The sequence below is a fragment of the Carettochelys insculpta genome, chromosome 3 (genome assembly GCF_033958435.1).
Source record: "Carettochelys insculpta isolate YL-2023 chromosome 3, ASM3395843v1, whole genome shotgun sequence".
NCBI lineage: Eukaryota > Metazoa > Chordata > Testudines > Carettochelyidae > Carettochelys > Carettochelys insculpta.
Window position 1 is genome coordinate 25682177 of NC_134139.1, and position 246678 is coordinate 25928854.

The following is a 246678-nucleotide window of genomic DNA, read 5'->3' on the forward strand; positions in this document are numbered from 1 at the left end:
AAGGAACAGGTGCTCTGGCTTACCCTGGATGTAATGCATGCAGAGAAAAGAGAACAAGCAGCTACTGCTGTTGCATGTCAACTCTAAAATAACACCCACCCAAAAATGCTTTATTTCTCTGACAGATACTGTTTTTACAGATGTTGTTAGATGTTATACCATGCAAACAGTTAAAGTCTCTTTCATTCTCTTTCCATGAGAGTTTTGGTCTAAGTTCTTACCACTGAGTCTGAAAACTGGTGAAGAATACATTACATTCAATCAGAGACATTTGTGGCACCAGGAAATACATAACTGCAAAGGGGGCTCAGCAAACTATTGAATGGTGTAATAAGCAGAGGCAGCACATTATGATATTATGGAGAGGGGCTAAGCATTCAGTCCAATGCTAAAACTAAACTAGTACGGTATTTCAATATTAGGAAATTTCCTTTTATAAAACTTAGCAGAAAAATCCCAGTTACTGAAAACATAGCAATGACATATATACAGTATCATAAAAATCTCTCACCCACTTCTTTTTACCTCATTCTTTTCAATGTTTCCTCTCCCTTCAATTCTTTCTACTTAGCTTATCCCCTTCTAAGTAAACCACAGCTTCCCCCTCACTCCGAAGACAAAAAGAAATCTTGCAACTAACATTTGCCACCATTGCACAGTTCATCAGAATGATACTCCTTCCCCCTCCCTATGTCAGTCTTGTCTTTTTAGACAGTAAGCTGTTTGCCATGAGCAGGGGGGTTGGGGGGGCAAGTGAGAAAATTGCCAGGCTCCTGGGCAAGGTTGGGAAGAGGGGCTTTGCACCCCACAAAAGGCAGAGCCTCAGGAAAAAGAGGTGGAGCAGGTTGCTGGCCTCTCCCTGCTAGACTTCAGCACCACTTGGAGTGCACCCTGTGGGGCTCTGGCAGCAATTTAAAGGGCCTGGGACTCTGACCACCACTAGTGCTGGTGCAGTAGCAGCTGTGGTGAACAGGCACCCCTGGCCCTTTTAAATCACCAGACCCCAGGGTAATATCACCCAGGAGCTACGTCTACACTAGCACACTATGTTGAAGTAGCCTATTTCGAAGTAAGAACATTGAAATAGACTACTTCAACACGTATCGTCTACACGTCCTCCAGGGCTGGTGCCATCGACGTTCAACGTCGAAGTAGCAACGGGGAACGTCGAAAGGAGCCGCCCCAGAAAGAAATATGGAGCATCCACACACACAAGCGCTCCCTGTCGAGATAAGGGGTCAGCAAAGCCCCAAGCCACTCCTTTAAAGGGCTCCTCCCAGATACACTCGGCCTGCACAGCATGAGGTCCGCAGAGCCAACAACTGGTTGCAGACCCTGTGCACGCAGCATGGACCCCCAGCTGCAGCAGCAGCAGCCAGAAGCCCTGGGCTAAGAGCTGCTGCACGCGGTGACCATAGAGCCCCGCAGGGCCTGGACAGAGCATCTCCCAACCCCTCAGCTGATGGCTGCCCTGGAGGACCCCGCTATTTCAATGTAGTGGGACACAGATCGTCTACACACGCACTACTTCAATGTTGAACATCGAAGTAGGGCGCTATTCCCATCTTTGGATAGGAATAGCAATTTCGACGTCTTGCCACCTGACGTCGATTTCAATGTCGAAATAGCCCACGGCACGTGCAGACACAATGCGTCCTATTTCAACGTTGTGCCGGCTACTTCGAAGTAGCTGGCTAGCGTAGACATACCGAGGATGAGACAGGTGATGACTTATTGCTGATCACTGTCATTCAAGGCTTGCACAGCATGTGGTATGATCTGATAATGTATGTGCATTGTCCTAAGTGCAGAAATAGTTGTTTTGTCAGTAACTAGCTGTGCTTATACAAATGTGGGACTTTTCAAATGGCAGTGACTAGGATGCACGAATACTTCTGAATGGCAATTTTTTCAGTGAATTTGCCATCAAAAACGGACAAGGAGAAAAAGTGTGACATTCAGATCCCTAGTTCCTGATTCTGGTCACATAAGACACCCATGTAAATCCAAACTAACTCCTCTCTAGTATATGATAGATCACGTTTAAAATTGGTGAGAGATCAGAATCAGAGAAACAGTGGGTGTTTTCCAGAGCATATCATATGCTGTATTTTAAGATGGAGCTTGATAAATGTGTGAATGGGGTTATAAAGTGGGGTTGCCTACAATAGCACAGGACTGAACTGAGTGACCCAGGAGGTCCCTCCAGTCCTTATGTATTGTACAAAGCAAATCACATCACATTCCTGGAATTTCAGAGTGAAAACATAGTGCACTTGTAACAAGGCTAGCCAAACAGGGGACCAGAGGGGGCAATTGCCCCAGGACACAGTGATTCAAAGACCTGGAGCTACCAGCCAGAGCCCTGGGCCCCTTTGAATTGCTGCCAGAGCACCACTCCACACAGCTCTGAAGTCTGGGGCTGAGATGCGCCGTAGTCTGGCCACACTCAGAGCTGACTGCCCTCAGCCACGCCCCTGCTGCCCAATGCTCCCCCCCTCTGGTGGTGCAGCACGCCCCCCCCCCCACACACACCCCAGAGCCTGTGGTGGCTGAATGCAAACCACAATGTAAAATTATATCACTGGCTCTCCTCCCAGTTACACAGGCACATATCAGAAGCAACTAAACAGAAATTAGTGGAGCCAAACCAATGCTAAAATGGGGGTAGGTCACTTAAAACTAATCTAACATACATCGCTTAGAAGCATGAACTCCGCTCACCTAAGTGACACAAGTTTTACATTGCCCATACCAGCCCTATATCAGCACTGACATCACTTATGATTCCCTCAGAGGTGGAATAATTACATCAGTGGGACAGTGCTTTCCCATCGCCAAAGCACATCTTCGCCAGATGCATGACAGCAGCGTAATTCTCTAGGACAGACTTGCCCCAGGATAAGTGAGAGAAAAATTAGGCCCAATCCTACCCCAAAAGATATTGAGATATCTATTTTAAAAAACCTGACTTTCCATACCCGATTGTAGTGATTCCTTCTGTAAATTGAGAATGGAACATGCAAATGACACGAGGGCCAGATTCAGAGCTGTGGTCCATCCCATCTGTAGTGACAATAAGCAAAGAGAAAGACACTAGATTCCCCTAAGTGGAATTCTTCTGTATCGAAGAATCTTCAGCTGGCAAAGAGCTGAGATAACTGTATTTTAAACCAAGCCTCCCCCCGCCCAGCTATCCCCCACCCCCACAGATTTCATTTTGGAGGGTATGAGTGCTGAGGCAGCTATAAAATACATCAGAAGTGGTACAGACCCAGCTTCAAAAATCAAGGCACTTGACACGAACCGTGCCCTGTCCCATCCCATCCCATTCCCCACCCACCCACCCACACACACAGAGCAGTACTGGGTACTGCTAGGAATCTAGTCTTGAAGTAGCAATGTGTAAAGTCTGATTTGCACATGTAATCATGTGCAAAGTAAATGAACAACAGCGGTCACAATAAATTACCTGTGGACCTAAGCACTATGCAATATTTTGTTTCACTTACATAGTTGCTTTAACATGGCATTCATAATAATTAGGGCTGTGAAAAACGTATAACACTAAATTCCTCACTTCCCTGGTTTGATGAATTGTAACAATCCCTGTTTGACGAAAACAGGCTGCAAAATATTCAGTGGGCCTGGGCCAAATCTGTGCCAATTTAAGACGGTGGGTGGAAATAAACTAATGAGACATAACAATATCCTTTTGGCAATGATTCTACAGGAGACCAGGGGGCCACTCTGCCTCAGTTGGTCACTCTTATTAAAATTTAATCTGTAGGAAAATCAGAATAAATTGACAGTTTCTTTGAAAAGAGGCAGAAATGTATAAACAATGTACCGTTTTCAAAAGGGTGGATGATTTCATAGATTATATTATTGTAATTTAGGATCTCAAAATGAACTCTTTAGTTTCTGATTTTGTATTATAAAGAGTTAGAAGTGTGGACTTTTTATTTAAGTTCCCTAATCAGGGATTCGCAGAATATTGTACCTTCCTGCCCTCTGCCTTCACAGTATTTTGAGAGTCATAGAATTGCTCTGGTGTTGTTAAACAGTGAATCTCTAACTACATCTTTAAGTGTAGTAAAGAAACTTTCATTCAGTATCCCTCTTAGTCGACTGAAGTTAAGGCGTACATAGAAAAAACAAACTAAAGCTTTGACAGATGGTACTCAGCATTTGACGCCTGCTGGGCTCAGCGGGACCTATGGTTTAGAAGGTTAGGACTGTCAAAAAGACTCTGCTTATCAAGCGAATAACAAAGTGTAGACTGACCGTCTGTTTCCTATAGAAAAGTTAGATTTTGCGTGTCATTCTTAGCTATCTTTCAGATGCTTCGAAACTTCTAAGAATGAGGGTTTTCACACCCAGCAGACATATGCTAACCATTTAAGAAACAAGTTGGGAGCAGCCGTCACAGGAACAGAAGGCAATACGGTAGGCCTGACTCTGGGAAGTTTTGCTCTCATGTTAGTGTTGGTGGCAAGATCTGGGGCTGTCAAAAAGGATTCAAATCCAAAAGGGAAGAACTTAATTCTTTGCAAAAAGCGAAATTTAAATCCTTTGTCTACATTAAATGAATGATGGTTTCAATACCTGGGTTTGCGGATTTCTTTGGGAAAATAAGCAGTTACAGGGTATGAAGAAGGTTCACTCAAAGTCACAATTACTATTTTTGTATGCTTTTTAAATTTTTATTAATATTACTTAGCATTTCTCCAAGTCTAAGTACCTCCAGAAGTTTAAATTATCACACTCAATAACATGATGACAAGCAATACTGAGATCAGGAGCAATGCGAATGTTTTACAGCTCATTTCCATGTTTATTGGTAAGTCTGAATCTTTAACTTTGTCTTGCTGGTAAATATAATGTTACTGTACTGATATACTAAGCTGGAGCTGGTCATTGTTTGCACTGTAAATGTACATGGTACTTCATTGCAGAAAAGCAGTTCAGACAGTTTATTAACCTGATACATGGTTTTATGGAACTTCAACTCTTACGGTTAATGATATTATATTGTCTAGTTATGAAAAATTATAATACTATTATATTAGAATCGTTAACACATCTACACTGTTACTCATATTTTCTCTTTTATTTAGAATTGTGAAATATAAAACAAGTAAATGGCATTTTGGTATTTACAGATTATAAGTCATTCAGTATGGATTCATTACTGGGCTTCTCTCAGTGTTATTTAATGAAAGACAACATAATTTATAGAAAATATTTTTAAAAAATTAATCTCAATTTACTATGGTGTATACTAGTTTGATTGTATAATCATGGCTAATATCAATTACTCTACTGCCTGACAATTAGACAGCAGGAGAAACAAAACATGCAGCCAAAAATTCTCTGTCTGGGGAAAACACTTGCCATAGGCATCCTGATGGTTTATTAGGTGCCTGTAATTCAGGAGAATGACGATTACTGCAAATACCAGGATGGTTTTGAACCAAAGTGATATTTCTGATTAATGTAACATATTGTACTTTTGTCATTATATTCTAGTGCTTGATTTTGTTTGTTGTGTTAAATGTAAATTTAAAATATAAAAAGTACAAATTGCTCCCAAAAGAAGAAGTAGTTTCTATTTTTAATTTTAAGGTGAAAACTATGTTTCAAAATTTTGCTGATTTTATTTATAAAGAACAAAAGTTTCAGAATTTGAGATGGTGTTGTTTTCCATTCTAGTCTGCACAATTCCAGCTTGGCTTCTTTCTTCTGTATTGCAAATATCTGCCAAATACATTATTTACAATTGACGGAGGAAAATGTGCCTGTCCACACATTAGGATTTCCTATAGTTTGTTCATGGCTTTGAAGGAAGGAGTCTTTTAGGACAGGGTTGGGGAACATCTGGTGCACAAGCCAGATGTGGTTTGGCAAGGTTAGCCATTGGTGGTACACCAGATGTTTTGTTAACCTGTGTGTCCACAGGCATGGAGCACCACAGCTCCCAGTAGCTGCAGTGACTAATGAGAACTTCAGGAAGTCGGGGTCCAGCCCACACCACTTCCTGCAGCTCCAATTGGCTGGAATTGGAGAACTGTGGCTACTGGGAACTGCAAGCACCCATGTCCGGTCTGGAGGTTCCCTGATCCTGCTTTAGAAACTTACATCTAATGAGTCTGTATATAGGTTTTTTCCCCATGAATGAGAAACGGTTCACAGAGACTGTGTGGCCTGTGCCTGCAGAATCTGTGAGTCTCATCACATTATTCATCAGGTACCCTAAAATTTACACACATCTCAGGAAAAGCCACAATCAGCAGCCGTACAGATGGATTTTTGCTCTGATTGGTTAGCAGATCCTCAATTGGCACAGCTCCCAACAGGAAATTTGTTTTCAGGGGTTTCCCTACAATAGCTGTGCCAAAGCCTCACAGGCTGTGCCAGATTGCTCTGTGCGTCACATGAACTGGGCAAGGGGATGAGAGAAAAAAGAGAAACCAGAGCTACGCAATCAGCACTCTCACCCATCCAAAGCCAGAGCTGCTGTTGGGGAGAATGGGCCAGACAGAATGGAACGTGGGGCCTAATCCTTTCATTTGGCAACAGGCCAGGAATATGAAAGACGTTAGCAGCGTGCAAGATCTTTGAGTGTATGTAAGTGTGTACTTATGAGCAGCACCTCAGCAATCCCTTTAACTTGAACCTGGTAGATAAATATAGGGTTTAGTAATGACTGATTCTCACGTTAACTCGGTCCTAAACTTTCTACTAAGAAGACTGCACATTCATAAGTGACCTAAAGACAACTGATTATCTGTGGCAATTTTGGGATGTGGAATACTATTGAAGTGGCACAAGCAACTAAGACAAGCAAGGACACTTGACACAAATAAATACATTGAACTTATCAGGAAAGAACTTGGACACAATAAGCATTATATCATCACTATTAAAATAAAGGCTAGCGTAATGCTGGCAGACCCCTGTCATCTGCAGATGGGACTCGAACCTGGGACTTCTGGAGTTTAAAGCATGAGCTAAAAGCCAGCTGGCTAGTGCATAAGGCTGGACAGCAGACTCACAATTCTCTCTCTAACTGGTCTCAGTAATAGTAGATGGGACAGCACAACACATCCAAAAAGTCTGTGGAATGCATACTTCCCCTAGCTCAGGAAGTGTGGCCTGAAATTCAGAAACTTCCCAGTTGAAATCCCAAATCAATTCCTACTTGTAATGCCAAAAGACCCCGATCATCTGCAGGTAGAATTGCACCTGTGACCTTTGAAGACTTTCTCATGAGGTAAAAGCAAGCAGATTTATAACACCCTCTGTAACTAAGTATTATGAGTCTCATTGCCACGGAATGGGATGGTGCGTCACACCCAGAATGTGTGTCGATTAAACTAGCAACTAGGGCTGTGATTAGTTTCAATTAAGTCACATAATTAACTCAAATTAATCTCAATTAAAAATTAATCACATTTGAATAATACTGTTAAAACAAAAGAATACCAATTGAAATGTATTAAATATTTTGGACGTTTTTCTACATTTTCAAGTACATTGATTTCTATTACAAAGAATTCAAAGTTTACAGTGCTCACTGCATATTATTTTTATTGCAAGTATTTTTACTCTAAAATGATAAAACAGTATCTTTCAATTTACCTCATCAAGTACCTTAAGGCAATCTCTTTATCATAAACGTTCATGTTCTTTTTACAGAATAGCATTCAAAACCAAAACAATGTAAAACATTAGAGCCTACAAGTCTATTCAGTCTTACACCATATTTAGCCAATCACTAAAGACAAGCAGGTTTATTTACATTTACAGAGATAATGCTGTTGGCTTCTTATTTTCAATGTCACCTGAAAATGAGAACAGGTATTTGTATGACACTTTTATAGCCAGAATTGCAAGATATGTATGTGCCACAAATGCTAAACATTTACATGCCCCTTCATGCTTTTGCTACCTTTCCAGAGGTCATGCTTCCATGCTGATGAGGCTCATTAAAATAGTTATCAATTAAATTTGTGACTAGACTCCTTGAGGGGAGAATTGTATGTCTCCCACTCTATCTTACCAACATTCTACCATATATTTCTTATGCTATCAGTCTCAGATGATGACCCAACATATGTTATGTATGTTAAGAATACTTTCACTGGAGATTTGACAGAACACCCAGAAGATACCAGTGTGAAATTTCTAAAGATAGCTACCACATTTAACCAAAGGTTTAAAAATCTGACGTGTCTTTCAAAATGAAGCATGCTTTCAGATGTCTCGAAAGAGCAACACTGATGTGTAAACTGCAGAAACTGAACCACTTTGTGTTAGCATGAATTCATGCCCTCTGTAATGGTGGTTGAAGCATGAAGGGACACATGACTTCACTATGGCTGGTATATTAATATTTTGTGACACCAGCTACAACAGAGCCACATGAATACCTGCTCTCAATTTTAGTTAGCCCTGTAAACAAGAAGAGGGAGTGTTATCTCCTGCAAATGTAAGCAAACATGTTTGAATGACTGGCTGTACAAAAGGTACTACTGAATGGACTTGTAGGTCTCTAAATGTTTACTCTAATCGTTTTACTTTCAATGCGGTTATTTTTGTGCACAATTCTACACTTGTAAGTTCAATGTTCATGATAAAGAGATTGCACTATAGTACTTGCATTAGGTGAACTGCAAGATATTATTTCTGTTTTTTTACAGAACAAATATTTGTAATAAAAAATAATATAAAGTGAGCACTGTATACATTATGTTCTGTTGTAACTGTAATCAATATTTGAAAATATATAAAACATCCAAAATATTTAAATACATTACATTCTATAATTTTATCCATGTGATTAATCATGTTATTAATTGTAATTAATTGTTTTAATTGTTTGATGGTCATACTAACAACTAAATTATATTTGCTTGGGCAAGTATATGTGAATATCAAGGTCTTTCTGAACATAGCCCACACACACTGAAAAAATCAGTGTTTAAACACATGGTCAAAAAACAGCTGTATGCCTTTGAAAATGCATGGTCTTCAGAGTTGCATTCAATGAAACAATGTATAATTTTCAGAGATGCATGAATGTAGTCCCCATTTTCTTCTGATTATATGGTCCAGCCAACTGTGGCCTTATAGAATCCTTCATTATCACACATTTGCTTTAAAATCTTCGATACTGACCAAAATTCTGCTTTTGTAAACAATAACTACATTTCTAACTTAAATACTTTTAAGGCACATATTACCATGGGATCTCAGCCTCATGCTAGGTATATGGTTTCGTGACACAAAAAGATAGTAGTTAGATTTCTTGCATTTTTCAGAACTATAAGAAGAGGTACCAGATTCAGGACAAGATGTACAATATGTGTTTAGTTTATTCAGCAGAAGACACGTTCTAAATGCTTGTATAAATACTATAAAGCAGACAGAAGAGGGAGCTGTCTTTTCATCCCATTATATTTTGAAATGATCTTACTGCACACATTAAAAGTGTAGCAAAATTCTCCTTCTAGGTCAAATGTAATTTTTATTCTTTTGTATTAGGATGGTTTATCCCTTAAAACTGGTGTTTGTAACATTGAAATACATTTTTATAGCACAGAATACCTGTTGATGAAAGCAACTTATATGCATCTTACACAAACCTTTCTGTGGTGGTATAGCAAACACTGGGGGATTCAGCTTAGCATTAGAAAATTTTGATAGCCCATTACTTATATAAATACAGCAGCATACATATACGTCAAGTTACAACTTATATATGTACACACACACACACACACTTATTTGCAGGGTAATTGTGTTTCATTTTCTTCATCATAGTAAAAGGTTGCTGAAATAGATTTTTATGACTATCTGAAAAAGAGATGAAAATAAACTAGCAGGGCTAGGGCAGATAAATGTATTTTAAGATCAACAAATCAGCTGTAATAATTTAAAACACGGGACAAAAGAAAGTAGCTGTAATTAGAGAAAACTTTCGTTTTAGTAGCTACACCTCTACATTTATCTATTGCTTAGTTGAAATCTTTCCATTAGAATATGATCTTAATTCACATTTTGAAAACAAATCTGACTGCAGACATGATAGCTTCAATATCTGGACAGAATGCTAAAAATCAAACTGTGGGGTACATCTGTCTCCTAAATGATATATAATAAGATTTACTTAATCCAGTTGAAAGAAAAAAGATGTTTTGTCCCTCAATTTGTTGCAACATCTGAAAGTTCATGAGGTTATGACCTCCCTTTAAGAAAGCATCTTCCACCACCTGCAAATACCCTAGGAAAGCAGTTTGAAACAATAAAACACGTGCTAGTTAACCGTTACCAGGGAAACAGTTATGGTTCACCAATAGGAGGTCTATAGCTCCACAGTGGCTTTGTCTAAAGGGGACATGTGCCAGCTGTTACTGAATAATCACTGTTGTAGATCATCATAATAGCTGACAAGCTCGCTCCTCTGTAAATGTATATTTTCCTCAACACAACAACTAAATACAAGTAAAACAACATAAAATTAGCCATTTTAAAATGTAAACTGAAAGATAAGTACTAAACCAATGACCCCACACTAATGTCCTGTTTTTAGAAGCAAACACAGATCTGGCAGTCGTCCACTCCTACTCTATCTCAACTTTTCAGTTCTTTTATCATCAGATGTAAATGTTGTCATGTGGTTACTGTTTGAAATCAGCATACTTTTCCGAAACTATAAAAATTCATACATAATCTCCTCTATGTTGTTATCATAGGCTACTATTTTTCAAACACCCCTGCTGTACAAGTTGAGCCACAATTTCTGCCTCAAAGAACATGCAGTCTCTAAATTCAACAAAACACTAGTGAGGGTCATAAAGCAGACAAGAACTGGAGAGGAAGGAGAGGGGTAACAACAATAAGGATGACTCAATAAGGGCCTGCTCAAATCTGCTTTAAGTGAAAGTCTAAGACTTGAAACATGAGCACAACTTGATGCTTGCTTTTTTCCTCCTCCCTTTCACCACTCCCCTTTACTTCTAGAAGGCTGGGTAGCAGAAATTAATTTTAGGAACCTTGTGATTATGGAACACTGGTGGCTTGGTAAGAATGTTTGGGGGCCAGGTGTAGCAGGGGTAGATGGAAAGGGGAAAGTCAAAAGATGATTTGCAGGTGCTTAACTTAGGTGACAGGGAGAAAGAGGATGTTGCCAACCATAGTGGAGAATAGAATTTTAAAGCCTTTCTGTAGCTGACATGAGGTTCAACTCATCTAATAAAATGTCAAGACAATAAGATTAAGCCACAAAGATCAGAAATGCAGAAGAATATTGGAAATAAACACACACTTTCTTTTTAGATTCAGTATGGAAGTCTGGTCTTTCCTGAAGGAGTTTACCAAGGTACATTTCGTTTTGAGGCAAGAGCACCTACTTCAAGATCCTATTAAAAATCCAGTTTTGAAAACTAGAGAAATTATGAGGTGATCTATTCAAATGGAAGCATTTCTATTTCATCTTCAGCCAGGATATAAGTCATAGACTGGGAAATCTCTGCAGGCAAATGTGATGTACTTATAGCCATCTCACAATTACCTGTAGAGTTTCTGCAATCTGGCATCTTCATACACAGTAACTATAAGCATTCAGTTCTTCATCTCCTGAACCTCCGGTGAGTTGACCTGAACTCTAGCCAAATTATCAATATGGTAGCATACACCTGATTGCAGCAAACTGTTTGATTACAAATTTTATTTTATTAGTCACAGATAGAAAAGTTACGTGGATGTAATCACACAAGATTGAAATGTATTGTTTATAGTCATATACCAATGGACAAAGTTATTTTAAATTATATTTGACCTATGAGAACCTCACTAAAAGGCCATGCCAATTGCTGGGGTGAGTCTGAACAAATCTAAATTACTGTACTATAATTACTTCATGCAGTCCTTGGATGACTTCATCTATTTAAATATAATGATGATTCCAAGAGAGACTGTTTGGATTATGAGTCCTTTAAAATTCATCTATAAGAAAGTGAGGGGGATAGTAATTTGCTCTGAGAAAGAATGTTCTTTCCTAGGGAAGATTAGAAGATGAAATCATTGTTTATGAAAGGAAAAATAATTTTGTTTACTCTAGACCTACATGACTATTTATCGCTGTAGCTCATTTCCTTTGTATGGTAGTCAGTAATTCTTGTATGGTATCAAGTGTTTGTTATTTAAGGAAGACCGAGGGAAGTGAGGACTTTTAAGAAGTGATGAGAATTTCCTGGTGCCTACCTTGCAAAGAGCTTTGAAACTATCTTCAGGAAAGCCTGACATATGCCTCACTGGCATGCAAAGAATCCTGCAGGAGTGGCAGGAAACTATAATTTACAATTCAACTTGCAGGTGAAATTCCTCAGTGGTTATTTTTCGCTTGACTGGAGCTCTGGCAGAAGATGGGGTTCTCAGCTTTCTAACTGCACAGAACCAAACACTCTTCTCCCGCCCTCTGCCCTGCTTCTTCCATCAGGCCCTGCTCCTGCCCTGCCCCTCTCCAGGCCCCACCTCCCCCATTCGCTCCATCCACCCGCCCTCCATTGTTCACTCTCCCACCCTCTCTCATTTTCAATGTTCTGGGGCAGGGGTTGAGGTGTTGGTGTGGGGTCAGGACTCCAGCTATGGGTGCAGGCTCTAGGATGGGGCCCAGGGTGAAGTGTTTGGGATGAAGGAGTGGCCTCAGGGCTAAGACAGGGGAATGGAGAGTATGTGGCGAGGTGAAGACTCAGGCTAGAGGCGGAGCTAGGGAAGAGATGTTTGGGATGCATGAGGGGGCTCAGGGCTGAGAAAGATGCAGGGTGAGGGGTGCGGACTCTGGGAGGGACTTTCGGTTGGGGGAGGGGATTGCAGTGCAGGGTCCTTGAGGTGCTTACCACAGCTCCCAAGAAGTAGCCACGAGGTCTGCGCAGCCAATGTTCCCTCTAAATTTTTCCATCCATGTGCAGAATAAATTTTGTTATATGCACTAAAGTATGTGCAGATGTGAACCACCAGCAGAAACACATGCTGCTGGCTGCAGGCATTGTGGATACTCTGCTGTTCGGCTGGGTGGCATTTGAATCTCTCCTGGGTGACCGTCCAAGCATTATGCTTACGGGGAGTACTGCCTCATAGACACAGGGAAGCTCCATCTATGCCAAGAACCACGACCATGGGAGCTGCTGGAACAGTGCCTGTGGATACAAAGGTGGTGCACAGATGAAACCTCCCTGCACCTAGGAGCTCAAGAGACCTAAGAGCCACTTCGGGGAGTGTGCAGAGTCAAGACAGGTGAGAGAGGCAAGAGACCTCACTCTAGTCCTGGGCCTCCCAGTGTTGCTGACCAGACATTTAAACAGCCCAATCAGCAGTGTGGACAGAAACATATAGGTCCCCTTTCAACCAAGTGTTCCAATGGTGCAGTTTTCAGAGCTGTATTTACAAAAGTGTCTGTAAGGTCAGCTGCACACAGAATTATGACAGCATGTGAAACTGCAGTAAATAAACACCTGAACAAGATATAAAACTCATAAAAACTGACCATAAATCATACTACTTAGAATTCACGGTTAATTTGTTGGGCTGAATGCGAGAAGGGCTAACTAGTCCCAGGCCTCCAGCTCTTAAAAGACTAAACCAGACAGTTACACCAAGCATATGGAACAGGAAAATAGTCATTTTAAGAAATTGTGAAAAGTGGAAAATTAAGGAATTCAAACTAGTATGACCCTCTTTCTCCAAATAATAGTAATATTAATTAATCGTCTTTTTTAACACAGGTCATCCATTGCTAGAGGCACCACTGGTGAGAACAAAATTTTAACGCTATGTTTTTATTGCACTTACAGAGCATTTTAGCAAGTAACACCTGCCAATACAGATAAGTTTCCTTTGAAGCTGTCCAAGCTTCATATATTGATCTAATGGCATCTATTATTTAATGTGTTTTTAAATGTCCATTTTTCTTTTTTCTTTTTAGCACCATGTAGCTTAGGAGTGCCAGGGATTAATACAGATGAAAAAAAATCTCATTGCACGGGTAGCACTAGTTCACCTGTAAAGAGTTTTAGATAAGAGCTAAGTGCTGTCTTTCGAAAGTGTAAGTATTCTACAGGTGTTGCAGAGAGACCAAAATTTATCCTGGGACCACTGGAGAGTATGCACCAGCGTAGTTGCTCCGCCAGCATGCATTCTGCTATGTGGCCAGCCAGCTCTCCCATGAGATTAAGTGTGGCATGAGAGGCTGTGGAAGCAGTTAAAGGGGCCCCAAATTTTAGCTGATTCTGGTCCCACATAGTGTAAGTTGTGGGTGGGGCCATGCAGTGAAGAAAGTTTTCATAAGTCACTTTCACTACAATCACAATACACCAAAAAAAAATAGTACCATAGAATATTAGAACTGGAAGGAACTCAAGTGGTCATCACATCCACTCCCTGCTCTGTCCAGTCCCCTGCCCTCAAATGTCAATCCCATGGATCTTTCAACTAGAAATTCTAAACCCACTTTCATTCACCCTTATACTCCCAGGGTGGGTCTACCCTAGAGACTTGTGTCGACAGAAGGGGTCTTTTGTTGACATGAGTCAGAGAGCATCGGCACACTTAAAGCATTCTGTCGACAGAATGCTTGACAGAACTCTGCATTTTCCTTGACAGTATTATCCCTCAAAAAACTCAGGCATAACAACCTCTGGGCAGAGTACTGTCAACAAAATGCAGTGTAGCCACTTCTGTAGACAGAGATGGGTGCCAGTTGTCTAGCAGCCCTCTTTGCAGAGTTGCCATTCCGCTTCCTGGCACCAGGGGGCAGTGCAGTCTGGCAGGTCTGTCAACAGAGCAGGTTGTGTATAGATGCAATCTGTTGACAGAGGTTCTGTTGAGATTACCCTGTTGACTGTAACTTCTGTCAACATATGCTTCTAGCATGGACATAGCCCCAATGTACGTAAAAAGACCATGCTTGTTCAGACCAAAGGTCCATCCAGCTCATTGTCCTTTCTTCCAACAGAAGCGAATGCCAGGTGCCCCAGAAGGAGTTAACAGATCACCCTCAAGTGTTTCATCTCATAACATCCATTCTCATCTTCTGACAAACAGAAGCTAGGGATACCATTTCTGCCCATCCTGGCTAATAGCAATTAGTGGCTCTATTCTCCATGAACTTGTCTAGGGTTGTGGGAGTTTTTTTCCCCCAATTCGGTCTGAATAACGTTGAATCTGAGGAAGAGCATGTTGCTGAAACATCACGTAGAAGGACTCTAGATTAGAGAGCAGAGAAGATAACCAAGCTTAACTTTAGGAAGGCTTCTAAGCTTTTTATACATGTCCTGCAGCATTCACCACATTTATTTATGGAGAATGTGACTCAACATCCTCCTTGCACCATTCTCTGTCCTCTGCCAGCTAATCCTCTTATTTATAAATGGTCCTTTCCAAGCTTCCTGATTCTCCTTTTGACCCTGTCTTTGTAACAGAAGTCATGTAAACACACACTTGATGGACAAACAGTTTGAATCAAAATAGCAGTGGTAATTAAAAGTTCATGCTCAGAATGTCACCCTCTGTGACCAAAGCCAGATTTGTACACAAGCTAAAGTAAGATACAGTTTAGGGCCTCAGATTATGAGGGGCCTCTAAATATAAAATATTACTAATTTTCAAGTTTTAGTAATGGAGACAGGGAAAACAGACCCTAAAACAGCCATTATCATTCTATGACATGACAAAAGTATACTTAATGGGTACACAATTACTTGTGTTTATAAATTTGTGCAGAAATAACTATATTTTAAACCAAAATATCATTGGGCCAGGTGCACATACACTGTCAAACTGCATCAGTGGCATGTGAGTTCTGATTCAGGTCAAGTACAGACCATCCCAGACCTAAAGTATTTTAAATTTTGTGTCATGTGCAGAACACATACAGTGTGTGTTTTACTGCACTGTCTATTTAATAAATGATAAACTGCAACTGCTCGTGTTGTAGATTAAAATTTTCTATATATGCCACGTAAGAAATCATAAGGTATTCTCATTTTAAAGCTATTTCATGCGCAAATATGCTTATTGCAAGATATGTTTTAGTTATATTATTAGTTTTTAGTTGCATCCTGTATACTGGTACATATGCAAATACAAAACCTTTATTATTTCTATTTTCACTGTCCTTCCTGTTAGAAAAATACATACTTTTGGTAATGTTAAGAGACCTTTTAAACCTCATATAACTTAGGGTGTCAGCATGTCTTACTCTGGCCCTGTCTGTGACTGTTCTTTGAAGGGAACATTGAAGCCATGTTTGAATGATATTACACACACGCGTGCGTGCACGTGCTGGAAGGACACCTACACCATTGATGACAAGGTTTTGATGAAGACAGGCTGAGGGATTCAGGATCTCTGGCTTTAACCCACGTATCACACTGGGAAAATATGTTCATATATTACTAAAGCTACACCTGGAACTCCCAGATATAACCCTGCTACATTAATCACTAGCCTGGGAGATATACTGAGGATTCTCTGTACAAGGCAACAGTGCCAACAGCTGCCACAGGCACTGGGGCAAAGTGAGAGGGGGGACCCAGTGGAAGGGGTGGAGCCAAGAGCAAAAGGGGCAGGACCAAGTGCAGTCAGCCCTCAGTGACACCAGGACTGTGGCACTCTGCCCCCCCCCCACCCCCAGCTCAGCTCCCAGACAGCCAGGTGTAGCTGGTGCAGCACTGCCACAGAGTTTCCAGAGCTTTGGGCCCTTTGAAACACCAGGCCCAGGAGCAACTGCCCCTCTGCCCTCCCCCCATCAGCAGGTCTGGTACAAGATGATGAATTTCTTTGTCCAGAATATGCCACCGAGGCCAGATCTATACAAGAAACTTACACTGGCATAACAACTATTTCACTTGGGGTGTGAAAAATCCATCCCCCCGAGCAATTCTATTGACCCAACTTCCCCAGGTTGACAGTGCTAGAGCAATGGGAGAACTCCACCTGACACATACTGCCTCTCACAGAGGTGGATTAACTACAGCAACAGGAGAAGCTCTGCCATTGGCATAACAGCATCTTCACTGAAGCACAGCCGCACCCTGGCAGTTTTTAAGTGCAGATCTGCCCAACCTCCTGATGAGCTAGAACTGGCCTACCCACCAACTCTGCCTCTCTTCTGTTCCAGTAGCAGAGTGGGTGACTTGATTTCCTGAGCCACTGTCCTCCCAGTGTGCTTCAAGGCTGTACCACACATATTAGTATCCAGAGATAAAAGTCAATCACTCTATTATAGTTACAGCACACAGATGTGTGTGTGACCAAATTTAAGATACAGAAAGCAGTATAACTCTGCCAGAGCATCTAATCTGAGCAGGTGTTCTGCTGTTGCCAGAGAAAGAGTTGAAAAAGGTTACATACAGCATCTGCTGCCTTTTGAGGTCTGCAGCTTCACTGTGCATCTGCTCTGTTCTTGGTTTTCCCCCTTTGTCCAGTGTCACTAAGGCTTAGACCCTGGACATAGTGTTGCAAGAGGGGAGAAGGGGATGATATGCTACTTAAATATCACTTCAATCTGCACCGAGTCTAATTTACAGTGCAGTGCAAATACTGATGAATTTGTTTAACAAATTAAATCCTCCCTTGGGTCTACTGATGTACTGTACTTTTAGAGAGTAAATGAACATGGCCCATGACTCCTCTTTGTACGGTATTTTGCTTCTGTCGATAGTATGCAACAAAAATGGCAGGATGCTGACGAAACATGAAGCAATTCATCTTGCTTTAACATGCTCTTCCACAAGTTCCCGCCACAAGTCAGTCATCACCTCCAGAAAATAGGCTTTTATTTTACTTCTCCTTTCAGATAATTTTACTGCAGATTTTATTCTGATGCCCTTCTCCCTATGCAAAACTTTTTTCTTATGTTCCAAACAAATATCTGATTACCTGTCCACCACATGCCTGTCAGCATGCTAACAGAATTTCCTCATTTTATTTCATAAAATGTGCATAATTTAAATAGCTATCTATACTCTGCAGATTGATTACTAGCTTTATAATGACCGTGAAATACAAGTGCAGAGTGGATTTAGTTCTGTAATCTGTCACACTGCTCTTACGCTGGTATAAATCCACTGACTTCAGCAGGGTGACACAGGTGCAAGGCTAGTATTGTGCAATGGAGAACCAGGCAATGATTTTTAGTTTGCTTAAATAAACCTTTTGCATAGCCAAGAGAATAATAAGTTCCCTTCAATTTATATTTTATTTTATTCCTTATTGCACAAGAGAAACTAAATAAAGTATGAACTGAACCAGAAAAGCCAAGTCTGATTAACAGGTTATATGTGGATCAGTTTGTACCAAATAATCAATTGAGTTTCAGTTCAGCAAAAGGGGCTGCTTGATAACATTTTACTGAGGATGGACAGAGGAACTCTAACTGTTTAATGACTGATCTTCACAGTACCAGGTGTTGTGTCTGGATTGGTGCCATTTTCCTATCTAAGGCATTTAGGGAAAAAACTTAGTTGACATGCTTCCACTCGTAGGCCTAACCTGGATGGCTGTGAATTGGCTTAATCTCAGCTGGCAACTGTGAGCAATTAATACATTCTCTCACAGTGGTATCTGGGATTGTGCTAAACACAGCAATTTCTTTGCTCTAGTGGATCAATGGACCTACTCTGCCATTTAAATTACAGCACAAAGACTTTCTGTTATACTAAAAAAACCCACACGTGTAAAATTAGTGTTTAATCTGGTTGCCTCTTACCTATCATGAAACACTGACTCAGGATTCCAGACTCCCACCAGTGATAATGCACATCATTCTCTGCTTTGTAGTTATAGACTCATGAAAAGGCAAGACAAACTGTCAGTTACCTCTCTTCCCAAAGTACAATCAATTTTCTGTCCCATGAGTAAATGGCAGAGGGTAATAGTGTTAGACTGCTCGAAATGACTGGCCTAACACCAAACTTTATGAAAGAGAGTGCTGCTCTTGGTCCCATGTCACCAGATGATGTAAACCTGCCCAGGTTTGCATCACACTTCATATTCTTGTCATAAGCGACTACAAACTCTCCAGTTTGTGATGGCAGGGGTGGACAAAGGAGGACTGGCCCTTCACCAGTGGTAGTGGCCAGAGCTCCAGGCCCTTTTGAAAGGTTGGTAGCACTACTCCATCACTCCATGTGGCTGGGGTGAGGGGTGCTCAGTGCAGCAGACCCAGCAGGACTAGAGGCAATTTTCTTTGGTCCCATTCCTTCCACTTTTGGCCCTGCCCCTTCCAGGGCCCAGAGCCAAGCCCCTCGCATCCCACTGGTCCTGCTAAGTGACTAGCATGCTATCATAAGCCATCCTCTGCCTTGAATAGTGCAACTGGTAATGTCTCTTAAGCAATTACAACCAGCTTTTGCTATGCAAACTAATTGTTATTCTTGGATCTTAAGTAGTGGAAGACAAATTTTCATGAACTTGGATAAAATGCCAATAATCTCCCATTTCTGGAAACAAGACTAAGTCCTCATTTAAGACACCGCAGGTGATATATTGCATGGACATTAGAAATGTGAGGTCTTGCCACTTACCTTTATACTACATAAGTTAAACATCTCAAACATCAAGTACAGCTCTTCTCTTGCTTTAAAATAACCATGTTGCTGGAGAAGTCATTAGACCAGTTCAAAGCAAAATGACATCCTTGGTCTCAAAACTGGCTCTATTCAATCAAGAAATCAGCAAGGTATGCTACACAGCCAAGCATCTTAGGCAGGATGGCTATCATAGTTCACTAAAAGTGTCTGGATACCAGATAATGAAGGGAGCAGACTATTATACTGCAGTACACCTGCACAAAGACAAATGTTCTCAACTTCTCCCAGCTACCAGCCTCCTCCAGCACTTCTGTGCACATACATTTTTTTAAAAGAGCCGTCAAACCAAAATGCCAATTCCTTGAGCCATTACTAACATTTTGTGATGCACAGCTTGCAGCATTAGACCCCGATCCAAAGCCCACCTAAGTAAATGTAATGACTCCCACTGATATGAATGACTTTTAGATAAGCAGTACACATACAAAACAGATAGGAATATTATAAATACCCAATACATATATGAGTGTCATTTTCCCTATAAACTGTGCACTTGGGTGGCTGCCAAGGAGATATTCAAATGCCACCCAGCTGATTAGCAGAGCACCCACAGCAAGAAGCAGATGTTTCTTCTGGTGGTTCACATCCACACATGACTTTGCGCACATAAAAACATTTATTCTCAATGTGGATGAAAAAATTAGAGGGAATGTTGTATGAGAGCTTCAAGTTCCATTATTCATCTGGGTTTTAAGGATGTGGACTCCATGTACAATAGCAGCAGAGATGCTTTCCACACTTCATTTATGTAGCCAGAAGGGATTTACATTCTGCCAGAACCTAGTCATGTAACATGCACAACAGCAACTGGAAAAGGCACCGTGACAAGGATAAGCAGAGCCTGCTGCATAAAATTGGTGCTAAATGGAGAATAAAGAATAGAAAGCTTTTTATCAGTATAAAATCTAAGAGGAAATCATTTTAAGATGAAAGTACATGGCCTGAAAGTATCTTGGTTCTGCGCTATTTATTCCAATATAAATAATTACTGGAGAAGGATGATAAGAAAAGTGCTTGTGTTGTAATGGAAACTTCAAATATGGTATGTCCCTGGTATGTTTAGGGACTTGAATATATCCCTTACCAATCATCAGTTACACTTGGAAAAAGTTTGGTTTTGCCTGGAGAATGTTGCATAAATCCCCTAATCCATTGTAAACACCTTCCTCCCAGTCCTTGTAGTCACAATAACAAGAGGTACTAAACCATCTTGGGACACGCAAAGGCTTCAAAATATAAAGCAGTCAAGTAGCACTTTAAAGACTAGCAAAATAGTTTATTAGCTGAGCTTTCGTGGGACAGACCCACTTCTGTCTGGGTCTGTCCCACAAAATCTCACCTAATAAACTATTTTGCTAGTCTTTAAAGTGCTACTTGACTGCTTTTTGTTTTGATAGTGTATAGACTAGCATGGCTTCCTCTCTGTTACGCTTCAAAATATGTTAACACCGAGATCTAATGAAATAATTGGTATGTGTCCGAGATAAACTGTAGCAAAGTTTGACAGACAGTGAATACTGGATGTAGCTTAGTATCCTCTACATGGCCAGGACATTGATATCAGCCTTGCAAAAGATGCCATGGGGTTCCTCCTGGCTGCCGTGTGCTCAGAACTTCAGTTTTGTGTCTACAGCTAGGCCTCTTGATGGATATTTCTCTGAAGATATGACATGAAAAGCCTGGGGTCCGAACACTTTCTCCAAGCTTTTGGGATAACAATGACAAATAACACATCTGCTTGGGGAAATCAGGAATGATGCACAAATGATTTGTAGCCCTAGCAGTCTTACATTGCATATGGTTTAACCAACTCTGCTTTGAACACAGGTGTTCACCTTCAGCAATGAATCTGGGAAGACATGAGTTGTAATTAAGAAGGGTAGTGTTAAATCCATTTCAGATCCAGTTCATGGTGAGGAATGTTTGCTACTGTTTGAGCTCTCTGAAGCCTGAGTTGGGTACAGTGGGGTTGGTGGCAGAGGAAGCAGGTGTGCACCAGCCACTAACCAGAACTTGCAGGTGCTCATATGCCCCCAACACAGGCTAGAAGACCCATAAACTGACAGCCCAGCTAAAACCCTTGTGGCCCCTTGCATTTGTGCAGAATAGCTAGGAGAGTCATCTGCCCGGGCAGATCTCCAATGCCAGCTGCAGTGGCAGATCTGCCTCCTTCTTCCAATCTACCTTTCCCTGACCTAGAATGATTGCTGCACCAGGGCTGCTGCAGTGACAACACATTGCTGGCAGGCCCCCTCATGGGGATTGCACAGCCTAGCAAAAAGGGGCTACCAAGAAGAACCAGAGCCCAATGGGTGTATATTACTCTCAAAATGCATTGGCCAACGCAGTCAGAGACCCTTCACTGACACCTTCTGAATAGCAAGCAATACAAACATTAACAATAATGTTGTCTGCTGATCCACACCCCATGTCTTTCCTTGTACCATGCATATTTTCTGTGGGATGGGAATCCCTGAACTACCGGTGCTTGTTGCAAAAATCTGCAGGAGATTACCCCAAAATAATTAATTGGTTTGCAACCTGGGCACAGCATCAGAGATGCTGGCCTAAACAGAGTGTTATCTGTAGTATGACACTTTGGGGGTTATTTCTTTCTAGGCCGGGTCACTCAAAACAGGAGCATCCAGTTCTTCAATTCAACTGCAAAGTGAAGTATTCCTTCACTGCACTCTTTTGATCAGTGACGGATATGGAAGCAGCACTCCGAGGATCTGAACATGTATGTCGCAGTGGCTACTGCAGCCTGCACTTGAAATCATATTATTTATTTTAGCAGTGGTGCTTCATAAGACCAAAAATGTGTGAGAAGCAAAATAGTAACACTTGGTCTACAGTTCCCATTGCCAAGATGTTACATACAAAAAGTCTGTGCATGCTATTGCTAAGGGCTTTCACAAATTGAACACTCATTGAATGTGCAGACATGCCCTGCTGAAACCTACATAATTTCCTGCCTGGCGGTTACAGCATTTTAAAGAAGCAGAACACTTGCCAAGATGCCAACTAACATACATATGTTAAACTATTCTACCCCCGCACCACAGGCTGGAATAAAACTAAAATTTGCAATTAAGACTTGCAGGGAACGCTTATTGGAATAACTACTGGCAATTCTGTAATGATCCATCTATGCTGTCCAAAGAAAAAGAGTCTATTTCCTTAAAATTCAAACGTGCAGTTAGTTCTCCAGGCTCATCAATGTATTGGCTTTAGGGAAAGTGAGTGCTTGAATTTTGAAAGTGAGAAGAAAGTGGTAACTGAGGTCATTATGGTTGAAAAACACCAGGTATAACAAAAGCCATTGCAGCGTTTTTGATGTCGCAGATACTGCATCAGGAACTGATTGGATAATAATCAGCCACCATCAGTTCCTAATGCATTGCCTTCAGCATCTAAACAAGCATCTTTGAATTTCCAACACAGGGGAAAAATAGCTATAATACAATAATTATATATTTTTCCAACTTCTTACCCATCTCACAACCTGACAGCTCTCCCCTAACAATACAGTGTAACCTTCAAAGTGAGTTTCATGTTGTTGTTCAGTGGGAAGCCCATCTGTCGCTGTCTTAGCATGCTATTGTGAACAATGGGACGTTGTTTGGAGGGTGCTCTTTTGTCTGTCATCTTCTTGCCCAAAGGCAGATTCTTAAACAATCAAATCCTTTTCATAAATGATTTGTGAGAACAAAGATCCCTTGGATAGCAAATATGTTATCCACCACTCTGAATGTGAACGGAAACCAGGCTTCCATGAACCTAATTACAATGTAATAGAGTCATGTGATGTTTGAGTCTTTACTATTTTTCAGTCCTGAAGATCAAAACCTGTAAATATTAATTCCTAGTTGTATTCCTATGAATGCACACAAATGTCCAGAGATTAGCCTGGCTGAGAAACCTGGACTGGGACGTGGATAATGAAGTCATGCCAATCCCTCAAATTTCTGGTGTCTGGGGTTTTCACTCACTGCATTGGTAGGTAACAGCCACCATACTAGATGTAGGTTTTGGGTCAGGCCAGTTCCTGGACATACAGGGATAAGGCACAGCCCTCATCTTCAGGAGTTTACAATCTGCCCACAGACAAAATGTGAGAAATCGTGACAACAAAAAGACTAGAGGTAGAGGAACAGTGGGCCCCAGTCATCATGGTAGCTGCCTCCACCAGCTCTGTGTCATCTCCACAGGAGCACCAAGCTCAGGGGACAAGCTGCTGGCAGCGCAGGAAGAAAGCAGAAAGGAGTGTGGCTGGGACGATCCTTCACATGTGTAAAATCTCTGTACTTGTTATTACACCAGCCCCTGGCAGCCTCCAAACAGAGAAGGTACCTCCCTTCTGTTCATGCATCAGGCCCAACGGGTAAATCTGTCCCAGTGACTTTTACAGCAAGAGCAACATGTGACTGCTTTGCTTAGTTCTGTTTTGATTCTGTAATTTTCTTTTCCATTTGAAAATTTTTAGTACTGTTTCTACCTCACTGTATTTTACAGTAAAAATAGGTTAAAATTTTGTTTTCTCCCTCCCCCCACCCCCGTTTCCCCATCTGTGGAAGAAAGGACTCTTCTCCTTTTATGTAATAGTTTAAAAACCTCATGTGAAACTTGAACGGACATTGAACTTAAAAATCACAATTCTGCCTGAGGCCCTAGGTCCTGCAATTGCCTGTGCAAGTTCTCCTCTGCACACACACTCAGCAGAATCACAGCTTAAATTTTTGGTGACAAAGTAATGACAGAAAAAGGTAATTTATTACTGTTTGTGGATGTGCATATGACAATCTTTTGTGTGTAGACAATTTCATGCTTTTTCATGTATATGTAGTTTCCGCCTCTCCAATCTGTCACCCTTGGGACCTGACTGGTGCTGGAGGTGAGAATTTGCCAGGCCATGGGAGGTCAATATTAACAAGGCACGTACTTCTGTATTAAAGATTAGTGAAGCGCCTTTCATCACATGATCCACTTTTTGTAAAAAAAGTGCAGCACTGTTCTGAGGCACTGACTTTCACCTCTTCCTGAACCCTGTGTGAGGAAGATAGGAGGTCAAGACAGACAGGGTTGAGGAGGAGAAGTGACACAGTTACTATGCAGTTATCTAAATTCCACCCTGATTGTAATAATTTTTCTGAAGCCTCCTCCAAGGCTGTTTGGTGTCATTGTAATGTGTCACATAAACCAGCTCCCAGAAGAGTAAGATAACATGGTGCTTGTAAGCCTTACTAGGTTCTGGAGTCCTGCCCATGCTTGCTTCCCTGCCATTGTTGCTACTGGTGAACGGGAACCAGTGGTAGCAAGTGCAGGAAATTTTAGTGCATTGTTGACACCTCCTATAACAAGCAAGAATGGATTCCCCACCAGACATCTCAAGCAGCATATCATTTTCTAAGAGCAAGGCATAGAAGCAAGAATACTTAAAAGCAAACAATAGCAAAATGTACACATATAGGAAAACAGAAATGGGACTAAATGAACAAGAGAGGGAAAATGAGACCCTCAGAGGTGGTAGTGAGTGGGAAAACAGGCCATTCCATCCTAAAGGGGGATGCACCAAGCAAAGCCCTAGTTTATGAACCCAGAGCTGTCCTCTAGAGAATGTCACAAATCTGATTTATTTCTGTCTTTGAGTATCTTAGCTATTTGAAAGTTGTATTAAATCACAGGCAGCCTCCCAACTGACTGCATATCTGAGGATGTTTGCATGGAACATTTATTCCACAAAGGGTATGAAATAAGTTACACCCAAGAAATTTGCTCCTGAAATGCCCATTTCAAACAGTTGGAGATGAGTAACTAGCATGTAGGTCTGTGACCTCCCCCGTTTCAGTTATTCCACCACCCACTTGGGCCATCTCCAAGCCCACAGACAGAGAAGACCCACATCGCTGTCCTAACCCTGTTGGATGATAGTACAGTCCCAGGGGAGCAATGATTTGGTACACACAGAGATTAATGCACTTTTTGATGATTCACAAAACCAGAACTAAAAGCAGAACCAAGCCATCTATTCATTGTGTTTGGAATGAAGCGTCAGTTAGCATTTTTACATATGCCTCTCAAGGCAAAATACTGGCTGAAAGTCTCTTGCTTATCCAATTTTAGCTGTACCCTTTCAAGAGAATCAATTTACATTAAAAGAAATAAACAGAACAATATAATCCCAAACCTAGAACTTTGTCAGATTCCATATCCTGAACCTTCTGTTACATCTACGTATTGTACAGGTGGTGGGGGGGGTGTCTTCTAAACAAGAAAGGTATTTAATGTAATTCATAATTCCTTGTCCCTCTGTCCTATTAAGGATGGATTTTTATACCATTAACTGCAGATCTATTTGCTTTTGTGTATTGTAGTTGAAACTTTAAGAACACTGAGCTTTCAAATTTAATGATCCCCCTAATCATTGCAACCAACAGAGCTGAGAAATGTACAAGATACCTAATAAGCTTGTGAAGTAGGAGTTAACATTAATCAAAAAAGTGAAAGCTTGGGGAAAGTTTTATTCATCCGTTGCTTTGACAAAATTAACTTTACTGTCATGCACATCAAGTCCAATTTTCAACACACAGGAGATCAGCCCTCTCATTCCTTCCAGCAAATTCCATGCAATCTCTAATTGTGAAAGAGAACGAGAGTTGCCAACCAGAAAAGAAGATTCACAACTGCCAACTGACTTTAGTATTAGTTTAATGGGAAAAACATGTGCAGAGTAGCCACCCAGAAGGAGCTTGCCCACAGTATTTCGAGGAGAGAGTTACCTCAGACCAGAGGGCCACCGAAGATGGAACTGGCACACAACTGAACTAATCTAAAGCACACAGAATGAGAGACTATTGACACAAAAAGCTGCTCTAACAAAAAAAAAAAGATATATTACCACATTCTCTGTACCAAGAGAACGAGAAAGAGTAAAGGCCCATGCGTTAGCCAATAGAAGGCAGATCTTTTGCTGGGAAGCATTGCTAGAATTTTTCATATCCCTGATCAATTTCTTTGCCCTTCCCTGCAGTCCTCCAACCGCCCACAGCAACACTACCCTATTGTTTTTAAAAGAACCCAGGGAATGAGAATGAACCTACAGAACCAGCTAGTTAGCAGGCAGTGGCAAAAGCCTTGTCTACACCACAAACTTTGATAGATGCAAATTGTGTCAGCAGAAAGAGCCACCACAGTTAGTAGTATGTCCCTTGTGCTTTTTTTCCCTCCTTGCATCAGTGCTGCATGTCCTCCCCAGCAATGCTTGTATCAAAACTCATTTCTGTACGCCATACACAGGGACCCCAATGGCTCTTTTGGGAAGTTTTGGCAATGCATGGTGTGGCAGAAACAAGTCATGTAGACATGAGTGGGAGCAAGAGGTCAGTTTCAGTTTGCAATTGCCTAGCCCAGTGTTTCCCAGCTAAGGAAAAACAATAACAGAAAATATGGAAATGGCAGGGGTGCTTAATGTCTTCTTTGTTCTATTCTCATCATGAAGGTTCTTGGTGATTGGCACTCCCTAGATTAGATGTCCAATGAAAATGGAGTAGGTTCAGAGAACGAAACAGGAAAAGAGCAAGTTAAAAAATCACTTAAACAAGTTCAATTCACCAGCACCTGATGAAAAGCATCCTGGAATCTCAAGGAGATGACTGAGGCAATAACCATAAGCTATTGTCTTTGAAATGTCCTTGAATATGACTGGATCAGATTCCAGAAAACCAGAAACTGTTACATCTAGATATGTAACTCTACAGGGCAATAAAGAAGAAAACAATGCTACCTTTCTTTGTTGCACCACTCTCTCAAAGTGACAAGTATCAGAGAGGTAGCCATGTTAATCTGTAGCTTCGAGAACAACAACAAGTCTTGTGGTACCTTACAGACTAACAGATATTTTGGAGCATAAGCTTTCATGGGCAAAGACCTGCTTCATCAGATGCATGACTGGGGGGGTGGTTACCGCATCTGATGAAGCTGGTCTTTGCCCGTGAAAGCTTATGCTCCAAAATATCTGTCAGTCTATAAGGTGCCACAGGACTTCTTGTTGTTTCTCTCAAAGTGGAGTCTCAAATAGGTCCTAGCTCACAGCATAACTGAAACCCCAGTCACACGTCCCACTTCCTTGCCCTCTCTCTCCTCTACTGTCTTTGTTCATGCAAGGGGACTATGGGCAGGAGGTCACAGTTGTGACCAAAGGGATCAGTGCCAAACATTGTGGGACAGCTGGTAGGATCAGCATAAGCAATGCAGTGTCTATGCTTGCACACTGAACTCAGTATGTCCACTATGGCTCAATACCAGTTGGGAAGGTACTGTTACTGCATCAATGTAATGGGGCACTTACATCAGTGGGAGACAAACTTAAGTACAAGCAAATACACAACTAGGTCAATACCCACTGGCTTATGTCAGCCTAACTTTGTGACCTAGGGCAGAGTGAAGTTAGAAGCTGAAGGAACGTTTTCTTTGTGCTTCTAAACAAGGGTGACATCAATTCTAACCTCTTTCTTAACCTCTGCTTTTCATCAGATAGACACAATTTTATCCAGTATAGTATGGGTATGTGGTAAACATTTGTATGCGTAACAACAATGTGCACGCACATGTGTTACTGAAACATTATTTAAATACAAAAAAATACACTTCATAGTGCACCATGAAGTTAAATATTTTCGTTCTGAAGCTGGATTTCCTCAAGTAGCTTCTTGTAGCTCCACAGAGTCAGGTGCACGATCAGGGCCATAAGAGGCAAACAGGAAGAGAAAGTAATTGATAGATTATATAGATAGCTACATTAGATAATTAGATAGTTTGGAGTTACTGTTAATTAAATCTGCTTCTAAAAACTAAACTTTTGCATTTCTTACCTTTATTATTCTGCTTGTGCACGATAGACATTGTGCAAGCACAGGATTTTATATTAGATTCCTGGCCTTTTCTTTTTTAATAAAAAGAAAAGAAAAGGAGTGTGAAGAATCTGATTCACAAACTGAACAGAAACCAATGTTAAAGTTGTCTTGACAGCGAATAAACACATACGCTGCCTCCAGGCCTGGAGTTGATATAAGCACTTAAATTAGTTTCAGTTCTTAAGTGGCACTGGTATTTAAAATCTGTTTATGTCTATAAACAGATATGTTGTCAAGCCCTAAAAAAACCACACCCCTTTGAGAAATGTATGCAACATACCATTCTGGAATATTGGCTTGTCAGAGTTACTGCCATATGCAGTCTCCAGTCATCATATGCAATTTTCCAACATTCAAAACTTCACTCAGTTTCAACCAATATTTTCTAACTCGTACAAGAATGGACCCAGATAACTGTTTTGAGGGACAAGGGATAGAGTGTCTATTTTGTCCCCACAGGGAAAATTATTTTTCACACACATGCAGGATTAAATTTCACATTCAATAGATTTTGCTCCAAATTTCCAGAACATTTCACTTGTAAATAGAGACCAAGAGAGGTTCAGAGAGTGGAGTGTTATTTCAGAGGGGCATCTCCGTCACAATACTTTGCTGAGGTACTTCTGAGTCATGCAACTCACACACCACCCTTTCTCGTGGCAACAGTCTGGCCCACTGGCATTACGTGTATAACATTCAGTTCACTGTCTATATAAATAGACCTTTGTTCCCTAAACTGTGAAGCTAGCCTAAGCTGGTAAATGACTACTGACACATGCAGAGCTCCTCAAGCTTTTGCTGATTTCTAAGTAGAAATGAGTCCACAAGCAGGAAAGATTTGTTTATTGAAAGCTTTATTTAAGTGGCCTGTAGCTACATTTATCATTTTTGTTGTCATTCTTCGCCCTCTCCCATTGACCTTCCTCTGTGTAGACAGACACTGAAGTCAACCACCAATAAGTCAGTTTTAGCAATAGACAATTCTAGACATAGCCTCAGAAACAAATGGTGCACTTACAAATAAATGCAGCTAAAATGGGACATAAATTTTCCTCAGGGAGTAGTGGAGGAGGGAGGCAAAAAAGAGAAACTCTCGTTCCCAGCACTTTAAATTATACCTGCATCAGTGGCGCTCCAGAATGGTTTTCTGAACTTCAGAAGACTGATGGCACAATGATTTAGAGACAAACGGACTAGGCAAGACTTTACTGGACACAAAATATGATTGTTATTATTATTATTATTATTAATTCCCTTATTCTTCTCACAGTCATCTCCTCCTTGAGTACCCGTTCCTTTTTCCCCTGTCATTTTCTGTGCTATTTTGGTGGATCTATCATACTTATACAGACTATGTATATTCTCATGCACATGTATACAAAGCTATATTAAAACAATGATAAGGTTACAAAATCAAGCACTCAAAATTCAGGAAATGCCTGGCGTGTGCTTGCTATGCATTTTGGATTAAATATATATATTTATTGTGTTTTGCTTCTCTTCTACGGTGCCATCCTGGGACATGGAAGGAAAAGGCAGGAATAGGATGTCAGGATCAGCCTCTGTTCTCCAACCCCACTGTACCACTTAAACTAGGTTTCTTGTGGCAGAGGGTCAATATATTTTGCCACCCATTGCACAGGATTCTTCAGTGTCCAGTGTAGTGGTGCAATTGTAAGATTTATATTTAAAAAACACCGCAAGTGATATGACTGCTGATATGAGTATTTCCTGAATTTCCTGAAATAAGATCTGTAAGATAATACTGTATATCTAATTTTTACCCACTTCTAAACTTCTAAACATAAACCTTTCCCTCTGAAATCTGGCAGATGGGGTCCCTTGGCAGAGAAGTTTACTGGTGAAATCTGACAAGACTTTTGACATGTGAGTTTGCAGGGGAGGAGAACAGGTTTAAGAACAGAGTTTTTTAGTATTTTTTGGAACATCATCTCTCAAACTTGTTATAGAAACTCTAGTGACAATGCTTAGAACCGTATTTTATTGAAGGATGACTGGGTACTTTTAGAGAGTTATTCACTGTGAATATTCCAATCTCTAAAAACTTCATGAGATCCCTGTGGAGTTCATGAACTTCTTAATTGAACTTGTTGTGTTTATAAACTCTGCAGACCACTATGCTTCCAAACTCGAATACCTAGAGATGCCCCCAAACCACAAAATTTGGATCCAGGGCCCCAGAATTCAAGCTTTAATTCCACCTGCCAGAGGGAGGTAGCAATTAAATTTATCAATACATCCACTTTTGGATTCTGCATCTCAACCCCTGCAAAGCTTCTGCATGTTTGAAATTGGGGCATTGGTTTATGCCCATTGCAGCAATAAACCAAAGCGTTTTAGTTTATGGAGAGTAAAACAGAAGAAGATATACAGTATTTGTAAATGCCATAAACTAAATAGACTGGTGTAAAGACTGCAGATGGTTTGCAGATACAATTAGCCAACTATTTTGGATTAAATAACATAGCAAGTTACTGCTACAAAATATTCAAAATCCACATTTGCTAAAGAGTTGAAAAAGAACATAAAAATGAATCTGTCTTTTCTCTAGTCTGCAAGATTACTATTACAGAGATTACAAGGACTGTAGGTTCAACCTGTCCTATAGAAACTTTATAGGACTAGCCTGTAAATCTTCTGAATTTTCTGCCCACTGGCACGGAGTTCACAAGGTTTGGTCACACAGTCCAGAAACATTCCCTACAGCATTTAAATGCTGTAATTCTCTCACCTGCTACAGATTTCTGATTACAGAGGTAATACCTCTGGTAATGCCCCGAGCAGGGCCCTGTCTGTGCCTGAAAGCCTCAAAAGAACCAGAAGGCAACACCTCTAATGTAAATGATAATACTGAACTAGGCTTTGGTTTCATGACTCGGATTTAGACATTATTCAGGAAAGGAGAGGGAAACAATGGCATTTGTGAGCCACTACATTCAGTGTTCACTGAAATCCCTAGAATCACAAGCCAGCTGACAGATTGGTCACCTGAATCCTTCTGTTCAAAACTCAGAGTTCACAATACCCGCCAGTGGAGAGTTGGACTTCATAATTTCCAGCGTTCCTTCATTTCAGAATTTACTAGGGTTTCCAACTCTGCCAGCAAACGGGTTGAATTTATAATCTTCATTAATGGTTAATTTCACAGTCGATTGAATGCGCAGTAGAAGACCTTTTAGTAATGCACATTATCCCCGAATTTCAGGGCTCACACAGGATAGTATCTTCTCCAATGAACCACTGTGTGCTGAAAACGTGTAACCTTAAGGCTCACACAGATTACAAGCTCTACTGGAAAACCAGAAGCATTTGTAACTCATAAGTCCCATTTATACACTGTGCTATCAGATCTTGCAATTGGCACAAACCACATCTATTTATCTCAAAACAAAGAAGCAGTCAAGTAGCACTTAAAGACTAACAAAATAATTTATTAGGTGAGCTTTCGTGGGACAGACCCACTTCTTCAGACCATAGCCATAGCAGAACAGACTCAATATTTAAGGCATAGAGAACCAATGCTTTGAATGTTTGCTATGCCTTAAATATTGAGTCTGTTCTGGTCTGGCTATGGTCTGAAGAAGTGGGTCTGTCCCACAAAAGCTCACCTAATAAATTATTTTGTTAAAGTGCTACTTGACTGCTTTTTTGTTTTGATAGTATATAGACTAGCACGGCTCCCTCTCTTTTACTATTTATCTCAGTCTTTTATTAGCTTCACAGTTTGAGTTTGGCCTCATGGAACTCACACACATCATTAGTTACACTACTGTAGCTGGGAGAGCTTGTCATTTTTGTGCATCCAATATCTAACTTTATTGGACCTTCAACTCTGTTGCTGGAACACTCACCTCTTATGACTTCCATGAAACCATGAGTGAGGAACAAGGAACTTACAAACTCCACAGGGCAGGAACTTGTAAATTCAGTTAGACAAACACCTAGCATTCATGGAAATTTGCCAAGTCCTTTGAAGAACAAATCATAGTTCATGATATTTGCAGTCTTTAACTGCTGGAACTATGTGAGGTCCATTACGTAGGAACCAGTGATGGGAATTGCACGCAAGTTATATTCTTGACTGGGTGTGTAAAAGAGAATATAAATGTCCCTAAACACCTCAAACTCTGCCATTTCTACCACGTAACAAAGAGCCATGTGCAGCTCAAGAGCCACGGGTTAGCCACCCTGGAGTAGGGAATGGTTTCAGCCTCTGAGATGCTCCCCAAGTTTTGATAAAACATAAATCTAACCTTTAGCTCAAGATCTTATTACCCACAACAGATTGACTTGACCTTTCTCCCTGATTACCTCAATGAGAGACGCAGAAAGAGAAGTTACTTACTTGTGTAGTAATGATGGTTCTTTGAGATGTGTCCCTGTGGGTGCTCCATGGTAGGTGTCAGGCTCGCCCCGGCGCCGCAGATCAGAGATTTCCAAGCTGTATCTTGTCAGATCGCGCATGCGTAGAAGCACACTGGTCCTTCGCACGCTTTTGGTCACATGCATGATCTGGTCCACACCAGTTCCTCAAAATGACTGCCTCGGATGCCTCTGAAAAACAAAGCAGAACTCCGAAGTGGGGAGGTAGGGGTGGGTAGTGGAACACCCACAGGGACACACCTCAAACAGCCATCATTACTACACAAGTGAGTAACTTCTCTTTCTTCTTCGAGTGGTGCCAGCAGTGACCCAAAAACATGGAGGTGGGTATCGGATTATGCGTAGCTTGCCTCAAGAGGACTGCTGTCGGTAGGTGTGCATCCTCCTCCAGTAGCTGATGAATCACGTAGTGCTTGGCAAATGTGTCATAGGACAACCACATTGCTGCTCTGCAAATGTCCTTCACAGAGACTCCTCTGAAGAAGGCTGTCGAGGCCGCCATTGCTCTGGTGGAGTGAGCCTTGGGCAGAGTTGGTAAAGGGAACTTATGTAATGAGTAGCACATCTTTATACAGGATGTGATAATATTTGAAATTCTTTGCAAGGATAGTCCTTCTCCTTCTGATCTGCGTGCAAGTGACACCAGCAGTCTGTCTGTCTTTCAGAAGGGTTTGGTTCTGTCTACATAGAAGGCCAGTGCTCTTCTCACATCAAGTGCATGAAGCTGTACTTCCCTATTCAAGGTATGTGGCTTAGGACAGAAGGATGGTAGAATTATTGGGTCATTGATATGGAACTCTGAGGAGATCTTTGGGAGGAATGCAGGATGTAAACGTAGTATTATCGCACCTTTGGACAAAGTTGTATAGGGCAGGGTCGCCATTACCGCAGCCAGCAATCTTACTCTACGAGCAGATGTGATAGCGAGAAGAAATGTTGTTTTTTAAGGTAAGTAGGTGAAGCGAAATGGTGGCTAGGGGTTCGAAGGGTGGCCTAGACAGCATATCCAGAACCAGATCTAAGCTCCATGAGGGTGATATTGGCTTCCGAGGAGGGCATAAATTCATGAGGCCCTTCAGGAACTGTGCTGTAATGGGATGGGCGAAGACAGTTGACCCTTCTACTGCGTGCCATAAGGCTGATATAGCTGCCAGGTGGACCTTTAGTGATGGTAGGAAGAGTCCCGCTTGTTTTAGATCCAGTAGATAATCCAAAATCGTGGGAACCAGGATCTCCAGGGGACTCAACTGCTTGGATAAGCACCAGGAAGTAAAGTGTTTCCACTTGTACATGTAAGTCTTCCAGGTGGAGGCCCATCAGCTGCATTCTAGGACCTCTTTAACCTTTTCTGAGCATAAAGTCTCCAAGGCGCTGAGCCAAGGATTAGCCATGCTTTGAGGTGTAATGTTCGAGGTTGAGGGTACCACAGGACTCCCCAGTTCTCTGTGAGGAGCTCTGGAACAATCGGGAGGGGGAGTGGTTGGCAGCACGACATATGTTGTAGCAGGGGAAACCAGTGTTGACGGTCCCACACTGGGGCTATAAGTATCAAGCGTGCCCTCTCCATCCTTGCCTTTTCCAGGACCTTGTGGAGTACTGGAGGAGTGAATGCGTAAAGCAAGGGGCCCTTCCATGACAGAAGGAAAGCATCCCCCAAGGAGCCCAGACCAGTGCCTGCTCTGGAACAAAACTGAGGGCATTTCTTGTTGTTGCAGTTCGCAAACAGGTCTATTTGAGGAAATCCCCATGTGTTGAAGATACGGTGAAGCAGATCGGGACAGATCTCCCATTCGTGATCGAGAGCAAAGTGCCTGCTCAGCCCGTTGGCCTTTACATTGCTGATGCCTGGTAAGTATGAGGCTCTCAGGATTATGTCATTTGCAATGCACCAGTTCCACAGGTGGACAGCCTCCGCACACAATGCGCAAGATCTGACCCGGCCCTGTCAATTGATATAACATTGTGCAAAAGTTGTCGGTATTGACCCTGACTGCTCTGTGTTGTAGGTATTGTAAGAAGTGCTTGCATGCATTGAACACTGCCCTTAGTTCCAGCATATTTATGTGCGTTGCCATCGCTCTGTGGGACCATCGCCCTTACACTGATCTGTTTCCCAGGTGTGCTCCCCAGCCTATGTGGGAAGCATCTGTTGTGAGAAAAACTGTGGTTTGCAGTTGGTGAAAGGGGATCCCTGACAGCAGATTCTTGGGGTCTGGCCACCATCTCAGTGACTTTTGCAGCTCTGGTGGGAGTGATACCTTTCTGTGAGTGGCATGTATCGTTGGTACATACAGGGTGGCCAGCCAGTGCTGGAGGCAACAAAAGTGCAGCCTGGCATTCTGCACCATAGATGTGGTGGCAGCCATGTGTCCCAGAAGTTGCAGGCAAGTTAACACTTGTATTGTGGGGCTGCATACCAGCACCTGTATCAGAGACTGGATAGCATGAAAACGTACAGTAGGTAGATACACTCTTGCCGTGATGGAATCGAGGCACGCTCCTACGAACTCTATGTCATGAGTAGGTTCCGTCGTCGATTTTTGGAAGTTGATAATGAGGCCAAGGAGCGGAATGTCTTTGTAGTAATGTCTATCATGCGTAACACATCTACTCGTGAGGTACCTTGTAAGAGACAGTCGTCCGGGTATGGGAAGATGAATACATCTTGATGATGCAGGTAAGCCGACACTACTGAGAGTGTCTTCGTAAAGACTTTGGGGGCTGACGGCAGGCCAAAGGGCAGAAGTTTGTACTGGAAATGTTCTGTGCCCATGGTGAAACAGAGAAAGTGCCTGTGTGGAGGGTGAAAGGTTATGTGGAAGTACGCATCTTATAAGTCGAGGGCTGCGAACCAGTCCCCATCGTCCAGTGCTGTAACTATAGAAGTAATAGTGACCATCTTGAAACGCTGCTTGTGGAGGTAACGATTGAGAGCCCGTAAGTCTCGCATTGGTCTCCAGCCTCCTGTCTTCTTTTCCATGAGGAAGTAACGTGAATAGAAACCTTTCCCCTGGAACCCTTCTGGGACTCTCTCCACCACTCCTATGGAGATGAGGTGATCGACCTCTTGTTTCAACAAGGTTTCATGAGAGGGGTCCCTGAGAAGGGACTGGGTAGGGGGTTTTGTTGGTGGTAGAGCGCAGAACAGGATGGTGTATCCCGCAGCAATAATTTCCAGTACCCATTTGTCCGTGGTGATACTTTCCCGCTTCCGGTAGAATGGTCTGAGGTGGTGGTGAAACAGGGGATGAGGTGACTGTTGGCACTGAGTGATGGGTGTGCTGTCACACTCCTTGACATAGTAGTGAAACTTGCTGCCTGTGGTGCAGGGTTACGGCCTTGCTGGGAACATTGCCTAGATGGTCTTTGATGCTGTTGGCACCCTGTATCATAGCCCCATTGGTATTGTGGGCGCTGAGGTTGGTAGGTATAGCATCACTGGTATGGGGAACACCTCTTCCTCCTGTAAGGAGGAGTGTACATGCCCAGCATTCTTAATATGGTTCTTGAGTTCTTGCTGGAGTGGAGGACCACGTCCATGGTTTCAGTGAACAGTTCTGATCTATCAAAAGGAAGGTCCTCAACTTTTGTTTGTAATTCCTTAGGGATGTCAGATGTCTGCAGCCAGGATACTCATCGCATCACCACTGCAGTGGCCATGGAATGTGCTGCTGTGTCCGTCACGTCCAGAGTGATTTGGATTCCTGTACATGAGGCCGCGTACCCTTCCTGGACTATAGCCTTTAGGATTGGCTTCTTATCATCTGGGAGATAATCCATGAGTGATACGAGTTTTGTATAATTATCAAAACTATGGTTGGAGAGGTGTGCAGCGTAGTTAGCCATACGTAGCAGTAGGGTGGAGGATGAATATACCTTCCGCCCGAATACATCTAGTCTCTATGCATCCTTGTCTGACACCGTAGATTTGTATTGTGGTGCCTTTGACCTCTGCTGAGAGGACTCTACAACAAGGGAATTTGTTTGGGGGTGGTTAAATAAAAACTCCATTCCCTTTGACAGCACAAAATACTTTTTGTCCGCCCTCTTATTGGTTGGTGGAATAGACGCTGGAGTTTGCCAGATGTTTGTAACAGCCTCTGTGATGGCCTCATCCCATGGGATGGCTATCTTTGATGATGTGGGAGGTCTCAGATTTTTGAGGAGTTTGTGCTGCCTCTCTTGTACTTCCGCCACCCGTATATGCTGGGACTGGGCCACCCTTCTGAACAGTTCCTGAAACTGTCTAAAGTCATCCAGAGAGGATATTTCCTGGGACAACTGCCTCATGCACAGAGGATGAAGAGGCATCTGTCTAATATGCCTCTGTCTGTTCCTCAGGCACTTCCTGTGTTTGCTCCCCAAGGCATTCCAAGGGGGTGGAAATCAACAACTGGTTCTGGACCCTCTCTTGGAGAGGAGAGGTGGTGCCTCCTTGGAGGAGGAGATGAAGACTGTCTATATGAGGGGCATGGATGTGGGGATCTATCCCAGGACCTTTAGTAACATTGGTGCCAGTGATAGTCCTTGCGATAGTACGGGTGTATGTAGTGGCAGGGACATGAGCCTGGTGATGAGGATCTGAAATGTGAGTGTTGCCTGTATCTATGATGATGGAAGGAATGAGACTGCATAGATGATATAGACGGGGGTGGGGATGCCCTGTAGGGATATCCTTGTAGCTGATGCAGTTGTCAAATGTCAGGTGAAGGGTGCCCGAATCAGGGAGAAGGGGCCTGCAGAAGTGGAGACAGCAGCCTAAGGAAAGGCGATGGGGGTGTCAAAGGTTGTTCCAGTATGCATGATTCTGGAGGAGAGCTTGGAGACAAAGGAGATGGTATAATGAAGAGGTCTGGGGAGGGGCTTCGGTGCCATGTCTTAGAACATGCTTTTCTCGATTCATAAATTAGGTGGGCTGGTGCTGTTATGGATGGCGCCACACCCGGTGCAGATCGTGTTGGTGCAGGTGTCAGTGTCGCCAGTTCTGCGCTCGGTGCCTGGGCCTCCAGTTCCACACAATCAGGGGTCCTTGGCACTGCAAGTCCCTGTTCCGGAGCCTCTGATTCTGATGCTCTCGGTGCCAGGGTTATTTGTCTTGGTGCCGTAGTCTCCAGCACCTGCTGCTTAGACACCTGTGAGATCTTTGGTGCTGCATCTTTGGAAGTCTGAGACTCGGGCACTATCTTTTGCTCCCTGGGCTTCGCGCCTCCTTTAGACATAGATGTGTCCGGGCACTGTGTCTCACTCATCCTGCTCGTGGATAGTACAGGCAAGGATCGAGTAGGAGATGCTTTCTTTCTCTTATGACCCAAGGAGGTCAAAGAAGTTGTTTTCCGTTTTTGAGGCACTGACGGGCCCTCTGTAGGAGTCAACTTGGTGGTTTCAGGCTGAAGAGACTTATCAAATAAAATCATCTTGAGTCTCATTTCTCTGTCCTTCCTCGCTCTAGCAGTGAGTTTAGAGCAACGAGGATACTTTTGAGGCACATGGGCCTCGCCCAGACAGCGAATGCATTTGCTGTGGCGGTCAGAGGCCAACATATCCTCACAGCGTGACTCGCACTTTCTGAAGCTTGCCAGAGACATCTTTTTTATTCTTTTGGTTTTTTTTTTTCTTTGAATGACTTAACGTAACTTAACCTTAACAAGGGTACTTAACGGGTACTAAGAACAACAAACAGTCTGTAGATAAGCATTAACAACAGGGCCATGCTAAAGATACGAAAGCTCTAGTGGCAGAGCTTTCCTCCCTGCTCTCTTCTTTCTTTTAACTAGAGCTATATACAATGGAGGATTTTAAGGGACAGTTCTTAAAAACTAGCAACCATCAAAAACAAATAAAGGGTTTTATCTTTCTAGATGTTGGAGCCAAAGCAAAGTCTGTCTGCAGCCACTGGAGGTTGAGGGGAACTGGTGTGAACCAGATCATGCACATGACGAAAAGCACGTGAAGGACCACTGCGCTTCTACGCATGTGCGATCCAATGAGATACAGCTTGGAAGTCTCCGATCTGCAGCACCAGGGCAAACCCGACACCACTGTGGAGCACCCACGGGGACCACTTGAAGAAGAACCCACCATTAACAGCAAAAGGGCTGACCCATGGGAGACACTGGAATAAAGGAGATATCCCTCGCAGAAGATATCACAATGCAAAGTGGGAGCATGGGCATTCTCCAAGGAGGAAAGTGTTGGGGCTCACTCTGGACAAAAGGTCCCAGCTGTTTGCTAAAGCAGAAAGATGACCCTGTTCAAGCTCATTCCTTTGTCTGGTGGTCTCTGGAAAAGGCAGCGTGACCCAATATAGGCAAACCACTCCTGGAGTGGTACCTCTCTAGATTTGCTTAGGCTCTTTGAATCCCCCTTAATTATCCAATCCACACAGTTTTTAGCTCCTATCGGAGCTGTGGCAACCTCCCACATGAAAGAACACAATCATCTCTACCCCATTTAATACAAAATGTCCCCCAGGATTTTCCAGGAGATTGCAATATGTCACTGCTATCATCTGAGAGCTGTTGGGTGGCATTTGTGAAATCTAGCAGTCTCATTCCAGTCCTGCATCCACATCACAAAATCACCATTCCCTATTAACCTCGTTAGTCTCAGGAGTAGCCATGGATCACTGAACCAATATAATTGGGTCGGATTGTCCATTCTTGCATTAAAAGCTGTGGGACAGGGATTTGGGGAGGGAAATCTTCATGAAGAGAATTGTGTGAGGAGATCCTTAGGACGCCAGGGGCATGTGGGCAAAGGCCCATGTCTCCACATAGGCCATGTCCTCCAGTGGCCTACTCCTAGCTACCTGGCAGAGCAACTCTACTACAGGCGTGTTTCCCTTAGCCCTGAAAGTCCTTAAGACAGCCTTGAGCTGTATTGCCTTTACTGTCTGGGTATGAATGATTCATGGGCTCGGAGGATAATGTGCATCCCCACTTCTCCTACAATCCATGCATCTGCTCCCCATTTCCTCAGTGTGGAACCAAGATCCCTCTAAAAGTTTTGGGAAGTGGCAAAGGCCACCTGGAATCCTGGATTATTGCTACCTATGTTTGGTGGGTAACAGCGGACTTCTGTGTCTTCTGCAACCACTATGTTTTCCAAGGGAAGAATGAGACAAGTGTAGAATATGAAAGAAAGCACTCAGGAGGAATCACCCAGTAATTGTGCACAAAGGAAAACCTCCTCAGATTAAATAAACTGACTGAAGCGTGCTGACCAGCTTAGCTCACTAGACAGAGGTTTGCCCTTTTTATTTTAATCTTTTGAGGATTCCACATATGCAATAAAGAGTGATCCATCTTGGGTTTGCAATCTCTATTCTCTGTTTTGACCACTAGTTGTTAAAATCAGCGCTAACATTAAAAGACAAAATATCTTGTAAAAATACTTACAAGAAATGGAAAATATTTTTCTCCTCCTCCCTCCACGCACACATGAATGCATGTACACACAGACACAGACACAGACACACACACAGAGAGTCAAAGTGCTTGAATGAGGGATGCTGGGGGTGTTGTCGCATTCCCTGGCTTGAAGTAGTTTCTATAGCCGTGTCTACACGTGCACGCTACTTCGAAGTAGCGGCACTAACTTCGAAATAGCGCCCGTCGCGGCTACACGCGTCGGGCGCTATTTCGAAGTTAACTTCGACGTTAGGCGGCGAGACGTCGAAGTCACTAACCTCATGAGGGGATCGGAATAGCGCCCTACTTCGACGTTCAACGTCGAAGTAGGGCACGTGTAGACGATCCGCGTCCTGCAACGTCGAAATTGCCGGGTCCTCCATGGCGGCCATCAGCTGGGGGGTTGAGAGATGCTCTCTCCAGCCCCTCACCTCACTGGTGGCCGCGTGGAGCGGCCCCTTAAAGGTCTCCTTCCCCTCCCTTCCTCTGCAGGAAGCTGAGGGAACATACAGGCTGCAGCCTGCACACGCGGCCAGCCTGCACCACCCTCAGCCCCCCACACAGCTGCGATGGCTGGCCGGCAGCCCCCCCAGCGCCCCCAGGGGACCCCCCCCAAGGGGAGCCAGGGCAGCCAGGCTGGGAAGCGGCAGCGGGGCCCTTCCTGGACGGAGGCCAAGCTGCGGGACCTGCTGGGGCTCTGGAGCGAGGAGGAGGTGCTCCAGGTAATGGGGAGCAAGAGGCGGAACGCGGATGCGTTCGCTCGGCTGGCCGACGGCCTGGCTGCCCGGGGTCACCCTGCCCGCACTCCTGACCACGTCAGGAGTAAGGTCAAGGAGCTGTGGCAGGGTTACTCCCGGGCCCGGGATGCGGCCAGCCGATCTGGGGCCGCCCCTGTCACTTGCCCCTTTTACAGGGAGCTCAGGGACATCCTGGGCCCCCGGCACACCTCCTCCCCTCCGGCCACCCTTGACACCTCGGCCGACGAGCCCCAGCAGGCCCTGCAGACGGAGTCCGCCCCAGAGGCAATCCCCGCACCCCGGGGGCCCCCCCCGGAGGCCACCCCCGGGACATCGCGGCAGGAGGAGGAGGAGGAGGAGGAGGGGGGCTCCTCCTCTGCAGAATCCAGCCTGCAGATCCTCCTCCTGCCATCCCGGAGCAGCAGCAGGGCCTCCGCTCCCCGGGGATCTCCGGACCATGGGAGCGGACCGACAGGTAGGCCCCCCCCTCTGGTGGACACCCCTGGGCTTCAGGGGCGGGGGTAAGAGATATGTGTCCAGGGCCCCCCACATGCTCACATGGCCATGGCCCCAAGGACACCAGGGCCATGGCCCTCACAGCACTGCATCCATCAGCCCCTGCCCCCCGCCACCCCGCATGACAGTGCCATGCCCCATCCCCGGGCCAGCGGGGAGCGGAACCTCGAGGGGCCCCCGGGAGGAGGGGGTGGGACACCCCACAGCAGCAGCATGTGATGGAGTGGGGGGAGTGCCAAAGGGAGACTCAGGCTACATATGAGCAACAAGAGCTGAATAGCTCCCAGGGGCAAAGGAGGATCCTGGGGCTACAGCTGGCAGGTGACACCTCTGCCCTGAACAAACAGGAGGGAGAAGCCGAGATGGCTTGGACTTGGGGGGCGAGGGTGGGGCCCACAGGTAGAGGCTAGGAGAAGGGAGAGCTGGAAGGCAGCCAGCCTGAGGAGGGGGAAAGCTGCATCCCAGAGGGGCCCCCCTTGGGGTCTTCTCCCCACGATGGTTTGGAAGGACTGTCTCTTCCGACAGCTGGTGCTGTCACTCCTGGGAGAAACTGGGCATCTGTGGCCTAAGAAACCTCTCCTGCTGTCAGACCCTGCGGGGTGAAGTGAGAGTCGCTCCCACCAGGGGACGGGGTGCAGGGCAGGGGGACCCCTGAACCCCATCCATCACAGCAGCATCTCACGGGGACGGGGATGGGGAACCTGTAGCACAGGGCTGGGGGGACAAAGGCCATGGCTCGGGGCCCACACTAACGCCTGTCTCCATTCTTCTTCCCCCCCTCCTCTCCTGTGTCCTGCACCTGCACCATCAGAAGGACCGGAAGAGAGCGCCGGCGAGGCGTCAGTTGTCCCGGAGAGCCCTCCGGGACCATCGCTCCAGGCCAGCCCCTCGGCCGAGGACTGACCGGCCCCACGGCGGGCTAGACGGCGGACCCCGCGCCACCAACCGCCGACGGCGACGGACCCCCAGCTGCTGGCCATCCACCGTCGGCAGCTGGAGGTCGCGGAGCAGCACCTCCAGCTGCAGGAGTGGGCGCTGGCCTGGTGCCAGGAGGCATGGGGGGCCTACATGGAGACATTTAACCGCTTGGTGGACTACCTGACCCCCCATGCCGCGCCGGCCGCCACATCGCCCGCCCTGCCTGCTCCTGCAGCCCCACCACCAGCTGCTCCGCCCGTCGCCGTCCCGTCTGCTGTCGCCCCGCCACCCACTGGCGAGGGCCGGAGCGCCGAGGGACCCCTGGAGCCACCTGACACTCGCCGGCCACCGTACCTTCCGGTCCAGCCCGCTCCCACCCAGCCACGGACCAGGCTGCGACTGCGGCGGGGCTCCCGGCCGCCAATGCCCGGTGCCAGGCTATAGGGGCGAGGGGCCCAGGACGTGGCCCCCCCCCCTTGTATATAGTTGGACCCTGTTCTTTTCGGCCCCCAGTTTGCCCCGTCCCCCCCATGTAAATAGTTCTCCCCTTTATCCTCCTTTGTTTTCTTTTGATTATTGAGGACTGTTGTTTCTTTGTATTGTTTTCTTTTTGTACATATTGCTTTTGTTCAACATGTTTGTACATAGTTTTTGGTTTTTGGTTCAAATATTTATTTACAGTTCCAAAAAAAGGTTCGGAGAGAAAAAAAAAAGTTTAAGTTCAGCCACATGTGCGTGCTGTCATTTGTCCAGGACAAGTGGGAGGGGGGTGCGGTGGGGTGCTCCATGGTGTAGGCGTTGGGGCAGGTGTGTGGTGGAGGAAGGGGCGGGCAGTAGGGGGCCTGGGCAGAGTTCACCCCGCGGCCTGTTCATCAAAGTGGGCCAGCAGGGCCTCCCGGACCCGGGTCCCCTCGGGGTCCACCTGCCGACTGGGGGCAGCAAGTGGCTGGACGTCTGCCCTGCCGGCCTCCGCAGCCCAGCCCTGGAAAAAGGTGTCCCCCTTGCTCTCTACCAAATTGTGCAGGGCGCAGCAGGCACCCACAATCTGGGGGATGTTGTTGGGGCCCGCATCCAGGCGGGTCAGGAGACATCTCCAGCGTCCCTTCAGGCGGCCAAATGAGCGCTCCACCACCTGGCGCGCATGGTTCAGGCGCTGGTTGAAGCGCTCCTGGCTAGCGGAGAGATGGCCCGTGAAGGGGTGCATGAGCCACGGCCGGAGGGGGTACGCCGCATCTGCGATGACGCAGAAGGGCATGGTGGTGTCCCCCAGAGGGATCTCCCGCTGGGGGATGTAGGTCCCCGCCTCCAGCCGGCGGCACAGGCCCAAGTTCCGGAAAACCCGGGCGTTGTGGGTGCTGCCAGGCCAGCCCACATAAATGTCCTGGAAACGTCCCCGGCTGTCCACCAAGGCCTGGAGGATGACAGAATGGTAGCCCTTGCGATTCAGGTATCGTCCTCCACTGTGATGCGGGGCGTGGATGGGGATGTGAGTCCCATCCAGAGCCCTGAAGCAGTTGGGGAAGCCCAGGGTGGCAAAGGCGGTGATGGTGGCATCTGGGTCCCCCAGCCTCACGAGCCTGTGCAGGAGCATGGCGTTGATGGCACGCACAACCTGCAGAGAAAGCACATGGGACAGCACCAATGAGGGGTGAGCAGGGTGTGCGTGGCCCTGCCCTGCCCTGCCCTGCCCTGGCCCCCCTGCCCTGCCCTGCCCTCCCCTGCCCTGGCCCCCCTGCCCTCCCCTGCTCTGGCCTCCCCTGCCCTGCCCTGCCCTCCCCCCGTGGGTTCGCTTACCTCCATGAAGACAGCCCCGACGGTGGCCTTGCCAACACCAAACTGCTGGCCCACGGATCGGTAGCTGTCTGGAGTGGCCAGCTTCCAGACAGCGATGCCGACCCGTTTCTGCACTGTGAGGGCACGCCGCATGGCCGTGTCCTGGTGCCTGAGTGCGGGGGTGAGCCACTGGCACAGCTCCAGAAATGTCTGCCGGCTCATCCTGAAGTTCCTGAGCCAGCGGTCATCGTCCCACTCCCCAAGCACCAGCCGCTCCCACCAGTTGGTGCTGGTGGGGTAGCTCCACAGCCGCCGGCGTGTGAGGCGGGGGGGGGCGGGGTGGTGCAGGGGTAGGGGTTGAGCCCTGCTGCCCTGGGGGCATCTTCTCCTCTGGGGCAAGGAGGTGCTCAGCTGCCTCCCGCATGGCACGGAGCAGGGCAAGCCCTGCTCCTGCCGGGAGGGCTGGGTGGACCTCTGGCTGCTGCTGCTGCTGCTGCTGCTGCTGCTGCTGCTGCTGCTGCTGCTGCTGGGGGTCCATGACTGTGGCGTCCGGGGTCTGTGTGCCTATGGCTTCTCAGACTGCGTGCTGTGCAGGCTGAGTGTGTCTGGGAGGGGCCCTTTAAGGGAGCGGCTAGCTGTTGCCCCGGAAGCGCTAGTCCGCCCAGTGACTCTGTCTGCAGCTGTGCCTGGCATCCCTATTTCGATGTGTGCTACTTGGGCTTCACAAAGCAAGTTTCCTATGATGTTCTATATAGCACAGCTCATTTATAACTCCCCAAATCATTGAGGCTGACCTCTCTTCTTGTTTGTGCCAATATTACACTAGAAATTGACTTCAGTGGTGTCATCGTTGAATTACATGAAGTGAAAGGAAAGTGAGGCCCAGTGTAGGCATTATATTTATGCTGCGCAGCCACTACCCAAAAGACAAAGCCTTCTTTTCTCCTTTTTAGTTGAACCCACCAGTTCTGGGTCATGTCGTTTATGAAGGTTCCACTCTCCATCACCTAGAATATTTTTCAGAGAATCACAAAGATTAGAGATTAAAAGGAACTAATAAATCATCTAAACCAGGAGTGCCCAACTGATGGGCCTATGGGCCATACACAGAACACCAGAGCATTTCATAAGGCCCGTAGGTTGCTTCAACCCAATATGTTATTTCATTAGCATTTCATCACCATATTACTTCATTTTCATTTCGACACTTGTGTAAATAGACACTAGAGTACATAGAAACAACCTACACATGAAATAAGGTAAACTTAAAATATTCATAGAGTTGACCTTAAATCTTATTAAAATATTCAGAATCTGGCTCACAAAAGATTGTGCGTAAGTTTATGTGGCTCTCTTATAATAAGATTCAGAGAGGTAGCCATGTTAGTCTGTATCTCGATAACAAGAAGTCCTGTGCCACTTTATAGACTAACAGGTATTTTAGAGAATAAGCTTTCGTGGGCAAAGACCTGCTTCATTAGATGCCCGTGAAAGCTTATGCTCCAAAATATTTGTTAGTCTATAAGGTGCCACAGGACTTCTTGTTATCTACAAGATTTGGCACCACTGATCTAGACTGTTCCTCTGTCAATAAAGGTTTGTTCTGTACAACACAGCAGAGGCCAAACTAAATAAAACAAATCTGATCATTTCTATAATTTAAGTTTGGAGGTGAAAGCCACATCCAAATTTCAAAGCTGGCCACCTTGTCTAAAATGGACTGAACCAAAAAGCCAGATCCAGTCACACCTTTCTGCGAATTTAAGATCTGGATCCAAAGACTCCAGGTTTGACTTACATTTAGCTAACAGCTCTGTCAGGATGGTGCCTTGGTATCCAGAAAAAAAAGTTATTTTCCTCAATTTTATCACAATTCTTTTTTCATTCTGGAGAGCAACTCATAGAAGATGTTCCTGTTAACCATGCTTTTATTCTAGTGAGAGCATGGCTGTAGAACTCTGTTTATTGTATCATGGGAACTGTGTAATACATCATCATAGAATATTTTGCCTGTGCTCTCTGTTTAATTTTTCCACTTTCGGATTGTCACTCTAACCTCAACTATTATTATGTATGTCATCTGAAAGATACTCTTTGTTTTATTAGCCTGACAGTAAATTTACTACTTTCCAAACAGCATTCTGAGATAAACAGGCAGGCAGGTACGCAGTACCTCCATTTTGCCACCAGGAGGTAGCTGTCACACTTCTATATCTCAAAACAAAAAGCAGTCAAGTAGCACTTTAAAGACTAGCAAAATAGTTTATTAGGTGAGCTTTCGTGGGACAGACCCACTTCTTCAGACCATAGCCAGACCAGAATGGTCTGTTCTGGTCTGGCTATGGTCTGAAGAAGTGGGTCTGTCCCACGAAAGCTCACCTAATAAACTATTTTGCTAGTCTTTAAAGTGCTACTTGACTGCTTTTTGTTTTGATAGTGTATAGACTAGCACGGCTTCCTCTCTGTTACTATCCTATCTCTCAAAGCAGAATGTTTGGTGTAATCCCTAACTAACTGATCAGCAACATACATTTTTAAGGTCAGTATTCTGAAACACCCTTCATTGTTTAACAGCAAACTGCAGTGGCTACCATTAAAAGTCCACAGTTACCATGCCGTGCTCTCTGGAACACTAACAGCCATATATTAAAAATTGGAAGGAAGCTATGGTGTGTTCACATTTTATGGTGATGACCGAACAAGGAGAATCACTATCTTTGAAAGATTCTCTCTAAATCATGTATCTTCCTCTTCTTCCTCATCCTTAAGACACTTCTGCTGTTTGTTAAGGAAGATCTCTGAAATGAACATGACATTTTAGATAACGGCTTTTAAAAATCAGCATAACTTCAAGATGAGCTTACATTTAAAATCACAGTGTTCAACAGAAAGGAACTGTTAGGTTAAAACTTTTGCTGTTTTCTATCAAGTCTCATGCCATTTGAGTATCTCCTTTCTAGCAGTATCAAACTAGGGGTGTAGCTATGCGGGGGCCTGATTGGGCAAAGACTCACCCGCTTACCATTCAGGCCTGCCCAAACCAGGGCCAGAACCGCCCCCATCGAATCGACAGATTGGGACTCCTGACCCAACCTGGGTGTCTGTCAGTCTGACCACATTGCTCTCCTGCTGGCACCACACACAGCTGCTCCAGTTTCCAGACCCAGCTCTAGACCGCATGGAGCAGCTCTGGGGAGGGCTAGTGTTGGGGTTAGAAATGGGGGAAAACAGCACAGCGCCAGCAGGAGAGTGATAGGGCCAGGCTGGCAGATGCCACGGTAGGGTTGGGATGGGGGAGGAGCTCACACCCTGGTAGGGCCTCTTTCTGCCCCATGGCTGAGGCCTGCAGCCTGTGTGCCCCCAGTGCCTGCTGAGCAGTAAGATGGGGGAGGCAGGTCCCCATCCCTAATTCCCCCTCTTGCCAGAGCATCGGATCCTTCCTGCACCCTGTCTCTTTCTGCCCTCTCCTGAGGGCACCAGATCCCTCCTGCCCTCATCCCCTTCCTGCCAACGCTGGATCCCCCAACCCCAGCCCATGCCACCGGATCTCTGCTGCTCTGCCCATCTCCACAGAGCACTGGATTCCTGCTGCACTTCTGATCCTTCCTGCCACCAATTATTCCTGCTTCCTCATTGCCCCACACACACATCCATTCTCTCTGCCTCCCAACATTGCCACGCACCTGAAAGCTGGGGCCCACCACCTTCTCAAGTCCTAGCTATGTCACTGCATCGGACCATGCCCTCAATCAATACATGCATTTAGATCTGCTTGTGCATTTTCTTCTCCCAGTCTCTACCCTGGTGAGCCAACCGATGACTGCTGTCAATCGGCTTGCAAGAACGCTCCTACGTGCTGAGTGCAGTCCCACTGACATCATAGTCAGCTGCATTCTTTATATAAGCATAGGGGTATGACAGGCTCCCCAGAGCTTGAGGGTGTTACAGCAAAGTCAGACTTCCACTGGACTCTGAGCACAGAACTTTGAGAACATAAATCAACCACGCATCCTTCAAGAGAGCCATGTTAAGTAATCCCTGGAGGGGTTCTGTGGTCACTTCAATAGATGGTCTATTTTTAACACTGATCAGATAACTAACATACCTTACCATATTCCGTTATATATTCATCATGCCAGTTCATTTTCAGCACTACTTCCAGATCTGAAGAATCAGGTCTGCCCCAGAAAAGCTCATCATCCAATAAATTATTTTGTTAGCCTTTAAAGTGCTGCATGACTGCTTTTTTGTTTAGTTCATTTGTAGTTCTCTTTAATTGAGACATTCCTCCTAAGTTTGCTTCTTTAGTCCTTGATCTTTTTCCTTAAAGAAAAGCCTTTGTCAGAGAACAGAGAGATCATAGCAGTGACCCAAAGCACACTACCATCACAACAATTAACTCCGTGCTGTGCATGAGGGACAGCTTGGAACTTCCAAGAGCTACTCATTGATGTTATGCCATCAAACTGAAGGGGAGTTTCAGATGATTTCCCTGCCTCCTACAGAGACCCAGTACTTCACCCTGCTCCCTCACAGGGCACCCCTGAGCCACTGGGTTTCTCAGAGAAGAAAGGGAAAAATCTTGCAAGGAGTGACTTGTTAAAATATTCTCAGCACATCACTACTAATAACATTATGCGGCACAAGTCCCTTTATCTGCTAGAACCCCTTAAAAGTCAAACTCTTCATACTGTATCTGAATATCTTCCCATGGAAAAACATGACAAAAGTTTATTTTAAAAGACATCTATCAGCTCACTTTCAGATTAGCCGATGCTGAATTTTCCTCACATTTTGTTGAGTCCTTCCATGGATTCTGTGCAGCATTCCATAGTGTAAGATCTCTTGTATAGCATCTGCATATGCAAAAGCCTGAATGCCTCTTTGTAGAAAATACCAACCTCTAATAGCATCTTTTTCTATTCACAAGAGAATCACTGAGTATTGCAAAACCTGATAATTACTGATTCATGTCAGATTTCAGAAAAACATCATCTTAAGTAATCAGGTCAGGGCACTGCTGCTGACCACAGTGTTGGCAAGAGAAGCAGTTTCTTTCCTCATGTCTTTCATTAATGTTTCATATGTCACAGAATTTAGCTTTTAGTACTTTATTGGTCCAGTCCAATAAAAAATTTGATTGCTTGAAACTTCCAAGTTACCCGTGAGTAAACATCTCTATTTGGCATTAGCTCTGAATTTGAAAACCACATTCAAAGACTCCAGAATTAGAATGATTGAAATTATTCAGGGTATCTAATTGTTCTAGGATGAATGACTTTTGGAAAATTACCATGGGGAAATGTGTAAGATTAACCCTTCAACTGCTCTGTAATACAAGGTGCCCTGTGGCACATATTTACTGGCAATAAATATTTCACTCAGGTTTTTAAGATGTTCATATGGCAAACAAACCTAAGCTTTGGTGAAGAAAATCTGTGTTTGATTTTCATTTCTTTCTAGGACAGTCGGCAGCTCTCCTCTAGTAAAAGGTTATTCCAAATTTTTAACAGGTTTACCCAGTGTTGCTCTGGTCCCTGTGGGGGCTCAGGTCAGGGGGTTGGGAGGTGTGTGTGAGCTCAGGGCAGCTCTGAGGCCAGCCAGGCTGATCCCCATTGTGGCCACAGTGGCAGGGGATGCCCTGTCCAACCCTGGGTGGCAACTGCTCCCTGAGACCACCTGGGGCTGCACTGCCCATCCCCAGGCAGTGGCTGCTCCCTGAGGCCACTGGGGCTGTGCTGCCATGCCTGCGGCTACTCCCCAGGACAGTCCTAGGGCAGGGAGGCAGCACTACCTTGCTTGGATCCCCCCAGTGTCTGGCACTGGGGCTCAGGCTTTGGAGTCTGGATGTGGGCATGAGGGGCCATTTACCCTTGGGCAGTGCCTGACAATATGCAGAATCCCACCCCCAGCCAGTGTCTTACATGTGCGCCTACCCCTCTTCCGTCACTCTACAGTGTAACTGCCCCCCAGTGCTTGCTGCTCCACTGTAGTCGTTCCAGAGCATAACTGTCCCTGCTATCAGACTCCTCTCAGTTTAGTTACAAACAATCTGTGTTCGATTTTCATTTCTTCCTAGGACAGTCAGCAGCACTCCTCTAGTAAAAGGTTATTCCAAAGTTTCTAAAATATACAGTAGATAAATCCAATTTATACTTCTCCATATTCACATGATTTTCCTTGACTGCATTACTTCTTTGCTTAATGACTTATTAAATGTCAATTCAAGAACATTCTCCTAACTTTGAGATAAATGTTGTGGTACCTACTCAACTAGAGTCAGATATTAAGAATCATCCTCTCAAGTTGAAGTTGAAATACTTAATCTATCCCCACATAATTGTTTTTTTTTCAAACAGGGAGATAATAATGGCCTAATCTTAACTTTCTGCAGTATTCTTTACAAATGTGTTTTATGCCACAAATATGGTGTGTTTAATTAAATCCAACTACAGAAATAACTTTTAAGCACCACAGAAGCACCCTGTACTAGAACTAGAGCCATGCAAATAACAGTGTGGGAAAGAGTGTTTTGTTTCTTTTTTATTTGCTGGCTAAGTCAAAAACTCAATAAAAAATTCATATTTGGGTAACCCAAGGCATCATTTTTTGATGAACCAAATAATTTAAAAAAAAAACCCACCTGCTTTGGGTCAAACAAAACTTTGTTTCATTTTCAAAGGGGGGAAGATAACATTTTTTACAAATCAAAAACAGAAATGTTTCATTTCTAAAATATTAAAACAACAGTAGCACTAACATTTACCTAGTTTACCTAGGCCAGCAGAAATAATATGGTCTTGTGTGTAAAATAATTTGATATTTACATATGTAGGTTTTAACACAAATGCTATGGCATTGTGTTTATAACTTCCATCACTGTTAGCGCTAAAGGAATATTTTAAAATTAACCACCCCGTGTCCCAGGTTTCACTCACCACTCATGGCGCCTCCTCTTGGCCATCCTAGGAATTAGCTCTGCCAAGCATTGTGCTCTCCTGTAACTGCAGCCTCCTCTTTGCAACTCAACCTTCCAGCCTGCTCACTGTATGCATCTTCTGGGGGAGGTGTAATATAGTCTTTCCAAGATTCCCAGGCAGTGTGCTGTCCTCAGTGGCTGGTAAGGGAACCTGATTCCAGCCACTACTTCAGATTCCAGTTTAAGATCCCACTGGTCATTAGCAAAGGCCTAAACTGACCTGCTTTCCCCTGAGGCTTCTCCTACCTTCCAGGTTCCCCCCTCTTCCTGGGATTAATCAACCCTCCAGGAAGTGATTGCAGCCTACTTCCCTGCAGCTCTAACCCCCTCCCTGGCTTCTCCCAGGGAGTAACTAAAGACTCCCTCTCTTTAGCCCCTGCATCTGCAAACTTCCTGCCTGGCTGAGCATGCTCTAATTAAACACCTGCTCCCTGTCTCCTTCTCCAGGTGCAGTCTGGGCAGATAACTGACTATATTAACTCTCCCAGGCTTTTTGTGGGGTGGACACCCCCATAGGGTTGCCAGGTGTCCCATTTTTGACCAGAACGCTGTCTGGAAAAGGACTCTGCTGGCTCTGCTGCCAGCCATTAAAAGTCTGGCCCATGGCACAGTGGAGACCCAGAACGATCTGCCTTGGCTCCACATGGCTCTTGAAAGCAGCCAACGTGTTTCCTCCATACGCTGCCCCCACCACAGGTGCCTGCTCTGAGTTCCCACTGGCCAGGAATCATGGTCAAAAAGAGCTGTGGGGGTGGCACCTGCAGAGGTGAGAGCAGCATGTGGAGACTCCCTGGCCATCCATGAGCTTAGAGGTTACAGGGACCTGGTGGCTGCTTCCTGGGAGCTGTGGTATGCACCACCAAGACCCTGTACCCTCAACTTGCTGCTGCACCCCATATCCCTACCTCAGCCCAGAGTCCCCTCTGCATACACTCCTACACCCCAACCCACTGTCCCAGCCTAACATCCCCTACTGCACAAAGGTTCTCTCCCAGAGCCTGGACACTGGACTCCCCCACACTCTTCTGCCCCAGCCAAGTTCCTACCTGCACCGCAAACCCCTCATCCCTCTCTCCACCCCAGAACCTGTCAGCCCAGCCAGAGCCTTCACTTTCCTCCCCTATTGCCTGATCCATCCCACTGAAAGGAGGGTGGGGGAGTGCAAGTAGGGGGCAGAGCCTTGGAGAAGGGGCATGGCAGGGGTGCTGGGATCTGTGCGATTAGAAAATTGGCAACCCTAGCCCCATCATAGGTGCATTTATCTCCCCTCAGCTGTAATCTCAGGGGTACAGATTTATTTATGTTCTTGTTAACAGTCCTTATACCTAAAGGAAAAGAAAATACGATTTGGGACTTCAACAGCCCGAATACAGGATGTGGTTTCACTAAGGTGAATGTAGCTGTGTTTACATACTAACATGTTCAACCACACAGACCACCACTTCTCTCCCCTGGCTGCTGACCCAGGCTCTAACACAGGCATATGAGGTTCAAGAAGTCAAGTCCCTTGGTGCTTACAGGGCAGTGTATTTCCATCTGAGTTGCTCTGAAGAAGAGTGCAATTCCCATCAAGGTTGTCAGCCATTATTCCACGTAGACGGATTGAATAAATCTTTGCTGTCTGGAAAACATTTCCCTTGCAGGAGCAAGCTGGTAGGCACTTGCCAGAAGGCTTCCTTAGAGGGTGAAAAAAAGACTCTTGTACTCAACATCAGCCGTGAGACAGCTTTCACCAGGGGAAAGGACTGTAGCACAACTCTGTTAAAAGGTCCTCCAGGAGATTTATCTGGACACATGAAGAAGAGAAACCCTGTAGAGAAGGGGAAAAGATGAATGGTCAAGAATGGGGCAAAACACATGGAAAAAAGACAGAAAATAATATATAGGCCGTGGACTATAACAACATGGGGAGAGAACCATTGCCAGCAGGAAAGAGAGATAAGAATGCCTACTATAGCAATGTGTCCCTGGCTGGTATTTTGAAATCCACCTAGTAGTCTAATTACAGTACTATTCACTGCAGAAGACACCTTCTGGATTACACTATCCAGAATCCTTAACAGGAAACTGGGCAGGTCTGTGGAAAACAAAGCCTGTGGGATTGTTAGCAGCAACTCTGTGTCTTTCCTTTAAACCAAAGGAAAGGCTACACCCATTGCCTTTGGAAACAAAAACAGGAGTTGCAAAGAGAAAAAAAGAACTGGAAATAGGGAATCAAAAAATAAGAACCAGGCAACTTTTAGGAAACAATTGTATTTATTTATATTCTGAAGTGTTGCTTCATTGTATATAATAATGAGGTCTTATGTTGTGATGCCTCTGTATCCCTACCCTTGCTGAGGAATTGGTTTCTGTTGGACCAGAAAGTAATGTCCATTTAACTCTGGACCAACATTGGGCTGTGAATTTCATATCTCTGTGGATGCTGTAGCCCTTGTACCCTGTGCAAGCAATATGAAAGGTCTGAAACTTCTCTTAACTCTTCTACACCAGAAGTCTTGTGTTACTGTAATAATGGGAGTTATACAGCAGCCCCCTAACTGGCCCTGAAGGGGGAAAGAGACATTTTTACCTTCCATCCACTTGGGCTTTTTATGGGTGGAACTGAATTTCATCCCGTGGGAACACAACTGATGAGCTAAAGAATAAGCTCTAGGACAAGTGAGGACACTGTTGCATTGGGAAGGTGAATAGACAAGCAAGATTTTAAAAATATATATTATAATAATAATAATAATAATAATAATAATAATAAAACAACTTTCCACAGTAGGTTGTGGAAAAACAAGGGACTGAATATTTAAATACCCGTAAAATGTTTCATGAGGACGGATATCCCTAAGAAAAGACAGCCAGGCAGGCAGTGTCCTGTGATGAGATCCTGTAATAATTAAACAGTGTAGCAAGGTAAGACTCCCTCCTAGGCCCCAGTCCCTTGGTCTGTTTGCAGTCAAACAGGTAGCTGCAGGTGTTCTAGCTGCAGTTAGCTCCCCATTGCCTATGTCCTGAGTGGGAAGGAGACTAGGGTAGCAGCCAGGAGAGGAGTCCTACCATGCAATAGGGGAGCTCTCCACTAGCCTCACTGTCTCAGACAACTGCAGGGAGAGCAGCTACTCTCTTCACTGTTGTCAACTCACCACTGCCACCGCCGCCGCCACCACCACCACCACCACTACTACTACTCTTCTTCTTCTTCTCCTCCCCCACAGCAGGTGAGGCCTTTTAAGCAGTCCTGTAGCTGCCTCAAGTGAGCTCTGCTGGCCCTACTTGATTTGTAGCAGCCTCTTCTTGGCTGCTCTCCCAGGTCAGCTGCTAGTCACTGCCCTGAGGCATTCCTCTGTTCATTAGCTAGGTATTGTCTCTCTCCCCGTCTGAGCTAGTCCTCTGGCCTCACCCTGTCACAACAAACAGCTTCTGTAATTTTGACTCACCTCGAGTATGTAGGACCTCAGCTGGTGACTAGTCACACTGATTTCAGTAGAGCTATTTACTGCTCAACACGTGTACGAATAGAAGAAGTTGGTTCTAGATAAAGACCCAAATTTGAACACGAACACAAATGCCCCTAAACAGGAGCTCATCCCTCTTCAGCAATGCCTTATGAGCACATGCTTAACTTTAAGCCTGTTTTAGTTCCATTGACTTCAGCACATGATTAAATGCTTTGTTGAACAGAGAATTAAGCTTAAATGTTTTGATGATCTAGAACCATAAACCTGAGTGTGTTTCAGATGCAAAAGTCCAACCCTCCAGATTTTAATAAATAAATTTGATCTGCCTTTTTGAATGTTAAAAAAAATTGTTTGTATTCTATTAGATTTTAGAGTGCAAAAATTTCAGCCAATTCACACTGTAATCTAATGAGCTGTACCCTTAACTATACATCAGATTACAACTCCTGTGCCTGATGACACTTGTGGTTTTACCAGGAGATAGGACTGGAAGAATAATGCCTATGTTTACTTCATGGCACTTGGCTGTCACCTAAGCTGTACAACTGCAATTTCAGAAACTGGTGGGTTTTTTTTCCCTGCCAGTCACCAGATAAAATGCTGAGACAGAGGAAGGAATGTCCAAATCACACCTCCGTATCTTATGAGATTACTAATTGTTTTAATAATATGAGATGACTCAGTCTCGTGCTAGAAAGCTGCATACATTTTTCTCCTTTATAGTTTTGGTGCTGTCAGTGTATAATGACCCTTGCAAAAGAAGGAACTAAATGAATTGATATGCAGCTGAAGGATTTGAGGCATGGTTTAAAGGTCATGCCTAAAAACACACACACCTGAGCCGCGTCTCCACGTGCTGGCTACTTCAAAGTAGCCGCGCCAACTTCGAAATAGCGTCCGCCATGGCTACACGTGGTGGGCGCTATTTCGAAGTTGACATCGACGTAAGGCGGCGAGACGTCAAAGTCGCTATCTCCATCAGGAGATGGGAATAGCGCCCTACTTCGACGTTGAAAGTCAAAGTAGGGAACGTGTAGCCGTTGCGCGTCCCGCAACATCGAAATATCAGGGTCCACCATGGCAGCCATCAGCTGACGGGTTGAGAGACACTCTCTCCAAGCCCTGGAGCTCGATGGTCGCCGCGTGCAGCGGCCCCTTAAAGGTCCCCGCCCCCTGCCTTCCTGTGCAGGAAGCTGAGAGAGTGTGCAGACGGCAGCCCAGCCAAGCGGCCAGCCTGCACGCCCCTCTGCAGCCACAGAAACCCCCCACCGCTGCAATGGCCGCCCCCCCAACCCCCCAAGCACCCCCAGGGCACCCCCCTCAAGGGGAGCCAGGGCTCCCAGCCCGGCAGCCAGGCTGGGAAGCGGCAGCGGGGCCCCTCATGGACGGAGGCCGAGCTTCAGGACCTGCTGGGGCTCTGGAGTGAGGAGGAGGTGCTCCAGGTAATGGGGAGCAAGAGGAGGAACGCGGATGCGTTCGTTCGGCTGGCCGAGGGCCTGGCCACCTGGGGTCACCCTCCCACGTCAGGAGTAAGGTGAAGGAGCTGCAGCAGGGTTACGCCCGGGCCCGGGATGCAGCCGGCCGATCTGGGGCTGCCCCTGTCACTTGCCCCTTTTACAGGGAGCTCAGGGCCATCCTGGGCCCCCGGAACACCTCCTCCCCTCCGGCCACTCTTGATACCTCGGCTGACGAGCCCCAGCAGGCCCCGGAGGCAGAGTCCGCCCCGGAGGTAAGCCCCGCACCCCAGGGCCCCCCCCAGGAGCCCACCCCTGGGACGCCGGAGGAGGAGGAGGGGGAGTGCTCCTCCAGCGATGGGGGGCTCCGGATCGTGCTGCCATCACGGAGCTCCAGCAGGGCGTCCGCCCACCGGGTGTCCCCCGACCGTGGGAGCGGACCATCAGGTATGTACCCCCCTGCTGCACACCCCCGGGGTTGAGGGGTGGGAGTAACAGACATGACCAGGGCCCTCCACATGCCCAGATGACCATGGCCCCAAGGACAGCAGTGGTATGTCCCTCACAGAAGTGCATCAGCCCCTGCCCCCACAGCACGACAGTGCCATGCCCCATCCCTGGGGATTGGGGTAGCGGAACCTAGGGTCCCCTGGGGGAAGAGGGTGGGACACCCATCAGCAGCAGCAGCATCTCCCGGGGACGGGGATGGGGAACCTGCAGCAGAGGGGTGGCGGGACAAGGGCCACAGCTCCGGGCCCACACTAATGGCTATCTCCACTCTCCTTCCCCCCGTGTTCCACAGCTGCACCATCAGAAGGACCGGAGAGCACCGGTGAGGTGTCAGTGGTCCCAGAGAGCCCACCGGGGCCATCACTCCAGGCCAGCCCCTCGGCGGAGCACCGACCAGCCCCAGGGCGGGGACAATGGCGGAGCCAGCACCACCCACGGACGGCGACGGACCCCCAGCTGCCGGCAATCCTCCGTCGGCAGCTGGAGGTCTCCAAGCAGTGCCTGCAGGTGGAGGAGCGGCACCTCCAACTCCAGTAGCGGGCGCTGGCCTGGCGCCAGGAGGCATGGGGGGCCTTTATGTGCACCTTCGAGCGCATCACGGACTACCTGGCCCCCCATGCCGCGCCAGCTGCTGCTCTGCCCACCCTGCCTGCTCCACCCGCCGCTCCACCTGCTGCTCCACCCGCTGCTCCATCCGCTGCTCCATCCACCGTCACACCGCCATCCACCACCGAGGGCCCTTCCGCCGAGGGGGATCTGGGGCCAGCTGACACCCGCCGGCCTTATCTCCCGGTCCGCCCAGCCCCCAGCCAGCCCCAGCCAGGGCTGAGGCCGAGGCATGGGTTGCGGCCGCCCACCCCCAGCACTGGACATTAGGGGGTGTGGGGCCCAGGACGTGGCTCCCCCCCTCCCCCTTTGTATATATCCCCTTCAGTAATCATCTTCTTTTGTAAATAGTTTGTATTAGACCCCTGTTGTTATGCTGATACCTGCCCCCCCATGTAAATAGTTCTCCCCTTCCTTGTCTTCCCCTTTTTTCTTTCACCTTATCTTATTTATAATACATATATATATATATATATATATATATATAATTTATGTTGCCTGTAAATAGTTAGTTATGATAACAATAATAAGAGTTCAACATATATCTGGTTTGACGAACAAATGTCTGTTTTTATTTACAAGAAAAGTGCGGGGGTGTGCTTTTGGGTGCTCTGTGGTGTGGGCGTAGGGGCAGGGAGTGTTGTGGAGGATGGGGGGGTGCAGTGGGGGGCCTGCCAGCGTTCACCCCATGGCCTCGTTGAACTGGGCTCGCAGGTCCTCCCGGACCTGGGTCCCTTCGGGGTCCACCTGGTGACTGGGGGCAGCAGGTGGCTGCACATCGGCCCTGCCAGCCTCCACAGCCCAGCCCTGAAAGAATGCCTCCCCCTTGCTCTCGACGAGGTTGTGGAGGGTGCTGCATGTGCCCACAATCTGGGGGATGTTGGTGGGGCCTGCATCAAGGCGGGTGAGGAGACACCTCCAGTGCCCTTTGAGGTAGCCAACTGTGCGCTCCACCACCTGGCGTGCGTGGTTCAGGCGCATGTTGAAGCGCTCCTGGCTGGCTGACAGGTGGCCTGTGTAAGGGTGCATGAGCCAGGGCTGGAGGGGGTATGCCACGTCTGCGATGATGCAGAGGGGCATGGTGGTGTCCCCCACAGGGATCTCCCGCTGGGGGATGTAGGTCCCCGCCTCCAGCTGGCGGCACAGGCCCGAATTCCAGAATACATGGGCATCGTGGGTGCTGCCAGGCCAGCCCACATATATGTCCAGGAAGCGGCCCCGGCTGTCCACCAAGGCCTGGAGGACCACTGAGTGGTAGCCCTTCCTGTTTAAGTAGCGTCCTCCACTGTGCTCCGGGGCACAGATGGGGATATGGGTCCCATCCAGAGCCCCGAAGCAACTGGGGAAGCCCAGGGTGGCAAACCCCGCGATGGCGGCATCCGGGTCCCCAAGCTGCATGAGCCTGTGGAGGAGCAGGGTGTTGATGGCGCAGACGACCTACAGGGGAAGCACATGGGAGACCACCAATGAGGGGTGTGCAGGATATGTGTGGCCCTCCCCTGCCAGGGCTCCCCAGGGCTCCCCTCCCCTCCCCTGCCAGGGCTCCCCTCCACCCCCAGGGCTGCCTCCCCCTCCCGTGGGTCCTCTTACCTCCATAAGGACAGCCCCGATGGTGGCCTTGCCGACGCCAAACTGCTGGCCCACGGATCGGTAGCTGTCTGGAGTGGCCAGCTTCCAGACAGCGATGCAGACCCGTTTCTCCACGCTGAGGGCACGCCACATGAAGGTGTCCTGGTGCCTCAGTGCGGGGGTGAGCCACTGGCATAGCTCCAGAAATGTCTGCCAGCTCATGCGAAAGTTCTGGAGCCAGCGGTCGTCGTCCCACTCTCCGAGCACCAGCCACTCCCACAAGTCGGTGCTCGTGGGGTAGCTCCACAGCCGGCAGCGTGTGCGGCAGGGTGGGGGGGCGAGGGGCTGCAGGGTTGGGGGTTGAGTCTTCCTCCCCTGCGGGCAGCTCCTCGTCTGTGAATAAAAGGTGGTGAGCTGCCTCCTGCATAGCATCGAGCAGGGCGAGCACTGCTCCTGCAGGGGCGGCTGGGTGGACCTCTGGCTGCTGCTGCTGCTGCTGCTGCTGCTGGGGGTCCATGACTGCGTCGCCCGAGGTGTGCCTGCCTATGGCGCTGCAGACCACGTGCTGTGCAGGCTGAGTGTGTTTGGGAGGGGCCCTTTAAGGGAGCAGCTAGCTGTTGCCCCGGAAGTGCTAGTCCGCCCTTTGACCCTGTCTGCAGCTGTTCCTGGCACACTTATTTCAATGTGTGCTACTTTGGCGTGTAGACGTTCCCCTGCAGCGCCTACTTCGATGTGGTGCTGCCCAGCTTCGACGTTGAATGTCGACGGCACCAGCCCTGGAGGACGTGTAGACGTTATTCATCAAAATAGCTTATTTCGATGTCGCTACATCGAAATAAGCTATTTCGATGTAGCGTTCACGTTTAGACGTAGCCCTGGAGTGTTTTGTTCTTTTTATAAGAGCTGTTTACATATCTTATTGCTCTTAGAGAAACTTTTTTTCAAAAATCATCATTTTGTCTAGTTCTGTTTCCTAATATTTAGGTGCCACAATCTCAAAATCTCAGATTCACCTGCCCTAGCCTCCATAGTTACTGCATACGCTCAGGAAGCTCTCAAACTTATTTTGTCCATTTTTCACCTAAGAGAGGACTATCTCACTGGCACAAGTTGCAATAATTTCCTTCTTTGCTGGTCATGTCAGTAGAGAGGTCAGGTTGGTCATGGGGATTAAACTATCCTGTCACCTCTAGAATCAGGACACATTAGTGAGGAAGCCTTGTATTTTTAACACCACCACTGTAGCTGGTTAGTGAAAAAGTAGAGAAGTTCTGTCTACAGAGGTGCCTCTAAATTCATTCTTACAAACATACATACTCAAAACCTATTAAGTTCTATTTCCAAAGCTAATGAGGAGAACTCAAGAATAATACTTGCCAAAGTCAAGGCCAGGAATCTTGACGCTTTCCTAAAAATAGTATCTATAAAATATTTTGCTAAATTATAGTATAACTAAACAGTCAGCTATTTACTTAGGGCAAATCCACGAGCACCAGTAATGTCACTGGGCTATCTGTGAAGGAAGCAGAGGTGAGATTCTTCCCCAGTGGCAGCAGAGCTCTGACTCCAGTCTGGAACAGACTCTGGTTTCAGGACTGGAGTAATCTCCAGAGCCTTTGTCCCCTAGTCTTCAATGTGCTCTGGCTGGCGGATCAGTCAGCAGGGCTGGATCTACAGGTGCCCCTTCCTTTCAAAAGGGGCATGTTAATGAGCGGGTTTGAAATATGCTAATGAGGCGCTGCAATGAATATGCAGTGCCTCATTAGCATAATGGCGGCCGCGGGGATTTGAAAGTGTGGCTTTTTGAATCGCGCACCACCCGTGGAGATGGGACCTTCTGAAAGGACACCCCCCCAGTTTTCGAAAGCCCTTCTTCCTTACAATCGGAAAGGGCCTCAATAGTTAGTGCATACACTCAGGAACCTCTCAAAATCATTTCATCCATTTTTCACCTAAGAGAGGACAGGGAGAGTAATGTGATTCTCAGTCTCATGGAAAGAAAAACCAAAGAAAGACAATTTAATGTCAAGCAATCTAGCAATTAACATTAAGGTCCAAGATGATAAGTTCCAAGCTGTGTACTCACACATTCTAGTCACAAGCTCAAATAAAATAATTTAAAGGCTTGCACATTAAATGCTCCACCCGGCCACAAATGTCATAATTTCCTGACAGATCTTCAATAAATGAGTGCTACTATTTGCTGACAAAAAGTTAAGTGAGACTATATATTGGAAGAGAGAGCAAACAATTCTAATCAGTAATTCCTCACTGGTTCTTGGGTTCTCCTTCAGAGGTTGAATTAATAAGGTGAGGCCTGTTCTTTATTACAGATACGGCTTTGAACAATGATTGATTCATGACCCGAGATGGCCACAGCCTCAAATTCTGACGTGTCAGATTACTGCTTCTAGGAACTGAGTACAGTTCACAAATATAAAATGCCATAAAATAAAACGCATCTTGAGTAATGGAGAGTGGATGGCAAAAAGGAATTGTAAAAGTAAATATTCTTTACACAAAAAAGGTTAAAAGGGTTCCTTACAAAATAAAAAGGTACAGACCTGAGTGTGTTTGTAAACTAAATACACTCCTCCTTTTGTACCACAATATGCAATTCTTCAAAATGCCCTTTCTGACTTTCTATTATCTCCTTAAATCTGAAAAAAGAGACATAGCTTTGGAATTAGCACTTCATTGTGGGTTTGAGGAGCCAACTGAATCTTGCTCTGTACAAAAGGGTTTACATTTTCAAGGGCAAGTGACTCTACTTTACATAAATGAATTGTGAGTAGTAACAGAGAGAAAGCTGTGCTAGTCTACGTACTGTGAAAACAAAAAAGCAGTGAAGTAGCACTTTAAAGACTAACAAAATATTTTATTAGGTGAGCTTTCGTGGGACAGATCCACTTCTTCAGATCACAGCCATACCAGAACAGACTCAATATTTAAGGCACAGAGAACCAAAAATAGTAATCAAGGTTGACAAATCAGAAAAACATTATCAAGGTGAGCAAATCAGAGAGAAGAGGGGCGGGGGGAGTCAAGAATTCAATTAAGCCAAGTATGCAAAAGAACCCCTATAATGACCCAGAAAATTCCCATCCTGGTTCAAACCATGTGTCAATGTGTCGAATTTGAATATAAAAGAGAGTTCAGCAGCATCTCTTTCCAGACTGTTGTGAAAATTCCTCTTCAGTAAGATGCGAACTTTTAAGTCATTAATAGAATGCCCGACTCCATTAAAATGCTGGCTGACAGGTTTGTGGATCAGGAGTGTTTTTATGTCTGTTTTGTGCCCAATAACTCTTTGTCTAAGAGAGTTTGAAGTCTGTCCAATATCCAAAGCATCTGGGCATTGTTGGCACGTGATGGCATAATATGATGTTAGTTAAGGAAGGCCTGATCAGTACTACACTCTACCGGAAACCCACTGATCGCTAAACTTACCTATGTGCTTCTAGCTTCCATCCTGCACACATAATTGGATCCATTGTTTATAGTCAAGCCCTTAGGTACAATCGCATTTGCTCTGATCCTACTGACAGAGACAGAAAACTACAAGATCTTTACCAAATATTCATAAACCTGAATTACCCACCAGGAGAAATTAAAAAAACAAATTGACAGGGCCAGACGAATACCCAGAGACCAGCTACTCCAAGATAGGCCCAAAAAAGCCAAGAACAGAACACCACTCGTCATTACCTACAGCCCCCAACTCAAACCACTGCAACACACTATTAAAGACCTACAACCTATCCTTAATCAGGATGCCACACTCCAGAAGGCCCTTGGTGACAGGACCGTTCTCTCCTATAGACAACCTCCCAACCTTATGAGGATTCTCACCCACAACTACAGTCTATACCGCAGGAACACCAGTCCTGGAACTTTTCCTTGCAACAAAGCCCGCTGCCAGGTTTGTCCACATATTTATTCTGGAGATACCATCACTGGACCTAACCAGGTTATTCACAGAATCACGGCCACATTCTCATGTTCCTCAACTAACGTCATATATGCCATCATTTGCCAACAATGCCCAGATGCTTTGAATATTGGACAGACTTCAAACTCTCTTAGACAAAGAGTTAACAGGCACAAAACAGACATAAAAACACTCCTGATCCACAATCTTGTCAGCCAAAATTCTAATGGAGTGGGCCATTCTGTTAATAACTTAAAAGTTTGCATCTGACTGAATAGGAATTTTCACAACAGGCTGGGAAAAGAGGCTGCTGAACTCTCTTTTATATTCAAACGCGACACATTAACATGTGGTTTGAACCGAGATGGGAATATTCTAGGTAATTACAGAAGCTTTTTTGCATACTTGGCTTAATCTAATTCTTGACTCCCCCCCCGCCGGCTTCTGCCCCTCTACTCTCTGATTTGATCACCTTGATATTTTTTTCTGATTTGTCAACTTTGATTACTATTTTTGGTTCTCTGTGCCTTAAATATTGAGTCTGTTCTGGTATGGCTATGGTCTGAAGAAGTGGGTCTGTCCCACGAAAGCTTACCTAATAAATTATTTTGTTAGTCTTTAAAGTGCTACTTGACCGATTTTTTGTTTTGATAGTATATATATAAATTGTGTTCACGTACACCAGACAAACTGTTCTACCACCTTTATGGTGACTTACGGGGAGAAGGCACAACTCCAGCATATAAAACACTCCCTGGCTGGCACAGGAAATGGTGGGCATACCGTTGAAGGAAGAACTAAAATTCATGTTAAGTGGTTCTTGCCCATGCTCCATATGGTTGCCTGAAATCATTGGGATTATCAGATTGCCTCGCAAGCAGCATACAATCCCTAATGTGCTGTTCTGCAGACACAAAAAGGAACGTTTAAATATTTTAATCTCCTGAACTGTATTTAAGATCTGCAGCTGTGGGGCCAAAGAGGCCCACAGTGCAGTGCACACTGAGGCTATTATTGGAAGAACAGAGCTCTGGGTCTTTTGGAGTGACATCAGCAATTTAACTCAACTATGCTAAAATGCTCATGGATGGGGGTTGTTTGTGTTTCTTTGAAGCCACTGGTTTATTTTGGGCCTTTATCTTCTTTGGAGTAGCAATTATTTTTCCAAGTTTTAATAATCTTTAACATGTGCTATTTTCTGGGGTAACCAGATGAGAACCGATTTCTCTGTAGCTTAAGGCTTTCATGATAAGAGCCAGTAAATTGTTTAAGAAAAATATCTATGTTAAACATAATAAACATTTTAATTCAGCTATAAAAATGGGACTGTATATTATACATCAAATATTATTTACTATTAAAATATAGAGTTTGAAATAAAGATATTCCATAGCTTTCCTTTGAGTTAATACTGAGCAAAACATAAAGGAATTTTTTCCTTTTTAGAATTTTATTCTGTCTTGCATAACACACTTCTCCAGTGTCATCTTCATCATCACCATACCATACTTATTAACATCTGGTAAAACTAAGGGGTACTAGAAAACAGAATTTTTAGGTTTCTTACGCTAGCAACATCATCTTATTTTGCAATGTCTGTTCCAACTTCCATTTTGAGTATGAGTGCTATGGTTTCTTCAAGATGAAAAAGAGCATAGTATAGAATATTGCTTATAAATATTATCAAGTAGTGCAATAAATAAAAACAACAGACAAATAAATGTAAAAAGAAAGTTGATTTTAGTGATCCAAGTCTTAAACTGATAAAACGTACCTGATGGCTAATGATAGAATTCCATCGTAAGAAAACAGGCCTAGTATACATAATTGGGAATCTAGGAAAATTAAAGACATTTTTAAAAAATGAAGGAGATTCCAGGCAGTGTATACAAAGAAATTAAGTACAGATTTAACCTCTCTAATCTGGCATCCTTGGGATTCAACTGGTGCTGGACAAGAGAATTTGCCAGACCATGGGAGGTCAATAATGTCTAGCAGCATTACTGTACTAACAGTTCCACTCCTTGCTGGGCTGTTAGAAGACGTTTAGGGGTAAATTATATCTAACTAACAGCACAGAACACTGACAGCCAGGACTGGTAGCTGAAAACAGACTTTATGGGACCACAGGAAACTTGGCCACACCCATGATAAGTGATCATCCAACTAACTGAAATATTACAGATTAAAGATGTTGCTGGATGAGAGAGTTCTGCATTAGAGAAGTTCAACCTGTACTATAAATAAGGCAGCACACCAGAATAGGGTTGATCCTGCTTTCAGTGAAAGCAATGACAGATCTCGTGCAGTCTGTCTAGGCACTTTTATGGCTCCTATCTCATAGTTGGAGACTTTCAAATGAACCAAAGCATCTAAATTCCACTAACTTTGAATGGGACCTGCACTTCTATCTCCCATAGACATTTTGAAAATCCCAGGTATCTGAGCACTCCAAAATATTTATGAATTTATTCTCATCACACCTTTATGAAGCAGGGAGGCATTATTCACCAAATTTTACACATGGGGAGTGCAGGAATATTCCCCCGAGTAGTCCTACCAACATGATAACTATGGTCTCCTATGGGTTAGGAGTGATGCTATAGATTGGAAGGTAAGTCCAAGAGTTTTACCGTTTTGAAGTTCTGAGCATGCAACTGCAACCCATGTTCTCTCTTTCTTCAGAGGATTGGAATCAGCCTCTTGGTATCAGTCAGGACCAATCTACAGTATGGAGACTACAAGCTGTATATGAACAGCCATAGTTTGGAGGGGTGAGGGAGGGAGGAAAGGTGAATATGTCCCAATTCATTTGGTATGCTCCTTACATGCGTTATGACTAATTCCTGCAAGGCTTCCAACATCCTAATGTTTTATGGTTGCACAAATGGACTCCAGCAGAAAAGAAGGCTCATGAAGAGGACAGCTAATTTCTAAGCACTCTCTCTCTCTCCCACCACCCACACACACACACACACAAACCCATACACACGCACTTCTGTTGACTGGAGGTGTTCTTTATGGGGCCCAATCCTACATCCCCACAACATTCAAAACCCCCACAGGAGCACTGGGTGCACAGGGAACATAGAGACCATAGCCCAAGTAACATTCTCCTAGAAGAAGAACAAAAGGCTTGGCTGTGACATCACTTTTGTTTTTAAAAAAGCCCACATTGCTCTACTCTATTATCTGGAGAGCATCACTCGTCATTCAGATGCTAAGTTAGGCAGAGGCAAAGCAATAAAATGGGATGCATCAAATCAAAATTAGTTTGTATCTTTAGAAAACAGGTAGGGCACATCTACATTGCAATTAGAACCCTGCATCTGGCTCCAGCTCCCTGGGCTCAGGCTAAGGGGCTGTTTCATTGCACTGCAGATGTTCACGCTTGAACTGGGACCTAGGCTTTAGGACCCTGCAAGAGAAGGGAAGGTCATAGAGCCTGGGCTCTAGCCCAAGCCCAAACTTCCACCCCATAATTAAACAGCCCCTTAGCCTGAGCCCCATGAAACCAAGTCAGCTGGCATTGGCTAACTGTGGGTTTCTAATTGCAGAGTAAACATATCCTGTGGATAACATCCTGGCCCCACTGAACTCAATGGGAATTTTTCCTTTGTCTGGTTTGCCCAGTTGGAGGGCAAGATTCATGGGGCAAGGACTGTTTCTTACTGAGGGTTTGTGATGAGCCTGATTTTGACTTCCAGTAACCAGTGTAATACAAATGAATAAATCAACACAAGTACAAATATGTCAATGTGAGGCCAAAATAAGAGAGGGGAAATATCCCTATATTACCCTCTATCAATTTCCTGACCTTTACTGCCCTATTTATAATCTTGACATCATTGGTCAGAAATTTTCTACAAAATTCTTTAATCTTCCCATTCTCTGGCTTTCTAATGAAATCAAGAGTGATTTGCCATTACAATTCTTTTTTAAATTATCTGTACAATAAAACAATCAATCTGTAAACTGTACACTGTATGCAATTTACTCGCAATTCCTCTTTTCAAGATAAACGTGTAATCTTCTAACTGAAAAAAGTTCAACATTTGTCATGTTTAATCAGCAATAAAATCAGAAATGTAATTCCTCACAGTATATCCTTTTTCAACATGCTATAAATTACAAGTCAAAATGTGGAATAATTTTAATATTTCCATGTATTACAGCAGACAAGCAGCATGCCATGTTATCAAAATAATTTATGTTCTAAAATTCCTGTGACTCAAACATGAAAATAACACCTCCATTCCAGTGCTCAGTATAGACAGCTCTACTGTTACATGATAGATGACCAGGAAAAAAAATCCTCCTAAATCAGCAGTGAGCAACCTGTGGTCCAAGGAGAAGCAGGCTCCTTAGGTCTATTAGAGACAGACCTGAGCTGCAGAGTCCAGAACTGAGCTTCAGAGTTTGGGGATTTGTTCAGATTCATCTCTGGCTATGTCTTCACTAGAGGGTTTTGTCAACTAAGCCAGCATTTTGTCAACAAAACCCAGAGAGCGTCAAGATGCCCAAGGTGTTCTATCGAAAGTATGTTGACAGAACACAGCACTTTTGTCAACAGTCATATCCCATTCCCCGTGAGGCATAATGCCTTTCTCAACAGAGATCTGTGGACAGAAAGCTGGTCTGGACGTTCTAGGGGGGCTTCTGTCGACAGACAGGCCTTGTAGGACACCTGGTAGCCCTGTCCATTGTGCTTCCAGTTGGCTGTTTTGCCAATAGAGCTACCAGGCAGTCCAGACACTCTCTGTCAACAGAGCTGATCACTTTTGTGAACTGCTTGGCAGTTCAGCTGCCATCTGTCAACAGAAGTTTTGTCAGAGGATATCATGGTAGGAAGCACTATGCTAGTAATGAATGCTGCAGAATATGGCCTACAAGATTCAAGATCATACGGTGGGGAATAAAAGACTATAGTGGCATAAATGGTTTAACCACAGTTTTCACTGACATCTCCAAGCATGTAACCTAACTTTTATTATGGTATTCCACTGGCAATCAACACACTCATTCAGCCCTCTCCAATACTTCGCATTGCCATGGGTCTGGATCCTGCTGTCCTTCAAAGCCCCACGGAAGTGGAAGCTTCCAAACTACAGGAGCCTGTCCTGGACTTATCATCTCTATTTTGAAAATATATTGCTATTAAAAGGGAAAACATTTCTGAGGATAGTGCTATATATTTCAGTGAATACATAGCACTTGCTATAGGCTGGTATAGGGTACATGCTCTCTCAGCATTCCTCAGTCCCACACTACTGCGTTATTGTTGTTCTCTCATTAGGTTTTTCCAGATCAGGGCCTATCTGAGATAGTTGTGTGATACAGATAACATCTTCCCTAAGTGCTATGTGAAGACCAAACTGTTTTCATTTCTTTTTTTACTTAATTTAGGCTTGAATCCAGAATTGCTGAGATGAAAGACTTATGCATTCAGAATTCACTGACTCCTATTTTATTACATATCACACGTGTATATTATATACTATTATTTGGCATTCATAAGATTATTGGGAAGGCTTTTTCTAAGGCAAGAATTAACTGTTTTCTCCTAATATCTGTGCTGCTGGGTACAAGCACTGGCCAGGATATTTCCAAAGTGTTGTGTAGTAATTTAGCCACATGAATCCAATTGGCATTATTAGGTGACATGGTATTATAACCTATACAAAATTCTGAACTTTTGTTTCCAGGAGCTTCATATACATGTTGAGGAAAAGAAACAGCTTTTGTCAAATGATAGCTTGTTAAAATACCAGTGTTGTGAAGCTATGTGCCAAATGCCCTTAAAAACTTATGTAACATACATATCCTCTACCACACTTTGATGCCACTGCTGTACTGTAATTATCAATGAACTATTTGAACTGCACATTCTGAAGTTTTAGAGGAAGCCTCCCTCATCTGTAACCATAGAAACTGTGATGGAGAAAGAAACAAGGCACTATATTTTGCTGTTAAAGCTCCTAACCTCGGTCTTCCTAAAGCAAGCGAGAAGAGATGTAAACTTGGTTCACTAAATGAAAAAGAATTAGTGCAATGTATGGGAGTCAACATAGGGTCAATGCCCCCAAAAAGGTGAGGTGTGTTTCAAAGCAGGGAATTTAGTAGATTAGTTAAAGAGTCATGCTCTTGACCAGTTGCAGATGAATATTTGTTGCCTACCAGGCTATGCAAAGTGATGAAGGTCTCTACAAGCTCACCTGCGAAGATCAGAATGCCAAGGCAGGTCAAATAAATCCCAGCCCTCTTAGCTGAGAGGAAGAAGAGGATTTCAAAATGTGTGGAGTCCTTTCAGAAAGGACCCTTGCGTAGCCACGCCAAGCCACACGCATTCGAAAGCAGTGCTTTCAAAGCACCGTGGCTGGCAGCATGTGAATGCTAATGAGGCGCTGAATATTCAGTTCAGTGCCTCATTAGTATTCTTCGACTTGGCCATTAGCATGGCCATTTCGAAGTTTTGGCCAAGTGTGGCCACAGCCCTACGGATGGAGAATCTACCACCTCTCTGGGCAACACATTCCAGTGCTTCATCTCCTTCCTGGTGAAATAGTTCTCCTAATATACAACTATACCTCTACCTCTTTAGCTTCAGACCATTGCTCCTTGTTCTGCTATCTGACACCACACAGTTTCTCACCATCCCCTGTAGAGCTCCCCTTCAGGAAGTTGAAGGCTGCTATTAAATCACCCCTCAGTCTTCTCTTCTGTAAACTAAACAACCCCAAATCCCTCAGCCTCTCCTCATAGCTCATGTGCTCCAGCCCCTTAATCATTTTTGTTGCCCCCCGCTGAACCTGCTGCAGCACATCCACATCCTTTTTATACTGGGGGCCCAAAACTGGACACAATTTTCTATATGTGGCCTCACCAGTGCCAAATAGAGGGGAACAACCACTTCTCTAGATCTGCAGAAAATGTTCCTCCTAATGCACCCTAATATGCCATTAGCCTTCTTAGCTACAAGGCACACTGTTTATTCATATCCAGTCGTTCATCCACCATAACCCCTAGGTCCCTTTCTGCTGTACTGCTGCTTAGCTAGTTGGTCCCCAGCCTACAACAATGCTTGGGACTCTTCCATCCCAAGTGCAGGACTCGACACTTCTCCTTGTTGAACCATAACAGATTTCTTTTGGCTCAATCCTCCAATTTATCCAGGTCACTCTGGATCCTATCTCTACCCTCCAATATATCTACCTCTCCCCCAGCTGAAGAAGTTGATCTAAAGAAGTGGGTTTGTTCCACGAAAGCTCAACACCCAATAAATTATTTTGTTAGTCTTTAAAGTGCTACTGGATTGCTTTTTTGTTTTAATAGTATATAGACTAGCACGCCTAGCTCTCTGTTGACTTTCCATGGGACTTGTGCTCCTAAGTCCCTGAGGCCTTTCAGAAAATCCTCACTATAATTTTACGGCATTTTACAACTTAGCTCTGTTTTTACCCATTTTATCTAGTAATGTATTACAACATCCACCCCTGCCTTCACTCTGCTGCTCCTACCCCTTATCACTCACCAGTCAGCTTTGTCCTTAAATTCCTCTGTGCTTTTTTCCCATGCTGCCTCTTATGAATGATAACTTCCACAGAAACTTCTCCTTTCTCCAGATTCCCATGTAAAACTCATATCTGCTATGATGCATGTTGCTCATGGCTGGAAAGTGCTAAGCTGTGAGCAACCTTCCTCACTTTCCTTCCCGTTCCAATGCCCTAATGTCTACTGACTTCTCCATTCTCACCCTACCAGCACCCCCAACTAAACATATTAAAAAACCCCAACAAAATGCAGTTGCAAAGCTCTGCCCATTTTTCACCATATACGTTTTCTTGCAACATTATGTCCCCAACCCCTGTGCTCTTCTGTTCTAGATAGATTCCTTATACTAGGTTCATCACCCTATTATCTGAATGTCTTCCAGTTACGCATTAAGCAATGTGACTGCATATCTGTCTCGCGTATGCAGTAGAATGCTTTGTTTAAGAATATACACATGCCTTCCCATGTATTTATGTTACAAAACGGCAAGATCAAAGACAGGCACCTTGCACTTAAAGCAGGGAATGGTGAGGTATGTGATTAACCTCAATTCCCATGGGAATACATTCCAGAATCTTAGACTGGCACCCAAGGAAGCCTCCTTTCCACCATCTCTTTTATCTTTGTGCAGCAAAAGCCCTCACTGCTCTGATTTCTTTGTACAGCACACTTCACAACTGGACTCCAGGCACAATTAGGCCTTTGAGTCTTTATCATACTACAAACATTTACAACTACTACTAATAATAGCCATGCTCTTCTGTCAGGCTCTCAGCTGGAGGGCTGAATTGTTTCTTCACTTTCTTCTTGTTTACTGATTTATGATTGGTTTTTTTACCCAGCTCAACCCTGTTTTTTCGATTCAAAATGGATTGGCTATAAAGAAAACTACTCGAAATTTGTAGAGGGTTAGGCTGCATTAAGTTTTCAAAATGTAACTAATTTATTTTCTTTAAATTTACTATTGATAGTTTCACCCAAATCATTTTCCAAAAAGAATTGCACAATGCCTCATGAAAACAAGGGATGGGCATAGTACTTAATACTTAATCAAGCACATTTGACATTACAAAAAGCTTGTGAGAAAGTTTTTTTAGGAATTTTTTCTGACTTTCTAAAAACTCATCCCTGATCCTGTAAACGTTTAAGCTTGTACTTAATTCTATACATGAGTAGTCCGATGGAACATCTCTGGTGCATAAAGTTAAGCATGTGTATAAGCACTTATCTACAAACAAAAGTTGTACCATTTGAACTACCCAGCATATGTTGTAAGCCTTACAGCCCCTTAGACTTGACAAAATTATACCATGGTAAACATGCTCTAGACTGGTGCACTATTCCTGTATCAGAAGAGCTGTACTCAGGGGGAGGGCTTTGTTAGGAACCTTTATACTAGTTTAACTGTGTCCACACTAGGGACTGTACCAATATAAGTATCGATAAATAAAAATACTAGCCCTGACCAAAATAGTTATACTGGTACAAAACTGAGTTTGTGGGATTGAGGACCTTGTCCCTATTTCAAGCCTATAAAAGTACAGTGTGATTTAAAGCCCCATCCTACCCTCTGAACACCATTGGTAATGTACTCAACAAGTTCAAGGCCCAGTAAGTTCATGCATAGTGCATAATATGCCCTGTCTGCTGTGCTTCCGGGAGCCTGTTTTGTCGAGAGAGCAGCCTGTAGCCCCTGTGAGTTCACTGATGGCCCAGTAATAAGCTCTGTCCCTGGGTATGAGAGTCTGCAAGGTCAGGCCCTAGATTTTCTAGTTACACTTCATGGTTATGTTTACACTAGCAAGTTTTACCAGCAAAAGCCTGGTTTTGTCAACAAAACTCGTGGAGTGGGCACATACAAAATGCTTTTTTGACAATGTCCCAACAAAACACAGCACTTTTGCTGGGAGCATTCTGCTTTAAAGCTTTGAGACATAATGCTGCTGTCAACAGATTCTGTGGACAAAAAAGCTGTTTGGACGCTTTGGGGGGAGCCTTCTCTGGACAGACAGGACATCCACAACAATGGGCAGCCCTGTCTGCTGTGCTTCTGGGTGCCTTTTTTGTTGAGAGAGCAGTTGGGCAGTCCAGCTGTTTTATCAACAAAGCTGAGCACTCTCTCAATGGCTTTTGTGTGTGGCCGCACTCTGTCAACAGAAGTTTTATCGGGTAAACTCTCACGACAGTGACTACTGTTTATAGAGCACTGTAATGTAACTGTAGTCCATGAGTTTGAATGCCCGTCCTAAAGAAACTGTGACTGCCTGGAAGGGTTTATGTTTTCTTATTTCTAAATGTTCCTATTACTTGATTTCATCTGTTCCAACTCCACTGTGCATATATAGAAATGTCCACGGAGACACAGGGCCCTGCTTGTCGCCACCATATGCTATAAGTTTGAACTTGGACATGAAACATGCAGTGTCAGACATATTGAGGGTCTATATGTTCTGTGATAACAAATACCATAGTGAAAGCTGTAAAGCCTCTCATTCTAATCATGTCTTCACTCACAGCTATTCAAAAAAATCTCCTTTCTATGCTTGGCCTTAAACCAATGGTGTATTTGAACAAAACCAGGGGCTGAGGAAAATCTCTTTTTTTTTTGACTTGTTCAAGAAAGCAAATATATTTTTTCCATTAATTTGGACCCCAATTTTGCAGTGGGTCCAGCATGGGTACATTCTGGTGGCTGGGCAGTTCCCTACTGAAGTCAGTTACAAGATCCACCCATGATGAACTCATTGCAGGATCAGATCCAAGCCCACAAACCCTTCCATAGTAGCATCATTGGCCTCAGTGCATCATTAAGGTATTCGCACAGGAAACACAAAAATTGTTATGAACCAACTAATCCAGTACCTTGTCTCTGACAGTGACCAATATTATAGGCTTCAAAGGAGAGTGCAAGCAATTTTAGACAAGATATAATTTAATCTGTTCCCCGCATTATGTCTCCTCCTAATTCTGAATAATTAGACCTTATATTAAACCCTGAATTATAAGGTTTAATACATATTCCAGAATGCATGTTAGCATTCACTATAACAATGCTGCTTGTTACGACTAGCCATATCAATAGCCAATCCAGTGCTAAACCTTGCTATGGTTTTGGCCTCAACAACATTCTGTGGCAATGAGTTCCACAGTTGGATTGTGCAGGCGTGGATGGTGAGGGAGAGGGAGAAGTATCTTTTCTGTGTTCTGAGGCAGAGAGGATGGAAGCTCCTGATCTACGTTGTCTTCTAGACTAGGGGTTCCCAAACTTTTCCCTAGTGCAGACCCCCAATCACTGGCAAACTGTTCATGGTCCCCCACTGAAGCCAATTCTAGCCCATAGGCACATGTCATTAAATGAAAAAGGAAACCACACCACAGAATTTCAGGCAGCAATTAATAATATTATTGGAGCATATTTCATTTAAAATAATAATTGATTGTAGCATTGCAATTTATTTAAAACTTATTTTTTATGATTATTTTAATGTATCTTTTATTTTTTTTTCACAGCTCCCCCTGAAACACACTGGTCTGACGACCCAAGGTTAGGAACCACTGTTTTATGTCATATACTTTCATATACTAGACCAGGGGTCAGCTCCGGAGCCACATGTGGCTCTTTAACTTCTTTGTGGCTACAATTGCAAAGCAAAAAAAAAAAAAAAAAATTAACAACTCATATCTAAATAGAAAATAATGTGTGATCTTGAATCATTGGATAACTCCCCCTAGTGTCCTCCAGAGAAAGAAAAGATTTGGGAGTGGAAGTCAGGAAAACAGTGCTACAGACACACCTAATGCACAAGGAAATAGAACATGTAAAAAGTTTGTGACAGTCCTACGGTAAACATGTATCCTATTAAAAATCATTATGTGCGTGCCGTTCTTAAAATAGGGGACACAAAAAGTATGGTTGGGCATTATTTATTAAGGACCGTCCTATACTCACATGCATTGTGGCTCTTGAATTATTGAATTTTTTATGGAATTGGTAAAAATGGCTCTTCTTGCTATTTTGGTTGCCAACCCCTGTACTAGACTCACGTTGTATACTTTTGTTATGTCCCTTCTGATACACCTAAGGTAAACACCCTGATCTTTTCCACCTTCATGGAAGTTTTCTCAGCCTCTTCGTCATTCTCCTCACCCTCTTCTTCACTCCCTCTAACCCTGCACTTTTTTCTCTCCGCTCGGTAGCCAGCACTGCAGGCAGCGCTCCAGAGGAGCCTGGACCATTCCTTGCTATAGTGGCATCATCATATCGCCCACATTCATCTCCCTCCCGGAACACCCTGTGTCCTTTTGATCACTGCAGCTACCCGCCTGCCTTCCAGCGGCAAATGCTCTGGGGCCCGGGACCGGCCTTTGGGAGCCCCCAACTCCTACCACCCCTTGTACCGGTAGGAGCTTTACTCGCAGTGGCCACGTCCCTGCAGGATCTAGGCTTTCCCCTGGCGGCTGGAAGCGGCCGGAGCTCCGGGGTCACCTTGTGTGGGCTCAGCCGCGCTCCGCGCCCGCAGCCCCAGCCTGGGGCAAGGGGCAGGGGAGGGCAGCGGCTGGGCTGGGCAGCCCTGGCCCGCCGCCCGGCCCGGGGGGTGGCCCCGGCTGTCCCCCGCCCCCGGCAGCGTGCGCCCTAGCCGAAGGGGTTAATCCCGGAGCACGGGGCCGGGAGGGGGCGTTCAATAGCCACCGCCGGAGCGGGCCCGTCTCACTGGATGCCAGGCCGGCGGGGGAGCAGCAGCGCCAGGCAGGGACTCGCTCCGCGGCGCCCGGCTCCGCGCCCAGGTACCGGGAGACGGGGAGCTGGGCCGGCGGGGAGGCGCTGTGCGGGCGAGGTGGCGGGGACGGCCGGGCTCCGGGCGGCGAGGGCTCCCCGGGCGCAGGCAAAGATGGGGGCAGCTTCGCTCTACCTGCAGCTGCCCACCCCCCACCCCGCCCCCGGGGCACGCAGGGGCCGGACCCGCCGGGGGTAGCGCAAACCTCCGCAGAGCCGAGCGCATCGCCACCGCCCACGCGGAGTCCGGAAACCGGCTCGCCAGGGGCTGCGGGGGAGCTGGCCCCGGGCGTCCTGGCACAGCAGCGGCCCCAGCCCTGGATCCGGCAGCCGGAGCCTGCCCGATTTCTGACCCACATCCGCGCACCCAGAGCCGCTGGGGAGCGGCTCCTGCCTGCCCTGATCCTGAGCCCCCCGCAGCAGCACTGCGAAGAGCACTTTTGGGGCCGGAGGTCCAATGCGTCCGGGGGCAAGAGAGAGACGGGGAGGTTCCCGGCCAAAACTCAGCCAGCTTTAGCCAGTGGGCGCATGTTTTGCAGCACTGGTACACTGCCGCCCGCTGGGATCCGGGGGATTGTAGTGGACTAGGAGGAGCTGCACGTGTACTGAATGTAGATGATAAATTGGGGAACAGGCAGACAGAAGTGAACCAGACCCAGCAGGTACATACGCCAAATCAGAGTTGTTGGTAGCTTCCTTGTACTTGGGTGAGTGCAGGTCCCGAGAGTTTGTTTAGCTGGACTAGTGGGAAGGTGGTACAGTTTCTGGGTTTGTGGAAAAGCTGGACAAGACCCAGCAGCATCTACATTTCAAATGGAGTTCTTGTAGAACTGTTGTCTTAGGGTGCATCAGGGTCTGTGTTTTTAACCTGTAGGAGGAACAGCTGAACCTGTTATCCGTTTGGGTGCTGCAGCTGGGGTCATGGGGGCCAAAAATGTTCAGGATGCAGGTACTAGATCTGTCATTTTGCAGTGCTGGTTGTTTCATGGGGTCTGGGATTTTTTGGTGCCAGATTTAGTCTCTGTTGTGACAGTACAGTTTTGGGGGGGGTTGTGAGACTTGGCAGGATCCAGATAAATCCCATTTTTCCTGACTTGGTTCTTTTACTTGCTACATCTCTCTCATACACATCTGGTGGGACATGAAGACATTTGAAAATTACTTTCAAATCAACTGAGAGAATTGCCAGGATCTTGTAAATATGTATGATACCTGGATTATGTTGTTTCAGAGAACGGATGCTTGCGTGTGATGCAGTGTTAGTTGTTACATTATTTTAATGTCTGTTATTTCAATGGAGAAAAGACAAGACAAAGACATTCCTAAACCTCAGCCACTTCCTCATAATATAACAAGGGCTCCATTTTGCCCTCCTTATTCTTCAGTGGAAGTCTTACCTTAGTAAGGAATGTGGGGACTGCCCACATAGCTTTTTAGTCTTAATTTTTTTTAATAGCAATAGTTTCTAAAATTGTTTTGTTTTATTTATTTCAAGATTCATGATGTTGACAGTTATGTTCTTGGCTGCTTTCACTCTTACTACAGTAAATTCTCAGGAAACTGAAGAAACTATAACATACACGGTAAGGTTTAACAGACTTTGAGATAATTATTGCTTAGTGGGAATTCTTTCCTAAATAGCTCTCAACAAACACACCATAGTTCTTTGCCAATACAGAGTGCTCCGTTCAAAGTTCTTTGACTTAGTATTTTAACTGTAGACTAAAGGTGCTGTGAAACCAAGTTTGAGACTTTCAACTTGGTGATACCTTCTGTTTTGAAAGGTATAGTTAAGTACTGAACAAGGTGAATTGAACAAAATTACAAGGGGGGCTTTTTCTTACCTTTCAGAAAGATTTGAACCTTCTGGAAGCATTTTTGTTTTGTTTTACTGATGCACCAAATAAACTGGAAAATCATAAATGTCCAAAGTAAATGTCATCTGTAACCAAAAAGGGCATATCTTAGTGTGATTTGCAATTCCAGGTTCTGTGCAATAAGACCCCCAAGCATCTTCAAAATTACAAACATACTGTATGGGACTTCCTTAAAACAAACTTAGTACATTAATTATAAATATATGAAACCATAGATCTTGTCTATTCGTCACGTTTTGCTCCCTTTCTGCTGGAAGATTTCAAGATGATTTAACAAAATATAAACACTTTGTAATTTTAGTCTTAACATTTAATAAAGTGTGTAAATTATGAAATTTCTATCTGGCATATCATCAGTGTCAGAAATAGGTTTGAATAATTATTTGTGCAGGTATGGCCAGCTGCTAATAAAATATTGGAAATATATTCTACTCAGACCCTAAAATGGATGTGATAAGAATAGAGGGGCAGGGCTGCCTCTTTTATGTAAGATGCAATTTCATTTATGTTTGCTCACTTCCTTTTGTAATGATTATCCCTGGCAGAGTAATGTTTACATTGGGTTAGCTCATGACTTCTTTTTTTCATATTTGACCCTCCATTAAAAACAGAGGACCTGATCCTGAAAGCTTTTCATGTGGGTGGACTGCTGTTCCTGCTCAGAGGCCTTCTGAGATTAGAGGGATTCCATGCAAGCAGAGAAGTTTGTCTTTGTGGAACACATTATAGGATTGTGTGCAAAGGGCCTGAAATCATGCAACTGTTGCTTTGACTACAGTTAGGGGACTGCTCTCATGAGTAAATGCTTCTGAATAAGTCTACAGGGTTATAATTACTTATGTTACAGCCAAAAGCAATGTATATAATGTTTTAACACAGGGCTTTAAAATGAGATTAAGCCTAATGCATAGACTCATTTTCCATTTTCATTGTTTAGCCACTAAAAAAAACTAGCATTCTTCCACTAAGGCTGCCTAGTTTTGTTCAGATCTCTCATAACATTTTCAAAAGTGATGTCAACTGCTACATTCTGTTTTCCAACGTGACATTAGCCTTTAGAAGCCCAAACCTCAAAGAATGTCAATGGACTTTGGCTTTAAATGCCACTTTTGAAAGTGGGATTTCCTGTAGTGCCTTTTGAAAATTGCAGCCTATTGTACTGATATTTTTTACACATGTGCTATATGCATTTGAGGCCAAACCTTGATTCCACCGAAGTCAATGGCAAAACTCCCATTGACTTTGACGGGAGTGGATTTGGCTCATTAGTATTAAATGTGCATTACTTCTGTTGTACATAAGCAGGAATTGGGTGATTCAGTAAATACATTAATTTGCTGTTTTCCTTTGGGCTTGGGTTTTCATAGCTACAATAACTTTTGTGGTGTCAACTCAGCATGTAGTCATTCCTTTAGAGAGCTAGAATTATAACACAATTAGCAATCCTCTTGCCCCCTCCTAACACTAGCAGCTTTTCCCGCCAGCTCACTGCTACATTTGGCAGATCACTGATGTCACCTGTGAATAAACAAAATGTTGTTGTTTTTACTGCTGATTCAATCTCTATTAGTAACAAGTTTCTCAAAACAACTTCAGCATAATACATTGAGCAATATGCAACTCTCTGGGTCAAATTTATCCCTGATGCAGCTTCACTAAAGACAAGGAGATGCAGCAACAATAAATTTGGCTCAATATGACTAGCTGATTTATTGAGTCAACTTCTTTTCTGCAACACTAGGAGAATAATGCATCAACTAGGACAGAAACATGTACTACATCTTAGTTTGTTGATGTTTTACATCTTTATCTTTTTCCACTACTTGTCATTCGAGATGATAATTAAGCCTCTCAAAAATGAGATTTTGTGCTCTAGAAAATGAACACTTTGGGGGTGAGGGAGGGTGAAAATGCCCTTCTAAAAAGTCTGGGACCTTAGCCTTCGAACTCTTTTTCACAGTGGTAGCCCTTACTAATGTGAATAGATACGTGGATGGCAGTCTCATTAGAATCCTGCAGTCTTATTTACATGAGCAGTCCCTATGTTGCAACTTTGACTTTCCTCTCTCTCAATACAGGCTGTTTTTCATATAGCCCAAGCTCCAGGAGTCATATGATTATGTGAGAATCTCAACTTTCTTCCTTAAAAAAAGAAAGTTTGTAGCCCTCCTGATTGCAGAGAAAAGCTGAAGAACGTGAAACTTAATCGTTCAAAATGAAAATGGCAAATAATAAGAGATCACGGTTTCTTTATTGTTTTTAAATCTTGTGATTTAGGAATTTAGAATAGTTATTAGACCAATATTTCAGGAAGGATTATTCATTTGCTGTATAAACTACTGCTTAGTTTTGTTACATAGCAGCACTGCATTGAGATCTACTTCCCTGAGGCTATGGTTAAACTGTAGCCTTCTGTCGACAGGAGTCACTGTTGGGAGAGTTTTCCCAATAAAACTTCTGTTTACAGAGTGCGGCCACAAACAAAAGCCTATTGGGAGAGCGCTCAGCTCTGTTGACAAAGCAGCTGGACTGCCCAGCTGCTCTTTCGACAAAACAGGTACCCAGAAGCACAGCTGACAGGGCTGCCCATTGTTGTGGATGCCCTGTCTATCCAGAGAAGGCCCCCCTAGAGCATCCACACATCTTTTTTGTTGACAGAATCTATCAACTGCAGCGTTATACCTCATGGTTGAAAGGCAGATTGCTGCCAGCAAAAGTGCTGAGCTTTGTCGACAAACTGTCAACAAAACGCATTTTGTGTGTGGACATTCCACCGGTTGTTTTGGCAAAACTCGCTAGTGTAACCGTAACCCCATACTATCGTATATACATAACCAGCCTGCTTATTGTTTGTTCAGAACATAATTTTCTGTACCAGTAACAAAATGCACAAAATATTTAAAAATATTAATTCATCAGTCTTTTTTCTAAATCTCTTTTCTATACAGCAATGTACAGATGGCTATGAATGGGATCCTGTCAGGCAGCGGTGCAAAGGTATAATAAATCTTTATAAGTGAAAGACTTGTTAATGGTATTCTTAGGCCTTTCTCTTGAGTTATCGTCTACATCCCTGTTTTGACGTTTTGGGCAATACAAATGTGCTTGCATGCCTTGTTACATTACTTGTGGTAATGTCTGTTAAGGTCCCAATTTAAAGCATGGTTTATGTTGTTGCTAACCACAGATATTGATGAATGTGAAATTGTCCCAGATGCATGCAAAGGTGGGATGAAATGTGTTAACCACTACGGAGGATACCTTTGTCTACCTAGAACAGCTCAAATTATTGTAAATAATGGGCGTGAAGACACAGCTGCTGAATCTACTGGTGGACGAAACAACGTCATTCGACGGACCCCTGCTGATCCTCATCGACCACCACCAAATCCAACTCACCAAATACAATGTGCAACTGGGTATGAGCAAAGCGAGCAAAATGTGTGCCAAGGTAAGCCAATGATAATCATATGTGCACCTAATGGATGCACCCTAATACAATACACATATATTTCCTTAGGATGTTCTTTAAGATTTGTCATTTATTTAGTTCATTATCACAGCATAAAGTAACAATTTTTGCAACTTCTTGCAGCTTTTCCTGCTGAGCAGAATCAGCCCTTCCATTGGCACATCTTAATGTAACAATTGGATATGCAAATTCAGCCATGTTAAACATTTTGGATTACATTAAATGTGTCTAAGATACATTGCAACGAAGAAAATAGGGAACATTGTACCAGCAAAAGAAAGGGGTATTCTTCCAGGTTCAGAGATTTCCTTAAAATATGTATTATCCTTAATGAAAATCTAACTGTATAAAAGATTAGTTGTATTATGAACTTTGCCTTAGATTCAAACTACAATGTAGAATGTTTTGTATATTTAGATTATATTTGTATATAGTCTTTATCTGAAAGGTTTGGAAGCAAACATCTGAAAAACGTGTGCTCTTCTGATTTTAGAGTAGATCTGCTAATAAGAGACTGGCAGCTTACTTCCAATATGAAAGTTAGTTAAGCTTAGTTAAGCATTCATATGAGTGTACATATACCATGCATAGGACAACAATTGTCAGAATATTAGTAATGTTAATTGTATATATTCAAGAGTCAGACTTGAAATATTATTCTAAACTGTGATGCTTTCTCATTTGTTATTTTCATTTAAATAATTTACTTGAACATTTGTTTCTTTTAGCAAATGTATTGTTATGAAACAAAAGACATTGGGCTAAATTCTGCCATTAGTTCATAAGCAGGGCTATCAAGTAAGTCAATGGAAAACTCATGGAGAAATCAGTGTCCACTGAAACTTGGGTTGTTCATTTTTTTTCTATCCCCTGGCTTCAAAATTAGTATAATCATATAAAATAGTAATAAATTGGCTACAATCAGAGCAAGCTGTGTTACATAGCTCTAGTTCCTTTCTTCTTATTCTGTATTCATTTATACATTACCAACATCATTTACTTACTAGTAAGCAGAAGCGTAGTTATTGTAATTGAAACTGTTTTTAGTTACTACCATAAAACAGAATTTCAACAATGATGTCTTTGAGAATTATGGTACAAGGAAATGAGCATAATGTGACATTTGTTAACATTCATTTTGTAGAATTTTAATATGCTGTTTTGATTTATTTGATTTAATATATACTATAGTGTTCATAAGTAACTATAAAATGTTTTATATTGAAGTGGGTTTCCTGCTACATTCTTTTTAGGTTTACCATTGTTTAAAGTGTTAGAACTGCTTACATTTATGTAGTTTTAATGCCGTACTGTGTTATAAATGTTTTAAATTTTCGCATAAATTTATAATGAAGAATTAATTTTCTAGTGTTCAACAAAACATTTTAATTTTTTATTTTACCATCATTACCATCATTTTTTTGAGAGAAACGGTGCTTGTGGCTAAAATTTTAACTTTGGTCAGTCATTTTGGAGAAGCAGAATGTATGAACTAAGTATGAAATCTTAGCTCCAGTACAGCCAGTGCTAGTTATTATACTGAATGATTCCCAGTTGTAAATTCCATAATGCTCACTAATTTAGATATAAAGGTTGAAAGATATTAGGAGAATTTAAAGTACAAATACAGCTTGGATATCTTCACGCATTTCAATTTTGAAAAGGTCTTTTAAGGTATCATAAATCATGAGTGGCCCCACAAAGGATTAATTTAATTATTGGTAAAAGTTCTTATTATATATGACAACAGCACGAAGTACCCAGGAAATCTAACTTGAATACATTCAGTGCTTGTCCACGTCAGAGCAAAGTGCCCTATAAGGTAGGATATAATGCAAATGCAGTACCTCCAAGAGCACACCAGCAGGGTCTATATGGGACAGTTAGAGCACATCCCCTTAGAGCTTTCTACAAAAAGGACCCTTGTAGAGTGCTTTGCAACACTGCATAGATACATCCATACTCACACTTCATGATGTTTTTTGTTTAATTAATAAAAAATAGTTTGGCTCTTTTTAATTATTTGCAGATGTGTAACATTTTCCTTCCAGTCCAGCAACACTAAATAATATTTTAGAACCAATGCAGAAGTTTGGGGACCTCTGTTTAAAACAATAGTATGCTCTGAGGAGCTGTATTGCTGACATCATGTTGGAGTAAAAAGTCTTCTTTTTTAATACAAATGTCCACTCCCTTTTAAACATTGCATAGCTATGGCATGATAATCCAAACACATTCACTTTGGTCTATAAACTTAAACTAAATGAGCATCTAAACTTTAGTTACACTTGCATTCAAGTATCAGAGGTAGCCGTGTTAGTCTGTAGCTTTGAGAACAACAAGAAGTCTTGTGGCACCTTATAGAGTATCATATACATATAATAGATAGATAGATATATCTGTTAGATATAATATATATCTGTTAGACTATAAGGTGCCACTTGCATTCAAGTTACTTAGGTTTTCAACCAATCTTAGTCAATGGGTGGAGTTTAAAGATATACAATGAGCCCAAAATCTGCTTCTACTGAAATGAACAGCAAAAGATTCATTGACTTCAATGGACACTATATTTTAAGCTCTTCCCATGACAATGCTGTGACTAATCTGATTTACAAAAAAGCACTTTTTCATGCAAAATATTTAAGCAATTTTTGTTGTTTGAAAGAAAAGGCATGAAAATTATTAAGATATTTAAATTTAATTAGTATCTACTGTCCATATATGGTATAGTAAGTACATCTTAAACAGTTTTGCAACATGTAATCTACCATATGTATCCAGAAAACAAATCTCTATTTTAATACATCTATCTCAGACACATAATATATAATTGAAAAATAGCTTTAACATATTCAGTTGTATGATAGGAAACAGTAGTATTTTGTCTTAAGTCATATATTGCAAAGCAAATATCTTTATATAAAAATGCATACAGTTAACTGATTGATTTAAATTCAAAAATGCAGAAAACTCAGAATATAAAAATAATCAGTTAGGTTTAAATATGCCTGTAATTTGTTCCATTTTGTCTGATTCACATAGACAACTTCCACTGACAAATTGAATTCATGTTATTCCTAAACATGGCTCTCCCTGGTGCATTCAGTTCCTGAAATTTCTTATTCAGTCAAATTCTTTATTAAAAATAAGCAAAACGAAAGTACAGGAATTCATAGGAATCCAGTAGGGGGATGAAAAGTAGATTTCTGCTAGCAGCAGATGTCCTAAGAGACTGTGTACCTTCCTTACATGTGCCAGTTGATAATTAGATTTATAGAAAACCTGCTGATAAGGAACTGCACAGACCTGATAGAATACACAAAAGGGTGCAACATTTGTGGCCCACTTGGACACATCCTTCTTCCCTCTTTCCACCAAGAACACCTACATGAAATAGGTGGCCTGAATTTGGGGCCGCAATGTACAACCCATACGTGAACATTAGGATAAATGATCATAAAGTTTATGTTGTCAAGAAAAGTTTGAGTGACTATCTTATAGTCCATCTGAGAGCATCTATTCTTTGTTTTATTTTTGTTATGTTATTCTAGTTGTTATATTATTATATGTTTTCTTTCTCGATTGACCATAAAATCATTGCTTTGGAAAGAAAACAAAAAATATATATTTGACATAATTTGGTAATAAATGTCCACCTGAGAAAATACCTTACATGACTGGGAATCATTTTGTATATTTACATTTTTCATCTAAGTAAAAATATAGCAGGGATTTGCAAATTACAGAGTTATAAAATAGTTAAGTATAACTGTAGCTATTATAAAATATTTTTTATACTCTTTCAGAGTTTCATGTTTTGTTGCCATGTTATTGATCTCAGATGATGCTAAAGGTAACTCTGTTGACTCTGGTGACTCAAGCAGGTCTTTGTCGACGAAAGCTTATGCTCCAAAATATCTGTTAGTCTATAAGGTGCTTCAGGACTTCTGTTGTTAGTTAGTTTGATTGTTGTCATGTATAATGATATGGCAAAATGTGTACGTTTGAAGTGAAAAAGGGTATTAAGATAATACTTATTACAGATTTATTTTGCATAGCGCCAACAAAAGAAAAGATTCTTGAGACATACAAGAGAATTAGGCCTTTCCTGGCATAGTGCATTCCAGGGGGCATATTTTACACATTTTTTAGTATTAACTGTGCACTAGAGCTGTATTTATTGCTGGTTTGAATAAATAACCTTACCATTATGGGAAAATGTTACCATATTGCGCAAAGTACCAGCACTTGGAAATATGGTTTGATAATTCAATTTTGTGGTTGGAAATTTGCTGTTTGTCACTCTCTTCTTTTACATTTATTTTTACTCATTTTTCAAATGTATATAGGGTTTTTGAGAGGGATATCCAGTACTTATTTGTCCAAGTATGACCAGGAGACCATAAACTGCTCTCAATATACACAGAAAATTGTCATTCATAATGGAATTAAATGTAGGGTAAGAGAAGCATGTGCCCCTTAGATGAGAAATGTTAAAACAATTGGTGTGCACTTTGTGGCTTCCCAACGTTATGTGTATTATACCAGGAGGCTCCCTGGACAAGTGCAATTCAAACTGCATAGTCAGACCACCTAAGGCTTTTGCACCACTTAAGAAACACATAACATGGGACTCAAGTGCAGAGAACCTTGTAAGGTGCTTCTTTAGTAAGGAGAATTACATGTCTAGTTCATGATTTGATAATGTATGATTTTAGCATGTCTGACACTATGATTGATGGTGTTATCCAGAGTCTGAATAGATGCTCTTTGCAATATCCAGAAATACATACTGAGCTTATTCAAAGTTTTTTCTGTGGGTGATATCTAGGCCAGGGTTGGAGGAGAATTCCTGTTAAAACTAGTTAACTGGGAATGCACTCAGTTGAGTTTCAACAAATAGTAGCAACTGTGAGGAGTATCTTGAAGTTGTAAACTTGGATGCCCTTGGGAATGTGCACTGTCATCTGTAACCAATGTCTTTGATCTGGATTTTCAAACGTAGTCAACAACTGACCATCCATACAGGTTTGAATGACACCTCCCCAAAAGCAGGAACTGCATTATCTGCTTCTTGTAAACAAATAGTCCCTGTGATAAAATTCATTTTTGAAATTAATTAGCACATTTAGTTTGGCTATAAGCAGTTATAAATCAGATTCACACAAAAAAAGTTCAACAAAATCAATAGAAATACTGCCCCAGAATACCTGGTGTTAATAGAAAAAGCATTTCAGCCCCATTTGCAGGTTCAGTCCAGTAGTTTAAACCAGAAGATTTACAGGAGTCTAACATAAATGGAGGAGGCACCATGCCAAAAATGCAGCAGAATGAACAACTAACATATCACTAACATTAAAAATGCTTCTCAAACTTCATTGCACCACCACCCTCTTTGGACAATAAAATTTACTACATGATCCCAGGAGGGGACAACTGAAGCGTGACCCAACCTGAGTTCCAGTGTCCAGGGCTGAACCCCTTGGGCTTAGGTCCTGGGCCCCAGTGCAACTCCATTAAAATGGAGTTATGACCCACTTAGGCTGCGTCTACACGTGCACGCTACTTCGAAGTAGCGGCAGTAACTTCGAAATAGCGCCCGTCACGTCTACACGTGTTGGGCGCTATTTCGAAGTTGAAATCGACGTTAGGCGGCGAGACGTCGAAGTCGCTAACCCCATGAGGGGATGGGAATAGCACCCTACTTCGACGTTCAACATCGAAGTAGGGACGTGTAGACGATCCGCGTCCCGCAACATCGAAATAGCGGGGTCCTCCATGGCGGCCATCAGCTGGGGGGTTGAGAGATACTCTCTCTCCAGCCCTTGCGGGGCTCTGTGGTCACCGTGGGCAGCAGCCCTTAGCCCAGGGCTTCTGGCTGCTGCTGCTGCAGCTGGGGGTCCGTGCTGCATATACAGGGTCTGCAACTAGTTGTTGGCTCTGTGGATCTTGCACTGTTTAATGAAAGTGTGTCTGGGAGGGGCCCTTTAAGGGAGCGACTTGCTGTTGAGTCCGCCCCGTGACCCTGTCTGCAGCTGTGCCTGGCTCCCTTATTTCGATGTGTGCTACTTTGCCGTGTAGACGTTCCCTCGCTGTGCCTATTTCGATGTTGGGCTGAGCAACGTCGAAGTTGAACATCGACGTTGCCAGCCCTGGAGGACGTGTAGACGTTATTCATCGAAATAGCCTATTTCGATGTCGCAACATCGAAATAAGCTATTTCGAAGTTGGGTGCACGTGTAGACGTAGCCTTAGGGTCCTGACCCATAGTTTAAGAACCGCTGCAGTAGTCATTAGCAAGTCAATCTACTATTGGTCTATTTTCCAACCACAGTAAGCTAACCTCGGAATGGCAAATTTAATAGTTTTTTTTTTCATGATCTTGTAAATGGTTTTAATAGAGGTTTTCAAATAAGCCAATACTTAGTAAAGGAGACATGGAGGGAAAAGAAGACAGAGTGAATAGACACTTAAGTGGTGTTTGCAGCTGAGTTAAGCTAGCTCAAGTGAGCTCACAATGAAAAAAGGCATCTCTTTTCTAGTCTAAACAAATCTATTGGGGCAATTTGTACTCTGGGTTCTAAGAAGAGGCAGTCAGAACATGTTGATAGAAAGTAAATTACAGTTCATATATTAGATTTTTTTCTGCAACTCCTTTAATGGAGTATCTTCCTATGCTTAACTACCTGCAAACAGTGAATGGGATGATAAAGCTAAAGGTGATTGCTTCACACATCTTAACTACCACATTTTTAACAAAATTGATAATCATTTATTTTCACCAAGGCTGCAGCTACAGTAGCAGGTTCTTTTGGAAAATCTGTCCCTTTTCAGAACATGTGGAGCATCTACACGCAAAATGCACTCCTTCAATCTGAAATCGAAAGAACCCGGTTCTTCTTCCAGAAGCTCTCTTCCGCTCCCGGATCAGGAAGAACAGTTTCTTTTGAAAGCTTCTTTCAAAAAACAGCATGCATAGAGGCTCTGTGGGCCCTTTTTTCAAAAGAGCAGTTTTCATGGTGATGGATTTTTCGATCTGTGGTGCATTCTTTCGATCCGCTTTTTTGTGTGTAGACACACTCTTTTGAAAGAAGTTTTTTCAGAAGAGCTCTTCCAGAAGAAGTTATTTTGGAAGATCGCTGTAGCGTAGATGTAGCCCAAGTGTCTTAAAATAAAGCAAACTGTTCTGAGCAACTTTACAAGAGCAACTTCTCTGTGGAGGTATAGGTGAGCCACTTTAAATAACAAATAGGCTTAACTCTCTGCTGTTCTGTCACATTTGGAGCTTGTTAGAATTATAAACCGTGATTTTGCAATTAACCCTTGAGACACGTATATAGTTAAAAGAGGAGGAGATAAGGATGTAGATTATCCACTGCTTCTGAAACAAAAATTCTTGTAGTGTACTTTATTCTCTTCAGTAATTTTCTGGAGTAAAGACTGGAAAGAAAAACAATGTGTCACTGTCCCTTTTTCTCAAGCGGTGCAGAGAATCATACATTGATTCACTTTTCTAAGGCACTAAGGAAACAACATTCCCGCTTTGTCCCCCAAGGTAAATACATCCTTGTGATATGTTTCTTAGGTCCTGATATTGTCCAACTATCACTGGGTTGATGTGTAGACTCACAGGCAGATTTTTTTGCTCCACCTCACACCCTTTGTACCACTCATGCAACATGAGTTGAGATTGGCTGCAAAACCTCTGCTGAGGGTCTCCCTAGTAGTTGTGGGACCAGGTCCTACCCCTCCCTCTCCAGAGTCCCCAGTGCAGAGGGCCTAGTGGGAATGCAAGGAAGAGTGGCCAAAGCATGATGTACTCCAGCAGTCCTCTGCTGGCAGATGATTCCTTAGTGGCCATTGTCCATTGCTAAATGTTAAAATAGCACCCAGGCTTCTCAGATCTATGCCTATGATGTGGGAGCATATCAGGAAGTTATAAGCATCTCCCTGATGACTCTTATCTCTTCTGCAAAGGGAACACACAGCAGTAAATCTGGCCCTCTGTCTTCTTCCATTGCTTTAATAATTCAGCTGTAATTCAGAGTATCCAGAAAAGGAGCTCATAAATTTGGTCTGTGTGCAGAACAGATTTTTTTTTAATGGCAACTCTAACCATCAAATATCAGAAATACTAATGCAGTACATCAGTTGAAGGCTAGCTTAATATAAAACATCTTTGTGGAAAGGTTGCTTCTGTCTTTATTTCAGAATAACCATCCCCCAAATGGCATTTATTTGGAGTTTCACTATTTGCCCATCAAAAGAATATCTTCCTTAATACATAATGATTTATTTAGATTTATAAGGCTCCATGCAATTTTGTTTTAACATATCGCTCATGTCACATATAAAGCCAAAACCAGAAACTTACAAACCAGGGAAACCCCTCCAGCCACCTCTTCCTTGATGGGCCCGATCTCGTTTCTGCCTTACCCGCCCTTGCATGGGAGTTACTGTAGCTCAGTTCAGTAAGAAACAGAGCCAGGATATGCTAAGAGGTGCTCCAGAAAAAGAGATGGTACGCTTGTGCGAGAGTCTCATCTATCGAACAGCTCATCTGAAATACCATGTTCGGCACTGGCCATCCCATATCAAAACAGATACTGCACAAATAGAAGTGGTTCAGAGAAGGGCAACGAGAATGATCAAGAGCCTGGAAAACCTTTCATATGGAGAGAAGTAGAAAAGATTGGAATTGTCTAACTCAGATAGAAGATGAATCACAGGAGACTTGTTAAAAGTACCTAAAAGAATGAATACTCCAAAGAAAGCAAACTGGGGACTTCTGTTCTCCTTGGCTACATCTACACAAGAGGCTTTTCCTGGCAAAACTGGGCTTTTGTTGGGAAAAACTATGGATCATATACATGCAAAATGTGCTTCATCGACAGTTTGTCAACAAAACCCAGTATGTCCACCAGCAGCATTATACCTCTTCCTATTCAAGTATAATGCCTCTCTCAACAGTGATCTATTGACAAAACAGCCATGTAGATGCTCCAGGGCCCCTTTGTCGACAGACAGGGCTTCTTGTTCACCAGGCAGCCCTTTTTGCAGAGCTTTTGGTCAGCTGTTCTGTGATGAGAGGGCCAGGCAGTCCGGCTGCTGCCTATTGACAGAGCAGATTGCCGGTTCCATCTGCTTTTAAGTGTAGACACAATCTGTCGACAGTAGTTTTTCTGGGAAATCTCTTCCAACAATGACTTATGTTACTTCTGCAATATTGTATTTTTCTAAAAAATATGGATCTTGGATTTAGCCAAGTACATGAAAGGTACTACATATTCTGTTAATATTAACAGACAAGGACATGTATATCATTCATTACTCAGTCACACTAGTAGACAAAAGAAACTGCTAAATAGGAAAGGACCATTTGGACCAGAAAGACTATAAGAATGTTATGTCACTATATTTTGTTCCCCTCTCTCCATAGTTTAAATAAATAGGAATTCGGTATCTGAGCACGTTTGAAAAGTTCTTAGGCATCTATGTGTATCTTATTCTACCTAAAAATACCTTTACGAATAGTAACCTGGATTGTGTTCAGTCAGAATTGCAAAATAACCATTTCTCTACTACTCCACCCCTCAATCTTCACCCATATTTAGAAGTGAAATCTAGTGACAACCTAACCCGTTCAGATAAGTCCTTTTCACTACCATTTAACTAGGATTAGAACTAGAAATGACAAACCATTGCAAGGACAGTTCCTCTGGCATCACTACAGGCAGGTAATGGAAGTGTGAATCTCAGAAAGCTTACAAGATACTTGTTTTCTTGATATTTTCACACTAATTTTTGAGACTGAAGATACCTGCATCTCCAGTGCCTGGAACATTGTGTAGACACTTACCCATGTTCAGAATAGGAGTGAAGTCTTAAGGCTGTAATTGCAGGAGGTAGTGACTACACAAGGTGAAAATGAGTGGTGATTCAGGTCCCGGAGGTTCAGATAAGCATCCAAAATAGCCTAACTCCCTAAACTGTTTGTGGTATGCCCCAAAAAAGAGCCTTCTACTTTTTTATTATGCAGTAGGGTCGCAACATTCACAATGGTTTGGTGTTGAGAACCCTCGCGAATGTTTAATTTTTATAAATACCTGCAGAAGCTCAGAAGGGAAATCACTGGGCTCACTGCAGGTCCCCACCCTGGCGTTCCCTGGCTTTCAGAGCTGCTCCCAGCGCCGTCCAGCATCGCTCTCTCCCCGCAGGCACTGGTGGCCAGGAAAGTGGAACTTGGCAGGCTTCTGGGCTCCAGCACCATGGGCGGCTCTGGGCTGCAGCAGAAGGAGGTGGAGCCCAGTGGCAGGAACATGGGGACCTGATAAGTGGCTGGACCATGCCCCCAGCTGGAGCCAGCACCCCGCTGTATACAGGCCAGGCCAGGGGTGGTGACCACCACTGTGGTGTAGAGTGTGTTGGTGCTGCCGGAGCTGCTCCAGCTGCTGGAGTGGGACCTTCGTGCCTGACTTCCAGAGCATGTACTGTTGCCCCGTGCCCCGGCCTCACTTCCACTCTGCCTGCAGCCCTGGGTAGTGTGTGGTCCCCTGCCCAGTGTGTGTGCGCGGGGGGGATCTTCTGCTTCTGCCCCGCTGCCATGTCAGCAACCCCATGTGGATCCCTGCAGTGGTAACCATAGTCAGCAGGCTGGGAGAAGAGCTATATGGAAGCTCACTCTGCCTGCCAAGCCCGGCATGGGAAAGTGAAACTGACTCCCCCAGCTGCTCGCAAATAACTGAGTAATTGTTAAATTCACAAATGTTGTGAGCTTCCTGTACTATTTGTTTAGTTTCTAGCCATGTTACATTTTAGCCTCTTTTTTCACACACATACACACACACACACCACTAAAAATACACCATTTTACATGTGGCCACCTTAAAAATCTCTTAAATATGGTCTTGGGCCTGCAAGACACTGAACATTTTCCAGTCCCACTGAAAATCATGGGGTTGAAGTCATCTGAGACTTCAAGAGCCTTAGCTTTCACTGTTCTGGAGTACGTTTGAAACAGAAACAGAAGTCCATGCAGAAGTTCTTAGGCAGATCACATTCCCATAAAATCGATTAGCTCATCTGTTGCTTCCTCCGATACTTTCTCATGTTCTCATGTGAGTTTCAAAGCAAATGATGTTTATTGTAGATTCTAGATGTTCTGATTAGTTAGTTTCTCTGATAAGATTCAGTCCAGACAGGCTCTATCCATGTAGGGTGTTCAAGAAATAGATGGAACTCAGCCTTACAATTGTTCTTTTGCCTGTGTTTTGCAGCTATTGACTCAACTAACATTTGAGTAATTAAAACAAATCTTTTAGTCAATGTTTTAGCCTTCTTACAGCTAAAGAAATACCTCCTAATCCACTTTCTTTAACTGCCATGAATATCTGATATGACCGGGAATAAGAGTGTAAAGCTCAAATGCTTGTCTCTTTCACAAGCAGAAGTTGGTCTGATAAAAAATATTACCACACCCATCTTGTCTCATTGATAATCTATAGATCAACAAGGTCATCACTCACCTGACTACTTTATTATCCTTATCCAAACTCTTTATGCTCTCTCAGTTTTACAGGCTCAACATCTAGCGACCTGTATTTACTTTGTTTCTTTAGGTAAATTTTTAAAAATCCCATAGAAAAAGTTTTTCATTTCCAAAATCCTGCAGTGTTTGCAATTCAAGTACCGCAGCATTTTGTTAAACAATGGGAATCTGAAAGTGAAGTTGATAATGAATGTGGAACTGAGTAGTTTGTTTTCATTGTCCTTCCAGATAGAGATTTAGCAAGCAAGGAGCATAGTGATGAATATATCTGATTATTCATCAATTAGCAATAATAGAAGAAGAGACATTTTTAGTAAAATTGTCAGGTTTAAAATATGATATTTAACTTGAGTCTTTTTATGCAATGCTGTTTATTTTGTTATTTGTAAATAAAGTGGATAGACTTCTAGCTGTTGTATAGAAGATACTTGTTTGCCTCTTGTTAGTCATTTACAAAGCACTCATCACTACTGTTTAGACACCTCTCTTGCTCTTCATTTCAGTTATATCCCTGTTCTTTTCGGGATGTTACTTGGACATAAGCAAGCTGTCCTCTTAATTCTTCTCTTCTCTTGTCCCTTACTGGAAAAATCCTTTTGACATTTTTTGCTGTTAGGCAGTGAACTCAGCATGGTTAGGCTCTTCAACTGGAGTGCACAGCTCCAGCTAAGTGGACAGGCACTCACCTTGGGTCTAAACCAATCTGGAAAACATCTGAGGAAGATAACACTTTGTCGCAGAAAGGCGAGGGCCTTCCAGACCAAATATCATACCCACACTCAGAAAAAAGTTCAGTGGGGAAAAGGGCATCGCCACTAACTACTTGTTCATGTGGATAAATTATCCCTACCTACCGCTATCCCTGGAATGAGGAATGGGAGAAGTATCCCTTCCCAACAATTAAAAAACTTGCCCCGTAGATCAGACAAGACATGCCATCTGTCTTCTTTGTACAAGGAAGTCTACTAATAATTCTGGGGGTCTCAGGAGGTACCAACAGCAGCAACCCCCTCTAGAACACAGAGAGTTAATTCCTAACTATTCCCTGCCATACTACATATCTAATTTTAGTGTGCTCTCTGGAGCACCTACATTTTCTGTCACAACCACAAATATTTTCAAAAATAACACATTTCTCTAAGTCACTTGTAAACTACTCTTTCTGGGATTTCATTAATGAGTGCAGAGTGGAACAGGCTGTCAGAGAAACTTCCCTTCCCTTCAGAGCCAGCTTGTGGGACTCAATTTCTCACAGAACTACATTTTGGCAAAGTAAGTTCTCTTTCAGTTCTCACTTACCTGAGTCTCCTGGGTTTCAAGATCACTTGAAGACTAGCACAATGATGCATCTATTTTAGTTTATTTCAGTTGGCAGCTAATTTATTTTACCATGCACCCACGTGAACATGATTACAGACTCTTGACTTTTTTTACAGCGTTACTTTGGCTACAACTTCTCTGTGGGTTTCACTTGGCAGAAGTGATATCAAGCAAAAGTCTTTCCCTCAGTCTCTGATGTAAACTAAAGTATACCTCAGAAATAGAAAATACAGCTAATGACGGTAATACCTCTGGGCATACTGCCACTTTCAGGCTACGAGAAATATTCAGTTAGAGATGATTAATAAATATAATTAATGGGATGCCATAGGCACTTTACAAACAGAAGAAGACATGTTCTGAAGGGCAGAACAAGAGAGAATGATACACAAAGAAATGTAAGACGAGAAGGAAGGTGGGAAGTCAGAGGTTAAGGAAACAAATGAGAAAAATGATTTGTCATAATTGGAAATATAATTTTAAAGCACTTTGGACAATTTACCAAGGGTGGACTTAAACTAAATGTTAATGTTAACTAGATTTAGATTTATTGTAATGTCACCTGTGTGTCTCATGACCTGCTGAGCTTACTTCACAAATAATCTGGCAAAACTCAGAATAATACATTCAGGATATTTAAAAGAAACCATTTTATTTTCTTAAGACTCAGTCCAAAAAGTCCGCAGAAGGATTTTCATTGACTTCAACTAAAGTTGGATCAAGCCCAGACTGACCAAGACTCCTGTGCAAAATCTCTCATTTAGTGAATACTTTAGTCTCACTTAATAGAAATTATGATCTGCTTAAATGATATGACAATGATTTACTCAGACGCTTCTTTAGGGTTTTTCCTTACACACACACTTCACATCCATGCAAGCAAAAGTTTATATATATCTTTTATTATATTGGGAGGAATTATACCAAATACATAAAATTTCAAAGCTCTAGCATAAGCTTATCCAGTCTATCCAAGCAGATGGAAGAATTCTTGTGGTGACATAGTTGCATCAATACTAGGGGTTTGGTCATCTTAATTCCGATATTCTAACATGTGAGTTTGTTGTACCCGTGAAAAGCACAGATAAACCGATGAAATACAAGACCTTAGTGGTCAGGCCACAAAACAACACTGACATCCTGCTCTTCAGAAAACCTTACAACCTTTGAGGAGTATCAGGAGAGAGTTGGGTCCACTGTGTGGCCAATGGGAAATCTGCTGGGTCCGATGATAGACACTTGCAGTACAGCTCCATGGCTGTGCCAATCACAAATTCAAGGATCTACACATGCAGAGTTTTAATATAGAGTTACTTTGGCACACTCCGTAAGATGGGCTAGGAAGAAGGTGCTATGTGCTCATGCTTCCCTAGTATTGTGACTTTTCAGCTTACGTTTGAGGGACTTCTTTGCCCCCTCCCATAGTAGAGGACAGTGGAGAGCCCAATAAATAGCGTGTTTGTTTGCAAAATGTTTTAACATACGAAATAAAAAGCTTCTGCAGTTTTATATACTTGTCAATGGGAGCAAAGCTGCAGGAGGTGGATTACATAGACAGAAAGCCCCTTCCATCACTGTGGTCAGCATCTACGCTATGGTGCTAGAATGGCAACCATAGAGTAGACACATCTTAAGCTTAAAAGGTACCCCTCCCTCTTGAAAATCCCACTGCCTCCTAGTTTTCTGGACAGTTATGCTCTTTTGGAAGAAAATCCAAAGGAAAGGGAACATTTAGCCCTTGGGTTATAACTGTACTTGTGTGTGTATTTAAATGGTCTGTAAATACAGGGAAGTAAAACAAGGATCTTATTAAACAAAATCCTTTGAGATTAAAAGCAAGTGTAGAACACAGAAACAGACATAATCGTAAAGAGAGAATTGCAGTTGCTATTGGCCAAGTCAGCGAAAGACTACGTGTCCTGACTTGAAGTCACAGCTTATATGTGCAGCATTACCTCCCTATCTCATCATTGCCATTCAGTAATATTGCATTTTTATGTTGACTAAACTGGAATTTTTACTCGTAGTTGCCCTTTCTGTTTTATTTTATATACTTTTTAAATAAATATCTTAGACACTCTTTATATTAAACTTGGAACAGATTAATAAAAATCCCCGAAAATCAACAGTATCATCAATTGAGAAGGAAAGATCAAAACAAAAAAGCTGTCTAGTAGCACTTTAAAGACTAACAATAATTTATTAGGTGGTGAGCTTTCGTGGGACAGACTCACTTCATCACACCATAGCCATACCAGAACAGACTCAATATTTAAGGAAAGATATTCTAGATCAAATAACTGGGAGTCAGCAAACCATGGGTTTATCCACAGCTCTGCCACAGACTGTAACCATTGGGCATGACAGTTTGCCTCCAGTTTTCACATGTCCACTAAGTTTGCGTGCCTTCATTTGTATTTGCAATTTGTGACACACATAGCCTGAGGTTTACAGGTGCTAAACACCCACAGTTAAGCTGAAACCACTGGGATCTGTTGAGGCTTTGCACCAGGCCAGAATATCAACACATTTGGATTATTTCAGCCCACAGGTTGGGAAGTGAATTTCAAAGCAGAGGGGCCCTTGCAGAGACCATCCTGTCAGCCGTTCCCTTTCACGTATATCAAGGGGGCTCTAGCCTAGTAACTCTGGTAGAGAAGCAGTGTCATAGGTAGGATCGTCCTAGGTCATATAGGACCAAGTCAAAATTTTAAACTCTACCAGAAGCCAACAGACAGCCAGTGAATATCATGGGGTTCTGGTGTCATTTGCTCACAGCACGACATCGAATAAACCTCCTGCAACCAGCATTCTGCATCCAGCATTCTGCAAAGTGGGTATAGGGTGCAGCCCCCTACAGGGCACATTGTAGTAATCTAATATCAAGGTGGCAAAGATCTGGATCCTAGGGACAGCCTGTTCTATATTTGAGAGAAAAGAATGAAAGCTCCAGCCCAGGCAATGACAGAAGAAGAACTGTCATGATCACTACAGCAATATGATCCTCTAAAACCATCAGGGAGTTAAACTAGAGTCCTCACCTGTGAAAAGAGATGGTCAGATATTTAAATTCAAAATATTGTAGACTAAAAATGGCTTTTTCATTCAAACAGAAATTTTGCTGGAAAACTTCAGAGACTTTTTTTCTGGTTTTCAACACAAAAACAAAGTCCCAGATTTCTTCAGTCATTAAACAGTAAAAAAAGTGTGACTAAAATCTAGAAATTTCACTTTCTTGCCACATTTTTTTGGTTTTCAGTCATCAAAAACTTAAAAAAAATCAATTTTTGGATTTTCCACTGGAACAGGGAACATTTCCCAACTGGGTCTAGTTATGAACTTTAGTAACAGATGTCAGGTGAACACTATGCTGAAGGTGTTCCAATTTAATTTCATCCCAGCCTTCCACTTGGGTCTTCCCAACCCCAGCCCACTGTACTCAATTTCATCTTATCTAGCTTGCTCTCATGCATATCCCAGTCTTGCAGAGATACTGGGAGATCCCTCACCTGCACTTTCCAAGCCAGACAAGATGGAAATATAAAGCTGTATGTTGTTAACACTTCAGCTCCTACCCACTCACTAACACTCTTAACACCCATGTATACACAGTATGAGTTTCACTTTTTCACATCTACCTAGAAACCTTTCAGACAAAATGTGAACATCCAAAGCATCACCAGGCCATTATTATTGGTGTGTGTTACATGGAAAGCCAGACTAGACTTTCATAATATTCCCTGCTGGCCTTAAAAAAGGGGTGGGCCAAATCCAGCTCATGAGCCAAATCCAGCCTGTCAGACTGCTAGATATGGCCATCCACCATCCCGCGGCCCACTGAGAGACATGGACAGGCTCCCTTTCTGCTGTGCCCTGCTCAAAGCAAACAGATGTGGGGCCATGTACCACATGCCCCCGTGGAGGGCTTCACATGCTACCCCTGCCCTCAGCACAATCTTGCAACTTCCATTGGCTGGAAACTGGCACGTGGGAGCTGACTGGGCTGAGGCATGCAGCGAACAGAGAGAACATGGCCCCCACAGCCAGATGCTTTGAGAGGCTTGCAGGGGCATGGCAGGCTGGGAACCTTTGTGCTGCCGGCCAGGAGTCACCTATGGTGAGTGCCTCCCCACCAGAGTCTACACCTGGCACCCCACCCTCTTCCTCCTCCCAACCCTTTGCCCCCTCCCCTGCACACCTACCCCAGGTCACAACCAAAACCCACTGCATGCCTGCTCCTGAGCCCATTCCACTCCAGACCCTGCATCCCAATCCACTGCCCCAGGTCACCACGCCCTCCCAGATCCTGCAACCCCTCCCACAAACCTTCCCCAAGTCAGTATCTTCTCCTGTGCCCCCTCCTGGACCCTGCATGCCTTCCTGCACCCCAATTCCCAATGCAGGTCACAACTCCCTCCTTCACCCAAACTCCCTCCCATACTCCACACCCCACCTGAGCTCCATTCCGCTATCTGAGTTTCCTTCTGCACCCAGCCCCCATCCCAGACCCTTCACTTCCTCCATTAATATTGTGGAAGAGTCTAGCTCTAGACCACATACCACATTGCTGGCGTTGTCCCCCTATCAGAAATTATTGCCCATCCCCACCTCAAAATCTAGGAAGTATTTAATAAAGCAAACTTTCTATAAACATTTTATCTATTAGAGACAATAATTCATTAAGGAAATTAATTTGGGGAAGGAAAATACACTCAGATACTCTGGCGTGTGCTTCTCCTCGTTTTAAATGGCTAACATTGGGGACTATGAGATCTTAGTTATAAATCATTTTTTTCTAAACTCCACAGAAATTATATTTAAAAAAAGCTTCAATAAGGAACATTCAAGTTGCAGAATTCACATGTTAAAAAATCAGGTAATGTATATATATGGTTCCTGTGGCAACTTCATATCAGTATAGGAATATACGACATGCCTCTTGTTCTTGTTAAATGATTCCATATAATTGTGTGTGCCTATGGCATGACTGAGACAGCATTGCTATAGGAACTTTATACATTTCCTAACGTATTACTTGAACTCTGCAATCTGAACATTATTGTTTGTCCCCCATCCCCACAAAGCCTGGCTTCTGTATCAAATCTACTGATATTGCAAATCTACTGACATCTCCTTACAAAACTATCATTTCCATAATTTCGTTTTATGTTTTAATATTTTATAACAGGCAGAGAGCAGAAGAATCAGACTGTCTTAATACCCTCTTATCTCTAGATTATATATGGAACAGTGTTTTCCAAATAATCCAATTATAGTCAATATGTTTTGGAAGTATTTCTTACCAAACAGCATACCTCTATGCACAGAAGCACATTAAAGTATCACACAAGCATGTTGACAAAAATTCATGGCTAGCTGAAAGGCATTTTTGAAGCTGGAACAGCATCAGGAATCTGCTTATTTACATAGGGAGTTGTAGAGATTTAGAATGTTGGCACTGCCAACAGATAGGACGATTAGTGCTAATAAAAACAACATCATCTTTTAGATAAGGCTTCTACTTCTGATAGTTGCTATTGAACTCAACTTGAACTTAAAATGTTTCCAAGGAATTATAGGTACAGATTCTAAGAGTTCATTCACCAAAGGGAATTAATTTGGGGGAGGAAAATACACTCAGATACTCTGGTGTGTGTTTCTCATCATTTTAAATGGCTTTTCACATGAGTTATCTTTTTTAAAAAAATTACTCGGTGATTGTACACTGTGGGGATCTTCCTGCCAAATTTTAAACACGTGAGTAACTTTATTCACTTGAGTTGTCCCTATAGCAATGCATACCTGTAACATCTCAATTTAGTAAAAGGAAAGAAATTCACTGGCTATTAAGTTATGTTTTGCCTGAGACATCACTGACAGAAAAATTAGGCCACTGTAATTCAGAGGGGGCTCAGATTTTAGATTATTTTCTCTCAACACATCTACTCCATATTGTGTTAACTAAGTATTATTCATTTATAAGTGCCTTTAATAATCAACACATAAGTAAGAAATTCTGCCAAAAAAAGTACAATTCTTCCCCAGGCAAATCAAATCTCTCATTATGCAGGATGGTGCCCTCCATGTGGCAAATTCATCTTCTCTATCATGTGCTGCATAATGGCAAATGTAGGTTAACCAGGGAGCCTAGTCTCATAGTGGAGATTAGAAATTTGAGGCACCCTGAACTACAGCTCCCATGAGGAATCAAGAGAAGCACATCCGAATCAAAATATTTTCGTTTTCAACCAAATCATTTGAGGGTTCGGGGGTAGGAGAGGGTTGCCAAAAATATGAAATTTTCTATAAGAAAACAGCCCATTTTTCTGACCAGTATGGCTATTGTATGTTCAGCTAATGAGCGTCTGGCCTATAAATTAAAAGCTAATTTGTGAGTTTTAGCTTTACAAAGGGGTCGGTTCTTGCAATCGTTACAAAAAGAGGTGTAAACTAATAAAGCGGTGACTGTGTAGGAACACTGTGAACTGTATTTTTAAAACACTGTTTTTCTCCTTTTGTAATGTTGATTGTGGATCAGAATAAATGGAAGTAAATATAATAAATTAAATATAAAGTAATTAAAGTAAATTAAAGTAAATATAAATTAATTAGATCTAAGAGCTAAGAAAGGAATGACAGACTTTTAGGAGATTTGAATTCTATTTCCAGCTTTTCCATAGATAAACTGAGTGATCTACAGCAAGTCAAATGATCTCTCCGCCACAGTTCCCCATCTGTGAAATGAAGATAATACTCTGTATCTCTCTTGCATATTTATATTGTAATTTCTTCAGAACATATAGTATACACTTCTACAGTAACACAAGTGGGGTCCCAATCTAGACTTGTTCCTCTAGATGCAACTGTAACACAAAGAGTGAATTCACAATAATTGTAAATGCTTGATGTTTCCAGTACATGCAATATTTTCTTAACAGAACTTGGTAATATAATGTCTGTTATTTTCCCTGAGGATAATTTTTATGCACTTTGCAGTACCACTCTTCCACCTGCTATGGGAAAGGTTCCCAAATTCCATCCTTTTCTCTCCCTTCCTACCAGTAGAACCCTTTGATCTAATTCTTTTCTCTTACAGTAACTAAATGAACACTTCTCCTCAGACTCCCTCTTTCCTCATCCTCCTTCAGCTTATCCAAAATAGCCACTCTGGCTAGGTCTACACGAGATGCTTTTCCCAGCACAAGTGGGCTTTTGTCAGGAAAAACGGCAGTGCATCTACACACACAATGTGCTTTTGTCGAGTGTTTGTCGATAAAATCCAGCACATCCTCTGGCAGCATTATACCTCTCTCCGTTCAGTTATAATGCCTCTCTCAACAGTGTTCCGTCAAGAAGACAGCCATGTAGACACTCCAGGGCCCTTGTCTCAACAGACAAGGCTTAAAGTTCACTGGGCAGCCCTGTTTGCAGAGCTTCCAGTCGGCCATTCTGTCAAGAGAGACCAGGGCGGTCTGGTTCCCCTCTGTTGAAAGAGTGGATTGCTCTTTTGATCTGCTTTTATTTGTAGATGCAATCCATCAACAGAAGTTTTGCTGGGAAATCCCTTCCGACATTGACTTCTGTCAACAGAGGCTTCTTGTGTAGACATAGTCCCTGTGTCCAAGTCCTCGTCGTGCTCCTTCTCCATGATATTCAGTGTCCTTGTCCTCATTTTCAGCTATGTACAAATGCAGTCATGCATACATTGATACCTCTCAATCATATTCCACTCCATTAAGTGTTGTTTCTATTTTAAAATTCCTCTGCTCTCCCCACAGCTACTTACTGCCCAATGCTAAATGCATTGCTTTGTCTACTTTAAGTTCTGATTGAAGAAGTATCCCTGTTTAGCCAGGGACCCTAAACATATGTTTAAAGCCGTGCTAGTCTATGTACTATGAAAACAAAAACATCATATATGCCATCATGTGCCAACAATGCCCACATGCTTTGAATATTGGACAGACTTTATACTCTCTTAGACAAAGAATTAATGGGCATAAAACAGACATAAAAACACTCCTGATTAACAAACCTGTCAGCCAGCATTTTAATGGAGTGGGTCACTCTGCTAATGACCTGAAAGTCTGTGTTTTACTGAAAAGGACTTTTCACAGCCGTTTGGAAAGCGAGGCTGCTGAACCCTCTTTTATATTCAAATTTGACACATTAACATGTGGTTTGAACTGGGATGACAATTTTCTAGCTCATTATACTTTGCATTATCTAATTCTTGACTTCCTCCCCCCTACCTCTTTCTGCCCCTCTGCTCTCTGATTTGCTTACCTTGATAATATTTTTTCTGATTTGTCAACCTTGATTACTATTTTTGGTTCTCTGTGCCTTAAATATTGAGTCTGTTCTGGTCTGGCTATGGCCTGAAGAAGTGGGTCTGTCCCACGAAAGCTCACCTAATAAATTAGTCTTTAAAGTGCTACTGGACAGCTTTTTTGTTTTCATATGTTTAACACATTCACCAGCACCCTTCAAGAGCAAAGGTGCTTTCCTGAATGAAAGTATGTGCTTAAGTCCTTTAGACTTAAAGTTTGACTGAGGATGGACTTAAAAACGTGCTTAAATATTTTTCTGAATTAGGGACATAAGGGACAGTATTTAGATTGTGAGATCCTTGGGCAGGGGCTGTATTTTTGTTCTGTGTTTGTATAGTGCAGTGTACAGTGCCCTAACTTTTCCTGTCACACCCCATCTTACCATTAATGGAATCTGTCCCCACTCCCACACCATTGCTACATAGTTGGCTCAGTTAGAGTCGCCAACTTTCTAAATGCAGAAAACAGAACACCCTTGTTCTGCCCCACCCTTTCCCCATGGTCCTGCCTCTGCCCCGCCCACTTTCTGAGGCCCCACACCTTCTCACTCCATCCCTCCTCTTTCCATTGCTCACGCTCTTTCACCTTCAGTCACACTCATTGTCACTGGGCTAGGGCAGCGGCTTGCATTGTGGGAGGAGGCTCTGTGCTAAGGCTTGGGGCTCAGGGTTCTCCCAGATGGGGCAGAGGACTGTGGCATATGCACTCTGGGCTGGGGTTGTAGGACCAGGTGCCATCTCCAGGAGGAAGTCTGGGCACAGGAGGGGATTCCAAGCAGGGGCGGGAGGTTGGGCCTGGGAGGGATTTGAGGTGCTGGCTCCAGGCTGTGCCGACCTTAAGACAGCTGGCATGCCCTGGATCTTAGGAAGAGGTGCAGCTACAGGCTCTGTGCACTGCGCCCACCTGCAAGTGTCACCCCTGAATGTCCCATTGGTCTTGATTCCTGGCCAATGGGAGCTGCAGAGCCAGCCCTCACAGCAGCAGCTATGGGGTGGGGCAGCACGTGGAGCCCTCTGGTCTGCCCCTCTGCTGAGGAGCCAGAGGGACATGCTTGCCACTTCCTGGGAGCCCTGTGGAATTGAGCCCAGAGCCAGGGTGCAGCACCTGAACTTTTAGTGGCACAGTCAGCTGTGTTGACCAGAAGTGCTAGGCTTCCTTTTCAACCAGTGTCTCAGTCCAAAACCAGACACCTGGCAACCTTCAGCTCAGCAGAGGAGCTTTGGGTGGAGGTAGAACTGGTGCAGGGGGTGGAGAGGGAATGAGGCAGAGCAGTGGGCAGGGCAGGATGGGGCTGTAGCTGGGAACAGTGCTGTGGCTGGGGCCTGAGCTGGGCTGGTTATGGAATGGAGGGACAGCTAGGGGCAAAGTTGGGCTGTGTGACAGTCACTCCCTGCCCTGCATGGGAGCTAAGGGGGGGCCTGCTGGGAAACCCTCCACAAATGTTCCTCTGTGTCCTTCTCCCCCTCCACTCCCCAGTTTGAGGACCATTGGTATAGTGCCTAGTCCTGGTCCATGACTTGAGATCCTAGGCACTACGGCACAACAAATACTAATAAAGATGGTAACAGAGAGATAGCCATGCTAGTCTATATACTATCAAAACAAAAAAGCAGTCCAGGAGCACTTTAAAGACTAACAAAATAATTTATTTGGTGATGAGCTTTCGTGGGACAGACCCACTTCTTCAGATCATAGCCATACCAGAACAGACTCAATATTTAAGGCACTGTGCAGAGGGACATGCACAGTGCCTTAAATATTGAATCTGTGCTGGTATGGCTATGATCTGAAGAAGTGGGTCTGTCCCACGAAAACTCATCACCAAATAAATTATTTTGTTAGTCTTTAAAGTGGTACTGGACTGCTCTTTTGTTTTAATAAAGAGGGGTTCTTCTCCAAAACTACAGAGCCTACAGTCAGTCATCTAAAAAGAGTTCTTTAATTTTGAGAAATGCCAAGCACTGGCAGATCTTTTGAAGTCAATATGGAATGAGTGGAAGTCAGTGAGAGCTCATTATCACTGAATAAGATATTTTTAAGCATCTGAGTTTGGAACTGCAGGCCTGAGCACCTGGCAGGAGGAGGGGCCATTTTTCTTTGCTCTTCAGAGCACTGAGCACCCATCTTGTGTTTGACAGAGCAGTACTAGAAAGCACTGCCTGGGAGTAGGGAGAGAGAGGATGGTTTTCCCTGAGCCCCTTATTTAAAAAGGGCCCCAAACCAAATGGCACAGCAGCGCTGCATGCTAGGTTGCAATGCCACTCACTGAAAGTTGGCCCAGCAGACCCTCTGTCATGACAAAACTGGACTGGCACTGCAGTGTGACCTTGTACACCAGATTGCCCTACAGAGAACAGGCTCAGCCCTGCAGGACAGGAGTTGAGCACCACTGTGTGTGAGCAATGAGTGTGGTGTGCACTTGCTCTCCATAATCACTCCACTTCCCGGGCTCCCCTGAATGGTAGTTTTTTGGAAAGTGGGGGTCTCAGTTTCAGATTTTGCCCTTGGTCCCCATAAATCTTTGTGAGGACCTGATAATAATGAAGTTATGGTATAAAAATAATCAGTTACTAGTATCACACAAATATTTGTATTAACACAATGTTAATTCGTCAAATGAGAAACTTTCATTTAAAGTGTAACAATGATTAGAACCCTAGAAATTGTAATGCCTCTCCTGTCAGATTGCCAGTGTTTAATTTATTTACATGAAAACAAAAAAGATGTTTACAAAATTGATAGCCTACAATCACAAGAGCTATCGGGTGCGTCCTTCTAGCTCTGTTCACATTTTTTTACCTATGCAGTTGGGATGCCTTGCGGCTAAGGAAGGCGTCAGGGCCATTTGGTGATACCAGAATAGTAAGCAGAGATTATTTATGTAGTTTCTTCAGCAGCCCAGATGCTGAATTTTATTTAAAAAGCCCTTAAAATAGGCCTCAAGTTCCCCCAATGGTACACAGTTTCACTCTAAAGCAATCCAAGGGTTGTTTCAGACAATTTGGACAGTTGTAGCAAACAGTTCATTTGGGATTTCCTTGTCATCTCCTGCCTAACAGCTGGCTATCCACTGACCTTCTGTAGCTATAAGACAAGTAGATCACTCCTAGGGGGATGCAAGGGAACTAGGAGAGTTGATAACCAGAACCTTGGAACAACAACAAAAACAAACCTGCCTTTCTCCTTGATCTTCTACAGAATGGATTTTTCACCCACTCAAGTCCTTAAGGTGGAAGATTTGTTTAAGGATGTAAATTAGTGAGAAATTGTTTTCTTGTTATGATAATAGTAGGCTAACACTTGTTATTTATTATTATATTATTATTTTATTATTGAAAACTTCAATTTCTATTTTATCAATATTAATTATGATGAACCATTTAGATCTACAAATATTGAAACCAGCCCTTCCTGTGGTATTTTCTAAAATGTTGTTACAGCTACCTTAAGGGACAGATTCCCGTAGCACTAATTGTCTAGTGTTGACAATACAATACACTGAGTACATTTATCCAAATGGCTGAAGGGACATCCATTTATCTGAATGCCTGGTTATCTGAAGTTTCAGAAGTGCTATTCTGAGCTGCAGTTTCACTGATGCGAGCTACTGATGCAGTGGAAATGGAATATGGTCTCAGTAACTACAGCTAACCACTCAGAACCACTACATAAATACAAACCCGTTGATTAGCTCTAACAGGCACTAAGCAGCTAATTGAGAAGTTATTAGTGGACAGTTAACTAACCTAGGTCTGCATGGGAATCACACTGTGGTTTGCATAAGTAGGGATTCTGGATAAAGGGAATTTGGATAACCAGAACTATCCTGCATATTATATTTCCAAAGTATACACCTGGAGAAGATTTATGGCAGTGATCGTTAGAAAGTGCATTTTTTATCTCATTGTTCATAGCAATGGTTCACAACTAGGGGTATGTATACCTGTGGGGTATGCAGAGGTCTTCCGGGGGTATGTGAAGTCACCTAGATATTTGCCTAGTTTTGGAATATGGCTACATAAAAAGCAGTAGCAAAGTCAGTGCAAACTAAAATTTCATACAATGACATGCTTATGCTGCTCTCTATACCATACACTGAAATGTAAGTACAATATTTATGTGCTAATTGATTTGTTTTATAATTATGTTATAAAAATGAGAAAATAGACAATGTTTCCATAATAATGTGTTGTGATGCTTTTGTGTTTTTATGCCTGGTTGTGTAAACAAGTAGTTTCAAAGTGAGGTGAAATTTGGAGTACACAAGACAAAGGAGAGTCCTGAAAAGGATAGGTTGAACCTCTCTCATCCAGTACCCTCGGAACCTGACCTGACTAAGACAATTTGCCAGACCACAGGAGGTCACTATTGTCTAGCAACATTACCAACACTTCCATTGCTTACTGGGCTCTTAGAAGACATTTAAGAGTAATTTACAACTAAATAACAGCACAGAACACTGAGCGGAGACTGGTGGCTGTAACTAAATGCATGGGACCATAGCAAATTTGGCTACACCCATGAGAAGCGGTCATCTGGCTAACTGAACCAGTCCTGGCTCTCAGTGTTCTGTGTTGTTATTTAGCTGTAATTTACCCCTAAATGTCTTCTAAGAGCCCAATGTGCAGTGAAAGTGTGCTAATGGGTTCCATCATCAGGCAAATTCTCTTGTCCAGCACTGGTCATGGCCCCCAAGGTTCCAAACAAGAGAGGTTCAACCTGTACAAGTTTTTCCTTTGTGGGGAGGCTGTGCAGCAGAAACGTAATGAACAGCTCAGCAAAAATTGAATGTGATTCTCCCACATGCTAATAAAAAACACTCAAAGCTTTCACACTTTTACTTCCCAATACTGCAGGTAGTAACAGTAGTACTTTGTCCAGTCAAGTCTAGTAAAAGAAGATGCTTATGAGGTTTCCAAGGAGAGAAATAAACAAAATGGAAAAGAAAGGGGAACTTGGAACATAAAACTATGTCATTAAAAAAATATATAGTCCAGATAATTCTGGAAACTATTAGAGGATATTCATAAGAAATAACCAGTTGGTTTTCTTTCATGCAAGGGTGACAGCTTTACATCAAACACTGGCTAGTTTTTCCATTAACTTAACTAAACAAAACATCATGCTTCAAGGAAGTGGTCATCTTTTTTCATAACTGTGTGATTTTGCTAGAGAATGAGAACTAGAAGCTCAATTTTCAGATGTAAAATTGAGCTTGCATGCTATTACTTTATGTTAAAAAATATTTTGGAACACTGGTGAAAACAACGATAAACTGAATTTATGGAAATGTTTCATATCAGTTTTGAAGATGACATGCCAGATGTAGGGGAAAACTCTTTCACGTGAAATAATGGAATTTTTTCACCCACCCTTGTTGTTTTTGAATATGGTCCAATTGTATTGGTCATCATGGGTGGGTAATCTTTGCTTGTCCTTTTTAGTTCGTGCCTGCCTAAACTGTTAATAATCTCCTATACATAAGGCAGTAACAGCAGGAAATATTCCACAAAATGTAAAAATAAGGTATTACAGTGTAAATCAGTCAGCTTACTATTTTGACAGCTAGTATTAACATACCAGTCAGTGAGGCTTCCTGCAGCTCACTGATATATTGCATTCAACTGTTAGATTATAACATACAAATAAATACATCCCAATTTACAATCCCACCAGAGGTGGGAAAGCCAAAAATACAGTCCTGAAGCAAATGTAGATTAGTTTTACAATGTGGAATGCTTGTCTTGTTGCATAATGAGGAAGATAATAGTTAATTTTACTATTCCTGTATTGGGGGAAATTCTACTCTTCCCTTTGAGAGGCTTTTTCTTTTTTAATGTAACAACCAGGTTCTTATTTTAAGAACAAGACCTTAAATTTTTCCATTATCTTAATGAAAAGATCCTTAAACTGAAAAAACTCATATGAAAGCCTTTTATGGAACAACATTTATGCCCCTCTATTGGATTAATATATTGGTTGCATACATACATATTGTCAACTGCACTTCTTAAATGTTCTATTAGTTCTGCAATCTTTTGCAGGCAGGATTCTTTCTAAGGCTATGTCTAGTTTACAGGGATTTCTCAACAGAAGTTTTTATCAGAAGATATTGTTCGACAAAACTTCTGTCAACCGAGAGCGGCCAAACTGCCCTGCTGCTTTATCAGCAAAAAAACCAACCAGAAGCACAGCAGAGAGGGCTGCCTGGTGTCCCGGAAGCCCTGTAGGTCGACAGAGTCCCTCCCCCTGCCCCCCCATATCCAGACCAGCTTTCTGTTGACAGAGGAATTATTCCTCACGGGGAGTGGGATACAGCTGTCAAGAAAAGTGCTGCATTCTGTCGACTTGAAGGACTGGATGCTCTGCGTGTTTTGCCAACAAAACTCTTTAATGTAGACATAGCCTAAATAGTTAAGAATTTTGATTCACTCTAAAGCATTCACTCACATGATTTATTTTAAGCACTTGCTTAAATACTTTGCAGATTCATAAACTTGTGTTGCTACAGATCTGCTGAAGTGTAAAACACCATGCTAAAAACTACAATGCTATTACATAGAAGTAAAAACTAACCTAATATGGTATTACTAACATGGACAGCTGTTTACAATTCACAAGACAGTTATAGCTCATCCCCGTTATATTCTGAAGAGCTACTGTAAGTCACACATCTATCTGTGGTTAACTGTCCCATGTAGTGGTACCTAGACCACTTCACAGAGGAAAATAAGTGTCCTCTGCAGCATAAGCTGTGAGCCAGCTAGCCTTCAGCTCAAGTTGTAGAGAGCCCTGCACTAAGGTCCCAGGTTTGAACCTATCTGTGGGCACTTATGCTACCATGGGACTAAGCTATAACATATTGGTGTTACAGTATCATTCCAGCCTTATTGTATTTCCAAGGATTTAGCACAATCTGTGATTCAGCAAATTCACATTTTAAGAATATGATTAAATCACAGTTTGGTCTGGTCTGCACTACAAGACCAAGTTAAACTGCTTTTGACTCTACTTTGTTATAGCTGGGATCCACAATAAGTTAGCTGGTAGTGTATCGATCCTGGGATTAAACATCGTATTCTGTCAGTACTTGGGAGTAACTGGTGTTTTGAAATGTGCTATTTAACACTTTAGCTAACACCTATTTTCCCGGTGTAGACATGTGAAGGGTTATGTAGATCCCAGGTCTGATTAATTCCAGGATTTGTCTCAACTACCATTTATAGGTGTGTTATTACAAGATGTTTAGCTAACAAGTTCTAACTATTATAAGTGTCATGCAGACAGCCCTAAGTTCCTAGAACTGCAGCATAGGGAACAGCTTTGAATTAAACATGATCGGTTTTGCATTTATGAAAAGTACTATTGGAGAGGTTAGACCATATTAACTAAAACCTACTGAACAACACAACTTTAAATCCTATTTGAGACAAATGGCCAGGCAAGTACAAAGAAGAAAAGAAATATTGTTTCAAAGTTACATTTTTAAAAGATGGTAGGCATGTTACAAAATATAACTGCAATGGAGTTGTAGGGCCAATACGTGCACAGAGGCGGCAGTTCAGGAAAGAGTTCCTATTTAGGGCATCCTGAACTCCTGTGCATAGATTTAAATACCTGCTTTAGTATTTTCCCTAACTGGGGCCTAGGGGAAGAGTGAAGCATGTAGCACGTGTTTGGGTTGCCAGGTATCTGGTTTTCATCTGGAAACCACTGGTGTAGTGGCAGTCGGGGGCTCTCTTTGGCTGGGAACCATGGCAAGTGGGAGCTACAGGGGAACAATACCTGCAGACAGGACAGCATTCTGAGCTGCCTGGCCGCACATCCACATAGGAGGCAGAGAAGGGACATGCTGCTGCTTCAGGTTAGTCTCCTATACTCCTGACTCCCCTGCAACCCAATCCCCTGTCCCATTCCTGATCCCACTCCCGCCCTCTAAATTCCTCTGCCCCAGTCCAGAGCAACACTCCTGCACCCAAGCCCCTCATCCCCAGCCCTGCTCCAGAGCCCACATCTCCAGTTGAAACCCTGACTCCTCCACTTGCCCCAACTCTTTGCCCCAGCCCTGATCCCACTCCTACCTGCTGAACCTCTTGGCTCCAGCTGGGAGTATTGCACTGTACCCCAAATCTCTCATCCCCAGCCCCACCCCAGAGTCCTGTTCTCTCTTCACCCCAGTCTGGAGCCCCTCCCACACTCTGAACTCCTTGCTCTGGCCTCATCCCAGAACCCACCCCCCTAGCCAGAGCCCTCACCTTCTCTCGCACCCCGAACCATTGAGACAGCTCTGTGAAAATAAGCATGTGAATCAGGGTTAGGGAGAGAAAATGACAGTAGGAGGGGAGATGGAGTGAGCAGGAGGGGGCCCCAGAAAAGGGGCATGCCAGAGGAAGGATGGGCAAGGGTGTTCAGCTTTGTGTGAGTAGAAAGTTGGCATTGTTCAGTTCTATAGGGCTTGTTTTGGTTTTGTGCCAGGTCATATAAACATAACATCAGACTCAAAAGGACTTCAGCTCATCTACTCTTCTAGTGAAGAAAGATGGTACCACCGATGTAGGCAAGGGGAACAGAAAGGAAGTCACACATTGGCTGACAGCTTCATTTCCTGCTTTCCTTTCATCTGCCTACCGCTCCCAAACAAAAACAAAAAACAAAAAACAAAAAACATGTGGTGGATGTTTCAGCTATGGCTCACTCCTTTCATTAGTTAATCTGTGTGATAAATCAATTCAACTTGGACATACCAAAGACAATACATAATTGTGACAAAGCACTCAACACCAGCCTTAACTATTACAGCTCACTCCTTTGTTCAACAAATGTACACTTTTACTATACCTTCCTCTTCACAAATTCATTGCAGTGGGTAGTCTTCTGTATGATATGTTCACTTTATTGGAGACTCTATATAAGAATCTTAGCTGGTGGTTATGGTTCACCTCTCCTGCACTTGTCATCCTGAAAGTGTTCCTTTCACTCTGCTCCGAAAGCCTGTAGCACAGAGCAAAATTTACAACGGCCTTCCTCAGCTGTGCCCACAATATTTGAGAGTTTATGTATTTATGCATGCAAAACATTGCATCTCTGCATGAAACACCAGTGAAAACCTGTGTTTCCATTTCCCCACAATTACTGGAGGTGTTTGCACAAATACAGATTTTAGCTAACACAAATCCAGGTGTCTTGCTCATGCAAACAGATGTTTGTGCAAGCTGTCTGCTCCCAAATATCTGAAAACTACAGTTGCTAGGACTGTCAATTTGACAAACACATAACATAAAAGACAAAAAAAGCAAGAGAGTTTGTTAGCTTATGCTGAATGCACAAATGCAGCACTAAAACATAAATAGGCTCCATCATTCCAGAACTGATAAGCAAATAAACCAATTAACCCTTTGAGTACCTATTTATCTGATGTTATGTAACATTTTTGCCACTGGTGCTTATCCTAGAGAATTCAGCCTCCTGACACCAATGGGTTAAAAGTTGTCTGGGCACCAAGCCCAGATAAATAACATCCCAAATGTCGAAGGAAGTAGCAAGGGAAATAGAAAAGCTTTTGACAAAATTTTTGATAGCTTGCTAAGGCTGGGGAGGGAACCAGAGAGTTTGGAAGGTTACTAATGTTGTTCTTGTGTGTAAGAAGGGATCAAGGGAGGATCCAGGCAGCTACATAGCAGTGAGCTCAGCTTCAGTAGTAAGAACAATCTGAGCTATCTACGGGATAGCAAACTTAATTTGGTAAAATACAATGAGTATAAATTAATGGTGAGATTATACCTATTTTATTTCCTTACGTTCTTTAAATATTCTTCCATATAATGGTAGGCAATGCAAATAGAATTTATCAGTATTTCAGAGTGACACTATAGAAAAGGTTTTCTTCCAAACCAGTAAACACTCAGGCTATGTCCACACTGTAGGCTTCTGTTGGGAGACCACATTGGAGGCATTCTGCTGACATCCCTATATTCTTTGTTTCACGAGGAAGTAGGGATGTGTCAGCATAGGGGGGTTTCCCTGGCCTTTGGCCCCATGTGGATGGGCCAAATGTCGGGAAAGCCTCTCCTGATGAACTGTCAGCAAGAGCTACACAAATTGCAGTGTTCAATATGCGTATCTTTTGCTGACAGTTCTCAGCAATCTAGACATAGCCTCAGAAAGGCCACAAGGGACCACTGTGATCAGCTAGTCTGACCTTCTGCACAATGCAGGCCATGGACCTTCCCAGAATTCATTCCCATTTGAACAAGAGCATTCACTTTTGAAAAATACCCTATATGATTTTAAAAAATACCAGGGATGGAGCATCTACCCAAATCTTTGGTAAGTTCCACCATATTTTGAATCTGAATTTGTGTAGCATCAATATCCAGTAACTGGATATTATTGTACCAGTTTCCTCCATTGAAGAGTCCTTTATGATCAAATTTTGAGTTCCTAAATAGGTCCTTTACAATGTGCTCAAGTCACCCCTAAACCATCTTTGTTAAACAGAATCAGTTGTGCTCCTGAAGTCTATCACCATAAGTAGGCTTGGCAGGATTCACTTCTACAAATTGGAAAATGGCATTAAATGTCAATTTCACCACTCACATACAAACCAACAAAATTGGTAATTGAAATGTAGGCAAAGTGAGAAAAATGCAGAATTTGATTTATGGGCATTTATTTTGTACAGCGGTGCTAGAAGTAGGAGTGGCGGGGGAGGAGGGTGCTGCAGCACTCCCTGGCTTGAAGTGGTTTCCATTATATACAGGGTTTTCAGTTCAGTTCAACAGCTCTCGGCACCCCCATTATGAAAACTGCTCCAGAGTCCCTGATTTTGTATATTTTTACATCTGATATTGATTCTCCCTCCTCCCAAATTTTCATTTGTGCAAAATTATGTCAACAAAAATTTTAAAAAAACTGCCTAAAAACAAACATTGATATTATCCACCAAATTGGGTTTTTTTGGGTTTTTTGTTGTTTTTTTCTTTTTATCTAATTCTGCCAAGCCCAACTGTAAGGCTCATTTTCCAATGCTGTAATTCTCTGGGCCTGTCTCAGAATCCTCTCCAGTTTCATCCTTCTTGAATACTGGACACTAGAACTGGATACAGCATTTCACCAGCAGTCATCATAATTTCAAATACAGAGGTGATATACCCTCCCAACTCCTACTCAGTGTTCCGCTGTTCATGCATCCAAGGATAAAATTAGTCCTTTCGGTCATACCACCACATTGAGAGCTGACATTCAGCTGATTACCCATTATGACTCCTTTTCACAGTTACTGCTTCCAAGGACAGTCATCCGTCATCCTCCCTCCCCGTCTCCCTCCCTCCCGCCAACCCCGGCATAAGTAAGGCCTACATTCTATGTTCCTAGATGTAGAATTTAACATGTGGCCATACTGAAATGCATATTGTTTGTCTATGCTCAGCTACCAAGAGATCCATATTGCTCTGACACAGGAACATGTCCCTTTCATTATTCATCACCACTACCCATCTGTGTCATCTGCAAACTTTATTATTAATAGACTGTCCTAAATGTAGCACGTATTTGATCATAGATATTATTCTCCAACTGTGGCCACAATTCATGGTACCAGTTAAAAGAAAAAAAATGCTTTGATTGGTTAGATAAGGGTGCAGAGTAGCTAGTAATTCAACTAATTTTTCACAGAAGTGTTAAGTACGGAAATACTATGTGCAGTTCTGATTTCAAGTTATATGAAGAAAACTCCAGAGATTAAAATGATGCATACATGAACAAGCAGCATGAGTCAGGGGCTTGGGAGGAGTGAGTCACAGCATGAAAAGAATACAGCCAGGCTTGTAATTAGGAAAGAGGGAGACTAAGAGAGGATCTTGTGCATTATAGATAAGAGATTTACAGGATATATATAGTAGGGATTTTTGAAAAACTAACTATCCCTAGAACAAGGAGCCACAGATTAGATTTAAGGGAAACTATTGCTAAGATTATATCCAAAAACAGATCAGGCAAAACTTTGGTATACAACTAGCAGATGAAATATGGAGCAGGCTGCCAAAGTCAGCAATGGAAGGACATAATTGTGTAAATCACTTCAAGAGAGAGCGTGGGTACATTTTTGGAAAGTGAGCAAATCAGTGGGCATAACTATTAGCGAAGCTTGTGGAATTAAAGCTATGAAATGCAAGTTGATTTATATTTTGCAAGAATGCAAGGGGCAAACTGTGCTGCCCTGAATGGTTTTCATATTCTTTTTGCAGCACACTGCACATTTCAAATAGTAGCAAAGGAAATCAGTGAGCACATTCTAAATCCATAGATCTTTATGTATCTCAAAGCCTGCTTCCATAGATTTTAAGTCTCTTGGCAATTACTGCAAACAGCAGGAAATATTTATATTATTGGAGTGATTGGGATCTAGTGGCAATATTAGAGTGCAGATGTGGCCTTTCATAAACACTTCTGAAAGAGATGTTGAAATGCATCTTTACTCATAGCCCATTACTCTAACTTACAGGTTGAAACTGTCATCTGGTACGCTCTCGTTCGGCAACATCCATCATCCAGCAGGACCATGGATGTTGCTGGAGAAGATGAAATCTGGACCATAGAGTTCCAGCTGTGTGGAGCTGGAGAGGAGCCCTGCTGTTGGCAGGAAGCCATGCTGGCAACCCACTCTGAGAAGCCCCAGGGGAGCCTGACTGGGGTTGGGGTACAACATTGTGGGGAGTCCATCCCCCATCAGAAGCCCTGCCAGGAGCCTCGTGGCAGAGAGCCAGGCTATGGCAGGAGCACCGCCAGCAGCCCTGCAGCTGCAGGGACGCCAGCCAGGATTGGGGAGCCCTGCAGCCCAATGGCAGGGAGCCAACTGGGGCATGGAGCACCACCAGCAGCCCCAAATCCATGGGGAACGCTGCTAGCATGGGGGAGCCCAGCAGCTCCATAGGGGAGCACTGCAGAAGTGCCCCCCCCCAGGCAGCCTGAGGGCAGGGAGCCTGTAATGGCCAGGTGAGGAGCCAGGTCAGCATGCTGGTGGTCCCCTTGCAGGGAAGCCAGGAGGCCTGACCTCCCCTCATCCAGCAAATATATTTCTTTGGGACCACTCAGGTCCTGAGGTTGCCAGACAAAGGAGGTACAACCTGTAGTTAAGTTCAATTACTTTTTCCCCCATCATCACTTTGATATATTACATCTAATTAAGGCATTTATATACTATTAAGCTTATGTAGCTTCTCCAGTCTGTCTACATTCTGTTGAATAGAGAAAACGATGCCACCTGAACCCCCTCTAGGAATGGTGATGATTGACTGTGTGTAGCTTAGTGTTAAAATTGTATGTCATTCAAATGTGCAAATAAAGAAAGTGGCTTAACTCAAAATGAATTCTAGAATAAATAAATGCATGTTTATTGCTGGAGAAGATAGAGCTGTTCAAAACAAATTGTGTAGGGTTAGTGTGCGTGTTGTGGGGTGGGGGAACTGGGTTTAAAACATGGTAAAAAGTGTAGGTCCAGAATGTTGAACTATGACAGGATAAAAGGCTACTGGCTCTATTGGGGATAGACTAGATAGCTTGATTAATCACCACGGGGAATTAGTGTGTCTCCTTGGAATACATCCTTGGATAGGAGGGAAAACTATATGAGAAGTCTCCATTACAAAAAATAAATCAGATTTAAATAAGGTGTATATTAGACATTGTCATGCACTCTCATAATGGCTGACATTAACCACTGTGCTTTCACTAATAGTTCCTAGAGGTTTATGTCTGAGGCCTGGAGACAGGGTAATCTTGGTGGAGGGTCTCTTACTATGGAGCTTACTTCCTCTGGCAATCTGTCAGCATTTATTACCCTTCAGAGAATGATGCAGAGCTCAGCTATTCAGCCAAGCCTCTGCTGGATACATTTTGGCTATGAAATCGTCTTGTATGTTCTCACTTTTCTGCTGTCATTTCTGGTGAGTGAGTGGCTAGTTGCCACAAAGTTAGAATCACTGCCCAAACTTCACTTTGTTGTTGTGAGTGATTTGCAATGATGAGGCTGTGATAGGCTCAGTACGTTATAAAATAATAAATACAATATGTACGCGGCATGCTTCCACTATCAAACATGATGCAAGACATTTAACAATTTGGGGCAGACATGCAGCTGTTGATTTATGCACACCATCATCAGCTAGAATCAGAGGTGAGATTAGAGAACACACAGGAATAAAGAAAGTATACTGGCAAAGTACAAGACAACATTAATTGTGGGTTACTGATCTAATCTGAAGTGGCTCTGTGTGTGTGCGCATGCACGCATGGGTGTGTTTGTGCATCACAAATGGAAAGGGAATATAAATATAGTCACCAGATGCTAAGAAAGTGGTAGTGGTCAGGGCACCAGAACACAGTGGACAAAGGAACCACAGCCCTCCCAGTTTTTTAAGAGAGAGGGCCTGGTCCATCTACTTTTTGCCATGGGCCCAGCCCCCTGTTTCTCTTCCCCACAAAGCCTTGTGCCCAACCATGCCAAAAGCTGGAACTTAGTCTAGGTAAAAGCGGTTCTGCATCCAGGAGCCCAGGCAGCTGTGAGAAGCCATGGATCATCCTCCTCCCTGGGTGATAGAGGGGCAAAAGCTGCATCCAGCCCATTTCCCCACCTCACAGACTCCCCACCCAGAGCAGGTGGAAGGTTTGCAGCTCCCCACAGCTACTCAGGCAGCTCTTACCGTGGCCCTTCAAGCCTTGAGGCCTTGTTCCACCCATGACCAGAAGCTGAAGCCAGGTCTGGGTACCAGCGCAGGCAACTGTGGGAAGCCATGGACCTTCCACCCGCCTGAGCATGGGGTGCAGGGGGTGGGGACATGAGCCAAGGGCTTCTCTTGGGACTTTCTTGGACCCGCACCTACTTATCCCTGACTTGGTTCCAGGGGACTTCTGTAGGGCAGGGTGAAATGGCAGGGCCATGGAGGGGGCGTGGTCTTGTGGACTCCCCATTTCCAGGAGGACTCTGTCATTCCCAATGGAGATTGATTTATACATTTCCCAGGAGAAACACTCAAGGAAGCAAACATTAATATGATGATGACACTGAGTTCTGAAAAAAGAAGATGCAGAGGAAATAGATGCCCAAAAACAACTCCATAAAAGTACATTTTTCCTATTGTAAACAACTCCATAAAAGTACATTTCTCCTATTCTAAATCCTAATATTCCTATTCCTAGTTTCTCATCATGACAGTATCCAAATGCCTTCCCATAGCACGCTAAATAATGTGACTAACCTCCATTGTGGGTTTGTTTCTCACTGCCTTCGCAGGGAGAGAAGTGTGTCCAGTGGGGTGTTTTGATTTTGATTTTGAAAATACAATTTATTTATACACACACACGTGTACTCACATCACTATATGCTTGTTCGAGAAGGAAAGGTCAAAGAAACACACCTTGTACTCAAAACAGAAGAGCTGTGATGATCTTTAGGTCCTTTGGGAGTTCATTCCACAGGCCTCGGCCATCCCACGAGAAAAGCCTGACTTATACAAACCGCATTCCCTCAGGATTTGGCTGTACTGGTTTTTTTTTTGTTTGTTTGTTTGTTTGTTTTTTGGTTTTTTGTTTTTCCCCTGGAAAAACCCCTTTTTTCTGAAAAAAAAAAATGAAATAAAATTTTCACACAGCCAAGCAAGGTAAGTTTAGATAAGATGGCTTTTCCCTCAAAATAATTACTCAAGCTCTGTGAATGACTCCACACCCCCAGCCCTCCCCACACACACACACACACACTTCAAGGTCGAAAATGACTGTGTGTGAACCAAGCACAGGTATTGTTAACTTTATTGGCCTCCAGGGAGGCTTCCATTATGCCCAGGTAGGTAGTCACTCTAGTCAGCATTGTGAGCTCTCCTGCCTTATCCCAGGTGACCCAAAGATGCCCTACCCCCATACTCCCTCCATGCAAGCCTCAGGAATTTTAAAAGGCTGTCCCCCAGGTAGTCAGCCCTGTGAGCTCTGCTGCCTTTTTAACCCAAGTGAGCAGAAACCACTTTGTGCTCCCTGCAAGTCCTGTGAATTTCCAAAGCCATTTCCTTCCCCCTCCTCTACCCCGTGGCACCCTTGCACTACATCTGCTGGATTTCTCTACCCTCATGGCTGCTGCAAATTAGTCTTCCAAGGTTGGCTATTGCTCCAAAACGGCTCCTGCCTGGAGCCATGCTGAGCTGGTTAAGTAGAGCATGAGCAGTAAGTTTTTTCACAGGTGCATGGGAAATAGAGGATTTGATTTCACATTCCCTGCGAGAAAAGGGTTATAACAGAGATACAGACCAGTGTAGGGCTAAAATAAAGGAGCTTCACCAGTCATACCACAGAGCTTGGGATGCAAACAAGAACTCTGGGGCTGCTCCCCATACATGCCAGTATTATGAGCAGCTGCATGCAATAATGGGGGTGCAGCCCATGGCAGAACCAAAGAGTCCTGAAACGAGCATTAATGACAAACCCAAATCTGTTAGGCCAGGTCTACACTAGGTCTGTTTGTCTGGAGCTTTGCTTGCTCAGGAGCAACAACACTGCTAGCCATGTAATCATAATCACAGGTTAAATGTGCCTTATTCCAGGAATATTATCAAAGAGGTGAAAGTTTGTAAGTGGTTTAAACAGCTTTCCTCCATTTTTTGGCAAAGACTAGAATGCTTAAGGTGACCATATCTCCCTGTCTCAAATACGGGACAGGAAGACATGGAGGAGGAGGGCAGCTCCACCAAGCCCCAAGGAGCCAGGAAGGAAGCAGCAGCCACCGGCCCTCCCCCAGAGCTCCAGTGAAGTGGCAGGGACGAAGCAGCTGCTCATGCTCCCTGGCTTCCATGAGGCTCAGGGAAGTGACTCCAGCAGAAAAGGTCAGCAGGGGAGGGCCCAAATACGGGACAATTCATCCTTTTTAAAAATAAGTCGGGACGCCTTTTTTGGCATCCCAAATATGGGACTGTCCCACCTACTACGGGACAGATGGTCACTTTAAGCATGCTGACTTTAAAACTGATAACAAGCAGAAATGAAAAAGATAGTGCAAGAGTTAGGCCTTTATTTCAGCTGTCAAATTGAGAGGAAATATATGGTAAATATTTGGACATTTGCAAAAAGGGCAAACACTGAGAATTAATTCAAACTGTTGATAGTTTATTTTGTATTGAATCTTGTGGTCAAAATTATTTTCATTCGGTATGTGAAAGAATCCATCACTTTTTCCATAGCACCACCCAGAATCTGCCACTGGTGATGTTCTAAGATCCCCAGAGCCTATACAAACACAGAGTTCAGCTGGGATTTGTAAACTAGAGATCATGAGTTTTAAGGAATTTGTTTTTTTAGCCTCCAGTTTGTGTAGAATGCCAACATTACAAAGTCCTTTCACTAGACTGTGTCAAGTTACAATAAGAGATTCTAACAAACAAGTTAGATGATCAAATGATAAAGCAAATTCTAATTTAGTTTTATGCAATCTTGGTCACACGCAACTTAATTATAGTCAAGTGCATCTAGATGGTATGAAGAAAACAATGAAGAATGTCAGAAAAACACAATAGTTTGTATACTTTAGTATTCTATGTTCAGTCTGAGTTAGAAACTTCATTGAACACTGAATCATATACACAATTTATATACACAAAAAACTGCATTAAAATAACATTACTATGATGGTAAAGTTAAGCCAGAATTTAGTTACCTGGGCAACCTTCATTTAGTCATCTTGTGTGTGAGAGAGTAGTAGTATTCTTGCTTTATAGATTGGGAATTGAGGCACACAAAATAAGGTCAAAATCATCCACTAACTCTGGGTGCTCAACTTAAAATACCTACTACCTGATTTTTTCAGAGTACTTAACATTATATACAGTATTTATATGTTCAAATCACAGCTGTATTGGCTTCATTTGTAGCTATAAGTGCTGTGCTCAGAACTTTTGCAAATCAGACCACAGGGTCTCAATTTAGACAGTCCAAAAATGAGAAAGACAATTAGTGGCCAGTTGTGAAAAGTTTCATTTAAGTGATTTGAGTATGATCATGTAAATTCTTTCTGGTAGAAGCAGGGGTTCATGTCTGTGGGGCAACATTCAGCTGCTTTTAGTATAAAACACTTATTCTTTCTCTGATCCCCTGCCATATGACTTATTTGACTTAAATCCTTGTACTCTGGGTGGTGCCTGGGTCATCTACAAGTCTCCTCCACTTATTTACACACTGCCATATACACTACACATTTTCCACCCGTTTCTCTTGATCTACACACCTCCCAGCTATGGCCCCACAAAGTCATGGACCTCCTCCTAGAACTAGCCAAGAAAGTCATCCATCACTTAAAGAGAAGGAAGCTGGGAAGAGGGCACTCAGCAACTGCAGGGCATTTTTCTGTCTCTTGTTTGCTCACATCTCAGGCAGAGTTAGTCTAGGCTGCATCCACTGACTCCCTGGATGCCTTTGAAAAGCAGTGAGCGCTGTCCAGGGTTCCCCACTCAGGGTCCTCCTCAGGATCCCTCATTTTTGACCTAGTAACAGAGAGTAAGCCGTGCTAGTCTATACACTATCAAAACAAAAAGCAGTCAAGTAGCACTTTAAAGACTAGCAAAATAGTTTATTAGATGAGCTTTTGTGGGACAGAGTGGGTCCGTCCCACGAAAGCTCACCTAATAAACTATTTTGCTAGTCTTTAAAGTGCTACTTGACTGCTTTTCATTTTTGACCTGTTTGTTGTCTCAAGAATTCAATTGTAAGCCTGGACTTTGTGCTCCCTCCTCCTTATCTGAAAGGTGAGCCTCCCCCACATTCAAGCCTTAAAGGGAACTAAAGAAATTAAAAATAACCTAATAAAATCTTCTGATGGAAAAAAACACAATAGTTTGATTTGCACAGCATAACACAGCTAGTCTGTTTCTCACTTCTCAAAAATTTTCAGGAAGAAGGGGCTTCCAGAAGGAGCGCTTCCTTCTGAAAGACCCCATGGGGGCCACACTTCTACATGTCGTTTTGGAGTCCGGAAGAGCGTCTTCTGGACTCCAAATCACATGACCTTATGCTAATGAGGCACTAGAAATTTACATATGTGCCTCATTAGCATATTTCAGGCCATTTATTAGTGTGCCATTTTCAGAGAAAGTGGCATGTGTAGGAACAGCTCTATTTTGTAACCCTGGGACATTATATTCAGAGTTACAACAAATATAAATAAAGCGAAAAACAAAGTTAAAATTTGAACGCTTCAGACCACACACAACACAGTAAGAAAAAACTAAGAAATCCCAAAAGGTTAGGTTTAGTTCACCTCACTCTCAGTAAGTCTCTTTGCTCATCAAATCTGCACAATTTGCTGAGTCCAAAACCTCTTCCCGCCACTTGATTTTAGAAGCCCTCAGCTGGAATCCATGCAGCCTCTTCCTTTGCTGCGGATCACTGCTGGACAGCCAGCTCACTGATTAACCAGTCACTCAGTTAAGTCACAAGTAAACAGATTTAAAGAAAACTCTGTTACAAGAAAATACAAAAACTGAGACTAACAAAATATAAATAACACTTTTCCCATTACTGTGATCCTCGATTTAATGGACCCCAATTTAACAGGTATTGGAAATAACATAAACCTCCCCCCACTCCCAACAATAAATAAATAAATGCCAGTGATTCACCAGAGCCACCAGGGCTGGAGGAGCCACCACTGCTGCTGGGGCCGTCAGGGCCACTGCAGCAGCTGGGGCCTCCGGGGCTGAAGGAGCTGCAGGGGATGCCGTGGCTGGAGCCACCACATGCTCCCCCCACCAGGGTGGGGAGCATACATGAGTGCCACCTGCCTGTGTGTACATGCCACACCCCAGTGAGAGGAGTGCATGGTGGCTCCTCTGGCCCCCACTGGCTCCTCCAGCCCCAGCAGCCCCAGCCAGTGCAGTGGCCTCAGAAGCTCTTCTGGCCCCAGCAGCCCCAGCCAGTGGGGTGGCCCCAGAGGCACCTCTGGTCCCGGTGGCCCCAGCCAGTGCAGTGGCCCTGGAAGCCCCTAGTGGCTCTTCCAGCTCCAACAGCTCTGATGAGTCACTGGCATTTATTTGTGTGTGTGGTGGGGGAGGGGTGCTGTGGCAAATACTGTACTGTACAGTAAGCCATTTGGATTTCATACCCTTTCAGCATTAATGGACACCCCTTTCCCCCACCAGTCCATTAAATTGAGGGTTTACTGTACTAGATTTAAAGAGAAGTTGATGTATCGCACTAGTTGAGAAAATTAACTGGAATCTTGTGGCTAAAATCAAAACACACAATTAAAGCAGAAGTTATTTTTCCCTCCCCGTTTCCCCTTCTTGCAATTAACATTCTCACATTCCCACTTAGAGGGTTAACAACATCCCTACAAAGTGCTGCAGAGTGAGGGACACAACCTGCTTTCTGCTCCTGAGTTCAGCTTCTCCCAGCTCACACAGAGCATACAGCCTTAGAACAGCAGCTGCCCTCACTGCCTGCCCTTGTGGAGTTTGATCCTAGCAGCAGAGACAGAACCTACTGAAGAAGACCCCAAACTACTACACCTAATTCTGCAACCTTCTGGGTGCAAGTGGTAAATCTGCACATTGCTTCTTGACATATCAGAGGTTAAAGAGAATAATTCCCACTCCCCCTTCTTCTTGTAATGACCTTTTCTGTACTTGAAAGCTGTTAACATGTCCCCTCTCGGTCTTCTCTTCTCCAGACCAAACATACCCATTTTTTTTTCAAAGCTACCTTTATATGTTATGTTTTCTTTAATTCCTTTTGTTGCTTTTTACTGGACTTTCTCCAGCTCATCCATATTTTTCCTGAAATGTCCAGACAAGGGCAGAACTGGACCCAGTACTCCCATTAAAGCTGAATCAGTGTGGAGTAGAATGGAAGAATTACTTCTCATGTCTTGTTTTCTACACTCCTGTTAATACATCCCCAAATGATATTATGATGTTTGTTTTTCTTTTCCAGAACTGTTACACTGGTGACTCATATTTACCTTGTGATCAACTATGATCCCCAAACCCCTTCCTGCAGTACTCCTTTTCACACACAGTCATTTCCCATTTTGCACATGTCCCATTTTCCTTCCTGAACGTGGCAGTTTGCATTTGATCTTGTGGAATTTCATCCTGTGTAGTACAGGCCATTTCTCCATTTTGTCAAGATCACATTGAATTTTAATCCTATCCTTCAAAGCAGTTGCAACACCTCCCAGCTTGGTATCATCCACAGACTTTATAAGTGTATTGTCTATGACATGATCTAAATGACTGATAAATATATGATCACATAACTAAGGACTATCATAGTGCATTTGCACAACGGGGTAGATTCAGCTATACAGACAATATTAATTTCAGCATTTCCTAATCTGAGTGCTTTAACTTTACACATTTAATAATGTTCTTTTAATGTTCTTTTTTGTGTGACTACTTTCCTAATTTTTTGTAAAGAACAAACCAAAATTTTATCATGTGACCTCACAGTGATAGCCACATGGTTCATCAGCAAGATTAGAATCCTGAGATGTGCAGCACAGATCTCTGCCTCTTCACCTAAAAAGTAACAGATAGTAGTAGCTTATTTAAATCTGTACTTGGACCAGCCATACAGAAGGCTGAGACGTTTTGCCAATGGATTTGTGACAAGAGGCACTTACCTCTTGAGTGCCTTCTTACAGTTGGGTGCAAACCTGAATCTTCTCCCTCGCTCTCTGCTCCTGTCACCCACAGCCTGTTGGCTGTTGAACCTTGTCTGGCAGGTCTTCAGTGGCCCAACCCTCTCGCCAGTTCACACATTGTCAACAAGTAACAAAAGTTCAACAGGGCCTATGGCTGTGCTCCTGGTGGTATCTGTGGTCTCTGTCCCTGGCTGGGTAAGGAGCCGTGCCCTCTTTCTCCCCAGAGACTCTTCACCTTTAGAGTCCTGTGATGTCCCCAGCTCTCCAGCTGGCTCACTCCATCAATTCAGTTCCCTACCCATGGTTACAAAAGTCAACAAATGATTAGCCCTCTGCAAGGTCTTCAGACCCTCTTGAGCCCTTCAAATGCCAGCCCTGCACTTGGACTTCTAAATTAAACTTGTCCCCTTTTCAGAACAAAAAAGGGTCACCAGAATTTTTTAATATGCACAAAACAACATATTTTTCACTAGTCTTATTCTTGAAAACAGTTGAAGCATTGTGGCCTAAAGTTTCCAAATATTCAAACTATGAAGGATACAAAATTTAAGACAATTTAAGCCCAAATAATTAACATTTGGCAAAGCTGTAAGCAACTGAAAACAAGTCTTACAGCGGGGAGTGTCTGGCAACATTAAAAATAAGTGGTGCTACCAGTCCCATCTCTAATAAATTCCCATGGACACAAACTTACTATTGGAAATATTTTACAATATAATCTGTCAGATTTAAGAACACTTAAAAACCTTTGTTTTAGTTACCAGACCTTGCTGCATGTTCTGTAAAGAATAAACCCTCGTGCAAAAAAAAAACAACTGTTGAATGGATTTGAGGCTTGCTGTTTTCATTTAAAGCATGGTCTGGAGCTGGGTAAAAAAATTTAAACTTGAAGCAATGTTTCTGACTAACGTTGTGTTTTCTCTTTTATGAAGATATCGATGAATGTGCAACAGGAACCCATAACTGCAGAGCAGATCAAGTATGTGTCAATTTAAGAGGGTCTTTCAGCTGCCAGTGTCCCTCAGGTTACCAGAAACGAGGGGAACAGTGTGTTGGTAAGTTCTGAGCTAGCATAGACGATGCCATTGGCTGTCAAGGCTCATTTGCAAACATTATGTGGAATTATAAAGTAATGCATACAATTTAGTAAAATGATGAATGAAAAGTGAATAATCTCTAATAAATGGAGCTGTATTTTAATGTTTTAAGCATATTCCCACGTTCTCCAATATGCTCCCTGTTCACCACATGTGGCAAACACATGGTGAATGGAGCTGCAGATTGTGGCAAACGTGGGACGCCTCTCTGGCTGCTCCATGCATGTGCCCCACCACATGGCAGCAGGAGTGGAGGCGCTCCTCCAAACCCAGCCCAGCTCCAGCCCTGGGGCAGCTCTAGTGAGTAGCCTGGAGGCAGGGAGGACAGTGCCTGGTGGGGGTGCCTGTGATGGGGGGTGGCGCCTGGTGGTGGGCAGTGCTGGGCGGGAAGGCTGTCGCAATCCATAACATTTGTTTTGGACATCACTGGCATATTCAATACTTTGAACTGAATGTATCTGTAGCTGTATTTATCACTTGTGTTGGAGTAGTTCCCAATGGCCTGTGACACAATTCAGAACCAAATGCAACACTGAGTAAGATCAACAGGAGGCTTTCCATTGACTTTAATAAGAGCTGGATCCAGCATTAGAGGCTGAGACACTGTTCAGAAACATAACATGACCTAGTCCCTTCCCAGAAGAGTTTACACTCATAGTGGAAGTTTTAGATCTAGGTGTCTGGTCTGAGTGACATATCAGCCACTGTTCTGGATCCTGAGAACCAAGAGCAGAGGCTGTAAACTCTGAAGTACTAGCATAATAGTAAGCCCCAATTCATGAAGGACTATGACTTAAAGCAATGGAAATTTTGCCTTCCAAGCAGCCACAAGATTAGGTCATACACTTGTCACATGAGAGAAAACTGGTGTAAAATAGCAGAATAAAAGGCACATCATTAGCTGATGTTTGTAAACACTGGATAAGACACAGCATGGCTGGAAGTCACCACAGGCCCTTGGACAAGGTGTGAGAGGGGTCGGCTCCATGCCCTGGAAGGGGCAGGGCCTATGGCAGTAAGCCTTTAACACTGCTCAGACCGCGACACTGGGCTCCGCCACTCAGAACCACACGAAGCAGCAGAGCAGTGCTGCCACGGCATTTCAAAGGGGCCCAGAGCTCTGGCTGTCACCTGCCAATGTAGCAGCAGCGGTGGCTGGAGCTCCAAGCCTCTTTGAAATCCTGGGCCCCTGTGCAACTCCCTCCATTGTTGGGCTGTATCAGACAAGAGGGAAAGGCCTTTTTATGTTCTCAATATAGAGACAAAGCCAAAACTGATGGTATTGTCACAAATTGCAAGATCCCTCATATGTGAATAGAAGTCACACTTTGATGAGAGAGGCAGTCTTCCAAAGAGCAGGTTGGGAGGGAAGAAAGAGCAGTATCAGCAGCCATTTAAGTGGATTGCTACATTTCTTTATTTGGTAAGGAGGACATACGTCTTCTCTTTAGGGGCCTGATACAAAGCCCATGGAAGTCAATTCTCATGGACTTTGGAGCAGACCAACAGACTTCTGTTTATAGCGCTCCTTACAATAGTTGCCAGTTTTCTGTGTGGGACTAGGATGGATATTTTGGTATATAGGTAGAAGAATGATTTTGACAAGTTGTTGATTGTTATGAAAATAGTTATGTTTTTATTAGCTGGTAAGAGCAGGGGAAGCATATGCCCATTGCACAGGAACTCTTTCATTTCAACAGAATTAGGATACAGTTTGTACCTAAAGGTCTACTGTAACACTGAAAGAAAAGAACCACCATGATAAATCACTAAGACTGTGTTTATACTGCAGAGCTATGTTGGGATATCACGGTATCCTGAAGTAGCTACTCTGCATCTATGAAACTTGCCCAGTATTTCAAAACGCCTCAAAATAGTGCAGTATTTAGAAATTTGGCATTGTGTAAACAGTGCCAAAAGCCAAAATAGCCTATTTCAAAGTCAACTCAAAATAAGACACATAATTTGCATAGCAGAAATTGTGTATGTTATTTGAGTTAAGGGTGCAGTGTAAATGTAGCCTAAAAGTCAAAATTGTGTGGGTATATTTTAATTTACATATATGTATGATCTCTAGAAAGGAGAGTTTCCTTTTCTTACATCCTCCCATGTGACTTTCGTCAGAATATAAAGAGCACAAACACAATGCTTCAGTACAGTCAGCAATTCATAAAACCACTCCTTTGGAACTTTATAATAAGTAAGCCAAAAAAATTCATTTGGGGCAAAACCTTGATAAAGACTCTGATCCAGGGAGGAAATGTTCCTTTAAAGTTTGAACAGAATTGCTCCAGATTTTTTTCTAGCATGAAGTAAAATTGAAAAAAAAATTGACCCTTTGCTAAGTTTTCCCATAATCTTTCATAAAATTATGCAAATGGTATAGTTTAGTCATTCACATGAAACTACCACTGATTTAGGGCCTGAGCTTGCAAATATGTAAGCACAGGAATAACTTTAAGCACAAGCATAGGTCTGTGGAACTCGAGGTTCAATGTCTCTGTGACACTAACTATTGTTAAGATTGCCAAACACTATCCAATCTAAGCCTGGCTCCCCATCATTCATAACTGCCCAAAATTCTCAGGTTTTGGACATGAAAGTACAGGTTGTACCTCCCTGGTCCAACACGTCGGGACCTAAGTGGTCCCAAACTAGGGAATATGCCAGACCAGGGGAAGTCAGGCCTCCAGGCTCACCTAGGGGAGACTCCTGCTGGCTGCCAACAGCTCCATGTCACTTGTCTGCCTGTGGAGGTCCATGCCCCAGTCTGGCTCCCCACAGCATGGAGTTGATGTTGGGGATCCCCAGCGAGGCTCCCCAGTGCTGCGGGGTGACTGCCACAGATCCCTTCCCAGCCAGGCTCCCCTCAAGAGTTCCCTGCCACCATAGTGCTGGTAGGGCTCCCAGCAGCAGGGATGTCAGTAGGGCTCCCTGCCACCAATGGGAGCAAGTGCGGCTCTGGGCAGCTGAGGCTCCCTGGTCCAGCAACATCAATGGTCGTGCGGGATCACAGATGTTACCAGATGAGAGAGTTTCAACCTGTACCAAATTTTTGAAAAATGGGGTTAAGTAATTTTTGAATATGAACGTTAAAAAATTAACAATTTCCCTATTTTAAAAAAAATCTTTAAAAAACTATATACAGCAGGGTAGGAAACTCTAAATTTGGCATGAAAACAAGAACTGCCTTTCATTGTGGCTACGTCTACATTGGGGCAAAACTTTGAAATGGCCATGCTAATGGCCAGATCAGAGAATACTAATGAGGCACTGAAATGAATATTCAGCACCTCATTAGCATGCCACCAGCCGCAACACTTCGAAAGTGCTGCGTTTCGCTCGCACGTGCTTGTCTACACGGGGGTCCTTTTCGAAAGGATCCTGCAAACTTTGAAATCCCCTTATTCCTATCAGCTGTTTGCGAGGTCCTTTTGAAAAGGACCCCCCGTGTAGACGAGCCTCACATGAGCGAAACACGGCACTTTTGAAGTGCCACGGCTGGCAGCATGCTAATGAGGTGCCAAATATTCACTTCAGTGCCTCATTAGTATTCTCCAATTTGGCCATTAGCATGGCCATTTTGAAGTTTTGCCCCAGTGTAGACATGGCCTGTGTTCCAGTGAAAACTGAGATTTATTTGATTGAGTGCTAAGCCTTTTAGAGATCATGTTCTGTACATGCACCCACTTCACAGGGATTTCTTTGGCTAAGCTTCCAAGGTCACATGTAAGGAAGATTCTCCCATGCATGGATGGGTAAATTAGCTGTATGGTAAACACTGTTCTACAGATGTAGGTGGGCTGGGGAACAGGCCTACAGTGCCTGTGGTTTGACCCATGCATAGCTTCAAGTGTGCTAAGAGGTTAAGGTAGGACTGTTGAACAATGTTTGCAGATGGAATATCTGCTCCGCTGCTCCTTAGGAATGCTGAAAGTGGAAAAGGCAGGACGCTCTACCCCAGAATTATGTCCAGTCTGCAGGGAACATTAATAATGCCTGAGCTAGCACTGGCTCCTGTCATACAATCTTACTCCTTCTCTGGAGTCAGAAAATGTAGCCAGGTGCTGACAGCCAGTGGCTAAAGGAAACTGCTGTGCTGTATTGCCTAGGAAGAGACAGTAGGGAGTGAAGGGAGTCCTCTGAGTAGCAGGCCAAGTCCTGTGGAGGGATGGAGCACACTTTCTTCTGAAATCCCAGCTCTGCACTTCCTTTCCAGCCTGATCCCTCTCACTTTACATCCCGGTTGCTCCCATAGACTCAGGACAAATAGAGGGTTTGGAGTCTGAATTGCTAGTGGACTTATAGAGGTTTAGCATTAAAGTGTTACTAGGTGTACTGCTGTACAAGAGCCATAATTACTTTCCTGGTCAAGAAATGTTCAGGAAACATATTCTAAGTTACAAAACCAGAATGAGGCACGTGGTAGGAAAAAAATAACAACTTCAGATCAGTACTACAGTATGGGTATGATTTAAACACCAAATAAAGGATAGTGTTTATATGTGCTGAGCAAATGCACTCATTGTGAAACAGATTTTAACAATATTTAAGACATAAAGACAAGAGAAAAGCCACACTACTGCTACCACTGAAGTCAAGAGAGGAACTTTAATGGGAGGAGAATCTTGCTGCAAATTAGCTTCTCTCTCTCTTCATTGAATCAGATCCACTTACTCTGTTTGTTTGGGCACCCAGTGACAACAGTGAAATTCTGTTATGACATTTAAGCTAACATTTATTACTGTTTTTTTTTCTTGTTGTGGTAACAGATATAGATGAATGCAACCTCCCTCCATACTGCCACCATAGATGTGTGAACACTCCAGGTTCCTATTACTGCCAATGCAACTCTGGGTTCCAGTTAGCAGCCAACAATCACACTTGTGTAGGTAAGCGCTTTTCTGTATACCCAGATGAACCAGCCCCATGGTGACAGATGACAGCTATGGTCACATTGGTAGCTCTCCTCATCACAAGTCACCAGACAGAATATTTTGACATTTGTCATGCCTTCCTAGTCTTACAGACTCTTGGAACTGGTCAAAGGAACAATCTGGAGAAACACTGAAGCATTGGACTCAAAAATGGAGACATGGTTCGAAAAAGGATTATTTTTGTGGACGATGAGTTTGACAATTTGGTCACGTGGAGTCAGGACTCACTGGCAAATCTTAAGAATGATTCTTCTCTCAGTTACACTGGTTTTCTGTTAATGCTCCATTGGCTTTAATGGAATTACTTCTGCTCTACAGCAGTATAATTTAGATCAGAATCAGGCCCTAAAACTGGAAATTAGTGGAAGGAATATCATGTACTTACAAGTCAGGTTAATTCACTTGCAGCATGTGATAAGTACACTGATGAAAGAAAACATGTCCTGGCATTTCAAGTGGGAATCCTTGGGAATCGTATTAAATATTAAAATGAGTAGTTTGGAGCATGCTGAGGACTAGTCCCATTGTAAATAAATTGCTAAAGGATGCCTCGTAACTGAGCCATAAGACCATTAATGAGTGTGATGTGGTTACAGGATTTTTATTGGAAGACTTAGATATAAGAAGAAGGAGAAAGGAGGGCATTGGGTTGCAAGCAGGTTTGCCTAATGAGGTAGAAGATATAATCAACATGACTTTTTCTTTCAGTAACTTCTTGGTAGATGGATGTTATTTCAAAAGTGAAGCAGATAAGAAAGATGATTTTCCAGAAGCCAAGAATAGATTTATTTCCATTCATGGCAAAAACTATTGTCATTTCCCTGAAGTTACATGCAGTTCATAACAGAATTTATGAAGATGGAAACTGGTATTACTATTTCATCCACGGCTATTGTGTGTCTTCAAATTAAGGAGTAGAGGCGGGGATCAGCAAATCTGTTTTTGCTGAATATGACTAACCTAAATTGTTGTATGACCCATCCTCTTCTGGGGGCTGCAGTCCTGGCCCCACTGAAATTAATGAAGTTTTTCCCATGGACGCTGAGTGGAGCCAAGATTTTAGCCAGGGTATGGCAGATCTGGGAATTAAATGGGCCATTGAAATGTACGGATGCTGTGACTGGCAGGGAAGAAGTTCACCAATCACTGGGCCCCTGCATGGCAGAAGTCTTCCTTCTCCGGTTTCATAACTGCCACCACCATTCCACAGCACTGCCATGTGACATGCTATATACAAACAGAGGCCTTGGCCATGGTATTGAAATGCCACAGAAGATAAGTTACTGCTAATTCTACAATGCTTTAGTTGTAACTGCAGATGGTCTTGAGGTGGTGTACATCATAGGGAGTTGCTGTTCCCCCGAATGCTTCCTATCCCCTTGCTCCCCTCTACCACTGCTGAGTCAAACAGGTCTGCAACAGGGGAAGGGCAGAGGTGGGGTGGCTGTGAAAACGAAACCACCCTCAACACACTTTCCCATCCCCAGATCCCTTTACAGGTACTGACCCAGTCAATTTCCCACAAAGATGTGACAAGAGAGAGGAGCCTACAGCTTACAATGAATCTTTCTTCAGATATTTGCATTACTGTAGCATCAAGAAGTGTGAAAGGTCCTCTACACACATCCTTCTCCTGACTATTACCAACACAAAAGTACAACCTGTTTCTCTGCAGAGGAAAATTTACAAATGGCTGATTGCCACATAATACAGCAAAAATTGCAAACTATTGTTTGCTGTGGGTATATCTGTTAGCCCTTATACCTAGAACTCCTATTGTACCACTGAAATCCACAGTGGATACATTTGTGTAACAACTTTTGCATCACTTGAGAGTAGCTGAACTCTATACAGGCATACAAAAAAATGTATTGCCTAGTGTTTCTAGTATCATTGTTTTCACAAATGTCACTGCACTTTTATCAAAAAGAGTTTAACAGTAAAAAAGAATTCATAATCTTCCCTCCCCATCCCAATCTTAAACATATATGAGCTAAATGCTTTACTCCCTGATTGAATTTTTTGTTAATGGTTGATATCTGTAGACATTATGATCATAAAGGAGTGAATTTTGTCATTTGTATTAGTGTATTTGCAGCTGAGTATTTGTGGCATTTTATATCCATTTTAAAAATGCATAACATAAAAAAATTAAAAAGTTCAATAATGGTTGCAGCTGACAAAACATATCAAGATGTGAATGAAAAGTATTTTCTCTTGTGTTCCTATTCTGTGTACACTAAATCTACATACAAATTGTTCCTATTCTGTGTACGCTAAAAATCTACGTACAAGTTGATACATATAACTAGTCAACAGTATATAGAAAATAAATATTAAAAACAGGGGTGGAGGATGCCAGTTCTTGTATACAACTTTTCACTGAAAATTCCTCCTTTTTCAGACTACAGTATCCACCCACATGTTCTTCAGAAGGGCATCTCATGGAAAGAATCTAGCATCAAAAAAGTTCTCTCCCCCAATATAGTTTATGCTTTAGAACTTTGCAAAACTCTCTGCTGATCTCAATGGCTCATGTTATAATTGTAATGGAATTTAAAATAAACAATTTTAAGAGTAATAAATAGCTCAGATAAATCTTGACTACTGCATGCTGAGAGGTCTTATCAGTATGAGTTCCTTATATCAATTATTTATAGCCTTGACATTTCATACCTGAAAAAAAGATGCTGGAATGTGGAGTTTAATGGCTGCACTAAACATTTTTGGGAGAGTTCATTACACATTAGAATAACTCTCATTCCTGAAAAAAAAAATTCCAGTTTTTCTACAAGGAAAGGAAAGCACAAATATGACACTTTTCCAGCAACTCCATAATTTTTATTGATATATTCTTCTGAGCTTTTGCAAAGTGATGGACCCAAAGTAAGGACTAATCTACTTGTTCAGCTTAATTATAAGATACAAAGAATGAGATGTGCATGAACGTATGTAACCTTTCCTTTCAGACATAAACGAATGTGATGCCAACAATCCATGTGCACAACAGTGCTACAATATACTTGGTTCTTTTATCTGTCAGTGTAATCCAGGATTTGAGTTAAGCAGTGACAGAATCAACTGTGAAGGTAAACTAAACTTTGTATGTAATGTTGTACTAGAAAGATATTCATACATGATAACTGCCATTTTACTGATTCTGCATTTTTTCAGAGAAGGCATTCGGTGAATTAAGGGGGATGGGTGGTTCAAGTCAGACTGAGGGTGGGTACAATTTGCAGCCATAAAATTAGAAATCATATTTTTGTGTAATCACCCCCAGGCAGACTCAAACCTGGGACCTCTAGTGCTTAGTGCATAAACATCTACAGCTGGCACTAAAAGCCAGCTGGCTCTCAGCTAAAGATGCAAAGGAGAATAATTCTTTTTCCCTGTAAGTGATCTGCGTACCTCTACATAGGACAACAAACCACATCTGGTAGGTGTGTGGGTTACTTTTGCACCGTGCCAGAATGAGTTGCAGGCACAAGAGTGAGTAGATACTCCTGTATTCAGGTCGATTGAGATGCTGCTACTCAGACGGGAACCCACAGTTCAGTTGCAAGTGCAAAATTCCATGTTTCAGGCAACAAATTGGGTTGGGCAGGGGTGCACACTCCTGAAACTAACTTGAATGTCGTTTGATCTAATACAGATGCTCATGACAAAAAAGAACTGAAGGCAAACCTAAACAAGGATAACTCTGGGTGATGTAAAATGGTTTTAAAAATCTTCCTATGAAGTTGATTACAAAGAAACAACAGTTGTGCCTTTGAGTTGGTTGTATACAAGTGGCTGTATAAAAAAGCATACAATCGCCTAATAATTATACAATCAGCACTTACTTTTCTCTGTCAAAGCCCCACTCTTGACCTCTAAGCAACTTTGGAGACATGGTGATTTCACATTTAAGATTCCATCTCCTCACTACCACCTTTCGATCCAGAAAGGCCTTCTCTATTTAGCACTGCTTTGCCACATGGGCACAGTGCCATTTCAAATACTCCCTCAATCTAGTCTTACTTTCACTGAAGGCAGTTGAATTTTTATCATTTGTTTCACAGAAAACAGGACCAAACCTTAAGCATGATGTCTCCAAAGAGCTCCGAACTGAAGAGTAAGGGATTGAGCTCTGGACTTCAGTATGATAGGACACATTACCCTAAAATCAAGCTACCAATTCTGTTGACTCATTTTTTTCCAGAAATATAGCATAAGTTGTTAAAAAAAATTAAATTCCATCCTTATTTGCTTTTGCTGACAGCAATCAATTAGGCAAAATTACAAAAGCAAAAAGAGAATGGCATGCATCCAGTGCTGTCTGAAGGGAGAAAATGGCCCTTATCCCCTTCCCAAGGGCAGCTCACATTGATTACAGCGGAAGTCCAAGTTACATACATATGTGAGACCAAAACATTTTTCCTGGCCTAAATAAACAAAGCCAATGCTTTGATCAAGGGAAAAAATCACAGTTTGTGACCCTAGAAAAATGTAGAACTCTAAAATTATTTTCCGAAACCTGTTCTGAATGCTTTGTGATGTAATCTGTTTCCTAGAGACTATTTCTTAAATAACTGGCTTGTAGAGATAATTAAGTATAATTTTCACCAAAAGAATTAGCTTCTTTTGATGACAACTTGAAGTTACTTAATCACAGCATTCATTTCAGATTTTGGAGAACTTCCTTCTTTCAGATTGCATATATTTTCCTTCTGTTAAACCTAACACACAATAATTGTAAATTAACTTATTAATACTTCCTAAAATGAGACAGGTTTTGAAGATAATAAATTCAAGCTATTTTGCTGCTCTCTAGATATCGATGAATGCAGAGCTTCAAGTTACATGTGCCAGTATCAGTGTGTCAATGAACCTGGAAAATTCTCGTGCATCTGTCCTGAGGGATACCAGGTAGTAGGAGCTAGAACATGTCAGGGTAAGTGTATTTATCTCAACATTTAAACTACTGCTATATTAACATTAGACTATGAATGCATATTGTATGTGTATGTGTGTGTGTATCTTTTGTAACAGGACTATCCATATACTAGAATAAGAGAAGGTATATTGTTTGTCAATTGCCACATAGCTTGCATTAGTTGTATTTTTTAAAAAAATCCTAACATTTCTCTTGGGATTTTTATGACTTTAGAATACAATTTTTAAACATTGGTGTTTAAAGTTAGATTCCCTACAGCCATAGTTAGGCACCCAAAGAGACAAAATGAGAGTAAATACCTCTGAATATTAGGGCAGTTGTTCAGGTATCTAAATGTGGATTTAGATCAGGTGTTCCATATTCCAGACTCCTAAGTCTCATCACACCAGAAGTGAAAGATGACTGTTTTCTCCAATAACAGAAAGATGTGTGAGGAAAAACAAATGTAATGTATCAGCATTCAAATCAGTTTTCTTTTTCTTCCACTACTACAGTCCTGGTGGGGCTTGTGTCAAATACAAGAAGTGATCTCTCTCACCAGGGAAAGTTTGTGAAATCAAACTATATGATATAATTACAAGAGGTGCACTTTATATAAGCCAGAACACTGCTGAAGTCTTGATCTTCAGAATTTAATAATTTTGCATATTATTCTCAATAAACAGCAAGGAACTAGTACAAATGGGTTCTCTGTCACTATTCTGAACCTCAGCAGTAACTTCATTCCTGAAATCATAACTGAGCTTCCATTCTAAATCTAAGAAAATCTTATTTTGCAAACTACCTTCTACCAGAAATTTCTCATACAAGTTCTCATCTTAGAATAGGTTAGTTTTGTTTGTTTGTTTTTAATTAGAGTTTACTTTGAGGACATATCTTGGAGATTTTGTTTTAGTTTGGGAAGAGAGTTTTTTGGCTTTTTTTTTTCTTTTAGAAACTTATTTACTTCAAGAGATTTGGTCTAGAAATTTCAAACTTTTTTCATTCATTTTTCTAAAAGCTAATGAGCCCTTTTGAGTATTTTGAGGACAGCTTGGTGATTCATTTTAAAGGCTTATTTGTTCGTAATATTTGGTGATTTGAAAACTTTGATTTCTTGTGGCAAAGATTGTAAACTCAGCCCTTTAGACTTGTTTAATCTCTTGTTTGCCATTTTCAAGTGCCCTGAACATCAGTATTGACCACATGTGCAGAAAGTGCATTAGTTGATATTTCCCTAACATCCCAACCCTTCCCATAATCCAGCTTTCCCCTTTCCTGTACTTTTTCTGCTCCAGACATTCTGAGCTCCACCCACAGTTCATGCTCATAACTAGCCATCAGGAGGGTCAAAGAGTGGTGGAATTTTCACTCCCTTTCCCCCGCCCCTTGCTCTCTGATATAGCAGCTCCTCTAGCACCATTAGAAGTTTCTCCTGCACTTTTCTGCATTCTGGTGCAATAGCACAGCAGGATCTGCTCCTTGCTGTCTGGGAGAGGACTTTCACTTTCTGCAAAAGGAGCAAGTATAAAAGGCAGGGATTAGGGTTAGCGCTTCACACATAACATCTAGTTCCATCAGAGAGACAGAATCTCTTATTATCTCTGATGATTTAGAGTCTTGTGGCATAATTACTTCCCTCCCAGTCATGCAAGACAAAGATGATTTGATGTTTGCAGCTTATTTTAATGTACAGATGTAGGTAAGGGTACACAGGGGCATAAAGGCTGGGAGAGTGGAAAAGGAAGTCATAGCAAACTGGCAGGACCACAAGAAACAGATGGGTAGGGGCAGGTGCCTGGAAATTCAATAAAGTAGTGAGGTTCATTGAGCCACTTGTGGCCCTCAGTGGGTACAAGGAATGTCCCAATTCACTGTCTGCGAATAACCCTGTCAGTGCTAGACCATAGACAATTCCACTTCCCCAGGATCAATCTACCACGTCTTTCTGCCACACACACTCAATCTGCACAGTTCTAGTGCTCTAGGCTGTGGGTACCCTGGGTCAGATTTGCACCTGTCTTTAAATGCTTTCTATAAAACTGAAGTATACTTTCAGGCAAAAACTTTGAGAGTTGAAGATTACCAATATATCCGTTAAATAAAGCCCTATCAGTAAGCATGTTTTATATATATGTAACAGAAAATATTCCATGGAAAGCCATGACATCCAGATGAGGCCCCCTACACTAAGCCTGACCTTCTACTGATACCCTCCCTTTACCTGTAGCCCCAAAATCTTCCTTCCAATAACAAATGGCTCAACAAGCTATATTGTTGTGAACTACCACTCCTAATACAGCAGTACATTTGTACTGCAGAGTATAATTTACTATATTTCTTTAGTCTATTGGATATATTCAATAAATTTAAACCACGAGTCAACTAGATAAATATATTCAGTTTCTGCATACAACAGTATATAACAAAGCCTTAGAAGGGTGTGAAGTGCAGAGGTGTTGAGTTTCCTCTGTGCAGAAGCAGGAGAGGTTTTGTTTGTTTGTTTTTTAAACTAAAACACTCCCTGTAGGTTTTTCATGCCAACTTTGCATTCCATCTACATTTATTTAGATTGGGAATTGATATGGTTCCTTCCTTCCTATCTAGATATAAATGAATGTGAAACTACTAATGAATGCAGAGAGGATGAAATGTGCTGGAATTATCATGGTGGATTTCGTTGTTACCCAAGAAATCCTTGTCAAGAACCCTATGTCCTGACATCTGAGAAGTAAGAAAAAACACACATAGTTTGTAGGATTATCCTTAACAGGCAGCATTACTAATAACCACTGAGAGAGCATCTTGCTAGTTTGCACATGAAAGAAGTTTGATCCACTTTTGTTTGTTTTTCAGTCGCTGTGTCTGCCCAGTTTCCAATGCCATTTGCCGAGAGCTGCCATACTCTATTGTGTATAAATACATGAGCATCCGTTCAGACAGAACTGTGCCCTCTGATATCTTCCAAATTCAGGCAACCACTATTTATCCCAATACTATAAATACTTTCCGAATTAAGTCTGGAAACGAAAATGGAGAGTTCTACCTGCGTGTAAGTATTGTAGAGAGGCAGACCAGTGCCAGGGTGCAAATATAATTGACATACATGTTGAGACAGGCAGTGCTACAGTGTTTTGCCTGTTTTTCATACCCTTAACATCAATTTTGCTCTGTAAAAAATGGTATCTTAACATCTTGTATTTATTGTCTCCTTATAATTTCCCTATGTCTACACTAGTCCTCTCCCCTTTCGAAAGGGGGATGCTAATGAGACTCAGTATGCTCAGTTGACAAGTATAAAAGATGGGTTTTTCCTATTAGCCCTACAAACTCAGTCTCTGATCTGAGAATCAAGCTGAATTCTTTCCATTCATTGCCTCGTTACTGACAATAAGGTTGAGCAAGACAGAGTAATATTACAGGAATTCCATGTAAACTCATTGTCTTCAAATTATGTTCCCTTTCGGAAGAGGGGGTATTCACTGTAATCACCTTGATGAACAGAGAAGGGCTATAAAGACCACTGTTGTCTTCAGAACTGTAGAAGCCCAATGGCATAGTACAACAAAAACAGCTAAGAAAAGAGTTCCTTGGTACAGGAAAATTAACTGCTAGACTGTTGGTTTCAGGCAACTGAGGCTATGCCTATACAAGACCAAGAAAGTCAACCGCACATATGCAACTTTAGCTACACCAATTGTGTAGTTAAAAACTGATGTATCTGCATTTGGAAAACTTCTCTGTCTATACAGGGGAAGGCTGACAGGAGAGTTTCTTCCTTCAGCCTCCCTTACTCCTCACATCTCATAAGGAGTACAGAGTCAACTGCAACCCCTAAGAGCTCAATTTCATATATCCAGACAAGATGTGCGAAATCAACCCTCAGCATGTCGATCTTCCATGGTATTATAGATAAGTCCTAAGATATGGTTTAGTGACCTTCTGTTGTTAGGACTGAAAGAAGCCCCCCAGTGTATTGTTCACAGCTGATGTTCAATTATGACTCTTACATAGCAAAGTCATGCTGAGCCTGGGAAGGAGAAGGTGCCCATTATGGTGTCTATAAGCATTAAGTCTCTGAAAAGGGTAACATCTGAAATGGAGGGTGCCCCTTTTCTTCAACTGCTGAAGTATACCTAACATAGCTTATGAAAATCTTTATGAAAAGATGCCTTATGTTTCATTCTGTTTCCCTGTCTAGCTGTGCTAGAGTGGTCATCACTGGCTCTCAGCTATTATCTTATAATATATTTCATCTACATGAAATTTCTCTTTGCTATCGTAAAAACTATCATAGTCTGGGATCTAACCCCAGGCTACATTAAGGCATGGGCACAATAAAATCCATGCCTATAGCTCCAGCTCCTGCAGTCATATGATGAGAACAGAATCTAAGATTTCATTAAAATATATGTAACATGGTATGGTGGAGCAGTAACAATACCACAGCTGAGGTTGGAGCAAAGGTTTCATTTTGATGGGGCATGAAGTATTTTTCAGGAGTATTATAAATTTCAAGAAACAAAACATAGAAATTTGAATTCACATAGAATTTGACTGTTTCATGATGATTTTCTTTAGACTTACTGGATGGATGCAAATGGAGTAAAAAGATATCAGAAATTACTAGTGTTTTTAAAATATTTGAAAGAGGTCTCACCTTTCTTTGGTCTTTTCCAAAAATTATTTATAAGTTCCTGAGATCAGTTTTTTGCCTCACATATTACTTTACATGTCCCATGTATAATCATCAAAACTAGCTGTCATATAACCATAGCCATTTTAAAGTGTTTATGTTATGCTTGAGTTATGCTTAGATGATGTTGGAGGAAAACATTTTACAGTGAAACAACGTACATAGGCAGTGTCTAGATGTATTAAAGGATGAAACTATTTTATCTTTGTTTTTTTCAGCAAACAAGTGCAATAAGTGCAATGCTCGTACTGGTGAAATCACTATCAGGACCGAGGGAACATATTGTAGATCTGGAGATGCTGACAGTCAACAGTTTGAACTACCGTACAAGTTCAGTGCTAAGATTAACAATAATAGTGGGACCTTATTCATTTTAGTTATTAACCTTTCATGGGCACCTAAAGCAGCCAAAGAATATTATCTTAAAGAAAGCACTTACTATTTTATTTATAGATTTTGCTTTTTTAAAAGATTTATTTAGTAAATCAATATCTGTAATCTACACATTACACTTGTAATTCAAAATTCATACATGTGTTCCATATTATAATGTGGGTATTGTCATTTTAGTCTTTATACAGAAAGTCTTGGCTTAAATATTGTACTTCGATAAGACAGGTATATATTACACTTTTTCCACAAGAAATATATGCTTACACTATTTTGTAAACCTTCTCTGTTTCTAGCCAAGTAGGTCATACAAATAAATGCAATCACCTGTGTTGTTTATAATAGATTTTAAGTTCTAGTACAATTACAATGAATCTCAAAAAGGTGATATAGTGTTAATGATATACAAAATTAGCTATCAGATTACAATGTATTCTTCCTCTTAACTGCCTTGTAAGAAAGGATAAAGGTCAATAAAAATTTATTTCTTTAGACATACATGCTATCAAGTTGTTTTTTTAATCTGTTTTGGGGCAAATTTACATTGCAAATAATATGTTGCATTGGATGTTTCTTAAGGATCTGATAATAGAAAGACTTTTTAAAAACATAATATACAGTATCATTTAATCTTTCAAAAATGGGATATGATAGCAAAACTTCTCCAACTGTAAGTGAACTCTCAAAGGAAAATCATCACACTGAGAAATATTTTTGTACAAATATTTCTTGTAAGAATATTAGTTATAAGAACACAATTATTAGTTTCTGTTCAGAGGAATACTGCATTTCTAGACACAATTTAAGTGCTACTCTTCCAGAAATACAAAATTGCATACTTAGAATTCAGCATATATGCTTCATTATTAAAATGACCTATTTCAAGCAATTGGTTCTATTCCTGTTTTCCATAACTTGGATTTTTGAATCTCATGTACAGTGTTCATACTAATTCAAGAATTAATACATCTTCCTCTGTAATATGTATGACTTTCTCTTATTTCTCGTTTAAAATGTAATCGTTTATACTTTGGTGTACAAAGTTTTTTTTTTTAAATAAATAACTATCTCTCCTATAGTGAGTTATTTAGTCTTTTAAGTCTTTTAGTCTTATACCAAATAACTGTAAATTGGCCAGATTCTCAGCTGGTGTTAATCAGCACAGATCCACTGACTTCTAGAGGGGTATTCCAATTTATATCCGATTGGCCCAGAAAGTCTTCACCCATATATTATTTCAGTTCATAGAAAACCAAAAGGGGACAGTTTATTGTCATGAACAAGAGTAAAAAGCTAGCTTTCTAACTGTTGTGGAAAGTTTTGCATAGATTAACTTAACATGCAAAAGTTGTAACCAACTAACCCAGTCAGCTGGGATAACATATTTTTCTGGAGGTCCCAAATCTTTGGAATGAGATACCTATTAATCTTAATCCTGCCCTGGATAAGGGCATCCAGGGGGATAAAATTCAGCACTTCTCTGGCACATGTCTATTAAGTCTTATATGGTAAATAGAAAAGAACATTTCACTGTTTGTTTTTATTCTGAATTTTTAGAAGATGGGCTGAGCATATTTGATTCGGTTCTCCTTTAATTATTAGTAACTTAGGTTATATCTATGCTACCAGATAAATTCGGTTTTATAACTCTGGGTTTTATAAATTCAATTTTGAGTATCCTCACATCCCACAAAGTCCACACAAAGGCTACGTCTACACTAGCCAAAAAATTCGAAATTGCCATGCAAATGACCATTTCGAAGTTTACTAATGAAGCTCTGAAATACATATTCAGCGCCTCATTAGCATGAGAGCGGCCACGGCACTTCGAAATTGACGCAGCTTGCTGGCGCGCGGCTCGTCCAGACAGGGCTCCTTTTCTAAAGGACCCTGGCTACTTCGAAGTCCCCTTATTCCTATGAGCAGATAGGAATAAGGGGACTTTGAAGTAGCCGGGGTCCTTTCGAAAAGGAACCCCGTCAGGATGAGCCACGCGGCGGCGAGCTGCGTCAATTTCGAAGTGCTGCAGCCGCCCTCATGCTAATGAGGCACTGAATATGTATTTCAGGGCTTCATTAGTAAACTTCGAAATGGCCATTTGCATGGTCATTTCGAAGTTTTTGGCTAGTGTAGACATGACCAAAGTCCAGTTAGTGCTCCCACACTGGAGTGGCCAAACACTGACTGTTGCAGCAGTGCATTGTGGGAATCTATGCCATCGTTCCCTCAGCCCCGCATTCTGCGCCCTCCCTCCAGGCCTTGCTGCACCCCCTCTACTGGCAGCACTCACCCTGCTACCTGGTTCCCGGGTCCCCACAGCTTGGGGGAGCTGGGAACTGACCAGCGCTGCTGCACCTGGCTCGTGGGAGCCAGGTGCTGTGCCTGGCACTTTCCCAGCGCCTGCAAGTAGTGGGCAGCAGGGAGCTAGCTGCAACAGCGCCAGTCAGCCTCTGGAGGCTAATAAATTTGATTCAAAGACATGGCGCTTCCACACCATCCTTATTCAAACTGCTAAATCTGAACTTGATGCTACACCCCCCTGGTTCTGATGATAATACACTATCAATATTAGTGCTCCCTATATCGACCTAATGGTACTTACAGTAAAGACTGTCACTTGGTACAATCGAGCTAACTGCCTTAAATTCAAGTTCATCTCATAGTGTAGAAGTAGCCTTGCTGATTTAGCTTTGGATTCCTTATTGTCCCTTACAACACTCTTCCACTAACAGTTCTGTTTCCAGTTGGCCCTGTATACTGAAGCCCTTTGAATCTTTCCCAGCTGTTAAACCCACTAGTTAGCCAGGGACATTCCAAACATCATGTCCCTGCTTTCTTCAAGACCCACTCCTCCCATTTCCAGCTCCTGGTCTAACTTCAGAAACAGCCTTTTCTTCACAGGAAACCATCTCCACCACCCATTCTCCCTGCCCACAGGCTGATGCCAGATAACAACCCACCTACCAAAATATTAACCTAACTATAAATATCACTACCCTAGACAAGCATCCACTGCTCTGGATCCTCTCACAGTTTTTCCACCTCCCGCAAATGGCACACATTCCATTTCAAACCTCTAAACTCTCAAGCTCTCCTATCTATCCTACCCATATTCTAGCCCCCTAAGTTAACAGAGTTGCCCCCAGCCTATTCTAAAGCACACCCACTTGCCCTCATCAACACCATGCACCAGAGTCTGGTCCTAACCTCTTAAATCTTAGAATTTGCCATGTTTCTAGAGATTATCCTCTTAGAAATGACATTATTTTACTAAGGTTAAAATGAAGAATAATATACATATTGGGTTAGATTCCTTCATCCAGTGGTACTGCACTTGGTACAGAACCAGAGAATGAAGAGCTGACAGACAGCAAACCTGTGGATCCAGGCTCCCTCATGGATGTCACCAATCCACCTATTCACCTCATGCTGGGTTTTGCATTTGGATCTCTGGATTAACTGTAAGATTCAAAAGTGACATGCAGATAGACATCCCTAATGATTCTGCACCTAAAAAAGTTCATGTTTATTGATGTCACTGTATGAAATATATGGCACTCATTTTCACGAGCTATTTTCACCTTTGGTCTAAGTAAACAGAAGGAAGTCCAATGAGCACAAATGAACATGAATCCATTTAGGAAGGAATAAATCAGTTGCACATACACTAAACGGGAAATGACTGTCTCAGAAGGAGTACTGTGGAAAGGGATCTGGGGACAATGGTGCATCACAAGTTAGAGTCAACAGTGTAATACTGTTGCCAAAAAAATAGTCAACATTATTCTGTGATGTGTTAGCAGGAGTGTCATCAGACAGACAACAGAAGTAATTCTTCCATTCTACTCTGTACCAGTTAGGCCTCAGAATACCGTGTCCAGTTGTGGGTGCCACATTTCAGGATTGACGTGGGCAAATCAGAGAAAGTCCAGAAACGGGGCAGCAAAAATCAGTAAAGGTCTACAAAACATTACCTGTGCGTGAAGGTTGAAAAAACTGTGTATGGTTAGTCTGGAAAAGAGAAGAATGAGAGGCGATATAACAGCTTTCAAGTACTTAAAAGGTTGTTGCAAAAAGGAGGGAGAAAAATTGTTCTTAACCTCTGATGATATGACAAAAAGCAATGGCTTGAATTGCAGGAAGGAAGTTTAGATTCGACATTTGGAAAAAACCTCCTAACTGTCAGGGTAGTTAAGCAGTGGAACAAACTGTCTAGGGAAGTTATGGAATCTCCAGCAGTGGAGGTTTTTAAGATCAGATTAGACAAACACCTGTCAGGAATGGCCTAAATACTTAGTCCTGCCATGAATGCAGAGGATCAGACTAGAGGATCTCTTGAGGTCCCTTCCAGTCCTATGATTCTGTATAAACATGCAAGTAAATTCTGCAGAACACTATAACCTCCCATTTTTGACCTAACCATACCCCATTTGGTAGATCTCCAAGTCCCAACATACTCATATATTTGGCTTAATACACTGCACAACAAGATGGAACAACTTTTCCCCACAAAGCTATTCCTAGCCATCATACATGTTGACTGCGATACACGTGTATACAAGTCCTTCATGTGGTTGGCCTTTTGACATGTAAAACCAAATATGAATTTTACTGCAGCTAAAATATTGCCCACTGGTGCAGAATAACCTGCTTGAGTAATCAGATATGCACAAGCAACTGTCTTGTCTAGATTATCTCTGACAAAGCTACAATAAAACCTAAAATGCATTTTAATGAAAATGCCAATGTGCATTTCTGTTTGCCTTCGTGAACACAGTACTAAAATGCTTCACATCTCAGAAATATTGATATTTCATGTCAGAGAACCTTAAGTAAACAAGCCATAAGAAAATAGAACCCAATTTCATTCACTTATCCTGGACCACCTGAACATAGTGCAATGGGATTATTTTGTTTGGCTGTCTCACAAATAAGAGTTTATTGTTGAATCCTGTTTCCATGACTGCAAGAAGTTGCTTATGTTTTGAATGGCTATGCATGTTGCTAACTTTATAACTCGCCTATTAAAATATAGAGCAGCAGCTGCTGCCCTGGTCATATGCTAAACACATGGAGTCACTGGGGAAAAAGACCACTGTTAACATGTAGATTTATTTTTAACACCCTCACATTTCTAACACAAATCCTCATCTCAGTAAAATGGCAAGTGTCCATACTTTCCAGCTGGGGGGAACACCTGCATAATACAAACTTCAACAGTGCTACATCTGGTATTAAAACCCATTTTATTTCATCTGGCTAGTGGAATAACATATCAGCACTGGTGAACAGAAACAGGGCAAAAAGTTAACTGCTGTTTATATTTAGGTAAAGACAGATGTCTAGTTAAGGTGTTTATACTGCACACATTTCTGTATATGTTAGGAAAAGACAGACCTGTTTAATAAAATGGATTTGGCATCTAGTTGCAAGAGTAAATTCAACAGCAGAATACAACTGTTCAGTTGTTTTTGCCTTGGCACAGGAGAAAAATGAGAACCTGTTTTATACTGGACATGTGTAAGTAACAAATAACTTGTTAAAGTAAATCATCAGTCTCAAAAAATGCTCCTTCCTTTAAAGCTTCCCATTAATTATCTGAAAATGCATCTTTACTTGGCAAGAACAGCATTTTCCCTGTGATTTTAAACATATAAATGTTTCCGGAAAGCAAGCAGTATGCTTACTCTGGCTCACACCAACAAGCCCAAAAATATAAAAAGCTTACTTTATTATACCCCTACTGTCTAGACACTTCAGGTAGGGTGACCCTCCTGCAGGTATCCACACACTGGTGAGCTCTAGACACCAAAATATTGGACTTAAACTATCAATTTGGTTTATAAATGTGTTTCTAGCGTGTCAGCTGCTTCCTCTTCCCATCTTTTTGGTAATCCATAGGTGTAACCTAACATTCTAAGCCTGCACTTGATTCCCATAAGTACACTTTGAACCTTTCTAATCCAGAACTCTCTCATCTGGCAATATTCGTAATCCAGCATGATTTTAGCTAGCCAGATGACCACTTATCATGGATGTGGCCAAATTACCTGTGATCCCATAAAGTTTGTTTCCAGCCAATAGTCCTGGCTCTCAGTGTTCTGTGCTGTTATTTAGCTATAATTTGACCCTAACTGTCTTCTTCGAGCCCTGTAATCAGTGGAAGGGTTGGTATGCCGCTAGACAATATTGACCTCCCAGGATCCAGCAAATGCTTTTGTCCAGCACTGATCGGATCCCAAGAGTGCCAGAACAGAGAGGTTCAACCAGTATCTATAACTCCTACTGTCTTTACTACTCAGCATCTTTCATTGCTTCCGAAAATCAAACCCTTTGATAGTAGATTCAGCTCAAGAAAGCATTACTGTTGCATATCATTTTTCACCTTTTAACCTCTGACTTTAAGAGCAAGAGAGTGCCATGTAGTCCATGAAGTTATGTGCACTATTGACTGTAGTCAAAGCCCTAGACCCCAACCCTAACCTTGCTCTAGAATACTTCACTAAAGATGAATGTTTATAAACTGATCATTATTCCACACCTTCAATAATAAATAATAGGTCAAAAATTTAGTATTCCTCTATAAATAGTGTTTATACTGCTTTAACAAAGAACCTAATATAGTTAAAATGATACAACCTCCTATCCTTGTTTCAGTTATACTAGCATAAATGTACCATCATTAATAATAGCAGTAATTTAAACCTATTTATTTGGTCTTTTCACATAGATTAAGGATTTGGCCTACAATAAAGAAATTACTCTCCATCTTTATGTATTTAATTGACGCTAAGGAACTGTTTTCCTTCATAAATAACTTTTAAACTTGTATGTATAATTGTATGCCTTATCTAGTTCTTTTCTGAACTCTGTTATAGCCTTGGCCTTCACAACATCCTCCGGCAGGGAGTTCCACAGGTTGACTGTGTGTTTATTGTGTGAAGAAACACTTCTTTTCTTTGCCTTAGGCCTGCTGCTAGTTAGGAATTAGAAGAGTAAAACACATCAGGAGATAAGTATGGTGGCAAGTAATCCAGCAGACAGCAGCCTGTTTCAAAATGGCTATTTTAGAGTTGCAGTTTTTTGCCTCTGGCCATTTTCAAGAAACAGCCCACAGAAAGAAATGCTGAGCAGAGCTAGTAGGGAGCAGACACTTCAAAGAATGGTTCTCCTGAGGAACAAATGCAGTTTCTGTAGCAGTTCCATATGACATTTAATATACCCTGAAACTAGAGAGGGCAGGGAATCTAAACTGGGGTTCCAAGCATGTAGCTCAGTGTCTCTCCAAATTAACTATGGGAAAATTTACCTTCAGATCTGTATTTTGAAACACCAAGCTGAGAAGCATCCAGATTCTGGATTTTGGTTTATCTCCTTATCTGAAACAAAGTTCAGATCTGGATGAGGGGTAGGAATCCTTATCAGAAGTCTAATCCTGCTAGGCACCTTTCTGTGGGTCCTAAATGCCTTTCAGAATCAAGCCCTTAATCCACAGCAGATTAGCACAAGTAATGGAACTAAGCCACTACTGAAAGGTGTTAGCTAGTATACAGCAACTTGTTCAGGGCTGATTCACTGAAAGGATCACAAAATGATTAAAATGTCCTTGGACCACAACATTTTAAACTGTTTACTCTAGTTTATCTGTGCAATAACAGTAAGGGATTGATTGTGGCCTCAGAGACTACACCTACACTAGAATATTTTGTCAAAACCCGCGGAGCATCCACATTCCCAAGGTGTTCTGTCAACAGTACATCAACAGAATGCGACACTTCTGTCAACAGACTGCCTTCTGCTGCTCCTAAATGAGGCAGAATGCCTCTGATGACAGATTCTGTTGACAGAAAGAGTGTCTGGATGTCCCAGGGGGCCCTCTGTCAACAGACAGGGCTTCCGGGACACAAGGCAGACCTGTCTGCTGTGCTTCTGGTTGGCTGTTCTGTTGAGAGAGTGACTGAGCAGTCTAGCTGCTCTCTGTCTGGCCATGATCTATCGACAGAAGTTTTGTTGGATGATATCTTCCAACAGAAACTTCTGTTGACAGATCACTCTAGTGTAGCCATAGCCAGATATGCAGACATATATGCATAGTCTCTTTTGAGATCAACTGCAGTTGAGCAACTGATAACGAAAGATTAATGTATTAATTTGTATCTCACCGCTTTTGAGCTGCAAAACTTGTTAGAGTGCATCATGGGAGTTGATCAGTTCCCTCATGTTCCCATTCTTTTCTATGGGCTAGGGTACCTACCCAGTTCTGTGCCTCCTATGATGCACCTCCGTCCCATACCTATATAGGAGATCATATCATGTATTATGGGAGATGTCATCTGACCATTTCACACCTAATTCATAAGGGTAAACTAAAATCCTAGTTCTGAATGTTCCTGAATTTTGAAGGAGATAGAGATGTGAACCTAGTTATGGATCTAAATTTTGCAGCTGATCCCATTTCTATAATGAGGAAAATCAAATAATCTTCCTCCTGAACTGTGGTTGTCTGAAAGCCCAAGCTGTATTTTGCAACTCAGACTCCATCCTACCCTAATCCTTAATGAGGCTATGTTGTTTCACAAACTCTTTAAAAGAACTGGCAAAGGTAAAAAGTGGAAAACACGAAGCAACATGCTGAGCAGTCATTGTGAGGCAAGTGAATGTATGCTTAAAACCAAGTAATGAACATCAAAATAGTAACATGAAACCCTAAAGGGATAGGAAGAATTCTGCATTTGCTCCGGTATGTTGAAAGGGGAAGCCCTAAAATAGAGAGAGAGAGAGTGTGTGTGCGTGTGTGTGTTAAGACTATACTATGTACCTGTCACAAAAAGGAACATTTCCTTCGTTTTTAATAAAAGCACAAAGGAGCCGCAAGTCTCTCCAAAAAGACCCACATATCATTTCTTCACTAGCGCAGATAAATGTTATATGATTGGAACTGTAGTTAAGCCTTTACAAAAGAATACCCTGCTTGAGAGGACAACCCAGATTACCTCCAAATGTATTGGGTACAATTCTGCAGCCCACTTTTATCTGAAGATTGTTCCTAACATGCAACTGATTATTGTCCATCCCTTAATATAGGCTTTGCTGTGTTATTATTCACAGCATATCTACGCTGAATTTTGTTCTTGGTTCTAGCACAAATAACCAGTTTAATTATTCATTATTATCTTAGGACTTGCTTAAATTTATTTTGGGGAACAGAAACACTAGAAATGCATAACTGGAAAATGACCTGATAGGAAAAATGCAAAAGTAAACGATGTACAAGGATTAGTCACATACAGATGCAAACACGTTAGAAAAAAAGATTCCACATACTTCTAAATGGATTCAAAGGACAACAGTGTTTCAGGCTTTGAGATAAATACAGTATATTATATGCCATCAAGAATAACAAACAAGGCCCACACAGTAAGATAATACGGATTTTTTTGTTACACATAAGGAAATTTCTCTGCTGCAAGACATTCCATTCTTTACTAAACAAGCTACTCTTAGAAGAACATGGGGATTATGCCAGTGGGCTGCAACAGAAAGCCTCCCAACTAACAAAAGAAAACAGAGGAAGGAATCAATTTTCCTCATAGGTGCTTACCAATACCAAACTTCAATAACCACCTCCTAGCAAGGTTGACTCATGATACAAACTCTATTGTCTTCACTTTATGTAAATTCCTACTCCTATTTTTACTATGTTTTTATTTTCCCCCCCAAAAGTTATCAGAGAACTTGAGTGTGAAATTATTTCTTTAGTTTAATTACCACCATCAAGCACCTGCTCCTATTCTGACAACAGGTAATAGGAGAGGATCTGGTTGAACAGTGTTTCCCAAAGTGTGGTATGCCTACCACCAGTGGTACGTGAAAGGATTTCAAAGGGTATGCAGCAGAAAATAAATGACTAAAAATCAGGAGATAAGCACTAGGACAGCACTGGGAGAGAGGATATGCTGATAAGACCAAAGTTTTAAGTTTGGGGAACACTGTGCTACAATATGCTGTTTAGGCACAATACTGAATACCCAAAACTCCCATTGACTTTTGATGGGTGGGAGCCGAGAGAAATAAGAATTGAAGAGCAAATATTTAAGGAAGACTTGATCATGGAAGGCAGATATTCACTGGTCTGCCTCTAGAAGCTTTCTTTTAGTTCAGAACTCACTGAACTGAGTAAAATCACTCCAATTTCTGATACGAGAGGAGTAGACGAGTTAGTCTGTATCTTCAAAAACAACAGGAAATCCTGTGGCACCTTACAGATTAACAGATATTTTGGAGCATAAGCTTTCATGGGCAAAGACCCACTTCGTCAGATAATAAATGACTTAATGCATCTGACCAAGTGGATCTTTGCCCACGAAAGCTTATGCTCTACAATATCTGTTACTTCATAAGGTGCCACAGAACTACCAGTTTCTGGGAGGAGCATGAGGAGATATCCTGGTACTTTGGATCATAAGAACTATGTGAAATTTATCTATAAAGTAGAAAATACTAACTTGGCCTTTCTCAAATTACAAAGAAAGTTTCTTTAACAACTCACTTCTTGCTAATTAAGTTTGGTTCCTTTTTCTCACCGCTAAAACTCTGGCATTTTTCAGAAAAGAAATGAAGCTCAAAACTGTTAGGCTATGGCTGCCCTACAGTTGCTATTTCGTGATACAAATATATCCTGAAATAGCCACACCGTGGATAAATGCCATGCTCAAAATAGCTATTTCAAGCATGGTACTCTGGTTCCAGTACCCCTCGTCATATGTGGGGTAGCAGAAACTTCGAAATAGCTGCTTATGTAGAACTTCAGTGTCATATGGATGGCACCAAGTTCAAAATAAGTTAACTTGCAATAAATTACTCAATTTGTGTTGCGCAAATTACATAAGTTATATTAAGTTATGCCTACAGTGTAGCTGTTACCTTAAAGTTCATGTTAAATCAAATTGATATACTATCCCCAGCAAATACATTCACCTATAAGACAACTAGGTTGTGTCTACACTACAAAAATAACTTCTAAGTTGCTTACTTTGAAGTACAACTATGCGACATCTTCAAAGTTGAGCGTCTAGACACATCCTACTTTGAAGTAGTGCACTACTCAATTCCTGGGAATGGAGTAAGAACTTTAAAGTTGGGCTCCCTACTTCGAAGTTAACTTCAACATAAGGAAAAATGTGTGTAGATTCTCTGCTGGCTACTTTGAAGTAGTGCTTAATTTCGAAGTTAACTTTCAAGTTAGTTCCTAGTGTAGACGCACCCCTAGTTAACTGCAAAACAGTTGCTAGGATGGCAGGCATAGGCCTCTGCTTATCATAAAAATAGCTGTTAAGTAGCCATTCCACGTATAATTATTTGATGCATCAACTAAGTTCAAAAGGTCATTAAATGAGAGTTTAAAAATATAACTCTAGTAATTTTGTATATTTTTCTTTCCTGAGCTCTTCACACTGTAGCGGTGTAACACAGTAGAAGATCTGACAGCTGTAACAAAAGATTCTTTGTAAAATTCCTGTAGCTGGCCTATCTGCCAATGTTGTCATTTAGTATACAATTCCACAATATTCTTGACATTCATTAGCAGCACAATATACAGGAGAGCCCAACTGATATTGTATTTTATGTTTGGGGATTATTCTGGATGAAATGCACTAGATTTTAGACATGTAAAATATCTTAATTATTTTCTTCCAATCCCTTGTACTGAAGCAGTACTTTGAAAGGAGCCGACAAATTTAATTATGGCCCTGAATTTACCATATGAGCAAGTGCTTTGAACGGGATTACTCATGTGGCATAAAGTTACATACATACTGAGGTTTCTGCTGTATTAATGCCTAGTGAGCATTCAGGGCTTGTGTGCAAAGGTTAACCATGCACTTAAGCTGCCTTTGGAAACTCCCACAAATTGAGGGAGGACTGGTTCACGACCACTTCCACAGCTGCTGTTGCTGCCCTGAATCTGACTCAGTCTCAAGTTCCAGTAACTTCCACACAGTGCAAAAAGTTCATGTCTTATGCAACTCAGGGCCCGGGCCCAGGACTAGAGGGTGGCGTTTTGTGTCTAGTGCATTAGAACTGTAAATCTAATTTCAAATTTACAATCACTAATTACAAATATCTTGTGCCGATTCCCCCACAGTTATTATGCATGGCATATTGATAACTGTTATAGAATCTTCAAGCTAATCAGTCATGGACACTAAGGTGCTCTGAGGAAAATAGGGAATATGTATAGAGTATTCTCAGTTCAACATTATGACAGCTCTGAATTGCCTCTTCTTGATAGCATTCCTAATTAACCCTAATATTATTCATTGGAAACTTTTCCTGCCTTTGAAGTTCAATTCCTCTGTCCCAGCTCTCTGGATACTGTTACACCAGCCCTGTCAGGGATAATTTCTGTTCCAGGAATATAAAGATATTTGAGAAGGGTATCCCCCTTCTTCTCCCCTTTGGAATACACATGCATTTAAAAAAAATCCCCAAGGTAAGGTTAGTCCGAAGTAAGGTAGTCAACCTGGGACCAACATGATTCCTATCCACCACTATCTTCCTCCTCATTGCCTAACTCATTATCCTCTTGCAAAGCCTTCCTTAATCTCTTCTGCCATGATCCCAGAAAAAAAATTATAATGGTTTCTCTACAAGTATGCTGGGACCACTGCCACTCATGGTTGTCGCATAGTTTCCTTGCATGCCCCAATCCATAACAATCTACTGTTTGTCATATACTTATACTGTACAGTTTACAGTGCAGGTTATTTTGTTCTGTACTTGTACAGCACCCAGCACGCTGACTGACCAGGGTCCTAGGCATCAGGATGTTACATATAAAATCACCACCAAATGGATTTGTGAGATGTTTAGAAAATATTGCCCAGGAAGTTCAAACCTAACAAACTAGCTATCAAAACAACTAATTGTTTATTGTCAACATGTGATATTCCCATTATGAGAATATCTGCAGGCGATCCTGAATCAGCGTGCAAACTGGGGGATCTACATCACTCTTGGGGCAAGAGGAGGAAAGAGCTCCTTGGGGTTATCTACAATCCCAGTAAGATTTTTGAATCTGCAATGCCTATGTCCCTGAATCAACCCAAGAGGTTTCCTTGAAGCAGAGTCCTCAGCTTTGTTGACTTCAATTTTTAAGGCTAATATCAATTCCACTGATAGAGGTTTGTTTTGATATTGTAAATGGGTCTCCATAGACATGGCTGAAATCATGCCCAAAGGCAACGGTACTGGAGCCAACAACCATGTAGTCATTAGTCTGTGCAAACCTTAAAAGGGTATTACAGTGTTAACGCCCACCTAATATATCAACAGTGGAAACCATTAAGGAGGAAAGTAACATGAGGCAAAAGAGCAGGCCTTCAATAGGGACCAAGAGGTCTCCTGTGGTACAAAAAGCAACAGCTGAACACATGTCCTACTAAATGACAATCCCAGGAGTAATGCTGTTATAGCTGTGTTTGTTGCAGGCTGTTAGAGAGACAAGGTGGTGACACCTTTTACTAGGTAAACTTCGGTTGGTGAGAGAGACAAGCTTTCAGGTTATGCAGAGGTCTTTTTAAAGTCTGGGAAAACAAGAGCTGTGTGTGGCTTGAAATTGCGTCTCTCTCACTCACAGAACTTCATCCTTCATCCCCACCTTGTCTCCTTAATCTGGAGAGGAGATCTACAGTATTATACTAGTCTGCAGTTCAGGTGACTTTCATGGTGTTCAAGATCACACTGTAGATTTCTTATCAAAACAAAAAAGCAATCAAGTAGCACTTTAAAGACTAACAAAATAGTTTATTAGGTGAGCTTTATGAAGGTGACAGACCCACTTATTCAGACCATAGTCATACCAGAACAGACTCAACACTTAAGGCATAGAGAACCAAAAACAGTAATCAAGGCTGACAAATCAGAAAAAAATTAGCAAAGTGAGCAAATCAGAGAGCAGAGGGGTGGGGCAGGGGGGAGTCAAGAATCAAGAAGTGGGTCTGTCCCACGAAAACTCACCTAATAAATTATTTTGTTAGTCTTTAAAGTGCTATTTGACTGCTCTTTTGTTTTGATAGTATATAGACTAGCACGGCTCCCTCTCTGTTACTATAGATTTCTTAGTTCATTTGGATGGATCAACAGATTTCCTCAAATAAAAACTGAGTCAAGAAAAGAGTAGCTGGACTGGGACTACACATAAGGAACTAACCTACCTTACCTACAGTTTTTAAAAGTTGATTTCTGCAACAGCTCCTTTGATGATTATATGAATTGTGGGATATGGTAAACCTGTAAAAGAATTTGTGTCACCATTCTTGTATATAATGTAACACTTGTATCTGTCACAACATTTTGAATATCTTAGGGAGATATGTCTGGAGCCAAAATTAAGAACTGGTGATTTGACAGTGTTTCAGTTCTGCAGGACTGACCCCCTAAACGTAGAATCACAGTGTCCAATACACTCCCCATTCGCCACATGTAGTGAAGGGAGCAGTGGAGTGTGGCAAACTACAGCTCAGGAGAGCCATACATGTGGGGCACCCCTCCAGATGCTCCACAGGTGCATCCCCACCCGACATGGTGGGAAAGTACATGGAAGCCATGAGCAGAGGTGGCCCCTGCCATAATTTCTCTAGCATGGCACCTGTAATGCCAGCTGGGAGCTGTGCCGCTCCTTTGGCCCTGGCACAGCTCCTGTTGCATCTGTGCCTGTAGCCCAGCATGACCTTGGGTCCTGGCATGGCACCAGCAACCCCAGATCCAGTGGCAGCAACTCTACTGATTCATGTGGAATATACAGGGGTAGGAAGGGTGTGCCTGGCTCTGGGGGAGGAGGGAGAGCATTTATTAGAACAGGGGGGTGGAGGGGCTGTGGCACATGTGCCAGGATGATAACCACAAGTATGGTGATCCTTGCTTTACTATTGGACTCCACTGATCTAGCAGTAAACAAAAATAAACCAGCATCCAAATCTCTTCTGATTTGCACTGCTGTAAATCATCAAAGTAAAAACCACAATGAGAACAGCGTCAGGCCCAACAATGACAAAATATTCCACCTTAGCTGACTATTAAGATGTTTGGTTTGTACAAAAAGGCAAACAGCATCCCTGTGGAAACACATGGTGAGAACAGCGCATGATGCTTCTTGAGATGCTCTTTTATCATCAGCAGTTCTCTCCCCCCACTTCCAGCTTCAAGGGCTATTAGCAATTCAAGAAATTGAACGGAATTAACATTTTTGCATGTGAATCAGAGAGGTACTTTCTGTTGCTACATCATGCACTGAAACCATCTGATTTCAGGGTACCATATGGCACAGCAATTGCAACACAGTCTATTCTTGATGATTATGTCTTTTATGATGTACTGAAAAAGCTGTTGCATCCATATCCATTACCAAAGGCATAAAGAAAAACAGAAAGAAAAGGACAAAGGAAAACTCAGACTTATCCCATTTTGGTCAATGTCAATAGGACATATAACATGAAAGCACTACCCAATGCAAAAGAAAAGCAAGTTTCCTCTTAACACACATGATAAAATGTTTGAGAACAATTTGTCCTAGTAAAGCTATTATTCCTGTAAAACTGCCAAGGTCAGTTTCTACTTGGTTTCTATGCTATGTAAATTTCACTCACATAAAATAAAGCTGCCTTGGGGCAAATTAAACTTGAATATCTGATATTTCAAACATGTTCAGTGCTTTACATTTAGGAATCATCATAACATACTCTTTCTCGCTAGTCCCCTTTTTCCATGTCTCCCTTGAAACCACATGCCTTCTTAGTGTTCTCCAGACTTTCCTAAGACTTTGAAATCAAATATACAAGAAATTATACAGATTACAGTCATTTCATAGAATAGCTAAGCAGAGCAACTGGTATATCTCACATGACAAGTTATCTTTGAAGGGGCATAAATTTTTTGAGAAGAATATAGGAATAAGGCAACTATGTCCCATTTTGGCTGGAACAGTCCCTTTTTAAGCCCTGTCTTGGCCATCCTGACATTTTCTGGCAAAAGTGAGCATTTACCCCATTTGTTCTTGTTTACTTGATTGGTTGGGACAAATGCCCATAGGGCTTTGGCAGTAAGAAGGCAGGGTGCAAGTGAGCAGCGACACCAGCTCCAGCCTTTGGGAAAATGTAGTCATCTTATCTCATATCTGCATCTCTGCTCACCCAAGCCCTGCCTGCCTCTCCCGTGGGGAGCAGGACTTGGGCGAGTGGTTAGAGCCAGGCTTATATAGGGAAGGTGCCTCAGATAAGGGGCTTGGGCCAGCCCTGTATTGGGGAGGGAGCCCCCAGCCAAGCAACCTGGACCAGACATGCACAGTGTCCCATTTTCCCCTTGGAAGATATAGTCACCCCTATATAGGGAGCTATTTATTTAAAAGTACTTCTGCACTGCATGAAAGTTCCATTAGTGTAGTATTTCTGCCCACTCATGAAGCTTGCATATCATGCTTGAGTCTATTTAGTCCTGCTAATTTATTTCAAAGACTAACAACACTGTTAGTGACCTAGAAACAAATGAACATACTTATCATCCTACACAGCTATAAAGATTAAAAAGCAGGTACATAGATAGGTGTGTGGGTGTGAGAGAGAGAAAGAATTTAGCGTTCCCTAAATTCCTTATTTGTTTATTTATCTAATTGGATATGAGCAATTTGAATCTAGCACAGGCCTGTTGAGATGCCAGATCTTGTTTGCAAACGTGTTCCATCAAACGCAGGTACAGAGTTCAAATTATAAACTATGAAAATCTAAACTGGCAAATACTGTTATCTAACTATTTGCAGAATTAAAAAACATAAAAGATAAAAACCTTTACTTTCAGTCTTCACTTGTGGCCTTCAAAAACCAACTATTTTGCTACTATATTTTAGGTTAGACAGGTTATGAATAAAATTAATTGGTGAATGTAGCTAACTAGAAAGTTTTGTAAGTCTTTAAATTATTAAACTTTTTGCACCAGAGGTGAAATTCAGTTAAAGTTATGCCATGGACTAGGATGAAGCCAGGATTTCACTCCAGATTTTCCAACTTCATGATGCACAGCTACATCCATTCATTTATATGAACCTTGTGTGTGCAGCTACCTGATATACATACATCAAAATGAGGTACTTGTGTGTAACAAAGTTCAGTGCTCATTATATTGCAAAATACAGCTTCTCACTTTGAGTTTCAAAAACCTACATGAAAAGTAATTCAAAAGCAGAGTCAATTAAAATCTAACTATATAACAAAGTTACAAACAAGGCAATCAAAAATAAATGAAAGTTTCTCCTCCTGATGGTTGAGCATGGTTCTCATGGATGAACTCACTTTTCCTGATTCCAAAACCCAAATATTATAATATTCAATCTCACTTGAATGTTGCTGGTTCTGCATCCTTCTTAAGAATGACTATTAAAATAATCAGCAGAAAGAGAAGCAAAAATTATTAATTAAAAATAGATTTGATAAAGCCAATGCCCAGGTTATCAATTCATGCCTCTCTAAATTTTGGAGGAGTAGGGAAGAGTAGACTATCTCTGAGGCTACGTCTCCATGACAGGGTTTCTCCAGCAAAACTGGGCTTTTGTTGGAAAAAACCCACAAAGAGTCTACATGCAAAATGTGCTTCGTCCACATTCTGACAACAAAACTCGGCATATCTGCTGGCAGCGTTATACCTCTCCACAATCAGGTATAATGCCTTTCTGGACAGTTTCCTGTCGACAAAAGAGCTGTATATCTGGGGCCCTTTTGTTGACAGACAGGGCTTCCAGTTCATCAGGCAGCCCTGTTTGCTGAGCTTCCAGTTGGCCATTCTGTCGAGAGGGGGTCAGGGCAGTTTGGCTGCTCTCTGTCGACAGAGCAGATTGCTCTTTGAATCTATTTTTATGTGGAGAGGCAATCTGTTGACAGAAGTTTTGCCAGGAAATCCCTTCCAACAGTCACTTTTGTTGACAGATGCTTCTTGTGTAGAAGTAGCCTAATAGTACAGGTTTCCCTTTAGAAAAACATTTTTAACTGAATCTACCTTGTGGTAGACAGTATATTTACCAGACAAATTAGTTACCGCGAAGTAATTTTGTGGACATCAAGACTGGTTCTCCAGCTGTGGGTTGGGACCCCAAAGTGGGTGCAAGACTGGGCTTGTACTTGCTGAGACCCAGGGCCAGAGCCAAGCTCCACTGTGCAAAGCGAGAGCCAAAGCCCAAAGGCTTCAGCCCGGGCTGGTGGGGCTCATGTTTCAGGCCCCTGGCATAGGACTGAAGCCCTGGGACTTCAGCTTTACTTTCACGCATTGTCATATGTCCTCTAACACTCTCATTACAAAACATACAAATAACTGAATGTTCAAATTCTTTTCCAAAATCCTCAGTAATGCATAACCACCCTATCTGAGGGCATAAATGAGTTGTACATCCAGTAGTACAGGATGGACTAATTTTCATGCATTAAATGTTTTAATGTAACATAAAATATTACACTTGACTCAACAGTGAATTTCAGTAAGACATAGCACTTGGGAATTCTGCATATTAAATTTACTGAATAAAACATACACTAAACTAGACAAACCATAAAAGAATCTCATTCATGTGTTTAGGAGTAATCTTTTCATGTGGCTAATTTTGTTTTCGGTGACATGACTCAAACCAAATTCTCCTCCCGTTTACAGGAGAGTACGTTGCCGTGTGCACATCTCTCCAATTAACGTGTGATGAATGACGCACTCATTATTTAACGTGTGAATATTTATTTGATCTAAACTTTGTTTTAAATGACAAAACTGAACATAAAAGATTGATTTTCATTAGTACCTGTAGACAAATCTGCTTTCTTTATCACCTTAGTTTATTTTATTTTTTTTAATTTCCCACATATCAAATTCACACAGGTAAGCATTTTCACACGCAGCTAATCTGATCCCTGGAATACTGGTGGTCATGAACTGCACACATGGAAGCTCTTTAAATGAAAGATGGAGATATACATATCTTGTAGAACTGGAAGGGACCTAGAGAGGTCATGAAGTCCAGTCCCCTGCACACACAGCAGGACCTATCACCAGCCCTGACAGATTTTTTGTTTGTTTGTTTGTTTTAATCTAACCTGCCTCAAACCCTTGAAAGGCCCCCTCACGGACTGAACGCACAACCCTGGGTTTAAAAGGCCAATATCCAAACCACTGAGCTTTTCCCCATTCCTTACAGCATCAAGGCCATTGGGCCTGCTACATAGCACATTTGGCAGGGGGACATGCGGGGCAAGGAACAGTATAATTCAGAGACCAGTTCAAAGAGAAGTGGACATACAGGACTGCCACTTGAAACAAGTGCACTCACTGGACGGAAAAAGGAGTCTCAGGAAGAGCAATCTGCATGGGGACCATGAGAGTGAGTACAGTTTACTGTGTATATCTGATATACACAGCATTCATAGCCTCAGTCTGGCACACAAAGAGAAACACAGATGTAAAAGATACGACACATGTAGCTAAGGTTTTAGAAAACACTGTTGTACTGCATTAGTGAAACACTTTCTGACCACGCAACTCCAGACTGTATCACAACGCATATGCAAGGAAGCATCAGATTACATCAGGAGAACTACAGGACTTCAGGGGCTACAGTAACCGCTCTCACACCCCATCTTAACATTTTCTCTATTTCCCAGATAAAAGGGGTTCCACCCCTTCTGGGATTTGACATGAGTCCCACATAGGCTCAGCACCTGGCTTTGGTAAGTCACAAAGGGGGTTTGGCTCAGTAATGAGGAGAACACCTGTTTGTAAACTCTCAAAGTTCTTCATTAGCCTTTGCTTGAGGATTAACTTCCTCAAGGGGCACCTCTTTTATCCCAGTTTCAGCTGGTTTAGGAAACTGGGGCCCCAGAGGATCATTTTTCATTCCACTGGGTGGACTGAAGAGGCCTTCCTGTCCTGTCCAGAGTTAGAGGAGATTTTTATGATAAATCTGCTTTTGATTTCACTAGTCCAGGCAGTAAATTTCATAATCGACCAGTCCCACCTGACTGAGTACTTGATACAGGTCCTGTCACTTGGCCAGGAGTTTGCTTTCAGAGCTGGGAAGGAGTAAGGAGCACTTGGTCTCCCAGTAGGAGTTTCCTGGCTTTTGCCCTTTTATTATATTGCCCTATGTAAATCATCACACACGCATGGTTTGGAATGACATATATGTTAACTTCAGCATTTAAATAATACACAGATGTTCATGCTAAAAAGGGGTAAAAGGGGAAATGTTGACTACTAGCAGATGTACCCAGCATTGCTCAGGTCCTTGGGGGGCTTAGGGCAGGATGTAGGGGGATGCAGGAATCAGGGAAGGGCTTAAGGCGGGGAGGGTCAGAGGTTCATGGTAAGGGATGGAGGTGTAGTAGTCAGAGCAGGAGGGGAGATGCATGGGGGCTCCAAGCAGGAGTTGAGGGTCCAGGAGTGAGGGCACGGAGCTGGGGAGTTCAAAACAGGGGGCACAGGGTGCTGCAGTGAGGCCACAGGATGTGGGGGTCTCAAGACACAAGGTTCAGTGGGCAGCCTGGAGTCAGGGCAGGGCTGGGGGTCTCAGGGTACGAGGGTGAAGGAGTGTGGGCAGGGTGTTGGAAGGATTGGGGTCTCAGGGAAGGGGTTAGGGTACTGGATGAGGATGGGGTGAGGAGTGCCAAACTCAGAGCAGGGGGCCCAGGACGGGTGGCTGGAAGGCCAGAGGGAGCTAACCAGGTCAGTGAAGGTGGCACTGATGCAGTGGTAGCTCCTCTGGGGGCACTGGGGCTGCACTCCACCAGTGGCTCCTCCTTGATGGGCCACAGCTGCATGGGCTGTCCTCAGCTCCATCCTGCCTGTGGGAGTGGGTTCCGTGGGCAGTCACTGGGCTCCAGCTGCCTCCTCCGAACTACAGCCTATCCATGGGGGCTGGATTACAGGGGCTGAGCCCAGTATCCAGCTGTCACCCCTACCATGTAGCCTGTCCATCTGCATGGGGCGAGTCTCCCAGGATGGACCCAGACTCCAGCTGCCACCCCCAGCCCTGGCCTCCAGCAATGCCCCACCCCAATCTTCAGTTAATTGGTGGTACTGAGGCTTCAAGGGCCAATCCCTGCCTTTCAGTCCCAGGGAGAGCAGGACAATGGGGCCAATGAGTGGCTCCCATCCAGACCTTTTTTGGGGTAAATGGGCCACTTACTACATTATGTGGTGATCCATGTGGTATGTTGTTTACACCTGGTCATTCTGGTGGTGCACCTGTCCTCATGGCCATGCTACACTATATTGCCCCTTCTTTCTGTGCCCCCTCCCTTTCCACCTTCTGGAAAACATTCTTATTCCAGGCTCTTCTTGTTTTCCTGTGACAACCAAACCCTGACCTCACTTAAAGTCAGGATCAGAAGAAGCTTATCCTAGCTCTTACAGTTTAGGAGGAGTTCTGGAACAAACACAGACAGAAAGATGCACTCTAAAATAGATAAATAATTTAAAGAATTTCTAAACCTTTTTATTTTTCTTATTTCAAGTCCTCTGTGCATTATCCCTATAGTATTGCTTTCACTACAGATTTTAAAACTGACAGGACTTTTAAGTTCTGCTATTTTTCCACTAATATCAACATTTACAGGTTTTACTTTTACTTATTTTACAAAAAATTTAAAATGTTAAGTTGCAAAGGCTGAAATCCTATTACAGTCCCTCAGACCATCCTATATTAACATTCACTTTTGTTAAAGGCTTATATTCCTTATTACTAGTGAACAATTTTTCTGGCAGGGCCCCGGAACCACTTCTTTGCAGAATCCCATCGCCAGGGCATTCACATTGTTACTACCAGCATTCCTGAGAGGTTCTAATTAAGTTTCTGCAAGAAAACAGCTTTACCATATAGTTGATGCTTCACACAAACCAGTGCACCCCCATTGAAATTAACATACCCCACCAACAGTCACTCTCATCCTGCACCCCAGAAAGTTACTACCTGCTGTGAAAGCAGACTGCAGTCACTTTCTGCCACCACAACCTTCCCATCTCCATCTGTCTAGGTATATGCCCCAACCCTTGCCCCATGGTGCCCTTTCAGCAATATCTGAGGACCTCATAGTCTTCTGTGTATTTCTTAGGTGTTCTGATGATAATGAGTTATTGTCTCCAATTTATGTGGAACTAAGGAACCTACCCCCTGTCAAACTCACCCAGAAAATCTGTGGCAAAGGAGGATGTGACAGAGTATACAAATTCCACCCAGGGAGAATGGGGATGAACCTATCACTATGGGCTCAGGAGGCCATGCCTCTTTTCTCTGCTTCTCACAGTCCAGGTAGAAAAGCCAGATAAAAGAAGGCAGCCCAGTTCAGTTGGGACTGATTGGAGGAAGAAGAGCATGTACTGAAACTACCTGCAGAGGTGCTGGTTACACTGTAGGCAGTAGAACCTAAGCATCCAGACTGCACTGCAGGTGACTCATTGACTGCACAGACTGCCAGGGAAGCCAAGCTGACACCACCTGAGGAGGGCCCAGGATACAACTTGTGGTAAGAAGTCACCCAGGAAAAGTTGTAAAAGCCAATACCTGAAACCCTAGCAGGGAAACCCCTTGGCTTCATTGGGCCCTGGATCAGAACCTGGTAGAGAGGGAAGGACTGGGTTCCTCTATCATCCCCACAGGCCACCAGGTGTGAATGCTGTCTGCTCTATGTCCCAATTCAAAGGCTTAGAGGCTATACATGAGCTGTGGCCCGTAGGTAGGACGAAACAGAGTGCTGGTCTGCTCTGCCCTAAAAGGGACAATCCTCCCCACTGCTACTCGTCCTGGCAATGAACCTTGGGCACAGAGACTGCTTTTTTGATTTGCCCTGCCATAGAGGTTCAGACTGATCATAGTTCTGCCCTGTCCAAGGGGGCCAATACCCCACTTGTGGATGTTTGTCCAAGCCTGAAGGTTCAGGGGCCATAGACTATTGTTTATGTAACCCAAACAGAGGACTGAAGATCACCTTTCTACAACTCTCTTTATTACCAAGAAAACTGAACAACATTGTGACAGGATGGCCTGGGGCCAACAGGGGTGGCCTGGCTCAGCAGCCACAGGGCCTGTCACAAATGGAATTAAACCCACTCCCAGACAATTGCTCTAATTACTGGACCATCCTTCTTTCTTTGATGGATGTTCTACTATAGAAGTGTCCATGAATTTTTATGCAGGCTCACCATAGCCGCGTCTACACGTGCTGGCTACTTCGAAGTAGCCGTGCCAACTTCGAAATAGCGCCCGTCACGGCTACACGTGGCAGGCGCTATTTCGAAGTTGACATCGACGTAAGGTGGCGAGATGTCGAAGTTGCTATCCCCATGAGGAGATGGGAATAGCGCTCTACTTCGACGTTGAACGTCTAAGTAGGGAACATGTAGCCGTTGTGCGTCCCGCAACATCAAAATAGCAGGGTCCACCATGGCGGCCATCAGCTGAGGGGTTGAGAAACACTCTCTCCAGCCCCTGAGCTCGATGGTCGCCGCGTGCAGCGGCCCCTTAAAGGTCCCCGCCCCCTGCCTTCCTGTGCAGGAAGCTGAGAGAGTGTGCAGGCGGCAGCCCCCACGCGGCCAGCCTACACACCCCTCTGCAGCCACACACACCCTCCACCGCTGCAATGGCTGCCTGCCAGCCCCCCAAGCGCCCCCAGGGCACGCCCCCCAAGGGGAGCCAGGGCTCCCAGCCCGGCAGCCAGGCTGGGAAGTGGCAGCGGGGCCCCTCCTGGACGGAGGCCGAGCTTCGGGACCTGCTGGGGCTCTGGAGTGAGGAGGAGGTGCTCCAGGTAATGGGGAGCAAGAGGCGGAACGCGGATGTGTTCGCTCAGCTGGCCGAGGGCCTGGCCGCCCGGTGTCACCCTGCCCGCACTCCTGACCACATCAGGAGTAAGGTGAAGGAGCTGCGGCAGGGTTACGCCTGGGCCCGGGATGCGGCCGGCCGATCTGGGGCCGCCCCCGTCACTTGCCCCTTTTACAGGGAGCTCAGGGCCATCCTCGGCCCCTGGCACACCTCCTCCCCTCTGGCCACTCTTGATACCTCGGCTGACGAGCCCCAGCAGGCCCCGGAGGTGGAGTCCGCCCCGGAGGTAAGCCCCGCACCCCAGGGCCCCCCCCCAGGAGCCCACCCCTGGGGCACCGGAGGAGGAGGAGGAGGGGGAGTCCTCCACCAGCGACGGGGGACTCCAAATAATCCTGCCATCACAGAGCTCCAGCAGGGAGTCCGCCCACTGGGTGTCCCCCGACCGTGGGAGCAGACCATCAGGTATGTTACCCCCCCGGTGCACACCCCTGGGGTTGAGGGGCAGGGGTAACAGACATGACCAGGGCCCTCCACATGCCCAGATGACCATGGCCCCAAGGACAGCAGAGGCATGTCCCTCACAGGAGTGCATCAGCCCCTGCCCCCACAGCATGACAGTGCCATGCCCCATCCCTGGGGATGGGGGGAGCGGAACCTAGGGTCCCCCAGGGGGAGGGGGTGGGACACCCATCAGCAGCAGCAGCATCTCCTGGGGACGGGGATGGGGAACCAGCAGCAGAGGGGTGGAGGGACAAGGGCCACGGCTCGGGGCCCACACTAACGGCTGTCTCCACTCTTCTTCCCCCCCTGTGTTCCGCAGCTGCACCATCGGAAGGACCGGAGAGCGCTGGCAAGCTGTCAGTGGTCCCGGAGAGCCCACCAGGGCCATCACTCCAGGCCAGTCCCTCGGCGGAGCACCGACCGGCCCCAGGGCGGGGACGACGGCGCAGCCAGCACCACCCACGGATGGCGACGGACCCCCAGCTGCTGGCGATCCTCCGTCGGCAGCTGGACGTCTCCGAGCAGCACCTGCGGGTGGAGGAGCGGCGCCTCGAACTACAGGAGCGGAAGCTGGCCTGGCGCCAGGAGGCATGGGGGGCCTTTATGCGCACCTTCGAGCGCATCACGGACTACCTGGCCCCCCATGCCACGCCAGCCGCTGCTCTGCCCGCCCTGCCTGTTCCACCCGCCGCTCTACCTGCTGCTCCATCCGCCGTCGCACCGCCATCCACCACCGAGGGCTGTTCCGCCGAGGGGGACCTGGGGCCAGCTGACACCCGCCAGCCATATCTACCGGTCCGCCCAGCCCCCAGCCAGCCCCGGCCAGGGCTGAGGCCGAGGCATGGGTCGCGGCCGCCCACCCCCAGCGCTGGACATTAGGGGGTGTGGGGCCCAGGACGTGGCCCCCCACCCCTTTGTATATATCCCCTTCAGTTATCATCTTTTGTAAATAGTTTGTATTAGACCCCTGTTGTTATGTTGTTATGCTGATACCTGTCCCCCCATGTAAATAGTTCTCCCCTTCCTTGTCTTCCCCTTTTTTCTTTCATCTTATCTTATTTATAATACATATATATATAATATTTATTTTGCCTCTAAATAGTTAGTTATGATAATAATAATAAGAGTTCAACATATATTCTGGTTTGACGAACAAATGTCTGTTTTTATTTGCAAAAAAAGTTGGGGGGGTGTGCTCTTGGGTGCTCTGTGGTGTGGGCGTAGGGGCAGGGAGTGTTGTGGAGGATGGGGGGGGTGCAGTGGAGGGCCTGCCAGCGTTCACCCTGTGGCCTGGTTGAACTGGGCCCGCAGGGCCTCCCGGACCCGGGTCCCTTCGGGGTCCACCTGGCGACTGGGGGCAGCGGGTGGCTGCACATCGCCCCTGCCAGCCTCCACAGCCCAGCCCTGAAAGAATGCCTCCCCCTTGCTCTCGACGAGGTTGTGGAGGGCGCTGCACGCGCCCACAGTCTGGGGGATGTTGGTGGGGCCTGCATCGAGGCGGGTGAAGAGACACCTCCAGCGCCCTTTGAGGCAGCCAAATGTGTGCTCCACCACCTGGCGTGCGTGGTTCAGGCGCATGTTGAAGCGCTCCTGGCTGGCTGACAGGTGGCCTGTGTAAGGGTGCATGAGCCAGGGCTGGAGGGAGTATGCCGCATCTGCGATGATGCAGAGGGGCATGGTGGTGTCCCCCACAGGGATCTCCCGCTGGGGGATGAAGATCCCCGCCTCCAGCCGGCAGCACAGGCCCGAATTCCGGAATATCCGGGTGTCGTGGGTGCTGCCAGGCCAGCCCACATATATGTCCAGGAAGCGGCCCCGGCTATCCACCAAGGCCTGGAGGACCACTGAGTGGTAGCCCTTCCTGTTTAAGTAGTGTCCTCCACTGTGCTCCGGGGCACGGATGGGGATGTGGGTCCCATCCAGAGCCCCGAAGCAATTGGGGAAGCCCATTGTGGCAAACCCCATGAGGGCGGCATCCGGGTCCCCAAGCCGCACGAGCCTGTGGAGGAGCAGGGCGTTGATGGCGCGGACAACCTGCAGGGGAAGCACATGGGAGACCACCAATGAGGGGTGTGCAGGGTGTGTGTGGCCCTCCCCTGCCAGGGCTCCCCTCCCCTGCCAGGGCTGCCTCCCCCTCCCCCTCCCCTCATGGGTCCTCTTACCTCCATGAGGACAGCCCCGATGGTGGCCTTGCCGACGCCAAACTGCTGGCCCATGGATCGGTAGCTGTCTGGAGTGGCCAGCTTCCAGACAGCGATGCCGACCCATTTCTCCACGCTGAGGGCACGCCGTGTGAAGGTGTCCTGGTGCCTCAGTGCGGGGGTGAGCCACTGGCATAGCTCCAGAAATGTCTGCCAGCTCATGCGAAAGTTCTGGAGCCAGCGGTCGTCGTCCCACTCTCCGAGCACCAGCCACTCCCACCAGTCGGTGCTCGTGGGGTAGCTCCACAGCCGGCGGCGTGTGCGGTGTGGGGCTGCAGGTTTTGGGGTTGCTTCCTCCTCCCCTGCGGGCAGCTCCTCCTCTGTGGCTAGGATATGATCAGCTGCCTCCTGCATGGCATCAAGCAGGGCGAGCACTGCTCCAGTAGGGGTGGCAGGGTGGACCTCTGGCTGCTGCTGCTGCTGCTGCTGGGGGTCCATGACTGCGTCGCCCGAGGTGTGAGTGCCTATGGCTCTGCAGACTGCGTGCTGTGCAGGCTGTGTGCGTCTGGGAGGGGCCCTTTAAGGGAGCGGCTAGCTGTTGCCCCGGAAGTGCTAGTCCGCCCTGTGACCCTGTCTGCAGCTGTTCCTGGCACCCTTATTTCGATGTGTGCTACTTTGGCATGTAGACGTTCCCCTGCAGCGCCTACTTTGATGTGGTGCTGCCCAACATCGACGTTCAACATCGACGGCACCAGCCCTGGAGGACGTGTAGACGTCATTCATCGAAATAGCTTATTTCGATGTAGCGTTCACGTGTAGACGTAGCCCATATGATTAGTGAGGCCTGTTGTGTATATTTGCTGCTTTGCCTTCTTGCCCTGTTTATTTCAAGAGCTTTTGTAACACGATAAAATACAATGAAATTTTAAAATGCTCACAGCCAAGTCAATTTGTTACTTTGCGTGCTGTGGACAATTTTAAACACATTTTTATGGTTAAATAATTACAGCCTGACATTGCCGCAAATTTATTTCAAATATTTGAAAACAATGGCTTTTACATATAAGGTCCTTTTCATAGCCTCACACAAGCCCATGATGTAATGTTGATTTTTTTTTTTTTGGTACATTGGAATCACTGGTCTTTAACTCATGCTTCACTAACCACCTGAGTCATGTCATTAATCATTATACACATGTACGTCTTGACATATTGTTTAATTACCATTTCTCTTACTAATTCGTTTGGTGCCTTAATCCCAAAACAAAATATTCCAGAAGTGTTTTGGCCCTGCAACAAGTGATAATACTTTTGAATACATTAGGGATGATGAGACTGCTAATACAAAAGGTACGCATGACACTTCCCATCACCAGTGACAGAATGACTGCTCAGATTCCGCATTCTGTTGCTCTTTAACAAAAATATTCCCAAATTGTTGCCTGATCAAAACCTATCATTCTTTAACATTTTCATGATATATCCCTTTACCTTCAGTTATGAGGTGCAGTAACTTGGATAGGGTACCAAGTCAGGTGATCTGGATTTGGATCCTGGATCTGCTTCTGATGCTGTTTTGGATCTTAGGTAGGTCACAGCTTCCATGTATCAACTAATCATGAGTGCTTCAACTTTTTGTTGTCCAGCATCATACAACTTCACTTGAAGCTCATGGCAACAGCAAGCCCTCCTCACCTCTGAAAATCAGCCCTTTGTCATATCCCTTTCTTCATACCTCTGGTTGCATCTTGTGCTAGATTAGAATGTAAACTCCAGAAGGCAAGACTTGTGTCTTCTGGTAAGTTTGCACTCTACTAAGCCCTGTTAGACCTTTACCATGATGGTGCCCTTTATGCAATACCAGATTATAAATAGTCATCATGAAACTGGGCACCCAAAAACTGAGGCATTGTAAATGAGCAGATATGTTTGACAATTTTGGCCTTCCCCATCTGTACAGTGGGGATAGTCATGTTTACTCAACTTTATAAACCACGTAGAGATTGATGGATCAAAAGTTGAATGTAAGAGCTAATATGATCTTCTACATCTACAAAAAGTTTTACTCCTAATTTGTGCAGATGATCATAATTAAGTAAAAGAGATGCAAGTATCATCTTAAATGTCACAGAACTGGACTAGGCTTTAAGATAGCTGAAATTTTGGCTTATGACTCATCGAAAAATAAAAGGTTACAAATATAAGCACAACATGAAAAACATACCTCAGGAATTTCAGAATAAAAGGTTAACATTAGGTCCCTCAAACCAAAGTCTGATTTTACAGACTGCTACATGCCCAACAGCTCAAACTGAGGTCACTTTTGTACCTACATATGGACTTAGGGAAACAGTTCTCAAACTGAGAGTCAATATCATAAAGGGGTCACAGCCCCATTTTAATGAGGCCACCAGGGATAGTGTTAGACTTGCTGAGACATGGGACTGAGGCAGAAGCTTGGGCATCACCCTTATGTAGAGCAAGGAGGTTTTATTTTCCCTCACTCCCTCTGTGCCCCCCACTCACATAGTAACTTTGTTGTCAGAAAGTGATTGTGGTGCAACAAAGTTTGAAGATTGCTGACTTAAAGTCTTGACCTTAGGCTTCTATTTTTGAAACTCACGGCTTTTAACAATTCTTAACTTTAAAAATTCTACTTCTTGGCCAAAAAAGGAGGTATTCCTGATATTTTGTAGGTATCCTAACCTTTTACTTCAATGAAATGTCCCATTCAGCTTTCCTTTTTGATTGACTGGAAAGGAACAAAATGGCTACGTCTACACTAGCCCCAAACTTCGAAATGGCCACGCAAATGGCCATTTCGAAGTTTACTAATGAAGTGCTGAAATGCATATTCAGCGCTTCATTAGCATGCGGGCGGCCGCGGCACTTCGAAATTGACGTGCCTCGCAGCCGTGCATCTCATCCCGACGGGGCTCCTTTTCGAAAGGAGCCCGGCTACTTCGAAGTCCCCTTATTCCCATGAGCTGATGGGAATAAGGGGGACTTCAAAGTAGGCAGGGTCCTTTCAAAAAGGGGCCCCGTCGGGATGAGATGCGCGGCGGCGAGCCGCGTCAATTTCGAAGTGCCGCGGCCGCCCGCATGCTAATGAAGCGCTGAATATGCATTTCAGCGCTTCATTAGTAAACTTCGAAATGGCCATTTGCGTGGCCATTTCGAAGTTTGGGGCTCGTGTAGACGTAGCCCCTATTTTGCATCAAACAGGAAAGTTGTTTGCTTACCTCTGCAATTTACATATATCGGGTCTCTCAGATGACAAAAACAATTGGTTTTAGTTATTCCACAAATATTCACTATATTTTCAGAAGCTTTAAAAGCAGCTTTGTGGCAGAGCTGACGGGGAAGCTTCCAGCCCTTTTGGGGAATTACCACAACAAATTAGATGAAAACTTAACTGTTTAAATACATTTGGTTAGCTAAGTAGTGCCATCTGTAGAAAGTGGAACATCTTCTTTTAAGAAACAATACATGAAATAAACTTGACTCAGGGTTTCCCAAAGTATGAATCACATACCTGTCCCCAGATAATGCAAAAAAGTGTTAAGTCTTTTAAAAAATAAGTTCAAGTGACTGTTAAAATACAAGCTCTGTGATTCTCCAAGGCCATCCCATTGTCTTAATCATGGCCCCCAAGCTAATGATTAAGGGTCAAGTAGCACCAATATAAATGTAAATAGACTGCAAGATCCCTCATAAGAAAACAGGATTATACCTGTTCCTGTGTGTGTCTGCATCAGTATTTACCTCATATGAAGCAGTGTAAGCTCAATCATAACAGTGTATGTATGACACAAGGTACGAGGGGCTGCTGTGGCCAGGCTGGAATGTTCACACTCACAATCTGCTGGGGACCAGGACTGCTCCAGCCAAGCTCGAGCATCCTGCTGTGGGTGAGTGGCACTCCAAAGCAGTTAGAGCAGCCCCTGTCCCAGCATGCCATGGGTACTCCAGCCAGAAGAGAGCAATCTCTGGCAATGGCAGTGTGGCAGCTCTAGCTGATCTAGGCTGGACTGGCATCTCCAGCTAGCCCACCCCAGTTGTCCCTCCCCCCAGGGTCACTGTGAACAGGGTTACTCCAGCCCCATTGCAGTGCCCTTGCCAGCAGTGGCCCTGTGGGACTGTAGCAACCCCCTGCCAGTGGCAGGAGCTGGACTGCTCCACCCCATACTGGTTAACCAGTTAAACTTTCACATCCACCACTAGAACCCCTTTGAGCAGTGGTTCTCAAGATTTCCAGACTACTCTATCCCTTTGAAGAGTCTGATTTGGTTTGCATACTGCAAGTTTCACCCTAGTAAAATCATATTTTAAAGCTGTCACTATTTTGCAAAAAAAACACATCCCAGTGGCAACTACAGTTGCAGACATGGTAATGGTAAGGGCTTGTGAGTAGGAAATAAGTTGATCTGTGCCACTGGGAGAGATAACATTAAAATTTACAGTGTAGCCCACACTATGAAAAAAGGTTTAAGAACCCCATGTGAGTGGAAACAAAACTCTAGTTCATAATTAATTGGGCCAAATGTAGATCAGATGTGAAGGGGTGTAACTCATCTACTTCAGTGAAGTTACTAGCTTGCATAAGGAATTTGTCCCCGTTACATGGAGCCGATGTACAATCCATAATAATGTATGTTTGGTAGGTGTTTTTAGAAGTCGGAATTTTAACAGCAAAAAATACTTTAATGAACTTTATAGCTAGAGATTATCTGTATGTATAGATATGTCCATTTACCAGTCTTTATCTAATTAAAGAGAAAAATTTAACTGACAAGATTGACCTGAAATCATTGATCTACTATAACCCTTTGAGTAATTAAAGTAGTTCTCTACTCAAGTAAATGTGAATTATTGATAATCAAACATTACTTACTCAGTAGCAGATGTGCATCCACTCAGATTCATCATTTTGTCCCAGAACGAGATCTCAAGCCACAGTTTGTTGATCCTAGGATTCCCTCAGGCTGCTCATTCAGACATCATAATGTCAGTGATCTAAGAGGAAAAAACAGATTAGAAGCCTAAAGATGCAGGTGTGAGAAATAATCTGTAGCGAATGAGATGGACCCAAACGAACTGTCATATAGATAAGGGAGGACTCTCCTCAGAGAACCCTTCATAAGCCATAGTCAAACTGAGCCTCATGAGTTTAGTCTATAACAACATCCCAAAACAGTGATTCATCATTTTTGGGCTCACCCTTCCTTCAGAGAGAGGGCCATAGCTCAGTGGCTGTTTGGGAACTTCCTGCTTTCACCCAGTCCTTTTCCAGGAAAAGAGGCTCACTTTTCTCCCCTAGTCTGTCTTCTCCACATTTAATCTCCTCCCTCAAAATCTGACATCTCTCATAAGTATGGCCCACAACAGCTCATTAGCCTGGACTGCCCAGTGTGAGATTCATATATCCCCCACTGTGACGCTGGTAGACCAGGTGCCAGTTCATTCCACGGGCCTAGGCCTCAAACACGTATAAATGAATAGCTGGAAACCTGTCATCATTACCATCAGCAGCAGCAGCAGCAGCCAGGGGTTCAGCACCCATTAGTGTCTGATGTCTCACTCACTATTTCCTTCCATCTTTTCCTGTCCAAGGCAGAGTGTCCTAGTTTCTGGTGTGGAGCTCGTCTACAATCTACTGTATCATCTACCCATTCTCCGTGAGGTTTTCCTCTCCTATTAGAACTGTCCATTATGCTGAATACCAGGGTCTTGACTCTTCATTTGTCATTCATTCTGCAGATACGCTCGAATAGCTGTAACTTCCATTGTATAACCTTCTGCTGTAGGTTCTCTCTTGGCTGTATCTTCCTACATTATTCCTCATTGGTGACCTTCTGCATCCATCCTATTCTCAGGATCTTTCTATAACAACTCCTCTTGAATGCTAATATCCTTCTCTTTGAATCTTTCATTATCACCCATGTCTCACATCCATACAACATGCTGCCAAATACACGTTTGGAAGACGCTCAGCTCCGTTACTAAGCTAATCTCTTTCCTTTTCCAGATCTTATCCATCCCCTTCAAACTCGCTCTTGCTTTCACTATTCTAGTCATTATTTCCTTCTTACAGACTAGATCATACATTATGTTGCTCCCCAAATATGTGAACTTCTCTACTTTCTCTAGTTTGATCCTGTCCACACTGATCTTCCTTCCTAATCCATTATCTCCAAATACCATTGTTTTTGTTTCACCAATGTTCCTAATCAGTCCATATCACGTCCCTTCCTCATTTAGCACCTGCACCATTCTCGCTAGATTCTCTTCATCTTCTTCAATGATAACTATATCATCCGCAAAGCTCCAGTTGTTGATTCTCATCCTGTGCACAGATATCTCTTCTACCTCTTCCTTGATCTTGTCCATCAGTCTCTCTAGATGTGTGATGAAGATACTTGGTGATATCGGATCTCCTTTTATCATAGTTCTACTTGTACTCAAACAACTTCCCAACTCTCTGCATGTTCTCACCGCTGCCTCTGCATTGTCATCAATACCCTTCAACAACTGTATCAGTCTGCTATCCATTCCATACGACTCAAACAACACCCAAGTCACTTTCTGATCTATACTGTCAAATGCCTTCTGAAAAATATTGATGAAGCAATTGTAGATGTTCTTGGTCTTTCATTGAGCTTTCTCCACTATCAAACTTGTGCCAATATCTGCTGTATGGTACTTCTATCTTTCCAGAATCCTGCTTGCTCATCCACTCGATGTTCTATATGCGAACTCAGTCTCTCTGTCAGTATCGTCATCAGCACTTTGCCTAGGTGACTCGTTAGGACAACTGTTCTGTAGTAGTTTCACTTCCTTTCTTGTATATTGTCACTAGCATGATCTTGTCCATTCCTTACGTGCCTTTCATTCTTTCCATGTTATATGACGTGTATTTCCTGATTCATACTTTCTCAGTCGCATTTGATCACCTCTCCTGTAATCTTATTTCCAGGGCTCTTGTTGTTCATCATTTGTTTCACTGATCTTTCTACTTCCTCCCATGTTTTATAATTCTAATGTCTCTTTTAATAATGCTGACAACGTGTTTAGACGTATGGAATGCTTGTAGATGAAGCATTTTTTAATCCCTTATTACGTGTACTCCAAGATATAAGGTATGGGTTTAGGTTGCGGAGCAAAGATTTGACATTATTATATACACACATACATTAGGAAGCTGTGCCCCCTGTGGGCTATGCTCACACATACACCCCAGCTAGATCAGAGAGCTGCCTGGCAGCCTTCCCAGGGCTCCTCTCTGCCCACCGCATCTCCCCACCTACACTCCCTGGGTGGCAGACATACATCATTTGCATGATGATGTCATCCTGTTGCCCAGGAGGAAATTGTTGCTTTGGTTTTTTTTTTAAATATATAAACAGAGAAAACAATCTCCATTAACAGCAGTGGGCTTTGCAAGCTGCAATGAGCTCCGCTGAATTACTTACATTTCTTCTGAGGGCAAAAGATGTAGTAAACTACAAAACTATCAAGAGTTATTTTATTTACAATAATTCATTACCTGGTGATATACATACATGAGCAAACATATATATGCACACAAAGTCATGTATCCCTGAGGCTCTCTAAGACTGCTAACAAGGTGTAAGGGGAATAGAAACTTGGGGATTCCCTTAAAAACCACTCACACTGAAGCTAACACAGGCAGTCAGAGGGTTTGTCTTCATTTCCATGAAGACCAGTCAGGGTCCATCTTATAGAGTTTGATTTCACACACCTGGTGAAGGCAGGTGAAATTGATCTCTCTGGGGTCGGCAGTCAACCCCCCGTACCTCTTGCGATAGTGAGGAGTAAGGGAAGTTGACAGGAGAAATGCTCACAATTGCCTGCCTCAGTGAGGACAGGCCATACAGTCGACTGCAGATGCATCAATTCTAGCTGCACAATTGCAATAGTGTAGACCAACCCCTAGTCAGAATCCTGCAACAAAAAACAGAATGCCGTCCTGGGGATCAGGGCAGCACAGCCTAATGGCCAGATTCAAAGGGTTTGGGATCATAGCCCCAACAGGGGAGCCTGTGCCCACCCTACTCCACCAGGCCCCCAACCCAGGGCGCTGGAAGTGGGAAAATGCTCCACAACTCACTCAGCAAGGAATCTCCTACAACACGTTGAGCTTACATAGGTGTGAGAAGCCACTCACACACCCTCCCTGGGTCACTTCCTACCAGCTCTGGGGTTTCTGTGATCCACATAGCAGCAGGATCCTCCAGGTCCCCAGGCTCCACCACACCAGTCTCCTGCTTCCACTATATGGGTTATCTCTGGAGCTCCAGTAGCAGGACCTTCCTCTTCAGAGTCCAGCCCAGAGTTGAGCTGAGCTGCACTCTTTTATGCCGCCCCAGTCCTTGGTGCATGCTTAGGCTGGCGGGCAGGGCAGGACTTCCTCTGCCCACAGGCTTTTAACCCCTTCTGACCCAGGATGGGGTATGCATACCCCATCACAGGAGCACATTGCACTATAGTACCATAGACCCCATTGGCTTCCTTCTTGAATGCAATTCAAGCTGTTGTAATTGATCTACACAGCTAAACATGACTGCATTGTCGCTACCCCAGAGATTGCCTCTTTCCCCGTATACCATAACAGCTATTGAGCTCTCACCAATGCCCAGCATCTGAGTATCCAATGGTTGCTGACAGTCTGCATACTCTCAACTCTGACAACTTATTATTTTCACTTTAGATCCCTAAAGGCACTGTGAACAGTTTGATTACTCAAGCTTTTACCTAAAGCAAAACATCTTCTTCCATTCTTGATGAAAAGTTGCCATCTGAGGCCCACACGCACTTGGCTAACATACTAAAATGGCTGATGAACTTTAATCAACCTGCTTTGATTCACGCTAGCTGATGTCTTGGCTCTTTTGGAAGTCTGATAAAAGATACCATTTCACCCACTTTTCTCAGGAATGTCCTGTCACTTGCTATGCAGGGAAGCTCTGTTCTTGTCCCAGTACTTTACCATTTCTCCAACTGGTGTCTGTGGGCCCCTGTGGGTCTGCAAGGGAACTCCTGTGGGTCCATCGGTCCCAATGAAACTCAACTCCTCCCCTTCCCAGGTCTAAGGGTGGCTCCTTACCTGCCCTGATTTAATGTGATTCTTGGAAGCAGCTGCCAGATCCCTATGGCCCTAGACACAGAGGCATCCAGGGAGGCTTTGTGTGCTGCCCCCCCCCCCGCAAATGCTGGCTCCATAGCTCCCATTGGCTGAGAACCATGACAAATGGGAGCTGCTGAGATGGTGCCTGCGGGCACAAGGCCAGCACATGGAGACTCCCTGGCCAGCCATGTGCTTAGGGGCTGCAGGTAGCTGGGGACCAGGGGGCCAAGGTAAGCACCTCATCCCTGGTCCCACCCCAAAGCCCATACCCTCAGCCAGAGCCCTCACTCCCTCACCCACACCCCAATCAACTACTCCAGCATGGTGAAAGTGAGTGAATGTGTGGGAGAGTGAGCAAGAGTGAGAGGGACAATGGAGTGAGTGGGGGCAGGGCATCAAAGAAGGGGTGGGGGCTAATGTTCCCTCTAATTTTTTCCATCCATGTGTGGAATAAATTTTGTTATGTGCACCAAGATGTGCATCACTAACCTAGGCTCGACAGGGGTAGGGGAGGAAAGCCTGCAGGTAAGTGGAGAGCATGGATATCTGGGAGATGAACTTGAAATGGGAGGGAGTATGGGCTACACTGGGAGAGTAAAAAGAAGGCCGGGGCAAAACTGGGAGGCAAGACCAAATCAATGTCTGAGATGCCTATATACAAATGCAAGAAGTATGGAAAATAAACAAGAAGAATTGGAAGTACTAATAAATGAATACAACTATGATATCGTTGGCATCACAGAAACTTGGTGGGATAATACTCATGATTGGAATGTTGGTACTGAAGGGTACAGCCTGCTTAGGAAGGAAAGACAGGGAAAGAAGGGAGGAGGTGTTGCCTTGTATATTACAAATGTACACACCTGGACAGAGGTGGAGATGCACGTACGAGATAGACGGGTTGAAAGTCTCTGGGTTAGACTCAGAGGAGTTAAAAACAAGGATGAGGTCCTACTAGGTATCTACTACAGGCCCCCTAGCCAGGTGGAAGAGGTGGATGAGGCTTTCTTTAAACAGCTAACAAAATCATCCAGGGCCCAGAATTTGGTGGTGATGGGGGACTTCAACTATCCAGGTATATGTTGGGAAACTAATACAGCAGGGGACAGACTGTCCAATCAATTCTTGGATTGCGTTGCAGACAACTTTTTATTCCAAAAGGTTGAAAAAGCTACCGGGGGGAAGCTGTTCTAGATTTAATTTTAACAAATAGGGTGGAAATTATTGAGAATTTGAAAGTGGAAGGATGCTTGGGTGAAAGTGATCATGAAATCATAGAGTTCACAATTCTAAGGAAGGGTAGAAGGGAAAACAGTACAATAGAGATAATGGATTTCAGGAAGGCAGATTTTGGTAAACTCAGACAGCTGGTAGGTAAGGTCCCATGGGAAGCTAAACTGAGGGGAAAAACAGCTGAGGAGAGTTGGCAGTTTTTCAAAGGGACATTATTAAAGGCCCAAAAGCAAGCTATCCCGCTGCATAGGAAAGATAGAAAACATGGCAAAAGACTGCCTTGGCTTAACCAGGAGATCTTGCATGATCTCAAACTAAAAAAGGAATAGTATAAGAAATGGAAACTAGGACAAATTACAAAGGATGAGTATAGGCAAACAACACGAGCGTGCAGGAGCAAGATTAGAAAGGCTAAGGCACAAAATGAGCTCAAGCTAGCTACAAGCACAAAGGGAAACAAGAAGGCTTTTTACAAATACATTGGTAACAAGAGGAAGACCAAGGAGAGGGTAGGGCCATTGGTCAGTGACAAGGGAGAAACAGTAACAGGGAATTTGGAAATGGCAGAGATGTTTAATGATTTCTTTGTTTTGATCTTCACTGAGAAATCTGAAGGAATGCCTGACATAGAGAATGCTAGTGAAAAAGGGGTAGGTTTAGAAGTTGAAATACGAAAAGAACAAATTAAAATTTACTTAGAAAAATTAGATGTCTGCAAATCACCAGGGCCTGACGAAATGCATCCTAGAATCCTCAAGGAGCTGATAGAGGAGGTATCTGAGCCTTTAGCAATCATTTCTGGAAAATCATGGGAGACGGGAGAGATTCCAGAAGACTGGAAAAGGGCAAATATAGTACCCATTTATAAAAAGGGGAACAAGAATAACCCGGGAAACTACAGGCCAGTCAGCTTAACTTCTGTGCCAGGAAAGATAATGGAGCAGGTCATTAAAGTAATCATCTGCAAGCAATTGGAAGGTGGCAAGGTGATAGGGAACAGCCAGCATGGTTTTGTTAAAAACAGATCATGTCAAACCAATCTAATAGCTTTCTTTGATAGAATAACGAGCCTTGTGGATAAAGGAGAAGCGGTGGATGTGATATACCTAGACTTCAGTAAAGCATTTGACATGGTCTCACATAATATACTTATCAATAAACTACTCAAATACAACTTAGATGGGGCTACTATAAGGTGGGTGAACAACTGGCTGGATAACCGTACCCAGAGAGTAGTTATTAATGGCTTTCAATCCTGCTGGAAAAGTATAACTAGTGGGGTTCTGCAGGGGTCTGTTTTAGGACCGGTTCTGTTCAATATCTTCATTAACGATTTAGATATTGACATAGAAAGTACACTTATTAAGTTTGCAGATGATACCAAGCTGGGAGGGGTTGCAACTTCTTTGGAGGATAGGGTCATAATTCAAAAGGATCTGGATAAACTGGAGAAATGGGCTGAGGTAAACAGGATGAAGTTTAATAAGGACAAATGCGAAGTGCTCCACTTAGGAAGGAACAATCAGTGTCACACATACAGAATGGGAAAGGACTGCCTAGGAATGAGTACTGCAGAAAGAGATTTAGGGGTTATAGTGGACCACAAGCTAAATACGAGTCAACAGTGTGATGCTGTTGCAAAAAAAGCAAACATGATTCTAGGATGCATTAACAGGTGTGTTGTGAACAAAACACAAGAAGTCATTCTCCCGCTCTACTCTGCGCTGGTTAGGCCTCAGCTGGAGTATTGTGTCCAGTTCTGGGCACTGTAGTTCAGGAAGGATGTGGAAAAATTGGAGAGGGTCCAGAGGAGAGCAACGAGAATGATCAAAGGTCTAGAGAACATGACCTATGAAGAAAGGCTGAAAGAACTGGGCTTGTTTAGTTTGGAAAAGAGAAGATTGAGGGGGGACATGATAGCAGTTTTCAGGTATCTAAAAGGGTGTCATAAGGCAGAGGGAGGGAACTTGTTCTTCCTTGCCTCTGAGGATAGAACAAGAGGCAATGGACTTAAATTGCAGCAGGGGAGGTTCAGGTTGGACATTAGGAAAAAGTTCCTAACTGTCAGGGTGATCAAACACTGGAATGAATTGCCAAGGGAAGTGGTAGAATCTCCATCACTGGAGATATTTAAGAAGAGGTTAGATAGATGGCTTTCAGGGATGGTCTAGAAAGTGCTTGGTCCTGCCATGGGGGCAGAGGGCTGGACTCGATGGCCTCTCGAGGTCCCTTCCAGTCCTACTCTTCTATGATTCTATCACCAGTAAAAACACATCTCTAGCTGTGGGTGGCACCTGACTCTCTCCTGGGTGTCCACCCAAGCTCTCGTCGTACAGAGAAAACTGGTGGGGCTTCAGTGCGGGGCAAGACAGGGGATATTTAAAATCCAGATGAAGGTCCTTGGGTTGCTCAAGTTTGAGAACTGTTGCATTACATGAAGGTGGATTGGAGGGGGCAAAGGTAAAATGTGATGGAGTGAGGAGTCTTCTTTTGTTCCATTCATTATACTTTTGAATGTGCTCACTTGTCATGATGGGTACATGTGACAGCGCTCCAGTTCCAGTTCCCAACTAAAGCCACCAATTATTTTTCTTCACCAAGAGGAAAAAAGCCTTTCCAGGGAGTTCTTATGCACTAGCTTTAGGCAAAATAAGGGAATCCCATATCACGTGCCCTGCCCAGCGCCTCAGGGCTCATTACTCAAAAGAAGAACACGTACAACCTAGTATTTGAGGCTTGATTCACACATCCACTCGGTACTGGATTGACAATAGCACCACTAATGTCATGGCACCGGGCCCACACTCTAAAGGAGCTGCGGCCCCACCCATTAAGTTGTATTACTCCCAGAGCATCTGGTTTCTCTCCACTTCTCAGCTTCCCAACTGCCCACCCTTCACTCCTCTCACCCTACCAACCAGAGCTTCTCTCCATGCCCCTGGCTCTGCCCGCCAGCTCCTCCCCACTCCTCCATCCCTCCCCCAGACCACTGCTTGCTCCTTTAGGCCAGCAGCTGGCTGAGGACTCCTCTCCACTCCATCACTGTCAGGGAGTCAGGCTGGAGAGGAGCCTTCAGCTGCTGCTGCTCTAGCCTGACGACCATCCAGTTTTGGAATCCTCAGGGATTGGGTCTGCCTCTCCCTGTAGCTCTGTGGAAGTGATGGGCTGAGGAAGTTGTAGGCTCCTGTACCACCACCCTGCAGAAGCACCTCCTCCACGGCAAGCACTGGGAGACAGAGCCGCTCTCCGCTCCTTAGCTTCTGCTGTTCTGCCCCTGGCTCATCAGCACCAAGGGACAGGGCCTGGGGGAGTGGGTCTGTGTGGGGGGATTCTGGGATGTGAGGGGGTGAAAGGCATTGGACAGTGGGGGAGGTTTGCACATTTTGTAGTGCTGGGAAGTGAAGGGTCTGTGTGAAGTGCTGTCGTTGTGGTGATGAGGCTGTGGGGAAGGGTACGAGACAATGGGAGTGAGAGAGATCAGTGTGTGTTGGGACTATGAGCGTGAGGGTCTGTGTAGCGTACTGGGCAGTTGCCGTCGGACAGAGAGTGGGGAGGCCACTAGAAAGGGGGGATGGTGTTCAGGGCACTGTGCATTCAGGGGAGGCCATAGAGAGGCTAGGGGATGCTGGGTGGGGAGGCTGTGTGATGTGGCATGGACCCACCCCCCCCGGGGAAGGGGTACACTGACAGCACCACACTGGGAGGGCCTGTGTACACCTGGTGGCTGCTGGTTTGTAAAAAGTGCCCTCACATTGGGTGGAGCAGAGCCACTTTTGCCTTTCCCCCATTAACCTTGGCTGGCACATCGCTCCAAGAACTGACCCTCCTGGGCCATATTCCATTGCCCCCATAGGGGCCCACAGATGTGTGTGGAGCTGGACCCACAAAAGAATTAATCCAGCCTTGCATCCTCTCAAACAAACGTCCTAGAGAAACAGAGGGAGGTGCCATCCGGCGGTGCCCTCCTGCCCTGGCCTTGACCATTCTTTACGGCACTCAGGGCCTAACATTAGATGGCTGCCTGAGGAAGACCAGGCTCCCAAGGGTCCAGCTGTTCCATCTTCACTCACTCTCCCCACTCCCCAGCCAAGCAGAGAACTCCCCTGGACCCAACATTTCCTAGAGGTCACTTAAGCCACTTTCCTTGGATACCATTCAGTGAAAACTGGCACATGATGCATCAGGACAGGGTTTCTAGAAGAACCAGTACCGTCCATCACAGTGAATTTATTTAAGATATGATGCCCAATAAAAGGCTGTTTTTAAAAGGGCCCAGAAGCAGCTAGACCTCCTGGTCTGCCTTCTGTGCCCATCCAGCCAGAGTTTGCTGCGACAATATAAAGTTTACAACCTGTTATTCAGCTAGAGTGCCTTGATCTGCGGGAAGCATGGGCATTGCCACAGGACAGATTGGATATGCTTTGTTGGGCCCTGCGGCAGCTGCCACAAGCCTCTTATGGATAGGATCCAGGGTGGGATGGCAGCAGGGGTCACGCGCCCACATTGCCACAGCAGGAGCCAGAGTGACCCAGCAGCTTGCTCCACTCTGCCCCACAGCCCTCTCCCAGCCCACTGGACTCCACTTCACTGCAGCAGCAGGACGCAGAGCACCCCGGCTCTGAGGTACTTCTCATCCTGTCACTGCAACAGGCTGGGAGAGAGCAATAGGGTGCAATGTGACAGGATGGAGCAGTCACTCTGAGTGCGGGAGGGAAGGCAAACCTCTGCTTCTGCCTCATGCCAGGTCCTTCGGTAATCCCCCAGCTTGCATTGCTCAGAAAAAGGGGCTTCAGGCAATGATAAGGTGACCATCCATCCCGTTTTCACTGGGACAGTCCCGTATTTCAGACATTAGGAAGGCATCCAGACTTATTTTAACAAAAGGGCTAATTGTCCTGTATTCACACCCTCTCCCCCGCACTGAGCTTCCTTTCCCCCAAGTCAGCACAGCCGCAGTTGCTGATACCAGGTGCTGGCCAGAGAGTATATGCAACACGTACCGCCCAGCCAGCTGCGCAGACAGCAGCAGGAGACGGAGCTTGGGGCCCTGCCATATGGTAAGGCAGGGTATGTTGGGGTGGGAGTGGGGAGTAATGTGTGTCCCTCACTCATTTTTTGTTTAAGATTTTCATGGGACCCGGTGTCTCTCTTTGGGGAAGCTGCCCCTCCAGCCAGGCAGACCCCTGGGAAGAGGTAGCCCCATCCCCACTGCGCTGCAGGGCAGCTGCCATAGAGCAGGGGAACCCCCTGTAGGGCGGCCACCTCCTGCAGCTGGGGAGTCCCTCCCACAAGAGCAGGGCTACAACCCCGTTCCCAACTCCCCATGGCATGTACATGGCTACAGTTGGTAAATGTTGACTTTGTAATGTCATATACACGTCATTGGGGTGTATGGGGTGTCCAGGGAGAGGTAGCACCTCTGGTGTGGGGACTTGTTGTGTCTCTGTGGGGCAGTTCATGCACCTTTGGTCCCCAGCTGGCACCCAACTCTCACCTGTGGCTCCAAGAAGCTATAGCCTGCAGCGGCCACACCCTGATAAACCACTTTGGCAGGCGGGCTACACCAGGTGAGGGTAGCCAGCAGGTCTGAAACCTGTGGTGAGATAGGGAATTGCCTATCCCAGCATGCAAAGTCAGCCCCAGCGGACTGGGCGAATGAGATCAACAGTAAGATCCAATGACCAGGAAGGTGGTTCTGCAACGCTCTGTGGAGAGCGAAGGGCATGACAAGGCACCAAAGACAGCATGGCCATCCACTGAAGCCTAGGAAGTCCCACCCACGACAACTTGTCGTACCACTGGAACCAGGCTTCTGAAGTCGAGAGAGTGGAACTGCCCCTGTGCAACGGCTTTCCCACTTTAAACATTCTCCCACACAGGTTCTTTGCACATTCTCATCACTTCTGTCTACCTCAAAGTCCTACGGTGATGGCGGAGGGGTGAAGTGACAGGTGGAGGTGACCACTAGGAGTTGTAGCTCCAAACCTGCATGTAGGCAGCTTGTGGACTTTGGTCACTTGACTCTGACCCCAGGATGACAGAGGAGTTCGGCAGCATCCCAGGCGACTGAGCAGGCCTTCTTAGGAACAGCATTGCTCACCCTCAAAATGAGGGAGGGGACTAGAAAAGGTGTCCCAAAAATTGCTTGCCCCAACCAAAATGGCCAGCATGCCGCAGCTGGCAGTTTTACCCTCACAGCAGATGAAAAACAGTGAAAAGAAAGATGATATTTGCAGCATGGAACGTTTGTATCCTCTTGGACAGGGAGAATGCTATGAGGCCTGAGAGAAGAAGGGCCCTCGTAGCAAGAGAACTGGCATGTTATAACATTGACACAGCCACCATGAGTGAGACCAGGCTGGCAGAGGAAGGATCCATCTGCGAACCAAAAGGAGGTTACGCCTTCTTCTGGAAAGGCAGGCCAGAAATGAAGACAGAATCCATGGAGCGGGACTTGCCATCAAGACATCACTTCTGCACCAGCTTCCTGACCTACCAACTTGCATCAGTGAGCGTCTGATCAAGCTCCGCTTCCCCCTCAACACCTCTTGCCACATTACAGTCATCAGAGCTTACGCCCCCACACTGACTAGCAGCAATGAAGCAAAAGAAAGTTTCTTTGAGGACCTTGACCATCTTGTGAAAGCAACTCCTCCTAGTGACAAGCGTCTCCTGTTGGATGACTTCAACGCCAGGGTTGGAAAGGACTGTACAACCTGGAAGGGGGTGCTGGGGCATCATGGTGTTGGTAACATGAATGCCAATGGCTGCCATCTGCTGAGCTTGTGTGCAGAAAATGACCTGACGATTACCAACACTCTCTTCAGGCAAGTCGATAAATACAAGACCACATGGATGCACCCGAGATCAAAACAGTGGCACCTGACTGACTATGTCATCAGTCGCAGGTGGGACATTCGAGATGTTAAGATCACCAGGGCCATGTGGGGAGATGAGTGCTGGACTGATCATAGACTCGTCAGATCTGTCCTTATGCTGCACATCACACCACTGCACCGCAAGAAGCTCAAGATTGTCAGACCCTCCTTCAACATCGGGAAGCTGCAACATATTGGTCATAGTGAGACATTCACAGCCTGCCTTGATGAAGTGCTGACATCCCGTGGACCTCTGACTGGAGGCCCAAAACAAAAGTGGGACCAGTTCAAAACCCTGGTGACAGAGTCAGCCAAGTCAACACTAGGACTGAAAAAGAGAGTTCACCAAGACTGGTTTGGTGAAAATGACAAAGACATCATCAAGATCTTAGAGGAAAAGCAGAAAGCATTTCTGCTATGGCACAATGATCAGTCCTCAACCTCCAAACATGATCGTTTCAAACACCTTCAGAGCCAGGTGCAAACGGCACTTCGCAAAATGCAAGATGAGTGTTGGGAGAGTAAAGCTGATGAAGTCCAATACTATGCTGACACCAAGAACTCCAAGATGTTCTTCAGTGCTATCGAAGCTATATATGGACCTTCAAAGCAAGTACTACACCTCTCCTGTCTGCAGATGGCATGACCCTTCTGAGGGAGAAGAACAGCATCAGCAACAGGTGGAGAGAGCACTTCAGCAACCTTCTCAACAGACCCTCCATTGTCGACCCTGTGGCCCTACACCAGATCCCTCAGAAACCCACAATAGACTGTCTTGACCTGCCCCCTACAATGGATGAGGCCAAAAAGGCAATCAGCCAGACCAGCTCTGGCAAAGCCCCTGGGATGGATGGTATCCCTGCTGAAATTTTCGAAGTGGCAGGACCAGTGTCACTTGAAGCCTTTCACAACACCTTGATCAGCATCTGGGGAGAAGACGACATGCCCAAAGACTTTAAGGATGCCACAATCATCTCGCTCTCCAAGAACAAGGGCAACAAAGCTGACTGTGGAAATTAGTGGGGCATCTCCCTTCTCTGTACTGCTGGGAAGATCTTCGCTCGAGTCATCCTCAACCGTCTGATCCCCAGCATCTCAGAGGAGAACCTACCAGAGGCACAGTGTGGTTTTCGCCCAGGCTGCAGCACCATTGATATGATCTTTGCTGTTTATCAGGTCCAGGAAAAGTGCATAGAGCGGAACTTGGATCTGTACGCTGTCCTTATAGACCTGACCAAGGCGTTTGACACCGTCAACAGAGAAGCCCTGTGGATTATCCTGTCAAAACTTGGCTGCCCAAGAAGATTCGTTAACCTCATATGCCTGTTCCACGCTGACATGACTGGCTTTGTTCTTTCAAATGGTGAGTCTTCAGATCCATTTCAGATATCCAATGGTGTGAAGCAAGGGCGCGTGCTGGCCTCAGTGTTATTCAACCTCTTTTTCAGGTGCGTCCTCAGCCACGCAGTTACGGACCTGGACCATGGAGTCTACATAAAATACAGACTCGATGGGTCACTTTTCGACCTTCATCGTCTGAATGCTAAAACCAAGATGCTTGAGAGGCTCATCATTGAAGTCCTTTCTGCTGATGACTGTGGACTTATGGCACACAAGGAACCTGATCTCCACCTCATCGTCAACAAGTTTGCTGATGCCACCTGCCTCTTTAGTTTGATCATCAGCCTAGGAAAGGCCGAGGTACTGTTTCAACCTGCTCCAGGATCTGCTGCTCTCCCCGCTTCAATCTTTATTGAAGGAACAGAATTGAAAACGGGAGAGGAGTTCAAGTACCTTGGCAGTGTGATAGCCAATGATGGCTCCCTTGACAAAGAAATCAATGCCAGAATCTGCCAGGCCAGCCGGGCACTAGGACGTCTGAGAGTGCAAGTGCTGAATCAGCACAATATCCAACAGTCCACTAAACTGAAAGCGTATAAGGCTGTAGTCCTGACCAGTTTCCTGTATGGCTGTGAAACCTGGACCTTGTACAGAAAACTTATAAAACTGCTGGAGTGCTTCCACACACACAGCCTGAGGTCAATACTGCACATTCGATGGCAGGACACAGTTATGAACCTGGAAGTCCTGGACAGAGCAGGAACCACGAGCATCGAAGCCATGATTCTGAAAGTCCAGCTTTGCTGGACAGGGTACATCATACGAATGGAGGAGTCAAGAATCCCTAAGCAACTCCTCTATGGTGAACTCCCCCAGGGCAACAGGAATCAAGGTAGGTCTCGCAAGAGGAATAAAGACTGCATGAGGGCCAGCATTGCTCATGCCGGTTTAAAACCAGATCAGCTAGAGCAGCATGCAAAAGACCGAACAGGCTTGAGTGCTCTCGTACGACACGCATATGACAACTTTGAAGAGCAACGACACGTACGCCTCACTGATGCTTGTGAGAGGAAGAAAGCAACAGCAGCAGCTGCACCAACAGAGCCAGGACAATTCCCTTGCCCCCACTGTGAATGCCCATGCTGTTCAAAACTTGGACTCCTCAGTCACATGCGAGTCCACAACCAATGAGCCTGTGCAAGCTCAAGACGTCATCATTGGACACGACAGACTACCTACAAAGTACACCTCATTGCAAGACAAGAAGAAAGCTTTTGCATTAGAAACCATGAGCATGTAGCAGTCTCCATTGTAAACTTCTGGCTAACTTCGGTTAAAATATATATTTTTATTTTTTTACCTACTAGTTATAAAAATGAAGCATGTCTTTTTAATGGGTGCTCAGTAAACAATATTATTTTGAATGTTTGTACGGCATGGGTCTGACTGATTTCCATTTAACTCACTGAAGACATTCAATTTTACCAGGTGTGCCGTATTTGGCATAAGAAAATATGGTCAGCCTAGGCAAGGGGACAGAGCAGGGTGGGGGTAAAGCAGAGGTGGTGTAGTGCCTGCAGTCAGGGGGAGTTGGGGGTTACCATGGGGTAGGTTGCTCCAGGATTCATGTTCCTCTAGGGTCAGCCCTGCACACTGGGACCTTAAAAGTATCTAGAATTCTCATGCATTTTCATTAAATCAAATAAATTAGTGCCTCAATACAATCAGTTATTTTTATAGTTTCCATCTGTTTTTTAACATCTTAAATCCTGAATTATTTTCAGAAAATACGAGGCTATAAAAAATGAGCAGCTGCTGAGAGGCAACTGAGGAGGAAGTGACCTGATGGGTAGTTGCAAAAGGAATGGGAGTACTGAATATCTGGCCCGGAGGACAGTGGGACTAACAGCCACCACTGGCCCTCGGGGCAAGGTGTGAGGGGCCCCAGCTCCACACCCTAGAAGGGGGTGGGGCCAAGGGCAGAAGGGGCAAGGCCAAGGGCAGTCAGACCTTAGCACTGCTCATATCATGGCACTGCCCTGCCTGCCAAGAGCCGCACAGCACTGGAACTCTGGCTGCCTGGAGCTCTGGCCGCCACGACTGCTGAAGTAGCTCCAGGCACTTTGGAAATGCCAGGCCATGGGGCAATTGCCCACTTTGTCTCCCCCCGGTGGGCTTACGTGATGAAGTGTAGTGGAGATGGGAGTATTTGTTTTGTTTCAAATTCACTTTTCAGTGATTTTCATTCTAAAAATTTGCTGGAATATGACTCAAAAATGACAACAAGGCAGCTGCAAACATAGTTGAAGCTAATCTGTTTAAAAATTCAAAAGACCACTCCCTCTGGTAGAGAGACACAGGTATGCTGCTAAGAGTCTGGTCATGTCACATGGGTCATGCTACATACAACAAATTGTTTCTTCCCTTTTAATAAGAGCAGTGAAGTCAGCATGGTGAATTTCTAACCTCTGTTATGTAGGAGAAGTAGTATGATGGTGTAAGCAGAGAACAACAATGTTCAACAAAGGAGCTGAGGGGCCTGAAGGGATAACCACTTAACTGGGAATAGTATCAGAGGGGTAGCCGTGTTAGTCTGGATCTGTAGCAGCAACGAAGGGTCCTGTGGCACCTTATAGACTAACAGAAAAGTTTAAAGCATGAGCTTTCGTGAGTTAACTCACTTCTTCAGATGCTGGTCAGCATCTGAAGAAGTGAGTTAACTGGGAATATAAAACTGCAATAACAACAAAGAAAACAAAAAAGAAGAGAGAAAACAAGTTGTATGGAGCAACTGCAAATAATTGGCTATACTTGTACTGTTTTATTTGTTTTGTATTTTGCTTTCTTCTCCTTCCTCTTCCTAGGTGCCTAGTGTTAGTATCCTCATGTTCCTGCTGGCCAGAGAGGGCAAGGAGAGAAAGTCACTATAAAAATATATGGATAAACCATGAGACTGAATAGCTTACAGCCAAAGGCTGGAGGAGCCAGACACTCAATAAATTAATCCACAGATATGAGAAGCCTAATTTTGAGAGGTGCTGACTCTGAGCAACCAAAGTCAAATAGAGAAGCAGGTGCTCAGTATATTCGAAAATCAGGCCTTATGGCCCTTCTTCCCTACACCATTACCATCTCTGGCTTCAGTACCACGGACAAGCAGCTCAGCCAAGATCTTCAAAGAGATTTACAATTTCAGTGGGGATTAGGCATTTAAATACCTCTGAGGATCTGGGCCTTTTTGCCTCTCCTCTCCTGGGGCTCCTAGGAACCAGATAAGCACTCAGAGCAAGTTAGAGAAGCCACAAGGGAGGCTTATGTTCTAAGTTGGTAGTGCCTCCATAGCAGTTGCACTACATGAAAACTGCCAGGGTATGTGGAAGGAAATGATAATTTATTTAAATTTTTGATCTTGGACTGTACATGAATGTCCTCATATTCTCATCTCCTGACTTCCTATATGGTGTGGAGGGGAAAATCACTACGCTATTATGTCAAATCTAATAATTGAAGACCTAATTTTCAGAAATGTTGAGCATCCAAAACTCCATCTGAAATCACTGACAGCTGCAGGTGCTCAGCACCTCTGGAAATCAGTGCCTATATTGGGGTGAGGAAGACAGAAGTGAGTATAGACTAACGTCCTCCTGGATTGTGGCTTCAACATGAGAGCAGTGAAACAATAGCAGGATCTGCTGAACAAAGAAAATACATCATTAAGTCATTAATTAATCTTTTATGATGTAGTTTTAGATTATCCTTTTGCATTTATAATTAGATGGCAGAACAGATGGTGAAGACAGGTTATATTAATGGACACATCACTTAAAACTATCTTTCTCAGAGACTCATCACTATATCAGGGTCTTGTTTGATTACAAAGTTTTATTGAAAAGAACTGCGACAGGGAAATGTTTACTATACCAGAGGATTGTATCTGAGTTCATTGCAATGGAGTTCCACTCTAAGGCCATGACTACACTTAACAGAGATCCATGCTACTGCAATCAATACAGCTAGGGTCAATTCAGTGTGTCTAGTGAAGACCTGCTAAATCAATGGCAGAGTGCTTTGGCTGACTCTGGTAGCCCTCCAGAATGAGAGGAGTAAGGTAACTCAACAGGACAGTGTTTCCATCAATGCAGTGCCATGTAGAAACCACAGTAAGTTGACCTAAACTACACTGACTCCAGCTACATTATTCACGTAGCTGGAATAGCATAACTTAGGTCAACTGAGCCCAGTAAGGTAGACCAGGCCTGTGGTGCTGTCAAATAAAACACATTGTATCTCTACATCACTGAACTTGGTAGTAAATGTTCAGGTATATGGGTGTAGAAGTTGTTCAGGGCATTCTTTGGGACATAGGTGACCCACTGTAGTAGTCATGAATTGCACTGCCCCCCACCCAACAATATCCCTGCCAAAATTTTAATTGCTAAATGGGCTGCCTCCTCATGCCCCTTCCATGTTTCTGTGAGTAGCTCTTCCTGCACCCCTCCCCCTGCAGGAGCCAGTGGCCTATGATTTGGGGTAACCATATGCCGTGACACTGGGAGATACATCAGCAGTGGGCTGAGAACCCAAAGGCTGGATGTAGTTTGGATAAGAGTTAAAATAATGTATTTATCATCAACATTCATGTGTACAGCTATAATATTTGCACTTGTCTCTCTCTTCTTTTATATCAGACTGAAATCCATTTTAAAAGAAATCCTGTATCTAATCCCACACTAGTCTGTAAACTTCCATACTTCGACAAAAATGCACAAGAGCACGGCCCAGCAACAGCTGGCACAAGTCCTGAACGGGCCTTAAGCCCCTCTGCAAGAGCATAAAAATTAAGCTATATTTCTATGTGAATTTACTTAATACACTTCTGTAGGGAATATCAATATTTACTGTGTTCTTGTTTATATGTAATGTTTGTTTTACTGTTTTGCAAATGATCTTCATGTTCATTTGTGAGTACAGACAGCAGGATTTTGAATTGTCCATAATGGACCAAATCCTGTTTGTTTTAGTCATGCATCTCAATGGGACTATTTGCATGAATGAAATAGAACAGGATTTAAAGTGTCAGTTGAGTAACAAATCTGCTGTAATAAATAGAAGATCAAAAGAACAGCAATTTTTTGCATTCCTGTAGCTTAATGTTCACCCACAGGAGAAGAGACTTACTGGCTTCATATGCCAAGGTACGTACCCCTGGAAAAGATTTATAATTAAGAACAAACAGAGAAATATTTAGCTCTCCAAACAGTGTTTGGGCCTATTTTTATTAATGTGTTTGCACAAAAACGGTCGGATAAATATTTTCAACTGGACTTCAAGGTATACCGTACTAAAAATATTACACTGAAATAATTTAAGTATAGACCTATTTCTTCTAGCACTGAAATCCCGTGTACAGCTGGAGGCAAAATAAGGGTCTGATCCAAGCCCTATTGAACTCAATGAAAAGACTCCCATTGATGTCCAAGCACTTTGGAAGCAGGCCATAACTGAATGCTGGGGTAAGATATTCTTCAGAAAAAAACATAAGAAGCAAGTCTGAATTTGATAGCTTATTTAGTGTTGCCAACTTTCTAGCTGCACAAAACCACATGACACCCTCCCACTAAGCAGCACCCTGCCCCACTCCTCATCTAAGGCACCATCCTTGCCTCACCCCTTCTCTGAGGCCCTGCTTGTGCTCACTCCATCCCTCCTCCCAGTGTTGCTTGCTCTCCCCCCACTCACTCACTCACACAAGGGGGTGAGAACTCCAGCTGAGAATGCAGACTCTGAAATGGGGCTGGGGATGAGGGGTTTGGAATGCAGGAGGTTGCTATTGGTTGGAACCTAGGCGTTTGGAAGACAGGAGGGAGATCAGGTCTGGAATGGGGGGATTGAGGACTGGAGATAAGGGATTTGAGGTATAGCAGGGTGCTTTGAGTTGGGATCAAGGAATCTGGAGGGCAGGAGCGGGATCAAAGCTGGGGCAGAGGGTAGGAGCACAGACAGGTTCTGGGCAGCTCTCACTTCAAGCAGCTCCTGGAAATAGCAGCATGTTCTATCCCCCCCAACACCCCTTACCATCTGCTGCAGTTCAAATATGGTAATATCTTATCTTAGCTGGGAAATAAATGAATTAGTAGTGGATTCTTTTAGAAATTTGATTTTCATATGGGACGGATTATGGAATAAAAGTAATACATCAAGGATAATGCTTTCAAAGGTGCCAAAGTGATTTAAGCCCCCAAATCCTATTTTCAAAACTGATACAGGCACTTGGGGCCAATTTTTAAAAGTTATTTAGACATCTAAAGTTGCAGCAAGGCAATTAATGGGAATTTTAAATGCACTTATCCTACTTAGATGTTTTTGAAAATCCCACTAACCATGCAGTTGTCTCCTGAGGCACCTAAACACTTTTGAACATCTGGCCCTTAGAAGCCTACATCTTAGTAATATTCAAAGAAACTTAAGAATTTAAATAGCTGAGGCCTGGTCTACACTTAAAAGTTTTGCCAGTGTAGCTATGTTGGTTAGGAGTGTGAAAAAATCATGCCATTAACCAACATAGCTAAGCTGGTAAAAAGTCTCAGTTTAGACATAGTTGTACAGGCCAAATTTTTTTTCAGTGATAGAGGTTATTTTGTTGGGTGAACTGGTGTAAGTGATACCATCAAAAGTATTCATTAGCAAAAACTTCATTTCTACTGCAGAAACTACATCTCTGCCAGGAGCATTCACCAGTACAGCTATGCCAGGAAACATCTGACCATATAAGCAATGCCTAAGATATTTCTGAAAATGGGATCTTCACTCCTAAATCACTTCAGCATTTTTTAATGTTTCACCCATAGTGAATCAGTGCTGGTGGCAGACGGTGCTCAGATTAAGTTACAGGGCCATTGCTCCCCCTCTGAATACACCCATCTCCCACTAGGCTGAAAACGTATCTTTCCAGCTGCCACCCTCCCTCCACACTTTCTCCCCATTTTTGGAAATTGTCTCCTGCTCAAAAACCACTTTCCATCTGAATTAGCCTCTCTGTAGCCTAGAACTGCTTATTCTGCACCTGCTTCTGCTGAAGCCTATATCTGACATGTGGCAGGGACTCTGTGGCTGTGTCTATACTTGCATTCCTCTTTCAAAAGAGGCATGCAAATGAGGGAAATTGAAAACGCAAATGAGATTCAGATTTACATATCTGGCACCTCATTCGCATATTCTTTCACAAGACCTTCTTTTGAAAGAAGAAAAGCAGTGTAGATGTGGCTCTTGAGAAGGTAAACCCCATCTTTGAAAGAACCCTTCTTCCCATAAAAAAGATGGAGTTTACTTTCTCAAGCTCTTTCAAAAGAAGAATATGCAAATGAGGTGCCAGATATGTAAATCTGTACCTCATTTGCATTTTCAATTTCCCTCATTTGCATGCCTCTTTTAAAAGAGGAATGCAAGTATAGACACAGCCACAGAGTCCCTGCAACATGTGAGATATAGGCTTCAGCAGAAGCAGGTTTAGAATAAGTGTGTGTGGTTTGCTACCGGGGACATTACTGGGAAGACTCTCTTCAGAAGCTTGGGCAAGCTACAGTTTCCCGCTTCATTGTTAAATTAGTATAATTATCTCTCATACAATTCATGGGAGTGTGGTAGAGCTTAATTAATTAAAAATCATAAAGCACTTTGAGATTCACAGATGACAGATGCTGAATTTTTAGGGGGAAGAAGGGTGCTTTTGAAATCGGGGTTTCCTTTCAAAGGAACCCCATCTACACACCTAGTTTTCAATTCAAAAGCAGCACATTTGACACTCCAGGGCTACGTCTACATGTGCCCCAAACTTCGAAATGGCCACGCAAATGGCCATTTCAAAGTTTACTAATGAAGCGCTGAAATGCATATTCAGCGCTTCATTAGTATGCGGGTGGCCGCGGCGCTTCGAAATTGACGCAGTGGGCCACCGCGCATCTCATCCAGACGGGGCTCCTTTTTGAAAGGACCCCGCCTACTTCGAAGTCCCCTTATTCCTATGAGCAGATGGGAATAAGGGGACTTCGAAGTAGGCGGGGTCCTTTCGAAAAGGAGCCCCGTCTGGACGAGATGCGCGGTGGCGAGCCGCGTCAATTTCAAAGCGCCGTGGCCGCCCGCATGCTAATGAAGCGCTGAATATGCATTTCAGCGCTTCATTAGTAAACTTCGAAATGGCCATTTGCGTGGCCATTTCGAAGTTTGGGGCACGTGTGGACACGGCCCAGGTGGCCAGTTATGCAAATGAGGTGTTGAATATTCATATCCGTGCCTCCTTAGCATTTCCAATTGGTGGCATTTATATATCCCTTCTGAAAGGGAGGGGTAGTGTAGACGTGGCCTCAGTCTTATTAACCTCTCTTCATACCGAAACTATTTCATATCCGTAATCATTTTTGTTGCCTTTTCTGAACCTTTTTCAATTCTACATATATTTGTTGAGATAAGACAACTATATTTGCATACAGTATTCAAGATGTGGGTGCACTATGGATTGTTACATTTTTCTGTGGACTGTGAAGATACAGTTTAGCCTCTTTTAAAGGTCTGATAATTCCATCCATAACAACTACACACTGTTGGCCGACAAAAACAACCATGGCTTGCCTTATTCTAAATGTAATCACTGTAAAATATAACAATGTTCAGCTTTACACAAGCTCTTTATATTAGAATCTTTATATTAGAATCATCTACAATGGATGAAAGGCTGATGATTTTCATGAGGGATAATAATAAAGATGTAAAAATCATCGTTCAGATAATAAGATATTCATCAGCAATAGAGCGTACATGACTCAAGAAAATGTGGTGAAGTTTCTTGTTTTGCCACACAAATGTATTTTTGTACCAAACCATAATTGTACTAGTGAACCTGAATTTGGATGAAGATAACAGTTCCTTGCTCAGGCCAAGTCACAAGTTTATGAATTGTTTATCTTCTGATATGCCTTCTGCATGACTTGTCAAAGGATAAGCAGCATGCTAGCACTGAACAAAAATTAGCAGTTGTGAGAGTTTTCTCAGACAGTAACTCTGATTTCTGGAAATAAGGCCTAACATAGAAATATTCTAAGACAATGCAGAAAACATTTGCAAACAAGTAAAATACAAAATAGCATTGCAACAAATATTGGAATAATCTGCGTTACATTTCTTATGAAATCTCCTCCAGATTTTAATTCATGTTAATATCAGAGGACAAATGAAGTTAGTATAATGCACAACAGCATGTATTAATCTAGTCATTCATGAATCTCAGTAGTGACATGATTGGGCCTTTGTGCTCACATTAAAGTGAGCACGAATGAACAGTAATCTATTTTATTTTATACAACTGAGCAATAATTTCACTGTCCAAAAAGCAACCAAACATCTATTCACAGGAGTATAATATTTTGTTGTATTCTGAAAATACACAAATATACAGCAAATGTATCATGATTTTTAAATAGCACTTTTATACAAGGATCTCAATGCCTTTCAAATGAGGCTAAAGCTGAATCAACATTTTACTGTAAACGGAATACCAATACACTACACTGGCAAAGCGCTCCAAGCATGTATGCAGCTTACATCAGTAAATTGCGTTTTTGCTAATATAGCTTATTCAAGCCTCCTCCCCCTCCCACTGAAGTGAAATCAACTATATTACACAGTAAACCCTTGATTTAACAGACTCTGGGAATAACAGAAGGTGTCTGCCGGCCCGCCTGCCCTCCTCCCCACCCCACAAATAAATGCCAGAGACTCGCTGGAGCTGGAGGAGCTGCTGGAACGGCCACTGCAGTGGCTGGGGCCATCGGGGCCAGAGGTGCTGGAGGGGGGCCTGAGGCAGGGCGCAGGAGCTCTCCTCCCTCAGCCCCGTGTGTGTAGACCATGTCAGCACATAGCCACCACCGCCTGCAATGGAGCTGAGCAGCAGCCATGGAGTTGGAAGGTGCTGCCTGCTGGCAGGCTGGGGACGACTATGTTTTACCTTCGCACAGACAGCTTGGAGCCACAGGCTGGGTGAGCTGTAGCTCTGAAAGCTGCAGGAGATGGAAGGAGCCAGGCTGGCATTCAGCTCCTCTCCTGGTATTTGGGAGAGGGAAACAGAGGTATGAGGGGGGGAAATGGGGCAGTAAGGGGGAATGGACGCTGAAAGCTGGGGGCAGAGGACAGGAGTGAGTGATGGACTGGAAAGGTCAGTGCATCATCATAAAGTATAACCATTCAGATATAATGGACTTTCATTGTTAATGGACACCCCTTCTCCACTGTAAGGCTGTTAAATCAAGGTATTTACTGTGTATGGACATGTCTACACTAGCCCCAAACTTCAAAATGGCCACACAAATGGCCATTTCAAAGTTTACTAATGAAGCGCTGAAATACATATTCAGCGCCTCATTAACATGCGGGTGGCCGCAGCACTTTGAATTTGACGTGGCTCGCCGCCACGCGGCTCATCCCGAGGGGGCTCCTTTTCGAAAGGACCCTGCCTACTTCGAAGTCCCCTTATTCCCATCTGCTCATAGGAATAAGGAGACTTCGAAGTAGCCGGGGTCCTTTCGAAAAGGAGCCCTGACGGGATGAGCCACGCAGCGGTGAGCCGCGTCAATTTCGAAGTGCCGCGGCTGTCCGCATGCTAATGACACGCTGAATATGTATTTCAGCGCTTCATTCTGAAACTTCAAAATGGCCATTTGCATGGCCATTTCGAAGTTTGGGGCTAGTGTAGACATAGCCTATAAGTGCAGTTTTGCTAGTGTAACTAGGGGCATCTAAATTAGTGACTTTTGCCCACACTAATATGTCGGTCAAGTGTTTCAATATCTCACACCTCTGACCAATATAGTTATGCTGGCAGAAGGGAGTAGCATAAACATGGTCTAAGCATCATTATCTCTGTTTTACTGATGGAAAAACTAAGAAACAGAGAGAGGAAGTGAAATACCCAAATAACACAGCAGCTCAGCAACAGCGAGAATAACAACCAGGTCTTTTAATGACAAATGCAGTGCCATGATTGCTAGGTCAATGGGAGCTGCAGGGAGAGCACCAGCCTGTGAGGGCAGCACACAGAGCCCTTGGCCCTGCATTCCTAGGGGCTGCAGGGATGTGATGGCTGCTTCTGGGAGCTTCATGGGGCCAGGACGCTCTTGCACTGCCAGACTGGGAATCCTAAGGGACAGATTAAAAGTGGTGGCAGACCATATTCAGCCTGAGGACTGTAGTTGGCCCACCCCTGAACTACATCACTATAAGTGCTTCTAGATTGGTACAACTGCATCCATGTAGGAGACTGTATTGGTTGAACTACACTAGAACTTCACAGTTACAAACACAAGAGTTATGAACTGACCAGTCAGCCACATACCTCAATCATACAGCAGGAGAGAGAGAAAAAATCCAATACAGTACAGTACTGTGTTAAATGCAAACTATTAAGAAAATAAAGGGAAACCAGCATTTTTCTTCTACGTACTAACATTTCAAAGCTGTATGAAATCAATGATAAACTTTTGAAAGAATGACCAAGTATTGCTCAGGGTTACAACCAACCTCCATTCCTGAGATGTTTGTAACTCATAGTTTCCACTGCATTTGTACTGCTTGAGAAAATCTGCAAAAAATTATTAAAAATTGTGCAATAAAAAATGAAAAAATCTACATATTTTTAAAACAATGCAACATAATCATACTGGTTTCAATTATTTTGGTATTTTTATTTATTTTAAAGTACAGTAAATGGATGTAGAATGGGATTGGGCCGCATGTGAGGAAATCCCCAAACCTTCCCTGTGAAGTAGTAATGTAGCTACTATATTGACTCTTTACTTCTAGTAAGTTAGACAGCAAATATATGCAGCCATATTCTGTGTTACACCAAATGACTCATAAAGGAAAAAACCTTTCACCCCAAATGGTGAATGAGGGAAATAACCTCATTAGTAATAAGCTCCATGTACATATTATTTATGTCAATCCAGTAATTCTTTAAAAGAACAATGAAAGTTAACAGTAGTCTCTTTACTGAATGGCTGGGTGATTTTGCTGGGGATCTGTGTTTTAAGGTATAGTGAAGATTTTGCAGTTGGGAATTAGTGTTTGGGATGTTTGTTTGTTTGTTTGCCTGGGACCAGTGTTTGAGGTCAAAGGTGACTTTGCTAGGGGGTCACTATTTGATCTGGGTGGGGAATTTGATCTGGAGGAATCTCTGGACAGAAACTGAACTGTACAGATACTAAGCGACTCCACACTGGGGAGGGATGGATGGAAGGAAATAGTGGGGGAGGCATCTGACACCAACCCATGGTGGTTGTTGCGGTTGATCTCCGGACAGGGAATTTGTCAGTGATCACTGTTGCATGTGGACAGCAGTTTCTGCAGCTTTCGTTGGTCAGGAAGAAGCACAGCCAAAGGGAGCAGCTGAGGTGGCACCTGCAGAAGGGGGCAGCGCACCGGACCGCCTGGCCCCTCCACCTGGCAGCTGGAGAGATATGCCAACCAGTTTCCGGGAGCACCTGAAGAAAGCGCCATCTGCAGCCCATACCGCTTTCCTCCACCACAGGCCTGAGCAACCTGCCACACCCCAGCACCCGAGTCAGATCACAGAGCCCTTCCAGGGCACAGTCCCACCCCGTAGCCCAAATCTCCCTCTGCCCCGGCCTGCACGTAAACAAGCCGGCAGTGAAGGGCGGTGTGAGGAGGCTCATTCTCTCGCTCTCTCGCCGGAGGCGCGGGCGGGGCTATCTGTGCGGGGAATTCTGTGTTTGGCCGCGCGGGGGGGGGGAATATGAGGGGCACAGTACCTGGAGCTGACTCCGCCCTCCGGGGTGTGTCCCTGCTTGGCCGCCGTAGCAACACGTTGCCACCAGCGGGCGCCGGCCTTCGTCTTCAGCTCTGAGAGCGGACTCGAAACTCAGCCGGCTGCGGCGGGGAGCCCCAGCAGCCAATGGCGCTCGGCTTTGCTCCGAGAGAGCGCAACCACTGAACCTGCACGAGCCAATCGGCGGGGGTCTTGTAGCGCTGCTGTCGGGCCGTGACCCTGGTGTCATGGCTGCCTGCATGAGGTGCCAGGCCTGCTGCCGCGCTGGGCTCAGGGAGCTGGCAGCCGCTGACAGCCTCCACCCGTTGTCCGCCGCCATGCGGCGCTGGCTGGGGCAGGGCGCCCGGCTAGGGCAGTTAGCTCAGGCGCGAGGCCTGCAGGGCGGCGCCGGGGCCTACAAGGCGGTGTCGGTGAACGTGGGGAGCAGGTAACAAGTGGGTCGCCGGGAAAAAGCAGCGTTCGTCTCCGGTGTTGATTCCCTCTCCACTGGAGCCGGGGTCGAGACTGGCCCCCGCGCCTAGCCCATCTCAACAGAGTCCTCTGACCTCTCACTTCCCTGCGGCTTCCCGTCTCCAGGGTACCTGCTTCCTGCCACAACATCCCCTCGCTGCCCTGTTCCCTCACGAAGCAATCACGCCTGCTGGTGTTCTTCCTTCTGTAGTTTTTCCGCTCCTACCCACTCCTATGGTCTGTCACTTTTTTCTTTTTCTGACTTCAGGTTTGCTTCCCGTAAGGGTTTGCTATCTTGATCTCTGCTCTTCACTGCCCGCTCATGCCCCATATCAGCCGAGAAGTGTGCATTGGGGAGTGCCTGTGTGCGTTTGTTTCAGCTATCTTTTCTCCAGCCTACAGTCTCTCAGTAGGCAGTTAGGGAAGCTAGAACTAGACAACATTTTTTAAACGTATTGTTTGAAATCTGCTGGTGTTTTTGTTCTTTTTATGTCTGTGTTTATTGCATACAGGTGATGCACCTCTTGAATATCTTTTGTAATATAATGGTAATAAAGTGATTTAAAGTTGAACCATCTTAGTCATTGTAATGGGATGATTTTATGTCATAGTGATACTGGTGCAAAGTTGTGCTGGTATCTTTATAGAGTAGAAGGGTCTGAATACACATGCCATTTAAGATTAAAGTACCTGCTTCCATCTTTATTGAAAGAATAGAGTTAAAAACAGTAGAGGAGTTCAAGTACCTTGACAGTGTGAAAGCCAATGATGGCTCCCTTGACAAAGAAATCAATGCCAGAATCTGCCAGGCCAGCTGGGCACTAGGACGTCTGAGAGTGCAAGTGCTGAATCAGCACAATATCCGACACTCCGCTAAACTGAAAGTGTACAAGGCTGTAGTCCTGACCAGTCTCCTGTATGGCTGTGAAACCTGGACCTTGTACAGAATACATATAAAACTGCTGGAGCGCTTCCACACACACAGCCTGAGATCAATACAGCACATTTGATATCAGGACAGAGTTACGAACCTGGGAGTCCTGGACAGAGCAGGAACCACGAGCATCAAAGCCATGATCCTGAAAGCCCAGCTTCGCTGGACAGGGCAAGTCATACGAATGGAGAAGTCAAGAATCCCTAAACAACTCCTCTATGGTGAACTCTCCCAGGGCAAAAGGAATCAAGATAGGCCTCGCAAGAGGTATAAAGACTGAAGACCAACATTGCTCGTGCAGATCAGCTAGAGCAGCATGCAAAAGACTGAACAGTTTGGCGTGCGTTCGTACGACACGCATATGGCAACTTTGAAGAGCAGCGACACGTACGCCTCATTGTTGCTCATGAGAGGAAGAAAGCAATGGGAGCAGCCGCACCAACAAAGCCAGGACCATTCCCTTGCCCCCACTGTGAACGCCCATGCCATTTAAATCTTGGACTCCTCAGCCACATGCGAGTCCACAACCAATGAGCCTGTGCAAGCTCAAGACGTCATCCTCGGACACGACGGACTTCTTACATATTTGTTCAGCCAATGTATTTCAGTCCTGAGCTCCGGGTGCGAGAGTAGTCCATTCTTTGTAGATTTTCATTGTTTGGCCTCATCACAAAGACTGACCACAAAGTTCCTAGTTGTGAAGATTGTTTTGGTGATGTATAAGTGTTCAGTTGTCTTAGCAGCTACTCGATAACAAGTAGGACATCTTCATGTTACCCTCCTGTGAGTCTGTTGATGTCTGACCAGACTGGTTTGGGCGTTGTTCAGTAGAAACTGGACTGTTTCGGTCAGCCATCACATTAATGTAACCCCTCATCAGCTGGTGATGTCTTGTGGATCACTTGTGAACATTGAATAGGAGGCATACACTAGCCCAGAAGATCGACCCACTCAGGGTTGGTCTTCTGGGGGTTCAATTTAATGCATCCAGCAGGGATGCACAAAATTGACCTTTGGAGGTATAAGGGAGGTTGATGGCCAATTTAGCCTAGTGCAGATAAGTTGATTCTAGCTACACGATTGCCATAGCTACAGTTGCATGTCTGCACTCACCTTACTTTGCCTTGTGTAGACATAGCCAGAGAAATATCCATCCACATGTGGACACTTCCTGAGGTTTAAGACCTACTGGCTGCTTCCCTTTCCCCTCATTTGATGTTTTTTATTTACAAATTTCACCAGAGAAGTTGTGTAAAAGATTAGAATTCTGATCCAAAGCCCTCAGAAGTCAGTGGAAGAACTTCAGTTACTTCAGTGGGTATTAGATCAGGCCCTCATCAGTTGAGTAAATAAGGAAACTTAATGTCATTTGAATTTTTTATCATTACACACTCACACATATTGCTGTGAAAGAATGGGTATATTCTTGCCTTCAAATATAATAGAGCGTGTATCGTATCTTCCACTACACTTTTTCCATTAAAATACTGTCTGTTGTCATTGATAAAAAGTGCTTGTGTGGAGTGTAAATGTGTGCTGCTTTTTGCCTTGCATATGTACACCCTTCCATTTTGTATTGATCTTTACTTTTTCCCACCCCCACCCTCCCATTTAATAAATTCAGCCTTGAGACTAATGATAGCCAGTAATAGGACTCTTAAAACTCTGAAGTATAGGGTGGATTGAGTGGTTTCGAGCAGTAGTGGACAACCTGCCGACTGTATGCCACCCATTAGGGCAATCTGATTGTGGGCCACAAGAGATTTTACTGTTCTTGAGCATCCCCAGGCACCGTCTCTCACAACTCCCATTTGTCATGGTTCTCTGCTAGTATGAGCTGTGGGAGGGGGTACCAGCACGTCTCTGCAGCCTCCTCACCTGCAGGTGCTTCTTCCTACAGCTCCCATTTGTTGGGAACAGAAATTTGCAGCCACTGGGAGCTGCAGGGAACAGTGCCTGCAAATGGCCAATGTCAACAAAATGTCTCACAGCCTGCAATCAAATTTCCCTCATGTTTTGCAGATTGTCCACTACTGATATTGAGCCTTTCGCCTCTAGGTGACTAGATCACTCACTGGTTCAAACCTAGCTAAATTCAGTACTGACAAAGATATTACTATCTGGTTCTTACTTGGCAGGTGTGAAAGTGGGTGTCAATCTGTTTGTCTTGTTCCGTATGACCCTGTTGCAGATGGCAGTCACAATAGAGAAGTACAGGATGGAATTAGTGTGGAGATGAAGGGTTTGTCTGCACTGCCCTGCAGTTTAGAGGAGACTGAGGAGAGAAGTAGTGCATGTGGATCTGTGGGCATGAATTAAAGGTTCTTGAATTATGTTAATTTAGCCTATTTCGAACAGGATTACAGGAACGCTAACTAGTAACTGCTTTATTAATGGTCACAGCACGCACACAGGAGAGTTACAGCACAGCACTTTGATGTACACTGTTATTCACTCCCTGCCTGCCTCCCTCCCTCCTACCCGCCATGCCTGCCTTATCCATACTACTACAAGGCCTAAAGACATAGCCTAAATTCTTCTTTCATCTTAGAAGACCGGCAATTCTGGGATTGAGGAAAAATTGCTGAACAGTAGGGAAGCGTTACTCTTTATTTCCTGATGTGTGAATGAATAGAGGGCTTCTTCAGTATTCAGACTTGCCAAAGCTAGTTTACCATGAATAGTAATTGATATTTTCTAAAAATATGACACACAAAACATAAACATGTAAGAGGTATTGATAAACTGATTCTGATTTGTCACTAATGTCAGTTATCCTCTTTTTAACAGAAAGTTGGAAATTTCTTCAGGAAAACTGGCCAGATTTGCTGATGGGTGTGCTGTAGTGCAGGTAAAAATCTATGCAAGCTCAAAATCTGAAAGTTAAGTTGGGTAAGTGTACTGTGTTTTGCTGAGATGTTTCAACTTGTTACAGTAAACTTTTTCATATCCAGCATTCTGTTATCCAGAACTCTCAAATAACTGGCATTTTGACCATAAGTAAATTCAGTTACATTTTCCATAAGTACAGTATAGTTAAAGGAAGTATTGTAGTTGGTAAATAAAGAACTCTGGACAAATTTTTGTTTGTTTCTTAATATCTAACCTTGTTTTTCTTCAGTGTTATGCATTGCTAGGTATACCTCTTTGTTGTCCAGAATAGCTGAATATCCGGCAACTTCCTGGGCTATGAAACTATACAAAAGTTTACTGTACGTGGTAATTGAACTCCCTATTGGATCTAGCTACTGCATGTGCCTTAAATATTGAGTCCGTTCTGGTCTGGCTATGGTCTGAAGAAGTGGGTCTGTCCCACAAAAGCTCACCTAATAAACTATTTTGCTAGTCTTTAAAGTGCTACTTGACTGCTTTTTAACTTTTTGAAAGGTTTCCTGAAGTCTCAAAGTCTCACCAGCATATTGTGGTTTCATGTATTTGTTCTTTACTTGGAAAATTCTCAAATGAATCATTTAGTTCCACTTTTCAATCATGAAAATTTATGAATACATGTTTTCTGAAAGTAATTTCAGTGTTTTTTAATCAAGTTAGGTGACACGTCAGTGATGGTCACAGCAGTCAGTAAAACAAAACCTTCTCCTTCTCAGTTCATGCCGTTGACGGTGAGTATTAAACATAATTACAAAAACCCAAATTGGTAACTCTAAATAATAATAATGAAATGGAACTTGAGTTCTCAAATATTTCAGTAGGGCTTTACTGCAAGTTGTTTTGTCTCTGTGGCTACACCAAATAGAATAATAAAATGTTAATTTCAGACGTATTGCCATCTCTTACTTTTTTGTTGATACGTTTTAAGAAAGAGTGGTAATTTGTAGTTTTGGTTACAAATTCTTGTTTTGTTTTGTTCTGTTCTGTAAGGTTGACTATCGCCAGAAAGCTGCTGCAGCCGGAAGGATTCCTACAAATTACCTTAGACGAGAACTTGGTTCCACTGATAAAGAAATTCTTACAAGCAGAGTAATAGGTACAATGAAGACTGAAAAGACAGTGTCCAGCATTTTCTTTTTGTTGTTTGTGGTATAGATGTTGAAAGACTGGAAAGAATGGGCTCTCTGTAACTACTGCTTTCAGTGAATATTGCCTCTGCAGCAGCTTTGGGAGAACTGCATGTCTTAAAGTGCTGCAAATTTCAGAGCCATTTAAAAAAATGCCCTTGGGGGCATTTCTTATGTGAAAGCCCAAAGTACCTTGTGAAATTTCTCTTTTGCTACTGAGACTTGGATTTCTCATGCCTCAGCCTAGGGACATTGTCTCCTAGAGATAAAGATCTGTCAGGAAAGATTGCAAAAGAGACAACAAAATTGTTTTCTGAGAAATAGGGGGAAAAAAAGGAAACGGTTTGGTTAGCCAAAGTGTATCCTTCTTGCACCTTCCTAATTGTCTGAAAAGTCATATCCAAGATACCCAAAACTTGTCTCTTGAATGCGATGATGGAACTTTGAGGCTCAGTGTTTAGCTAAAACTAGCACGACTTAATAGCCAATCTAAAGAGGGGATAGGGTTCTAAACAGTAAGCCCTAGTCAGTGTTCAAGGTAGATTAATAAATCAACTTGAAAATAATTATTTTTAAAAAATTAATGCAACACATGTCCAACTCACCAAACAGTTGTTTGTTTTCATTAAATGCCATCATATTACAAGCTCTCTGAAGCTAGAACTTTGCCTAGTTTGTCTGTGAAGCATCCAACACGTTTATACTGCAACTAATAAATACTCATATCTTCAAAATTTATTTCGCATTAGGAGATTAGGGTATGCCTAAATCCCTAAGGTTCAAGTCCTGCAGTAAGCCCGTGCTAATGGGGAACCCCCACAATTCTTACTTGAAGTTTCTTGGGGGGGAGGTACACCTACTTACCTTCCTGTCTGTCAGACTATCTGGCAAAAAGGGCGTGAAGAGGTGCTAGGCTGCTGTGTTCATATATTAAGGTGCCACTCCAGGGGATTCACAGCCAATCCCACTGGTGCTGCTAAAGGAAAAACTTTGTGATGACAGTGCACGTGACAGGCGCACACCTAATTGGAATGGACTTGAGCAATGCATCTCAAAGAACAGTGGTAACAAGCTGGGCAACTTTTTTCTAATTTGTAATGTAATTTAAACTACTGAAACTTGTTTATTTTATAGAAGGGGAAGCTTAACTGTGTTCAAAGATTATTACTGACTGTAGGTTGTAGCACATGAATTGCATACTAGATCAGGCCTCTGATACATTTTCTGCTATCCTGTCATTATTAGTGGCAGTTGATACTGCTCATAACATGCTCAAAGAGAAAGCTGCTTCCTAATGTTCATCACTTAGTGGTTGGCATGTATTTTGAAGCATGAAGGATTATATCCCTGATATTTTATGTTGTCTAATGTGACAGTGAATAGTCTCATTGTCTCATAAGCCTTTTCGAATGCTGTTCAGGTCTTAGACTCAATATCTTGTGGCAGCTTTCCACAAGTTAATTATGCTTTGTGCTTCTAGAAGTTTAAAATGTGTTGGTTGTTAGTTTCTTTGGGTAATTGTTTTGTTTTATATTGTGAAACGAAAATAGAGAGTGCTCACATTTTATCTTTTTTTGCTTATTACTGCATATGTCTGTCTTTCTCCTCCTTCATCTGGTTTCTGCTGTGAGCAATCATAATGTTAATATCTCTGTGTGAAAGTTTTTAAATGTTTTTTTTTTTTACAGATCGATCAATTAGGCCACTCTTCCCAGCAGGCTATTATTATGATACACAGGTGGGTTCATTAGTTTTAATAATAGTCAGAGATCAGTGGGAATGAGAAGAAAGCTTCCAAAATGGATTGAAGTTTTGCAAAACAGTATTAGCTGTTAGTTTTTAGTACAGCTTTCTTTACTCTTTCAGTAAATAGTACACGTTGAACCTGTCTTATCTGGTACCATCGGGACCTAACCAGTGCAGATGAGAGAATTTGCCAGACCAGAGGAAGTCAGTATTGTCTAGCACATTACCAACACTTCCACAGATTACTGGTCTCTTAGAAGAAGTTTAAGGGTAAATTACAGCTAAATAACAGCTTGGAACACTGAGAGCCAGGACTGGAGACTGTAAACAAACTTTATGGGACCATGGGAAATTTGGCCACATCCATGATGAGTGGTCGTCTGATTAGCTAAATTCATGCGGGATTACAGATGTTGCTGGATAAGAGCTCCAGATAAGAGGTTCAACCTGTATATCATAATAAGGCCAATTACTCATTGCTGTGACAAAATTATTTTTTAGAATTGGTATAAATTCATACTCACTATTACAAAGAAATAAGAGTGGGATTTATTCCTGGGAGAAAGTAATTTAAATAGCTGGGAGTTGTCATTCCTGCTTGGTAACATTTTAGTTGAAACTATGATCAGTGTTTGTTGCATGTCAAGTAGAATAGGCTATTCAATGACCTTAACAGTGTTCCAAAAGATTTTCATTGCAATTATATGCTCCATTTTCTGTTGTAGAATATGGGGACAAAAAGGTCATACTCTGCATATTTGTGCAACAGAATAAAAATAATATTTAGAATCCAAGAACCTACCAGTTTATTCCTGTGAACATACTAAGGTTGTTTCACTGTGGAGTTTTCTCTGTCACATTTCTTATCATTTAGATTTTTCTCATCATTAATATTTTTGAAATATACAAAGTACAGATAAAAATAACTTGGTCGTATTTTAAGGGCCTAATGGTTTTTAAGGGCCTACGGTGTGCTCCTAATTTGGTGGTTCTTGGGGTTGAATATATTTTTTATCCAACAGTTTGTTGATTTATGTGTTTGCACATTTTTTCTCTGAATTCATATAAATTTTAGGTTGTTATATTTGATCCTTTTAGGTATTGTGATTAAGCAAAACAAATACAGCTCTAAATTCTTCCATTATCTTTTATATTATACCAGATCCTTTGTAATCTTTTAGCAGTAGATGGTGTTAATGATCCTGATGTTCTGGCAATTAATGGAGGTAAAAATTTTAAATATTTTGTAAACTTTTTTTAATGTTTGTACTTACGTAATCACTTACAATATGTATCTTACTTTAGCATCTGCGGCACTTGCATTATCAGATATCCCATGGAATGGTCCTATTGGTAAGTAAATATTTTAGAATAAGAAATAACTAGTTCAAGAAAATAGTGCAACATTAAAGCCAAAATTTAAAAAAAAATTACAAGGACCCTGCCAATTTATCATCTGGAGAGACAGAGTGAGTGAGGTAATATATTTCATTGGACCAGCTTCTGTAGGTGGAGAGACAAGCTTTTGAGCTTTCAGACCTGAAGAAGAGGTCTGTGCATGCTGAAAGGCTTATCTTTCAAAGCAACAGAAGTTGGTCCAATAAAAGCTGATTCCTCACCCACCGTGTCTTAAGTCTAGTATAATAACACAGCATATAACTTGAAACCTAGTCATTTTAAAATAGAGGTGGTTTCAGGTAATACATCTGTCTCAGATTCCACAGCCAATTTATATTGTTTAAACTATGTTTTTTGGGTTTTTTTCTTCTCTTGTGCTGTGTAAAGCTCCACAGCAGAGAAAACTGATTATATAGAGCAAATAGTGAAACTACACAAAAAATTGCAAATATACGACATAAACCTGAGAAATAGACTAGATTTCTCCTCGTCTTCTGTGAAGTTCTAACAGTAGTAGACACAGAACTACAGACAGATGTGTGATCAGTAAAATGGCTTCCATGAACATTCAGTAATAGTTACAGAATTTTAAACGAAATTGTAATAGTATTGCAACAACTGTCTAAAAATAAGGCCTGTTGCTCAGTGACTTTTTTTTTAAAAATAGGCTTTATCTGCAGACAAAGTGATTAATATTAACAATCAGGAAAATACATTCTAGTCTTCATATTCTGAGAAAATATCCCCATGACTATGAAATATATGGAAGAATATTTTTAAAAAGTCTTCATTTAATTTTATCATACACTTCTACGAAAGCTTCTTCTGTATCATTACTTCAGATTCTCTCTCCTAAGCATTTCTTTAGTTTATTGGATGGAGATATTAAAGTAATTCTCCCCACGCAAAACCTTGAAGAGCGCAGACATGCAGCAACTCTTTTTTTTTTTTGCTATTCTAAAAAATCATTAGTTTTGCAGCAACTTTTCCATCAGCAGGCAAGTCTTACTGTTTTCAAACTGATCGATAGCTTTTTCCCTTCACCAGTTTATGCTTGTAAAATGTCCAGACAATAAAATTTCATTTAACTGGAGTAAAGATTGAGAGACAATGTCAGTGATTTAAGGAGTTAAAAAAAAAAAAAAAAAAGACACCTGTGAAATTCTGCATTGACATGATTGCACGTCCTGAGTTTCTAATGAGCCCTAAACGTTTCTTAATTTGTTTCTTGTCCTTAAACTGTTATTTCTGAGGGTATGTTTTCACTACAGGGAAGATTGACCCTGCTGCAGTCAATCTTCTAGAATCATAGGACTGAAAGAGACCTCAGGAGGTCATCGAGTCCAGCCACCTGCCCAAAGCAGGATCAAACCTAACTAAATCATCCCAGCCAGGACTTTGTCAAGCTGGGATTTAAAAACCTCCAGGAATGGAGATTCCACCACCTCTCTGGGTAAAGCATTCCAGCGCTTTACCACTCCCCTAGTGAAATAATTTTTCCTAATATCCAGCCTTGCTCCACGCACACCCCCCGCCCTGCAACTTGAGACCATTGCTCCTTGTTCTGGTATCCATCACTACTGAGGGCAGCCTCTCTACATCCTCTTTAGAACCCCTCTTTCAGGAAGTTGAAGGCTGCCATCATATCGCCTCTCACTCTTCTCTTCTCCAAACTAAATGATCCCAAATCCCTCAGCCACTTCTTGGAGGTCACGTGCTTCTGGATCATGATCATGTCATGCTCTTCTGGATTTAGATTTAGGGCACCTAATAGGGATGCTCTAAATTGAACTTACAGGTCACCTTACTTGGTGCTGGTGCTCCTGCCCCACATTAGGAGTAAGGGAAGTTTTCCCATTCACCTCCCGCTGTGTGGTCAGTGACAAAAATCAATTTTAGATAACTCGATTCCTGCTGCACAATTCTTGTAATTGGATTTGCGTATCTAAAATTGTTTTTACCTCTTAGTTTAGACCTGGCACGAGTTTAACTCTATATTAACAAACGTTGTTGTCTGAGAACTTTTTTTGTTTTCCAGATTTTGGAAATACTTATCCCTGAAAGGTCCAGGTAGAAGGGAGCAGGTTGGGGGGCTTTTGCTTTCTAGACAACCCCTTCCCTTCCAGCTTTTATTCAAACAGTCCTAACTGGGATGCTTTTGCCACTCTGAATGTTTCACAGAGAGGTAATTTAAATTTCTCAAACAGAGATTTCACTTTGTAATATACTTTTTTCAGAGGTAAAAATGGTCCTTTGAATGAACTCCTATGTAGATGCAAAAATTAATTTCTAGAGTTTCCTCTTAGGTGCAGTAAGGGTAGGAATGGTTGATGGAGAAGTTGTAATTAATCCAACTCGAAAAGAAATGTCTTCTAGTACTTTGAATTTAGTGATCACTGGAGCACCTCGTAATCAAATTGGTAAGTTGTTAAAATTACTCAGCTTTGATATTTAGTTAAAAAATAAGCACTTTCTCATAGGAGCCACACTTAATCATGATTCTCTTAAGACATTAATATCTTTTAGATAAAACAGGATCCCTATTGAATTCAAATCACCTACAAAATTGATGCCATTTAAAGATGTTTATTAAAACTTTTGAATATACTATCAATAAATATTTTTGATGTCATACAGTGAAACTTGAGTTAATTGTCGTATATTCTATGAGCCTGTAAAACATTAGTCCCCCACAGGATCCAGATTTGTGATGCAAGGTTGTTCTCATAGAATTTAAAATCATTGGATGTCTTGGATTATAAATCTCTTTAAGAGATTTTTTTCTTAAATTGGTTAAATTAATAGTCCTTTCAAAAAGTTAGAAATGTTCTGACTTGAAACGCCCACTGTATACTTCATCAAACTGTCAGTTTGCTAGTTCCCACTTTAATTCCCTAATGTCTGTTAGTGACTTATTCCATTTTATAAGCAGAGATAATGGTGAAACTGTGTTTCACATTATCACTGTTTCATTTAGTATGTTATGAGCGGCCTATCAAATTCATGGTCCATTTCATTGCCAGGGTTTTTAAATTAGTCAGTTTCACAGCCTTCAATCTGAAATTTCATGGTGGTGTAACTCCCACAAGATTTGTAGCATACTTGTTTATAAGTTGAAAGTCCCTATTCCACTATAACTTAGGATAATCTTAGTAGTTGCGAAATTGTTTAACATATCGTATTCAGTCTGTGGCACATATATATCTGAGTTTTTTTCTAAATGCTCATTCTGTTAATATTGAAGGCATTAGCTTGACTTCCTTTCAGTTGCTTCTTGTGGAATTTCTCCTTACTAACTTTTATATTTTCAACATTATTCTGAAATCCTGCCAATTGTTTGTTCTTCCATAAGTCCTCTTCTTAAGTTTGCATTTTGAAATTGTTTCTGTGATGCTGTGACCTTTGAAATAATAATAATAATAATAAAAAAAAATCAGCCTGGCAGAGATTGAACAGACTGACTAGCTACTGTCTTTAGTTTTACCAAAAATACGTGCTCTTAATGTTTCCTTTGTGATAAGATATACTTTAACAACTTCATATCAGTTGAAAAACTTGATGGTAACCAACTTAATATTTGACTTTGAATCAACAGTCATGTTGGAAGCAGCAGCTGAGAATATATTGCAGCAGGACTTCTGCCACGCCATCAAAGTTGGGGTGAAGCATACCCAGCAAATAATTCAGGGTATACAACAACTAGTAAAAGAACATGGTGCTGCCAAGAGAACTGTTCAGAAGTTATTTAATGCTCCAGCAGAGATTGTTGAATGTGCAAAGCAGTAAGTACAGAAGGAAATGGTTCTAATTTGAAAAATATTAATGTGACCAACTTCTGTTGCTAACTGACCCTCACTTCTGGGCTGCATTAATACCAAACATAGGTTGTTTTAAATATTTTAGACTCCAATTTATCCTCTGCTTTTTCTTTCTTCTGGTTGTCAGAAACCCTGAACTTCAGGTCTCCTCCTCTACCTAGTGAGAAGGGCAGTGCTATGATAGCTGCCTATGGATGGGAAAGGAGTCAAGAGAAGCCATCCCAAGGCACCCCCCACCAAAAAAAAAATGTGGGAAGGTTCTCATTTCCCTTAGATAGAGAAGACCTCTTGAGAGAAACGTATTGGTCCCACCTCCACCTATTTTAGAAAAGAGATTTGAGGGAATATAGGGCAATATTGAATGAGGGAAAGTCTAATGGGTAGCGGAGCAAATTCTAAGTGAAGATGAGACATCAATACTGGGGAAATGGTGTATGAGACCTCACTTTCTCCCTATGGCGTTTAGAGGTCTGCTACTCAACACATCACTATAGCCCTCCTAGCAGATTTTTCATCTATCCCAGCTGGAGGGAAGGTCAACAAGTGGTAGCAAGTACCTCATTACGAAAGAGGGTTGGAATGGGAAATGTACACAGTTCAGTATCTCTTCTGCATTGTATCATAGAACTATTGAGAATAGGAATACCAGTGGGCACTCTGGTGGCTTGTAAGCACAAGCAGAAGGAACTGGATACACAGCAAAGTTATTTTGAAATAATTAGCCTAGTATCTACACAACACAACCGCTATTTTGAAATAATTTTCTTTTCTGAAGAATTAGCTCTAAATTCTTCTCTTGGCATAGTCTCAATTGTTCTACATCATGCTGATGTACACACTTTTCCCCAAGTTACGGATGGAGGACAAGGCTTCCATCCGTAAAAGAGAAAAATGAAGGAGGGCATCTGTCTGGGGACCCTATTTATCAAAAACCTTAAGTCTTTATAAAGATCAAATATGACCATTTGCTGGTGTCTCATATTTTTTATTAAGGTAACATCTCTGTACAATTGCATTGTAAGTTGTAAAAAGACAGGCTTATGGGTCTGTCAGAGGATGCACAACTTCTAATAACATCAATGGGTGCTGTATGGGTGTGCTTGCTGGGAGAGGTGAATTTCTTTGGTATTGGTTTCATATCTAGAACAATGCTGTTTTTAATGTAAGCCTAATTAATTCAAATATTGATGTTCTTTCCATCCACCCTCAGTGCATGCTGCAAGGGGAGTGCTAATAAGCACTGTAATTCAGAACTAATGGAATGGAACCAACAAACTCTGAATGTTTCAAAAATTAAAAGGACAAGAAAAATCAAAAAATATTGTATACATGAGAAAGCAGAATTCAAAAAACTACATTGATAGTGATAGCTCAGTTACAGGAAGTAAAATGCATAAATTGGGTGATCAGGGACGAGAGACACTAAAAAGCATTGTTAAACTATCAGATATATAATTCTTTTGCTTAAATCTAAATGTCTCAGGTCTTGCTGGCTTTCAGTCTGATGCTTATTAATTTTTTGTACTTTTCCTTTATAGCAGAAATTCTAAATCGTTTTAAGAATGTCACTAGTAAGGTCTCCCCATTTTATGCTTGCAGGGTCTGGCTAAATATACATTGCACCATGAAAGTTCCCTTATACTAATACGGTGTTAAGATTCTTTAGTCGTCCATCCTGTGTGGATTTTGTGAAGTGATAATATTCTGTAATGGTCAGGTTAAATAAATCTTAGATATTTTTTGACCAATAGCGAAACTTAGTTTCCAGTACCTGGTTAAATAAGAACTTCACCAGTTTCATGTTTGTGCCAACCTTTATAGGTGAATTCCCTTGAAAATATTTCTTAGAATACATAGTGGAGATGAACATGACTACTTTTTAGTTTTATTTCAACAAAATGTCAACCCATTTTCTTAAGAACAGGCTTAAGAAAGTTTGAACATGCAACAGTATTTTTCTGGCCATGTTAAACTATGAAATATAAGGTTTTGTATCAGAAAAAGTTAACCTTTTTTCTGTAAAACACTTCTTATGAGTATAGCTATAATACTGATATTAACAAGACATGTATTTATTTCTTAGCTTATCTAGAAGCCTTTAGTCACTATTTTCTTTTGAATGCTAAATGAATTTATACTGGTGACTTGTTCAAACTTCATACAGGTGAACAAATACTCTCAGGTTATTCATTATCTTTTTCTCTTCCAAAAGACTTGCCTCTGAAAAGGTCTCTGCTGTGTTTTCAGATTTTAGCCATGACAAAGTAAGTGTTGCATCAAAATTTATTTTTAATGTCACAATTGAATTAATTCTCTGAATTAGTCCACGTTTAGATTTAGTTGTATTGCTACCCCCAAGGCATTTCGTTAAAGAGCTACTATCACTAGACTATATTTCATCCTGTCCGGCATAATGTGTCGAGTCCTGTAAGAGAGACAGGGTTGGATGATCTTTAATATCTTTCAATGAGTCAACTTCTGTGAGCGAGACAAACTTTCAAGCCACAGGGGGTCTTTTTCAGGCTTTAAAGCTTGTCTCTCTCTCTCGCTCCCTCTCTCATGCGCAGTAGTTGGTCTGTTAACAGAGATTATGTTGCCCACCTTGTCTTTGTAGTATCCTGGCGCTGATGTGGGTACAGTTATGGTGCAGGTGTATAAAATAAGTTATCTGGGTCTCTTCTCTTGGAGATTCTTGTTTTAGTATGTAATGATTCCTTATACTTAGAGTTCTCTGATTGTCTCATTGCTAAACAACATTGCAGAACTTCAAAAAATTGTTGCTTTATTGATAGTCTGCACTAGCTGTGATAATAGATATAAATATTATCTAGATTTCTAGAGATGAAGCAGTTAACAAGATAAGACTTGAAACAGAAGAACAGTTGAAAGGTATTGTACTACTTTGTGTAATTTTATGCAATTTTAATAAAATTGGGCACTGATCTTGAGGCCAATATTCACTACCATTATATAAATACAGTATTTAACATTATTTTGCAAAGAGAGGTTGCTGTTTGTGGTCACCTGCAAAGGAAGCAATTTTTTCAGGTCAGTCTTGTGCCTTTTTCTGTGGGGTGTAAAGTGAGCCTGAGTGTTTTTTCCTCATATATAGATAGATAGATAGATAGATTTCTTTTTTCTGCTTAACTTAGAAATACCAGATATTTCTGCGTGGGTGACCCTTGGTTTTGCTGGAATACTTGTTTGAGGTCTTGGATGTTTATTGTTAGTCTCACAACTTCATTAGAAGGGCATAAGATTGCTGAGTATTGAACAAAGTCTTCCTATATCCAAAATGTTAATAGCCATATGTTCAATAAGTAAAAGAAAACAAAAAAAAAACCCAACAAACTGTTTTTAATTGTCTGACAAAAATCCTTTTCTCTTCTAATTGCTCAACTTTCACTTGCTTGGCTTGTCTGTCACCATTCACAAGTTCCCGAGTTATAAATTTCAGGACTCCTTTCTCTAATGTGGCAGAATAAAACAAACTGTTCAAGTCTCGCTTATATAAGCCAGTTTTTTGCTAATCACCTTTAAGTTGTGGTTTCATAACACTGTGGTTTTCAAACTTTTTTTAAACCGTGGACCCTAAGATTTTCAACTAGAGGTGCTGACCACTTTGTATATCTAAGGCTGCTTCTACACATGCCACCTCCTGTTGGAGGTGGCATGGTAATGAAGCAATTTGAAGCAGGCTAATGAGGCGCTAACGTGCATATTCAGTGCCTCATTAGGAAAACAGCGGCCACATGAATTTTGAAGTGCAGACTTCGAATTGCAGATTCACAGTGTAGATGGGGGCAGCTTCGAAATAAGAGCCCCACTTCAACCTTCCCTTACGCCCACAAAACTAGATCAGAGTAACAGCATGTCGAAGTGGGGTGCTTATTTTGAAGCTGCCCCCATCTAGACGGACAATCTGCCATTCGAAGTCTGCACTTTGAAATTTGTGTGGTTATTATGCTAATTAGGTGCTTAATATGCAAATTAGTGCCTCATTAGCCTGCTTCAAATTGCCTTATGTGTAGAAGCAACCTTAGACAAATAGTCTTTGAACTCCTTGTTGAAAACCTTTGGGAGAGCACAAAGATGAGAATAGTGTTTTGTGACTGAAGTTCTAATTAAAATAACTTGATTCAAAATACTGAAGTATAAGAACTAATGCTGGAATAACATGTTGAATTACATGAAATGGTCATGTGTAGTATATAAAACTTCATAGAAGCCACAACTTAATATGTATGTTTTGACTTGGGTGTGGCCAGTTGATCTGAAGTTGCATGTTCTTAGCATCTGAGACGGGTGAAAAGGGGATTGCTAGTCCCTTATTCGGTAGGTCTATTACACCTCCAGCCTCCCACATGTATGCATGGTCCCATTTGACAAGAATCAGAAGAGTAGCCATGTCAGTGTGTACCTGCAAAAACAAGGAGTCATCTGTGGCAACTTAAAGACTAAGTTTTATTTGGACACTAGATTTTGTGGGCAAAAACCCACTGTCACTCCTGTTTGAATTTATTCAGGTGATTCCTTCCAAGGGAAGTGCAATAAGTTCTCTTTGTTCTTAGGTCTGGCAAACTTCAGAGTTCTGATCACACTTACATGAATATTTGAGCAAGGAAAGACTGTTATCAATGGTTTCCTCCCTTTGCCTGGCACTAAAATACTAAATAGAAGTTATTCCTCAGCTCCCAGTAGTGAAGAGGAAAGTTACCGCCTCTGAATACCCCTTTTTCACTTGTGGTGGAGATATAAAAGAAAAAAAAGGTCTCCTCCTCCCTGCCCTACCTTCACATTGTAAAGGAGCATAAGAAAAAAAACTAGTGTGTCTGAAGGGAGTTGAGGGTGCACCTCAGGTTCTTGCCCCCCCATTTGCACATGGGGAAGGGGCAGATGGGTTGCAGAGAAGGTGTGAACCTCTGTGTATATAGTCAGCCAATTTTGAAATCCTCCAAATCCCAGGATTCATGGGGTATGGATAGGGTGACCATCTGTCCTGTTGTGGCTGTGACAGTGCCATATTTAAGGCCACTGTCCTGAGGGTTTTTTAAAAAAAAGCCAATTGTACCCTATTTTCAGCTACAGCTCTACCCCTGCTGAGCAGCAGCAGTCAGTGCAGCTGTAGCAATCTCCTGTCTGTGGCAGGCTGGGCAGGCAGCGGCCAGCAGGTGGTGCTGTCAGGCAGAGTTCAGAGGCAGACACACAAAGCCAGTTGGAGGAGAGAGGCTGCCCATGTGTGATCAAGGGTTAGGGTGTGTGGGGTGTGTTTGTTGCCCCTCTCTGTGTGCACCCTAACGCAGCATTTCTCAGTGGGGGTGGAGTCTGCCAGCCCTTTCAAGCAGAGCCCTGATACTCCTCTGCCCCACCCCATTAAAGATGGAAGCTGCAGAGCTGAATGCCCATGATGGTGACCCCCACAGGGCAGAGGACAGGAAGTTAGGGTGCACCCATCCCCACAAGTTGAAGACCTGATCCCCAGTGCATTATTCCTCCCCATCCCCAGCATTCTTCCCCTTCCCCTTAATCCCTAACATGCTCCTCCCACTATGCTGAAGCCCTGATCCTTGCTGTTTTCCCCCCTCTCCTACACACGAAGCTGGGAGCTGCAGGACTGAATGCCCAAGCCCTGGCGACCTGTGAGTGCCTCCCAAAAAAACTTAAGTAAAAGTGCAGGACGGTCCCAGAGACTCTTCTGTTCCTGCCTCTGACCAGCTTCCAGTCCTGTTTTCTCACATAGCCAGTAAGAACTGCAGGGGTTGGGGACTGGGATCTATAGCTGGCAGAGCCCTCAAAGAGCAGGGGAGCCTTCCTGGCATACATACACTGGTTACCCCTTCCCTGCCCCCAAGCTATCCCCTTCCCAAACACAATCTCTAGCTATACCTGCTTCCCCCACAGCCCTTAGCTACCCCTTCCCTGCATCATGTACTACCTCTTACCCCCCACAGCTCCTAGTTTCCCCATTTCCACACCCTGAGCTACCCCCTGGCCGCATATAGCCCCAAGCTACTTTCTGCATGTCCTCTGAGCTATCTTCTGCATGCACTCTGAGCTTGCTGCCTGTATGCATCCAGCCCCTAGTAGCTCCTGCTCGCACACAGACCGTGGCCACTCTTCTTTTCAAACTCTGAGTTGTTTTCAAACTTTTTGAGCTGAGCCTCCACCCACCACAGCCAAACGAGGCTGTGTGGCTGCTGGCGTGAATGGGGTGGAGATGGTGCTGCCTCCTGTTCCTGCCATATGGAGCTGGCTTGAGCCTTCTGGGTTGTGTCCCAGAACAGAAGTCATATTCCACCTATACCTGAGACTCCCCTCAGTCCAGCTTCAAGGGCCCACCTCTCCTTCTGAGTCATGGAGCTTTTAAAGCATATTAGGAGCAGGGCCTCTCCCAGCTGGGCCACTCTTTGCTTTTGAGGGCCCTCATCATAATACAAACAAAGAAAAAGGTAAAGATGACACGTGAAAACAAAATAAGGTTCCAAAAAAGAATGAGACAGAATTGGAATACATTATTTAACAAATGCTTTTTTAACGTATCAAATGCCAATAAATTAGAAGTGTCTAAATCTGAGACCCCCTTTGAGTTTGAGGTCTAAGTCGAATGGTGCTCCCACCCCACTGATTGGCCAGGTGTCCTGTATTCATCATAGGGAAATATGGTCACTTTAGGTATGGATGTTTAAGTTGTATCTTGCACGTCTGACTGTCTTAGGAGTTGCACAGCTCAGGATTGGCACCATCATAGACACTAGCTTTTTACTTTTTTTAAATGTTTGTGTTTGAGCAGCAATAGAAAGCAAGTCATCTTATTCCTCTGGGTGGTACCAGTTTAAGGGTATGTCCACGCTACACAGCTTTTAGCAACAGGGCTTTGTCCACACAGCTTTCACTATGACTTGGCCTATGTGAATACTGTTTGTTGGCCTCTTCTGCCAATAAAATATTTCTACATCCTGCCTTCCCAAACGGTTTTCATTTTGTTAGGGTCTAGAAGTGCTAGAGAGCGTTCCTGATGACAAAGCAATATTCACACTTGCACTTATCGTAACAAAACTTTTGTAATTTGGGGAGGGAGGGGGCTTTGCACCTGTGAACAACAAAATATTTGTTGATCAATTGCAAGTGTAGTCAAAACCTATAAGAGAAGTGGAACACCCACTTCTGTAGCTGTGAGTATTACTGTTTTATGTGTTCAATTAAAAAATAATTCATCTGGAGACACTTCTGTGACTTACCCAGTTTAGAGAGTGTTCCTAATTGTGAATAACACGTATGACAATACAGTGAGGTTCTGATGTACCCTAAAACTGATCACAGTGCTAGTTTAGTTAAAAACTGTTCTGGAACTTGTTTCCAAATTTAGAAGCTTGGAGTTCTAATTTGTGTTTGATATCTCTAGAGAAATTTCCAGAGGCTGAATCTTATGAAATTATGGAATCCTTTAATGTTGTTTCAAAGGACATTTTTAGAAACTTTATTCTGAATGAATACAAAAGGTAAATACACAGAATCCTTTTTGGATAAACTCTTTGCAAGTATTTTACCATAATTCTGGTTTTCTTGTCTTAATAGTTCGTATTTTATTGCTACAGATGTGATGGTAGAGACTTAACTTCTCTCAGAAATATTAGTTGTGAAGTGGACATGTTTAAAACTCTTCATGGATCAGCATTGTTTCAGAGAGGTCAAACACAGGTAATACTTTCAAATATCAGATGTCAGAGTTGTTAAAGCTGGCAGTTGCTATTGACCATGAAGTTTATTTCTTAAATAATTATTGACGATACCTTGAATACCTTCCAGTCTAAGAAAGTATAAATACATTGTGTGTTATTCAGGTTCAGATTAGTATTTCCTGTCTCTCATTAGAAGAAACAATGTATTCTGTATGAGGGGTAACTTCAAAATAATTTTGCAAAACACATTTGCCTGGAAGTACTCTGTCAAGCAGAATCACATGTCCACTGTCAGCCCTTTAAAAATTCCTGAACAAGGCCCATGCAACTAAAACTTTGCTTTGCAAACGTGCTCTTCTGTAATTCTATTTAATAAGTTGTACTTCCATTTCTTTTTGAAGTTACTTTTAATCCAGCATGGTTCACAATAAAACTGGTTACTACTTGCACAAATTCATCAGTGCCTATTTTAACCTTGTGTGTGCATTACTTATTAAAAGAAAGTATGCAAGTTTTTTCAATTAAAACTATTATAAGCCAAAAAACCAGCTCTGGGTTCTTTAGTTCAGTGTTCAGGTTCACTTCAGATAAATTTGGCAATTCTATTTCAACTGCTACCGCATACCAGATTGCCAAGCAGTTTTTCTGTAAATCTTCTAAAAAGTTATATAGTCAGCTATAATTTGTATCAAAATTCAGAACAGGGGGAGGAGAAAGGGAGTCCTTCCTGAAACAAGCTACATGATCTATCTGAGTTTCTGCTCTGAGACATTTTACACGACCTCTGTTTCACGACCATCCTTCTTCTGAGGAAGGTTTGATTCTCATTTGTCTAGCTCATTAACTGGTTAATAATGGAATCATTAACTAACATAATTCCCATCTCCTTAGGTGAAAATAATACTTCTGTACTATTCCGTGCTCTCTCCAGGCCAGGGGAAGAGAGCCAGAAATCAGTCTGTTTCCTTATGGACTGGTGGACAGTTACAGGGTCAAGTTCTGATTCTATCAACATATTTATTGAAAGGAGACCTATTTGAGAATTGATATGTGACAAAAATCATAATGGAAAGTTTCTGAATCAACTCTTCTTAAATCTTTGTGCCTGATATAAATAATCTTAAATGATCATAAACCATGTAAGGCTTTCATTTTCCCTTTTTTTGTTCTAGGTTCTCTGTACAGTTACATTTGATTCATTAGAATCAAGTGTAAAACCTGATCTTATCACAACAGCTGTGAGGTATGTGCCCTCTTTCCTGCTATTGCTTTGTTGCATTTCTAGTAAAGGGGCATGGGCAATTTAAACAGTTAATATATGCTGCTTGAATTCAAAATATATTGATCAAGATTTTTAAAAATATATGCCTAAAATTAGGTTTCCAATTGGCCTGATTTTCACAAAATCCAAATGCCCTTTGGAATTGTGTGTAATCATTGGTTATGATTATACTGGTTCAGTAGTTACAAACCGAGAATAATACAATAAAATACTTACTATTTTAAATAATGAGCCCATGTAAAAGATGTTCTCTGCAGATTTTAGTCATGATGTGTAAAAACTCTATTTAAATTTGCCATATTATAGCACAGGGTCAGCAACCTTCCCAAGGCAGATTGCTGAAATTTGACCTTTTGACCTCATATATGGTAGAAGTGCTGGTGATACTTTTTAAAGTAACTAATAGTCCTACTTACAACAGCTACGTTAATAAATGAAGATGCAGAGCTTTACCGTTTAGATGGTGGTTGGTAGCATTAGCTGGTCTTTTGTTAATCCACAGGTAGCATGGCTTTGAGCAAGCACCTGGCTGCATGGAGTGGGGGGCTGAGCTCCAGCCTAATGTGCTGATGAAAATTGGCTCATGTGCCACTCTTGACACGCGTGCTGGGGTGGGTGTGGACCCCCTGTTATAGCATTTCCTTAAAAGTCAGTCTTACAATTTTTTCCATGTGTTAAATAACATAACAATGAAAATAGTGTACCCATTTTACTCTTTCAGTGTATGTTCTCTGTAGATTTGAGTAGTGATGTGCTGTCCTGTAGATTCAGTACATGCAGTACATGGAGCAATGTATTTGTCCCCTGTTAACAGTTACCTCTCCAGTGACTTTAGGTGGTCTTGGCCAAGCCTAATGTATGTTTGACTCTCCAGAGTAAGTAAAATATGTCAGATAAATGATACTTTTTCCAACATGAAATACTCTGTTCCGAAGAGCCTGATCTGTCAGAACAAAATTGTTTTAGCTGGTTGAGAACTTGGCCATATTTCAATTTTAATTACCTCACTGATAAGGTTGCTAGTTTTGGTTGGAGGTTTCATCGCACGACTTCTTTAAGGTCAGATTAATCATTAATTACTGGAGATTCCAGGACAGTCTAGGACACTCCTGGAGGACTGGGAACCTGATCTATCGAAATGTACGGAGAGTTAGGATAATGCTTACTACAGGAGAGTGGTTTCTAAAGTGTAGTAATATGCATTAGTACATTAATTGGTCCAGTGTTGACCAGGGTGGGCAAGATCTGGCCCTCCTCATGAACAGAGCAGCCAGCTGCTGCTTTAAGCAGCTTCCTTCTCGCTGCTCTGGATGCTGGAAGGGAGGGGGAGGTTTCATGCGCTGCTTCTGCCCCCTTGCAAAATATCTCAGCTTCCATTGGCCAATGTATTGTTTCCAGCCAAGGGAAGCTGAGAGATTTTTGCTGGGGAGAAGATGTAGCACATGAAGACTCCCTTACCCTCTGGCCTCTGGAGCAGAAAGCTACATAAACCAGGCAGCAGTTTTGAGTGGTCTGGGGCTGCAGTAGGCAGAGGGCTGCTGGGTGGGAGCCACCCAGGTAAGTCTCCCAGTCAGAGCCTGTCTCTGGCTCCCCACACATTCCCTCCCTCCAACCTTCTGCTACCCCATCCCCACATAACCCTAACCCTCTGCCCCTTCTCATGTACTCGTACCCACTCCCAGACCCTGTGCCCTATTCCTCTGCCCTCAGTCATAACCCAACCCACTGAACCCCAGTCTCCTGCCCTAGGTCACAACGCAAACCCCTGTACTCTCTCATGCATCCTAGACCCCTGCGCCAGGTCACAACCACCTCCTTCAGCCAAACTCCCTTCCAGACTGCTCCCCACCTTACAATCCTTTACCTTAAGCTCCCTTCTGCATTCAGCCTCCATCCCAGGCTACACACATCCTTCATGAATATCGTAGAAGAGTGCAGCCCTTGACCACTTCTAATTCTTGGAGTGGTCCCCCTCCCATCCCCATTAAAAATTATTGCCCTATCCCCTGATGTAGACCTTTCTAATCTACACTGTGTGTTCCCTTGTACACATTAATGTAAGGACTGCCTGGGCCACTTGAGCCGTGTCTACACGTGCACGCTACTTTGAAGTAGCGGCACTAACTTCGAAATAGCGCCCGTCATGGCTACACGCGTCGGGCGCTATTTCGAAGTTAACTTCGATGTTAGGCGGCGAGACGTCAAAGTCGCTATCTTCATCAGGAGATGGGGATAGCGCCCTACTTTGACGTTTAACGTCGAAGTAGGGACCGTGTAGTCATTGCGCGTCCCGCAACTTTGAAATAGTGGGGTCCACCATGGCGGCCATCAGCTGAGGGGCTGAGAGACGCTCTCTCTCCAGCCCCTGCAGAGCTCTATGGTCACCGTGGGCAGCAGCCCTTAGCCCAGGGCTTCTGGCTGCTGCTGCGGCAGCTGGGGATCCATGCTGCAGGCACACGGTCTGCAACCAGTTGTCGGCTCTGTGGATCTTGTGGTGTTTAGTGCAACTGTGTCTGGGAGGGGCCCTTTAAGGGAGCGGCTTGCTGTTGAGTCCGCCCTGTGACCCTGTCTGCAGCTGTGCCTGGCACCCTTATTTCGATGTGTGCTACTTTGGCGTGTAGACGTTCCCTTGCAGCGCCTTTTTCGATGTGGTGCTGCGCAACGTCGAAGTTGAACATCGACGTTGCCAGCCCTGGAGGACGTGTAGACATTATTCATCGAAATAGCCTATTTTGATGTTGCTACATCGAAATAAGCTACTTCGATGTAGGCTTCACGTGTAGACGTAGCCTTAATGTGCAAACAAAGTAGCGCGCCTTAGGAATATTAACTCTTTAATGTGCACTAACCTACCATGTAGACAATCCCCTGTCCCCACCTCAGAGCTTCCATTGGCTGGAAATCACAGCCAATGGGAACTGCAGGGACAGAGCTTCCCAATGCTCATGGTGACATGGCTCCAAACAAGGGAGAAGGGACCGCAGCACATGCAGTCACCACCTCACCACTGTGGAAGAGCTGGCCCAGAACACAGGAGGTTTAGGGGCTACAGCTCAGGGCTCTGCAGCAACTGTGGGGAGGCACACTCCTCAGGCCCCAGAGGGACATTGCTATGCTCAGAGGAGAGGCACACTCCTCAGGCCCCAGTGGGATAGTGTCACAGCTGGGGGAGAGGTGCGTTCCTTGGGCCCCAGCGGAGCACTGTCACTGCCAGGGGTAAGGCTCTTCTTTGGCCATGGCACCTCCTTGCGCAGCAGCTCTGAGCCCCTGTACATGTCTTATTAGGCATCTGTGTGGCCCACAGCTTAGAGGGAACCTTGCCCCCAGATAAAACACATTCTTCTCAGAAGGTGCAGCAGTTATACCTTTTGCCAACTGGGGCCTGTTATAGCACCAAAAGAAAGGGCAGACAATTGTGGAGACAGAGGGCTGTCTTCCACGCAGCACTTTGCCCATGGGGACCATCTGTGGAGGCAGAGGTTCAGGACAAACATGGGGTCCATGAGAGTCAGAAGGGCTAGTGGGGGGCAGACTAGGATGGTGAGCAGGAGCTGAATGGAGTGACAGTGCAAGGACACTTGGGCATCAGGGGAGGAGGAAGGGTAGCTGTGGGTAAGAGGGGAGTGGTGGAGACAGTGGCAGATGTACCTGACAGAACGTGAGAGGCTAGGAGTCAGCCAGGGTCTGCATGAGGAGGGTTCCCAACTTTCCACTAATCCTTCCCCCACACCTACAGCCTTGTTCTGTGCTTCTCCCTTCCACATTAGAAACCCTCCAGGACTTACTTCTCTCAGGCTCCTTCCCAGCAAGTACTTCCATCTCCCTCAACTCCTGTGTTATCATAACCAAAGCTTGTGCACTGGTTCTGAGGGTGTGGGAAATACAGTTCTGTAACATAGTTTAAATGAATCAGTACTCAGTTCTATATTATTATACCTAGTAAAAAATCTGTTTGTCAAAAAACATTCTTTGATTTTTTTTTTTAATTTTGTTTTATGTATTGTTACTGATGGGTATTTGAAATAAATTACCATGATAATTGAAATTGTTTATTATACTTATTTTGACAAATGCAGTATTAAAATTTTGCATATTTTATGCAGAATTTTAAAATTTGTGCTGCACAATTTCCCCAGGAGTAAACAGCTACACAAGAAAAGCATTATATAATTGTATCCAACCAGAGGGGTTTATACTGTTTTAACTATACCCGTGCGGTTAAAGTGACAGAGTCTGAAATTCATGTACAGGGAAATAAATATGTGCAAAAGCAATAGAAGATGATCTTGCAGTTCACCTGCTTCATGGAAACATTTCTCCTGCTTCACTTTCTTGTTTGCAGACAACTATATGTAGTGATGATGGAGTTCTTTTAACTTTTTCATCCTACTCTAAATGAAGCTGATGTTCAGTTGCTCTTGTATGATGCTGTCTTATTTTTAATTTCTAGTGGAATAAAAGATAAAAACTTCATGCTGCATTATGAGGTAAGGTAGCTTTGCTGTCTTTCACGTGTTGTATTGCGTAATTCACAAGGATGAGCATGCCTAAGAGCTTATTTATAAAATTTGAAATAAGCTCTTATATCATAAGCATTTTTCTTGTTCTTTGGGATTTGCACAAAATACTTAATGATGCAGATACAATTTCCAAATACACTGTATTACAAGCTCTATTAATAAGTTTAATCGTATGTCAGAAAAGTGAAGATGCCACATACAGAGCTCTTGACAATTTTCCTTGTGGTTACTCTGCCTCCCTTGGTCGTAGGTAATTGCAAATGCATTATAGTAGAACAGAGTTACAAACACCTTGGCAGTGGAAGTTTCTTGCAACTCTGAACAAAATGTTCTGGTCGGTCTTTCAAAAGTTTACAACTGTCGACGTAATACAACCTTGAAACTTTATTATGCAGAAGTAGTAGTTTATGATTAATACAGTTAACTTTTTGTTTGTTGTTTTGTTTTGTTTTTGCTGCTGCTTGATTATGTACTTCTGGTTCCAAATGAGGTGTATGGTTGACTCATCATTTCATAATTCTGGGGTTCTTCTGTATTCTCTTTGACTTCACAAATGTTGTTTTGTATTAATTAAATGCAGTGCCTTTTGGTGCTTGTACTCAGCCAGCTCTCTGCTTGCCCCCCCCCCCCCCGCCCCCCCGGTCAGTCCCATAGCTGGGTCTGCCAAGGTGCCAGTACTCAGTACTGGCAAGTACCGGCACAAAAAACCACTAGTTAAATGAAAATTCACGGCCCTCTGGGGGATGATCAACTATCAGGGAGTAATGTTGCTGGAGAAGGAATGCTTTGGCTGGATTCTCACTGCCTCATTCTGGCACAGATTGTTACAAATAGAGTGCAGAAAAGGAAGAAAAAAGTAGAGGATGCTTTAAAAAAAAAACAAGTCTAGAAATGAGAAGAAATAAGACTGGTGTCAGGAGGACAGGAGAAAGCAAACAGAAGAAAGTGGGGAGCTAATAGTAAAAGCATCGAACACTGGTGATCCACAGTTGCATTACCAATTCACATATACAGTAAAAATCCTTTAATCCAGCCTCTAATGATTAGGAAATCCTGATGGTCCGGCATTTGGCAAAAATAGTCCCATTTATGGAGGTAATACGGCACAATTTGATGGTCCAGCATGCAGTAGTCCCTCGAGGTATGTGAGGGTTGCATTCCACGCAACCCTCACATACCTTGAAATTTGCATATGTTGGGGGCTTGGGTGGTGGGTTGGGGCCAAGGAAGGGGGGCAGGGAAGTTAAGCCTGGGGTGGGTAAGGGCTGTGGGGGGGGCGGCGAGGGGTGGAGTTGAGCTGGGTCATGCAGGGGGTTGGAGCCGGGGGTGGTGAAGAAGCTGAAGGAGAGCAGGTGTGGTGAAGAAGCTGGGGACATGCGTGGGTGAAGAAGTGGAATGAGCACAGGGGTGGCGACGTCCAATAGTCTGGAAAATTGGTATCACTTGCTTGGTAGAGTGAAACTGACAGCAAACTAGATCACCTGTGAAGTAAATCAGATTACCCTTGCTAAGTAACGCCATGGAATAGAAATTGGACAAGTGGTCCATCTAGTTCATTATGTCTCCAGAAGTGTCTAGTATCAAACACTTCAGAGGAAGGTGCAAAAATCCTTCAAACAGAAAATGTATAAAATCTTTTTAATTGTTAAATAAATAAATAGTTGATGGCTTTTAAAGTTTTTTTTTTTTAAGTGAGTAATAAACATATTTTATTCTTGATGCCATTGTGTTTTGGGGGGGGGGTGCGTTGTTGCTTATTTTCACACAAATGAGCAATTCTAGAAGGAAACTGTACCTTATTCTGCTTTACTTTCTATATGAAAATTACATTTTTCTAGTTTCCTCCTTATGCAACTAATGAGATTGGCAAAGTTACTGGTGTGAACAGAAGAGAACTTGGACATGGTGAGTGAGACCTAAAGAAGTTAAATATTATTATTGTGGTATTTCATTTAATCACATTTTTATTAGTATTTTGTACCTTTAAATATAGGTGCACTTGCAGAGAAAGCTTTGAAACCCGTTATTCCACAAGATTTCCCTTTCACAATAAGAGTTACTTCAGAAGTCTTGGAGTCAAATGGTATTAAAATTTCATATTAATTTTTTTACCTAAATAGCAAGGACCAAATGTGCTGCTTTAAGTGCCTTGGATTTGCTTAATCTGTACTAGCAGTTGTTCTAGTGAATTAATTTGGTTTGCTTTTTAATGATGCTAGTTGAAATTCTGAAAATAACAAGTATGTGCATGTTTTTGAACCTCAGTTATGGTTGTTAAATTGCTTTAACTTCAAAGTAGTAGATCTCAAATAAGAGGAGAAGATGTAAACTGAAGGTTAATAAGTGTTATATTGCCCACACTTTTTTCTGATGAAATTCACTGTCCTGAATCCTTTGTGGTAGCAAGTGTAATGCATTGAATATCTGGGGATCCCTATCACATGACTAGCAAGGGGTGTAATTTTAGAATTATTGAAGAACTTCATTGGCTAGTTTTGTTTGTTACCTTTGATTGATTCATCTCCATTCTCTGACTCCCTGTAGGATCTTCTTCAATGGCTTCTGTGTGTGGTGGAAGTTTGGCATTAATGGATGCAGGTAGAATTTGTAAAATACACGTGGAAGATAATTTCATTTCTTCATGAAATGGCACTAAATGTTGGGCATGACAGAATAATACAAATATTTTCATATTGCTGATAGGAGTCCTGATATCGTCTGCTGTGGCAGGTGTAGCAATAGGACTGATTAGCAGAAGTCATCCTGAGGAAAAGGAAGAACTTGCAGACTATTGTTTGTTGACAGACATCCTAGTGAGTGTTTCTAGTAGGTCCCCCTCCGTTTTCCTTGTTACCTTCTGTCTCAAAGCTTCCAAAGTCTGTTCCAATATTTGTCCAGAGTATTCTGGGAACTAGTAACTGCAGTAATTTGGTATTACTTATGTATTTTCTGGTTTGCTTCCTTCCATTCCCTCCCCCTGCTCTTTTTTAGAGGGAAGATCTCCATAAACACATCTATTAATTATATCTTCATTTTAGGTAGTACTGCCTGCCCCCATCCATTTAAGCTCATTTCACATCTCCAAGTCTAGTGAGTTCTGCCTCTTTCATTTGGGGGAAGAAGAGGCACAGCATTGGCTATGTCTGTGCTAGCACTTACATGGACAAAACTTTTGTTGCTCGGGGGTGTAAAAATGTAAATCAGTCACCCCTGAGTGGTGCAGGTTTTGCTGGCATAAATATTCACAGGCATAGTGCTTTGTTGTCAGAAAGTACTCTGCCATTGACATTACTATTACCACTTGTTGAGCTGGTCTTTTTGTGTTTTCTGGTGAGTGCTGTTCTGTCGGCATAATGCATTATTCCCATGTCTCACAAGGAGTACAGGGCTCAGAGAGATAGCTGTGTTAGTCTGTGTCTTTGAGAACAACAAGAAGTCCTGTGGCACGTTATAGACTAACAGATATTTTGGAGCATAAGCTTTTGTGGGCATGGGTCTTTGCCCATGAAAGCTTATGCTCCAAAATATCTGTTAGTCTATAAGGTGCCACAGGACTACTTCTTGTTCAAGGAGTGCAGGGGTTTACTGTGACCCCAAGAGCTCGATTTTGTGCATCCAGACTAGACACTCAAAACTGAACCTCAGAAGATAGACTCTGAGTGGCTTGATCTTTTGTGGTAGTATACATAAACCCTTAGTTACCTAACTTCAGTTCAACCCCATTTATTGACCGACAAGCAGTGTATTTTGAAACAGGCTCCCACCTTTTCTTCTACGCAAATAGATGATTATTCCGAGGCCAGCTATTCTCTGAGAATGCGTCATGTTCCTCCTGAAATGGCCATTCATGATCCATAATAAAACCATTGTTTTATTTTTTTTGGGGGGTGGGGGAAGGTCTGCAATAGCTCATAAAATGCAAGTGGGAAATATCCAGAGTTAATAAAGAATGGTGAAATAGTACTAAAGAAAAAGCACTGAAGTCTTAAGAGATGCAAATTTGAGTATAGCAAACAAGAAGACTGTGGCTCATAGGCATGAAAGGGTGAAACCTAGAAAATGTTTCGTGTAGACCTTTCCTGCAGTATCACATGTAGACTTAACTTGGCTTGTTTAAAGTACTTGTTTCATGTATCCCGATAGGGAATTGAGGATTACCATGGTGATATGGACTTCAAAATGGCTGGCACTAATAAAGGAATAACTGCCTTGCAGGTATCTTAGTTTATTAAATCCCCTTAAAATGAAGTATAGAAAATATCACTTGACAATAACTTTTCCTTACACACTGATGTCATTTAACTCTTTTTTCATATTAGGCTGATATAAAACTACCAGGGATACCCCTAAAAATTGTAATGGAAGCCATCCAACAAGCCACAGGTAAGTACATATTTGTATATTGTACCAATTTGAAGAGATTAATTCGTAACTTCTTAGTATTTTCATATATACAGAATTCACAGCCCATCTAAAAGATCAGTGTGCTATGCATTGCTAAGAGTTAACTTCTATGCATGCTGCTGTATTAAAAAACATGAATACTACATCTTTCATACAGTCTTCAGAATGTCTGATAGTTCCCAGCCCCCTTATAAATTCCAAAACCTGTCAAGAGCTTGGGAAAATGTTTGTTATTCACAGATGCTGCAGTTAATAAAACAGAATGTAAAAGTGAACTGCATGCAGACAATGGGATACTAATGTCTATTAGTCCATCACTATGTAAATCATGTATTGTGAAAGAAATCTAATAGTATATCAGACTATCAAACTAATAGTGAATTGAAAATATTAAATATTGGGCTGGGAGATATATGATTAAACAATTGCAAGCTACATTTGAGTTTAACTGGTCTAACAAAGGATTTAGGAATCAATATTTTTACTACTCAGTTGGCTATATGAAATTAACTTTCCTCTATTTATTTCAAAACTGAAAAATGACTTGTTGGATCAGGGAAAAAAAACAAAACTAAATTTATCTTGGGTTGCCCATATACCCTTGGAAAAATGAGATTTTTGGCACTCATTCAATTTCAGACCCTACCATGTAGAACCAAAAAGAATTTGAAAGGAATTTAGAAAAAAAACCTGTGGAATAATAAGTTCCCAGGGGTAAACAAGAAAACTTTGTGGACCTGCTCTTAAAGATGGAATATTGATATTCCAGTTTTAGCTTATTTGCAACTAAAGTATTATATCAGATCCCAGAGCTTTATATCTAATATCATAATCCCAAGTTCCAAGAAACAAGGATAAAAATGCTAAATGTTGTGGGAAAGGCAAACACATAGGGTCTTATCAGAACACAATGCAACCAGGTCTTCCTGATTGATTTAAAAGGCAACCATTGGGTAAAGGGAAAAAGAATCTGGGGGAAAAAAATAAAACCTACTTTGGAGTAATGGAAGATACCTGAAGAAAAGACAAAACTTTGTCTATTTGCATAAATGTTAAGGAAGTTTTTTTACAAAATACTTTACTCCAGTTACGCTAAGAAAAACTGGAGTAATAAACGTTGCCCTCCCTGTCTGCCTCAGCAGCATGTAGGTAGTCCCCTTGTGGAAGAACCAGGCTCTCCCATCCCAGCGGTACTAACACCTGTCTCTCTCTAGCATCCCCATCACCAGTTTTAAAATTCACCATGCATAAATGGCAGAAAAATTATCCTATGACTTAGTGCACAATCCTTTGCATCAAGGGATTTATATTTGGTTGTAAAGCAATTTTTTGTTCTTGTGAGTCACCAATACAAATGCATAGCTCTAAGTTACTTCTGTAGGCAGCATGATTCTAACAATTCTTGTTGAACATTTGTTGAGAGTGCAGTGTCCGCCATGTTTTGGACAGAATTTTGAGATGCCATGAAGCTTCCATACCTAAAAAGACAGTCTGGATGGAACATAAATTTGTAGAGAGATCTTTCTTTCCTGTAAAACAGTTAGATTCTCTCTTGCATTCTGTTCCTACTGTGGCTGAAACATTGGGACAAACAAAATTACACCAAAATTAGTAAATTATTAACTCTTGCCCATTTTGTTGTTTAAAAATCCTCTAAGGTATGTTCTTTGGGAGAATATTCAAAACCAGTAAACCTGAATTACGCAAGGTGCTCATGTTTCAAGCTGTATGAGAGCCATTAGCTGGGTTAAGTAGGATTCCATGGACCATCTTGCACCATCAGATAAAGTTTGTCATGCCTTCTACCAGAGTTTAATATAATTCTGTTGTTTAGATCACCTCCAAAAATTGATCCATGAAGAGTTGTGACAGAGTGCTATAGACTAACAAGTGAGCTGGGCCTGTGATCTCTTAGTTGGGTCTGCTGGAAAATGCTGATTATATAAACCAGAAGCTGGGGAGTAGGAGGTGACCAGGTAGCCATGAGCTGAAGACTATAAAACATGACTAGAAAGAAATTAAAAGATGAGAAAGTTTGGGTTAGCTGAGCCTACTATGTGCTGAGATCCCCAGAGATGGAGATCTCTATTCTTCTCTGGGCCTATGAGACAGAGGAAAGAATCACTCTAAATAAGTGGCTTCTGTCATGTCCTGCCCACACTTGACTCATATGGTCTACACAGAGAACCTCTTTCAGTGTGATATCCCTTGTTACTCCACTCTCTGAGATTAAGCCCCTCCGCCTCTTGGGACCTCCTGAGTCTCTGAGCCTTCACCACACCTGTATCTCCCAATGAGCCCTTTCAGGGAATCTGCTTGCCCTGGGTCTGTGGGGAGCCTCCACTCGCAAAGGAAATAATGCTGCCTGGTTCTCTAGACTGGAGCGACTCTCAGCCAGCATAAAACAGGAGGGTTTATTGAGCACATGAAAACTGCATAGGAACTCTCAGGGGCTGTAGACTTGGCCTCCCTCAGCACAGCAAGTGTGTCTTCCCTGCATCCAGGTGGGCTCTGTATGTTCCCTCTGCCCAGTGCAGAAAACCCCCCTCCTTCCAGACAAGCCTTACATATCCCTCCTCAACAGCTCCTCCCCTGTTCTTGGTCTTCTATCCAGGTAAACAAGGTTGCCTGAGCCCCTCTCTTTTCCACTTCTCCTTTCATCCATCCTTTGTTCCCCCTAACCCCCTCTTCCTGCCCCCCCACCCCCCGGTTGGAACCAAGTGGTCAGGTCACTGAGGTGCTCTCTCTGCAGACCATTGTCCTCCCACTAGCCAGAACCAGCTGGGTCTCTTGGTCACCAGATCACCAGTTTCAGGGATCTCCATTCTCCAGGCCATTGGCTAGGGTCCTAAGTTTCATGCTAGTTCCTGAAACAAAAAGCTCCCTCTCAGCTCTCCTCATTAAATAAGTAACATCCAGGAACACTGAATGCCATCCTCTCTTCATGCAAACTGTTGGAAAACCCTGTAAATCCCCAACTTCATCATAGCTTTACAAAACTGTATTGATGTTGGTGGGCAGTTGGAACATAAATAAACAATATGGAGGTGCCATTCTATACATAACCTTCTAAGGCTTTTGGGCCTCAGAAAGCAGGGATGGTGCATGCCCATTTGCAAAGGTGCTTGCATGTTTGACCTGAAACTGCTAAATCAAGGCTTTGAGAAGCTTCTTTTTAAAGTTGTTCACCAAATTCACCAAACACTTCAGAGGAGGTGGCTAAGTTATGTTAACTGTTGCACATGGCATGTGAACTGTGTCACATAGATTGCTTTTTCCTAAAGCATGAAGCCAGGATACTCCCAGTCTGCTTCTGGAAACTTTCACTACTGAGCTTTTTGGAAAATGCGTTGTCTAAACAAAAATGTTTGCTTTGGCCTGAAGTTTTGACTAATGCTGAGAGAACATCTTTGTGAAGCTAAATTACTTTTCATGAAGGGAATGTTTTTAGAGCATCTTTACGTAGATCATGAAAGGTTAAAAATATGGCATTTCCTCTCACAAATAGAGTAGTTTATCTTGTCTGACTAGTCATTTGGATTAAACAAAAAGATATATTTTTAAAATAAAATATCTCTAACATTTTATTCATATATAGCTTAAAGAAGAATTGGGGGGTGAGGGGATGTTACACAAACTACATGAGGAGACTAAAGCAAAAACATTATTTCTGTGATACAACTGATGCTTCTATAATCTGAAGGGTCCTCACACAAAGATTTGAGGCTGAGTGTATCAATAAACTGTGCTGAAGGAGCAAGTCTCTTTATAAATAGAAAAGTCAACAGAGAAATCTATTTAGAATAAGAGTATAGACTTTATAAAGGCCTATCTCTATAATGTACATGACATCAGTGACAAATACTATATTTGTCATGCTAATTGCTCACATTAGGTTGTGTAGCCTCCTTGTGTCATACCTCAAATTTAAAAGCAAATGAAATATAAGGTTATTTTCACTGTAAGCATAGTACTGTCTTTTTTCCATAGTTGCAAAGAGAGAAATCTTACAGATTATGAACAAAACAATTGCGAAACCAAGACCAAACAGAAAGGAAAATGGACCAGTTGTAGGTAATACTGAATGTATATAATTGTATATTGCTAACTTTTGAGATGAGCTATTTGAAATAAGCTTGTATTTAAAATATTTAGTTATAATGGTCCTCTTCTCTAAGTGTAGGTGGCTGTATTTTTTTAAATTTATTTATTTAGCCTCAGTGTTTCCCTCCCTCCTACCAAGATTTGTGAAACTTGGTTAAATTAAAATATATCAAATGTTGCATTGAGAGTGAAAAAATATTGCCTTACTTGAACTTAAAACTCCCGGTTCTATATGTTTGTTTAAATCTTACTAAATGTGGGTAATTTATATATGTGTATATGAGTGTATATGGTTAACCTTATATATGCTAAAATTTCTCGTCAAAAATTTATGCTGATACAGGGTCTGATCCTCTTTATAATTAAACTTCATTCAGTCATTGAGAGAGAAGCATATTTAGCAAATCTTTACAAAACAGGCCACTAAAAACATGAATGAATATTGCTTGTTAGAAATATCACAAGAATTTATAAACTTTCCATTTCAGACTCTGACTTGCATGCTTTCTTTCAGAAACTGTTCAGGTGCCTCTCTCAAAAAGAGTGCAATTTGTTGGCCCAGGTGGCTATAACTTAAAAAAACTTCAAGCTGAAACTGGTAAGAGAATGTTGTTTTTATTGTTACTCCTAATATACTATAAATGTGATATTAGCTCCCTTTGGTGTGTAGGAAACCTTGACTCTGTGGGATTTCACTTTACTGACAATAGCAGCACACTAGAGCTTGACCTATCCTAGGAAAATAAGTTGATTTCAGATACGTACTATGGCAATTGCATAGCTAGAATCTGTGTATCAGAAATCAACTTACCAGACTGTCCTCACTAAGGACATTTCTCCTGCCAACCTCTCTCATTCCTTGCAATAACGAGGAGTACAGGGGTTGACTGCTGATCCCAAACAGATCCATTTTGTGAGTCTTTACCAGATGCACAAAATCATACTCTGGAAGATTGACCCTGACCTAGGTTATTAAATGCCTAATATTAAATGAGATAATATTGCCAATTGGTGTCTTGTGCCTTTCTGGCATCTGGGAGTGGCTAAAGGTACACCTCAGAAAACTATGGCTCAGGATCCTGTGAAGGGTGTAATGTGCCTAATTTCATTTCCAATATTTGTATGTTATGCCTACAGAGGTGTACGAGGGTGTCTTTTTGCAATGTGGATTATTTAATAGTCCAGAGGCATACATGCCAGTGGGCTTCTCGGCTTACTGAGGGGTGATTGAAGGCAGTGTCACAAATTTTTGGGGCAAGGTTGAAGAGAAGATAAAATTAGTAGGTTTGGTGTGGAATGCATTAGTTAACTCCAGGCATATTTTAACTATAAAGTTAAGTTGGCCTTTGTTAGGTCAACTTACAGCCATTGCATAGATTTGCTGCCGAGCTGCGGCTCAGGATTTCTGTGGTTGCAGCCTTCCCCCAGGCATGAATTTGTTGCTGGGTTGTGTTTCTGGCTCTCTCTAACTGTCATGTCTTGCCAAGCTCAGCTCAGACATGTTGTCTTCTTAGCTCAGCCCCACTCAGTCTGACCCAGGAAATTTAGCCTTACACGGAGGACTGGACTCTTCCCAGACGCCTCACTCCTTCATTAGCCTACCTGCTTTGGCAGTCAGGCTGACCTGGAGGGTTTGTCTCTTCTCATTGTTCCTGGGGGATGACAGTCTCAAGGTCCTAATTTCTCAAAGACCCTTTCCCTTCCTTTTGAGACTGGGAGCTAACCACCAAACACCCCCCCCGCCCCCCGGCTCCAACTGAGTTTTAGTTGGGGGCCAACAGAGCCCTTACATTCCCCCTTGCTAAAATGCTGCCACAGCCCCAGTATTCACACCAGTCCATTCAGGCCCCAAATTAACAATATATACCGGGGTCAGCATCCCCTGAGAAAGGTGCTAAGAGTGGCGTGCAAGCTGATTTTCCTTGGCATCCGAGGCAGGAGCTCAGACCAGCCACTTCTCCCCTGTGTAGCCAGGACCTTGCTCAAAGCCATGTCACCTGTGGATTAACAAAAGACTAGCTAATGCTATCAACCACCACCTCAGTAGTGAAATTCTGCGTCTTTATTTATTTATTTTTAATGAAGCTGTTGTAAGTAGGACTATTAGTATGTCCGGTATTCAAACCATATGTAGTGGTCAAAAGGTCAAATTTCACCACTCTACATCACAAAGATTGCTAACCCCTGGCATAAACCAGAAACGTCATATAAAAATATATTAACAATTAATAAAAGAGCATTTAACATAATTAACATCCCACATCTGCTTCTTTTCACTAGGCCTACTAATATTCATTAAAACACTACACTGAACCAATAACATATGTTACCTTTCAGACATCAGGAGAAGTAATACATAAACCAGTAGGAGAAGAACTTAAATCTCCCTGGCTACGTCTACACTAGCCCCAAACTTCGAAATGGCCACGCAAATGGCCACTTCGAAGTTTACTGATGAAGCACTGAAATGCATATTCAGCACTTCATTAGCATGTGGGCGGGCGCGGCACTTCAAAATTGACGTGCCTCGGTGCCGCATGGCTTGTCCCGACGGGGCTCCTTTTCAAAAGGACCCCGCCTACTTCGAGGTCCCCTTATTCCCCTCAGCTCATGGGAATAAGGGGACTTCGAAGTAGGCAGGGTCCTTTCAAAAAGGAGCCCCGTCGGGATGAGCCGCACAGCGGCGAGGCGCATCAATTTCGAAGTGCCGCGGTTGCCCGTGTGCTAATGAAGCGCTGAATATGCATTTCAGCGCTTCATTAGTAAACTTCGAAATGGCCATTTGTGTGGCCATTTCGAAGTTTGGGGCTAGTGTAGACACAGCCCCTGAGACCTCATAATGGATTTAAAAGTAGCCATCCTTCTTCAATAAAAACTTCAAAACCAGACTACAAGGAAAAACAGCAGAGCTGCAGTTCAATTCATTTGCAAATATAACACAATCAAATTAGGACTGAGAGAGGATTTAAAATTGGTTATCTCCCTAGATAGGCAATTTTCTCTCTTGGTTTTCACACCTTCCAGTCAGCTGCTTGGAGTCTGCCACATCCACCTTGGCTGAATTGGCCTCTTTAACACTGATCCTACACCTGATAAGTAGCTCCCCCCCCCCCTTTTTTTTTTTTTTGAATCGCTTGTACATATGCATATATTCCTGCCTCTGTAATTTTCACTCCAGTGTATCTGATGAAATGGGTTTTACCTATGAAAGTCTATGCCCAAATAAATGTTAGTTTTTAAGATGACACAGGATTCCTTGTAGTTTTTGCAGGTAGACTAGCATAGCTATCCCTCTGAGTTTAGTTCAGTGTTAGCTGCCTCACATCTACCAACGTTGGTAGCGTAGACCAGACCTCAGTGTTTTTTGTGTAGGCAGCTCCTATTTGCTATTCCTAATTAGCTTCTGAACCTAAACTTGAAGTTTGCTGTAGCAAAGGCAATTAGTTATTGTGTCGTTCACTGCTTATACACTCTGTTCCTAAAATGTTCGGTAGCATCTGTGTGATGTTGGCATAGTGGGTGTAGGATTTAGACAGAATTCAAATTGTATTGCAAGATAACATATATCTAGGGCTCAGATTTGCAGTGACTTGGGGTACAGTGTGGGGCCGTGACCCCAGCATGACACTTTGAACCACCCAGTTCAAAATCTCTTGCTGCAAAGGAGCAGTTCTATACAATGCTGTCCAGTCAACAGAGTTAAAAAAAGGAGGTAAGTCCTGATCAGGGATTTAATATTCTGATAACAAAACAGTGACATGGTTTATAGATTCTGCTGTAAATGAAGCCTTCAAGTAAAACTGGCTATCAAGCAGCAGACCCACACAACATCACATGTTCCACATTGTCTTTAATATGAGTCTGGAGTAGTATGAATTTCCTCCTTATGGGGTTAGCTGTAGAATAAATTCTAATTTCATATTTGTCATCAGTATTTAATTCCATTTATATTTTATTTTTAAGGGGTAACAGTGAGTCAATTGGATGAAGAGACGTTTTCTGTGTTTGCTCCAACACCTAATGCTATGCATGAAGCACGAGAGTTTATTAATGAAATCTGCAAAGATGATGTAAGGATAAATGTTCATTATTTGCTTTGTATTTCTTTGTTTCATGAACCTGTGTCTTACAGCTTTTGTTTGTTTTCCTGCAGCAGGAGTATCAGTTGGAATTTGGAGCTGTTTATACAGCCACAATAACTGAAATTAGGTAAGGTGCATTTGTTGTCTGCAGTTCAGAGATGACCTCATACATGTACATATACCATTCAGTATGGCTACATCTGTACTTAAACAAAACTTTGAAATGGCCATGCAAATGGCTATTTTGAAGATTCCTAATGAAATGCTGAAATGCATATTCATTGCCTCATTAGCATGCCGCTGGTCATTTGCATGGCCATTTCAAAGTCTTTTTTCAGTGTAGACATGGCCTATATCAGGAAGTCTAATTGATAGCTGGGATATTTTCATGGTCACTTAATATATAATGAAACAGTTGTGTTAACTCTTTTTTATATATTTCTATCCCTTTAGAAACCAGAAATCCAAGATCTGCATTTATCTTACAGCTGTATGAAACTGAAAGGTTCAGTGACTCATTGGCCTTGAGAACTCAGGGTCATGGAAGGATTAGTGTTTTGTAAGAGTTTGGATCAGTGGTGGGCAATGTGCAGCCCACTGACATTCCACCTATGGCCCATGGACCCCTGTCTGCCCCTCTCCCCTATGCATCTCATTTACTGGGACACCAGAGCCCCTCACTTCCTACACCCCCCTCCCAATGCTTTCAAAGGAGTGTGAATCATCTGATTTGCACTTTGTTTCCTCTCCTCCCCATCCCTCACAAAGCTGGAATGCCACAAACAGCTGATTTGTGGCATTCCATCTCTGTGAGGGAGGCATAGAAGTGGAATTGGGTCACAAATTAGGTGATGTGCATGCTCCAGAAGTGCTGGTGGGAGGAGAAGGAGCAGGTAAGTGTGGTTCTTTGGTTACCCCAGTACATGAGAGGCATGTGGAGGAGCTGGTAAACATGGAGTCTGCAGGTGGATTCCCAATGCACCACAGGCTGCTGCAGCCCACTGAGGTGAAAGAGAGCCAGCATTGTGGCCCACCCACAATGTGTGGTTGCCCATTCCTGGTTTGGACTGTCTACAAATTCTTTAGAAAACAGATTTGAAGCCCCAGCTTGCACACATCATCTTGTGGTACTACCAGAAAGGAACTCTCTTCTCAAGAAGCAGGCAAGCAAGGCAGACCAAATTGTAGAGTAATCTGGTGCTGCTTCAGCTATATAGATCCATTGCAGAAGATTGCAAGGTGGTTTTAAGAATGTAGAAGAGCAGACATTTTTACAGCTGGGAACCCTTATAAAACTAGATATTGTTTAATATGCATTTCCTTTCTGAGAAAATAGAGTAAAAGCACCTCAAAACAGATGTACTGCCCTTCAAGACTTGTATAGAAAATCACTGTTCCACTAGTGAGATTGCACTCAGCTCCTCTTCTAGCTTTTTTCTGTGGGGAAAAATATTCTCCTCTTTTTCTGAACAGCTTTTCTGTAGCATTTGCTCTGTCTGTCTTACATATTTTAAGGCCTCTAACACTTGGCAGTCAGATGTAGTGGGAGTTGGCCTTTCTTTACTACAATGTTTTATATTGATTTAAAAGGATAAATCTAGAAACATATGTATTATTCGTTATAAAAATTAAGCTTGTATTTCAGACTATTTAAATAAAGGTGTGTATACCGTCTGTTCTGTTGGGTAAATAACTAAAAGGATGAACGAAATCTTACTCGGGAAATTTAATGTATTTTTCCTTTGGAATCTTGTGCCAGAATAACTGTATAGCTCTCTAGACAAATTCTGAAATAACCAAACTCTCTTATGATGCAGAGATATTGGAGTTATGGTAAAACTATATCCGAACATGTCTCCAGTGCTGCTTCATAATTCTCAGCTTGATCAAAGAAAGGTAATGAGTTGTTCAAATTAATAGGAAAGCAAGCAGGCCAAGTACATCTGGGTATCCAGCAAAGATTTCGTATTTTTTTTAATTAAGTTCAAATGAGCTGGGAGGGTGGGTAGTGTAGCAATCTATTCTCAATGCAGCACCAAAGTCTGTAGAGTTTGAGGGAGATTATACTGTTCTACCTAATAGTGATTGGCTTTAAGAAAATGGATGTAGAGAGTAGGAGGGTAAGGGTTTCAGGTTTCAGAGACTTACTGGCCAGAAGCTCATCAGAAAGACAGAGGCACAGCTGAGCTCCAGGAACATCACCTTGGTAAGAATCCTAGCACTCCGACTTTTACCAGTAAATGATTGTGTGGAGTGAGGGAAGCTGGCATCACCCCTGGATAATAAATCTCCTTGCTCTGCTTCTTGCTGGTTTTGTCCTGTAGTTTTTGTGTTTAAGGGAAAAGTGGGTCCATGAGGGGTAGATTGGGGCCTGGCACCAGAGCTATTCTCTTCATAAATAGTAAGACATAGGCCTTGGGTTAGTATTTAGCAGGTAAAGGCCAGTCCCAGGTCCTATGCATGACACACTGCTGAAATACTTACCTCCTGGATTGGCTACCCTCAAAAATAGTTTCCTTCATTTCTGAACTTCCTGTGAATTGACTGCATGCTCCAATAGGGATTAGTGGTACAGTGAAATCTCTATTTACCTGGTACCCATGGGGAACTAGGAGTGCTGGATAATCAAATGAGCTGGATAGTGGAGCAGATCCAGTCAACCGGCCCTGCAGCAGCCAACTGCAGGCAGTTAATGCAATGTGCTGGTTATCTGGGTGCCGGATAATTGAGCTTTCGTTGTACCAGGAATGTCCTATCATGCTCCGTACTGGTGCTGCATCAGCGAGGGACTGCCATAATGGTGAGATGTTTCAGTAAACAAATTGTTGTGTGTGTGTGCTGAATACCCCTCTTAGACAGGGTAGGTCAGTATTTAGGACCAAGTTCTTACCTTATATACTGATGTACAGCTCCATTGAGGTCAGCTATTACTAAAAGAAGAGTATTGCCCTCAAAAATGCTAGACGTTTGACATTTATCTTTTGTTTTGCACCATAGCATATTGTGAAACACATGGTATTCTGCCAGGATTTCTTGAACTGTTTAAATGTTCCATTCTAGTCCAAAAACTTGTACCCCATTTAATTCCAGTTACTTAAAATATAGAATTTCAACCTAAACCAAGAGCCTTGAAAAACATTTATGTACCTGTAACTCAATTGTAAATCTAACTCTGTAACTTTCTGAATTTCAACAAATCAAAGCAGCAGAAATGTAGCACTTTAAAGACTAGCAAAATGATTTATTCAGTGATGAGCTTTCGTGGGACGGACCCACTTCATCAGATCAAGTGCATCTGTCCCACAAAAGGTCCTCACCTAATTAATCATTTTGTTAGTCTTTAAAGTGCTACATTTCTGCTGCTTTGGTTTGTTGCAGTACAGACTAACACAGCTACCTCTCTGTTTCTGAATTTCAGACTGTCTTGTTTAATTATGTAAATGTTGTGTTCTAGATTAAACATCCTAGTGCCCTGGGATTAGATGTTGGCCAAGAAATTCAGGTATTTATTTAACCTTGAAAGTGTTGAAAAATATCATTGTAGATTTTTGGCTCATTCACTGAAGGTGTAATAGCTTGCATGTCATCCTTGTTTTGTGTTTGCACCGGAGGAATACGGCTACATTGGCTACAGAAAAACATCAGTCCATCAAACTTGATAGATTTATACCTTGATTAAGAGCCTGATCATGCTCCCTTGGAGTAAATGGAATTTTAGCCATTGACTTCAGTGGGACTAGGAATTAATTGTGCAAAACAGATTTAATGGTGACTCTCTTTAACAAAATATGATATAAAAATTTATGATGTTATCAGTATTTAGCATTTGCCTTAAATTTTGTTTCTTTGGTTTGATATGTTAATTCTCATACTGAAATTTAATGTAAACTTGTCATGGTATGAAAGCTTTCTCGTTTCTTCTTAGGTGAAATACTTTGGACGTGATCCAACTGATGGCAGAATGAGGCTTTCACGTAAAGTACTTCAGGCACCATCGACAACGGTGGTTAAAACTCTAAGTGAAAAAAGTAGTATTGTAATGGGAGGTGCAATTCCAGAGTCATCTAGCTCATCCTGTTGACTACTAAGATCACAAGAACTGTTATGGACATATTAGTGCAGATTTTTTTAATGAGTGAATAAACTTGTGAATGACAAGTTTATATATTGTACAAATAATGTTCTAATTTTGTGTAAATAGTGTTTGCTGGTTGCTATAGAATTTTTTCATCACTATCTCTATGCCTGTTTCATTCTGTGTCACATTAACGAAGAAAATGTGATTGTTCTAGACTTTGGGTAGGCTACTGTATAAGCTATCAGACAAAAGCTGTCTTTGTTTTTAGGAAGTGTTATTCATGATGCCAAAGAGAAGTTTTAAACCCTGGTTAAAGAAATGCAAAATTTACTGTTTTCTTGAAAGTTCTAGCTGTCATACTTGAAGTCCTGACATTGTCACACTTCTGCAAAATATGATTTCACAGTGTCTCTTTAACATGCATTTGACTATATAATAGCCTTCGTTAAATGTTTTTCAAAAGACTATTACAGTAAAAGTTTTTTATTATCCAGCATCCCTGTGGAATCAGGGATGCCGAATAACAAAATATGCAGGTTAATAGATCTTGAGCTAGCAGCCAGCTGCACTCTCCCCAGGACACACTCACCTGTGTTGTGAGCAGCTGATCCTGTGACACGAGCCCCATGACAGCCAACCTGGCCATCATCCTTGCACCTGTGGCAGCCAGCCCCAGTGGGCATGCCAGTTGTCCAAATGCTGTATGACCGGGCTTTAACTATATGTGCATTTTTCTTCAATTGCCAGTGGGACAGTAGATAAACATGACTTTATAAAATGAAGGTGAAAATCATGTCTTGTCATTGGCAAATCAATTTTTTTTTAGTAATTGTAACTTCAGATATTTTCAGTGATTTAAACCAATCTTATTCTCTACATTGGTGTAGCTACATGCTGACTTAGAGGAATGCAAAAATAAACTTAATTTAATACATTTTAAAAAACATTTTGAATATGGAGCCTTTTTTGATAAAACTAATATTTTGGCAGTTGGTCCGTGGAAAAGAAATGGTATCTTGCATTTTCAAGCAACATGGTAACTGAATAATCCTACATTAAAAAAGAACTAGAGCCTATAGACTGACAATAGTGAATTGAAAACAAAAGTAGAAACACAAACTACCAAAGCTAAGTGGTGTAAGGTCTCACAATTTTAAGATGCTGTTAGGAAACTTGTCTAAAATTCCATCAGTATCTTATGCAGAGTGAGAGTGGTGACAGTCAAATTTCAAGTTTCATAGATTTGAAGAGCAGACTTCTGCATTTTTATAAAATAGACATTTTCAGAATTAATCCTTCAGTAATATAGCATTAAAGTGTAAATTATAGATTTGAGACGCTTTCTTTCACAGACAGTTTTTTCCTTGTGTAAAGGACTACCTTCATAACTTTTGATTGTTGGGCTGTTCCACTTTCAGTTTAGCAATTAAATTAGCACAAAGTATCTCAGTCAAAGCCCAGCTGTAGGGCACAACCCTAGAACAAAGGCCATACGGACAAAAAATTCAGCAATCTGCAGGATATGTGGAATTCTGTACTTCAGCATGAGTAACATTTAACTTTAGTTTCATGGTTTAAAATGTCAGATATAAGTATCGTAACTTACAATAACTAAAGTGAGAGCACTGTATTTATATTGAATACTTCTGGTTTTATAACAGTAAAATAATGGAAAAGAGTGGGAAAATGCAAAGAAATTCTGTTATAGGATCCAAAATAACATATAGAACAAATAGGAATATTGAGATTGCAATAGATATTTTTTCCAGCTCTGAGTTTAAACCATTGTGTATAGTATACTTTTAAAATACCTTGTCTTTGAGAGTGTTAAAACTTCTCTACTAAATTATTTTCAGTCAAGGCGATTTCATCAGGTTATCTTAGGTTCAAAGGTACATTTTAAAAAAGGTTGTAAGAATTAACTGTTTATATAGTGCCATATGTTGAGGCTTCCAAAATCATTTAAGAAGGCTCCCATGCCCTAACTGATCTCAAACTTTGAGGAGCCTATCCCTTAGTAGATAAACAAGCCTTCCATCAGTAGCAAGTAGGCTCTGAAAAGCTCAGAAAAAAATACGGAGTAATGCACAAGGAAATACGTATTTCTTAGTACAAAATAATCACGTTTGTTTGAGGAGGAGAAATGTGAACCCTTGAATGTGAACATACAACCACAATTACTTTGCTATTTTTTTTTTATTCTTAGCAAATATTAAAAGAATATTGGCCCAGTTATAGTTGTAGTCTTTTTATTTTTTCCTCAGTATTTTTTCACATATTAATCTTTTGCTTGTCCATTTATCTCACTGTTACATATCCAATGAGAGACTTTTTACTTCCTGGTTTTGTTATGACAGATCACCATCAGAAGTAACCAATGAGGTCACAGGCAGTGGGTAATATTACTGGGGGTAACATATGCTATTGATTTCATATGAGCTCTAAACAAAATCAGAGCTGAAAAATGTTTTAGATTTTTTATTACTTCCTTTAGGAAATATAATACCAGTCTGAATGTGCCCACAGATTCTAGTGCAGTCTGTGCTCCGTGGACATGGAATTTCTGTTTTACATTTTTCTAATAACAGTCAGCCAAGCAAGTAGTCTGGTTACTAAAATGAATATACTGATTTTCTTCATGAGGTACTGAATTGTCTCATCATCAGAGTTTTGGTAAGGCACTCCACTAGCTGTGCAGTGAAACTGATGTCTTGCCATCTGACCTGAATCCAGTTCTTCACCCAGTTGTGAAGATTGATGGTTAAATCACTTGACTGGCTAGGGCTGATATGCTTTAATTAAATATGGAATGTTAGTCAAGTGTGGTTATAATCTGAAAAATGACACTGCAAAAATGGCATTGTTATATTCCAATGTTGTTTTAGACAAATTTGCTTATTTATTTTATTTTTTCCTCAATTTTGCTCACTTATTTTTTTTGATCATCCCTGGAAACTCAATATATGGGGTGAGTGTGGAGTTCTTTCTGGCTTGAACACCACTAGCAGTAAAGAATTTGCATTTATCTCGTAGTTAACAATTGATTATGCATAAGCCCAACAGAACCTAAGTCCTTCTATAGCTGGATTGGCTCTTCTGGGCTCATATGAGTAAAACCATATTTATGTTAAAGTTAGCAGGCGTAAAACTAAGTAGCAGTATGGATCAGCTCTTTTGAGTGTGGCTCTGATGAGGTATTATTTTTAGTCACTTTTGTGACCATCACCCTACTTTAAAGAAATGGTGTAGATGCAAAAAGTAAAAGATGTTTTAGGCACCTGATCCTATATGTCAAAAAGCATTAACATTTTATTATTTATTTATATTTGTATTACTGTGGCATCTGCAGACCCTGCTACTAATCATATACTATAAACTCATTGTACAAATAGAACAAAATAGATGGTCACTGTCTCAGAGAGTTTACAGTCTATATATAAAACCCCAAACAATGGGTGGGCATGGAAAGGATTGAGGAAGCAGTGAGGAAATATGGGTCAGAATAATAGGAAGTGATCTCAGTATACCAACAGTGTAACAGTTGTCTGGGCTTTTTATAGATGTCACTGGATATGAGCATTTTTATGTGTTGCCACAACTCTTGGCTGTGGCCACACTAGCCCCTCTTTTCAGAGGGGCTATGGTGATACATCACTTTGGAATATGCTAATGAGGTGCTGCCATGACTATGTAGTGCCTCATTAGCATAATGGCAGCCACACGTGGATCAAAACTGCTGGATTCAAAATGCACGCCACGTGTGTAGCTTGGGGCCTTTCAAAACGGCTCCCCTGATTTTGAAAGCTCCTTCTTCCCGTTTGGTTTTGGGAAAAGGGGGCTTTCAAAATCAGGAGGCTGTTTTGAAAGGCCCCCAGTTATATGGGCAGCATGCATTTCGAAGCACGCATGGCTGTTATGCTAATGAGGAGCTGCATATGCCTGGCAGCATCTTCTTAGCATATTCTGAAGTGCCACATTACCATAGCCCCTCCAAAAGGAGGGGCTAGTGTGGCCACAGCCTTGATGTGTTACAGATTCCCATATATGGGTATGTATATCTTTTGTAAATGCAGTGTAACAGAAGTTGTTGGGTGTGGGTCTCAACCCTGCTGATATTAAGACATTTCCCTTTTCAAGCTCTGACTTGTGAATTATTGATATTTATGCTAGTGAAAAGCACTGTGATCTCGGTTTATAGCAGAGGCCTAATAGCCAGGCTTCCCTGGATTCTTTTCCTCTGTCACCATTTGCTATGACCTTGGGCGAGTCACTCAAACTTCTGTGGTTCATTTTATCTAGTTGTAAATTAACGTTACCTGTCTCACAAAGGTATTGTACCTGAGAATCAGTTGGCATTTATAAAGTACTTTCAGATGTGTGTCTGCATATGTAAGTGCAAAAAAAATGTAATATAAGAGTTCAACCAGCTAGCTGTGCAAAAACTTCAAATCTAGATGCTGCATTTGACAGACATAATACAGAAGATGGAGTGCAAGCTGAAATGTTAAAAATTAATTAAAATGCAATATAAAAATCAAACCTAGTCTTCAGAAATTAAACAATCCTCAGAAGAATGGGAAACCACTGCTCCTGCCTGAATAAAGGGATAACAGAATTATGTGGAATACTGAAGATTAAACTATTTGAATTTTGAATGGATTGTAAATAAATGATGAATGACCAATAGAGGTCCAATTTCTCTCGCTCATGTCCCCAAAAGGGAAGAGCTACCATATCCCATCCCAGGTTCTTCAACAAGTAACAGTGATTGACCAAGGAATCAGATTTCCATTCACTGTACTTCCCAGTAGGAATTTTTAGACTCTTAGGGATATTTCTGCGTTGTGTGTCTGCCCCATGCTGGTCTATAAGGAATTAATAGAGCCTTAAGGAGGCTGTGCAGAAGTTAGCTACTTAGAGTGATGCTTAAAGGGGCAGCCAATCAATGCCAGGGAGGCCCTATAAGAAGAGCCACAGGGCAGAACAGCTTCGGTAGCTGCTTGGAGCTTGAAGAGGAAACATCAAGCTCCTAGAAGGAGGAAGGAGCACCATCACCCTGCACAGAGCAGTGCTGTTAGCAGTGATGGAGGAGTCAGGGGTGGAGGAGGGAGCTCAACATGACTCCTAGTTGGATGCAGGGAATTGCAGGATGGAACCTGGCAGGAAAGGTAAAGAAGATGCTGGAGGCCATAGGAAAGTAGCCTAGGGAAATGAATTGAGGAATCAGAGGGATACAGCACGTGGCAGCCATCTACAGGGTCCCTGGGTTGGAACCCGGAGTGGGCTCATTTGAACAAATTGTAATTTAATACAGATGGATGTATGAACTCAAGATCATATGTCTGAGTGGTCACCCGTGGTACTAAGGGTTGTACATCTAACCACACTAATTACTGAATCCTGTCTTCTCTATACATCACAAGCACTCATCTGCAGGCTGTTACAATTCATCTATTCCAACCAATGCTATCTACTGCACTTGAGTTACATACTTCCTTGTTGCAAACATTGGCAAGAAGTCTCCTCAAAAGTTCTCTCATAAGTTACCAGTGTTTTACTGAATGTTTTAGAGGGGCAAATTGGATTTTTTTTACACCACATCTATTTAAAACAAAGTGAATTCTCGTTTCCATACTTCACAGGGAGCCATTCTCCCATGAGTTTGCTTAAAGCCTCTACACCCAAAAAAGAATGTGAGGCACATTCTGGATGTCAGAAAAACAGTTAAAATGTAAGTTGATAGGATCAGTTTAGGAAAACATAATGTTCCTTCCATCATGTCTGGATCTGAAAGCACCCAAATCCTCCATTATTAAGTGTCATAAGCAGCCAAGTCATTGTAACATTTTCCATTGCAGAAAATCCTATTCCAGGAGGAATTGGAGACCCCTGAACACTTTGTCCATCGGGGATCTCTCAGGCAGAAAGTGTGGCAGTCATCATAGAGGAGGTGTAAGTAAACTGCCACCTGGTCATCCTTCAACACTCACATAAAGAACCACTGGCTTGACATTTTGCTTCTCTGCAGAAACATCCTTTGGCAGGAAGGCATTCTAAGTAATGTTCCCAAAATAGATCAATGCTTCTAATTTTATGAAAGGTGGGGGTGGGGGGGAACCTTATGTTTGTCCTGCTTTATTACTCCCTCCGTTTTTATTTATTTTGCTGTTCACTATAGCTACGTCTACACGTGAAGCCTACATAGAAGTAGCTCATTTCGATGTAGCGACATCGAAATAGGCTATTTCGATGAATAACGTCTACATGTCCTCCAGGGCTGGCAATGTCGACGTTCAACATCGACGTTGCGCAGCACCACATCGAAATAGGCGCTGCGAGGGAACATCTACACGCCAAAGTAGCACACATCGAAATAAGGGTGCGAGGAACAGCTGCAGACAGGGTCACAGGGCAGACTCAACAGCAAGCCGCTCCCTTAAAGGGCCCCTCCCAGACACAGTTGCACTAAACAACACAAGATCCACAGAGCCGACAACTGGTTGCAGACCCTGTGCATGCAGCATGGATCCCCAGCTGCCGCAGCAGCAGCCAAAAGCCCTGGGCTAAGGGCTGCTGCACACGGTGACCGTAGAGCCCCGCAGGGGCTGGAGAGAGAGCGTCTCTCAACCCCTCAGCTGATGGCCACCATGGTGGACCCCGCTATTTCGATGTTGCGGGACGCGGATCGTCTACACGTGCCCTACTTTGACGTTCAACTTCGAAGTAGGGTGCTATTCCCATCCCCTCGTGGGGTTAGCGGCTTCGACGTCTCACTGCCTAACGTCAATTTCAACTTTGAAATAGCGCCCAACACGTGTAGCTGTGACGGGCGCTATTTCAAAG

The 246678-nt window shown here is 43.0% G+C and overlaps 2 protein-coding genes and 1 long non-coding RNA gene across 6 annotated transcripts; 2 read left to right on the forward strand and 1 right to left on the reverse strand.

The window, feature by feature from the left end:
- The first annotated feature begins 74748 nt into the window (after positions 1-74748).
- EFEMP1 (EGF containing fibulin extracellular matrix protein 1) lies at positions 74749-140466 on the forward strand. 3 transcript variants are annotated; one of them, XM_074989488.1, is made up of 11 exons: positions 74749-74779; positions 76649-76736; positions 79979-80027; positions 80218-80481; positions 124309-124431; positions 129246-129365; positions 132380-132499; positions 134227-134346; positions 136936-137059; positions 137185-137380; positions 139243-140466. In XM_074989488.1, the coding sequence occupies exons 2-11, from the start codon at positions 76653-76655 to the stop codon at positions 139399-139401; spliced, it is 1359 nt and encodes a 452-aa protein (XP_074845589.1). In that variant the 5' UTR covers positions 74749-74779; positions 76649-76652; the 3' UTR covers positions 139402-140466. The 3 variants fall into 3 exon arrangements, with proteins under 3 accessions (XP_074845589.1, XP_074845587.1, XP_074845588.1); XM_074989486.1 differs by lacking the exon at positions 74749-74779 and adding an exon at positions 75036-75164; XM_074989487.1 differs by lacking the exon at positions 74749-74779 and adding an exon at positions 75333-75815.
- Positions 76997-197417, reverse strand: LOC142010904 (uncharacterized). Of its 2 annotated transcripts, none has more exons than XR_012644914.1 (3): positions 197308-197417; positions 170787-170908; positions 76997-77095 (listed from the first exon to the last, which is right to left on the reverse strand). It is a non-coding gene; the product is annotated as an uncharacterized LOC142010904 (long non-coding RNA). The 2 variants fall into 2 exon arrangements; XR_012644915.1 differs by lacking the exon at positions 76997-77095 and adding an exon at positions 117203-117315.
- An 8-nt stretch (positions 197418-197425) lies between these two features.
- PNPT1 (polyribonucleotide nucleotidyltransferase 1) lies at positions 197426-243490 on the forward strand. Its single transcript, XM_074989484.1, has 28 exons — positions 197426-197751; positions 201499-201559; positions 202254-202328; positions 202588-202693; positions 204413-204462; positions 205633-205696; positions 205776-205823; positions 208175-208288; positions 209464-209650; positions 211899-211950; positions 212518-212575; positions 217089-217185; positions 217282-217384; positions 218538-218608; positions 223098-223134; positions 225006-225072; positions 225161-225250; positions 225712-225765; positions 225871-225980; positions 227311-227382; positions 227487-227550; positions 231562-231645; positions 232190-232273; positions 235639-235745; positions 235829-235884; positions 237575-237653; positions 239212-239259; positions 239683-243490. The coding sequence occupies exons 1-28, from the start codon at positions 197552-197554 to the stop codon at positions 239836-239838; spliced, it is 2394 nt and encodes a 797-aa protein (XP_074845585.1). The 5' UTR covers positions 197426-197551; the 3' UTR covers positions 239839-243490.
- The last annotated feature ends 3188 nt before the right edge of the window (positions 243491-246678 follow it).

Coding starts and splice junctions, on each gene's coding strand:
- PNPT1 (XM_074989484.1), top strand. CDS start 197,552: ATGGCTGCCTGCATGAGGTGCCAGGCCTGCTGCCGCGCTGGGCTCAGG. Junction 218,609..223,097: donor CTTATCACAACAGCTGTGAG/GTATGTGCCCTC, acceptor TTTAATTTCTAG/TGGAATAAAAGATAAAAACT. Junction 225,766..225,870: donor TTTGGCATTAATGGATGCAG/GTAGAATTTGTA, acceptor TATTGCTGATAG/GAGTCCTGATATCGTCTGCT.
- EFEMP1 (XM_074989488.1), top strand. CDS start 76,653: ATGATGTTGACAGTTATGTTCTTGGCTGCTTTCACTCTTACTACAGTA. Junction 76,737..79,978: donor AAGAAACTATAACATACACG/GTAAGGTTTAAC, acceptor TTTTCTATACAG/CAATGTACAGATGGCTATGA. Junction 137,381..139,242: donor ATGGAGAGTTCTACCTGCGT/GTAAGTATTGTA, acceptor TGTTTTTTTCAG/CAAACAAGTGCAATAAGTGC.